The 288,358-nt window shown below is 36.5% G+C and overlaps 2 pseudogenes; one reads left to right on the forward strand and one right to left on the reverse strand.

The window, feature by feature from the left end:
• Positions 1-38,754: 38,754 nt before the first annotated feature.
• Positions 38,755-40,337, forward strand: LOC123588574 (annotated as a pseudogene).
• A 43,128-nt stretch (positions 40,338-83,465) lies between these two features.
• Positions 83,466-83,983, reverse strand: LOC123588575 (annotated as a pseudogene).
• Positions 83,984-288,358: the final 204,375 nt, after the last annotated feature.

The following is a 288,358-nucleotide window of genomic DNA, read 5'->3' on the forward strand; positions in this document are numbered from 1 at the left end:
AAAGTAGGGGATGATCTGAAATAGTAATAATAATAATGATGATAATGATGATAATAATGTCAGGACTTTCAATGAAAGGACTTTCAAATATCTGATGTAGAAGGCTCTGGAGAATGAGACATAAAGAAGTAATTTAGTGAAGTAAATTATGGGGGATATTTTTCTGTTTTGTGGTAATAGGGCAGAATGAATCACAAGCCATAGACTAAACTTGGTTTGTTTACTTGGAGTCTAAGAAAACAGCTTAGGGCTATTTACTAAAAACACCCTTGGAAATATTATATGTAGATACCTCTTTGATAGATTATACTCTACTTTTGCTCTGAGATTTTCAACATTAGAGAAGAAATGTGTTTGTTCAGAGCTTTAAAAATTTTTTAAGACTTATGGAGCAGTTTTAGGTTTACAGAAAAATTGTGCAAAACTACAGAGAGTTCCATATACCTACCTCTTTTCCTCTACACAGTTTCCCCTATTTTTAACATCTTAGGTTGGTGTGGTATATTTGTTACAATTAATGAACCAATATTGATGGGCTATTATTATTATTTTTATTTTTAATATGAAATTTATTGTCAAACTGGTTTCCATACAACACCCAGTGCTCATCCCAACAGGTGCCCTCCTCAATACCCATCACCCACCCTCCCCTCCCTCCCACCCCCCATCAACACTCAGATTGTTCATAGTTTTTAAGAGTCTTTTATGGTTTGGCTCCCTCCCTCTCTAACTTTTTTTTTCCTTTCCCTCCCCCATGGTCTTCTGTTAAGTTTCTCAGGATCCACGTAAGAGTGAAAACATATGGTATCTGTCTTTCTCTGTATGACTTATTTCACTTAGCATAACACTCTCCAGTTCCATCCATGTTGCTACAAAAGGCCATATTTCATTCTTTCTCATTGCCACATAGTATTCCATGTGTGTATAAACCACAATTTTTTTTATCCATTCATCAGTTGATGAACATTTAGGCTCTTTCCATAATTTGGCTATTGTTGAAAGTGCTGCTATAAACATTGGGGTACAAGTGCCCCTATGCATCAGCACTCCTGTATCCCTTGGGTAAATTCCTAGCAGTGCTATTTTTGGGTCATAGGGTAGATCTATTTTCAATTTTTTGAGGAACCTCCACACTGTTTTCCAGAGCAGCTGCACCAGTTTGCGTTCCCACCAACAGTGCAAGAGGGTTCCCGTTTCTCCACAGATGGATTATTATTAACTAAAGTCCATAGTTTACATAAGAGTTCACCCTTTATGTTGTACATTCTAGTGGTTTTGACAAATGCAGAATGTCATATATCTACTATTACAGTATCACACGGAATAGTTTCAATGCCTAAAAATTTTCTGTGCTCCCTCTAATCATCCTGCTCTCCTTCCTGTTATTTCTTCCTTTCTCTCCCTCCCTTGCCCTGAACCACTGGCAACCATGCATCATTTTATTGTGTCCCACCCCTAGTTTTGTCTTTTCCTTAATGTGATATAGTTGGAATGACCACTATATAGCCTTTTCAAATTGGCTTCTTTAACTTAGCAATATGCATTCAATTTTTCTCCATGTCTTTTTGTGGTTTGATAATTTCTTTATATTGATGAATAAAATTCCAAAATTGTATGGATGTACCATAGTTTGCTTATCCATTTACCTATTTAAGGACATCTTTGTTGCTTTCAAGTTTTGGTAATTATGAATAAAGCTGCTACAAACATTTGTGTGCAGTCTATTAAAAAAAACTCACTTAAGTAAAATAGTAAGTAGTACAGTTGCTGGATCATATGGTAAAAGTATGTTTAGTTTTGTAAGAAACTGCCAAACTGTCTTACAAAGTTGACTGTGCCATTTTGCATTCCCACCAGTGATGAATAAGAGTTTCTTTTGCTTCACATCCTCACCAGTATTTTGGTGTTGTCACTGTTTGGATTTTAGTTATTTTATAGATGTTAGTGGTATGTCAATATTGTTTGAATTTGCAGCTCTCTAATGACATATGATATTGAGCATCTTTTCAAAGTTGTTTTCTTATTGTTGAATTTTATGAGTTCTTTGTATATTTTGGATACAAGTCCTTTATCAGATATGTGTTTTGCAAAGATTTTCTCCCAGTATGTGGCTTGTCTCTTCAGTTTCTAAACAGTGGCTTTTGCAGAGCAGAAGTTTTTAATTTCAATGAAGTTATATTTATCAATTTTATTCTTTCATTGATTGTACTTTTGTTGTATCAAAAAATTCATCACCAAAGTCAAGATCACCTTACTTTTCCCCTATTTTAGTTTCTAGAAATTTTAGAGTTTTGCATTTTAATTAAGGGTATGATCCATTTGAGTCAATTTTTGTGAAAGTGTAAGTTCTGTGTCTAGATTCTTTTTTATTTTTTCTTTTGCATGTGAATGTCCAGTTGTTCCAGCACCATTTGTTGAAAAGACAGTCTTTTTTTGATGGAATTGTGTTTGCTTCTTTGTCAAAGATCAGTTGACTGTATTTGTGTGGGCCTGTGTCTGGACTTTGTGTTCTGTTGCGTTGATTTTTTTTTTTTTTTTTTTTTGCCAATATCACACTATTTGATCACTGTAACTTTATATTAAGCCTTGAAATTGGGCAGTACCAGTCCTCTAGCGTTTTTCTTTAGTATTGCATTGGCTATTCTGGGTCTTTTGCCTTTTCATATAAACTTTGAAGTCATTTTGTTGATAATCCAGTTTGTGTGATGCATTGTAAGCAGAGAGATGGAAACACAGAGATGTAAGCAGAGAGATGGAAGCTAAGAAAGAATAAAAAAGAAATGTTAGAAAAATAAAGAATACCTTTGGGGCACTTGGGTAGCTCAGTGGTTAAGTGTCTGACTCTAGATTTTTGCTCAGGTCATGATCTCATGGTTTGTGAGATCAAGGCCCATATCAGGCTCTGAGCTGACAGTGTGGAGCCTGCTTGGGATTCTTTCCCTCTCTCTGCCCCTTCCCTGTTTGTGCTGGCTTTCTCAAAATAATAAAACAAAAAAGATTAAAAAAATGAATAATACCTTTGATAGGCTCATCAGTAGAGGAAAGACTCAGAGAGAATGAAATTAAAAAGCAAAGAATGAAAAAACCTGACACAGGATATCTAAGAACTGTGGGGCAGTTGTGAAACATGTGATGTGTGTAATGGGAAGAACAGAGGAGAAAAGAGAAAGGAACAGAAGAAATGATTGAAATAATAATGATTGGGAATGTTCCAAAATTAATTACAGACACCAAACTACAAATCCTGGAAGCTCAGAGAACAGCAAGCAGGATATATACCAAAAATTCACACTTGAGCATACCATATTCAAACTCAGAAAATCAAGAACAGAGAAAAAAATCTTGAAAGGAGAGGTGGGGCTCCTTATCTATAGAGTACCTTATCTGTAGAGTAGCAAGGATAGGAATTACATCACACTTCCCTTTACAAACCATGCAAACAAGAAGATAGGGAAGTGAAATATATAAAGTGTTGAACGAAAACCCCCATCAAACCAGAATTCTGTATCTAGCAAACTTATCTTTCTTGAGTGAAAGAGATAGAAACTCTTTTAAAACAAACAAAAATTCAGAAAATGTGTTGCCAGTACACCTACTATACAATAAATGCTTTAAAAGTTTCCCAGAAAGAGGAGCAATGATATAAGTCAGAAAGTAAGATCTACATGTAGAAAGAAAATGTTAGAGAAGGAATAAATAAAGGTAAAATAACATTTTTATTTTTCTTATTAATTGATAGAACAAATAATAGCAACATATATTGTGTGGTAATAGCTTATGGATAAATAAAATGAATAATAGTAATCTTATTAAGGTCAGCTGGGAGGAACAGGAATATTTTATCAGATACCTGAACTACCTATGAAGTGGTATAATGTTACTGGCTTTAGATTAGTTGAAAATGTTTATTGCAAGTCAGCTGAACACCGTACTTTGCACATTGTCGTTACAGATGTTGATTAGGATATTCCTCTTTGAATATCTGTTTAGGATATAGTCAGCATTTTCTCCTCTTCTATATAACTGATCAAAGCCGTTCAGTTCCATCCCCAATCAGTAGCATTGACTATAATATTCTGCCTGCTCCCATTTCCCCTCCCTTCTCTGCTTTCTCAAGGTTGAAGGTGCTGACAGAAAGAGAGTTGATGAATGTTAGTGAAGAGGGGGCTGCAAAATGAAATTCATCTTTTTCTTACACATATTTATGTCTTTGAAGGGATATGCAATTAAAAAAATACATGAGGTGAATTGTTATTGAGATCTATTTATTTTCTAGGTGGTAATAGCAAACGACAACAGCAATGCAATTTTTGTTGAGTGTATGGTGACATGTTAAGTACTGTGAGGAGCAGATATGAGAGGTCTTGTCCTTATTTTAATAATTTTTATTTCTGTCAAAGCCCTTATTTCCAGACTACAGGATCTAACAGATTTTAGTGGAAAAATGATTTGCTGGCTCACAAAATTGCCAGGAGGACTAGAGAAGTTGACTTGGCCAGCAGAGATGCCTCTACCTCTCTGTCCTCCCCCACTCCCCACCTCCTGCCCATATGCATTTGCATTTTCAGCATCCATGACTTGGGAAGATGGATGCCACCCTATCACCATTGCCCTTGTGGACCTGCTGCAAACCCCCTTTTTCACCAGAAAATTCTTTTCAATCTCTACTTTGCATCACTAGGACTCAGTTCAAAGCCTGATGCGGGTTCATCAGATAAGTGACAGCTATCAGTTTCCTTGAAACTGTAGTTCAGATACTAACAGCATCCTCATTAGTTGAGAGCTTGCTAGAGTTGCAAATTATGTGGTTCCAGTGTCTTACTGAGTCAGAATCTCAGGGAGTATTTTAACAAGTTCTCTTGGTTTGGGGAATCCTCAGGCATAGCACACCATGCCCACTAAAGTCTGAGGAGGGATTATGTAGGTAATGTATCCATACCTGCCATGGAAGCCAGGAAACAAAAAGTGGCAGGAATTTTCAGCTTTTATAGTAGGGGGTGGCCCAGCCTGTCCTGAAGATTGACAAGGTAGGGGGAGTCCTAGGACATAAGAAAAGGGTTCAGTTGTTAAGTAGCCAAAAAGAATGATACCTGTTCAGTATGGCTATTGTTCTTAAGAATGTTGTTGCTGAACTTCCTGCAGTCTATAATGATTAACCAGTGGAATTTAATCTGCTTTGTTAAGGGTACCTCAGAGTTAGCTATATCCCTATTAACCACACTCCACCACGTGATTGTGGTGTCTTCTTTAGTGACTCGTATCATGCTCACTGTCCTTTCCTCAACTTCCATTTTTCTTTTCCCTCCTCCCTTCTCCTCTCTGCCTCTCTAATGTTCCTTCTTGTTTCCTCTAGGATCATTTCAAAGTTGATTGGAGGTGTCTTCCCTTAAGGTTTCAGTGAGAAGGGAAGTCGTTTTTCTGTATTAAAGGCTGCAGTAATCACTGGTTTATGGAGTTAATAAAGCTTTTAGGGGCAATCTTTTTTATTTTTTATTTTTTAGGCAGGCTAAGAAATTATACACCCAGGGCTTGCTCTAGGCAAAGCGTTGAAGCTGAGAATTTGATTTTAGTGCCTCCGAGCTGTCTTTCCTTCTTTCCCCTTTCACAGCTTCCCTTCTTATTTCACTTTCACCTTCAGTTATAAGCTGCCCTCCATCTCTCACCCCAATCAAAACTTGCTCTTAGGTAAGAATGCTATCCTTAATGACTCTATCAGTCAATAATACACAGAATCACCTCTCTGAGAGTATTTAAAGTACCCCACCGCCTCCAGTAGAGGAATCAAAGGTTTTGTTTTTGCTGAAAACAAATTTCAAAAACAGTAGTCAATTGGAGAAGTTATGACTTGTACCCACTCATTTGATGAATTAAGGGATCCTACTCATAAACTTCCTCCACTATTTTCCCCACTGATTTTAATTTTCTTGTGCTCATTGTTATAGTTAGAGAAGGTATCAGAACTTTCTCCACTCTACCTATGACTCATGACAGGTGAAAAACCCTGGAAGAGATGTATTGCAGGAATGCTCTGGCCTTCCAGAGCCAACACAGGAATGTTCTATCCTCCTCCTCTCCTATTCACCCCCCACTTCCCCAATTCAGAGACTCCTTTTTCATGATTCAGAAATAGCCCTTGTCAGAGTTGCTAGCTGTTATATGCCCTCCTTGCCGGAGCCAATCTTTCCCTTGGTCTTGACTTCTTGACTCTGTATCATTCAAGGATCAAGGTCCCAAATAAACCATTTCTTTATAGCACATCTTAAAATTCTTTTCAGAAGAAATAAATGTGACCCTTCTACTTTTCATAGCCAATAACTTAAGGGACTGGCATCTGGGTTGATTGGACTACCCCGTCCTTGTGGAAAAAGGCACTTTTTATTTATTTATTTATTTTTTTAATTTTTTTTTTAACGTTTATTTATTTTTGAGACAGAGAGAGACAGAGCATGAACGGGGGAGGGGCAGAGAGAGAGGGAGACACAGAATTGGAAGCAGGCTCCAGGCTCTGAGCCATCAGCCCAGAGCCCGACGCGGGGCTCGAACTCACGGACCGCGAGATCGTGACCCGAGCTGAAGTCGGACGCTTAACTGACTGAGCCACCCAGGCGCCCCAAAAAGGCACTTTTTAGGAGATAAATGAGGACAGGGAGTTCTGTTTTATAGAGGTGATCTTGAATTTGACCCTAAGCACATATAGTATAGGGTAAACATCAGGTTAATGTAAACAATCACAGCAGAAATTGGATGAGGAGACTGGAAAATGGAACCAGATCTCACAGTACCCAAAGTGTTATAATGCCAATAATTGGGTTTCTCTGTGGTTGGAATTAACTTTAAAATTTGTTTTTTTATTTTTGAGAGACTGAGGGCAAGCAAGGGGAGGGACCGAGAGAGAGGGAGACACAGAATCTGAATCAGGCTCCAGGCTCTGAGCTGTCAGCACAGAGACCTACGTGGGCCTCGAACTCATGGACAGAGCCCAGCCTGAGATGGGGCTCAAACCCACAGACGGGGAGATCATGACCTGAGCCAAAGTTGCTTAACCGACTGAGCCACACAGGTGCCCCCAAATCTAATTATTTAGAACAAGCTATAAAAATGATAAACTATAAAAATGATAAACTAATTATGGAAGTTTAGAGAGATTAAGGAGCTGTTATTAATTTTGTGTGGTATTTAACTGTCCTATTTTGTAGAGATGTTCACTAAAGTATTTGGGAATGAAATGATAGGTTTGGGATTTGCTTTATAATAATCTAGTGGGTAGGGAAGTGGGTGGGTTATGGACGAAATGAGATAATCTCATGTAAGTGGCATGGGGGTGGGTGATGGATATACAAGGGTGGGGGGGCTGGTGGTGGAAGTGTTACTATACCCTTCTCTTCACTATTGAATAGGTATGAAAATAAGTGTAATGCATTTATTTCCCCCAAGAAGACATGTTTCTTAGGATGCAGAAATGAGAAACTACTATACTAGAAGTTCCAAAACAGACATATGCTGTGACCTTATGCTGAGCCATTTGGCTCCTTTATCCCTCTGGGATTGTTATTTGTGAAACATGAGTGCATGCAGATTAACACCTTGCTTTCTTGCAGGAAGTGCTAGACTCCTATTAAGCAGGGAATGCTCTTTGAGTAATCTTTGGTGACTATAAGGAGCTGAGAGAGATGTTTTGGTGAAGTGTGCCCATGTGCTCAATGTCTGTGAGGAGTCAACAGATTCCTTCCCTTAGATGGTATCTATTTTGATGATATCTCTGAACCTATATTCTTTGAAGCAAGGGGTAAATATTGTTAACTCTGTTTATCTTACAGCACCCATCCCAGTGTCTTCATTACATAATGTTTCATTATAGTTGATAGTGTGAATGTGTTGGGTGTTTTTCACCTGGTAAGAGAGGCTTAATGGATGGCCTGTGCTAGCCGGTGAAGTCAGTCTTGGATTCTTTGTCTTTGTAGATAAGTCTGCGACTCACTTCACAGAGCAATACCAATGGAATTTGTGTCCTTTAAGAACTGGAACTGTGGGAGAGCGCATATATTTTGACTGTATGTCAGGCACTATGTGTTCTCACTTCTTTATCTTCTACTGGGGATGGAATGTTGCCCCTGGAACCCTACGTTCTTATCCTCTATTCCAGATGTGATTTCAGATGTGTCTAACTAAGTTGGTTTGTTAAGGCTGCAATAACAATGTACCATAGGCTATGTGGCTTACACAACAGAAATGTATTGTTTCACAGTCTAGAGGTTGGATGTCCAAAATCGAGGTGTCTGCAGGTTCCTTCTCAGGGCTGAGAGAGCAAAGCTATTCCAGGTTTCTCTCCTTGGCTTGCAGGTGGTTGTCTTCTCTTTATGCTACTTCACATTGTTTTCCCTCTTTGTATATCTCTGTGTCCACATTTCCCATTTTAAAAAGAACACCAGTTATATTGGGTTAGGGCCACCCTCATGACCACATTTTAACTTCATTATGCCTATAAAGTACCCATTTTCTTTCTTTCTTTTTTTTTTTCAACGTTTATTTATTTTTGGGACAGAGAGAGACACAGCATGAACGGGGGAGGGGCAGAGAGAGAGGGAGACACAGAATCGGAAACAGGCTCCAGGCTCTGAGCCATCAGCCCAGAGCCCGAAGCGGGGCTCGAACTCACGGACCGCGAGATCGTGACCTGGCTGAAGTCGGATGCTTAACCGACTGCGCCACCCAGGCGCCCCTAAAGTACCCATTTTCAAATGCAGTCACATTTTAAGGTACGGGGGTTAGGACTTCAACGTATGAATTTTGGAAGGACATAATTCAACTCGTAAGTCTCCAAAAGGGAAAATTCCTTATGCTTCTGGAATAACATGACTTTTCCAAAGACTTCCTTGCTCCAGAATGGGCTCTAGTAGGGAGACTTTAGGGATGCAAAAGGGTGAGAATGTTGGGTTACTATTCTGGGAATTCTTAGACACATACAAGCATGCAGCTGCTGGCAAATTACGAAGTACTTGATGTTCCACGTGAATTACCATGCTTAAGATTCAACTATTGACTTGAAAGTTCACAGGTAATTTGAGCTCTTGAGTAGCTTTTCATTATATTAATCTGGCTATGATTTTTCAAGTAACAGAAAAAGGGTTGAAAGAGGTTGAGGCTCTACTGATGTCACAACTCTGGTACTTGCTGTGGGGGAGGGACATGATAAATGGTAAAAAGGCAAAACCCTGTTGGCGCCTTTATTCTGGCCATAAGAGTGTACCCTCTTCCACTTACCAAAATTTAGGTGTGGAGAAAGAAGGAGAAATAATTTCTTTAGCAATAAATAGAACCAGGAAGGAGATAACAGAGAGGGTGTAAGTACAGATGTTTCTGTTTACAAATCTCAGTGAATTATTAAGAAAACAGTGAGGGGTTTTTATTAAGAAAACAGTGAGTCTGGGTGGCTCAGTCAGTTAAGCATCCCACTTTGGCTTTGATCATGATCTCTGTGAGTTCGAGCCCTGCATCGGGCTCTGTGCTGACAGCTCTGAGCCTGGAGCCTGCTTCCGATTCTGTGTCTCCCTCTCTCTCTGCTACTCCCCTGCTCTCTCTCTCTCTCTCTCTCTCTCTCTCAATAGTAAAGAAATGTTGAAAAAAAAAAAAGAAAACAGTGAGGAAGAAGGTGAAGGAGTAGTTATTGTATAGCCATGGGAAGGAAACAGTGAAAGGAGCATTTTTTTGGAGGTGAGTGCCCTGTGAGGGTATAGGATAGCCAGCTAGATTCTGCTATCTCCAGTTCCTGTCAGACCTGGCTCAGTCTGGCCTTGGTGCTTGTCCCATTCAGTTATGGGATAAGGTTCTGTGCTTCCTTGCTCTCTGATTCCCTGGCCCTAAACATGGGCATTTCATGTGTTCTTTCTTCTCTAGTTTACCACTAGCTAGTCTTCATTCTCAAATTGCCATGTGCATCTTTGCCCTGCACGATCCCTTCCTTTTAGAGCTCCTGTCAGCAAAGGATGAGAGAAAATCCCTCTGCCAGCTCAGTAGTACCATGGAATCCCAACTACAGCATTCAGCTTTCCCTTTTTGTCTGGCTGGAGAAATGAATTTGCAGCTAGACTGCTCAGCCTCTATTCTACACTCTAGTTCCTTGAGGAGAATGAAATCAGAGAGCTGCTTATGGAAACCTCCTACAGATATAAAAATATGTATATTCTATAGTTTTAGGGACTACACGGCTTACGTATATTTGCTCTAGGGATGAAAAGCTAATCCAGTGTGAAGTGGGGGTGACTGTCAGTTGTTGCTTTTATACCTGGATGCTTCAGCCTGCCATGCCTCCTGGCTGGAATTTCTATTTGACATATGAATTTCATTAGAAAATATTTCTTTGGGTTGTCAGAGGTTGGAAGAGGAATGTTGAACCTAGACAAATTGCAAAGACAAGATCTGAAGTGGGAAGTGTGCTCAGAGGATGCTTAGGGAAAAGAGGAGAATTGAAAAGGGTCTTTGATATTATTTGCTTCAGGTGGAAAGTGTAATGGTTGTGGTTTCTAAAACAAGCCCTCTGGTTTGCAGAGACTGGATTGCAGAGGGCAGGGGCTGGAGGGCATTTTTTTCTTCTTTTTTTTTTATTAAAAAAATTTTTTTTTTCAACGTTTATTTATTTTTGGGACAGAGAGAGACAGAGCATGAACGGGGGAGGGGCAGAGAGAGAGGGAGACACAGAATCGGAAATAGGCTCCAGGCTCTGAGCCATCAGCCCAGAGCCTGACGCGGGGCTCGAACTCACGGACCGCGAGATCGTGACCTGGCTGAAGTCGGACGCCCAACCGACTGCGCCACCCAGGCGCCCCAGCATTTTTTTCTTCTTAATCTCTAAACTTTTTGTCCTTCTCTTTTCCTTGCTAGAAACCTTCTCGGTCTCTCTGCTTCTCCCTGCTCTCCACCCCTCCTTCCTGCCCCATATCACTTTTGCATTCATCCCAATACTTTCACAGCTGTCTTTCCTTTTGTTTTAAGAAGGCCTCAGGGCACAGTGTAAAGTTTCTTGGAATTTTGGGAGGGATGGGTAAAGGCAGGTTCTTAATGAAAAATAAGGACAATAGTCCTTGAAATTGTAGTGAAATTCACTGCAATTCCTAGATATGTTAGAAATGGAACAGTGTCTCTTTTTTGATTCTCCAGCTAGTCTTCCCTGTCAGGGCAGGACCTAAACTTCCACTGTAATTCTTAACACCTTCTTATCTCAAAATAAGGAAATAACATTGACTTCTCATGGTGATTGACAACAGTAACTCCTCTGGAGAAGGCCTTTCGTGACATTTTGGTTAGAAAAAGCTTTTATAGGGGCACTTGGGTGGCCCAGTTGGTTGAGTCTCTGACTTTGGCTCAGGTCATGATTAGGTTCACAGGTTTGAGCCCCACACTGGGCTCTGTGCTGGAAGCTCAGAGCGTGGAGCCTGCTTCAGATTCTGTGTATGCCTCTCTCTCTCCCTCTGCCCCTCTCCCACTCATGCTCTGTCTCTCTGTCTCCCTGTCTCTCAAAAATAAATAAAAGCATTAAAAAAAAAAGAAAAGGCTTTCATATGATTATATCATATACATATAGCTGTGATAGAAGCTAACAATTTGAGCTTATTATCTTTATATCTATCTAGTGAAGAAATCAGTAATGTGGTCTTATCTACCATGTGAGTTGATTTGTATGTAGGCAGATGACCCAGTTCTAGCCACTAGAACCCAAGGTCAATCTTCTGGGGACCTCCTAGGAAAGGTTCCTTTAACTGAAAAAGAAAACAACAAACAAACACATAAATAAAACTGATACTCAGTATGGGCTGCTCCTCTTCTTCCCTAGATGTTGTCTGTCGTCTGTGATGTTTAGAAGTGCAGCCTCTTGGGACAGTGAGAAGAGGCAATACTGATACACCGGAGTAGAAGGGTGAAAAAAGTCACTTAGGCCCTGGTGACTGTCCTGCCACTGTGTTTTTTGGTTATGTTTGTTGTTTGTTTTGTCATTGATCTGAGAAGCTAGTGTATGTTTTACTAATGTAATTTCTTTAAATATATCCTGGACATAAATTAGGTAAGGCTATACAGACATAGACTAAAATATGAGCAAATATGAAGAAGAAATACGGTGAAGTAGTTAAGAACAGAGGCTTCTGGCTAAAGCTGGCTGTCAGTTGCCTCATATGTAAAATGTACAAATCACAGTACTTGCTGAGTGCTAAGCAATAGAGACAAAGCACTGAGCGCAATGGCTGGAGCACATTACATACCCAATAAATATTAGCTACTATAGTTGTTATGAGTAATATCAACATGAGCTCCAGAGAAGATACAAAAATTGTCAGGTTTTGGTAAAAAGAAAAAAAAGTTTCTCAAAGAACAAAGATGTTATGAGTGTTCATGATTTTCGCTCTAATTTAGATAAGTAAAAATATGATTTGGTATTAAAGATACATAGAATATGGAATATTTTCAAGTATAAACATTTAGAATATTTTGTTTTAATAAAGAACTTTTAAGTTAATTAATGTAAAGAGTCAAAGAAACATAATAGCACTATGTTGCATTCAATTGAATAAAAATATCATACAGAAAATAATGGATTATGATTTAACAGCTAATCTGGGAGTGGTAGAAAGTAGAAGAAGGATTTAGGGACAAATTACTCAATATTTGTATTTACCCCAAACGTAATGCTTCCTTTCAAGTAGCAGTAAACGGTTGGGAATTAACTATTGCCTAATATAAATTTGGGTTTTATCTGTGAATCCTAATTACTCATATCCAGTCATCAGGGATAATTGGGAGTTAGCAGCATTGCAGGATAGAATGATGTAACTGGTTTAGGCTGTTCTCAACTGAAACGAAATGTCACATCCATCCCCAAGCTGATTAATTAATACTTTCTCTTCAAACACACAATGGCATATTTACTCCTGATACATGTTTGTGTTGACTTTGTGATCTGATTGTGCTCAGTTGTAAATTGTTTTGGGGGAAATAAATATTGTGAAAGAGATTAGTTGATTTAAGAATGTGAAGTTACTTGTGGTGGATCATAGTGTATAGAGATGTGGAATCACTAAGTTGTATATCTGAAACCAATGTAGCATTATGTGTCAACTATACTCAAATAAAGAATCAAAATTAAAAAAAGAAAGACTGTGCAATCCCTATCAAAATAACACCAGCATTCTTCACAGATCTAGAACAAACAATTGTAAAATTTGTATGGAACCACAGAAGACCCCAGATAGCCAAAGCAGTCTTGACAAAGAAAACCAAAGATGGAGGCATCACAATTCCAGACTTCAAGCTGTATTACAAAGCTGTAATCATTAAGGCAGTATGGTACCGGCACAAAAACAGACGCTCAGATCAATGGAACGAATAGAGAACCCAGAAATGGACCTACAAACATATGGTTAACTAATCTTTGACAAAGCGGGAAAGAATATCCAATGGAAAAAAAGTCTCTTCAGCAAATGGTTTTAGGAAAACTGGACAGCAACATTCAGAAGAACAAAACTGGACTGCTTGCTTACACCATACACAAAAATAAACTCAAAATGGATGAAAGACCTAAATGTAAAACAGGAAGCCATCAAAATCCTAGAGAAGAAAAAAATCAGCAAAAGTAAAAGGCAACTGATGGAATGGGAGAATATATTTGAAAGTGACATATCAGATAAAAGGTTAGTATCCAAAATCTGTAAAGAACTTATCAAACTCAACACCCAAAAAACAAATAATCCAGTGAAGAAATAGTCAAAAGACATGAATAGACACTTTTCAAAACAAGACATCCAGATGGCTAACAGACATATGAAAAGATGCTCAACATCACTCATCATCAGGGAAATATAAATCAAAACCACAATGAGGTACCACCTCATGCTGGTCAGAATGGCTAAAATTAACAACTCAGGCAACAATTGATGTTGCTGAGGAGGCAGAGAAAGAGGAATGCTTTTGCACTGCTGGTGGGAATGCAAACTGGTGCAACCACTCTGGAAAACAGCATGGAGGTTCCTCAAAAAATTAAAAATAGAACTCCCTATGACCCAGCCATTGCACTACTACGTATTTATCCAAAGGACACAGGAATGCTGATTCGAAGGGGCACATGTACCCCAATGTTTATAGCAGCACTATAGACAATAGCCACAGTATGGAAAGAGCCCAAATGTCCATCGACTGATGAATGGATAAAGAAGATGTGGTATTAATATATACAATGGAGTATTACTCAGCAATTCAAAGAATGAAATCTTGCCATTTGCAACAACGTGGATGGAACTAGAGTCTATTATGCTAAGCAAAATAAGTCAAAGACAAATATCATATGATTTCACTCATATTTGGAATTTAAGAAACAAAACAGATGAGCAAAGGGAGAGGGAAGCAAAAATAAGATAAAAACAGAGGGAGACACCATAAGAGAACAAACTGAGGGTTGCTGGAGGGGTGTTGGTTAGGGGAATGGGCTAAATGGATGATAGGCATTAAAGAGGGCACTTGTCGGGATGAGCACTGGGTGTTATATGTAAGTAATGTATCACCAAATTCTATTCCTGAAATTATTACACTATATGTTAACTAACTTAGATTTAAATAAAACAAAAATAAAAGCAAAAATAAAACAAAAATGAACAAACAAAAGAATACATTCCACTGAGCATGTATAGTAAAAATACAGTGTTAATAACTTGAGGTAACTGTGTTCTCTGTGTAGTTCTATCATCAACTTGATACAGAGTTAAAAATAATGAAGCATTCATTTCCATTTTTAAAAACTTTTTAGTTTTTTAGTTATCTTTTGGTTATGTAAAATATTAATAAAATACCAAATCTGAAAAAAAAAAGAAATATAGAATGTAAGGCCAATTTTTAGCTATAGTTCCTTATCAGAAAACTTGTAGTATCTTCGTATTCCCTGTAGAATTCCCTGTAGAATTCTATAATGGCTTAAGTGTCATGCAAAACATTTTGCCATTTATCTTTACAATGTAATAGAGAGGTACCTTATGGGGATGAAGTTAGAAAAGGCTTTTATATGATTACATCATATAGTGATGGATGCTAACAATTTGTACTTATGAGAATAGTTTTCTTAAGAGAATTCTTGATAATTTTGCAACTGCTCTTCACTAGAATAATATAGCTATAGCTTATATCATAAATATAAATAACAAAGTTAGAAATAGGCAAGAGGGATTTAAAATTTGACTAGATAGAACAAATTAGAATTTGTGTATATTGGCTCAGATCTTGTTTTGATTAAAGGATGACTGGGAAGATTGGAAAAATAAATGAACAATTCTAAGAAAATATTTACTAGAATTATAATCCATGCCTTTGTAATCCATGACCTCTGGAGTAAATTATTGAAGAGCACATAAGCAGAGGTCAGAAAGAATATTCCTTAAATATCTGAGTTGGAATAACACATAGACTGAGGATTATTAGATATCTAGAGCTCACTATAGCTTTATTCTTAAAGCTCAGATCACAGGATAAGTAACAGGCATCCTACTATCCCTAGTTCATTCTGGAGCTGCTGAACTGAGAATATGTGTATATCAGAGATGAAGGTGTCAATTTCTTTTTGACTCCACTAACTTTAGGGCTAAACCCCAAGAAGAGCTCAAAGTCTCTGCTAGCATCTACTTGTTACTATACAGCTGGAAGGAGTTAAATAAAGTGTAGGTGCACACCTGTGTATTTTACTTGACTGGCAAATAAGTCAATGTCAGACAGGAAGATTTTAGTGAATGTATATTGTATACTTAGCATTGTGAAAGATACCATGAGATGTCAGGAAGGTGTAATATAGGCTTCTACTCACTAAATGCTATAATCGGGATTTTTAGCCAGGTCTATCTGACTCCAAATCGTATATGTTTTACTATGCTGTACCATCAGCTAGGAATTTTTCTTACATTATTTTATTTAATGTTTACAGTAAGCTTGCAAAGAAATGATTATTTATAATTTTGTTCAGAAAACTCCACCATTTCAGTAGAAGGAACCCCGTTAGCAATATAAGAAATGGAAAAGTATTTTTCAAAATCAAAAGAACCAAGCCAATTGAACTCTATATACAGGTTCTTGCTTATATAGTTGTGAAAGTATTATCATTCTCCTTTTATGTGAGGAAACAGAGGTCCACAGGAGTTCATTAACCTTCTTAAGTTTTGACTGCTAGAGCAGTATATGCAGAGCTTGTATATAAACTCAAGCCTGTTGATTTTTCCCTAGTTCATGCTGTCTTCTAGACTGGGAATTTTAGCCTGACCTTGGCAGGCAAGATTTTTATGGGCAGACAGGAAGAGTATGAAATGATAATTGCTCATTTCTTGAGGTGATTAGAAGGATACAGCATCAGTTCTTAAAGTGATTAGAGAGATGTGCACGCGAGTCTACACCCTCCTTAGAGGTTCACAATAGGTACTTAATACTCTTTAGTTGAATGAGTGAATGGCTGAGTAGTGTGAGTCAGATTCTTAGATGAGCCCTTAAAAGACTTTTTTATGGATCAAAAACATGGGGGGTGGGGAACATACTATATTAGCCCAGTGTTCTTTTGACAAATGCCTAACTTAAAAATGAATGGAGGTGAAAAAGACAATCTCAGTTGAAACCCACATTAGAGCACCCAGTGCATGTGGGAATGGGTGCCCTTATGCCATCTGGTTCTGGAGGAGGGAGAAATAACCATCTTTGCATTACTGCTACTTGATCGCTTATCAGGGCTCACTGGTGCTTACCAGATAGCCTTTTATGAGCCAGTAGAGTTGTTTCTCTTTTTAGAGAGCTTACCTACATCCTTTATTGTAATTTAACTCTGAAGTACCAGGAAAATGAACTGCTTGCCATAATCATTAGTTTAAAAAGTTTAAATATCACCCATTTTGTGCATGTTGTATTTCAAGATTTAAAAAAGTTCATTTAAAAGGTGAAAAAAAGTAGCGACAGCAGTCTTTTCCAAGAAACATCAGGTTTTCCATTGTTAATTGGTTAATATAGTACTTGTAAAGTGCTTGGAAGATGAAAAAGCATGGTGTAATTAAGTGTCACCTTTTTTTATGAGCACAGTAGACTTTAATCACATTATAAGGTCGTAGTCTATCTATTTTGCTACACTGGAGAGGTGTTTTTTCTTTCCTTATATTGTAGATATTTCTCTAGAAGAGAATATGGAAAGAAATTATTTTCCCTGGGTTTCTTTGAGTGTTTCCCACCTTTAAACCAATTGATATTTTTGCATTTTCTGTGAGTTTGGAAATTTAGTCCTAGGTTCATAGTACCTGGGGGTGGACTGGGGGGCTGTAGGGAGTCTGGCCTGATTTCAATCAAGTTTTCTACTGAGACTATGGCTCCTAATTTAATTTTATTTAAGCACTGCCATTCTTTTTACTCTCAGAACTGTAAATTTGCAGTTATAGTTAATCATTCCTCTCTTCAGTCCCAGTGTCTGGGACTGGCTTAACAACTGGCTAGTTATTAAGTCCCAGATTTATTGGATGGGTTCCTCTTTACCAAAACCTGAGCCACAGTTTTGGGTTAGGTCTTCTGGATTCGCGTCACTTTTCTGCTTCCCTTTGTTTATATAAACACATTCTTACATTTTGAAAGGGTCCTTGAACATCACAGATGAAAGTTGTTGTTTTTTTTTCTTACAAGAGGACTTCCATTTAAAAGATGAACAACAGCCCCATACACTGTGAATAGCATTTGTTACTATTTTGTGATGTTAATGCCTTAAAATTCTACAAGTGGAAGTCCTGCCCAAAAATTCCCAATGGTTTTTTGGGGGAGATAACTAAGTAGATTTTTTTTCCATGACTGAGTTATTTATTTTGCAGTTAATCAAGGTTGACATATTCTTTTAAGCTTTCATACTGAAGACTCATAATTAAAAAAAATCATAAAATACTGAGCAATTATTTATTTATATTAATACCCAACAAACTAAGGGGAAGAGCAATGGATTCATATTCACATAGAATTACTTATTATATAGGGGAGGAAAAATTCTCCTCTACTGTCTTTGCATCTCTGGTTGGGCCTAAGAATTAAACTGACATAAGATAACAGGAGAAAAGCATGCACATTTTATTGAATTTTTACATGTACATAGAAGCCTTCACAAGAGTATGAAGGCTAGAAGAAGTGACCAGAGAAGGAAGCTTTTATACCTTTTAGAGAAAGAAACAATATATTTGCAAAGAATTGACAAGACAAAGACATTTGGGCCATGGGTAGTAAATTATGAAGAAGTAACTAAGAAGATAAGGGTTAGTTTAACAAGGGTTATTTATACAGCCTCTTGGCCCTAATTCCCTGTCTCTGGTGGTAAGGAAGTCCTCTATCTTGGTACAGGGAGGGTAAAATGTAGCCGCAATACCATGTTTATTTTCGCCTTTGGTCTGTATTTACTAAAATAATTTCAAAGCTTCCCACCAATCATTTTACCATAGCTTCACCTTTGGGGAGTTCTTTGTTTTGATTAACCTTGTCTTTGATTAGAATTATCATTCAGTTGTTTTTAAAGAAGGATTGTATTCATGTACTTTCATTTAGGTAATGTGTTGTTTGTTATTCCTTTTTTTTCTGGGTTCCTTAAACATACTTTTAAATTTCTTGTTGTCTTATCATCTCTCTTATATCTGTCTTTTGAATGAAAAAAAAAAACCAACCCAGATGTTTCACAAATTTGTCCTTTCTCAAGGTCCATGCAACCTTAGTTTTTAATATTATAGACTATGTACTGTAGCCTCTTGGCCATATAATACTATCATTTAACTCATAAACAATAGTCATGTTTTGGGTAAAGCTCTTGCAGCAAAATCTTGACATATTCTCTTTTATAATTTTCACATTTTAAAAGTTTTGATTTTGCTTTATCATAATTATAGATCATAGATTCTTAAATGTTGGAAATTTCTTAGAGATCCTCTAGTCAATCTTGAACCCCATGAATTTTATTTCTTCTTACAATGTCATTGAAAGATTACCCAACCCTTACTTGAACTCTTCCATTGACACAGAACTTGCTATTTTGGCTGAAGTTCTTTTCATTGTTGAAAATTCTGGCATTGAATAGAAAGCTCTGTCATTTTCATTCCTGCTCATTAGTTGATATAATCAAAGTAATGCCATATTTCCTCTTTCTTAAGAATCTTCTAAGAAGTTCAGGAGTTTTGTGTATCCTGATTCTTCTCCATTCACATTTTCCTCTTTTGTAATCTCTATTTTGAAGAAATGTTTTGAGGGAAATTTTAACTTGTAACCTCCTATTCTTTTTAATTAGCCCAATACCTTTTAAAATTATTTTACTTCCTCTTTGAGAATGCTGTGCTAATATAGTTTATGAGTATGAATTGTTGTGTGAATAAAATTATAAAGTAGAAAGTCATTTGTATTAAGAACATACATAATATCTGTATAGTACAAATTCATATCTACAAGGAGGATGACGTCAATACTTATCAAATGAAAATATTACACACATAATGAGGACTGACACTGTGTGTCCAAAACAAAAAAACCCTGTGATGCCAAATAAAAACCGTCCATTTAGGCAGGAGGCCCAGACTACCCAGACAAATGAAGAATGTAGATTCCTTCTACACTGAATGAGGGGAAAACAGGACAGGTTGTTCACTCCATCCAATGTAGGAGGTGAAATCCTCTAAAAAGCCATTCCAGGATGGAACCGTTTCAAAGATGGTTTTCATCTCCAATTTCTGTGGACATCTCTAACCTATAAAATTGTTAAGTAAGTTAAGAACAAGAAAAAGCACCAATGCCCTTTCTCTCCCTATTTCTTTCTTTCTGTTTTTCAGAATAAATAGGAGTTGGAGGAGAAAGACTGCTGCTGTTGGTATCTAAGCAGCACTGGGGAAAAACTGGCAAAGTAAATGATAAAGAACCTTAGCCAAATTTTTGAAATGTAAATCCAAATACTCTTGGTGGTCAGTATTCCTCTTAATGACCAAGTGATAGTTATCTAAAATGGAACCCAAACTATAACTTCATGAGCACATAATATCTAAAATTCTTGATCTGGACCACTTTTTTCAGTAATGAAACTCAAATTTTCACTGTCCTCTCTGGTTTATACTTTTGGCTCATACTGATTTTATCCTTAAACAGATGAACAGGTAATTTTCTTAAGACCATGTAGTTAAATGGATCTCCTTATGCTGTATTTGTGCAATTAAAAAAAAATCCCCAAATTTACACGCAGGATTTTATATTTATTCTTTTTTTATTTTATTTTTTTTTATTATATGAAATTTATTGTCAAATTGGTTTCCATACAACACCCAGTGCTCATCCCAAAAGGTGCCCTCCTCAATACCCACCACCCACCCTCCCCTCCCTCCCACCCCCATCAACCCTCAGTTTGTTCTCAGTTTTTAACAGTCTCTTATGCTTTGGCTGTCTCCCACTCTAACCTCTTTTTTTTTTTTTTTTTCTTTTTTCCTCCCTCTCCCCCATGGGTTCCTGTTAAGTTTCTCAGGATCCACATAAGAGTGAAACCATATGGTATCTGTCTTTCTCTGTATGGCTTATTTCACTTAGCATCACACTCTCCAGTTCCATCCACGTTGCTACAAAAGGCCATATTTCATTTTTTCTCATTGCCACGTAGTATTCCATTGTGTATATAAACCACAATTTCTTTATCCATTCATCAGTTGATGGACATTTAGGCTCTTTCCATAATTTGGCTATTGTTGAGAGTGCGGCTATAAACATTGGGGTACAAGTGCCCCTATGCATCAGTACTCCTGTATCCCTTGGATAAATTCCTAGCAGTGCTATTGCTGGGTCATAGGGTAGGTCTATTTTTAATTTTCTGAGGAACCTCCACACTGCTTTCCAGAGCGGCTGCACCAATTTGCATTCCCACCAACAGTGCAAGAGGGTTCCCGTTTCTCCACATCCTCTCCAGCATCTAGAGTCTCCTGATTTGTTCATTTTGGCCACTCTGACTGGCGTGAGGTGATATCTGAGTGTGGTTTTGATTTATATTTCCCTGATAAGGAGCGACGCTGAACATCTTTTCATGTGCCTGTTGGCCATCCGGATGTCTTCTTTTTTAAAATTTTTTTTTTCGATGTTTATTTATTTTTGGGACAGAGAGAGACAGAGCATGAACGGGGGAGGGGCAGAGAGAGAGGGAGACACAGAATCGGAAACCGGCTCCAGGCTCTGAGCCATCAGCCCAGAGCCTGACGCGGGGCTCGAACTCATGGACCGCGAGATTGTGACCTGGCTGAAGTCGGACGCTTAACCGACTGCGCCACCCAGGCGCCCCTGGATGTCTTCTTTAGAGAAGTGTCTATTCATGTTTTCTGCCCATTTCTTCACTGGGTTATTTGTTTTTCGGGTGTGGAGTTTGGTGAGCTCTTTATAGATTTTGGATACTAGCCCTTTGTCCGATATGTCATTTGCAAATATCTTTTCCCATTCCGTTGGTTGCCTTTTAGTTTTGTTGGTTGTTTCCTTTGCTGTGCAGAAGCTTTTTATCTTCATAAGGTCCCAGTAATTCACTTTTGCTTTTAATTCCCTTGCCTTTGGGGATGTGTCGAGTAAGAGATTGCTACGGCTGAGGTCAGAGAGGTCTTTTCCTGCTTTCTCCTCTAAGGTTTTGATGGTTTCCTGTCTCACATTCAGGTCCTTTATCCATTTTGAGTTTATTTTTGTGAATGGTGTGAGAAAGTGGTCTAGTTTCAACCTTCTGCATGTTGCTGTCCAGTTCTCCCAGCACCGTTTGTTAAAGAGGCTGTCTTTTTTCCATTGGATGTTCTTTCCTGCTTTGTCAAAGATGAGTTGGCCATACGTTTGTGGGTCTAGTTCTGGGGTTTCTATTCTGTTCCATTGGTCTATGTGTCTGTTTTTGTGCCAATACCATGCTGTCTTGATGATGACAGCTTTGTAGTAGAGGCTAAAGTCTGGGATTGTGATGCCTCCTGCTTTGGTCTTCTTCTTCAAAATTCCTTTGGCTATTCGGGCCTTTTGTGGTTCCATATGAATTTTAGGATTGCTTGTTCTAGTTTCGAGAAGAATGCTGGTGCAATTTTGATTGGGATTGCATTGAATGTGTAGATAGCGTTGGGTAGTCTTGACATTTTGACAATATTTATTTTTCCAATCCATGAGCAAGGAATGTTTTTCCATTTCTTTAAATCTTCTTCAATTACCTTCATAAGCTTTCTATAGTTTTCAGCATACAGATCCTTTACATCTTTGGTTAGATTTATTCCTAGGTATTTTATGCTTCTTGGTGCAATTGTGAATGGGATCAGTTTCTTTATTTGTCTTTCTGTTGCTTCATTGTTAGTGTATAAGAATGCAACTGATTTCTGTACATTGATTTTGTATCCTGCAACTTTGCTGAATTCATGTATCAGTTCTAGCAGACTTTTTGGTGGAGTCTATCGGATTTTCCATGTATAATATCATGTCATCTGCAAAAAGCGAAAGCTTGATTTCATCTTTGCCAATTTTGATGCCTTTGATTTCCTTCTGTTGTCTGATTGCTGATGCTAGAACTTCCAGCACTATGTTAAACAACAGCGGTGAGAGTGGGCATCCCTGTCGTGTTCCTGATCTTAGGGAAAAAGCTCTCAGTTTTTCCCAGTTGAGGATGATGTTAGCTGTGGGCTTTTCATAAATGGCTTTTATGATCTTTAAGTATGTTCCTTCTATCCCGACTTTCTCAAGGGTTTTTATTAAGAAAGGGTGCTGGATTTTGTCAAAGGCCTTTTCTGCATCAATTGACAGGATCATATGGTTCTTCTCTTTTTTTTTGTTAATGTGATGTATCACGTTGATTGATTTGCGAATGTTGAACCAGCCCTGCATCCCAGGGATGAATCCCACTTGATCATGGTGAATAATTCTTTTTATATGCCGTTGAATTCGATTTGCTAGTATCTTATTGAGAATTTTTGCATCCATATTCATCAGGGATATTGGCCTGTAGTTCTCTTTTTTTACTGGGCCTCTGTCTGGTTTAGGAATCAAAGTAATACTGGCTTCATAGAATGAGTCTGGAAGTTTTCCTTCCCTTTCTGTTTCTTGGAATAGCTTGAGAAGGATAGGTATTATCTCTGCTTTAAACGTCTGGTAGAACTCCCCTGGGAAGCCATCTGGTCCTGGACTCTTATTTGTTGGGAGATTTTTGATAACCGATTCAATTTCTTCGCTGGTTATGGGTCTGTTCAAGCTTTCTATTTCCTCCTGATTGAGTTTTGGAAGCGTGTGGGTGTTCAGGAATTTGTCCATTTCTTCCAGGTTGTCCAATTTGTTGGCATATAATTTTTCATAGTATTCCCTGATAATTGTTTGTATCTCTGAGGGATTGGTTGTCATAATTCCATTTTCATTTATGATTTTATCTATTTGGGTCATCTCCCTTTTCTTTTTGAGAAGCCTGGCTAGAGGTTTATCAATTTTGTTTATTTTTTCAAAAAACCAACTCTTGGTTTCATTGATCTGCTCTACAGTTTTTTTTAATTCTATATTGTTTATTTCTGCTCTGATCTTTATTATTTCTCTTCTTCTGCTGGGTTTGGGGTGTCTTTGCTGTTCTGCTTCTATTTCCTTTAGGTGTGCTGTTAGATTTTGTATTTGGGATTTTTCTTGTTTCTTGAGATAGGCCTGGATTGCAATGTATTTTCCTCTCAGGACTGCCTTCGCTGCGTCCCAAAGCGTTTGGATTGTTGTATTTTCATTTTCGTTTGTTTCCATATATTTTTTTAATTTCTTCTCTAATTGCCTGGTTGACCCACTCATTCGTTAGTAGGGTGTTCGTTAACCTCCATGCTTTTGGAGGTTTTCCAGACTTTTTTCTGTGGTTGATTTCAAGCTTCATAGCATTGTGGTCTGAAAGTATGCATGGTATAATTTCAAATCTGGTAAACTTATGAAGGGCTGTTTTGTGACCCAGTATATGATCTATCTTGGAGAATGTTCCATGTGCACTCGAGAAGAAAGTATATTCTGTTGCTTTGGGATGCAGAGTTCTAAATATATCTGTCAAGTCCATCTGATCCAATGTCTCATTCAGGGCCCTTGTTTCTTTATTGACCGTGTGTCTAGATGATCTATCCATTTCTGTAAGTGGGGTGTTAAAGTCCCCTGCAATTACCACATTCTTATCAATAAGGTTGCTTATGTTTATGAGTAGTTGTTTTATATATTTGGGGGCTCCGGTATTCGGCGCATAGACATTTATAATTGTTAGCTCTTCCTGATGGATAGACCCTGTAATTATTATATAATGCCCTTCTTCATCTCTTGTTACAGCCTTTAATTTAAAGTCTAGTTTGTCTGATATAAGTATGGCTACTCCAGCTTTCTTTTGGCTTCCAGTAGCATGATAAATAGTTCTCCATCCCCTCACTCTCAATCTAAAGGTGTCCTCAGGTCAAAAATGAGTCTCTTGTAGACAGCAAATAGATGGCTCTTGTTTTTTTATCCATTCTGATATCCTATGTCTTTTGGTTGGCACATTTAATACATTTACATTCAGTGTTATTATAGAAAGATACGGGTTTAAAGTCATTGTGATGTTTGTATGTTTTATGCTTGTAGTGTTGTCTCTGGTACTTTGTCTCACAGGGTCCCCCTTAGGATCTCTTGTAGGGCTGGTTTAGTGGTGACAAATTCCTTCAGTTTTTGTTTGTTTGGGAAGACCTTTATCTCTCCTTCTATTCTAAATGACAGACTTGCTGGATAAAGGATTCTCAGCTGCATGTTTTTTCTGTCTAGCACACTGAAAATCTCGTGCCAATTCTTTCTGGCCTGCCAAGTTTCAAAAGAGAGATCAGTCACGAGTCTTATAGGTCTCCCTTTATTTGTGAGGGCACGTTTACCCCTTGCTGCTTTCAGAATTTTCTCTTTATCCTTGTATTTTGCCAGTTTCACTATGATATGTCGTGCAGAAGATCGATTCAAGTTATGTCTGAAGGGAGTTCTCTGTGCCTCTTGGATTTCAATGCCTTTTTCCTTCCCCAGTTCAGGGAAGTTCTCAGCTATTATTTCTTTAAGTACCCCTTCAGCACCTTTCCCTCTCTCTTCCTCCTCTGGGATACCAATTATGCATATATTATTACTTTTTAGCGTATCACTTAGTTCTCTAATTTTCCCCTCATACTCCTGGATTTTTTTATCTCTCTTTTTCTCAGCTTCCTCTTTTTCCATAACTTTATCTTCTAGTTCACCGATTCTCTCTGCTGCCTCTTCAAACCGAGCCGTGGTGGTTTCCATTTTGTTTTGCATTTCATTTAAAGTGTTTTTCAGCTCCTCGTGACTGTTCCTTAGTCCCTTGATCTCTGTAGCAAGAGATTCTCTGCTGTCCTCTATACTGTTTTCAAGCCCAGCGATTAATTTTATGACTATTATTCTAAATTCACTTTCTGTTATATTATTTAAATCCTTTTTGATCAGCTCATTAGCTGTTGTTATTTCCTGGAGATTCTTCTGAGGGGAATTCTTCCGCTTGGTCATTTTGGGTAGTCCCTGCGTGGTGAGGACCTGCAGGGCACTTCCCCTGTGCTGTGTATAACTGGAGTTGGTGGGCGGGGCCGCAGTCAGACCTGATGTCTGCCCCCAGCCCACTGCTGGGGCCACAGTCAGATTGGTGTGTGCCTTCTCTTCCCCTCTCCTAGGGGCGGGATTCACTGTGGGGTGGCGTGGCCCGTCTGGGCTACTTGCACCCTGCCAGGCTTGTGATGCTGGGGATCTGGCGTATTAGCTGGGGTGGGTAGGCAAGGTACACAGGGGCAGGAGGGGCAGGCTTAGCTCGCTTCTCTTTAGGTGATCCACTTCAGGAGGGGCCCTGTGGCAGCAGGAGGGAGTCAGATCCGCTGCGGGAGGTTTGGCTCCTCCGCAGAAGCACAGAGTTGGTTGTTTGCTCGGAGCGAGGAAGTTCCCTGGCAGGAACTGGTTCTCTTTGGGATTTTGGCTGGGGGATGGGCGGGGGAGATGGCGCTGGCGAGCGCCTTTGTTCCCCACCAAACTGAGCTCTGTCGTCCGGGGGCTCAGCAGCTCTCCCTCCCTTTGTCCTCCAGCCTTCCCGCTTTCCGAGCAGAGCTGTTAACTTATGACCTCCCAGACGCTAAGTCGCGCTTGGTGTTGGAACACAGTCCGTCAGGCCCCTCCGCTTTTGCCCGCCAGACTCGGGGGCTCTGCTTGGATGGCGAGCCGCGCCTCCGCCTCGGCTCCCTCCCGCCAGTCCGTGGAGCGCCTACCGCCTCGCCGCCCTTCCTACCCTCTTCCGTGGGCCTCTCGTCTGCGCTTGGCTCTGGCGACTCCATTCTGCTAATCCTCTGGCGGTTTTCTGGGTTATTTAGGTAGGTGTAGGTGGAATCTAAGTGATCAGCAGGACACGCGGTGAGCCCAGCGTCCTCCTACGCCGCCATCTTCCCTCCTCCTGTTTATTCTTATCTTTTTTTCCTTTGATATTGTTGTTTCAAACCCTCAAGATAATTTTGAATAATGGGCCCATCAATCATCATGCCAACACTTTATTTGGCATGATGTGAAAATCTGATGAAGATATCTTAAGGTGCATTCATTTAGATAAAAAATTACAAAATGTTGAATGAGATAGGAGCAGGGTCAGAGTCCTGTAGCATCACACAAAAGTCCTTCTTGTAGGTGGATGTTAGTCAACCCTCTGGGTACTTCATGCGTATCAGCTAGCTAGGAATTCTACTTTACTCTCATGCAGCCAAAATTTCAGAGTTATAGCTACATGAATCAATAAGTTCACCTTTAATGACGATGTCTAAAATGAAGATATATGACACAGACAGCATTCTCTAGCATAATATTCCATTCTTAAATGTCAGATTTTTTTCTGATTTCTTTTCTATTATTTTATTTATGTTAAAGTTATTTTGTCATTCCCTACCCCCCAACTACTTCCTCATCCATTCTCATTACTCTCTGCTCTGTTATCACTTTGAGGCATTTGGAATGGAACACATGACTGCAGATGTGCTGATACACAGGTATATACCCATCCATATGTATGAGAATTAAGATCTGTGCCCTTTTAGCATTAAGCTTAAATGGTTCTTAACATTTGAATGTTAGGTTTCTAAAGAAACCAAAGCTTAAATGGTTCTTAACATTTGAATGTTAGGTTTCTAAAGAAACCAAACCAAAATATTGGTCTATAGAAATAGAGAAATTTTTTGATTTAATTTTCTCCCATCTAGATGTAACTTGTGGGATTCTACCCTATGGGTGAAATAATAAGAAAAGATCAGAGGCAAAGAGATGGCAGGATGTTAGGTATTCTAAATGGTTTTAATAAAATCTTATGATCTGTCATATCAAGTGCTGTGAGCTAGTTTCCTACAGGAAGAAAAAAGATGAGTGAAAGACAAACACAGAGTGGTATTGCTTAATAACGGAGGATGAGTTTGGCAGATGGTAGACTCCATTCTTTGCTTGAAAGCTGGGGGAGGATAAAGTGGACTTTCCTTTGCAGAAAATAGAAAATAGCTCTTTCCACCTTCCTAGATGCCTGCAGGTCTGTGTATGTTCTCAAAGTTTGTCAAATATTTGAGCTCTATGGTTATGAAATAGAGCCTCTCTGGGATGTATTGGCAGAGATTCCTTCTTCATACTTTGAATAACAGTTCAGAAAAAACAGTTTTGAACCACTACATTAGAATGCTTGAAGATCACTTGCAATGAGGTGTATCAGAGCAATTAAGGGAATGTATAAGGATGTCATACCAGTTAAGCTACATAGTTAGAGTTAAAAAAATTTTTTTTAAGTTTATTTATTTATTTTGAGAGAGAGAGAGAGCGAGAGAGAGAGTGCACAAGTTGTGGAGGGGCAGAGAGAAGGAGAGACAGAATCCCAAGCAGGCTCCGTGCAATCAGCGCAGAGCCCAATGCAGGGCTTGAACGTACATACTGTGAGATCATGACCTGAGCTGAGATCAAGAGTCAGATGCTCAACCGACTGTGCCACCCAGGTGCCCCTAGAGTTATTTTAGATGGCAAGAGGCCAGTTATATAATTATCATATTTCTGAGTTGGAATGCAATGAAAGTGAACATTCATTGAGTGCCAGGTACTGAACACTGCATTTATTAGCACATTTAATCCTTACAATCAACATAGGAGATGGGTGTAATTTTTATATCCCATTTTTTTGATGGAGAAGCAGGTAAAGTAATTGTCTAAAAACTGAGATATAGTGAAACCCTGAATCTGAACCCAAGAAATGTAGTTCTAGAGCTTACAGTACTTAACCAAGATGCTGTCCTGCCTGTCAGGACTGTAGAGAGATAAACCAACTTCAAATTTGAAGTGTAAACTATTTGTTGGAAGTCAACTAATCAGTGGAATAATCAAGGATACTCTGTTGGTAGAAGTTCTAGATTGATAACATAAAAACTCTGGATCTGTCAAATTTAAGTACTGTCTCCAATAGGTTTGACGTTTGCTGTATAATAATTTGTCTGGTCTTTGTCCCAGGTTCCTGGCATGGAGTTCTAAAACCCTTGGAACTTCCCAAATGATAGAAGTATTTTTGTTATTCATGAGCCCCTTAGATCACATCTGAGTTTATGCTAATGAGAGAACTCAAGCTTAGGCCCCTAGATAGCTTCAGGAAGGGCTCTGTCCCAGGGTCGGGACTTAGAGCCAGACTGACCTCCACAAAGGGACAGAGGGCTAGAGATTGAGTTAAACCATATGGCCAATGATTTAATCAATCATGCTTATGTACTGAAACCCTAATAAAAACTTTGGACATCAAAGTTTAGTTATGCTTCCTTGCTGGTGTACACATTGATGTGCTACGAGGGTGAGGTGTCCTGATTCCATGAAGAGTTGTATCTTTTATAACAAAACTGTAATCATAAGTGTAATGCTCTCCTGAGTTCTGTGAGTCATTCTAATGAATTATCGAACATTAGGGGGCTTATGGGAATGTCATAGGTTTATAGACAGTTGCTCTGAAGTGAGGGCATTTTTGTTGTAGCCTGGGTCCTTTAACTTCTGGGCTCTGTGTTAACTCTATGTATTTCATACCAGAATTTATTTTTTTTTTTTTTAAAAAATTTTTTTTTTCAACGTTTATTTATTTTTGGGACAGAGAGAGACAGAGCATGAACGGGGGTGGGGCAGAGAGAGAGGGAGACACAGAATCGGAAACAGGCTCCAGGCTCCGAGCTGTCAGCACAGAGCCCGATGCGGGGCTCGAACTCCCGGACCGCGAGATCGTGACCTGGCTGAAGTCGGACGCCTAACCGACTGCGCCACCCAGGCGCCCCTCATACCAGAATTTAATTGAAGTACCAGTTGTGGTTGAAATAGAATAGGGGTGATTAAGGTAAACATTAATCATTACTTCCTCACATTTGGTTGACTTTATTAAATATTGCAGTCAAGGATGTAGACAAGTGTAAAAGATGACTGGTTTTGAGCTCATCCTGAAGGATGTACATGTTTGTATAAGTTCTTGGCTTGAGTGTGTATAAAAATTGGAATATTTTGAACTATGTATGTGATCATATGCTTTTATTATAGAGAAAAAAAGCTTACCAAAAGAATAGAAGCTGGAATAGTTCACTGATGTTGCATCTTCCTTTTCATTATAAATTTATAAACATAGGCAGGAAGGAGTTTATTGGTATCACTGAATTCAATCTGCTTAGTGCACTGATGACGAGATTGAAGTGAATCAATTCAGATTTGACAACTTGTCTAAGGTCACACATTCAGCCAGGGTCAAGCTGGGACTGGATTCTAAGCAGCTGTAAGACTGGAGTGGAATCTAGCCTTGATGTTTTCTAGTCTACAGAGGTATCCATTAAAGAAGAGGTTGTGCATATGTCTTAAACACTTACATATTTGTACTCATTATGTAAATTGGTAAGTAATATATAAATGTGTTCTTACTGCAAATTTCCACAACACAGAAATAACTATGAATAAATAGAATAAACATCAAAATTCCTTTTTCCCACACCTATCACAGTTCTCTCTTGCAGGAAGCCATTTTCACTGTTCTAAACATTTCCCCATGCATTTACATACACATAGTGATATATTGGCTTGGTTAAAAGTGCTTTTCCATAAAAGAGCTCATGAGTACATATTTCTCTTCAGCTTTATTTTCGTACTTAATCATAAGTATTAGGCATGTATCTATGTCATCATTATAACTCTAAGTCATTTTTCTAACTTTTTCATGGAATGTATATATTCAATTGTGTATAAAAAATAAAAAAGAAGACAATATTCTCATCATCTGACTGAGAGAAACTAAAAGAGTTTCACTTTTACTTTATGGATTTCCATGACTTTCCTTTTATTATTGTTTGCTTCTTATGTTATACTTGTTCCCTGAAATTAAACTGTTTTTTTCTAAATGTCTTTCATCTCTTTCTCTTTCCTAAAAGAAATGTTTTTGTAATAGATGCCTATTGCAGCATTTCTAACTTTAGTTTATTTAAATACTTCATCATGTGATTAACTGTAAATCTAAGTCTAGTTCTTTATATACTCTGATGAGAAGGGGATTTGTGATCATTAGGACCAGAAATCATTCATGGGTTGCAAAGAAAAGAAACAGAGAAGAACATGGTGTATGCTTCAGTTATGTGTAATCACTTAAAAGTGTTTTTCTATGCACTTGAGCTGGCATAGCATTAGACCTTCAATGCATTATTTACTGAATGTTCTTAGTACAGATTTACAATACTGGGTGGTTGTTCTCCCTACAAAAGATTAGAAATTAAGGATGGGCTCAGTGACTGAAATATTCACACTTAAATTTTAATCCTACCTAAATTTTTTTGATCGAAATCACCCCTAATTCTCATTTCTCATGCTTATTCAGTCTGATGAAGACTGCTTAGAGCTCAATTACATTAAAAATGGAAACTTGTTGGGGCGCCTGGGTGGCTCAGTCGGTTAAGCGGCCAACTTCGGCTCAGGTCATGATCTCGTGGTCCCTGGGTTTGAGCCCCGCGTTGGGCTTTGACAGCTCAGAGCCTGGAGCCTGTTTCAGATTCTGTCTGACCCTCCCCTGTTCATGCTCTGTCTCTCCCTGTCTCAAAAATAAACAAAACGTTAAAAAAAAATTTAAAAATGGAAACTTGTTTCTTATTGATTGTGGTAGGTACCTTATTGCATAAATTATGGTTTCTGAAGTTCATGGAGTAGATTGTATTAATTCTTTTGTTTACAGTTGAAAGACAAGCAAGTTTCAGATGGTTCTCCAATAGGCCCAAAATAGAAGCAGCATTTGAGTGTATCAGTTGGATAAGAAATATGAATAAGCAAAGCATAATAGTAAACATATACACATATATATGCTTTTTAATTGGGATAATTTTAATATAAATGTTTCTGTTATATAGGCCCTTGCTATTAGTCAGTTGGCCAGTGACTAAATAAATGATATTCATGTTGCCGATGAAAAGTTTTTGATGTATATAAATCATCACTGTGTTTCCTCCATTCTTCATCATAGTCTATTTGAATATAAAACATAATGCTAAGTTCACCACAGCCCAAGTTTTAAATGGCCTGTCATGCCTGACAAGAACATAAAACAAAGGATAACAGCAAAATAAGGTAATATAAATTTCTCCCTCTAAAAATCTCAAGTTAATATTTATGGAATCAATAATCTATGGCAACAAGTAATGAAAAAGGATCTATTTTATTTGGGGTATCACTAAATTTGGGACACAGATGAGCAACATATGAAAAAAAGGTTTTTTTTTTTGAGGAATGCTAACATTGAAGAGTCTTGTAGTTTTTTTGTTCATTGATTACCTTATACATGCCTAATACAGTGTGACATATATAGTCATGGAGTGTGACATATAGTTAATCTACATCCAAATCAGAAATTGATTTTGATGTATTAAAACATATTGAATGATTTTTTTTAAAGGAGGCAGCCTGTTATTGTTAAGAACTTGGACTTTGTAGTCTTATGTATCTGAGTTTAAAATCCAGCTCTACCCGTACTAGCTCTGGGACTTTAGGCTATTTAGGTAAGCTCTCCAAGCTTTAGTTTTCTCATTTATAAAATTGGATAGTGATACCTACCCATAGAATTGTTGTGAGAATTAAGTTGGCATGGAAGAAGTGCTTACCACCAGAATATTATCTCTATACACTCATACATGGTAGACATTAAGTGGGGCATTTATTACTTAGGAAATATCATGGCTCTGTGCATTTATCTTCAGGTCTGATTTCAAGCTTGGAAAGTCATTTTTCTATGCGTACATTCAACGAACATTCTTTGAATATGTACTTTGAACCAGGAACTGTTTCAATTAGGATACTGAACAAAGCATTCAAAAATTGGGAAATCTTCACTAGGAAAGTAGCATTTGAGCAAAGATCTAAAAGAGAAGATGGGGAAAAAAATAAAAGATGATGGCGAGAGCCATAAGGATATTTGGGGAATAATTCCTGCAAGGCTCTGTGATAAGAGTAAAGTTAATGTGTTCAGGGAATAGCAGGTAGGCCACTGTGGCTGGAATAAGGTCAGAGAGATAGATGGAGCCAGGTTGTACACAACCTTGCAGGCCATTGTAAGGACACTGGCTTTTATTTGAAATGAGATAGGAAGCTGGGAAAGGAATTTTGAGCTGAGGAGTGACATGATTGGACTTAAATTTTAAAAACTGTTGTGTTGAGTATAGTACAGGGCAGGAAGAAGGAAGAACAATTAGGAAGCTTTTGTAATAACTAGGAAAGAGAGGATGGTGGCTTAAACCAAAATGATAGAGGCTGAGAGGAGAAGAAAAGATTGGTTGGATTCTGGGTAGAGTTCAGAGATAAAGTACACTGGATTTGCTGATGCATCAGATGTAAAGGGTATGAGATAAAGACAAGAGCCAAAAACAACTCAGGAATTTAACCTACCTGACTAGGATGGAGTTGATGTTTAGTGAAATGGGGAAGCCTATTGGGACAGTAAGTTTGGAGGGAAAAGTCAGAAACTCATTATCGAACATGTCAAACTTGAAATATATATTGGATATCCAAATGGAGACAGTTCGAGGAAGAGGTCCAGGCTGGAATGTACATTTGGAATCATTAGGGCATAGATGCTATTTAAAGTCATGAGACTGGTGAGATTACCTAGAGAATGCATGTTGAGAAAAAAAGGAAGTCCAAAGACAGAACTGAGATACTGAAAAATTTGGAGGATTAGGACACGAGGAGCTAGCAAAGTGAATAAGGAGGAGGGACCAGAAGGAAGGAGGCAATCAGTTAGTAAAGACTCAGTTATTAAAGATCAGACTTTGGAAGGAAACTGGGGCTAAAAGAGGCTCACCTGCTAGTAAAGACAGAGGTTTATTTCAAACCAGAAGGAGAACTCATCAATGTAGTTCCCCTGTCAGAGCTGCTGGCTGCAAGCTCTGGCCCACTCCAGGACAGCAGGCCATTCTGCAGCCTCCTGCACCATCACCTGGATGACAGCAAGATGCAGAGGTCGCTGTCCCTGCTGAACACTGAGAACCAGGGTGGGTGTCCCTACATGGAGCACCCCGGCCACAATCTGACCCGAGGTCCCAGCATCCTCCTCCAGGTAACCACCGAGAGAACATCCAAGAGACGGCAGTGAGCCAAGAGTTCACATGCTGGGTCCACAGTGCCAAGCCCATCTACTTCCTGTTCCACAGCCACTCCCCAGGCAGTGAGGGCACCATGGAAGTACATGCCCTGCTCACCTGGACACTCAACCTGCAGATGGACAATTAGGCCCTCTTCAGCTGTGAGATCAAGAACCCAGTGCTGTCAATGACCATATAGGTAGAGATTACACTGGGTGACTTGAATGTCTTCCCCAGCTCAGATACCACTCCCCACAAGAAGACAGGTGTCTGGTTGGCCCAGAACCTATCCCAGTGGTTAGCAACTACATTCTTCCCATTGATGGAGCCAGAACCCTTGCAATTACCCTCTTTTTCTGCTTGCTTCTCATACTCACATCCAATCCAGCATCAAGCCCTGGCAGCTCAACCTCAGGACTTATTCCACACCTGCCACTTCTTGTGGTTTCCTCTCCAACCACCCAATTGCAGGCATTCTTGTTTCCTGCCTAGATTCTTACAGTCACCTCCAGACTGGTCTTTCTGTTCCCACTCTTGTCCTTTTCTGTTCTTTGTCCTGATCAATATATTTAAAAAAAATTTTTTTTTACATTTTTTATTTATTTTTGATAGAGGGAGAGACAGAGCACAAGTGGGGGAGGAGCAGAGAGAGAGGGAGACGCAGAATCTGAAGCAGGCTCCAGGCTCCGAGCTGTCAGCACAGAGCCCGACATGGGGCTCGAACTCACAAACCGCAAGATCATGACCCGAGCCGAAGTCGGACACTCAACTGACTGAGCCACCCAGGTGCCCCCCTGATCAATATATTTAAAATATATATCAGATTATGACACACATACACACCCCAAGCCCTCCAAGCCCTCCAGTGGTAGACAAATATATTGGTAGAACAGAATAGAGTCCAGAAGTAGATCCACGTAGAGAGAGTCAAGTGGTTTTTGACAAAGGCCCCCAGGCTGTTTAATGAGAAAAGAGAAGTCTTTTTAGCAGATAGTGCTGAAAACTGGAGAGAAGCTTTAGAACAAAATGATCCCACTTCCCTACCTTGCATACAAACAGGAAGTAATCTGAGATGAATCATAGGCCTAAATGTGAAGCCCAGCATCTTTGTGATGTTGAGGTAGGCAGAATTTCTTTAAAAGGTCACAAAGAGCAACAAATGAAAAGTTGAAAATTGGTAACTTGGACTTAATCAAAATTCAAAACTTCTGCTCATAAGAAGGCACCTTTAAGAAAATGAAAAGGGAAACTACACAGAGAAAATACTCTTAATGTAGATACGTGACAAAGAATTTGTGTCCAGAATATATAAAGAACTACTACAGGCCAATAATGACAAGACAGCTCAATTAAGAAAAAAGAATACATACAAATGGCCAATAAGCATATTAAAAGGTGTATAATATCATTAGTCGTCAGGGAAATGAAGACTAAAACCTCAGTGAGATACAATTTCACAACAACTAGAATGGCTAAAATTGAAAAAGAAACTGGTAATAACTAGATGCTGACAGGGACATAGAATAATCAGAACCTTCATGCATTGCTGGTAGGAATAAAAAATAGTACCACTACTTTCGAATGTTAGCAGTTGGTTTCCAAGACAAAAGTACTCATACTTTATGACCCAGTAATTTCACTCCTAAGTATTTATCCAAGAGAAATGGACATGTATGTCCACAAAGATTTGGACACGAATGTTCATAGCAGCTTTATTCATCACAACAATAAAAACCATAAGTAACATAAGTGTCCATAATTAGGAAAATAGGTGAAAAAATTTGTGGTATATTTATATAAATGAACTACTCATCAATACAAATGAATTCCTGCTATACATAACGTGGATAGAGCTCAAAAACATGGCAAGTGAAACAGCAAAGAGTACATACTGCATGATTCCATTTGTATAATAAACTTCTAGAAAATATAAATAAACAATAAAAAAGATCAGACATCAAATAAAGTGCATTGGTAGGGGTCATTGTTTAGTAATGAGCAATTGGTCAACCCTCAAGTGCAGACCAGGTGAACAAGGTACACCTAGCATGGTACACCTCATCTGGTCCTGAACTATTCATGCAGCCATCCTGATCAAGGGAATCTTGGTCTGCAAGGGCATGAGAACTTAAAGACCTGTGCTGGCATCCTAGCTTCCCTGCATTTTCAGCTGTGTGGCCTTGGGAAAGCAGATTGCTTTCCATGACCTCCAATGTACTTGTCTGTAAAATACTAGTGTTGTCATGAAGTTAAATAAGAAAATGCCTGTCAAAGTAAGTGCTCAATTATTATCATTTTTACCAAATATTATCATTTAGGGGTATTTAAAATATAAAGGAGGGGTGCCTGGGTGGCTCAGTTGGTTAATTGTCCAACTCTTGATTTCAGCTCATGATCTCATGGTTCATGGGATCGAGCCCTGTGTCAGGCTCTGTGCTGACAGTGTGGATCCTGCTTGGGATTCTCTCTCTCTCTCTCTCTCTCTCTCTCTCTCTCTCTCTCTCTCTCTCAAAATAAATAAATAAACATTAAGCTTTAAAGGAAAGTTCATTACTTATTGCTACAATTTATTGTTTTGAACTATCCAACATCTGGCTAATTTGATTACTGAGCAAAATGTTTCACTTTTCTCTTTATACATAAAACCAATGTATCATGGTTTTATCCAGCTCATGGACACAGTAGCTAGCCAGACAATGAGAAGACACTTAACTAAATGCAATAAATTATGCTCTATGGCTAATGGAGGAGCAAAAACAATAGAAGACATCATCCTTTCTTTGACGTGCTCATGGTTAGAGTGAAACAATGTTCTGAAAATACTTATTAAAGTGTAAAACGATAGGACCAGAGTAGTTCTATATCTCTCAAAATACATAGGATTATAATTAGATATCATTTCAAAAAGGATTTGATAGCCAGGCAAATTGAAATTTTCATTCGTCATTATCCATGTATACATAGTATAATTACTGAGATGGTTGGTTTTGTATCTGCTATCTTGCTATTTTTTTTTTTTGTTGTTGTTCTTTGTTACTGCCTTCTTTTATTCAACTATTTAAAAATGTTAATTGCTTTATTGATTTTTTTTACATTTATTTATTTATTTTTGAGAGAGAGAGAGAGAGAGAGAGAGCGCGCGCGCACAAGTGGGGGAGGGGCAGAGAGAGAGAGAAAGACACAGAATCTGAAGAGGCTCCAGGCTTTGAGCTGTTAGCACAGAGCCGGACGCGGGGTTCAAACACACAAACCATGAGATCATGACCTGAACAGAAGTCGGACGCTCAACTGACGGAACCACCCAGGCGCCCCTTGCTTTATTGTTTTTTTATATATGTCTTAGTTTTTTTTTGGTTACTCCAAGAATTATAAAATGAATCTTTTTTTAAAATTTATTTAAAAATTTTTAAGTTTATTTTTGAGACACAGAGAGATCACAAGTGGGGGAAGAATGGGGGAGAGAGAGAGAGAGAGAGAGAGAGAGAGAGAGAGAGAGAGAGAGAAAATCCCAAGATTCCCAAGCAGGCTCTGCACCACCAGCCCAGAGCCTGACCTGAATTGTTGAGATCATGACCTGAGCCAAAGTTGGACACTTAACTGACTGAGCCACCCAGGTGCCCCTAAAAATGAATCTTTAATCTACCTTAAATTAATACTAAATCATTTTACAAACAATGGAAGAAATGTACAAAGGTATATTCCATTTAGCTCACTCTCATTTTTTGTGTTATTACTATCAAACAGTTTTCTTCTATGTATGTTATAAATCACATAATACATTGTTGACATTTTTTGCTTTGAACAATCAGTTTTCTATAAAGATGTTAAATATAGTCTTTGGTAATTATGTATACTTCTGCAGGTCTGATTTTTCATATGGGGTCATTTTTTTCAGCTCAAATGATTTCCCTTAGTAATTTTTGAGGAATAGGTCTGTTGGCAATGAATTCTCTCAGTTTTGGTTTGTCTTAAAAATACCTTCATTTCATCTTAATTTCTGTGGGATTCTGGATTGATTCTCCCCCCCACTCCCGCCTTCAGCATTCAAAAAATGTCATCTGGATTCAACTATTTATGAGTTCTTGCTATTCTCAAATTTCTGCTGATTCTATCACTATATGTATGTGTATATATGTATGTATATATCTTTTTAAATTATTTACATTTTATTGTCAGCAGTTTAATTATGATTTCCCTGGTATAGTATTCTTTATGTTTATTCTGACTGACACTTGCTAAGTATCATGAATCTTTGAACTGATGATTTTTATGAATTTTGAAAATTTTATAGTCATTATTTTTTCATATTTCTTCTTTTACCATCTATTTTATTTTTCTTGGATTAATTTCCATGTATGTTATTGTCTCACAAGTCTCTGGTGCTTTGTTATTATTTGGTTAATTTTTTTTAATGTTTATTTATTTTTGAGAAAGAGAGAGACAGAGGGTGAGCAGGGGCAGGGGAGGGGCAGAGAAAGAGGGAGAACAGAACTTGAAGTGGGCTCCAGGCTCTGTGCTATCAGCACAGAGCCTGATGTGGGGCTGGAACTCATAAACTGTGAGATCGTGACCTGAGCTGAATTTGGATGCTTAACCAACTGAGCCACCCAAGCTGTTATTATTTGGTTTTAATATTTTATCTCCCATTCTTCAGGTTGAGTAATTCTTTTCATGTATCTGAAATTCCTATCTGATCACCTATTTTGTCCAGCCTTTTCTCTAAATATTTACAATACTTATTTAAAAATCCAAGTCTTTTAATAGCAATGTATTAATCAATTGTGGAGCTGCTTCTATTGATTATAGGTCACATTTTCAAGCGTTAGCCCATGTCTCATAATTAAAAAAATTTTTTTAACGTTTATTTATTATTGAGAGACAGAGAGAGACAGAACATGAGCATGGGAGGGGGAGACACAGAATCTGAAGCAGGCTCCAGGCTCTGAGCTGTCAGCACAGAGCCTGACACAGGGCTTGAACTCACAAACCATGAGATCATGACCTGAGCTGAAGTCGGATTCCTAACCAACTGAGCCACCCAGGCATCTCCCTCTTAATTTTTATTGTATGCTAGATGTTATATGAAATAACAAGACACAGTAAAGCTTGAACTAGATATTTTTTCCTTTGGAGGGCATGCTGTTTCCTTTGTAAGGAAGCTAGGGTGAAAGTTTGATATTTTTTATTTTAATAGAGTTGAGTTACATCAGTGCTAGGTTGAAGCTTTAACTAATTTCAGATATTCTCTGTTTTAAAATAGGTTTTGGATGAGTTCAGTTCTACTCCTCAGGCGAGACTTTATGACTCAAGAACTAGAAGTCAGTGAAAACTTTCTCTTCTTTTGAGCTCTGCCCTCAGCTGGTACTTAGTAAGATTGGAGAAGAATTGTTGGATCAGGAAGATTAGCATTACATTTGAGACTCTTCTAGATTTTATACCACCTTTCCAGTTTTTACAGTCATACAATTTTATTTGTCCATTTCTTTGTCCAAACAAAGAAATGCTTATAGGAGAGGAGCTCCTCTACTTGTTTATATCCCCAGATAAGACATATTCCCAGCTATGAAAGCAGTCTCAGTCTTTACTCACCTGGAAAAGGCTCACACTTTTCTCTGGAAATTTTAATTTCATTGTGTGAATTATTATTTGATGGCTTTAAATTAAAGCATACTTGGGGAGTCTGTGGAAGATGCTGCCCGGAGGGTGGAAGTGTGGAGGCTTCCGGTCAGTGTGGACTGTGTGCAGTCTCTAAGTTTCTGAGTTTCCTGTGTTCCAGGTAAAATATGGCAAAAAGCTTGTGGAGTAAGTGGAAAAGGAAGATGGGTGCTGAAAAGAGAAAAAAGAATGCCCCAAAGGAGCATAGCAGACTTAAAAGTATTCTTAAAGTTTATAGTGATGTTTTAATGAAAGATGTTCAAGAGATAGCAACTGTGATGGTACCGAAACATTGTCAAGAGAAAACTCAGTGCATAGTGCAAGATGAAAAAGATGACATGAATTTGGAGACTTGTATTAAGAGAAACAAAGAGTCTTCTACCCCGTATGGATGAACCAGAGACAAAGGAAAAGGCTGAAGGCAAAGTGAGAAAAGGTAAGGGGAAAAGCAAAGCAAGAGCAGCAAAGACAATGAAGGGTTTGGTCTGGTAGACTCTTAAAAACTTGAAAAATCCTACATGGGACAAGTCGTTGATTAGAGTGTATATACATCGATTTCAACTTCCACCAAATGAAAACTTTGTTTCCAGACTTAACTTGACCTTTTTCTTCAATTCAGACCCAACTTAACTCCTCAAATTTGTTTTGGGAGCTTGCATAAAATATTTTCTTTGATGAGTAAAAAAAAAAAAAAAAAAAAAAAAAAAAAAAAAGAAAAGAAAAGAAAAGGAGAGCATACTTTTTAGTTTAGCTGGTGTATTCTTGTTATGGCAAGAGCAATATTCTTTTATGATTTTCTGTGCTCTAACTAGAAGTGGGACTTGTATAATTTAGTTTGATACCTTTAATAATAAAAGAAGTTGATAGAAGTCCTTCTTTAAAGGTCCTTGGACAGCACTTACATTCAGGGTGATAATGTAATCAGTGTAGTAGAGTACTGGTTAAGACAGAGTGGCTAGTATAGCCTCTGGTCAGAGGATTGTCATATTTTAAAATAGCACTGTTAACGATGAAAACCATGAGTATAAAGATAGGTTGACTATGAAATTCTTATGAAATAGTGACTTGAGATGAACATTTTAAACTTGCATTTCAAGTGAGAGTTTAACCAATATGCCTGTCTTTCTAAGTGGCATTAGCAATATCAAGTTCAAAGTAACAGACATTTTTTGAGAGAAGTCATGCCTGAACTTTTTTTTTAATATATAATTTATTATCAAGTTGGCTAACATACAGTGTATACAGTGTGCTCTTGGTTGGTTTTGGGGGTAGATTCCTGTGATTCATTGCTTACATACAACACACAGTGCTCATCCCAGCAAGCGCCCTCCTAGATGCCCATTCCCCATTCCCCTCCCCCCCCAATCAACCTTCAGTTTGTTCTCTGTATTTAAGAGTCTCTTATGGTTTGCCTCCCTCCCTCTCTGTTTGTAACTATTTTTTCCTTTGTTTCTTATATTTACTATCTTTTGACTAGTTATCTCTAAGCCAGTTAGAGAGACTCTGATGTTTTACTCGCTGAAGGTTTGCTCCTGAAAATTCTGTCACTTGGCACTGTGTAAAATGAGTGCTCTGGTAGAAAAATAGAGGCTCAGCTTCCTTTATAGATCTTGTTCACAATGGGAGGCAGGGGCTGTGATCCCTATCCCGCTGGCAGCCCAGTGATATAAATCAGGCTCTTGCACTTCAGTCAACTTTACCTAGGGTGAATAAAATCCAGGTCTTTAAATAACATATGGCTGTGCTGTGGTTTCAGTGCTCTGACAGAGCGTGATCTAAACTGTCAGTTTCTAATCTAAGGAAAGATTGGGAAAATAAGGAGGAAATGACAGTGAAGCATTTTATTTCTTTTGGGAAGAAACAGGATGTAATGCTCCAATAAATAAATGAATAAATAACTATATTGGGGGTTGGTTTTATTTATTTTCTTTTTCTTTTTTCCCCACATTTTAATTTAAATTCTAGTTAGTTAACATATAGTGTAATATTGGTTTCAGGAGTAGAATTTAGTGATTCGTCACTCACATAAAACACCAAATGCTCAACACAACTGCCCTCCTTAATGCCCATCACCCATTTAGCCTATCCCCCTGCCCACCTGCCTTCCAGCAACCCTCAGTTTGTTCTCTATAGTCTCTTAGGGTTTGCTTCCCTCTGTCTTTTTTGTTTCCTCCTTGGGGGGTTGATTTTAGAGTCTTTGCCAGTATGGCTTTACCTAGAATCTCTTTGGTTCATTGAATTTTAATGTCTTTATCCTAAACTTTAAGATATTCACCAGGGGAATGTAGAAACTTTTTTTTGTTGTTATTGTTGTTAACATTTACATTCATGGCAGTACCTATTGTGAGACAGAAATTTGATTCTAACCTCACGCTAAAGAGTACATTTCTGAAACCATGCTTTGAAAAAATATACTATATCTTCAAAAGAGAAACAAATAAAAGCAACAGCTACCTGTTACTATTATACTAATTTTATGCACTTACTAAGTGCTGTGCTCTCTCGTACACATATCAAATAGTCAAGAAAGTGCTGAATGGGAGTCTAACACCTTTGGACATATTGTCATAAATGAACATAAAAGACAAAAAATTGTACTATTGTTAAGCAGTAGAAATCAATAATGATGTTTTTCAGGTTGAAATAGTACTATTTGAGGACATATCTAAGCGTTTAGATAAAAGAGACTGTTGAAGTACAGTTCCACAGATAGGCAGATTTTAGATCTCCAAAAAGAGAGAAAAGGAGGATGCTTTTAGTGTCATAGGTCCTGATGTTTGTGTTTGTATGCGTGAGTTGCAAATCATGAAGCCATCCCTAAATTCTAAAAAATTTCAAAAAGATTCTATAGAACTTTTTGCATGTAATTCCCGGAATGTTTATTTACAGTTTTACTGGGTGTTTTACTTTGTACTTTCTCTGTACTTGTTTCCCCAATGTTCTAGAACTGCATTCATCTTTTAGATTTTCTGTTGCTATGCTAGAGGAACACAGGGTTTGTTGACAGCTGTATACTTAGAGATTTAAATGTAAACTTAGGAAAAGTTCTCCTCTGCAAGAGAGAGGTCATGGAAAACAGTTTGGGCCCTGGAAAATGGACAAAGGTAGTCTTTTCTAGGTAGAAAAGTTCAAAAGGGTAACTCTGATCTGATACCTTCTATTTGTCCCTCAAATCAACTTTCTACTTTTCTGCACTCTGTTCTATGCCTCAGGAGGCTAACTTGTATGGCTCCCATTCCCTTTGTCTTCAGATGCGTTTGACCAGTAGAGAGATCTGGTAAAAGAGAAAAAAGAAGGGGAGAGCTGATCGGGTATTTTCCCCCTGGATTTCCTACTGTGAGGCTGACTTAGTCTCTCTCAACAGAAGTCTCTGGTCCTCTCGAGGGATTATTCCCTACTTGGCTTTCTCCCTTCAGATTCCAGTAACCACTGCTTCCCACATTCATTCTGGTGTAGGGATAATCATAGTCAGGCTATAATATCCCTGGGTGATTCTCCTGTATATTGTAGTTCCCTGATAGCATTGCCTTTATAATTACTCCCTTTGTAAATAAACTTGTCAAATTAGCCTATTTCAAGTGTGCCACCCATTTCCTGTTGGAATTCTGGTTAAAATTCTATTAATCCACAAGAAAGCAAATATTAAGGATCTGTATATTAGGCACATAATGTTATTAGATTTACACTGGCCCAGTGATTAATGCTTAACTTCACAAAAAAGCAAAGAACAATATTATTTTCTATTACCTAGGAGAATATTAAGGCCAGACTGTTAGGATTTCAAAGACCATGGTTTTATAAATTTATTTATCATGGTTTTATAAATTTATTTATCTTAAAATTTTTTTAATGTCTATTTATTTTTTAGAGAGAGAGAGAGAGAAAGAGTGAGAGGGGGGAAGAGCGCAAGCAGGGGAGGGGCAGAAAGAGAGGGAGATACAGAATCCAAAGCAGGCTCCAGTCTCTGAGGTGTCAGCATGGAGCCCCATGTGGGGCTTGAACTCACCAGCTATGAGACCATGACCTGAGTGTAAGTCGGATACTTAACTGACTGAGCCATTCAGACGTCCCTATAAATTTATTTTTAAGGAAAATAAAATTTTGTGTATTCAGCCAACAGCTGGGTACCAGCTTTCACTTTTTCTTCATGGAGGTATGTCTTCTTTCAAACCTTTTTTGACTCATATGAAGGAACAGCTTAAAAAAAAAACTAACATATTTGTTTCATGAAATACAATTATGACTTAAATGGAAACCATGATTTTGCACCATATTTAGGAAGACTTTTTTTGACAGCAAGGTCTGCTGAACCGTGGAAATGTTAAATTAGACTATGGAATTTTGTTTCTGATAAATAGTGATACAGAATACAGTTTTTACTCCTAAAGTTGACTTGGTAGGCTCAGAGGTAGAAAAGTATGAAGTGGCTTTTTTTTTTCCGAATGATCTTCCTAGATATATAGGACTCATCTCAAATTAGTATGCCAATTTTAATTCAAAGAGTATATCTTAAGCATCTAACATGTACTGGTGTCTGTACCAGGTAATAGACAATGGTAAATACCACAGCATGGCCCACAACCTCTTGCGGATTATAGGCACACAGGAAAGACACATATAGCATTTTTAGGGTGATGAGTATTATGAAAGAAGCATGAGAAAAATCTAGGGTTCTTGTCTGAAGGGAAGCCAATCATATATTTCTAAACCATTACCACCTAGTTATCCAAGTTAGAAACCTGACTGTCTTTCTTCAATTTTGATCCTCAACAGTCGGTCACCAAATTGTATCTATTTTGTATCTTACATCTGTTCCCATTTCTACTTCATTAAGACTATCGCCCTAGTTGAAGTCCTCATTATTTCTCTCCTGGTGTCCTGCATCTATCTCTGCTTCCAGTCTTGCCCTTCAAATACACATTTCACATTGTCAGTAGAGAGTTCTATCTATAAAGCAAAACCGACCATTTTAACCATGCAAAAATTCCCCGGTGACTTTCCAACCTATTAAAGACAAGATCCTCCTGTTCTTTAGTTTGATGTATGACAGTCTCCGTGACCTGGGGTCTGTCTCTACCTTCTATTGCATTCCTCCCCTTGAAGAGCAGGCACTAAATATTGAATGAATGAGTTCGAGACATTTAAAATAATTTGATTTAACAGAGACTAATATATAAAGATGTTTTATTAAACCGCAGAAATGTAGGGAATGAGTCTGTGCTAGTTAAGCTCCTCCTTCCTCCCAAATAACTTCATTCATTCATTCATTCATTCATTCATTCATTCATTCATTCATTCATTCATTATTGGTTTAGTACATGCATATGTTGGTCTTCAAAGGGATATATAAGAAACATCCCTGACATGAGAGGCATTTACAATTTCTCTGACAAGATATTGCCCTTTAGGCATTAATGCAAGCCCACATTTGCAATTTGAAAGCACTTGCTGAAAAAATTCATAGAAGGAGAAGAATCCACTATAGGGCAGAGTCTGAGCTAGACTGGAGGTGTGAGTTCTTCCCTGAGAGTAGTTCTGCTTTGGGGGGAATTGGCCACAGTTTTCTTGGAAACCAGAGAGTTTTCAAGCAGAACTTTACCAGACCTGTGTAGAGCTCAGACCTCTCACTGCTGAGGTCTGAAACATAGAAAAGTGGCTGATGAACTGATCATGCCTCTGCTGGCATCCTTTAGAGATGTCCTACCTCTCCTTGTCTTCTTCAGAGTAGCTGTTGTCTCTGAGAAGTGTCCAGGACCTCAGTGGAAGCTGGGAAAATGATGAGGCATCACTGGTTAGTAGACTCCCAGACACCAGAGAGAAGTTAGGACAAATGATTGAACATGTAGGGAATAGAAGTAAGTCTGCTTTGTTTTTTGTGGTTGGTAGTTGAAGATGTGAATTCAAATGTTCCCTCTGCTTTGACTCAGGAATTATGCTACAAAATGTACTTCTTGTACAAGGTTACATGATGGCTTTTCATTGTCTGCCACTTCAGTAAAAGGAATTTGGGACATATCTGATAATGCCTTTTCCCTTTATCTTTTATTTCTAATTGTGATGTGTTCTTTAAAGAGCCAAGGAAAGCATCAATCCACATAAAGTTTTGTTTTGTTATATACAAACACAAATACTAATGCATTTATTATATAGAGAGCCTATCTCTGGAATCTTCTTTGTAGTTAACATTCTAGGGTTTTGGTCAAAATGTTTTTTTTTTTCCTTTTTATAACTGCATGTTCTATTGATATCCATTTACTGAAATATGTTTTAATGGTGGGATAAAAAAGGTATTCTTTTAATTCTGGAGAGAGTAACCTACTTGGAAAATAGTGAGAAATCAATTTCTCTCAGTCTTAATTTCTGACCGGAAAGGGAAGGAACCTTAGCACTGCAATTTCTTGGTGATATCAACGAAAATTAAAGTTCCTAGGGTGGCCATCAATAAAATAAAATTAGGATTTCATAAGAAGCATACCATTGAGAACTCAGCTTTTCTAAAAGATTTCAGTAGGCCTATTTCATAGCCATTGAAAAGTGTCACAACTATCACCTGAGAAGTAATAAATGGAACCTGATTATTTTTACACCTTCCCTTTATTTTTAGAGTCTGTGACTTATTTCTAATTAGTAAGTTTTTTTTTTTTTGGTAGTGTTAAATGTTATATATAACTGCTAAGCCTCATATCTTTATTGAGAAAAGGCTATTAATTTCATAAAATAATGGTATCTGTCTATGGATATATTTATAAGCATTTTAGGGGTAAACTTTGCTGTATTAATAATAGCTAATACTTGAGAAATGTTTACTATGTGTCCAGTACCACTTCAAATGTTTTATATGCAACAAGTCATTCACTCATCAGAATAATCTTGTGAAGTTGATACTATTGCTATTCATTAAACAGTTGAGGAAATTAAGGCACAGAGAGTTTAACTTGCCTAAATTCTTACAGGTAGTAAATGATGTTTCTGAGATTTGAACACAAATAATTTGACTTTGGAATCAGTGCTTCAGAGTTGCACTGCATTATTGCTTCATGGAATATTTAAACTGATGTTCCACTGTAGAATGATCAGATGATTTGCAAAGTCATGAAAAATCTTAAATCCACAAAAAATAACTAAGGTTTTCATTTTATACTCCTGTATGTCATCTTTTTGGAGCCTTATTTTAACATTTGAAGTGAATTTATCATTTACTGAGAACCTGTGTGTGTGTGTGTGTGTGTGTGTGTGTGTGTGTGTGTATCATTTAAGAGGAGAGAAACAAGTTGTTTTTGTTTTCTCAGAATGCTGGGGATGGTGGTTAAGTCTCTCAATTTATTTGTAAGGAATTGCAAAATATGAGTAGGCAATGGAGAGGAGGAATGGGAAAGATGTTGCATTAGAATGATAACTTACATGGTTAGGATACCTTGACAATGAGTTTGGTCCATCATGTGTTCCATGGCCATCCCAGGCCGGGTGAAGGCTCCAGTCAGTCTTTCAATGCCAGAATAAGACAGTGTTTCAAAGAGTGGATGATGTGTAGATGTTGGCATTTGAGAGAGATTGTTCCAGAAGCTGATAATAGAGTGAATTCCAACTGGAGATACAAGGTATAGGCTAACTAAGAGGCTGTTATTTTTTCCAGATGGAAAAACAACAGTGGGATTGGATATAAAAAAAAAAAATTCGAGAGGTGCTGCAGAAGAGATATGTACAATTGATATGCTGACAAAATTGGATATGCTAGTGTGTTGTGAGAGAATGAGGGGGATTCTAAAATTTAATTTGACGATTAAAATATTTCACACATTACCAGCTTATTATATTGAGACATCTAGACACAGGGAATGGACTGACTGGAGATTTGGTTGTCAGTAGCATGCATGTAACATCTTTTGCTCAGGTCCTTGTATTGCCTCTGTGCTGGTCGTGCTGTTTCCTCTCTTGTCCCTTCCTGGTTCATTCTCCACACAACAGCCAGAGTGATCTTTTAAGGAAGTAATTGGAACACATTGCTTTCTATTTAAATTTCTTTAATATACTCTTTTTAAATGGGGAGGAAATGGATGTGTAGAAGGCATTCTCAAAAGGAGAGGACATGTTTTGAGCTGTCACAGTGAGGGTGGGCTACTATTCTTTAGTTGGTAGGAGTCAGGATTCTCTATATCCTGAAATACTGCAATCCTTTGGCATTTATATGTTGACATTCATATGAATTCATTATAAAGTATTATCTCTCATTTATACTACCATTTAGATATTAGGTTGTTTTTATTTTCAAAGATTATGTATATACAGGTAAGATTATCTATGGAATTCATTTCAGGGTAAGAAGGGAGTTTTATAAAATATTTCTTATACAATATTACTTTCTAATTTTTAATTTTTTTGTTTATCACTGAAAGAAAATAAGGAAAAATAATAACTATTAGTTCAAAAGAATATAATGAGATTTGGAGAGACACTCTAAATGTAGATAAATCTAAATATAAAGACAATTATTTCTTTAATTTTATTTTTTAATTTACATACAAATTAGCATATAGTGCAACAGTGATTTCAGGAGTAGATTCCTTAATGCCCCTTACCCATTTAGCCCATTCCCCCCTCCCACAACCCCTCCAGTAACCCTCTGTTTGTTCTCCATATTTAAGAGTCTCTTCTGTTTTGTCCTCCTCCCTGTTTTCATATTATTTTTGATTCCCTTCCCTTATGTTCATGTGTTCTGTGTCTTAAAGTCCTCATATGAGTGAAGTCATATGATATTTGTCTTTATCTGACTGACTAATTTCGCTTAGCATAATACCCTCTAGTTCCATCCACGTAGTTGCAAATGGCAAGATTTCATTCTTTTGAGTTGTCGAGTAATACTCCATTGTATGTATATACCATCTCTTCTTTATCCATTCATCCATCAATGGACATTTGGGCTCTTTCCATACATTGGCTATAAACACTGGGGTGCATGTGTCCCTTCGAAACAGCATACCTATATCCCTTGGATAAATACCTAGTTGTGCAATTGCTGGGTCAAAGGGTAGTTCTATTTTTAATTTTTTTGAGGAAACTCCATACTATTTTCCAGAGTGGCTGCACCATCTTGCATTCCCACCAGCAGTGCAAAAGAGATCCTTTTTCTCCACATTCTCGCCAACATCTGTTGTTGCCTGAGTTGTTAATGTTACCCATTTTGACAGGTGTAAAGTGGTATCTCATTGTGGTTTTGATTTGTATTTCCCTGATGATGAGTGATGTTGAGCATTTTTTCATGTGTCGGTTGGCCATCTGGATGTCTTCTTTGGAGAAGTGTCTGTTCATGTCTTTTGCCCATTTCTTCACTGGATTATTTGTTTTTTGGGTGTTAAGTTTGATAAGTTCTTTATAGATTTTTGGATACTCACCCTTCGTCTGATATGCCATTTACAAATATCTTCTCCCATTGTGTCGTTTGATTTTTAGTTTTGCTGATTGTTTCCTTCGTTGTGCAGAAGCTTTTTATTTTGATGAGGTCCAAGTAGTTCATTTTCGCTTTTGTTTCCCTTGCCTCCGGAGATGTGTTGAGTAAGAAGTTGCAGCAGCCAAGAGCAAAGAGGTTTTTGCCTGCTTTCTCCTCTAGGATTTTCATGGCTACCTGTCTTACATTGAGGTCTTTCATACATTTTGAGTTTATTTTTGTGTGTGGTGTAAGAAAGTGGTCCAGGTTCATTTTTCTGTGTGTCACTTCCATTTTCCCAGCACCACTTGCTGAAGAGACTGTCTTTTTTTCCATTGGATATTCTTTCCTGCTTTGTCAAAGATTAGTTGGCCATATGTTTGTGGGTCCACTTCTGGGTTCTCTGTTCCATTGACCTGAGTGTCAGTTCTTGTGCCAGTACCATACTGTCTTAATGATTACAGATTTGTAGTATAGCTTGAAGTCTGGAATTGTGATACCTCCTGCTTTGGTTTTCTTTTTCAAGATTGCTTTGGCTATTCAGGGTCTTTTGTGGTTCCATACAAATGTTAGGATTGTTTGTTCTAGCTCTGTGAAGAATACTGGTGTTATTTTGGTAGGGATTGCATTGAATATGTAGATTGCTTTGGGTAGTATTGACATTTTAACAATATTTGTTCTTCCTATTGAGGAGCATAGAATCTTTTCCCATTTTTTGTGTGTCTTCTTCAGTTTCTTTCATAAGCTTCCTATACTTTTCAGTGTATAGATTTTCCTTTTTTTTTAATATCAAATTTATTGTCAAATTGTTTTCCATACAACACCCAGGGCTCATCCCAAAAGGTGCCATCCTCAATACCCATCACCCACCCCCCATCTACCCTCAGTTTGTTCTCAGTTTTTAAGTCTCTTATGCTTTGGCTCTCTCCCTCTCTAACCTCTTTTTTTTCTTTCTTCCCCTCTACCATGGACTTCTATTAAGTTTTTCAGGATCCACGTAAGAGTGAAAACATATGGTATCTGTCTTTCTCTGTATGACTTATTTCACTTAGCATCACACTCTCCAGTTCCATCCATGTTGCTACAAAAGGCCATATTTCATTCTTTCTCATTGCCACGTAGTATTCCATTGTGTATATAAACCACAATTTCTTTATTCATTCGTCAGTTCATGGACATTTCGGCTCTTTCCATAATTTGGCTATTGTTGAGAGTGCTGCTATAAACATTGGGGTATAAGTGCCCCTATGCATCAGCACTCCTGTATCCCTTGGGTAAATTCCTAGCAGTGCTATTGCTGGGTCATAAGAATGTGGTAATTGCAGGGGACTTTAACACTCCACTTACAACGGATAGATCATCTAGACACAGGATCAATAAAGAAACAAGGGCCCTGAGTAATACATTGGATCAGATGGACTTGACAGATATATTTAGAACTCTGCATCCCAAAGCAACAGAATATACTTTCTTCTCGCATGCACATGGAACGTTCTCCAAGATAGATCACATACTGGGTCACAAAACAGCCCTTCATTAGTATACAAGAATTGATATCATATCATGCATACTTTCAGACCACAATGCTATTAAGCTTGAAATCAGCCATAGGAAAAAGTCTGGAAAACCTCCAAAAGCATGGAAGTTAAAGAACACCCTACTAAGGAGCAAATGGGTCAACTAGGCAATTAGAGAAGAAATTAAGAAATATATGGAAACAAATGAAAATGAAAATACAACAATCCAAAAGCTTTAGGATGCAGCAAAGGCAGTCCTGAGAGGAAAATACATTGCAATCCAGGCCTATCTCAAGAAACAAGAAAAATCCCAAACACAAAATCTAACAGCACACCTAAAGGAAATAGAAGCAGAACAGCAAAGACACCCCAAACCCAGCAGAAGAAGAGAAATAATAAAGATCAGAGCAGAAATAAACAATATAGAATTTAAAAAAACTGTAGAGCAGATCAACGAAACCAAGAGTTGGTTTTTTGAAAAAATAAACAAAATTGATAAACCTCTAGCCAGGCTTCTCAAAAAGAAAAGGCAGATGACCCAAATAGAGAAAATCACGAATGAAAATGGAATTATTAGAAACAATCCCTCAGAAATACAAGCAATTATCAGGGAATACTATGAAAAATTATATGCCAACAAACTGGACAACCTGGAAGAAATGGACAAATTCCTTAACACCCACACACTTCCAAAACTCAAACAGGAATAAATAGAAAGTTTGAATAGACCCATAATCAGCAAAGAAATTGAATCAGTTATCAAAAATCTCCCAACAAATAAGAGTCCAGGACCAGATGGCTTCCCAGGGGAATTCTACCAGACATTTAAAGCAGAGATAATACCTCTCCTTCTCAAGCTATTCCAAAAAATAGAAAGGGAAGGAAAACCTCCAGACTCATTCTGTGAAGCTAGCGTTACTTTGATTCCTAACCAGACAGAGGCCCAGTAAAAAAAGAGAACTACAGGCCAATATCCCTGATGAATATGGATGCAAAAATTCTCAGTAAGATACTAGCATATCGAATTCAGTGTATAGATTTTTCACCTCTTTCGTTAGATTTATTCCTAGGTATTTTATGGTTTTTTTGCAAGTGTAAATGGTATTGATTCCTTGATTTCTCTTTCTGTTGTTTCACTGTTGGTGTATAGGAATGCAACCAATTTCTGTGCAATGATTTTATATCCTGCAACTTTGCTGAATTCATGGATCAGTTCTAGTAGTCTTTTGGTGGAATCTTTTGGGTTTTCCATGTGGAGTATCATGTCATCTGCAAAGAGTGAACGTTTGACCTCCTCCTCGCCAATTTGGATGCCTTTAACTTCTTTGTGTTGTCTGATTGCTGAGGCTAAGTCTTCCAATACTATGTTGAATAACTGTGGCAAGAGTGGCCATCCCTGTCTTGTTCCTGACCTCAGTGAGAAAGCTCTCAGTTTTTGCCCATTGAGGATGATATTAGCGTTGGGTTGCTCATATATGGCTTTTATGATCTCAAGGTATGCTCCTTCTATCCCTACTTTCTTGAGGGTTTTTATCAAGAAAGGATGCTTTATTTTGTCAAATGCTTTCTCTGCATCTATTGAGAGGACCATATGGTTCTTGTCCTTTCTTTTATTGGTGTGATGAATCACATTGATTGTTTTGTGGATATTGAACCAGCCCTGCATTCCACGTATAAATCCCACTTGGTCGTGGTGAATAATTTTTTTAATGTGTTGTTGGATCCAGTTGGGTACTATCTTGTTGAGGATTTTTGCATGCATGTTCATGAAGGAAATTAGTCTATAGTTCTCGTTTTTAGTGGGGTCTCTGTCTGGTTTTGGAATCAAGGTAATTCTGGCTTCATTGAAAGAGTTTGGAAGTTTTCCTTCCATTTCTATTTTTGGGACAGCTTCAAGAGAATAGGTATTAACTCTTCCATAAATGTTGGGTAGAATTCCCCTGGAAAACCATCTGGCCTTGGACTCTTGTTTTTTGGGGAGGTTTTTGATTACTAATTTGATTTCTTTACTGGTTATGGGTCTGTTCAAATTTTCTATTTCTTCCTGTTCAGTTTTGGTAGCGTATATGTTTCTAGGAATTTGTCTATTTCTTCCAGATTGCCCATTTTATTGACGTATAAGTGCTCATAATATTCTCTTATTATTGTTTTTATTTCTGCTGTGTTGGTTGTGGTCTCTCCTCTTTCATTTTTGATTTTATTTATTTGGGTCCTTTCTTTTTTCTTTGTGATCAAACTGGCTAGGGGTTTATCAATTTCATTAATTTTTTCAAAGAACCAGCTTCTGGTTTCGTTGATATGTTCTACTGTTTTTGGTTTTGATAGCATTGCTTTCTGCTCTAATCTTTATTATTTCCTGTCTTCTGCTGTTTTGGGGCTTTATTTGCTGTTCTTTTTTCAGCTCTTTAAGGTGTAAGGTTAGGTTGTGTATCTGAGATCTTTCTTCCCTCTTTCGGAAGGCCTGGATTGCTATATACTTCCTCTTATGACCACCTTTCCTGCGTCCCAGAGGTTTTGGGTTGTGGTGTTATCGTTTTCATTGGCTTCCATGTACTTTTTAATTTCCTCTTTAACTTCTTGGTTAGCCCATTCATTCTTTAGTAGGATGTTCTCGAGTCTCCAAGTATTGCTATCTTTCCAAGTTTTTTCTTGTGGTTGATTTCAAGGTTCAGAGCATTGTGGTCTGAAAATATGCACGGTATGATCTCGATCTTTTTGTACTTGTTGAGGGCTGATTTATGTCCCAGCATGTGGTCTATTGTGGAGAACGTTCCACGTGCACTGGTGAAGAATGTATATTCCGCTGCTTCATGATGAAATGTTCTGAATATATCTGTTAAGTCTACCTGGTCCAGGGTATCATTCAAAGCATTGTTTCCTTGCTGATTTTCTTGATTAGATGATCTGTCCATTGCTGTGAGTGGGGTGTTGAAGTCTCCTACTGTTATGGTATTACTATCAATGAGTTTCTTTATGTTTGTGTTCATTGATTTATATATTTGGGTGCTTTCACATTTGGCGCATAAATGTTTACAATTGCGAGGTCTTCTTGGTGGATAGACCCCTTAGTTATGATATAATGCCCGTCTTCATCTCTTATTATAGCCTTTATTTTAAAGTCTAGATTGTCTGATATAAGTATGGCTACTCTGGCTTTCTTCTGTTGACCATTAGCATGACAGATGTTTCTCCATCCCCTTACTTTCAATCTGAAGGTGTCTTTAGGTCTAAAGTGGGTCTCTTGTACACAGCATATAGATGGATCTTGTTTTCTTATCCATTCTGTTACCCTCTGTCTTTTGATGGGAGCATTTGGTCCATTGATGTTTAGAGTGAGTACTGAAAGTGATGAGTTTATTGCCATTATGTTTCTTGTAGAGTTGGAGTTTCTGGTGGTGTTCTCTGGTCCTTTCTAGTCTTGTTGCTTTTGGTGTTTTTTGTTTGTTAGTTTGTTTGTTTTTTGTTTTGTCTTTTCTCCCTTCAGAATGACCCCCTTAAAATTTCTTGCAGGGCTGGTTTAGTTGTCATGAACTCCTCTAATTTTTGTTTGTCTGGGAAAATTTAATTTCTCCTATTTTGAATGACATCCTTGCTGGATAAAGAATTCTTGGCTGCATATTTTTCTTATTCAGTACATTGAATATATCCTGCCACTCCTTTCTGGTCTGACAAGTTTCTGTGGATAGGTCTGCTGGAAACCTGATCTGTCTTTCCTTGTAGGTTAAGGACTTTTTTTCCCTTGCTGCTTTCATGATTTCCTCCTTGCCTGAGTATTTTGTCAATTTGACTATGGTATGCCTTGTTGATGGTTGGTTTCTGTTGAATTTAATGGGAGTTCTCTGTGGTTCCTGGATTTTGATATCTGTGTCTTTCCCAAATTAGGAAAATTTTCCACTATGATTTGCTCACATAACCCTTCTACTCCTTTTTCTCTCTCTTCCTCTTATCGGACCCCTATGATTCTGATGTGGTTCCTTTTTAATGAGGCACTGATTTCTCTATTTCTTAAATCGTGCTCTTTTGCCTTAATCTCTCTCTTTTTTTCTGTTTCATTATTCTCCATAAGTTTGTCCTCTATATCGGTGACTCTCTTTTCTGCCTCAACCATCCTTGCTCCCATGGCCTCCATTTGAGATTGCAGCTCAGTTATACATTTTTAATTTCATCCTGACTAGCTTTTTCTTCTTTTATATCCACAGAAAAGGATTCTAATATATTTTCGAATCCAGTTAGCGTTCTTATTATCATGAATCTAAATTCTGGTTCAGACATCTTGCTTGTATCTGTGTTGTTAAGTCCCTGGCTGTCGTTTCTTCCTGCTCTTTCTTTTGGTGTGAATTCCTTCATTTCATCATTGTAAAGGGAGAAAAGGAATTAATGAGGTAAAAGAATTAAAATTAAAAAAACATTAAAATTAAAAAATGAAAAACAAACACACAAAAAAATCAAATAAATGATGTTAGATCCTAGGTGTGTTTTGGTCTGGGTGTTGAAAGGGGCTTGATAGAGTAGAGAAAAAAGGGGAAAGAAAAAAGAAAAGGAAATAGTTTGAAAATTTGAATGAATACAGTGAAGACTAAAAATTTAGAATTTGAAAAAATTTACACAAAAGTAAAAAATATAGTTGAAAAAATTAAATAAAAATATTTTTAATAAAAATTGATAATAAATATGAACTTTTCCTCTTTCTGTATTCAAGAAAAAGAAAAATGAAAAAGAGAAAAAAGAAAAAAGAAAGAAAATTGAATGGATGGATCGACAAACAGACTGAAATATGACTAAATTTACTTCGTTTCCCCTAGAAGTCAAACTATGAAGCACTTCATAGTCCATAAACTAAGTTGGCAGAGATTTGTGTTCCTGAAGAGTGAGGTTGGCCCAGTTGTGTGGGCTCAGTGTAACGACTTCGTTCTCCACTAGATGGCGCTGCTTAGCTTACTGGAATGGTTTTGTGGTGCTTGTTGGTGCATATGCGCATGCGTGGGAGCGGTGAAAATGGCGTCACCCAGCTACCCAGTCTCTAGTATCGGAACTCTGTTGTCCCTGATTAGCAATTACACACCCATCCTTTGTCTTCAGCTTCCAACCACTCCCCGCTTTTACATAGTCCATGACCAAGCCCCAGGCAGCACCTCCCTCCTGATATCTGTCTCAGATGTGGCTGTTTTCCCTGACACCTTACTTCTGAGGGACTGCGGCTTTGACCTGTTCTGCCCCAGGAGGGTCTCACAGAGCAATGGCTGGGTGCTGGCCACACCCAGGATCATCTGCCGGACTGTGCTGCTGCCAATGCCCAGAGACTGCAGCCAGATGCCAGTCCGCCCCAGAAAAAGTTCATGAGATAGTGTAGCAGCATTTCAGGGATTATGGAAAATCACAACACACATCTGGCACCAGACTTCACCCTTAACAACCTTGTTCCAGCACCAGCAAATGTGGGTCTCCCGGGTCCACCTGGGCCTTGCCTTAGGGGATCCACACAGCCTCTACCAGGTGTCCTCCGAGCAGGGTAACTGCCTCTTCCCATGTGGCCTGAAGAACCCTGGACTCCGCTCTTCTCCTGGGGACTCGTCCTTCTCACCAGAGCACCACCAGGTACTGAGCTGCGGAGTTTCAGACTCTGTGCTCCCCATGTTTATAGTCTTAATGGAATTTAAACCTTCTCCTTTATCCCTTTTTAGCTCTGTCCCTGCAGCTGTTTCCACTTTTCTACTTTCTCTCCAGCTGCTTTTTGCTTTTCTCGTATTCTCCCCTCCCCCCCTCTCTGCATGCAAAAGAGGCTCTCTGCCCTCCTCAGCTTCTCTTTCCCCAAGTTCACTTCTCTGCCCCATGTACCTGCTGAATTCTGTGGTTCAGGCTGTGCAGATTGTTGTGTTAATCCTCAGATCAATTTTCTAGGTGTGCAGAATGGTTTAGTGTTGGTCTGGCTGTATTTCATGGATGCAAGACACAAAAAACTTCCATGCTGTTCTGTCATCTTGGCTCCTCCTCTAAACGCAATTATTTTTGAGCCTTAAGTTCATCTCTTTACGCAAACAAGAATGAATACAGTGCTGGGTGCCACCCCGAAGTAAATTTGAGTTAAGAACACAAGGGCTGTCATCTTGGGTCAGTCTTGGACCATACAACCTGGGACACTCTCTCAGAGAGTGGCACATAGGGGCAGGGTGGAAACAGACTAAGTGATAACTCTGATATCTGCACAAATGTTAAGTTGTACCATTCTGTTGGTAAGTTTCCCTTAGTAAATTATGGTAAATATGCCATTAATAAATTTGTTCTGAGCTGTTTTTGAATCTGTTTATATTTTTGTTCTATACCAAATTTTGGGAGAGTGATCTCTGTAAATTTATTACCAACTGTCCTAAACAATGTATTCTCAAGCTAAGAGAGATGCTTCCTAGGATAAATTCTCCAGAATTTAGTGAGTTGCAGAGATTTACAAGAACAATGGATCTAAGATCATCCATTGTTCGCTGATCTGTCCAGTTAGTCTATAAAATGAGTTCTGTGATTGAATATACTTGGAAAACACTTCGTATTATACCCTTTTCTGGGAGAATCATGGGACACATTAGCATACTGAAAATTCTAGAAGGAAAGGAAATGTATTTACAAAACCTCTCTATGTGTAACACCCTGCAGAGCTAGTGTTCCATGGGAAAACTGTCCTAGCAGTTTAGGAATTGTTGGAGCTTTTCATATCCATAGACTGACTAAGGAAAGGTTGTCAGATGACAAGTACAGCATTTTCCATTCTCCTAACCCATTTCTAGTGCAGATTGTTGACTGTGAGTGTTGATACAGTGGGCAGCTGTTTAGTGATTTTCATCACCAATATCAGGGCAACCCACAAACAAGGAGAGCCATGGAAAGAATATGGGATTTGGAATGATAAGGTGTAAGTTGGAATCTCTTTTCCATTATCACTTGCAGCTGTGTGATCTTGGGAAGGTGACTTAGTTCTCTGAGTTTCCTCATGTGTGAAGTGGGAATAATAGTAATAGCTCTATATTACTAGAATTACTCTGAATTATATTTGTTACCATGTGTAAAAAGTTGGCAGAGTGTATTGATTTTTTTAAATTTGTTTAAAGTGTTTAATAAATTTTAAATGAGAATGAGTCCTGGTGTTCTAATTAGTGAATTGAATCATTAAACATGTAATAGGTGACTCTTTGGTTTAAGGCTAAAATCATCTTTTGTGTATAAATGTATAAAGGGAAGAGAAATTCAACCCTTCTGTCAGAAAGAAAAAAAACCCATAGGGGTTAATAGCTGTGCACGCTTTCACTGCCCCAGGTGCAAACATCAGCCCATTAGATGGGTAACGCAGCTGGCCCAATTTAGTGCTCAGCACCCGTCTTTATTTCTTCTCTGTTGGAACTGGCAATACAGAGTAGCTTCTGAAAAAGTGGTTTTAATACCTTGCTACGATAATATTCCCAAGATGTTTGATCCACAAATAACTGACATTTTTCATCATTTCTTTTTACAGCAAACAGGATTTCAATATGGCTTTTGTTCAAGTGTCTTTTTACTTTCTTTAAGGAAACAATAACAAAAAAAGATACATACAGAACTCAGATTTTCCCCTCCAAATCCAAAAAAGGAGACAAAACCATAATTCCCTTTCTAGTACTCAAGAGCCAGAAATAATCAAAGAAATATATTAGCTCCTGATACAAGTAATTTAGGAAACTATTCTTATGTGCTGAATGTATAATGGATGTGCAATTAAGAATGAGTTCATAAGGCAACACATATCAGCAGAGCCTTTTCCATTTAAAAACAAAAATGATTTTAATCCACTAGCACTTAGAACATAAAAATGTGTCCTAGGCTACTGCTCAGAGATAAGAGGTATGACAATATCAAACAAATTATGAGATGATGCATCTCTTGGAGGATGGATTCCCACTGTTATGGAACACGCACAGGGCATAGTCCTATGCTTTTATGCAAGAAACAAGTTGCCCCTGCATTGCAGAAGTTGGATTTGAATTAACTTTGCAGAGATAAATCTTAGGCACTATGAATGACCACCAAAGAGGAAAATATTAGTGATGGAAAGGAAAACTTATATATACTTTTCCTGATAGTGTTGTTGTTGGTGGTGGTGATGGTGGTGGTAGTGGTGGTGGTAGTGTGTGTGTGAATGTGAAAGAAAGAAAATATGTGCTCTGGACCCTATAATCATGTCACACCTGTTAAGGATGAAAGGAAGCAGTATAGTAGAGCAAGTATCAATAGCTCAAATGTATTTGGTGCAACAGGTAAAGTACATGATGAAGGGGGAGGATGAAGGCTATGAGCGCTGGTGTGGGCTGTGAGGTAATGAACATGCATACCTCCAAAAGGCATCAAAGCACATTTCTTTTTTAAAATTTCTTTAAAAATGTTTTCATTTATTTGAGAGAGAGAGAGAGAGCGGTAGAGGGGTGGGGCAGAGAGGGGGACAGAAGATCTGAAGCAGGCTCTGTGTTGACAGCAGTGAGCCTGATGCGGGGCTCAAACTATGAATGGTGAAATCATGACCTGAGCTGAAGTGGGATGCTTAACTGACTGAGCCGCCCAGGCGCCCCTTAAAGTACATTTCTTTTTTCAAACCACCATGTAGCCCAAACAAAAGAGCTGTATAGGCTCAAGTCCATCTCCTGGATTGGCAGTCAGTTTGCAAACTCTGGGCAAAAGGTTAAAGAGCAGAAGTTCTAGAATGAAACTAGGTTCATTTCCTGTTAACCAGGCTAGCAGATAAGATTGGCAAGTTAATTTAACATTTGAAAGCCTCATTTTCCTTATGTCTGAAATGGGGATAATAATAGTACTTAGTTTATGAGATTATTGTGAAAGTATTATGATAATGTATAAATGTAATGTGTTTAATAGGATGACTGGCACCTAGGAAACACTTAATAAATATCAGCTGTGTACACACACACACACACACACACACACACACACAAGAAACTACATATAGGAATGATCATTTCCTCCTTTTAAATAGCCACTGGAGAAAGATATGAACTTTTATAATAATGTCTTGTGGCATATCCATTTGAGAGTAATTGATGGCAGCAAATGTTTTCTTTCAGACAGTGGGAGGCAGTTTGGGTTTTGGAAAATATTCTAAGAAAGACTGATGAATAAGATAAATGGTAAAATTGTGCAATATGATTTTTGGGCACAAAAAAGTTAATAAGAGGGAATATAAGTTTGGGCATAAAAGGATGTGTAGACAGGAATTCAGAGAGAATGGTCATAATTATTTTGTTGGGTTTCTAGCTCCCTGATATTTTCTAGTAAATCATCTCAATGTTAAAATGTTGGGGAACCCTGGGGCTCAGTAATTGACCATCTTCTTTGTCCATCCTCACTCCCCCTTGGTGATGTGATCCAGATTCATGGCTTTAAATGTCTATTTGCTTAACTCCTAATTTATTTCTTCAGCTAGGCTCTGCCTCTATACTCTATACTCTCAACTTATATACTCAGTCATCCAGTCGATACCTTCACACAGATGTTGAATAAGCTCTTGAAAGAACAGATTCCTGAGATTCACTACCTCCTTTTCAAACCAGTATCTCCAGTATTCTTGTCTCAACTGATGGCAATCCCGTTCTTCCAATTGTTCAGTCAAAAAGTTTGGTGTCATACTTGACATCTCTCTTTTTCTCATACTTTTTATCTGGTTCATTAGCAAATTCTGCCCACTCTACCACCTCCAGTTCTATCATCCTGGCCCAAACCACCATCATCTGTCCTCTGCATAATTACAATAATTTTGCCTGCTCTTACGGGAATAACTTTTCCCGTGAAAATCTGGTCATGTTACTTCTCTATGACTTATTCTCTGACTCAGTTCCTGTCTTTGCCATGACCTACAAAGCTCTCCATAAACCTATTTCTTGTTGAACTTCTTGGACTTTATTAACCCCTTTATCATTTTATCACACCTGCCACGCTGACCCCCTTGCTGTTTCTTGCACACACTAAGAGCTACTACCTCTGGACCTTTGCTTTTGCTCTTCCTTTGTCTGGAACATTTTTCTGCTATATATTTGCATGACTGGTTTTCTCACTTCCTTCAGATCTTGAGTTAAAAGTCACCTTCCCTGGCTATCTCATTTAGAAATGTTTTCCCCTCCCTCCATACTTTCCTTCTCTGCTTTGCTTATTTTTTTTAATGTTTACTTAATTATTTTTGAAAGAGAGAGAGTGAGTGAGAAGGGGAGGGGCAGAGAGAGATAGAGAGACAGACAGACAGAGACAGAGACAGAGACAGAGAGACAGAGAATCCCAAGCAGGGCTCAAACTCATGAACCACAAGATCATGACCTGAGCCAAAATCAAAAGCTGGATGCTTAACTGACTGAGCCACCCAGGAGCTTTACTTATTTATTTTTTCTTAACAATCATTTTTGTGTCTCTCACTATAGAAGGTAAGCTCCCCAAAGGCAGTGAATTTTGGCTGTTTTATTTACTGTTGTGTTGTCAGTGCATTGAAAATGCCTGGCCCCAAATAAGCATGTATTAGATATTTGTTGAATGGATGAATAAATGAATTTGCTGTCCTTTTTGTTACTTACTTTTATTTTATTTTATTTTATTTTATTTTATTTTATTTTATTATTTTCCATCCCCTGCCTCTTCTTTGTTACTTATTTTTAAATGATGCAGGAACCATGAAAGAGATGGGCAGTGAGTTACAGTGGATCCAGGCACTTGGATTCTATTTGTAGCAGTGCCACTAGGTAGCTATGGTGTTTGGGACCTGCTTTACTTTTTTAAGCCTTGATATCCTCTGAAAAATGAGGCAGGTAGACAAGATAGATGAATGGTTTCTAGAATCACTTCCATCTCTGGGTTATGTGACTCTGATATAACAAAGAAGATGCTTATAGGAATAAGGACCTGTGCTCTATTTAAGACCAACTTACAGCTTTCTGTGATAGCCAGAAAGTGTGCATTTCTTGGTCTCTCTGTTTGAAGTTTACCACCAATAATCTTTGTCTTTGAGGGAGGACCAAAGCCTGACAGTTGAGTAGAAGAAGAGGTAATTCCCCAGTTTTAGTTCTCACCTCTTATCTGTCATACTGGCTTAGCATATTTCCTCACCAAGCTGGAACTTATTTTGTACTACTTGCAGTAGTGCTGATGCTGTTAATATCAAGTTATATTTTTCCTAAGTATTTCTACATGTATTGATTGCCATCATCACATCACCATTCAGAAGATGGGTTAAGTTTTGTCAACATTTCCACTTACAGAAGCTGGAAGCAGAGAACCAGAGGGTGATGAATTGGCCCTGTCACAGAGAAAGTCAAGGCCAGAATTCTATAATAAGCAGTGTTCATTTTTTACTAATAAAGTGCTGCTGTTAGAAGCTGAAGTCAGAACTGGTAGCATTCTTGCCATCTCCAAGTCTGGAATGGTAGGTCATTTAGAAACACTTACATAAATGTTTCTGCAACTCGTGGAGTGCCAGGAATGCCACGAAATTTTGTTGGTGGCTTACAGATTTCCAGTACTATGTGGAGTGCAGAAGACAGAATCTCTTGACTCTGGGCTTTATAGGATAAGTACCCTTTCCCTTCTCTCTACTCAAATTACTTGAAGATAATGATCCTTTCTAGGCATTTTGCCAGAGCAAGAATAGAATTCTGTCTGCTAAATTTCTGGTCAAAAAAAGTGAATAGGTGGAAGAAAATGTGCCTAATATGTTTCTCAGTTGAGAGCAGAAGTGAGCAATGATAGATATAACTATATAAATAATTATTAACCAGTGCAGAATTTTTAAAGACAAGAATTCAAAGGCAACTTTGGAAACTAGGAAGTTTATCACAACATAGAAAGCATAAATAAAATACAAAGACTTAGGTACCCAGGCTCAGTATTTAGAACATAAATGAGTTCAAAATCAGATATGTCTCTGAGACCAATTGGAATTTATCCCATCCTGGGTAGATTTGTCTTTTGGTAAGAAGGGGCTCAGAGACTGAGGTATACTGTACAGGGTTCCAAGATTGAGTATATGCAAGCTACAAGGTTGAACTGTGTCTCTTTTGCTGGAGAACCTGGATTCCTTACTTATTATTTTAAAATACAACAATTTTTGATAACAAAGTCAAATATGTCCCATTGAAGAGAAAGTTGAGAAAACTGAGTGTAGTGAGTATAGTGTAAGTAATATTATCTCTGAGTTTTTACTGTTGGAGATGAATGCTTAAGGTAGGAAGTGCCAAGTGTGTATGCATTGTAGGTCTGTATAGCTCGAGCCCTAATGCCATCGACACTCTTTCTGTCAAGGGGACAGATTAAACCTTCCTCTTGGCCCCTCCACCCCAGGGAGAATGCAGCTGTCAGAGTGGACATTTAAACACATGAAGTTTATATTAGTGCTGCCTAGACTAGCAGGCAGATAAAAACTATTCCAAGAGTTAGATAAAGCAGGCTACAAGCATCTTGTAAAGCATATTAGTATGAAACAAGGCTTCAGTATAAATCAACAGGTAAAGAAGAACTTTGAATAACTTCGTATGCCAAGACTGATACTACTGAATGGAAGTAGCTTCAGTCCTAGGGCAGCATACCTTAGAGATATTCAGTATATGTGTGGCTACTCAGGAAGATGGCTCCAGATGAAGCAGTTAAGGCTCTGCTCTTAGTTATACCAGCTATGTGTGCCTGCTAGAGTATTCAAAGGACCTGAAAGTCAATTTCACAATATTAGTGCTTATTGTTTATACTTGTGTTTTTTGTTTTTTGTCTTTGAGTTTGGATTGAGTCCTTCCCAATGAGTACTTTTAGCCTACTCATGGTCCTTAGCCAAAAGAACCCCTCTAGGAATCATTACATTTATTTTTTGTTATATAAATGAACCCATTTATTATAGGCTAGCTTCAAATGGTGGAGCTTCAACTGGTCTTTCAACTCCTTCAGTCTTCTGATGGCCAACTTTACTATGACGGCAGAAGTGGTGTTGTAGGACCAGGCACCACTGGCTATGGTTTTCATGCAGGAACCACAATGGCAGATTCCCACAGCTCGTCTTTTCATCTTGGTTTTGCCACAGAAGGAGCAAGTGTACTTGCATCGTGCCCTTGCAAAGTGTACTTGGCATGCTGGCTTATTTCAATCTTCTGCACCATTTTCCTGAGGGAGACACCATAATGGGTCCTTTATTTACCAATGATTCTGACCTTCTTGGCATGTTTAGCCATGTTGCCACAAACTAGGTCTGAGCCCAGAGAGCATGGGATTATTACATTTAGATACCTGTATTGGGTGAACTCTGAATGTTACTGGTAATCGTGGAGATCCTGACCTTCAATGACTGCTGTATTAGCAGGGCTGATTGCTATTTCAGTAGCAATTTACAGCTCACATCCTCTGAGAGATACTGGTTAGAGTCCCTTCCTTACATACATTACTTCTGAAATTATGTGCTCTTATAGCCTTAGGTTTTATTGTAATCTCTGCTACATAATGCACAAAAATATTTATGAATGTTCTTATAAACATTTTAATATTCTCATAAAGGTGGTTTTCCAGAAGCTATAAAGATACAGATAAATCTGTCTTTCTAGCACACACACACATATACACAGGAAAGAAAACGAACTGCTTTGGACACCCAAGCTCATGTGCTAGAGAGCATAAAAAATCTTCTTTTCTCTTTATCAAGACCTAACTTAAACTGCCACTGAGTTAGTTCTTCTACCCAGGGGACTCATTGTCCAGTGGGCAACACAAATTTGACTATATTACTCTTCTGTATAAAACCTTTAGTGACTCTTCATCACCCATGGAATACAGCTCAAAGTCCGTCATGGAAATATGCCATGGACTTCATCTTTTGTCATTTCTGCCTCACATTATTTGCTTTAGATGCAGCATACTACTTCTGGTTCCTTGCACATATCACACAGTTCATTGCCTCCTTTTTCAGGCTTATCCTCTTCCCTTTAGAATATCTTCATCTCATTTTCTCCTGACTATTCAAATTAGTCCTTAGTTCAAGTGTTACCTCCGCCCTTTAAGATAATGTCTCTATCTATATTAAAAAAAATAAATAACTAATTAAAAAAAGATAATCTCTATCTTATTCTTCCTCACCTCCAATATGACCTTATGTTCTTAACTGGGTGGGTGAGGTAGCCCTCTAAATTCTCACTGCACTCAATGCAGATCACCGTGGGACACATTTTATTTGTTTATTTGTCTGTCTCCTTCAATGGACTCCAAGTTCTTTGAAGGCAGAGGTTTTTGGTTTTTTTAAATTTCTTATTAACCTTTGGGTTTCCCATTGTCTAGCTAAATGCGTGATATATAGCAGCTGAAATAAGTTTTAACTATTTATTTAATTGAAATAGTATCATTCAAAAAATAGCAGTCTTAAGAAGTCCAGCAGAGCTAGTTCTGACAGAACACATTTTAGTCTAATGTTGAAGTCTAGTGAGAATGATAACTTCAATATGGTTTAATTTCCACTCATGTGGGTTTACTACCAGTTGGCAAACAAGCCACATAAAGAAAGCAAGAAATAAAGAGGTAGAATGGATGGTTCTTACATACCTCCTCAGGTTCTCAATACATATTTTTTAATACTTCATTATCTCCTCAGTTCTTCAAGGAACTGTGCTTAAGGGCACTGGGGTGGCTCAGTGGGTTTTAATGTCCAACTCTTGATCTTGGCTCAGGTAATGGATGTCACAGTTTGTGAGTTTGAGCCACATGTCAGGCTTTGCACACAATGTGGAGCCTGCTTGCGATTCTCTCTCTCTCTCTCTCTCTCTCTCTCTCTCTCTGCCCCTCCCCCACTCATCACTATAAACTTCCCTCTTAAAACTGCATTTACTGCATCCCAAAGACTTTGGAACATTGTGTTTCCATTTTCACTTGTCTCCAGGTAATTTTTGTTTTTCTCTTTGATTTCTTTGATGACCCCTTGGGTGTTTTAGTAGTATGTTTTTTAGCCTCCATGTGTTCGTGTTTTTGTAGGTTTGTTTTTGTTTTTTTTTTTTTTTTTTGTGATTCATCTCTAGTTTCATACCTTTGTGGCTGGAAAAGATGTTTGATATGATTACAATCTTTTAAAAATTTTTGAGACTTGTTTGTGGCTTATCATGTGATCTATCTTGGAGAATGTTTCATGTCCATTTGAGGGGAATTTGTATACTGCTGTTTTTGGTTGCAATGGCTGATATATATCTATTAAGTCTGTCTGCCTTAATGTGTCATTTAAGGCTGATGCTTCCTTATTAGTTTTCTGTTTGGATGATCTATCCAATGTAAATGAGCTGTTCAAGTCCCCTATGATTATTGTATTATTGTATTGTATTTCTCTCTTTGTGTCGGTCAATATTTGCTTATAATTAGGTGCTCTGTGTTGGGTGCATATATATTTATAATTACTATACCCTCTTGTTGGATTGGGTCATATATCTTTATGTAATTCCCTTCTTTGTGTCTTGTCACAGGCTGTTTTAAAGTCTATTTTATCTGATATAATAATTGCTACTCTAGTTTTCTTTCCATTTCCATTTGCATGAATATCTTTTTCCATCCTTTTACTTTCAGTCTGTGTGTCTTTAGGTCTGAAGTGAATTTCCTGAAGGCAGCATATAGATTAATCTTTCTCATATTTCTTTCTTTCCTTTCTTTCTTTCTTTCTTTCTTTCTTTCTTTCTTTCTTTCTTTCTCTCTCTCTCTCTCTCTCTCTCTCTCTCTCTCTTTCTTTCTTTCTCTCTCTCTCTCTTTCTTTCTTTCTTTCTGTCTTTCTTTCTCTCTTTCTTTCTTTCTTTCTTTTTTCCATTTAGCCACCCTATGTCTTTTTTTTTTTTTTTTTTTTTTTTTAAATTTTTTTTTTTCAACGTTTATTTATTTTTGGGACAGAGAGAGACAGAGCATGAACGGGGGAGGGGCAGAGAGAGAGGGAGACACAGAATCGGAAACAGGCTCCAGGCTCTGAGCCATCAGCCCAGAGCCCGACGCGGGGCTCGAACTCACGGACCGCGAGATCGTGACCTGGCTGAAGTCGGACGCTTAACCGACTGCGCCACCCAGGCGCCCCCCACCCTATGTCTTTTGATTGGAGAATTTAGTATATTTACATTTGAAGTAATTATTGATATAGGTATGTACTTTGTGCCATTTTGTTAATTGTTTAATGGTTGTTTTTGTAGTTCTCTGTTTCATTTTCTCTTGTTTTCTTCCCTTGTGATTTTATGACTTTCTTTAGTGTTCTGCTTGGATTTTCTCTCTCTCCCTCTCTCTTTTTCTTTTCTTTTTTTTTTTTTTAGTAATGTATCTATTATAGGTTTTTGGTTTGTGGTTACCATGAGGTTCACAGATAACAATCTATGTATATAGTAGTCATTTTAAGTTCATGGTCACCTAACTTTGAATGAATTCTAAATGTACTACGTTTTTACTTCCCTTTCACAATTTCTTATGCTTTTGGTGTTATATTTTATATATATCTTTAATATATATATACAATATATGAATAATTTTTTTAATGTGTTGTTGGATCCAGTTGGCTACTATCTTGTTGAGGATTTTTGCATCCATGTTCATGAAGGAAATTAGTCTATAGTTCTTGTTTTTAGTGGGGTCTCTGTCTGGTTTTGGAATCAAGGTAATGCTGGCTTCATAGAAAGAGTTTGGAAGTTTTTCTTCCATTTCTATTTTTTGGGACAGCTTCACGAGAATAGGTGTTAACTCTTCCATAAATGTTGGGTAGAATTCCCCTGGAAAACCATCTGGCCTTGGACTCTTGTTTTTTGGGGAGGTTTTTGATTACTAGTTTGATTTCTTTACTGGTTATGGGTCTGTTCAAATTTTCTATTTCTTCCTGTTTCAGTTTTGGTAGCGTATATGTTTCTAGGAATTTGTCTATTTCTTCCAGATTGCCCATTTTATTGGCGTATAAGTGCTCATAATATTCTCTTATTATTGTTTTTATTTCTGCTGTGTTGGTTGTGGTCTCTCCTCTTTCATTTTTGATTTTATTTATTTGGGTCCTTTCTTTTTTCTTTGTGATCAAACTGGCTAGGGGTTTATCAATTTCATTAATTCTTTCAAAGAACCAGCTTCTGGTTTCGTTGATATGTTCTACTGTTTTTTGGTTTTGATAGCATTGCTTTCTGCTCTAATCTTTATTATTTCCTGTCTTCTGCTGTTTTGGGGTTTTATTTGCTGTTCTTTTTTCAGCTCTTTAAGGTGTAAGGTTAGGTTGTGTATCTGAGATCTTTCTTCCCTCTTTCGGAAGGCCTGGATTGCTATATACTTCCTCTTATGACCACCTTTCCTGCGTCCCAGAGGTTTTGGGTTGTGGTGTTATCGTTTTCATTGGCTTCTATGTACTTTTTAATTTCCTCTTTAACTTCTTGGTTAGCGCATTCATTCTTTAGTAGGATGTTCTCGAGTCTCCAAGTATTGCTATCTTTCCAAGTTTTTTCTTGTGGTTGATTTCAAGGTTCAGAGCATTGTGGTCTGAAAATATGCACTGTATGATGTCGATCTTTTTGTACTTGTTGAGGGCTGATTTATGTCCCAGAATGTGGTCTATTGTGGAGAACGTTCCACGTGCACTGGTGAAGAATGTATATTCCGCTGCTTCATGATGAAATGTTCTGAATATATCTGTTAAGTCTACCTGGTCCAGGGTATCATTCAAAGCATTGTTTCCTTGCTGATTTTCTTGATTAGATGATCTGTCCATTGCTGTGAGTGGGGTGTTGAAGTCTCCTACTGTTATGGTATTACTATCAATGAGTTTCTTTATGTTTGTGTTCATTGATTTATATATTTGGGTGCTTTCACATTTGGCGCATAAATGTTTACAATTGCGAGGTCTTCTTGGTGGATAGACCCCTTAGTTATGATATAATGCCCGTCTTCATCTCTTATTATAGCCTTTATTTTAAAGTCTAGATTGTCTGATATAAGTATGGCTACTCTGGCTTTCTTCTGTTGACCATTAGCATGACAGATGTTTCTCCATCCCCTTACTTTCAATCTGAAGGTGTCTTTAGGTCTAAAGTGGGTCTCTTGTACACAGCATATAGATGGATCTTGTTTTCTTATCCATTCTGTTACCCTCTGTCTTTTGATGGGAGCATTTGGTCCATTGATGTTTAGAGTGAGTACTGAAAGTGATGAGTTTATTGCCATTATGTTTCTTGTAGAGTTGGAGTTTCTGGTGGTGTTCTCTGGTCCTTTCTAGTCTTGTTGCTTTTGGTGTTTTTTGTTTGTTTGTTTGTTTGTTTTTTGTTTTGTCTTTTCTCCCTTCAGAATGACCCCCTTAAAATTTCTTGCAGGGCTGGTTTAGTTGTCATGAACTCCTCTAATTTTTGTTTGTCTGGGAAAATTTAATTTCTCCTATTTTGAATGACATCCTTGCTGGATAAAGAATTCTTGGCTGCATATTTTTCTTACTCAGTACATTGAATATATCCTGCCACCCCTTTGTGGCCTGCCAGGTTTCTGTGGATAGGTGTGCCGCAAACCTGATGTGTTACGGACTCTTCCCCTTGCTGCTTCATGAATCTTTCCTTGCCTAATATTTTGTGAATTTGTATATGATATGCCTTGTTGATGGTTGGTTTTTGTTGAATTGTATGGGTGTTCTCTGTGATTCCTGGATTTTGCTATCTGTGTCTTTCCCCAGTTAGGAAAGTTTTCCTCTATGATTTCCTTACATAACCCTTCTACTCCTTTCTTCTCTCTCTTCATCTTCTGGGACCCCTATGATTCTGATGTGGTTCCTTTTTAATGAGTCACTGATTTCTCTAATTCTTAAATCATGCTCCTTTGCCTTTGTCTCCCTTTTTTTCCTGCTTCATTATTCTCCATAAGTTTGTCTTCTATCCCTGATTCTGTTCTGCCTCATCCATCCTTGCTGCTGTGGCCTCCATTAGAGTTTGCAGCTCAGTTATAGCATTTTTTATTTCATCCTGACTAGGATTTACTTCTTTTATATCTGCAGAGAAGGATTCTAATTCATTTTCGACCCCTGCTAGTATTCTTAGTATTGTGATTCTAAATTCTCCTTCAGACATGTTGCTTGTGGCTTGTGTTGATTAAGTCCCTGGATGTCATTTCTTCCTGCTCTTTCTTTTGGGGTAAATTCCTTTGTTTTGTCATTTTGAAGGAAGAAAATGAATTAATAAGGTAAAAAGAAATTTAAATTAAAAAATTATAAACAGCACACACATACACACACACACACACACACACACACACACACACACACACAAATCAAATAAATGATGTTTGATCCTAGGTATGTTTTGGTCTGGTTGTTGAAAGGAGTTTGATAGATTAGAGAAAAATGGAGGAAAAGAAGGAAAATTTTAAAAAAGGGAAATATTTGAATATTTGGAACAATGATGACAATGAAATAGAATATGATGAAGTGATGGAAGTAAAATGGAATTTGAAAAATTTACACACAATAAAAAGTATAGTAGAGAAAAATTAAAAATATATTTTTAATAAAAATTGAAAGTAAAAATTTTCTTTTTCTGTATTCAAGACAAAGAAAAGATTTGAAAAAGAAAAAAAGAAAAAAGAAAGAAAATTGACTAGATGCACCGGCGAGCAGACTGAAATATGATTGAAATTATGTTGTTTTCCCCTAGAGGTCAAACTATGAAGCACTTTATAGTCCAGAAACTAAGCAGGTGGAGAGATTTGTGGTGTTCCTGAAGAGCAAGATTGGCCCAATTGGGTGGGGCTTAGTGTAATGGCTCCATTCTCCACTAGATGGCACTGCTTAACTTACTGGGGTGGAATGCTGTGCTTGTAGGTGTGTATGCACACGCATGGAAGGGGTGAAAATGCCGTCACCTAGCTACCCAGTCTCTAGTGTCCGAACTCTGTTCTCCCCAATCTCATTCTTTTTCTCTTGCTTCTGTCCACTTCCTGCTTTTACACTGTCTGTGACCAAGCCATCAGGTTGTCAGGGTGCACCTCCCTCAGATGCTGCTGTGTTTCCTGACCCCTCACTTCTGAGGGTCTGCAGCTTTGACCCACTCAGACCCTCTGAGGGAGGGTCTCACTGAGCAATGGCCAGGTGCCAGCTGCACCCAGGAACATTCAGGGACCGTGCTGATGCTGATGCCCAGAGACTGTGGCTGGGTGCCAGCCCACCCCAGAAAAAGTTCACACAATTGTGTAGCAGCAGCATTTCAGGGATTATGGGAAATCACAACACATATCTGGCACCAAGCTTCACCCCTAATGACTTTGTTCCAGCACCAGTGAATGTGCTTGTTCTCTGGGGTCTGCTGGGACCAGTTGGCCATACAGACTCTACCAAATATCCTTCCAGCAGGAGGACCACCTTTCCCCCTGTGGCCCAAGGATCCCCAGACCTCATTCTGTTCCTGGGGATTCTTCCTTGCCACCAGAGCACTGCCAGGTATCGAGCTGCAGAGTTTCAAACTCTGCACTCCTCCTGTTTATAGAGTCTTAATGGAATTTAAACCCTCTCCTTTCTCCTTTCTCTCTTTTAAATTCAGTCCCTATGGCTGTTTCCACTTTTCCTCTTTCCAGCTGGTTTTGGAGGGGGGTGCTTTTCCCATACTCTCCCCCCATCTCCGTCTTCTCCCTGCACACAAAAGTGACTCCCTGCCCTCCGCAGCTTCTCTCTCCCCCAATTCACCTCTCCGTGCCACCTACCTGCTGAGTCCTGTGGTTCAGGTTGTGTGGATTGTTGTGTTAATCCTCAAATCAGTTTTCTAGGTGTGCAGGATGGTGTAGTGTTGATTTGACTGTATTTCATGGATGCAAGATGCAAAAAACCTTCCATGCTGTTCCATCATCTTGGCTCCTCCTGATTTCCTCTGAAAATGTCTTTAAATGTTACTGTTCTTGATGCTTCGATTGGAGAATGTGGACCATTTTGAGAACTAGCAGGCCAGAGTGTTATCTTTTATTGTGTCCTCTCTTTACTTCCCATGGATTTCTTTTTCTAAGCAGAGTGTCTCTATGCAGACATCTGAGTAGCTGAGCAATTGAACTACCAGTGACTGGCTGTGTCTTTTTAAGGTTTATTGTGAAGTAGTTGCCAGCCCAGTAGTGTATCACTTTGCATTGCTCCCCATTTTTCCATCTTATAGTTTTCCTTACTTTTGCTCTATGGAGATTTTATGCCCCAGATGAATTTTAAGTGCTTCCTCCTAGGTCTGGGAACTTTTTTTTCAGGGAGTTTTGGCTAACATAATATAATAATGACTTGTTTACATGCTTGTCTCTTCTGGGAGACTGAAAACCCCTTGAAAGTAGTAACCATGTCATCTCATTTGTTATGAGATGGGACCTGACAAAATAGGCCAGAGGTCCATGTTCATATAACAGACCTATACATGAAAACATAGGGAATTATAGAATAAAAATGTTCTTTGTGAAATACATATACTCAAATATTATTGTTAAATAAGCCTTTAATCTTATTGGCTAATATTTAAAAATCATCTCTTGAATATGAAATATAATGTGCTATTTGAGTAATAGATAAGTATAGGAAAAGAAAGTTTTACTAAACATATAATTTAAAGCCCCAATGGTATTTTTGCCCATTGGTTATTGCCACCGTTAAGATAATTCTTATTAAAAATTAACCCTAAAAAATTCAAAATCTATGTAATATATTTAAACATCTTAGGATTTGGCTGTCTCTGAAAGGTAAAGGACAAATAAATATCAAGTAATAAGCATCTAAGAGCTTTGACAGGAAATAAAGGCAGAAAGCCTAATACAGTCATAAAAAGAGAAGCCTAAATAAAGCCATATTTGGAATAAAACAAATCTCAGTACCTTCTGTATAATTTGCAATAAACCACAGATGCCAAACATTCATCTTATTTAAGTCAGTCCGGCGCTAATCTCAAACTAAGTTAATTTCTCAAATTGGATTAATTATGGTGAAAGAAATTTTGCAATTACCCATAGGAAGATGCTGGGAAGATTGTAAACTCAGGGTAATTTATGATTGAGTATATATGTTGATCATGAGTGCTGCATATTTGGGGCTGTGAGACTAGGTGTGAGCCCTATGTGACTGCATTCAAGTTTGGGCATGGATTAAACACACAATCTGAACGTTAAATTTACCCTTTTTACTTTTATTTCTAGCTTTGTGTCAGAGAATTTTTTTTATGTGTTTTGAAGGAAGGTTCCAGACCATGGGAGCCAGTAGTAATAGTGCACTTAAAAAAATAGCTCTTAAAGGATGTATATGGAAAATGTTCTAAATTTTAGAATCTCAAGTTTAAGCATTTCAGGAAATCTTATTTTTTAAAATGAAAAGTGGAAGTTTTCCATGTGAGAAATAGGAAGGAAGAAAGATACCCATTTTTATTGAACTAGAGAAGCTTTGTATGTATCATCTTACTGAATTTTGATAACAATCAGTCTTCTGGAATAAGTGTGAGTATTCCTATTGCATTGCTTAGTAACCAGGGATTGGGGATTTTACTTTCAGAACAACCCAGTCAGTAAGTGGTAGAGCTAGAATATAAATCCAGGCCAACTGACTTCAGAAACTCTGTCCTATTGGCTGCCTAGTTATCACTAACTGTTGGCAGAATTTAAGGTTTATTGTTTCTTGTTAGATGCCTCTTTCTCATCCATGGGACAGCTGTAAATTTATCTGTCTTTTACTCTATAATTGGGACAGTTTTAGTGTAAACTGGACTTGCTTGAAGAATTGGCATGAAAGAGTAGGAAGTAGGGCTTGGATAGCATATTAGGGTTTTCCAGAGAAACAGAACAATATGAACCATCATAGATAATGTAGTCTCTGTCATCACTAGATGTTGGTTAGTGCACCATTGACATCTTCAGTGTGATCCTGAGTTCAGTAATAAATCTAATTCCATCCTAAGATAGTAGTGATGCTTGAAGTTATGCCTTTAAATCTGTATTTTGGTTTTGCCTTTGGTCCTAGGTTTGGTATCAATATTTACGTGATTCTTATTTTGATACAATATAACGTAAAGAACCATACACAGAGGTGTTTTGCCTGTAAAATATACTCAGTCTGCTTTCTGAATGCTTGTCTTACAAATCTATTGTTATCAAAATATTCTCTACTGATGGAATATCTAGTCATCATTGAAAAGCAAAGTGCTTTGTTTTCCAGGAGAGATATCTCATATTGGAAATGGTCTGTATTTTAAAATTTTGCAAACAAGCACACACTATTGTTGTTATTAAGTATGTGTGTGTGTGTGTGTGTGTGTGTGTGTGTGTGTAAAATCTAACATTGGGTCAAAAATCAAGGTATTCTATTTTAACATACATTTTTACTGTTTTCATTTCATTCTGTAGAAATTGCAAATATCATCATGCAGAAATTTCACTTCTTCAGTTTCCTGAGCTCACAGGTCACATTGCTTTTTTACTGGAATCTCTACCTGGCTCAGTAACCAAGGCAACAAATCCCTGGTTAATGATTCACTAGAAATTCACTGTGGAGGTGGCTTATTAGTTTTTTTCCCCAAGAGCTGGGATAAAAAGCTTGCTTGTGATATTTTCATCTATTTCTCTTTTCTCTCTTACTTGAGATCCAGACAACCTAAAGTAAACTTAATTAAAATCAATAGACAAAAATATCCAGTGCTTTAAATTACTATTTTGGGACTTACAGTGTTTGTATATATAAGTATGGAATATTAATAAGTTTAAGAATATTTTGTTTTATGTTTCTACTTCTTTCAGTTTGCATTTTTGATGTGTGCATAAAAAACAAAAATAATTTTAAAATGGTAGTTTTAGGCTTAAGCAGTAGCCTAGTTCTGGAAGAGTTGTTTGTAGAAAGCATCTTTAAGAAGTTACTAACATGCCTTAGGGGAAGAAGAGAAGACAAGTAAAAATCCAACAGAAGTTTGAATAGGAAAAAAAAGTCAACTTTATGAAAAGGAGTAAGTATGGGAAGAAATTGACAAGAGGGCAAAAAACCAAAACCACTAAACTAAAAAAACCCATTGGTGTTGTTTAAAAATATTCCATAGTATATGAAGATACAGTTCTAATGGATGAATGAATCCAAATATATTTCTGGAAAATTTTGTTTTCTGCCTTAATATTTAAAGGGAAGCAAGGGGAAGAGGAAATGATAGAATGACATTTGACGTGTTTCCCAAGTGTTTATAAAAGAGAAAAAGGCAGTGACACTGGAGAACACAATTACCTGGCTTGAAAGTGCTAAAAGGAATGGACCTCTTGAGAGGAATGGGGGATACATTAACAACGGACTTTTTACACGTCCCCCCCCCCTTGCCAAGGCAGCTTTTAGTGCCATGTTTGAAAGGTTCAAAATAACTAAAATCATGAGTTGAGAACTGTTAACTCTAGGAAGTATTTTAGAACTTCTATTAAGAATTGGAGACAACTAATATAAGAAAATCCTCCTACACCTTATAAGTTAATAGAAGGTATTTATCTATGGTGTGACAGTTATTTATATTGTCAAAAAAACATATAATGAAAAAAACTCATGATTTCATTATATTGAAAGCTTGAGAAGAGCCCTTTAAAGAACAGTAGACACACTACTAATAAATAGTGTTTAGGCACACTATTAATAAATCTGTCATTTTTACATTATACAAATTGGAGATTGTTTCTGGAAGAACAAAAAAGAATTTTGTTTAGTAGTTCTGTAGAATGTACTTGCCATTAAGGAACATCTTGGCAGCATGATACAGATCCCATAGAGGATCAATGTTCTGACCAAACTCACCACTAGGAAAAACAATAACAAATTACCCAGAAGTCAAAAGTGGATACAGTACTACCAGTGGCTAAGAATTGGTTTTGTCCCTCCTTGTCCATATTCCTCCCTCCACTACAGTTTTGTCTGGAGGCAACTCTGACTTCCTTTTGGCCCAGAAACATTGGGTCAGAGCTGGCTCTACTTCTGGGCACTATAGCTGGAGTTTTTACCCACGCCAAGCCAGTTAGAACTACCAACCTTGCCAATTTCAGCCAAGAAGACTCAATCCAAACTTTTGTTTGTGCTTTTATTGAACTCTCCCTCTGGTGGTGGCCTTCATGTGATGATTATGGAAATCTGAAGTTTCAGGAACCACTGCAGGGAGCTTGAGAATGGAGTCAACTCAGAGGAAGCAAAGAAAATTAGTGATATCATTTGAGTCCTGAATAAAGCCACACCTGAAGTTACTACTTGGTCTGGACTTTTCATTTAAATGAACAGTAAGTACATTTTTGTTTAAGCCAACTTGAGATTTTTTTTCCCCTCACTTCCAACTGACAAGCAGAGCGCTTTAATTTATCCACAGGTGCAAAACTTCCAGAAAAGAGCCAGTAGGAGCTGAGTAATTCTGTAATGAAGGGAAGTGTAGCTTGTGCAGGAGATCTCTTCTTGGTCAACAACTGGAATGTTAGAAAAGAATTTAAAGGCAAATACCTGTCCTTCAGGAAGCCTGTATCAGAGTTAAGGGGAAAAAACCAATGACAACAAAGCCAAAGAACTGTTCGGTGCTGTTTTACTGTTCTGATGTAGTAAATATACAAAGAATACATAGAAGCAACAATAAAATTATTAGTCACGAGAAGCCTTTGAGGAGGAGAGGGCAACATAGTAAATAAGGAGAGTAACTGGTTAAATACCTATATTATGCATGGTCCCAAAAGTGAGTGCTTATTCGGGCAGACAGTTTTGAAAATTTCTTATAGTTTATTTCACTAAGGTTGTCTATACTGGTCAACATTGTAGTAGAGAGTAAATCACCAGGTCATTTTATGGCATGTAAACAGATATTGAGAATTGTTTTAGGTTTTGGAACATAATTTGGAAACTAAGGTACCAATTATATTAAATGACTTTGTAGCAGACATGAACAACTTTTTTTACTAAGAGTGTGATTTTCCTTAAAATAATGAGTGTTCTAGTTTTAGCAACTCTAAATGGTTCTATGCTTTATAGATATTTTTCTTTGCCTTGTGAAAACATAGAGCAGGTCTACTGTTCAGTTATGAGAAATATTTATTTTCCAATGTTTAGTTCCTATTGCTGAAAGGTAATATTGGAATAAAAGTGAAGGTCAGTTGAAATGATAAGTTCTGATATTTTCTACTCTGAGGTAGTGTACTTTTTTTTTTTAATTGGATAGGTAAGGCATAGGACAAAAGGCAACATGTTAATTAGGAAGGAATAGGGAGTCTTCTTCCTGAGACCCTGGGAGTATAAAAGATCCTAACATCATCACTGACCTCCAGGAAAGGAAGAGTAGATGGATATTTTAGGTATAATAATGAAAATAAGTGAAACATACATCGACAGACTATCAGAGACTAAGCAGAAGTATAACTGCAGAGCTTAAGTTTGAAGCTGAATCTGGTGTGAGAAAGGATGCCATGAATTTGTACATTAAAACAATGGAGAGGAAGTAATGGAAAATTTAGCGAGAAGAATAGCATTTTTGTCAGAAATGTTAATCTATTGTGTGTTTTATTCATTTCTCTTATAAAAAAGAATTCAGAACATTTTGGACACTTAGGGTGCTTCAGAGTAGAGCAGATAACTATAAATCACGTCTCTTTTTGAACTTGCAGCTGAAGTTAAATGGAAATGTGACATTGTAGGGAAATTCACCAGGCAGGATATTGAAATCTGTTTTTAACAGCTGTCCAAAAAAGTGCCAAAATGGTGAATTATCTTCTCTTTTCCCATAAACTAATTGATTCTCAGAAAATAAACAAAAAAGATACTGATATTATCCTGCAGTTTTTTGTTACAAACATAAAGTAGTGGCTCTTATGATGTATCACAGTTGAACAAAATTAACACACTGTCAAAGTAGCTCAATTACGTGGCATCATACCTCTCTAAGAAATTTACCAGAAAGTTCTTCCTTGAGCCAGAGATGGAAACAAACAAGCAAAAGCAGCACACAACTCCCAATATAAGAAAAGAGAAGGCTGGAATAGACCACATGTCAGTCCGGCCTTAGATCAGCTTAGATGTTTCTTTTGATCATAATAATTGTTATTACTCATTTCTGATGATTGAACCCATATGGTTTAACACCCATTGGATAATAAATATTGGTATAAAAATAACAAGAGAATTTCTTTCTTTCTTTTTTTTAATATGAAATTTATTGTCAAATTGGTTTCCATACAGCACCCAGTGCTCATCCCAACAAGTGCCCTCCTCAATTCCCATCACCCGCTTTCCCCTCCCTCCCACCTCCCATCAACTCTCAGTTTATTCTCAGTTTTTAAGAGTTAACAGATAATTTCTTAATGGGTTTATGAGTTAAATGCCTTTCAAAGATATTATATTTTAAGGTAACTTGAAAATACTGACTGTGAAAGGGTTATTAATCAGGGGTAAGAAAAAATACCCTGCAGGATATTAATTACTTACTTAAAGTACTCATTTCTTTGCATACACTCAATATGTTTTTATCTTTGAATAACCTATCTATTACATGGTGCCCTTGCATCTATTGTTGTTCCCCATCAATTCATTTTCCATGTTGTAGCCTGGTGGTCTTTACAAAATGAAGATTTGCTTTGTCCCTTTCTTTATCCCCGTACCTCCTCCAAGACTGTGGCAGTCATACTACTGCATCTCACAGATCTCCAGCTACAGGGCTTATAATTGACCTAGGGCCTCACTTGCTAAGTTTGAACCCTATTACTACTTTTTCACTGAGGCCTTTGTTCAGAGTTGCTCCCCACTGACAACTGAGAGCTGCAGGATGATACTAAGGCAGGCACTTCCCCAGGAGATGTGGGACTCCTCTGAAGGGTCCTTTAATACCCACTCATTCTTGAGATTTTTGCTCATATGTTATTTCTGGGGAAAACTTTCCCATTCTTTTTGCTGAATCAGGTTTACCTGCTCTACACATTCTTAGCACCAAGAACTTTAGTTCATAACAGGTATTACTGTTAATATTTTATATTCATTGAATGAATATTTGCTTCCATGGTGTCACATGGACTGGACATTAAGCTCTTTGTAAGGGCAAAAACATGTTTTTTAAAAATTTTGTTTCACTTGGGACCTCATGAAGATAAAAACTTCTGCATAGTAAAGGAAATGGTCAACAAAACAAAAGGCAACCAACGGAATGGGAGAAGATATTTGCAAATGACATATTGGATAAAGGGTTAGTATCCAAAATCTATAAAGAACTTATCAAAATCAACACCCAAAAAACAAATAATCCAGTGAAGAAATGGGAAGAAGACATGAATAGATAGTTTTCCAAAGAAGACAACCACAATACAAATCAAAACTATAATGAGATACCAACTTCACACCTGTCAGAATGGCTAAAGTTAACTATTCAGGAAACAACAGATATTGACAAGGATGTGGAGAAAGGGGAACATTTTTACACTGCTGGTTGGAATGAAAACTGGTGCAGCCACTCTGGAGAACAACATGGAGGTTCCTCAAAAAATTAAAAAAATAGAGCTACCCTATGACCCAGCAATTGTACTATTTGGTATTTATACAAAGGATACAAAAATGCTGACTCAAAGGGCACATGCACCCCAATGTTTGTAGCCAACAATAACCAAACTATGGAAAGAGTTCAGATTTCCATTAACTGATGAATAGATAAAGAAGATGTGGTATTTATATGCAATGCAATATTACTCAGCAATGAAAAAGAATGAAAATGTGCCATTTGCAACAACGTGGATAGAACTAGAATGTAATATGCTAAGTGAAATAAGTCAGGGAAAGATAAATATATGATTTCATTCATATGTGAAATTTAAGAACGAAACAGATGAACATAGGGGAAGGGAAGCAAAAATAAGATAAAAACAGAGAAGGAGGCAAACCATAAAAGACTCTTAAATATAGAGAACAAAGTGAGGGTTTCTGGAGGGATGTTGGGTGGGGGGGATGGGCTAAATGGGTGATGGGCATTAAGGAGGACACTTGTTGGGATGAGCATTGGGTGTTATATGTAAGTGATGAATCACGAAATTCTACTCCTGAAACTGTTATACACTATATGTTAACTAACTTAGTTAAATAAAATAAAAAAAAACCCCATACACAATTGTGTAGACATCACTACATGAAAATAAAGAAGAGTGCCTTCACTTAAAAACAAACAAACAAACAAACAAAAATTTTGTTTTACTTCTGTATCCCCAGCTTCTAGCACAATGCCTGTCACATAGATGATCAATAAATACCTATTGAATGAATTAATTTAAATATGTAGTGCCCTCAGAAACCTAAAAGAATGTTAGTTAATCTGAAACTTTCCTATTACCAGTCTTCATTTCACATGTTAAATGTTAATAATCTCCCCTAATCTTCTGCCTCTTACATTTGTCATTCTGAAAAGACCAGGTTAATGAAGAGTTTTGCAGAACTCATGTTAAGTTGAAAAATACACTTGAAAATTTTCTCTTTGTGGTATATTCTTTTTTTTTAGTATCAAAGTTAATATGTGCACAGTTGTCACATAGTTCCACAATGCTTTTAATGAAGAGTAATACTCTCTACAACTCTATTCTCCCTCATTTTCTGTTTCCTAGAGCTTAGTGCTTTTTAGTGGTTTCTCTTTTCATTTTCCTTCATATCTCAAAATAACATAATTGTATGGCAACTTTTAAGTTTTTCACTTTTAGGCATCATTTATTGACTTCCTACCATAAAAGATTAGGCTTTATCTTACTTTAATCATTTTCCCACTTGTTACCAAGCACTGTACTGCATGTTTCCCATCCCCCTCATCCTCCTGAAAATTTCACATGTTAAGATTTTTATATTATTTTTGTGTTAGCATGATTATATAAATGCTATTTTCAGGTGAGCCCAGTACTATTCCTAGACATTTGCATAGGAGCCCATGTCTTGTAAGCCAGACTTGAGAAATTTTTGCTCTGGCCCTTCTCCCTGGGGGAGGAATTCAGAAGGCCAAGTAAGCTGCCTTTTCAGATCTCACTCTGGGTCCCTGAATTACCTGCACAAACAACCCTGAGGCTGCTTCTAAACCCCATGCAGGCCCCATTATCATCTGTCCTGCTGAAGGGTGGATGATGCTGTCTGTGGACACATCTAATGGGAAAGTGTTTGTGAGTGTATGATCTGAGCTAGGATAATACATGGGTTGGTGTCTACACATGCCCCAAAATTTCCTCAGTGTGTGGGTTGGAACTTGAGGCTGGAATAGAAGGGGATGGGCTCTTGGTCTGAGGCCAGTAGCTAGCTCTCCATCCACTGTTAAGTTCTGGCGTGGAACTCTGAGAAGTATATGGATTTTAAATTTAATCCTGGCTTTCTAGGTCATTTACTTAAGGTAGGAGAATAGGATGTATTTTATTTAATACTTTTTTTAGTTTGACTTACATTTTAAAAACGTATAGTCATATGATACATGGTCCTTCATTTATCTTCCCCTGTCCCCTCCCCAAATGTTAGAGGGGGGCCTAACTTAGCCATGTGGTATACTGTGATTATTTTCTTTACCTGCATAGATTTTAAAATTTCTTTTGGTTGGAATTAATAATATCTTGCTTTGCATTTGCCTTATTTTCTCTGTAGTTAGGTCTTATCCTTAATTTACTCCTCAGAAGTTTAAATCTCTTAATTTATAAAAAAATTCAGGTAATATATTTTTTTCATCTTTTGGAGACATTCCTACTGGAGCTTGTTTTCTTCACTTGTTAAAATTGTGGTAAAAAAGACATAGCACAAAATTATCATCTTAACCATTTTTAAGTGTACAGGTCAGAAGTATTAAGTATATTCATATTGTGAAATGATCAATATCATCCAACTCCAGAACTCTTTTCTCTTGCAAAAGCCCAAACTCTATACCCATTCCTCCCTCCCTCTCATCCCTGGAAACCACCATTCTACTTTCTCTATCACTTTGGCTAATGTCAGTGCTTTACATAAGTGGATCATGTAGTATTTGTTTTTTTGTGATTGGCTTATTTCACTTAGCATAATGTCATCAAGATTCGTTCATGTTGTACCATATGTCAGAATTTCCTTTTAAAAGTATGAATGATATCCAATTATATGTATGTATCAAATTTTGCTTATCCATTCATCCAATGATGGACACAGGGGTTGCTACCACATTTTAATTATTGTGAATAATGGTGCTATGAATATGAGTGTACAAATATCTCATTGAAAATCTACTTTAAGTTCTTTTGGGTATATACCCATACGTGCAATTGCTGGATCATATGGTAATTCTATTTAAAAAATGTTGAGGAACTCCTATACTGTTTTCCACAGTGGCTGTATCATTTTGTATTCCCACTAATAGTGTACAGGTGTTCCAATTTCTCCACATCCTCTTCAGTACTTGTTATTTTCTGATTGATTGACTGATTGATGATGGTGGCCATCTTAATGGGTGTGAGCTGGAATTTCATTGTGGTTTTGATTTGTATTTCTCTAATGATTAGTGATGTTGAGCATCTTTTCATGTACTTGTTTCCATAACATTTATGTATCTTCTTTGAAGAAATGTCCATTCAAGTTTTTTTTGCCAATTTTGGAGTTGGGTTTTTTTGTTTTATTGTTGTTGAGTTTTAAGTTTTTCTATATATTCTAGATATTATTCCTTATCAAATATATCATTTGTGAATATTTTCTCCCTTTCTTTGAGTTTCCTTTTTACTCTGTTGATAGATTTACTCTGTTGTCTTTTGATGCCTTTTTATTGTGCATAGTCTATGGAGTGGTTCTCAAACTTTGTTAGATAGAATCACCTGGGGAAACTACTTAAAAATGGAAAGGCCCAAGTCCTGTACTTGCTTGAGTGAATTTGGGCTTCTGTGTTGTATAATATCTTCTCACTTGATTCTGATGCATATCTAATTGGAGAACAATAGGTCTGTGGGCACAGATTCTCAAACTTGGCTGCACATTAGAATCACTGGAGTCTCACACAGAGGGATTCTTTTTCTTTTAATTCAAGTATAATTAACGTACAGTGTTATATTAGTTTCAGGTATACAATATAATGATTCAACAATTCTATATATTTCTCAGTGCTCACCAAGAGGAATGTACTCTTAATCTATTTGATTTGATTTGATTTGATTTGATTTTAGAGACAGAGTGTGAGCAGGGAAGAGGGACAAAGGGAGAGAGAGAGAGAATGCTATGCAGGTTCCATGCTAAGCATGGAGCCTGATGCAGGGCTCAATCCCATGACCTTAGGATCATAACCTGAGCTGAAATCAAGAGTTGGATGCTCAATGGACTAAGCCACCCAGAAGTCTCTCTTAATGCTTTTTAATCTATTGATACTTAAAATTTAAAAATTTTCATGAAGCCTAATTTGCCTATTTTTTTTTCTCTTGTTGCCCGTGTCTTTGGTGTCATATCTAAGAATTTATTTCTAAATCCAGTATTGTGAAGCTTTTGCCCTGTGTTTTCTTCTAAGAGTTTTATAGTTGTAGGTGTAAATTTAGGTCTTTGACCCCTTTTGAGGTAATTTTTGTATTTGGTGTTTGGTAGGGTCCAACTTCATTCTTTTGCATGTGGATATCCACTTTTCCTAGCACCTTTTGTTGAAAAGACTGTCCTTTCCCCATTGGATGGCCTTGAAACCCTTGTCAAAAATCATTTGACTAAATATGGCAGGGTTTGTTTCCAATTTCTAGTATATTACATTGGTCTAAACACCTGTCTTTATGCTGGCACCATACTGTATTAATTACTGTAGCTTTGTGGTAAGTTTTAAAATCAGGAAGTATGAGTCCTCCATATTTGTTCTTTTTCAAGAGTATGTTAGCTATTTGGGGTACCCTGAGATTCCATATGATTTTTGTGATGGAGTTTTCTATTTTTGCAAAAAAATCATTGGGATTTGGATAGGGATCATATTAAATCTGTAGGTTGCCTTGGGTAGTATTGACATCATAACAATAGTAAGTCTTCTAATCTATGAACATAGGATATGTTTCCATTTATTTATGTCTTCCTTAATATCTTTCAGTAATGTTTTATAGTTTTTGTTGTGAAAGTCCTTTACCTCCTTGGTTAATTCCTGAGTATTTAATCCTTTTTTTGTTTGTTTTACAAGTTTGACTTTAAAATAGATTTGTATTCACAATGATTTCAATACATCAATCACTCCAGAACACAATGTGGAGGTATAACAATTATGTGATGACTTCTTAATAGTCCAAGGGGATAAAGACCTTTTTTCAAATATGGAAAGAAATTAATCTTTCTACAGTATTAACTCTTAAAAGCTATTCTTGTTTATAGATTACACTATTATTGTCAGTCTCATATACTTTTACTTAATAAAGAACCCCCCCCCCCCCCCACCACCACCAGGGGAAGAGATTTCTGGAGGTTTTCCCAGATATCTACAGCTATATTTTCTGTCATGTTTACAACATCTGCAAAGTATGGCACATCCAAATCCAGATTATTATGATCAAGGGGCTTCATAACTGTCTCCTCCATATACCCTTTGAGGTTGGTCAAATTCTTAACCACTCCTGTAGCAGGATCAGTCTTTCTATGTACAGTCACCACAACTTTATACTTGTGTCCATGGCATTGGGATTGTGGCATTTACCAGTTTAAAGTTTTCTTGGTTACTCAGAGTTTTGCTGTCATGCTAGTGGGTTGTGCTGGAAGAGACCAGGCAGGACACTTGTGCCTGGCAGATACCAAATGTGGCTGCTGCACTCATCGCCTCTCCTCCAGTATTTTATCCTTTTTTTTTTAACCTCAAGAAGTTTCTTTTTTTCAAGATTTTTAAATTATTTTAATCTCTACACCCAACATGTGGCCAGAACTCACAACTCTGAGATCAAGAGTAGCATGCTCTACTGACTGAGTCAGACAGACACCCCCTAAAAGGGCAATCTTCCAGTGTATGTATGTATGTATGTATGTGGGTATGTATGTATGTATTTATTAAGTGATTTCTGTGCCCAATATGGGGCTCAAACTCATGACCCTGAGATCAAGAGTTGTATGCTCTACCAATTGAGCCAGCCAGGAGCCACAGTTATTTTATTCTTTTTGAGGCTATTGTGAATAGATTGCTTCCTTTAAAAAAAAAAGAATTGCTTTTAATGTTTATTTATTTTTGAGAGAGAGAGAGAGAGACAGAGTGAAAGCGGCAGAGGGCCAAAGAGAGAGGGAGACACAGAATCTGAAGCAGCTGTGCTGACAGCTCAGAGCCTGACATGGGGCTCAAACACACAAACTGAGACTATGACCTGAGCTGAAGTTGGATGCTTAACCAACTAAGCCACCCAGGTGCCCCTAGATTTCTTTCTTAATTTCTTTTCCATTTTGTTCATTGCTTATTGTATACAACTGCAACTAATTTTTGCATGTTGACTTTGTATCCTGCTACTTTGCTGAATTTGATTATTCTAGCAATTTTTTGGTGTGTGGAATCTTTAGGGTTTTCTATATGTAAGATCATATCATCTGTAAATAAAGATAATTTTACTTCTTCATTTCCAATTTGGATGCCTTTTATTTCTTTCTTGCCTAATTTCTATGGCTAGAAGTGGTAAAAGTGGGCATTCTTGCATTGTTCCTGATCTTAGAGGAAAAGCTTTCAGTCTTTTATCATTGAGTATGATGTTTGCTATGGGTTTCTCCTATATGACCTTTATTATGTTTTGTTATCTTGAGGTCGTTTACTTCTATTTTTAGATGTTGAGTGTTTTTTATCTTGAAAGTGTGCTGAATTTTGTCAAATGATTTTTCTGCATCAGTTGAGATGATCATTGAGTTTTTCCTTCATTCTGTTAATATGGTGTATTATAATGATCAATTTTTACATTGAACTCTCCTTGCATTCCAGGAATAAATCCCACTTGGTCATGGTGTATAATCTTTCTAATGTGTTAGTGAATTAATTTAGTTTGCTAGTATTTTGCTGAGGAATTTTGCTTCAGTGTCCATAAAAGATATTGGTCTGTAGTTTTCTTTTCTCATAGTGTCTTTGACTTTGTTATTAGAATAGCAGTGGCCTCATAAAATGAGTGAGGTAGTTTTCTCACCTCTTCAGTCTTTCTCAGCTATTTGATTGGTGTTAATTCATGAATGGTGTTAGCTTACTCAATGTGTGGTAGAATTCACCAGTGAATCCATCCTATCCAAGGTTGTTCTTTGTCAGGAAATTTTTGATTATTGAGTCAATCTTTTACTGGCTATAGAACTATTTTGTTTTTCTATCTTTGTGATTTGGTCTTGGGCGATTTTATGTTTCTAGGAATTTCTTTATTTCATCCAGGTTATCCAACTTGTTGATGTACAACTGTTCATAATACTGTTATAATTCTTTTATTTCTGTAGAATCAATAATAATGAATATAGATTCCTGATATTTGGAGGACAGAGTCTTTATTGCCCATCCTGTCTCCCACAAGCTATGTGCAAGCTGCTTCAGGAGCACGTGCATGGCTGCCTACCATGGAACTGAAACATGAGGACTGGGTGGCTGCTGCAGTGCTAAGAGCTGAAATTGGCTGAAATTAACTGCACTTTACAGTACAAGCCTTTCCCTGGAAGTGGCAAGCCTTCAATAGACTCCAGAGTTCCAAAATAGTTATATCACACAGATTCTGACAGTATATTTTTTATCAGGGTGGGGAAATGGATTCCTGGTGCTTCCAATGCTATCGTCTATCCTAAATCATTCCCAACTGGAGCTTTCACCTTACTGTTGTCTAGACTGGTTGTTCTTTAGGCTTCGCTGGTATGTTTTTATTTTTTTTTTTTATTTTTTTAAACGTTTTATTTATTTTTGAGACAGAGAGAGACAGAGCATGAGCGGGGGAGGGGCAGAGAGAGAGGAAGACACAGAATCGGAAGCAGGCTACAGGCTCTGAGCCATCGGCCCAGAGCCTGACGCGGGGCTCGAACTCATGGAGTGCGAGATCGTGACCTGAGCTGAAGTCGGACGCTTAAGCGACTGAGCCACCCAGGCGCCCCTACAAAGCTGGTATCTTAACTCACTCATCTCTCTCATGGGGATTCTTTCCACATCTTTGTTAATTGGCTCACTTTTCCCAAAGTCCTATGCCTTCATCTTTCTTGGTTTACTCATCCAGCAGCCTTTTGAATAGAAGTAAGTGGGAGACAAATTTTTAATATATGTTTGAAAATCCTTTATTCTCAATTCATCTTTAATTGGTATTTGGGTTGTATATATAATTATAGATTATAAATATATAAATATATAAATAATTTATATCATAATTTTGAAGGCATTTCTTCCAGCTTCCAGTGTTTCTATTGAGAAAGTGTGACCCAGTTTGATTCTTGATCCTTTGTGTATAAATTGATTTTATTTCTGGAAGTTTTAAGATTAGTTTCTGACTTACTTCTGATATTTCCTGATGATGTGCCTTAGAGTAGGTCTATTTATATACACTATTCTGTGCTCTCATGGATTCTTTCAATGTGAAAATGTATCCTTCAGTTTTGGAAAATTTTGTTTTCTCTTTTTTTTTTGTTTTGTTTTTGGAACTCTTTTATTGTGATGCTGAACTTCTTGGACTTAGCCTCTAACTTTCCTATCTTTTCTTTCTTATTTTCATACCTTTGTCTTTTTGATTCTACTTTGTTGGAAATATTTTCATTGTTTCATCTAGTCATTTGATTGAGTTTTTCATTTCTATGACTATTTAAAAAGTTAAAAGCACTTTTTTGTTTTCTGTAAGTTTCTTCTCTGCAGTATTATATTCATACTTTATTGGTGCAAAATCTTATTTCTTTGTGAGAATGTTAACGTTATAGTTTAAAAAAATGTTCTTTTTCGTGGCACCTGAATGGCTCAGTCAGTTAAGCCTCCGACTTTGGCTCAGGTAATGATCTCACAGTTTGTGGGTTCGAGTCCCACATCAGGCTCTGTGCTAACAGCTCAGAGCCTGGAGCCTGCTTTGGATTCTTGTCTCCCTCTCTCTCTGCCCCTCTCCTGCTCACTTGCTGTCTCTCTCTCTCAAAAATTAATAAACATTAAAAAAAATTAAAAATAAAAAAAATGTTCTTTCTCTTGAATGATCTCTATTTTCCTTCAAGTTCCTTTATCTGTCTTTGTTTTATTTTTCTCCAAAAATGTAGAGACGTTTTGCCTATGTCTATTGGTCCTTGTCTGTGGATTAATATTAAATGTGGTCCACTAAGAAGCTGACTGCATGTACGGAGCTTGTTGCCTGTGAACTTTATAATAACCTGAGCTGATTTAGTTATTTCATGGAGGATATGCTCAAATATCAGTATCTTTAGTTTGTCTGTTGTCTTTTGGTCAGAGTTTGCAAATAAAGATCTCTCCTGCCAGTGTTCTGTGATCTAAGTCAGGGAAGAGGTTTGGGATTTCAACATTCAGCCTCCTTCAGTATGATATTCCTTTAGTCCTCCTTCAATATTGTATTCCTGACTTTGACTCTGCTTGGTGTCCCACTGCAGAGGATCTCTATTGTCCCTTTCCCTGGGGTGAGGTGATCTCACTGTGGTTTTGCTTTTCATTTCCCTGATGGCTAGTGATGTTGAGCATCTTTTCATATACCTGTTGGCCAACTGTATGTCTTCTTTGAAGACATGTGTGTCAACTACTTTGCCCATTTTATCAGTAAAAAAAGAAAAAATCCAAATGTAGATTTACCTATTTCAAAGTTTATTTATTTATTTTTGGGAAAGACAAAGATAGCACAAGTTGGGGAGGGACAGAAAGAGGGAGAGGGAGAGAGAGAGAGAGAGAGAGAGAGAGAGAGAATATCCCAAGCAGGCTTCGCACTGTCAGCACAGTGCTGGATGCGGGGCTTGAACTCACCAGCTGTAAGATCATGACCTGAGCCGAAACCAAGAGTCGGTGCTTAACTGACTGAGCCACTCAGGTGTCCCCAAATATAGATTTAAAAGCTGATGCATAAATGCTTTTGGAACTCTAGTTTATAGTGCTGAAAAACTGAAAACTACACGAAAACCCCATATAGAAAAATGATAATAAAATTGTGTTATATCTATATAATAAATATTATATAACAAAAATATTTGTGTAGCATTTCTAGTAATGTGTTAAGGGATAAAAGTGGAATACAAATTTAAATGTGATAGTTTCACAACTATATAAAATGCATTTAAAACATAGAAGGAAATGCACTAGAGTATTCATAACATTTGGCTTTGGATTGTGAGATTATGAATATCAATTATTCTTCTGTTTGCTCTGATGCATTTTCTAGATTTTTCCCAAGGGATGTTTGATATTGTAATTAGGAAAAATTAACTGTAAGGATAATCACACCTCTCTTTCCATGTAAAATGTAACTTATTTTATTTCTCTGACTTTTTTGGTACCATTCTACCTTTCTTTTTCTCCTTTTTAATAAAAGTTATTTAAAAATGTTTTTACTCTCTCATTTCTTCACCAACTTCAGTTTTCTTTCCCATTTTTTCCTTAGTGATTTACCCAACTTTATGCTGTGCTTTGTAATTCTGCATCTTGCCATTTTCTCTGTTATGTTCTGTCCGGTCCTTTATTTCCTTTCTTATATCAAGAATATCTCTTTTGGAAGATTCTCATTTTATTGCCTCAAAAGTGACTTTGTCTCAATCGAAGCCTTTTCCTATATACCTTATATCTTTTAAAGCTCTGCATTATAGTTTTTTTTTTTTAAAGTCCAATACAGTGATCTATATTCTAACAGCTTAACAATTTCATAGTAAGATTTTCTATTTTCGGTAATACTTTGTTAACAATATAATCTGTATATTATGAACACTGTCAGGTGTAATTCCTTCCTCAAATTTCACATTATAGCATCAAGCTTATGGAGCATGTAAATATTAAATATTAAAAAAAATAAGGGGTCATGGTGTATATTTCTTTTCTGTGTTTAGAATCTTTAATAGATGTATTTGAAGAGATGATTATATATATATTTTTTTTTAGACTTAAGTTCTTTCTCTCTTCCCCTGTCCTCCCACATATTCAATAAAATTTCCTTTGTTATTATTTTCCCAACTCAAATTTATTCTTGGTGGTCATACTTAGAAGGTTGAGGAAACAAAATGAGTTTTCAAATTATATAACTTTCCGCCTTTGTGTTCCCTCTTTATATTTTGTTTCCATAGAAAATATCAAGTAGACCTAAGTAATCTTTGGTAAGGCAGTCAGAGCTTTTGGGAAAGAAGATTAAGGACCATAGGTTCAGTTTTGGGGAGTGGCGCCCTGCAGCCCCATTGTCATATGAGTGCTGTACAAGCAGTCTATGGAGTGCAGGAGTGTGCTCCTTAAGGATAGAACATTCTAAACACCCTTGACCTACTTCACTTTACTTCAGCCCAAAGATGGAAACACTGTCACATTCCTCTTTGAAGGTCCTCCAGGGCAGGTCCCTGGGACAGTGTAGGGGTAAGTGTTCATGAAATTAGGTTTTTTTTTTGCTCTATTTGGATTTATTTATTGGAGATTGATGAAACAATAGGACATTTTCTGGCTTAGATTTATTGACACACAGGATATTTTCCTTAGAGGGATATGGAGGTAAGGGGAAAAAAATATGAATTGAATTTATTTCGCTCCGCATTTGCCAGTTTATAGCTATTGCTGTAAGAAAAAGCTTTGATAGATAATAGCCAGGGAAAATTCCTGTACCTTCTGGCTTTGCTTCCAGCTGGTCTCTTGGGGAGAGCCATTAATAAATCCTCAGATGGGGGTGGGGAGGAGAGGACACTTCCCTGTCACATAAAATATTATTTTAAAAGTTGATCAAGGCAGTTTAGTAGCAAACCTCCTTCTTGTCTCCTGAAATTTATGCCCTTGCTGCTGATTTTTTTTTTAGTCACAGAGAGCTACAACATACAGACAGAATTCCTTTTTGTTTATACTCAGCAGGGTTTCTGCCTTTTAAAGACTCCAATCCTTCTGTCATCTATACCTTCTCATAACACATCGCTACAAAATTAAATTAAAAAAATCAAAACACTAAAAATAACCTATGACTATGCAGTCTTAAGTGGGGATATGAGGGCTGCCCCAGATTGGGGTTCTGGAGCTTTATTCATTATCAGAACCCTTTCATGAGTTATATGGACTGATTGTGAAATGTCTATTTTCCTATGTCTTGATCCCATGGGACAGATCAGCTCTGAAAGAAAGAAAATGGTTTTTGGCTTACTACCATCCATCTTCTTTTCATTTCCCTCTCATTTCTGTTTCTTTGTTCCCCTAGATGTGTCTCCTAGTATACACCAACACCCACACAGACCCACCCACCCACCACACACACACACACACACACACACACACACACACACACACACACCATACAGACATCACACATACATACAGACACAGACACCATACAAATACATATCATGTACCCATACACACTTTTAGACATCACTTATGCATATACACACAGACACCATGAGCATATATACACACACACCACCCAGACATCACGTACAGACCCACACAGATACACATGAGTAAACCTTAGTTTAGATTTTTGATATATATTGATGGCTTTAACTGATAGTTTGTATGTTGTTGTGGCATTAATTCAGTAATATTATTTGGCAATATTTGATATCATCAGAGAACCCTCACAGATGTAGAATACACTCTATTTTCTCTAGAGTTCCCTGGTTCTATATGACTCACTGCAGATTCCATTCTTTATTAGGCTGTTGTAATTAATCATGAGTCAGGACTAAAAATGAAAAAATGGAAAACTTGAATAAGGAAGCCTAACTATATGGAGACTGTCTATTTTGTTATGGCTAATGTCCAATAATCAGGGTTTTAGTGAATTTTCTAATTCTTTCTGGTTTACTCAGTATAGAAAAAATATATGCTGAGCTTGAATCTACTGCAAAATGTAAGATTTGTGGAATATAAAATAATTTATGACATTCAAACTGAGTGTTAACTGATTATCACAAATAACATTAATAAAGGAGGATCACTTCATTTCAAATGTTATTATTGTTTTTGGTTAAGGAGTGCTAAAAAGAACTTGAAAAATAACTGTGTTGATTGCAGGGTATAATAGGAAGTGGTTTAAAAACCCAACCTCTTCTAATAATGATAATTACAGATTTCTAAACTGTACTATAGGATATAATGTACTGTAAAAATGAGATAAGTGTAAATAGCAATATTGGAGAAGAAAAACAATATATGAAATGAAATACAAACTTTAAAAGAGCAAGAAGTTACTTAGAAGCATTGTTTATTTATATAAACAAAAGCAAATACCATTTTAAGTCATCATTTCTTTTTAAGTGAATGACAGTAGAATGAAGAATAGTTTCCAATTAGAATTAAGGTTTTCCTAGATTTTATGAAAAGACTGAAAGTAATGCTTTAATATAAAATCCTCAAAGAAATGTGGTGAATTCTCTTTAAGAAAGAAATGGATATTTCAAATTCATTGAGTTTTTACAGTTTCTATATGTACATTTTTCTAAACTTAAAAGCATATTACATGATGTTTTAAAAATTATCTTTCTCTCTAAAGTGCTGAAATGTTGGGGATTAATTTTTATTCTCTAATTGTGCAAAGAAGCTGTTGACCTTGGTTGCCAATCCACAGAAATTTACATAATTTGCCAGGTAGAATAATGATTGTCATTCAAATGACAATGTTCAGATTCTTCTACTGATCACAGTATTTTTAGAGTGAAAGAAACATTCAACAATTGCAGGTTCAAAGTTCTAAATGTGACCTTCAATGCAATGGTTTCATTCAGCTTCAGTGCACAAAGTTTTCCATTTGCTGGGTTTAGTAGGTTTGAAAAAAAATTAAATAGAGAATTTTAATTATGAAGTAAATTGAAAACAGGATTTTTTGTATTATTAATCCACAAAGCTCTTAAAATCATGCAATGGCAAAAACCATGAAGAAATACTCTTCCATGTTGAACAGATTTATCTATATGAGCACAAATGAAGACATAATTCTTTGTTGTATTCCTTTATTTTTTTCAGTCTCTGATTCCATGTTTAAGAGTTTGGATTATAATTGACTAATTATATGGATTATAATACTAAATTGGGAAGCGTGTGTAATAATGCTGAACACTTTTTGTTATATGATGTCCAAAGCAGCTCTCACAAAACCCAGAAAATATATTTCTACATTTTTGGGAGTTTTCTTTCAAATAAAATTGAAATAATAAAAGATAAAAACTTTTGCAAGGGCTTTCACTGATTGAAGAGAAGCTTGAGGATGGAGGAGGAGGAGAGTAGAAGAGTGTGGATCATATTTTGAGGCATACAAAACAGCAGGCAGAGGTGTAGTCTACTCTTTGGGAAATTAGGAGAGCTGTATTCAAATCTTAAGTCCTTTGTTGAACTTTTGGGAATATTTAAGAAGTAATCCAAGCCTTCACTGTCTGAGTTGGGGATAATAATGCTAGTGCTGGAATGAGGGTGATTTAACTGTGACATTTACTGCTCCATTGATTGGCAGAGTTTATTTGGAAGACGTGACAGACTTGGCAGCTGTTCACAGTTCACTTGTGTAGGTCCTTCAGAATAGTTTCACATGCAAAAGGAATACATTACATGGTCTTTTCTCTGAGAGAGTGTATCAGTTTGGAATGGCTAGGTTATACTCTGGTAGCAAACAACCTTAGGATCATAACATCCTAAAATGGCTCTAACAGTGCTAGTTGGGTTGAGAAGGATAAAGTTAAGTTCATACAGAAGGGGTAATAGCATAAATTAATGGCAAAAGAATTTAAAGCAGCAAAGTGGTAGTGGGTAGTGAGTGCACTTTTGGTGCCCCTGGGATGACATTTTGCTTCTCTGTGGTACTCACTAGTAGGGTAAAAGAAACAATCCCAAGTTTCATTGTCATTAGTGCAAAGTATTTTTTAAAAATTTTTTAAAATATTTATTCTTAAGAGAGACAGAGCACAAACAGGGCAGGGGAAGAGAGAGAGAGGAAGACGCAGAATCTGAAGCAGGCTCCAGGTTCTGAGCTGTTAGTGTGGAGCCCAACGTGGGGCTGGAACTCATGAACCTTGAGATCATGACCTGAGCCAAAGTCAGACGCTTAACCAACTGAGCCACCCAGGCGCCCCAGGCCAAAGTATTTTAGGAAGACAAGGAAAATGTAATGGTGATGACCAGGGAAACTTGTTTATGACCATCATATAATTTCATTTTTGATCTTTAAATTGAATTCCCAAACAAGATGTATTACATCAGCTATCTTCTAGGAGCTGGGTATTCTCTACCAAGAAGTCAAAGAGCTTTCTCAATCATTTTGAATTTCAAGTCAGTGATAAACGATTTCCTCAAAAGAACCCAGTGGAAGTGAGATTTTAGTCCTACATTCCTTTTCCATTTATATTTCTGTTCTACAAAGTAACTCCCTTTGCGGTAATGTGAACTAAGCACAGACTACAGCTATCTCAGACTTTTGAGGGTGTGAAATGGCAAAAACTAAACTGCACACTGAATAAAACAAAACAGATGAGTTTATTGCAGGGCTTTTGATCTGCAAGCCAAGAAATTCAAGCCTACAGGAGCAATGAGTTTTGAGTTGCTTACAATACTAAGGGATTTTTATGGAGTAAATGCAGAAGTTCTTTGGCTTTTTCAGATAAGCCTAGCCATCTTCTTCTCTATTTGGTTCAGGGTAGCTGGGTCAGAGAAACAGGAAATCTAGAAATTGTGTGAATGGACTTGGTGTTTGGGTATTGGTTAATGCCCTCTGCTGATTTCCAAGAAGAGCTGAAAAATCCTGTAAGTTTGGTTAAGGTTTTGTTTTTTTTTAATGTGCCTGGGTTGACCATGTCCATTTTGTCCCTGACATAAGTGACTTCATTTTGGTTTGGTTCTACAAAAGTAACTAAGATCTTTGCCAGAACATATTATGCGTAGAGCCCCAAATTAGTGTATAACACACATAATAAGAATATATTGACCTATCTCAATTTTCTTGCATTTAAAAACACATTGCTAATGTCCTAGGAAATACCTCTTTCCCTCTGCATTTAAAATGGATGGTATTCACCTAGGGGGTCCTGGATGGCTCAGTCCATTAAGTGTCTGACTCTTGATTTTGGACTCTTTATTTCAATTCAGGTCATTATCTCATGGCTCGTGGGATAGAGCCCCACATTGGGCTCTGCACTTGGCATGGAGTATACTTGGGATTCTCTCTCTTTCTCTCTCTCTCCTTCTCTGTCCCTCCCCCCACTTATGTGCTTGCTCTCTCGCTCTTTAAAAAAAAATGGATGGTATTCACCTGGCTCTAAGTTTTGTGATGGAGAATTTGAACATGTTGCAAAACTGTTTACATCCCATGTTTTCTACTTCAGTGACATCTCTGTGCAGGTGTGTATTGAACTGTAGCAATTTCTCCTTTGCAGTCTAGAAGAGAAATAAATTTGAAGCATAAAAAACGTACCTGGATGTCTAGCACATACGAGGCAATTTAGTTGGAGTCAGGAATGTGCATTCTCTAGTTGCTAGGATATGGCATTTCCTGTACTTTTGCAAGGAGAAAGAGGCACAAAGATATATTTGAGTCAGATTAATTTTAATTCTGACTGCCTTTAATTATTTTTTTATTTTTTTATTAAAAATTTTTTTAAACATTTATTTATTATTAAGAGACAGAGAGACACAGAGCATGAGCAGGGAAGGGGTAGAAAGAGGGGGAGACACAGAATCCGAAGCAGACTCCAGGCTCTGAGCTGTCAGCACAGAGCCTGACGCAGGGCTTGAACTCACAAACTGTGAGATCATGACTTGAGCTGAAGTCGGATGCTTAACTGACTGAGCCACCCAGGCGCCCCTAATTATTATTTTTAGAGAGACAGAAAGTATGCAAGAGGAGGTGGGGGTGAAATATGTGCCATACACAGGCAACTTTACATCGATAATTTTAATAGCTATTCCTCAGTTTTCAGTTGTTTAAAATCATTTATTAAACTCCCCAACTTGTTAGTATTTTACTGCAGTTCATTTAATTGTATAAAAAAATTCAAAAATGAGCAGTCTATTATAGTAAAGAAAATGCATCATTTTAATAATTGAATATACCAATCAATCAACTTAGTTCTTACAAAGGGAAAAAAATGAGTAAAACTATGTATATGTAATAGTCAACATCTTGCCTAGAATAACTACTTAAGTAGGTAGCTGGTTAATGGTATTCAATAAATATTTTTTAAAAATTTATACAGTGTTATTTTAGTTTCAAGTGTACAATATAATGAGTTAACAATTCTATACATTACTCAGTGCTAGTCATAAGTGTACTCTTAATCCGCTTCACCTATTATGTCCCCTCTGGTAAGCATCAATTTGTTTTCTATAGTTAAGAGTCCGTTTTTTGGTTTGCCCCCTTTTTTCTTTGTTTAGTTTCTTAAATTCCAAGTTTGAGTGAAATCATATAGTATTTGTCTTTCTCTGCCTGACTTATTTCACTTAGCATTATACTCTCTAAATGCATCCAGGTTGTTGCAAATGGCAAGATTTCATTCTCTTTTATGGCTGAATAATACTCACTCCATTGTGTGTGTGTACTTCTTTCATCAGTGTTTTGTAGTTTTCAGAGTATGGGAGTCTTTCAACTCCTTAGTTAAGTTTATTCCTCTGTATTTTATTATTTTTGGTACAATGTTAAATAAGATCATTTTCTTAATTTCTCTTCTGCTACTTCATTATTAGTGTATAGAAATTCAATGGATTTCTATATATGCCTTTAATAAATATTGAATGTTATTTTGTGATAATACTAATCAAATTTTTATAGAAGCAGTTTTTCCTTTTTCCACTAATGATAGATTTTTTTTGAGTAGGCAAAGATTTGTTTTATACAGCTATTGAGATACACTTTCTAAATATATAATTCAAATTCAAATCATTTTAGAACAATTGTTATGCCAAAAGTTCCCTTGTGCCCATTTTCAATCAATTTCCAAAGCAGAAAACCACTGCTCCCATTCCCCAACTCAGGAAACAACTGATATGCTTTTGGTCTCTGAGTTTTTTTTATTTGTATGAAATCATTAAATTTATGATATAAGTAGGGGGATGGGCTAAATGAGTGAAGGGTATTAAGGAGGGCACTTGTGATGAGCACGGGGTGTTATATGTAAGTGATGAATCACTAAATTCTACTCCTGAAATCAATATTACACACTGTATGTTAACTAACTTGAGTTTATTTAGTTTAATTAATTTATTTATTTTGAGAGAGAGAGAGAGAGAGAAAGAGAGTGCAAGTGGGGGAGGAACAGAGAGAGAGGGAAAGAGAATCCCAAACAGGCTCTGCGCTGTCAGTGCAGAACTCGATGTGGGGCTCGATCCCACAAACTGAGATCATGACCTGAGCTGAAACCAAGCATCAAACACTCAACCAACTGAGCCATCCAGGAGCCTCTAGAATTTAAATAAAAACTTGAAACCAAAAAAAATTTATGATATAAATGGAATAAAATGACATGTCATCTTTAGGGTCTGGTTTCTTTCACAAAGCATGATTTCAAGGTTCATCTGTATTGCAGCATATATCAGTAGTTTGTTACTTTTTATTGCTGGATACTATTCCATTTTATTTATTTATGCAGTGGTTGACAGACATTTGGTTTGTTTCCAGTTTTTGGCTATTATGAATAATGATGTTATGAATATTAATATAAAAGTCTTTGGACAAATGTTTTTATGTCTCTTGGGTGGATATCTAGGAGTGGAATTTCTGAGTTATTTGGTAAATTTATGCTTAACACATTTTTAAGAAACTGCCAACCTGTTTTGTAAAAGACACCATGCCATTTTGCATTCTTACCAAGAATATATGAGAATTCTAGTTTCTCCACATCATTGCGAACACTTGATGTTGCCAATCTTTCAGCTTTTGTAGTGTGTATGGAGTGGTATTGCTTTGTCATTTTATTTTGCATTTTTCTATGCAATGACCGATGTTGTTGATGGACACGTGGGCTGCTTCCATGTTTTTGTTCTTATATGTAATGCTGCAGTGAACATAAAGGTGCATGTGTCTTTTCAAGTGAGTGTTTTCATTTTCTTCAGATAAATACCCAGAGGTGGAATTGCTGGATCATGTGGCAATTCTATTTTTAATTTTGTGAGGAACCACCATACTCTTTTCCACAGTGGCTGCACCAGTTTACATTCCCAGTAATAGTGCACAAGTGTTCTCTTTTCTTCACATCCTTGCCAACACTTGTTATTTTTTTTCTTTTTTGTTAACAGTCATTCTAGCAGGTGTGAGGTGATATCTCATTGCACTTCTGGTCTGCATTTCTCTGATGATTAGTGAGTAATTAGGGATGTTGAGCATCTTTTTTGTGTACCAGTGGCCATTTGTATGTCCTTTTAGGAAAAATGTGCATTCAGATCCTCTATACATTTTTTTTTTTAATTGGAATTTTTTTCTATTGAGTTGTATGAGGTCTTTATATATTTTGGTTATTAACCCCTGATTAGATATATAATTTGCAAATATCTTTTCCCATTCAGTAAGCTGCCTTTTCATTTTGTTAATGGTTTCATTTGCTATAAAGAAGCTCTTTACTTTGATGTAGTAGTTCTAGTTTTTTATTTTTGCTTTTGTAGCCTTTGCTTTTATTTCAAATACAAAAAAAAAAAAAATCATTGGCAAGATCAGTGTCAAGGAGCTTACTTCCTATGTTTTTTTTTCCCTAGGAGTTTTATGATTTCCAGTCTTATATCAAATCGTTAATCATTTTAAGGTGATTTTTGTGTGTGTGGTATAAGATACTAATTCAGTTTCATTTTCTGTGTGCGGATATCCAGTTTTTCCAACACTATTTTTTTAAAGAGACTGTTTTTTCCACATTTATATTCTTGCCTCCTTTTTTGTAAATTAATTAATAATTAATTAACCCACACATTTATGCGTGGGTTATTCTGGGCTGTCTATACTTTTCCATTGATCTATATGTCTGTTTTTATGCCAGTACTATACTGTTTGATTACTATAGCTTTGTAATATTGTTTTCAATAAGGAAGCATTATGCTTCTAATGTTCTTCTTCTTTCTTAAGATTGCTTTGGCTTTGCAGTGTCTTTTGTGCTTCCATACACATTTAAGATTGTTCTATTTCTGTGAAAATACCGTTGGAATTTTGATAAAGATTGGATTGAATTTCTAGACTGTTTGGATAATATAGGCATTTTATCAATATTAATTCTTCTAATCCATGATCATGGACTGTCATTCCATTTGTTTATTTCATTTTCAATTTTATTCATTAGTGTCTTATAGTTTTCAGTTCAGGTCTTTCACGTTTTTGGTTAAATATATTCCTAAATAGTTTTTTTCTTTTTGATACCATTATAAATGGGACTTCACTCAATTTGTTTATTAGTTCTGACAGTTTTTTTGGTGGAGTCTTTAGGGTTTTCCATATATATAATCATGTCATCTGCAATAGGGGCAGTTTTACTTCATTCTGATTTGGATATCTTATTTCTTTTTCTTAATTGCTCTTGCCTTTATTATGTTGAAGTATGTTCCTATATCTACTTTGTCGAGCGTTTTATCATGTTGAAATTTGTGAAATGTTTTTTCTGCATCTACTGAAATGATCTTATGATTTTTATCTTTCATTTTATATCATATCGATTGGTTTGTGGATATTGAACCATCTTTGCATCCCTGGAATAAATCCCACTTTATCAATGTGTATTTTTAAAAATGTATTACTAATTGTTTTGCTAATATTTTGTTGTAGATTTTTGTATCTATATTCATCAGAAATATTAGCCCATATTTTTCTTTTGTTGTAATGTTTTGTCTAGGTTTGGTAATACTAGGTTTGGCTTCATAAAATGGGTTTGGAAGTGTTCCATCCTCTTCTATTTGTGTTAAACGCTTTCCTTGTGTTAAACAGTTTTTAGGACTTCATCATACTTTATCAGTTGATTTTTAGCTATATATATATTCATAATTTTAAAATATTGGTTCCAGAGTTTGTAATATGCATTTTTATTTATTACAGTTTCCTTTGGTGGCACTGACTTATTTTATTAAAATATTGCATCCAAACATTTCTAACTAATAAAGCTTTCCACTCTGTCACCAGTCTGATTGTGGGTTGGGAGAATATGTCAAGGTTAGCTAAGTTCTCCAGTCTCCTTTGGCTTCTATACCTGGCTCCCCAGGTGCCTTTTTATGGTTTTCTCATTTGAGGTTCCATCAGTTAAATCTCTGATTCACTGCTTGTCCAAACCAGGGCTGCAACTTCAGGCTAGCAAAGTTGCAATTTTCCCTTGTTTGTTTTCCTCCAACTTTGCCATGATAGTTGGTAAAATCACAGATTTTCTTTCTATCTCCCAAGTTGATGCTACATGCCCTCGGGCAGTAAAGCTGCCCTTTTTGAGACCACTCAGTTACTGGTAACTCTATTGCTTTTCTCAAATGACCTGGGTGGGGGCTGAGAGGATGAATGAAAGCAACCCCAGGAAGAAAGACAGTGACTTTGGCTGTTTTTTTTTTTTAAGCTTTATTTATTCTTGAGAGAGACAGAGTGTGAGCAGGGGAGGAGCAGAGAGAGAGGGAGACACAGAATCCAAAGCAGTCTTCAGGCCCCGAGCTGTCAACACAGAGCCTGATGTGGGGCTCGAATCCATGAACCGTGAGATCATGACCTGAACCGAAGTCGGAGGCTCAACCGACTGAGCCACCCAGGTGCCCCTGACTTTAGCTGTTCTTAACTAAAGTTTGAATCATTTTTCTAGACTAAGATCTCAATTTATTGTCTGGTTTTGATTCATTTTCAGAGCCCAGACATAATTGTATTTGTTCAGTTTTATATTGTAATTTTTTGTGTGGAAAGGATTCACTGATGTTTTCACACTACTAAAGCTGTAAGTTCGTTACATATTTTCTTTTTAAAGGATAGTAATATGCTTTAAAAATTAATTTTAGGACCTTAAAAAAGATGTTAATGGTTTTATTTTTCTGCTAGTAACATTGTCTTTGGGGAATAATTCTATAACTGTCACTTGGCTAGAATAAACTTAACATGAAATTTATTTCATGCCAAGGCCATACTGGTTCTCTTAGGTTGAAAATTAAGAATGATAAAATTAATAAGTTCTTAAAATATGTTTGAAGAAACAGACATTAGAACCCTCTAGCATATATGATACAGAGAGAGGTGTCAAATGTTTTCTTTTGATTATTCTCATTCGTCATTCAGGAGAAGTTTATCTAAATCCAGTTTAGACATCATACAGTTGAGTGAACAGATAACATAAAGTAGTGTGAGACACTGCAAAGGAAGATTTGGCAATAATATCCAAGTACCCTAACTAAATAGTAAAATATTAATGATATACACATACATTAAATTTAAGCCTAATTCCTAGTGGGTCAAAATCAAAATTTTCCCAAACTGGGCTATATGATTTATGGGTCAGTGTTAAAAAGGAAAATGGGTGAAGGGGAGAGGGAGATACAAGCCCCCAGTCATGGAGTAGCTAGAATAAAAGGAAGAGTGTAAGGAATACAGTCAGGGATATAATAGGGATGCAATGGGACAGATGGTAGCTACATTTGTGATGAGCATAGCATAATATATAAACTTGTCAAATCACTAAGTTGTACATATGAAACTAATGTAATATTGTGTGTCAACCCTCTCATTTTTTTTAAAAAAGGTAAAACACTTGTGAAAATGAACTACTCAATAAAAAAGATTTATTCATTCATTTAGAAATGGGTAAATAAAATATATATCTCATTTTCTCTGCTATGGAAACACAATATAGTGAATGTAATTTGTAAAAGTACTCACACTGTCCTGAAGTGTTTGTGTGTGTGTGTGTGTGTGTGTGTGTGCGCGCGCTCGCACATGTATGTGTGTTTGTAGGACCAGATAGCACAGAATTGGATAATGAGGCAATCATTCACATTCCTTGTAGAAAAAGAAAGTTTTAAAAATAAAAAGCATAATTTTATTTCTCATCCTCATTAGATTAATAAAAAAGTAGTGTTTTGAGTGACCCCTAGTGAGGTTTGAGAACCTGATGTTATCCAAAGGATAGCCTAAAAATTGCTATTTTTTCAATCTAAACATTACTTACTACCTCATATTATTATATGCTTTATTTTTATGTAAGAATGTATCAACTCTTATAATCGGGGAAGTGATTTTTTTTTAATGTTTATTCTTGAGAGAGAGAGAGAAAGAGTGAGCGAGCATGGGTAGGGGAGGGGCAGAGAGAGAGGGAGACACAGAATCCGAAGCACAGAGCTGTCAGCACAGAGCCTGACATGGGCCTTGGACCCACAAACTGTGAGATCATGACCTGAGCCCAAGTGAAGAGTTGGATGCTCAAGGGACTGAGCAGCCAGGTGCCCCATAATATTAACATTTTAAAAGGAATTTCCTAGTGTTGTTGTAATGCATCTTCTGAATTTCTTTTATCATTTTTTAAAAATCAGTGCTGTCTTAGATTTCTTGAGAGGAATTCCTCTTCATTAATTCATTTGTAAATGTGACTACTGTAATTAGCCAAGATCCTTAAGTGCCTACCGAATATCCAGGAGTCTCTCAGGAGAGTGTGTACAGAGTTGGGTGAGGCAGCTTAGTGGGAATAGAGAAGGGGAGGCCTGGTCCTGTTTCAGTTCTTGGAGTTTAATACTTGTGTGATCTGGTTGAGATAAAAGCATGCAACATGTAATGATATGATAAGACACCCATAACAAGTCTTTTGGGATGAAAAACATTTTCGGAAATTTCTTAAGGGCTGAATGTATTAAGAATATGAGTTTTTAGTGAGGAACAGAAGAGGTAGTGTTTCTTTTATGAAAAACTCAGATTTCACAGAGAAGGAAGCTCCTGTTGTCTGGTAAATTCACTGGCCACCATCTGGCTCTGTTCATTAAAAGAGTAATCCAAGCAGAGGAACCTGCTGCTTGCAGCAAAAGTTGGAGCCTGGTGGGTTTTAGGTGCTTAGCAGGAGGTAAGCAGTCACATAACGTGTTCCCAGACACTCGAGGTCAAAGAGGGACATGTTTTGTCGATATTCTCTGGAAGATGCTCGCAGCCCTAGGGTCAGACTAATGCCCTTAGATGTTTTTGGTTTTCTTATAGAGGATCAAAATTTAAAAGAAGTTTGTGAAAGCACAGCTTTGATTGTAAGAGACAGAAGATCAATATGAAGCTTGATCTGATTTGAGGAATTTACAGTGTTCCCATTATAATTATTTTAAAATTTGTATGAGGGAACTTCATTTGGTTTCTTGGTAGAAGAAATTATATATATCTATATATCTCATATGTATATATAATAGGCTATATATACAAAATATATAATAGTGTATATAGATATATAAATGTATATGTGGTATACTGGCAACATGAAATTTTGAGTTAAATGATAATTCTGGTTTAATTTTTTAGTAACTCTGCACTTTAGATGTCGATAAATATTTCTGAACTTTAGCTTTCTACACCTCTGAAAGGTTTTATTTGATTCATAGAGTTGAGTGAAATCAAATGAGATATTTATGTAAAATATCCTATAAACAATGAAAGATATAAATGTGAGTTATCCCTAATACAACATAGAGAATTTTACTAGAGGCTTATAGAAAGTGGAATAAATGATCTATTACTGTTATTTTGACTCCAATATCACACTGTCTTGATGAGTATAGCTTTATAGTAAGTCTTCAAATGGGGAATTGTAAGTCCTCCAACTTTGTTATTCTTTTTCAAAGCTATTTCACAATTCTGGTTTCTTTGCATTTCTGTATAAACTTTATACCATTTGCCTATTTTAAAAAATGTTTAAATGAAGAAAATTGTTAGGACATAAAATCTAAATAGCAGGAGACAAAACCAAATTTTTAAGGTGATTAATAAAACAATTTCAAAGTAAATACTTGAAAAAATCAAATTTGGTGCTGTCTTTTGTTGGTAAGGGTATTCCATTAACTAAATCAATTTCTTAAACATTTATCATTAAGCAAAACTATTAAAGACCTCTAAAATTTCAACAGTAAAATTCTGATACAGGAATTGCTTTTATTTCTGACTCATTATTATTTTTTTTACCAACTTTGATTTTTTTTTTTTTGAGAGAGAGAGAGACAGACAGAGAGTGAGTGAGCATGTGGGAGGGGCATAGGGAGAGAGAGAGAGAATCCCAAGCAGGCTCCATGCTCAGCCAGGGCCAGAAGCAGGGCTCACTGCAAGCAGGGCTCTCTCTTAGGACCCTAAGATCATGACCTGAGCCAAAATCAAGAATCAAGTGCTTAACTGACTGAGGCACCCAGGCGCCCTTTTACCTACTTTGATTATGTAAAGTGTTTAGATTACAAATTATATTGCCTTGTTAATAGTTTATATACTGTAAAACCTTGGATTGCAAATAACTTGTTTTGCAAGTGTTCCACAAGACCAGCAAACATTTCTAATAAATTTTAACTTGGTAAACAAATGATGTCTTGCAATATGAGTAGTACATGATGCCAAACAACTGAGCCAGTGGTTCTTCTCTCTTTCTTTCGCTGAGGGATTGTGGGTGATTGTCAATGCAGTGTCATTTTTCCACAAAATCCTCAAAAGGAAGCAAAAGCAAGTGTTATTGAATAGTTTCCCTGTTAAAGTTGCATGAAAAGAAAGATTCCATTGAGCCAATAGATAGCAGTGATTCTGTTAGTGATAGTGAAAGTCGTCCAACACAATAACCCTCCTCTCTCTTGTCTCCCTCATACCAGCCACCAAAGTTTTCAAAGGTAAATTCAGGTTGATTTGTTTATTTTTCTTTATATGCTGTATTTTCTTTATTATTTTGTATTATATTACAGTATTGTAATCATTTTTATATGGATATTTTTGGGTTGTAGAATGAATCATCTGAGTTTCCATTAGTTTTTATGGGGAAATTTGCTTTGATATACAAGTGCTTTGAATTACAAGCATGTTTCCGGAACAAATTATGCTCACAAAGCAAGGTTTTACTGTATTTCACAATGAGCATGTTCATTTGATAACCTGATCTATTTAAAAACCCCATAAATTCTTGGTACCAATGATTAGATTTTATATTTTTCATTGTTGTATTTTAATCTATAAATACATTAATTTATATTTCTAAACAAAATTGGTATAGAAACTCTTGTGATAAAAAAGGTAATTAAAAATTGCAAAAGACTGTCCCATAGTCAGGTTTTTCCTGTTAGTAGTGAGTTTGATTCTTTTACATTTTAGTGAAAGCCTCAACAAAAGCAAAAAGCAAAACAAACAAAAGAATATATCTTTTCCTACTTTTGCTTAATAAGTTTCCAATTGTTCATCTTTTAACAAAATTACATTATTTTTTAATTCAGTGTTCTTTTGGAGGTGAGGCTCATATTTATTATAAGTTAAAGAAAATATAATATCAAGTCCATGTATTTCTTGTAAAATTAAAATAATGTGATATCAGGCCCTGCCTTTCTGAGAATAAGTGACTATGATGATGGCCCATGGTCTAAAATTAAAGGTGTCTTTTTGACTATATTTGTAGAATTTCACATTAACTGATATAGCACAAATGAGGCATATGTTAGAAGGCTCTTGGGTTATGTCATGAAACTGAAGGAAGAATTGACTTAGGAAAAGGAGAAATTTGGGAAATTCTAGAGAGTTGGCAACAATAGTTCATGCCTGTTGCAAAGAAAACTTAGCTCCAGTGATTCCCAGGCTGTCCATCTCTGGGTTGCTAACTTTAAATTCTCAGGAATATGAGTGATTCTTGATTGGGTCTCGACTTCTGGAAAAATCAGCTATGGCTTAGGCGATAGAATCACACAGAACAGACATGTGTATTGGTGACCTGCTTCTGTGAATCAGGTTCATTCTCAGAGAAGGGAACTCAATGTATGTTGGGCAGCTGTCCCCAAAGTTGTCTGCTGTTGCTAGAGACTTGAAGAAGGTAAATAACAGACCCAAGGTAATACTGCTCCCTTCTGCCCTGGATACATGAGCATGGCCGTGACACTTAGCCCCCAGGATGATCGCCTCCTGTGATAGGGCCTTAACCCTCAGACTGAATCCTCTGTAATTCTCAGGGTATTTTATTAGAGATACAAAATAGTTAATGTTGTGTAACTTTTAGTTGACAATGTTCTATTTCACTTGCCTTATTAATCAATCTTCATAAAATCGTATGAGGTACATATTTTGCTAATTATTATTGTTTTTCAATTATGAGGAAACTAAGACTTTGGGACATCACTGAGCTAGAGAACAGCAGACTGACATCAAACCATTGCCTAGGATATAGTAGGGCACTTCTTTTTTTGTACATTCTTCCAGAACGTGTGTGTGTGTGGGTGGGTGGGTGTTTCTAAAAAACTACCTAAAAATTGTCTGAAAGAAATTCTTCCACATGAGAAAAGTACTCCTTTGGACCTGGCTGGGTCAGTATCATCATCTCATAATTGTCTAGTAGCTTATTTGTTCCTATATGTGGCTTCTCCTTTCTTTGAAGTCCCAGTTCAGACTCCAATTATGCCATGTCCTCACTTATTATTATAACATGCCTCTGAGGAAGTGTTGGAATAGATTTTATTATGCTCACTCATTTTGTTTACTGATGTACTGATGGTTAAAAGCATAACATTAAGTGATAGTAAACATTTTTTTAAACATTTACTATTTTCCAGGCATATGCAGGAAGAATATCTCACTTAATTCTCATAATAATCACTTGAGGTACATAGTATTATTCTGTTATTACTCTCATCTTATAAATGAAGAAACTAAGGCTTAGAGAGAGTAAGTACTTATAACGAGTACGTGATGAAGCTAGGATTCAAACCTGGGTTTCTATATTAAGCCATTATACTATATTGTTGTTCTTTGTACCAACAATATTTTTTTTTCTTTTAGAGAGAGAGAGAGAGAGAGAGCAAGGGTGAGGGGAAAGGGAGAGAAAGGGAGAGAGGGAGAGAGAGGGAGAGGGAGAGAGAGAGAGAGAGAGAGAGAGAGAGAGAGAGAGAGAGAAAGTCTTAAGCAGACTTCATGCTCAGTGTGGAGCCTGATGTGCGGCTGGATCCCACAACCCTGGGATCATGACCTGAGACAAAACTGGACACAGCCGACTGAGCCACTCAGACACCCGCTATACCAACAGTAATTTTATTGCTTCTCCACCAATAGAATGCAAATTTTAAACATAATTTCTTAGTTGTGTGGAAACTAATAAACATGGTTTCTTAGTTGTGAAAGATTTATATTTTTTATTCATCTTTTTCTTTCCCAGTCTCTTTATGACCAATTAGACACATTTTCTGTGATCATATAATAGAGGGGTGTTAATAAGTATATTAGTTTCCCAGGGCTGCTGTAACTGATTACCATAATCTGTGTGGTTGAAAACAACAAAATGTATTTTCTCACAGTTCAGTAGGCCAAAAGTCCAAAATCAGTTGTTAGCATACTTGGCTCCTTTAGGAAGCTCCGAGGAAGAACCCGTTTGATGCCTTTCTCCCAGCTTTTGGTGATTGCTGGCAATTTTTGGCATTCTTTGGCTTATAGATATGTAATTCCAATATTTGCTTCCATCTTCATACCCCCTTCTTTGTGTTTCTCTGTGTGTCTGTGTCTCAAATCTCCCTCACCTTTCTCTTATAAGGACATCGATCATTAGATTTAGAACCCACCCTAAATTCAGGGTAATCTCATCTTGAGACCCTTAATTTAATTATATGCAGAGACCCTTATTCCACATAAGTTCACATTCTGAGGCTGTGGATTGATCTTGAATTTTGGGGGGGCACTATTCAGTTTGCCACAACAGATTCATATGGGACAGAAAACCTTAAGTCAGTTTTCACTAGTTGTTTTTCTCCCCCATATGTCATCCATTTATTCCCCAAAAGAAAATAAGGCCAATTTGATTGGTTTGAGTTTAGTAGGATTCATCTGGCTATGTTTGTAGGTGGTGGGGTAACTGGATATTAACAAAGCATGTGTCATACATGCTTTTTTTGTGTTTTACTCTAGAAGGCAGAATTGCTGGGCTGAGTCAGGGTCCCACTTGAGGGCTCTTTTGCCTTTTTTCCCTTTCAATTTCCATACATAGCAGAGTTTTGGTCATTGCTTTGATTTCCTGCAGGTTAGAAGGTAAAAGATCCACAAATTCTTTTTTTTTTTTTAAGTTTATTTATCTATTTTGAAAGAGAGAGAGAGAGAGAGCGAGCACACGAGCATCACCAGGGGAGGGGCAGAGAGAGAGGGAGACAGAGAGAATCCCAAACAGGCTCTGCACTGTTAGTGTAGAGCCCCATGAGGGGCTCGAACTCATGAACCTCGAGATCATGACCTGAGCTGAAACCAAGAGTTGGATGCTTAATTGACTGAGCCACCAGGCATCCCTAAGATCCACAAATATTGATTTGAACTGAGGGGAAATAGATGGTCCTACTTAGATAGCAAGATATATACTGAAACCACATTCCAGAGGTTCTTGCCCTGTCTCCATTAATAATCAAGGGATACTTTTTTTTTTTTTTATTAACTGTTGTTCCTCATGTATATCTCTCGGAAAAAATCCACAGACAGGAGTGGTGAATGACAGAACAGGTCTGGGCATTCTTAGCAGGCCCCTAGGCATAGTACCAACAAATAGCCCATCCAATTTCCACCTGTTATACTTCATACCCATTCCCCCTTCAATGGCAACATGGAGTAAATGCTGCCCTTCATGGGATCATTTTTTTTTTTTTTCTGAGGAGGTATAGATAGGATAGGCGTGTGTGGTTACAGAGCAGGTGAAGCTGTGGACACACATCCTAAGGAGTCTATTTTGTTGGCATTATCAGAGAGAGCCAACCTACAAACTTGCCTAAAATATATCATCCAGAATACATTTGGCTTAAAGCAACAAATGGGTGTAGTTAGATATCTGTTGTCAAATCCCAGTTATCCTCTGAGAAATAGTAGCTATGGCCATTAGGAAAGGGATTATGACACTCTTTAGAAAGTAAAAAGAACTAATAAATTTTATGTTACTATTATTATAACAGGATTTAAAAATTAATAGAAGAGGGGCGCCTGGGTGGCGCAGTCGGTTAAGCGTCCGACTTCAGCCAGGTCACGATCTCACGGTCTGTGAGTTCGAGCCCCGCGTCAGGCTCTGGGCTGATGACTCAGAGCCTGGAGCCCGTTTCCGATTCTGTGTCTCCCTCTCTCTCTGCCCCTCCCCCGTTCATGCTCTGTCTCTCTCTGTCCCAAAAATAAATAAACGTTGAAAAAAAATTAAAAAAAAAATTAATAGAAGAGCAAGACCTGAAAATATGATGTTTTGAAGACAAGACATACAAGAAACAAAAGGAATGTAGATTAGGGGGGCAAGAATTAAAGTGTGAGATTGTAAGTGAAAGAGTAGGCCACAGGGGGATATTTTAGAGAATTTCAGTAAATATTTTGTTAGAAAAGTGAAAATGTAATAAGGAGGACTAAACATATGTAAATAAATGTCTCTCCCTGTTAATAATAAAAGCTGTAGTTTCTTAGGGAATCTTGTTTAGAAGTGAATATTGAACCAATGGGTTTTTGATGGAAGATACTAACTTTTCTGAATATATAGATCCACAAAATATATTGAGTTGTTTTCTGGCTCTGATTTCTATGTTTTGAGGGTAGCAAAGAGTATTGAAAATTTGTACAAAAAAAGGGAGGGGGGGGAAGCAGAGGTGGGTGCTTAAGAGCAGGTTGTAGGAAAGAAAAAAAATGGGAAACTCCAGCTTCATACAACTGTCTACATGTTCAAGTTTGTATTTCAGGATTTATTTTGTAATATCACAGAGTTCTCCAGTGGAGCTTGATGTAAATTCAGCCCAAGATGAAAAAAGTATTAATGATGACAATTAACAAGGTCTAAAAAATGAGTCAGTGATATTTAGGAGAGGAATGAATGAAATAAAATAAAAATGAGGGAAAATATTCTCCAAATATGAAGCACCTTATTTTGTTGTATCCAAAACACTCAGTGTTCAAAATAGGAGAGATGATCTGTGAGCCCGAATTATTCTCTGATTTTTATCCTTCATGCAGGTCTGATCTGGGAAGATAATATTAGAGAATACCCTCCAGTGAAACAAATAGCAAATCTTTCTGTTACAATATTTCCCACAAAAGCTATTACTCTCTTTTATTCTGTTGTTCTATGTGTTGTTCTTCCTTTATCATTAGGGTGGAAAACCAGAAGCTCTCTTTGCAATTTACAATAACGATAATAATTTATAATTAATATCAGCTGCATACTAATTGGGATGCAGTGTCAGGGCATGTTTCTGACTCTTGATTGTTTATGAAACAGAGAAAGCACTGATCTCAGCCTAAAATTCAAGTGAATCTCAAGAAATCTGTTTCTATGAAGAGGTAGGTGGAGCGAGTAACAGTACTACCTAGGTACTACCTAGTACTACCTAGTAACCTAGGTACTACCACCCAAGGTTAGCACCTAGAACCTCCAACAGCCTTTTTGGACCTTGAGGGGGGATTTACGAGGCCAATAGCCACCTTACTCCAGCCATCTTCCTTCATCTTTATCATGTCAATGAAAAGGAAGATAATGTTACTTTAGCTATTACTTACTCTTTCATTGATTATTTTAAAATTCTTTTAAAAAATCTACATTATTCTCTTTGTAATGTTTCTTTATAGGAAGCAAATGTTTAGGTCCACATATTTCATAAGTGTCTTTATTATGTTATGTTATTATTATACTAAGTATGTTATTTTGACTTCTGAACTATAAACTGTATGTTTATAATTGCTCACTTTAAGTTTAGGTTGTTCACTTATGTTGTTACCCTTGATGTAAATTGCATCTGTTCTTTAAGAGGCTTCTAGCATGTTGACGTTATATAGTTTCTAACTAAGGTAGAGACTACATCTCTTTTACATGAGATCTGTCTTTCAGTTATAAAGAAGGCTATACCAGAAATGCCCATCTTTGGACCTATGCTATGTATAGAAGGAAGTAGATAGTAACAGTAAGGAAATGAACTGAAAGGCTCAGTGATTGAAGAAGATACATAATTGGTGAGGCTGGGAGGTTCCTTCTGAAGAGAGTCATTCTGTGACGTAGCAGCAACTGTGCTAGCTTTTCCTCTGGTCACAGTTTTGTGTTAAAGTCATGGATCTATACGGAAAATGTAGATCACAGCCACTCAATGTCCATGAACAGTTTGTTACTGGCCTGTGGCAAGATAAATAGAGATATAGAGAATAAATACTTAGAAAATTTTGTAGCAACGTGACCTTGTCATGACATTCAAGGTTGGGATTCAACCTTGGATCAGTGGCTGTGTCTCACTGAATGGGTATAGACCAGTTTGCATGTTAGCAAACTCACATGTGTGAACTGTGTACCAGTCGTGTGTAGTGACAGATTAGAAATAGTAATAAAAAAATATTAGCCCTTCCTCACAAATAGTTGGAAAACACTGGTGTTGATGACACTGTCCCTGCCTTGCATGTCTTCTCTATTTCTATTAACCAAAACCTCACAAACATACCTGAATCCATCCACATGCAATTAAGTGGCTTGAAGAACCTCCCAAGGAACAAAGCCACAAGTTTTGTTGACAAATCAGTATGCAAATAGAGTACTTAAGTGTTCCTTGAATTACCAGAGGAGAAATGAGGACATCTGACTCACTGCTAAAAAAGAGAATGACAGTAATCTGGAAGAGAAGGATGAAGTTTATGCCTAAATATGAAATTTTATAAATGGCATTTAGATAATATTTAATAGCACAAAATACTTTGAAATTAGCACAGAAAGTGCCATACATGATTAATTCCAAAGTCTTGAAGCTAAAAGAGGCTGTGACATAGGATTAACCTGGCTCTGTAGGGCTACTTAGTAAACAGGGCAATGTGGGGCAATTGATGCCAATTCTCAGGGCAGAGGTAATTTTTTTCCTTGTTTTCCAAGCTGCTTGACATTTTCCTTTCTAGCAAAAGGCACACTGTTGGAGGTCCCATGAATTCACTGCAGACATTATTTACAGTAGCCACTTGGTTTGGTGACCTGAAATCAAGAATTTTTCTCTGACAAAAATGACACGAGAGAAACATATCACACTGAAAAATGGTTGAAACAAAGTTTTGATCCTCTTAGTAACTACATTGGAAAAAATTGCTTCTCAAGTAAACCAAGAAAAACTTTGTGCTTCTCCAGGGCCTGCTTCATGGGTAAAGTTTGTGAATTTTACTTCTTGTACTTTATATTCATCTTTAAAAAAAATTATACTGCTAATGATTTATTAGGCATTTAATAAGTGCATCTTGAATAGATGGTGTGATCAATGTGTCATTAATATAGCAGAAAGAGCCCTGGGCCATAGTTTAAGGCCCAGGCTCAACATTGCCAGTTGCTGGTATTGTGACCTCAGGTAGTACTTAATCTCGTCTTCTTTGGTTTTGTCATTTATAAGAAGATGTAACAGTCTTTTTTTTTTTAATGTTTATTTATTTTTGAGAAAAAGAAAGACAGAGTGTGAGTGGGGGAGGGTCAGAGAGAGGGAGACACAGAATCAGAAGCAGGGCTTCTGTCAGCACAGAGCTGGATGCAGGGCTCGAACTCACACACTGGGAGGTTGTGACCTGAGCCAAAGTCAGATTTTCAACCCACTGAGCCACCCAGCACCCCCACACCCCCCTCCCCATATAACGGTCTTTTGCTTAACAGTGGATTGAAGTGTTAAGTTGCTTAATATGGTTTTTAAATTATAAAATATTATAAATATGGTTTTTAAATTATAAAATATTATAAAATATCAAGGAATAAAAACATGGACATATGTTTTCACAATTTCCTAATGCCCCCTGAAACAATTAAGTTAAATATTCCATTCCAAATGAACTAGAACTAAAATTGAATATAACTGATAAAAATAGATACAAACCAAAGTAACAATGAATTTACATAATATTCGCTAAACTTACTTATTTCAGGACTCAATTACTTTAGGAGTTTTTATTTTTATTTTTTGAGATAATTAGAGATCTTATAGCAGGATGCATCATCTTCTGATTTAATGAAGTATGTCACAAAACATTCAGCATGAAAGAAATGAGAAAAACTCATCTTTCATCATAGTAGGATTAAATACAATGGACCCTCTTCAGTAGAGAAGCACCAACAAACAAACAAACAAACAAATAAACAAAGAAATAAATTTCGATAGCCCAGAATAAAATTCTTCTTAGTGTAAATATAGCTTCTACCACAAAAAGGAGTTGGGGATTAAAAGATAAACTTTAATGTTTGGAACTAGTGAGCTTCTCTAGGAAGAGACACTATTTAGCAAGTTTATAATGACAGTGCAAAACTTTTTATAGAGTAATTTTCACTAACAATTTGAACTTTGATATAGCTTACATAAGAAACCAGGAGAACTCGTGAAGTTGACAGTTTTAAAATGGCCATTTCCATTTCTAATCTTGTAGAACTCTAGCACTCCAAGGTAAGGGAGACATTTACATATGCTTAAGGTTAGCATGATGCTATTAGTCAAATTTAAAAGTAGAACTTTACACGTCACTAAGGAAGAACATCCAGAAATGCTATCTTCTAAATGTAATCATATTTTCATGTTCAAAGTCGAGATTTGCCTTCTGTGATTTCTGTGGAAATAAGATGGTTTGGGTAAAAAAAGAAACCCCCTACCTAGAAGTATAAAAGCTGTATGGTAGACAATGAAATGATTATAGGAAGTGGGAATGCTTTTATTTCTCTCACTATCTGTAACACTAAAATGAGCTCATTTTGAGCATATTCTTAAATTAGCATCTGCAATAACAGAAAAGGATAGTCTTTCCTAAAACAAAAGTTCTTGCTATGAAGAAACTTATGTAATAGGACAGCTCCTGCTTTAAGTGTTGAAAACAAGAGCTGTATTATTCCTTGGATTTGGGAATGGGGTATTCTTATTAGGTGAAGTTTTTGGTTAGCTAAATTTGAAACTTTGGGCAAGGAAGATTGCTTGTACATTTTTAATAGAAAGAAAGGAAGAGGGAAGGAAGAGAGAGAGATTGAAAAAGACCCATTTAGTTGAATATGATGAGGTTAAATTTCCAGAGGCTTCTGTTTGATATTTGGTCTTATTCTCCAACAGACCCAGGTTCCTTGTCATATTACAAAGTCGCTGCTTTTTGGTTTGTTCTTATTTTGTTGCTTCAGTAGTTCTCAAATACCTTTATTCTCAGAGTTTCTTAAAAAAAAATATAAGATGGGGGCGCCTGGGTGGCGCAGTCGGTTAAGCGTCCGACTTCAGCCAGGTCACGATCTCGCGGTCCGTGAGTTCGAGCCCCGCGTCGGGCTCTGGGCTGATGGCTCAGAGCCTGGAGCCTGTTTCCGATTCTGTGTCTCCCTCTCTCTCTGCCCCTCCCCCGTTCATGCTCTGTCTCTCTCTGTCCCAAAAATAAATAAACGTTGAAAAAAAAAATTAAAAAAAAAAAATATAAGATGTATGGGAAAAAATGTGGATCAGGTCAGAAATGTGGAATAAGTCTATGAAAGAAATCTTGGTGCCATACAGAACCTAGAGGAATATTTATAAATGAATTTATTTGATTGTGTCATAAAGTTTTAATTTTCAGTTCTATTTTGAAGGATAGCAGGACCCAGCCATTAAACAAAATAGAATCAAAGACATACTAAATTTCTCCTACAAAGATGTAGCAAGTCAATAAAAGTCTGAACTCAAATGAGATTGATCAGCCATTGTTCAGTGAAAAATGAAAACATCTCAAAGATCTAAAATAAATCCTGGAGACAAATGAACAAACAAAAATAAATTAAACTTTTGTTTTATGCCATAGTACAAAGCATTCAGAATCCATAGACAACTAAGATAATTGTTAAGAAAAACTTTGAAGCTTAATGAGGGTGAAAGAACTATGTATGAAGCCGAGATGACACAGTGGGGGGAGGATTAGAGGTATTTTGGAATAATCTCTTGAGGTCTCATTAGTGTTTAAAGAGACTAAAATTCCTTAGTCTCCAAAATCATGTAACAGAGTTCGAAACAGCTTAACTGAATCTAAAATATGTTTTATCAAAGCTCTGAAAGGGTTGTTTTCACTTTTATAGAAATATATTAAAAATGTTATTATGCATATTTACCCAGACCCAAAGGAGCACATGCTATCTAATTGATTTTATCTGCTGAAAGGATGACATAGAGAAAGGACCTTACATTTCATGATTTTCTGACATGTCACAAATATTTTCCATATGGAATATATCATTACTGGTTTGTGCCCAAAGTGATCATCATAGCATATGCAGGTGCTTTAAGAAAGATTGCTAGGAATTCATCTTCAGGATAGGGTGGGGATCACTCAGTGCATGGAGTTAGAAGCCTCAAGTTGCAAGGAAAGGGCACCTTCATCTGGTACCTGTACACAGACAGAAGCCATTCCTGAATTGGGAGAGGTTGATATTTTGAAGTTCCAACAGATACTGTCTGTAAACAGCACATGAGCACACACTTTGTTTTGGCTAATCCTTCCCCAGTATTTCTCCTTCTTTTAAATTGTAGTACTTTCTTTGTTGCTTTCTGAAGGGAGAGAGAATTCTTCTCTCAAATATATTATTTTTGGTGTAAGCCAGGGATATTTTCAGGAGTAGTCAGGAGGCAAAGATTAAAACTGGGCTCTCTGACAATTCTGGAATGGCTAGTCAAGCTATTAAATAGCAGCTCTTGGATCTTTGAAAATAATGTCTGTCTAAAGGGTTGTGTAAGAGAAATGCATGTTTTTTTCCCTTCCTCAGTGTTTCATATCATGTAAAGTTGCTATTAGAATCATACAACATTAATTTATGATGCTGTGTTGAAATAGTGTGCTGGTTTTGTAAAAAAAAAAAAAAAAAACCCACAGAGGACTGTTTGATTAACTGTATAAAATGAGAGTCAGAAGGAACAACAGTGAAATTTTATTTTTTGAGCACGTCTATTTTTTATTTTTAGGTTTTGATATATACATCCACTAAAACTTTTTAAGTTTTATTAGTCTCTGCCTCAAGACTTCTGCATCTATTTTATTTTGGCTTAGATCTGTATTTAGAAAACAAGGAAAGTCTATTTCACTTTTTCTTTTTGGAGACAGAAAAATATTCAATATGTAATGTAAATATAATGAAAGATGAAAATCAGTTACTCATTTGTTTAGTATGGTTGTAAACTTGGTATAAAATGTTTGATGATTCAAATATCTTAATACTCTATGTGGTCAAAAAAAGAATTATACAGGAGTTGGGGCACCTGGAGGGCTTAGTCAGTTAAGTGTCTGACTTCAGCTCAGGTCATGATCTTGCAGTTCATGGGTTCCAGCCCTGCATCAGGCTCTGTGCTGACAGCTCAGATCCTGGAGCCTGCTTGGGATCCTGTGTCTCCCTCTCTCTCTGCCCCTCCCATGTTCATGCTCTGTCTCTCTGTCTCTCTCTCTCTCAAAAATAAACATTAAAAAAAAAAAAAAAGAATTGTACAGGAGCAACTCCCCCCGCCCTTTTTCTTTGCTTTTCAATTTTTTAAAATGTTTATTCTTGAGAGAGAGAGAGAGACAGAGACAGAGACAGAGAGAGAGCAGGGGAGGGGCAGAGAGAGACAGAGACATAGAATCAGAAGCAGGCTCCACATTCTGAGCTGTCAGCACAGAGCCTGATTGATGCTGGGAATTGTTTTGACCAATAAAATGCAGCAGAAATGATAATGTGTAACTTTCAGAGCTAGGCTTTAGGAGATCTTAGCTTCCACTTTTGCTGCTTGGAGCATTTCTTCTTGGATTCCAGTGTCCGTTCTCTGAGGAAGTCTAAGAAACCTTATGGAGTGGTTCACATGGAGGAGAATGAAGGGTTTGGGATATGAGGAAAGTCACTTTGGCTTTTCTAGCTGCCCCAGGATGTTAGCCATGTTTAACCTACAGAACTGTGAAAAATATATACTGTTGTTTTAAGGCATTAAATTTTGGGGTGGTTTGTTATGTAGCAACCTGAAACAATTATAAATATTTTTATGTCATTAAAAATTTTGTAAACATAATTGTGATGGCTTCAGAATATTGCATTAATATATACGCCACAGTTTACCATTTCCCTACTGCTAGACATTTAAGGGGTACTCATTCTTCTCTCTTATAGATAAAACTATGAAATAATATTTTTATACATAAATATTGAGATTATTTTCTTGAGTTGGATGGCTGGAAAGCAAATTATTTCTTCAAATAATGTCAACTTGTAAGACCATCATTGAAGATTTCCAAGTTGTTCTCCCATAAACATTGAACACGTTGACATTTCCTTAAACTTAATGTTTAGAGTATCTCTTTCACTGTACCTTATCAATGCTGAAAACAGGCATTTAAGAAACAAAGTCATAAAAAAATAGAAATATTTTGCTAATTTTATAGGCAAAAATGATATTTTGTTTTAAATTGCAGTTGTTTCTTAATGAGGTTAAAACTATTTACATATTTAATAGCTCCTTTCAATTTAATCAGTAAATTAATATCATTTACTATTAAAATTGTAATACTAGTATTTCTCTCACTGATTTGTAAGGCTCTTTGTTTTTAAGGATGTTATTTTTTTTTATGTTTCTGGCAAATATTTTTAAAGAGCTTATTGTTTGCCTTATAATTTTGTTTGTTGTGGTTTTATATTTATATAAGTTTAAAATTTTACCCTTATTTATCCACTTGCTTTTATGTGGATAAATTTTATTTCCCATTGTCTTTATATTTAAATGTTCTTTCTAGCACGGCATTTTAATCATTCAGGAAACTATGATTTATATTCCAAGTGGTTGGATATTTTAAAATTTCTGCTCTTTCTCTTTTCCTTTTATTCCTTTCTTGTTTTTGTATTTCCTTCAGGAACTTGTTCTATATCATTTGTGCTTTGTGGAATAAATTGAAGTTTTCCTTTTGGCCTAGTCATGATTTATTTTTGTAAACATTTGATTTATAGAAACATTTTCTATTTCTGAGGTTACAGAGTTCAGCATACTTAATGTAACCTTGTTATATGGTTCAATTCTTCTATGCCTTTATTTATTTTTTTATTGAATTGATTTGTCATAGATTGATAGTGGCGTGTTAAAATACATCATGATTGCATAACTTTCATTTCTACTTTCATTTATAAGTTTTTACTTTATATACTTTGATGTCATGTTATTGGTTCAAAACATTTGTGACTTTGTATCATTAATTCAACATTTATCAAGAGCCAGATATAAAAAGATAAGATATGGGGCACCTGGGTGGCTCAGTTGGTTAAGCATCGGACTCTGGATTTTGGCTTGGGTCATAATCTCATGGTTCGTGACTTCGAGCCCCACATCAGGCTCTGTGCTGACAGCACGGAGGCTGGTTGGGATTTTCTCTCTCTTTTTCTCTCTCTGCCTTTCCCTGCTCACTCTCTCTTTCAAAATCAATAAATAAAACATAAAAAAATAAAAGATAAGATGTGGTCACACCTTTTGAATAACTCACAAAGTAGTGGGTAAGCACACCAGGAGACATGATGGCACTACAGTTAGGACTGCAAGAGAGGTGAGGGGATGGGAAGAAACCTGTAGGAGGAGGATAGCAGGGTAACATTTAGTCACACAAGGTGACCCTCTGCCTTGTTGAATGATTTCATCTTGAATTCTACTTCATTTCATAACTGTGCCACTCTTTTATTTCCATTCTTTTGTAAGCTGCATGTAACTGAGTTTTCTTTTAAAATTCAATCTGAAAGCCCAACTTTCAGTAAAAGAAATACTGAGTTCATTTAACAAACATGTACTGAGTTCCCACAATGTGCCAAGTACTGGGCTAAACCTGGGGATAAAATGGCAAAGACATCAATGCTCAAGGAGCTTGCACTTCAGTGTAGGAGGGGCATGTAAGTAAATTGGCAAAGCAGTAATGAAACTACACTAGGGGTTCCTACCCTAGATATAATCTTGAGTGCTGAAAGATAAGTAGGAGTTATCTATTAGGAGATGGAGACAGAGCTGGGTGTTTCAGACAGAAAATAACATGTCCAATTGCCAAGAGTTGAGAGAGAGCACGACCCATTCTAGGACATGTAAGTAGTTGAGTATGGGTGAAACACAAAGGCTGATGGGAGCATGGGAATTGAGAGAGAAGGAGCTAGAGACAGAAATGGTCACAACAGTGTGTATCCTATAAGGTGGCTTGCTTTGTTCAGAAGATTCTCAAGAGCCATTTCAAGTTGTTAAGTGGTATGACTGGATCTGCTTTTGAGTGATTCCTTTGGTGAATTTAGAGGTTGGCACATTTCAGTAGGAGAGAATGATGGAGTGACAATCATGATGAACAAATTGGAATGATTCTAAAGATACCAAAAAGTAGAATCCTCAGGACTTAATGACTGATTGGATATGGGAGGTTAGAGAAGACTGTGTCAAGACTAATACCAAACTTTTCACCACCTCTTCTGTCCCCCCAGTTTGAGAAACTGTAAGGGTGGTGGTGCCATTCATTGCCATGAGAAATACTAGAGGAGAAACTTATTTTGGGATTTTTGGGGAGGTTGAGTTTGAGGCACTTGGAGGATATCTAAGTGGAATTGTCAAACAGGAAATTAGCTATAGGATCTGGAATATACGGTAGAGCTCTGGGATGGCACCACTGGGCTGACCAGTCAGCAACACAGAGGGTAGGGCTGAATCCTTGGAGGGGGAGGTAATAACCCAGGTACAGAAAGAAGAAAAAGAGCCAGGAATTCTAACCCACTAGTGATTTTGTCTTCCATCTTCTTACTTTATTTTATATTTCCTTCCTGATTTATTTGTTTTTTCATTTTGTATGTGGATATTTAACTTAATATACTTAGGGTGTATGGAATAGAAAATCATTCAAGTTATCTCAAGTATAAGAAGGGTTTTATTGGAATGGGGAAAAAAAAGGGGGGATTCTTACCATAGAGGCAGTCCTCTGGAAAAGAAGATACCAAGGTACAGCTGGACCAGATAGAGACTGGACCTGGATTCTGGAGGTTTTTATAGACTCAAACAGTAGGAAATCTAGGATGGTCACTTGGATATTGCCATTAATGCACCCAGTTACAATCAAGGTCTCTGCAATTCTTTGGATGTCTTATTGCTTCTCTTCCTTCTGTTAATTGACTTCCTCACTCTATTTTGTATCTTCTCTTCTCCCTAGTGGCTCTGATTACTCCTAGTTTCTGCTACTCTGTGACTCAACTTAGTTTTAATTTGTTTTAGTGCAAAGCCCCTTTCAATGCATCTTCTCTGTTTTACTCACTGCTTCTAAATGCCTGAGTATTTCGGTAATTTCAAATTGCAATTCCAGAATTCAAGAGTCAGATCAATTAAGATTGTCCTCATTAGGGGCACCTGGGTGGCTCAGTCAGTTGGGTGTCCAACTGCGGCTCAGGTCATGATCTTGAAGTCCATGGGTTCGAGCCCCACGTTGGGCTCTGTGTTGACAACTCAGAGCCTGGAGCCTGCTTCAGATTCTGTGTCTCCCTCTCTCTGCCCCTTCCCTGCTTGTGCTCTCTCTCTCTCTCTCTCTCTCAAAATGATAAATAAACATTAAAAAAAAGATAGTCCTCATTAAAACAGAGATTTTGTCACTAGGATATCCACAGGGAACCAGATATTCTCATGCATTCATGGCCTATGCTATACTGGCTCAGTTTCCAATAAGTTTTAAAATCTGTCACCAAATGCTCACTCCTGTGTTCATGACTTACTAGGGGATAGAGGAGAGAGAACATTAGGGCATATGGAGTGTCAGGGCATTTTACTGAAAACTTTTGGAAGGGTAGTGATATTGTGGATATAGGCTATATCCAAATTTGAACCTAAGGAAATTCTCAGAATATTTTATGTTACTATATTTATGGCTGTTCTATCTTATCTCATGTCTTCCCACTTATCCCCTCTGTCATCTCCATAACAACTCATATTCCATAATGAGCAGTTAGAGTCATTTGCCAAAGGGATAGGTTAGGAGGACTTGATGTTTGCTCTTTTAGGGGTCTTAGATTCATTTTTTCTTCCATCTTCACATAAGCATTATTTCACCAATTTAGGCAGTTAAATTCATGATGTCTTCAGCCACTCCAGACTACCTAGGATCTACCATAATATATTACTCTTTACATTATATGCTAAAGACCTCAAATTGCTGAAATTTTATATATCAAACAGTATCAAACTAAGTAATAGTCAAGAGGGCCTGAAAAGAACACCAAGGGAAAATGCAAGATCTAGTAAAGGGCATTATAAGGAAAAATAAAAGGAAGTCTTTAGAGAAATTAAAGAAGCCATAAAAAATGGACATTCTGTGTTCATGGATTGAAAGACTTAATATTTAAGATGTCAATACTACCCACAATGATCTACAGATTCAGTGTAGTCCCTATTAAAATCCTAGCAATGTTTTTTGTAGAAATAGAAAAATCTTATCATAAAGTCCATATGGAATCTCAAGGGACACTGACTAACCAAAACAATTTTGAAAAAGAAAAAAGTTGGAGATCTCACATTTCTAGATTTCAAAACTTACCAATCTACAGTTATCAAAACACTAAGGTCCTAGCATACCGATAGGCATATGGACCAATGAAATAAAATAGCGAGCCCAGAAACAAACCCTTGTATATATGGTCAAATGATTTTTGACAGGGCTGACAAAACTCTTCAATGGGGAAAGGACAGTCTTTTCAACAAATGATGTATGATCTAGAAATTCCACTTATTGGTACACACTCAAAGGAATTAAAAGCAGGGACTCAAACTGATTATTTGTACATCCATGTTCACAGCAGCATTATGTTTAATAAGCAAAATGTGGAAGCAAATTAAGTGCACCTCTTTGGATGAATGAATAACCAAATTGTGATAATACATACAATGGAATAGTATTTACCTTAAAAAGGAAGGAAATTCTGACACATGTTACAACCTGCATAAACCTTGAAGGCCTTATATTAAATGAATCAAGCCAGTCACAAAAGGACACATACAGTAATAATTTCACTTATATGAAGTACTTAGATGTCGTAGACTTTAAGTCTGAAGTTCTCTTTTGGCCAGCAAAAGAGCAGACACAGGATTAAAGCAAGAAAGGCTGTCTGGGAAAAGACAAGAAATCCAGATAAGGGTCCTTGCCCCATATTTATTCAGATCAGAAAGCTTACAAACATGATGGGTGTGCACAAAAAGACATTAATTTGGGACATGATTGTGAACATTAATTTGGGACATGAAGGAAGGGGGGGGGGTTGAAGATATACAGTGTTTGGGGTTTGGGTCAATATAAAACAAAATCCTGGTGCTTGGCAGATAGTTAGACAGTTGTTAACTGCAGACAGGAGGTGCTGTGTCTGTTTATCTTTGCTAACCTAGGAGATGAGACATATAGGGGGAATAACCTTAGGGTTAATAAGTCACCTTTTCTTTTGTTAACCATCTCTGCTCTGGGCTGCTTTGCCTGCAGTGCAGTGGTCCATAGCCCAGTTCACCAATTTACCTAACCTGGCCCTATTCTCCGTGAAAGCAGCTTTTCTGCTATAGTACTAAATTGGGGGTGCTTCCACCCTGAACATCGAATCTTGTTTATCTCATATACCTATGTATTGGGCACCTTTGCACCATTTCTATTTAGGCCTTTGCCTCTTCCTCTTTTCTGTGGGCTCTGCATCCCCTCTCTATTTTGGGATGCGTTTGCACCTTCTTATTCCTGGCACCTTTGTGCCTCCCTATTCTCGGGGTGCCTTTGCACCCCTTATTATTGGGGTGCCAATCTGGTTTACCCAAACACAGGTGTGAGCATTTTACGGCTTTGTATTTCTTTATGTCTTGTTAACCCATTGGTGTAAGCCCCGGGGATTCCTAAGCTTATCCCCCACACTTAGAGTAGTCAAATTCATACAGATAGAAAGTAGAATGGTGATTGCTAGGAGCCAGAAGGAAGAGGGGAATAGGGGTTATTGTTTAAAGTGGATAGAGGAGAGAGGGAAGATGGCGGTGTAGGAGGACGCTGGGCTCACCGCGCGTCCTGCTGATCACTTAGATTCCACCTATACCTGCCTAAATAACCCAGAAAACCACCAGAGGATTAGCAGAACGGAGTCTCCAGAGCCAAGCGCAGACGAGAGGCCCACGGAAGAGGGTAGGAAGGGCGGCAAGGCGGTGCGCGCTCCACTGACTGGCGGGAGGGAGCCGGGGCGGAGGGGCGGCTCGCCGGCCAAGCAGAGCCCCCGAGTCTGGCTGGCAAAAGCGGAGGGGCCTGACGGACTGTGTTCCAACAGCAAGCGCGACTTAGTGTCTGGGAGGTCATAAGTTAACAGCTCTGCTTGGAAAGCAGGAAGGCTGGAGGACAAAGGGAGGGAGAGCTGCTGAGCCCCCGGACGACAGAGCTCAGTTTGGTGGGGAACAAGGCGCTCACCAGCGCCATCTTCCCCGCCCACCCCCCAGCCAAAATCCCAAAGGGAACCAGTTCCTGCCAGGGAACTTGCTTGCTTTGCGCAAACACCCAACTCTGTGCTTCTGCAGAGGAGCCAAACCTCCAGCAGTGGATCTGACTCCCTCCTGCTGCCACAGGGCCCCTCCTGAAGTGGATCACCTAAGGAGAAGGGAGCTAAGCCTGCCCCTCTTGCCCCCGTGCACCTTGCCTACCCACCCCAGCTAATACGCCAGATCCCCAGCATCACAAGTCTGGCAGTGTGCAAGTAGCCCAGACGGGCCACGCCACCCCACAGTGAATCCCGCCCCTAGGAGAGGGGAAGAGAAGGCACACACCAGTCTGACTGTGGCCCCAGCGGTGGGCTGGGGGCAGACATCAGGTCGGACTGCGGCCCCGCCCACCAACTCCAGTTATACACCACAGCACAGGGGAAGTGACCTGCAGGTCCTCACCACTCCAGGGACTATCCAAAATGACCAAGCGGAAGAATTCCCCTCAGAAGAATCTCCAGGAAATAACAACAGCTAATGAACTGATCAAAAAGGATTTAATTAATATAACAGAAAGTGAATTTAGAATAATAGTCATAAAATTAATCGCTGGGCTTGAAAACAGTATAGAGGACAGCAGAGACTCTCTTGCTACAGAGATCAAGGGACTAAGGAACAGTCATGAGGAGCTGAAAAGCGCTTTAAATGAAATGCAAAACAAAATGGAAACGACGACAGCTCAGATTGAAGAGGCGGAGGAGAGAATAGGTGAACTAGAAGATAAAGTTATGGAAAAAGAGGAAGCTGAGAGAAAGAGAGATAAAAAAATCCAGGAGTATGAGGGGAAAATTAGAGAACTAAGTGATACACTGTAAAGAAATAATATACGCATAATTGGTATCCCAGAGGAGGAAGAGAGAGGGAAAGGTGCTGAAGGGGTACTTGAAGAAATTATAGCTGAGAACTTCCCTGAACTGGGGAAGGAAAAAGGCATTGAAATCCAAGAGGCACAGAGAACTCCCTTCAGACGTAACTTGAATCGATCTTCTGCACGACATATCATAGTGAAACTGGCAAAATACAAGGATAAAGAGAAAATTCTGAAAGCAGCAAGGGATAAACGTGCCCTCACATATAAAGGGAGACCTATAAGACTCGTGACTAATCTCTCTTATGAAACTTGGCAGGCCAGAAAGAATTGGCACGATATCTGCAGTGTGCTAAACAGAAAAAATATGCAGCCAAGAATCCTTTATCCAGCAAGTCTGTCATTTAGAATAGAAGGAGAGATAAAGGTCTTCCCAAACAAACAAAAACTGAAGGAATTTGTCACCACTAAACCAGCCCTACAAGAGATCCTAAGGGGGACCCTGTGGGACAAAGTCCCAGAGACATCACTACAAGCATAAAACATACAGACATCACAATGACTCTAAACCCGTATCTTCTATAATAACACTGAATGTAAATGGTCTAATTGCGCCAACCAAAAGACATAGGGTATCAGAATGGATAAAAAAACAAGAGCCATCTATTTGCTGTCTACAAGAGACTCATTTTTGACCTGAGGACACCTTTAGATTGAGAGTGAGGGGACGGAGAACTATTTATCATGCTACTGGAAGCCAAAAGAAAGCTGGAGTAGCCATACTTATATCAGACAAACTAGACTTTAAATTAAAGGCTGTAACAAGAGATGAAGAAGGGCATTATATAATAATTACAGGGTCTATCCATCAGGAAGAGCTAACAATTATAAATGTCTATGTGCCGAATACCGGAGCCCCCAAATATATAAAACAACTACTCATAAACATAAGCAACCTTATTGATAAGAATGTGGTAATTGCAGGGGACTTTAACACCCCACTTATAGAAATGGATAGATCATCTAGACACACGGTCAATAAAGAAACAAGGGCCCTGAATGATACATTGGATCAGATGGACTTGACAGATATATTTAGAACTCTGCATCCCAAAGCAACAGAATATACTTTCTTCTCGAGTGCACATGGAACATTCTCCAAGATAGATCATATACTGGGTCACAAAACAGCCCTTCATAAGTTTACAAGAATTGAAATTATACCATGCATACTATCAGACCACAATGCTATGAAGCTTGAAATCAACCACAGGAAAAAGTCTGGAAAACCTCCAAAAGCATGGAGGTTAAAGAACACCCTACTAACGAATGAGTGGGTCAACCAGGCAATTAGAGAAGAAATTAAAAAATATATGGAAACAAACGAAAATGAAAATACAACAATCCAAACGCTTTGGGACGCAGCGAAGGCAGTCCTGAGAGGAAAATACATTGCAATCCAGGCCTATCTCAAGAAACAAGAAAAATCCCAAATACAAAATCTAACAGCACACCTAAAGGAAATAGAAGCAGAACAGCAAAGACACCCCAAACCCAGCAGAAGAAGAGAAATAATAAAGATCAGAGCAGAAATAAACAATATAGAGTCTAAAAAAACTGTAGAGCAGATCAACGAAACCAAGAGTTGGTTTTTTGAAAAAATAAACAAAATTGACAAACCCCTAGCCAGGCTTCTCAAAAAGAAAAGGGAGATGACCCAAATAGATAAAATCATGAAAGAAAATGGAATGATTACAACCAATCCCTCAGAGATACAAACAATTATCAGGGAATACTATGAAAAATTATATGCCAACAAATTGGACAACCTGGAAGAAATGGACAAATTCCTAAACACCCACACTCTTCCAAAACTCAATCAGGAGGAAATAGAAAGCTTGAACAGACCCATAACCAGCGAAGAAATTGAATCGGCTATCAAAAATCTCCCAACAAATAAGAGTCCAGGACCAGATGGCTTCCCAGGGGAGTTCTACCAGACGTTTAAAGCAGAGATAATACCTATCCTTCTCAAGCTATTCCAAGAAATAGAAAGGGAAGGAAAACTTCTAGACTCATTCTATGAAGCCAGTATTACTTTGATTCCTAAACCAGACAGAGACCCAGTAAAAAAAGAGAACTACAGGCCAATATCCCTGATGAATATGGATGCAAAAATTCTCAATAAGATACTAGCAAATCGAATTCAACAGCATATAAAAAGAATTATTCACCATGATCAAGTGAGATTCATTCCTGTGATGCAGGGCTGGTTCAACTTTCGCAAATCAATCAACGTGATACATCACATTAACGAAAAAAAAGAGAAGAACCATATGATCCTGCCAATCGATGCAGAAAAGGCCTTTGATAAAATCCAGCACCGTTTCTTGATAAAAACCCTTGAGAAAGTCGGGATAGAAGGAACATACTTAAAGATCATAAAAGCCATTTATGAAAAGCCCACAGCTAACATCATCCTCAACGGGGAAAAACTGAGAGCTTTTTCCGTGAGATCAGGAACACGACAGGGAAGCCCACTCTCACTGCTGTTGTTTAACATAGTGTTGGAAGTTCTAGCATCAGCAATCAGACAACAAAAGGAAATCAAAGGCATCCAAATTGGCAAAGATGAAGTCAAGCTTTTGCTTTTTGCAGATGACATGATATTATACATGGAAAATCCGATAGACTCCACCAAAAGTCTGCTAGAACTGATACATGAATTCAGCAAAGTTGCAGGATACAAAATCAATGTACAGAAATCATTGCATTCTTATACACTAACAATGAAGCAACAGAAAGACAAATAAAGAAACTGATCCCATTCACAATTGCACCAAGAAGCATAAAATACCTAGAAATAAATCTAACCAAAGATGTAAAAGATCTGTATGCTGAAAACTATAGAAAGCTTATGAAGGTAATTGAAGAAGATTTAAAGAAATGGAAAGACATTTCCTGCTCATGGATTGGAAGAATAAATATTGTCAAAATGTCAATACTACCCAAAGCTATCTACACATTCAATGCAATCCCAATCAAAATTGCACCAGCATTCTTCTCGAAACTAGAACAAGCAATCCTAAAATTCATATGGAACCACAAAAGGCCCCGAATAGCCAAAGTAATTTTGAAGAAGAAGACCAAAGCAGGAGGCATCACAATCCCAGACTTTAGCCTCTACTACAAAGCTGTCATCATCAAGACAGCATGGTATTGGCACAAAAACAGACACATAGACCAATGGAATAGAATAGAAACCCCAGAACTAGACCCACAAACGTATGGCCAACTCATCTTTGACAAAGCAGGAAAGAACATCCAATGGAAAAAAGACAGTCTCTTTAACAAATGGTGCTGGGAGAACTGGACAGCAACATGCAGAAGGTTGAAAATAGACCACTTTCTCACACCATTCACAAAAATAAACTCAAAATGGATAAAGTACCTGAATGTGAGACAGGAAACCATGAAAACCTTAGAGGAGAAAGCAGGAAAAGACCTCTCTGACCTCAGCCGTAGCAATCTCTTACTCGACGCATCCCCAAAGGCAAGGGAATTAAAAGCAAAAGTGAATTACTGGGACCTTATGAAAATAAAAAGCTTCTGCACAGCAAAGGAAACAACCAACAAAACTAAAAGACAACCAACGGAATGGGAAAAGATATTTGCAAATGACATATCGGACAAAGGGCTAGTATCCAAAATCTATAAAGAGCTCACCAAACTCCACACCTGAAAAACAAATAACCCAGTGAAGAAATGGGCAGAAAACATGAATAGACACTTCTCTAAATAAGACATCCGGATGGCCAACAGGCACATGAAAAGATGTTCAATGTCGCTCCTTATCAGGGAAATACAAATCAAAACCACACTCAGATATCACCTCACGCCAGTCAGAGTGGCCAAAATGAACAAATCAGGAGACTCTAGATGCTGGAGAGGATGTGGAGAAACGGGAACCCTCTTGCACTGTTGGTGGGAATGCAAATTGGTGCAGCCGCTCTGGAAAGCAGTGTGGAGGTTCCTCAGAAAATTAAAAATAGACCTACCCTATGACCCAGCAATAGCACTGCTAGGAATTTATCCAAGGGATACAGGAGTACTGATGCATAGGGGCACTTGTACCCCAATGTTTATAGCCGCACTCTCAACAATAGCCAAATTATGGAAAGAGCCTAAATGTCCATCAACTGATGAATGGATAAAGAAATTGTGGTTTATATACACAATGGAGTACTATGTGGCAATGAGAAAGAATGAAATACGGCCCTTTGTGGCAACGTGGATGGAACTGGAGAGTGTGATGCTAAGTGAAATAAGCCATACAGAGAAAGACAGATACCATATGGTTTCACTCTTATGTGGATCCTGAGAAACTTAACAGAAACCCACGGGGGAGGGGAAGGAAAAAAAAATAAAGAGGTTAGAGTGGGAGAGCGCCAAAGCATAAGAGACTGTTAAAAACTGAGAACAAACTGAGGGTTGATGGGGGGTTGGAGGGAGGGGAGAGTGGGTGATGGGTATTGAGGAGGGCACCTTTTGGGATGAGCACTGGGTGTTGTATGGAAACAATTTGACAATAAATTTCATATATTAAAAAAAATAATAATAAAAATAAAAAAAAATAAAAAAATAAAGTGGATAGAGTTTCAGTTTTCCAAGATGAAAATTGTTCTGGAGATGGATGGTATTGATGGTTGCACAACAGTGTGAAAATACTTAATGCTACTGACTTGTATGGTTAAGAATGGCTAAGATGATAAATTTTATATGTATTTTATCACAATTTTTAAAAAGTTATAAGACAAAGCTCAATGTCTTTTAGGTGTGGAGGAGGAACATTAGACCCATGGTTATGACACAGAGGACGAGGAAGAGCAGGAAATTAATTTTTTTTTGTGGCCATTCTGCATAGTTCACACCAAAAACCCATGGAGTATTAAACTTTTCCATTATTAAAATTAGCCCTTTTCAACAAATAACAGACAGTAACATGATTCGCTAAAAGGCAGGTTATGTCTTCTGCCAAGGGCTGCTCCTCACAGGATTTTTGGCAAGATATGTTACCTTAGGAAGGGAGGATGTGTGTATGTGTGTGTCAGGAACCATGATGGCTGTACTGTGGAGAGCAAGGCTTTTTGGAGGTGGAAGGGGTAGAAGATTAAGACATGTATTTTATTTTATTATTTTTATTTATATTAATTTATTTTTTAAATCTTTGTTTAATTTAAATTAGTTACTTAACATACAGTGCAATATTGGCTTCGGGAATAGAATTCAATGATTCATCACTTAGATACAACACCCAGTGCTCAACACACCAAGTGTCCTCCTTTGTACCAATTACCCATTCTAGCCCATCTGCCACCCACTTCTTCCGTCAACCCATATTTTGTTCTCTATCATTAAGAGTCTCTTGTGATTTGTTTGCCTCTCTTCCCTTCCCTCCACACCTAGAACAAAATGTGTTCAATATGGATACATTAAAAATATACATAGGTGAACATCGTAATAAGGAAAGGTTATTAATACACTCTTCACTGTCCAGAGAGCCTTCATTTTACATCTTTCCCCCCACTGACCTCAAAAGATTTTAGCATAAACTTCTAACTTTAAAAAATGTAATACTATATTTTGACTATCTATATGAGAAAAAAAAATCTGTAACATCAGTGTAATTGGTTTGTAGAATTCTACATGATTACATGATTACATTTTATGTAATAAGTCTCCATCTTTGGACCTCTTACTTACCTAATCATTCACTGGTAGCATGGTCTGCTTTGCATCTTAGAAAGATCATGCCAGTGGCTTTTGGTCAAATTTAACTCTGCCACTTCCTAACTCAGTTACTTTGGGTAAACCACACTTAACTTCACTCAGCCTCATTTTCCTTGTTTAAAATCATCATCATGATCATCATCAAGCTATAATACTTACTAAAAGCTTACACGCTAAAATACAGGGCCAGGCACTTCAAGATGCATTGTGTCATTTGAACTTCAAAGCACATGAAGTAGGTTCTACTATGATTACCATATGTTAGGTGAGGAAGCTGAGCTTACATTCTTACCCAAACTCATATATCTAGTAAGAGGTAGAGTGGGGATAATACCTGCTACAGAGTTTCTGTGTGGACTGAATAGGAGAGTGTATGCAAATGTACTTTCAAAACTGATTCTTTGTGTAAACACTAAAATAACTCCTGGAGTTCTCACTAGGGAAACAAAATAGTGGCCTGAAGGTCTGGAATGTTTGTTTTTGTCTTCAGAATAAAAACTAAATTTCTGAAACACATTTTATCTCACTGCCTAGCTTAGATATAGGCAATAGCTTCCTGTGGTTTATGAGATTAAACATAGACAACTCACTGGGAATTCATAGTTCACCACTAAATAAGTCTGACAATAACCTTTCTAACCCAACTCACCCTTACTTATTCTTTTTTTAAAAAAAAATTTTTTTTTTCAACGTTTATTTATTTTTGGGACAGAGAGAGACAGAGCATGAACAGGGGAGGGGCAGAGAGAGAGGGAGACACAGAATCGGAAACAGGCTCCAGGCTCTGAGCCATCAGCCCAGAGCCTGATGCGGGGCTCGAACTCCCGGACCGCAAGATCGTGACCTGGCTGAAGTCGGACGCTTAACCGACTGCGCCACCCAGGCGCCCCCACCCTTACTTATTCTTTATGCCCCAGCCAAAATGGATTCCCTGTACTTTTCTGAACACACCAATCTTTTCTTCATTGTCTTTATGTGTGCTTTTCTCTGTGTTTGGAATACTCTCTTCCAGTCTCTGTTGATATCATTTAAAATTTTCTCAAGTGCCATAGCTACTATGAAAATATTTCTAATACCTACAAATGAATACAAACTTCCACTTTTGTTATCATAAATTGACATTTACCTCACTGTGCCTTTAATTGGGAATATTTGTGTCTTGATGTATAGGCTTCTAAGGTGTGGTGTCTGTGCGACCCTTTTTTGTACCTCTTTTAGAGCCTGAGATTTAACAATTGGAGGAATGTCACTGTGAAGGTGTGTTTTTTTTTTTTTTTAATTTTTTTTTTCAACGTTTATTTATTTTTGGGACAGAGAGAGACAGAGCATGAACGGGGGAGGGGCAGAGAGAGAGGGAGACACAGAATCGGAAACAGGCTCCAGGCTCTGAGCCATCAGCCCAGAGCCTGATGCGGGGCTCGAACTCACGGACCGTGAGATCGTGACCTGGCTGAAGTCGGACGCTTAACCGACTGCGCCACCCAGGCGCCCCTGTGAAGGTGTGTTTGTATTGTGTGTGAGTTGGGGAGTGCTGGGGAAGTGGATGGTCCATTTAGTTACTTTTTTTCAACCAGTACTTTAATTATTAAATGATCCATCTTATGAATTTTGACTTAAGAATATTATTTCTCTCTCCTAGAAAAATCAAAAGCAGAAAATAATGTCATTTTGATGTTATTAAAATTTAGTCCAGTTCAGCCCATCCAGTCCAACCCAGTCCAGCCAGGCCATCTGATTCGACTTTTCACTAATTATCTTACAATTTGTAACAATAAGGGCTCTGTGAGAGAGAAAACTTTTCAAAGTTTGCCTGTATCCTACAGTAATGAGTGGACAGAGGATGGGGTCATTACATTAGTACCACTTACAGCAGCAAGCCTCCTAATTAGTCACAGAGAATGCATATGTTCCATTCCTCTTTGGCCTATAATTTTGCTCAGGGACACACACACACACACACACACACACACACACACAGACCTTTTTATCTTTTATCTGCATGTCTCAAAAAACCCTTCTTTAGGAGAATATGTTTCTGAATTTAATAATGTGGCATTTTTTTTAAGGCCAGAAGAGATCATTGTAAAACAGTTTTATAGCTCTTAGTGGGAAAAGATAAAGATAAAGGAAGAAAGAAATTTCCCAAAGTGTGCGAAATCAATGTAGGAAATAACATCATTAAGTAAAATTGTTAGTCTTGGCTCTCTTTACACCATGTAGATTTTTAAAAATATATTTGGTATACACATATACTAAAAATTATTTGTTGTTTATCTGAAATTAAAAATTAACTGGAAATTCTGTATTTTGTCTGACTACCCTAAGCCTGAGTGTTCTTGCAACATGGCAGTGTGATCTGAGAGAGGGAGAGAGCACACCCAAGACAGAAGCCACAGTTTTTTTTTATAACCTGAAATGCCATCACTTCTGCTATGTTCTGTTGATTAGAAGTGAGTTAATAAGGGGGCGCCTGGGTGGCTCAGTCAGTTAAGCGTCTGACTTCGGCTCAGGTCATGATCTCATGGTCTGTGGGTTTGAGCCCCACGTCAGGCTCTGTGCTGTCAGTTCAGACCCTGGAGCCTTTTTTGGATTCTGTCTCCCTCTCTCTCTGCTCCTGCCCCACTCACACTCTATCTTTCAAAATATGAATAAACGTTAAAAAAATTTTTAAAAATGAGTTAATAAGTCCAACTCACATACAAGAGGAGGGGAATAAATTCTTTCTCATGAGGGGAAGTATAAGCAAAATGGTGGATGTGCATTTAAGAACACAGCCATGGGAGAGCACACAACGGAATGTAAGCACTGTGCTCTATTGCACTGGACATAGTGACTGGCCCAGTGGTGAGCACATGTCCTAAAATCGGCCACATCAGACTGTTTTCCTGGGACAGACATTGAAAAAGAGAAGTTGTGTCTCCACGGGGTTGGTTAACTTGGATTGTAGAAATCTGAACTGCTGTTGGCCATTTTCTTTTCCAACTGTAAGGAGGAAGCCCATCTATAGTTGAAAACGGACATGGCTAATACACAAAGGCAAACATAGTGTCAAAGTGGAACAAAAAAAGAGCAAGACCTCAGTCAGTATCATTTGATTTCCTGGAGGTAGTTGTCCCTGAGCTTTGGAGTTTTGTATGTTAATACCAAGTCTTTTTTGGCCAAAGTCCATTTGAGTTAGGTTTCCGTCAAGAAGGTTGACTAGTATAGATACGATCTCTGCCAAAGAAGTTTATGGATCCGCTAAGAACAGACATACTATTGTGGTTTGATAGGCTCTCTACAGTAAGTACTATAAGATATATATAAATAAAGTATTACAGCAGTGCAGAAGGTAGACACACCAATATGAACTATAGGAGATAAGGAAGACTTCATAGAGTAGTAGTGTTTGATTTGGCCCTTATAAGATCAGTAGTAGATTTGCAAGAGAAAAACATGACTTAGGGAGCTTCAAGTAGAAGAAATAGAAAACCATGAAGAAGTGAAAATTATTCCTTCATGTTTGAGTAATGCAAATTGTTTCATAGTGACTATAGCATAGGGTGAGTAGAGTCACAAGAGGAAAGAAGTAGCAAGAGCTGAAAAGTATGGGGCAGATTAATACTTCATATGCTAAGCTTTCAGATATTACATCATAAGTGGTGGAGATCTTTCAAAGGTTTTAAGGAGGAGTGTAAAATGATTAGAAATGTATTTGAGAAGGCTAACTCTGGTGGCTATGAGGATGGTTTGAGGGGTAAGGAATGGAATCCGTGCAATCTGACAGGTAGCTGCTGGATTAGTGTGAATAGGGGATGAGCATGTCATAGGCAAATGCAGTAATGGTGGGTATAGAGAAAAGTGGGCAGTGGGAGGTAGGAGAAGCAAGACTTGGTGACTGAGAATATGTGGGCAAGAAGAAGAAGACATATTTTGGGTTGGGCTAATATATTTATTTTGGTTGTGGTGAATTTGAGGTGTGGTGAATATCCTGACACCAAAGAATTATCACGTATGGGGAGAGTCTGTGGAACACATTTGGGGAGTACCTAATGGTAAATGGAGCTACTTCTAGTTCATTGAGTGGTCCATATTTTTGTTTTCTGCTCTCTAGAATTCTATAACCCAAATTAGAATTGGTGTTTCAGGGGCTTTACATTGAAGAACAAATGGTGATATTTGAAATATCTATTTTTAAAAATATTACGTTACCACTTTATACCTTTATAGTATTTTATGGATTTACAGAGTATTTTCACATGTGCTTTTTATTAAGTCATACCACAATCTGGTGAAATTGTTATAATTTTTATTTTTATAACTGAAGAAATTAGGTCTCCACGACTAAAAATACCTTTATTTTTAGTACCTGTGTCTCATTTGGCAAGAGTTTTGACTGAAAACCAAAGTTTTTTAAACTATATATAATAACAACATTCACAAATATGTGAAAGAATCCAATTTTTTATTGAAAATCACTATTTTCTATGCACTATTCTAGGCTCTGGGTTCACAGAGATATATCAAGCAGATTATTCTTCTTTGCTTTCAGACATCTACATATCTGTCTCTAGTTGGGTAGTCTCTTCTGAATCTTATCTTAAACTGCCTACTTAATATCTCACTTTGGATATCTCAAATTCAATGTATAAAAAAATTGAATATCATCTGCTAAACCCGATTTTATTTTCCCCATATATTCCCTACCCTGATAAATGGAACAATTATCATCTACTCAGCCATCAAGTCCAGAAAATGGTAATTACTCTATAGTAATTATGCTTCCTCTCACTTCCCTTCACTTCTTATGGTATTTTAGATTCTGCCTCCTTGATACCTCTTGAATATGACCATATTTGTTCCACTGTCAGTTTAGAACTTATTTAATTCTCATATAGATCATTACAGTAGTTCTCTAATGTCTCTTTTTCTTTTCTCTATGTCTCCCCTTTTCTGTCACTTAAACCAACCTGAACACTGTTAAAATACAAGCTTGAACATGACACTCCCCTTTTGAAATGATCCAAAAACATTGCATAATTTCCTTTTTAAGTTTATTTATTTATTTTGAGAGAGAAAGAGAAAGAGAGAGAGAGAGCAGGGGAGGGGCAGAGAAAGAATCCTAAACAGGGATCCATTTCATAAACTGTGAGATCATGACCTGAGCTGAGATCACAAGTTGGAACCTCAGTCGACTGAGCCACCCAGGTGCCCCTCACTACCTGTTTTTTTTAAATTAGTGTGTACTGTACCATCAAATCCTAGCTCAATATCATTTCCCTTGGAAGGAGTACTGGGGCTTCTAGTCTGATTTATATACCCTTTGCCATCCTAGCAAGGACCAGAATAATTACCTTACCCATTGCCTACCTGAATAGATTGTGAGATTCTTGAAGTCAGGGACTCGATCTTGTTCCAGCTTTGTACTGAATTAATTGTTAAGGTGTAGTCACCAATAGCTTTGTACTTGATACTTATCAACTAAAATATCAAATAGAATTTTAAAATTTCATGGTTCAAAAATAATTTTAATAAATGCATTAATGTATACATGTCTTTTTGTTTTTTAAATGTAGTGCTTTGTCATAAATAATTTACAGTTACTTCTAAAGTGTTAATCTGTGCCTGGTTTTGTGATTCCCTGCTTGCTCAATCCATTTTGTAGACATTTCCCCTTTGTAACTGATGTCTTCTAGCTGTCTGTTGGCACAAATGCTGAATATCATGGCAAAAGAAACCAAGCTATAAAAATACAGGATAAAGGACCACATTAATAAATCACCTTATTTACCTCCTATGCTGTTGCAAAATTAGTACCAACTGGGGAACTAAAGGGTTACAAAATGAATCTTAAGCTCTTTGAGCAAAATATAATATAGTAAAGGACATTTTACTTTATACTTTGACAGCAAAAATTTTTGTTGTCATTGAGGATTATAGTCATAATAAATAGTTTTAATATTCTTTATTATAATTTTTAAATATTTTTTAATCTGTACCAAATTAGAAATAAATCTGCATAGCCTTATTAGATTCTTAGGATTATTAGTAGGGTTGCAAGTTTATTTCTGAGTTATGACTTTTTTTGGTGAGGTGAGCAAAATAAAATCTCTACTCATAGTCATCTTTGCCAGAGTTGCAGTGAATGGCATGTAAATTATATATTTATAAACCACGTGTGGGAGAGCCAAGGAAATGAAAATGGGAGGACAACTGGGGAAATATAAACTAAAAATGGAGAACTTTTGATATGCCAGAATCCAGAATTTTGCCAGATAAATGTACTTACTGAATCTTTATGTAAAATAAACAAGAATAATTTTAAGTGAAAATTTTTTTTGTATATGTCAGTAAATAACTCAGCCATCATTGGAAAAACGCATATAGATATATTTTCCCATTAAAAAATGGAAAACGATGGGCACCTGGGTAGCTCAGTTGGTTGAGCATCCGACTCTTGATTTTGGTCCAGGTCAAGATCCAAGGGTCGTGGGATCGAGCCCTGTGTTGCGCTTTGTGCTGAGCAAGAAGCCTGTTTAAGATTTTTTTTCTCTCCCTCTGCCCCTACCCCTGCTTGTGCACATACGTGCTCTCTCTCTCTCTCTCTCTCTCAAATAAAAAAAAATTAAAAAAAGGAAAATGACAATGACATGAATGGATCAAGAAAGTATAATACTAAGTGAAACAAGACAATCATAGAAAGACAAATACCATGATTTTAGTTATATGTGGAATTTAAGAAACAAAACAGATGAGCAAAGGAAAAGAGAGGGAGAGAGAGACCGAGAGAGAGAGAGAGAGAAAACTAAGAAATGGAATCTTAGCTATAGCAAACAAACTGATGGTTACCAGAGGGGAGGTCGGTGGGAACATGGGTAAAATTGGTGATGGGGATTTAAGGAGTACACTTGTGATGAGCACTGAGTAATGTACAGAATTGTTGAATTACTATATTGTACACCTTAAACTAATCTAACACTGTATGTTAACTACACTGAAATTAAAATATGTAAAAAAAATTTTTTTAAAGGAAAATGTACTGATCCCATTTTTATATTTTATTTTGTTTTGTTTTATTTTATTTTTGAGTTTATTTATTTTTGAGAGAGAGAGAGAGAGAACAAGCAAGGGAGGAGCAGAAAGAGAGAGAGAGGGAGACACAGAATCCAAAGTAAGCTCCAGGCTCTGAGCTGTTAGTGCAGAGCCCAACATGGGGCTCAAACCCACCTGCGAACTGGGAGATCATGACCTGAGCCAAAGTCAGATGCTTAACCAACTGATCCACCCAGGGCCCCTAATGATACCATTTTTAAAAGACCCCCTTGAGAGGAAAAAGAGCAATAATGTAACATTAATAGTGTTTGGATTTCTAGAAAAAAGAAGTGAATACATTAAAAAAATAAATATGATTTTACTTGGGAAAATGAGAAATTATTGATGTCTTTGTCAATAAGTGGAACCCAAACAGTATTGCTATTGCTTCATCTAAGAGAGCAATGTATTAGAAATCAGCTGGCTCACAATTCTAGGTGGATCACATTTGTCAAGCATTGGTATAAAAAAGCTAGGCATAAAATAGTTACTGTTGATATTAATAGCAAATTGTGGTCTATTAAGAGTGAATCACAAATAAAATTTTATCCTAGAAAACTCAGAAGAAATAGGGAAATTTAATGTTTTAAGATAAGACATAAAGTGATAATTTGAATTCAGACAATGAGCGTTCATATTTACTGGGATTGTCATTTGACACTTCTTAACAACCTTTGCCCTAATTTTCTATTTACCTGGGTAATTAAATTCATGTGATACTTTAAATACTGACTGTGTCTTAAAAACAATATGCAGGATGTTATTAGTCATTTATAAGAAGTATTGTATCCTATAAAACAAAAAATTCATGACAAGTTAAATTTAGGAAAGTAAATACTCATTGTTTTATCATTGATAATATAGTCACACATGAGAGTGCAGAAGATGAAAAATCAGATCATGTTTTATTAAAAATTTTGGGGGTCTTTACATTTAAATATTTGGAGATGACAAACTGTTAATATACTCTTCTTAAACTTCTCTCACTTATGACTATGACAGGCGTCATGAGTTGATCATAATGCTCTTTTCACTGGGTCGGTACTGAGTTTCACAATTCCCCCCCAGGATTCAAGGCATCATTGCCAAACAACTGGATTTGGTACTTGAGATGAAGCTTCTTTGCCATCCTGAGATGGGCATCCCTTTTTCGCAAAGGAAATTGAAGATGAGTTGGCCCAAATCATATCACAACTCTGTAACTGCAACCCAGATTAGCTCCCTGTTAGTCTACTGAGTCCATTTTTTTATATTACATTATATATAATATAATAAATATAATATAATATAATATAATATAATATAATATAAAGTAATATAATATATTACTGGTTTATATTATATTATTTTACCGTATTTACTTCTTAAGGGGGTTGGTATAGAATTCTACATATAGCATTCATTCAATAAATATTTTTGAATGACAAGCTCAATTCTAAGCATAAAGTCATTTTTATTAGAGACTAATGAAGCATAATTGTGAATGTGGAAATCATTAAATGTATATACTTCTGGCTGAATGCAAATTCTGAGATGCTACTTTTTACAGAAGAAAGGAATACTTTAGTGATGGAGAGAGTGCTTACCTTTCATTTGTAGAGAAAATGAAGTTGTGCCAATCCAGGAAGATTTTCTGTGAAGGCAAGAATGTACAAAATGGGGGAGCCAAGGTAATAAAACTTTAATTCATTTATTCAACTGTGTGCCTATGAAAAAAGTAGGTAATAGTTTTTGTCAAGTAGAAATGTAACGAATGGAAGAAAACAACTTGAGAAAAAAGCTATTGTTACAATATAGATCAATATTTGTTGAATGGATGAAGTATTGATGACTGGAATGCAAAGTAGGTGAGTGATCATGATGGGATGGGGTTAATTAGGGACATTTATGCTATGAAGTGGAATTTTAGCCCAAAAGTGATTGTTTCCTCAGGGAGCCAGCCACTTATTATGAATGTTCATTGACGCTAACATTGATTCACTCATGTCTTGAGAAGCCAGCCATTCTCTCATTTTGCCTCTCTAATTGTCTTGGCTAGAACTTTTAGTACAATAATGAATTGAAGTGTCCCTGTCTTGTTCCTGGTATTAGGGGGAAAGCATCCAGCCTTTCACAATGTTAACTGTGCATTTTTAATAGATGCCTTTTATCTGGCTGAGGAAGTTATTTCTCTTCTATTCCTTCTTTTTGTTGAATGTTTATATCATGAAAAGGTGTTGAATTTTTTTCAAATGCTTTTACTGTATCTCATTTTTTATTCTACTGATATACATTAGTTTATTTTCAGAGGTTAAACTAGCCTTTTATCCTTGGGATATATCTTTGTAAAGATACAATTCTTTTTATAGGTTGTTGGATTGTACTAGTATTTTGCTAAGATTTTTTGCATCTATATTCATAGTTTTCTTGAGATGCCTTTAGTTTTGATATCAGGGTAATACTGGCCTCATAAAATGAGTTGAGATGTGTTTCCTTCTCTTCTGTTCTTCTGGAATTGTTTGTTAATTCTTCTTTAAATATTTCATAGAATCTACTCCCAGTTGCCTTTTATCACAGTCCCCATTGTTCCCAAGAGCTTCCTAAGGCTTGAACTTCTCCATGTTCTATTGAAAATAAAGTCAGCTCCTATGGGAAAGATTAGAAGACATATGTTTTATAGCTTGTTTCTTCTCCCAGGCAAAATTTCTGAACTAGGCATCTAGAGCTGGCAGTATGGACTATGGCAAGCTTCTCTCTAAGTGATACCCCACTTTGTGAGCTGAATAGTTGGTGGAGGGGTGGGGCAGCAGCCTGAGTTCCTCTGAGTTTGCTCTCCTGGCATGGAACCATTGCCTTCTGAGCCAAGAAACAGTGGTTAGAATTCTGAGAGTGTTGTGGTCAAGATACAGCCTCCATTCCACAAGTTGGGGATGGACAAAATGACCTTTCAGCCACATTTACCTGTGATTTAGTTTCAGCAACAGGTGGCTGGTGGCAGGATGAGATATACTGAATTTCTGTTCTTCCTGGGAGAAAAACACTCTAACATTCCAAACATGCAGAAAAATAGAGGGGGATTTCACATATATTAACATTTTGTCATATTGGCTTCAGAATTATTTTTCATAAAGAAATAAAATGTCACACATAAATTTGAAGTTTTATTTGCATTTATAGTGGGTATATATAAAATATATGTGAAACCAAGAGGGAGAGGAACGTAATATCAAAGTTTTTCTAGCATATGAGCTTTCTTTAGCATCACCATAAATGAGTCCAGTTTTTTAATCTAACAACAACAAACCAATTAGAACCACTCCCAGGTGCTCTAGTTAACATGTTGGGTCTAGGATCTACATTATACTTACCTATATCAATAAGTTCAGCCATATCTAAAATCATGTTTCTCCTCCCTTGGCTCATCCATACCCTAACTCTGTCTGCTGAGAGAGGCAAACAACCACTCACCAAGGCTTTCAGGACTTCCTTGGTGAGAGGTGCTTCTTCGTCTTTGAAAAACACCCAAATGGTGGTTTTCTGTAGGCCAGGTATACTTAGAGGAAATACTGCAGTTGAAATGGCTTCCCCTATTTCAAAGGTATATGAAATCTTATTTTGCAGAGGTCAAGCATGTAATAGAATTTAAATTGCTGGTGTGGTTGTCAAAACAACATCAGAGGGGAGTGGTAGCTGAATTTTCTGAACTACAGCTATCTGTGTGGCTAACAGATCCTAAGGACCAAAGAAGTAGACCCCCTACTTAGTTCTATTAAATCTTTATAATTGGATAATCTCTCAGTCTTACTTAGGAAACAATGATAGAAATTCTTGGCTTCTTAGCCAATTTTCAGAGGTAAGTTAAATCATACACATAGGGCCTCTGAATAAAGTGTTGGTGCTGTACCTTGAAGAAGGATCTTATAGTAATAACAAAAGTTTCTTCCCAGCCTTCCCCAAGGAGATCTATGTCTATTTAGTAGAAAAGGTCTTCTAAGTAGGAAAAACATCTAGACCTTTCAGGGGTTATTATACTGAACAGATCCTCTAGGAAAGCAAAGTTTTATGGATCAGTGGTCAGTCAGAGTGTCTTGTTGATCAGGTATCATGTAGAATCTCCTCAAGATGGGCCTGGATTATTTATAAAATAGCTGGGTATAATTAAGGATATTGTAATCTTAATCAAATGAGCTTCAAATGGCAGTTGCTGTCCTAGTGGTGATCTTTTTTTTCTTTTAAGGAAACCAGCATTTGGTTCTTGACACTTGGTACAAAGTTATTGATCTCCCAAATGGCACCCTACATCCCAAACAGAACACTAAATTGTGTTTGTTTTTGTTTTTCTTTTCTCTCTTGGAAGAAAAGCAGGATACCTCTATTTGCTCGTCTGAGGGATTACATTAATGCTATTGCTCTGTGCCAAAACTTAGTTCTTGGGAATCTTGATGGTCTCACTTTTTTAATAGGGCTTCGCAGAGGCTCACTTCATTTATAACTATTACATTTATAGTATCTTAAGAGCAGGAAGTAGCAAGTCCTCTAATTGTTTTGTTAAGTCATACTCCAGCCAGAGCCAAGACATAATTCCTAATAAACTGGTGGTGCTGCTCATTCAATGAAATGTCTGGAGATTTTTGGTCTGGGCATGTTGCAATTTGCCTTCCAGTGTGAAGTTTTGTACCACACACCCCTGTCACTATATAGTCTGTCACTATGTGTATACTCTGACACAATCACATGATGACCTAAAAAGCTTCCAGCTTTGAATAGGGGCCAGAGCTGGAAGAGGTACTCCACCTTATCCAGGCTGTATTCCACACATCTTTGCTCTTATGAGTTAGAAAATTCAATGGTGCTAAAAACATCCATGGAAGACTAGGATACTGATTATAGTCAGTTGCCATCCCTAATACACAGTATTAGGATACTTTTGGATGCAAAGGTATGTCTTTTTTTCTAAGTAACTATTTTCTATTTGGAAAAGCTGCTCTTGGCTTGCTATTAGCCTATTCAGACAATAAAATCCCAAATTTGAGATATCAACTGATCATATAGCTGATCCAGGTCATTACAGATTAAGTGTTACTCAATCCACAATGCCATAAAAACAAACCTAACTGAACTTAATCGTGAGGTGAATGTATTTACATACAAAACCAGAGTAGAGAAAGTCTAGAATGGATGAATTGCAGGAGCAGATGGCTTAATTTCCAGCACCACTGCACTGCCAGTTCTTCTACAACCCGAAGTATATTCTTGTGGGGAGAGTAATTGAGTGTGGTATAGAAAATGAAGCCTGGTTTGCAGATGGTTCTGTATGATATGCTGGTATTAGCTAGAAGTAAATATCTATGTCTCACCTATGGTTAATTAAAAAAAAATGAAGCATAGAAAGGAAATATCCCCAGCAGGCAAGATTTTGGTTCATTTCACTGTTTAATTGGCTTGGATAGAGAGATGGCCAGAGGTAAGGATCTGTATTGATTTACAGGCAATGATTAATGGTTTGTTAAGATGGTATTAGAAGATGCAATATTGGAGAACTGTTGACGAAGAAGTTTGGAGAAGAGATGCATAGTTGGAATTTATAGAATGGATTCAGAGTGTGAAAATATCTGTGACCCTGTGATTACTCACCATATCACCCACAAAGGGGGATATGGTGAACTGCCCTTTGATTGTGGGTTATCTATTTTCCATTTTAATGCTTGGTTAATATGCTAATGGACAAAGGGCTATGGTGGTGAGGATGGAGATTATACATGAATACAACAATATGGCTATTCCCAACCAAGGCTTATCAGGTTGTTGATTGTCCAAAACATTCAATCCTGAGCTTCCAATGTGCTATTACATGCTAGGATATGTTGAGCATATCCCACATATATATATTCTTTACATAACTGATGAGAAAGTTTGTCCTTGTTGTTATAGACAATATATTTTGAACCTGAATTTATTTCCACTGCCTACTATCTTCTGTTTGCATTAATATGGGTAGACATACTAAATCAGAATATCCCACAAAATACTGTTTTTTAATCAAGGAAATCATTTTGCAATATATAAATAAAGCAACAGACAAATGCTCATGACATTCACTAATTTTACCATATGTTCATTCCATCAGACATTTAGCCAGTTATGGAAACAGTTGAGAAGTTGGGTACTCTGAACTAGCAACCAATATACATGGCTATTTCTTTTATAAATAGAGTATGTGGATTTAGGAATTAAGGGTTAGAAATGGGAGTGATCCATTCCATTGTTATATATAATGATATATTCACGCAGTTTTTAATGTAACATTCCTGAAACTCTGGGCCCTGCAGGTTTAAGGTTTTAGAACCAAGAAAATAATGCTTCCAGTGTCTTGTCAATGATATCATTGAATTACAAGCTGACTGCTCCATGACCATTTTGGGTTTGAATTCCATTGAAGAAATAGGCAAAAGAGAATTTTTTACTGTTGGCTGGGATAACAATTATAGGTATTATGGGGAAATAATTTATGATACACAATGGGGAAAATGATGAGAAATGACCCAGTCCAGGAGATCCCTGGGTGCTTGTTAGTAGTATTATGACCAGTGGTAAACATTGCTATAATCAATGAAGGGCTCAGAAGCCTTCATTATGAAGGTGAGATTCATCGTGTCATATGTAGCCAAGGCGCTACTATGGGCAAAAGAAAAATAGAATAGATGATGAAGGGGATAAGTTATAAATACCAACCACAGCCTCACAACTAATTGTAGAAACAAAAAAAAAAGGACATTATATACTTTTTCTTGAGTGATAACACACATACACACACACACACACATTTAGTTTTTGCTTCCTTTCCCACATCATAACTAGTTATTACTGTTACAACTGAATCATATGTTTAAGAATATAAAAATGCATAATCATAGACCTAGTGGAAGAAAGTATTACCAGAGATACAAGTTCAGTGAGACTCTGTGAAGATGTGATTGGTCTTTTTGTTTGTATGAAGAATTATTTCAGTGTTAGATGAGAATATTGTTATTGTTTGAAGTTCAGTATTAAAGAATTGTATATTCTTGGCATCACAGAAGCATGCAATATAGTGAATATTTGTCATTTTATCTTTTGGCTTCTAGTATTTTTGAACACTATAAAAGTATGTTTTTGTTATGTAACAAATCATGTCAAAACTTAATGGCTTAAAACAAAACTGTTTATTTGCTTACAACTCTGGAGGTGAGATGTCTTAGCTGAGATGTCTCATCTCTGCTCCACACTGTGTCAGTAGGAGTCATTTGTGCATTTGTGGTCGGTTGGATGGTTTTTTCGCTGCCTGGAACTTGGCTGGCTGTCGGCAGCAGCAATGTAACCAACTCACCACTATTTTACTTACTGTCCAGTAGGCTGCCCTGAGGTTATTCCCATGGTGGTTGCTGCTGGGTTTCCAAAAGCAGCAAGAGAGGGCAGCTGTTATACATGAGCACATTTTAAGCCTCTACTTGCATTCTATTTGCTAATATTTCATTGGCAAAAGCAATCATATGGCTAATCCTAGATTTAAGGGACAGAGAAATAGATTCCACTCCTTAATTGTAGGAGATATAAAGTCATGTTACAAAATTTTGGGAAGAAACTGCAGCTATTTTTTGCTGTCTGTCACAAACACCCTTCTATGCCTACTCTCAATCCAGAGGTCAAAGGCTTTCTAGCCTTCCCTGTGTTGTGAGCTAGGCCCTAGGCTCTGCCAATCAGGTGCACCCTGAGCTGCTGACTTCATTAGGCTTTGAAGATAGTGGCTTAAAGAGTCAAGCACCATGTTAAATCCACTTTGAAAGGTGGAAGCATCCTCATCCAGTTTTTAGGGGCAGAAGTTCTGAGGTTCTAGTGGTATCATCCATGGTCCAACTCTCATGGTGATGATGATTTGACGTTTGCTGTCTGCTCAGTGACTGTAGGAATGTTGCCCTCACTGGGGCTTTATTATTATTTTACTTATTTTATTTTATTTATTTTTATTTTTATTTTTATTTTTTATTTTTATTTTTTTGCCTGCAAAATATTCAAACCTGGCTCTAGGGTCCTCCTAGAGATTTTGTAAACTTCCTATTAAACTGTTAATGAATTTCTTTTATAAATATATAAATTTAGATAGAACTGATTTCTACCATTTCCCATTAAAAATCTTAATCCATACCATATCCCTCCACATACCATTTCTTATCTTCCTTCTCAGGGATAATAACTATCTTGAAGGGAGTATGTTTCTATGGTTTTATTTACAAAAATATGCATACATAAAAATATATACAAATACTTTAGTATATTGTAAAACCTTATTAGTAAAATATTGTGTATAACATTCATCAACTTGCTCTCTCATCCAACATCATGATTTAAAGAGTTATTCTTTCTGATACACATGCTGGTTTTGGTATCTCATTAAAGTTTTTATTTGTATTTCTCTGATGAGTAGGGAGGTTGACTACCTTTGCTTATGTTTATCAACCATTTGTTTTTATTTTTGTCAAGTGGATAGGTAAATGTAATTTTTGCAGATTATTTTTATTGACTTGAGTTTGGCCTAACCCATCTAGATTTTTATCAGGTCCCATATTTTGGTCCCATGATTCCTCATTATTTTGCTATTTCTCTTAAGAAGAGCTTTTAGATGATATCTTTTATATTTCAATCAGCTTTTTAGTTTTCCTCAGAGAAGGATTCATTTGGAATGGTGGATTAGTCTGTTTTTATTGGAAGTGAAGTCCTTTTATATATTTATTAAAATTTTAATTTCTCTGATTTTAGAAATGCTAATTTTTATTTATTTATTTATTTATTTATTTATTTATTTATTTATTTATTTATTTTTAGATTCCACATATAAGTGAGGTCATATGGTATCTGTCTTTCTCTGTCTGACTTATTTCACTTAGCATAATGCCTCTAGATCTCTCCATGTTGTTGCAAATGGCAAGATTTCATTTTTTATGGCTGAGTAATATTCCCTTCTACCACACTTTCTTCATCCATTCTTCCACCAATGGACTCCTTGGTCTCCCATGTCTTGGCTCCTGGTTGCAGTGAACATGGGGAAGAATGTATCTTTTCAAGTTAATGTTTTCCTTTTCTTTGGATAAATACCCAGAAGTGGAATTGTTGGGTGATATGGTAGTTTAATTTTTTTTTTTTTTTTAATTTTTTTTTTTCAACGTTTATTTATTTTTGGGACAGAGAGAGACAGAGCATGAACGGGGGAGGGGCAGAGAGAGAGGGAGACACAGAATCTGAAACAGGCTCCAGGCTCTGAGCCATCAGCCCAGAGCCTGATGCCGGGCTCGAACTCACGGACCATGAGATCGTGACCTGGCTGAAGTTGGACGCTTAACCGACTGCGCCACCCAGGCGCCCCGAATTTTTAATTTTAACTTTTTGAGGAGCATCCATAGTGTTTTCACAGTGGCTGCACAAATTTACATTCCCACCAACAGTGTACAAGGGTTCCCTTTTCTCTACATCCTCACCAACACTTGTTATTTCTTGTCTTTTTGATAATAGACATTCTAACAGGTATGAGGTGATTATCATTGTATTTTTGGCTTTCATTACTCTGATAATCTGTAATGTTGAGCATCTTTTCATGTACTATCTATATGTCTTCCTTGAAAAAATGTGTATTCAATGATCCCATGCCCACTTTTAGTTTTATATATGTAAATATATATCCTGTTCTGCCCATTTTAATTATATATTATATATTTAATTTAATTTATTTTAAATAATAATTATTTGATTATTAATTATACAATTAATTAATTACTGAGTAATTATTGAATATTAATAAATATTAAATATTTTATGTAATTATATATTACATATTTTATATATTTTATATATTATATATTATATATTATATATTATATATATAGTATATATATTTGGTATTAGATTGTATGAATTCTTTATATACTTTGGATTATTATCCCCTTATCAGATATATGATCTGCAAATATTTTTTCCCATTCAGTAGGTTGCCTTTTCATTTTGTGGATGGTTTGCTTCACTCTGCAGAAACTGTTTAGTTGTATGCAGTCTCACCTGTTTATTTTTGCTTTTGTTGCTTTGCTTTAAGTGCCAATTAAAAAAAATATCATTGCCAAGACAGATGTCAAAGAGTTCATCTCCGATATTTACTTTTCAGAGTTCCGTGGTTTTAGGTCTTACATTCAAATCTTTAATCCATTTTGAGTTTATTTATGGTGTATGGTGTGAAATATTGATTCAATTTCATTGTTTTGCATGCAAGTGTCCAGTTTTCCTAGCACCATTTATTGAAGAGATTGTCCTTTCCCCATTTTATATTTTTGGTTTATTTGTTGTAAGTTAATTGACCACATATGCATGAGTTTTTTTCTAGAATCTCTATTCTGGTTCATTGATCTAAGTGTCTACTTTATGCCAATGCTATGATGTTTTGCTTACTATAACATTGTAATATAGTTCAAAATCAGGAAGGATGATGCCCCCATCTTTCTTCTTTGTCAAGATTGCTTTGGCTATTTGGAATCTTTTGTGGTTCCATGCAAATTGTAGGGTTGTTTGTTCTATTGCCATTGGAATTTTGAAAAAGATTGCATTGAATCTGTGGATTGCTTTGGGTAGAGTAGACATTTTAACAATGTTAATTCTTCTAATCAATGAGCATGGAATATCTTTTCATTTATTTGTGTCTTCACTTTCTTTTTTTGGTGTCTTACAGTTTTCAGTGTACAGGTGTTTCACCTCCTTGGTTAAAATTATTCCTGAGTATTTTACTCTTTAAAAAAAATTTTTTTTAATGTTTATTTATTTTTGAGACAAAGAGAGACAGAGCATGAGTGGGGGAGGGGCAGAGAGCGAGAGACAGAATCTGAAGCAGGCTCCAGGCTCTGAGCTGTCAGCAAACAGTCTGATGCGAGGCTTGAACTCAGAAACTGTGAGATCATGACCTGAGCCGAAGTCGGTCGCTCAACCGACTGAGCCACCCAGGCACCCCATTTTTGATGCAATTATAGATGGGATTGTTTCCTTAATTTATCTTTCTAATAGTTTTTTATTAGTATATAGAAAAGCAACAGATTTTTGTATCCTACAACTTTTACTGAATTTGTTTATTAGTTCTAACTATTTGTTTTTTAGTGGGAGTCTGTAGGGTTTTTATATATGGTATCCTGTCGTCTGCAGATAGTGACAGTTTTATTTCTTTCTTTCTGATTTGAGTGCCTTTTATTTTATTTTATTTTTTTACCTAATTGCTCTGGCTAGGATGTCCAATACTATGTTGAATAAAAAGGACAAGAGTGGGCATCTTGTTGTTGTTTTTTTAATCTTGGAGGAAAATCTTTTAGCTTTGCACCACTGACTATGTTAGCTGTGGTCTTGTCATATATAGACTTTATTATTTGAGGTACATACACTTAACTTTGTTGAGAGTTTTTACCATGAAAGAGTATTGAATTTTTTCAAATGCTTTTTCTGCATTTGTTTAAGGGATAACATGTCCTTTATTCTGTTAAGTAGTGTATCATATTTATTGATTTGTGGATGTTGAACCATATTTGCCTCCCAGGATATATCCCACTTGATCATGGTATATGATCCTTTTAATATGCTTTTGAATTTGGTTTCTTAGTGTAGTGTTGAGAATTTTCACAACTATGTCCATGAGGGATATTGGTCTTTAATTTTTTTTGTTTTGTGGTGTTCTTATCTGTCTTCAATACCAGGATAATGCTGGCCTTGTAAAATGATTTTGGACATGTTACTTCCTCTTTTAATTTTTGTAAGAGTTTGTAAAGGATTGGTATTAATTCTTCTTTGAATGTTTGATAGATTTACCTGTGAAGCCATCTTGTCTTGGGCTCTTTGTTGGGAGGTTTTTGATTACTGATTCAATTTCTTTGCTTATTACTTGTCTGTTCAGATTTTCTATTCAGTTTTTAGTTATGGTAAGTTATATGTTCTGGGAATTAATACATTTTTTCTAGGTTGTCTAATTTATTGTTGTATAATTGTTCATAGTAGTCTCTTACTATCTTTTCTAAAATTCTTATTTATTTATTTTGAGATAGAAAGAGAGAGGGAGGGAGAGAGAGAGAGGGAGGGAGGGAGTGAGGGAGGGAGAGAGAGAGAGAGAGAGAGATTGAAAGAATAGGGGAGGTGCAGAGAGAAAGAATCTATGCTGACAGCATGGATCCTGATGTGGGGCTCCACGCAAGGCTCAACAAGGGGTTCTATCCCAGGAACTGTGAGATCATGACCTGAGCTGAAATCAAGAGTAGATGCTTAACTGACTGAGCCACCCAGGCACCCCATTCTCTTAGTGTCTTTTGTATTTATATGGTGTTAGTTATAAATTATCTACTTTCATTTCTAAATATGTTTGAATCTTCTTTTATTTTTATTTTTGGTATATCTAATGGTCTGTCAATTTTGTTCATCTTTTCAAAAAAACAATATAGTTTCATTGATAATTTCTATTATCTTTCTAGTCTCCACTTTATTTATTTCTGTCCTAATCTTTATTATTTCCTTCCTTCTACTAACTTTGATCTTTGTTCCTTTTCTAGTTCCTTGAGGTGTAGAGTTGGGTTGTTTATTTGAGGTTTTTCTTTTTTCTTAATGTAGCATTTGTTGCTATAAACTTCTTTCTTAAAACTGCTTTTTCTGGATACCCTTAAAGGATCCCTTCTGCATCACTTTTGATGTACTATGTTTCCATTTCATTTGTCCCAGGATGTTTTTTGGATTTCCCTTTTGATTTCTTCTTTGACTTATTGGATTTTTAGAATGTCATATTTAAATTCCACAAATTGGGGCGCCTGGGTGGCGCAGTCGGTTAAGCGTCCGACTTCAGCCAGGTCACGATCTCGCGGTCTGTGAGTTCGAGCCCCGCATCGGGCTCTGGGCTGATGGCTCGGAGCCTGGAGCCTGTTTCCGATTCTGTGTCTCCCTCTCTCTCTGCACCTCCCCCATTCATGCTCTGTCTCTCTCTGTCCCAAAAATGAATAAACGTTGAAAAAAAAAATTTAAATTCCACAAATTGTGAATTTTTAAGCTTTCCTACTTTTTTGTTTTCTAGTGTGATACCATTGTAATAAAGATAAAGATACTTGATATATTTTCAATTTTCTTAAATTTGTTAAGACTTGTTTTGTTATATATGATATATCCTGCAAAATGTTTCTTGTGCATTTGAGAAGAATGTATATTCTGTTGCTTTTGGATGGAATATTCTATATAAATTTGTTAGGTCCATTTGGTGTAAAGTGTATTTCATGTTCATGTTCATTATTTCCTTATTTATTTTCTTTATGGGTGATCTATCCATTATTGAAAGTAATGTCCCCTACTATTTTTGCATTGATGTCTTTTTCTGATTTCATATCTGTTAGTATTTATTTACTGTAGTTAGATGCTCTGATATTGGTTATGTTTTTATTTACAGTTGATATATCTTCTTGATGAACTGACTCCTTTATCATTATGTAATGACCTTCTTTGCTTCTTGTTATTGGTTTTTATTATACATATTTATGCTCTTTTTTTTTGTGTTCATTTGCAGGGAATGTGGTTTCTGCTAAGAAATCTGATGATAGCTTTATTGGGGTCTACTTGTATATGATGAGTCTTTTTTTTTCTTGCTGTTTTCAAAGGTCTCTTTTTGTCTCTGATTTTTGAAAGTTTGTAATATATCTTAGTGAAGATCACTTTGGATTGAATCTGTTTGGGGTTTTTGAGCCCCATGTACTTGAATGACCGTATCTCTTTAGATCTGGGATATTTTCAGTCATTATTTAACAGTAGAGAACAAACTGAGGGTTGATGGAAGGATGTGGTTGGGGGATGGGCTAGATGGATGATAGGCATTAAGGAGGGTACTTGTTGTGGTGAACACTGGGTGTGGTATGTCAGTGATGAATCACTGAATTCTACTCCTGAAACCAATATTGCACTGTACATTAACTAAAATTTAAATAAATGCATCAAAAATATGTAAAAATTAATAAAAAGTTTTTTGTTACTTTTTTTTTTCCTTCTGGGACAGCCAGAATGTGAAAATTGTTTCACTTGATGGTGTTTCATAGTTCATATAGGCTTTCTTTTTATTATTTCTTGTTTCTCCTCTGACTGGATAATATCAAGGGATGTGTCTGCAAGTCTGCAGTTCTTTCTTCTGCTTGATTCAGCCTCTGTTGAAGCACTCAATTGCATTTTTCATTTCATACATTGTATTCTTCAGCTCCAGAATTTCTGTTTGGTTCTTCTTATGATTTCTATCTCTTTATTGGACTTCTCATTTTGTTCATGCATTGTTTTCCTGAGTTCGTTGTGTGTCTTTGTTCTCTTGATTCTTGCTGAGCTTCTTAAAATAATTATTTTGAATTCTTTTTTCTGGTGACTTGGAGGTCTCCATTTCTTTGGGGTCAGTTACTAGAAAATTATTTTGTTCTTTAGTGGTGTCATGTTTCCTTGCCCTTTTCTGTTTCTAATGGCTTTTATTTATGTCTGTGTATTTAAGAGAACAGTTAATCTCTTTCATCCTTTTTAGACAGGTTATAGTAGGTCAAAACCCCAACTTGGGACACAGAAGTGGCAGCTGGGCATCATTATTGGTGGGTCAAAGCTGACTTGGGACCTAAGAGCAGGGCACAGAGCAGCAGGAGAGTGCTGGCCCTGCACTCTGCCCCGGGTCTTAAGTCAAGGCTTTGAGCAATGGTAGCTCCAATGCCATAGATGGTGAGGTGCTGTGGGATGTTGATCCAATAAAGCCTGCCACAGTAGCAACTTGGGGCCCCTGGAGCAGGTCACTCTCTCACAGCAGTGACAGCTCCAGCTTTGAGAAGGAGATATGGCAGCAGAGACTCTGGCCTGCTCTGTCAGCTGGGATCAGTTTTAATGGAGATTGTAGGGGTCCTCAGTAGTAAAGGTTGAAAACATCCATGACAGTGAAGCTTACTGGGATTCCCCGGCTCTCCTTTTCCCTGTGGGGCAAAATCTCTCAGAGGGAATCCTTCTTGGCACTGAGCTGCTCTGGGCTGGGGTGTGGGGTGATTCAAGTAAAATGCTTCTCATGCTTTTTCTAGATGCCACCCCTGGTTTCTGTTTATTGTTTTTGTTGTTTTTGTGGTGGGTAATGAGTGTTGGGATTTTCTATTCTGCTGTCTTGCTGACATCATCTCCAGCAACCACTTCTCTTTCCTATCTTTATAGTTTTGCCTTTTCAAGAATGTCATATAGTTGGAGTCATATAGTAGATAGCCTTTTCATATTGGCTTCTTTCACCTAATATGCATTTGAGGTTCCTCTGTGTTTTCTCATTTCTTTTTATCGTTTAAAAATATTCTAGTGTCCAGATGTACCACTGTTTATTTATTCATTCACCTACTGAAAGACATCTTGGTTGCTTCCATGTTTTTGCAATTATGAATAAAGCTACTATAAACAACCTATTTTTGTGTGGACTTAAGATTTCAGCTCTTATGGGTAAATACCAAGGAACACAATTGCTGGAACATGTGGTGAGAGTATGTTTAGTTTTGTAAAAAAAAATGCCAAAATGTCTTCTAAAATGGCTGTACCATTTTGCATCCCCACCAGCAACAAATGAGGGCTGGCTATTCTAATAGGTGTGTAGTAGTATCTCTTTGTTATTTTATTTTGAAATTCCTTAATGACACGATAAAGAACATCTTTTAATATGCTTATTTGCCATATGTATTTCTTCTTTGGTGAGGTGTCTTCAGATCGTTTGCTTATTTTAAAATTGAGGGTTTTTTTTTGTTGTTGACTTTAAGAAAATTTCTTTTTTAATGTTTGTTTATTTTTGAGAGAGAAAGAAAGAGACAGAGAGGAAGGGGCAGAGACAGAGGGAGACACAGAATCCTAAGCAGTCTTCAGGCTCTGAGCTGTCAGCACAGAGCCCGACACAGGGCTCGAACTCACAAACCGTGAGCTCATGACCTGAGCCGAAGTCAGACGCTTAACTGACTGAGCCACTGAGATGCCCCTTTATTGTTGACTTTTAAGAGTTGTTTGTATATTTGGTAATGGTCCTTTATCAAATGTATCTTTTGCAAATATTTTCTTCCAGTCTGTGTCTTGTCTTCTCATTCTCTTGATAGTGTCTTTTGCAGAGTATCAACAGGCTATTGATAATTGGAGTTCTACTATAAAGGCAGCCAAAACATAGAATAAGTCTTCTGCACATTTAGCCTCCAAAGATGGGTATAAGTAAAGATTGTTATTTGTGTAAAGGATTAAGAGATCTCTGGCAGGTATCTGAGTAAGACCTAGAGGAAAAGAGAATAAGTGATGTGGACTTTTACCTTTATTTCATATGAGTGACTTATATATCCAGCATATAGCTAACCTTCAAGTATTTAGGGTTGAGAAAGGAGAAGAAAAAGATCAACAGAACAAGGTGCTAGCCACTTGGTGTAGTGGTTCAACCCAGTGTGACCTTATTGTGTGACCTTGTCACAACTTCTTCAACTCTACAATATGTGATATTACCTATTTTTCAGGGTTTCTGTTAGGAATAAATGACATCGCATATGTAATGGCATCTAGTACAGTGCCTAGTGTGTGACATGTGTTCCCCATGTTAGCCACTGCTCACCTTTCCTTCTTCCCTTAACACTCCTCACTGTAGAGAGATTCAAGGCTATAAAATGTATAGCCATTAAAGAAGTTTATGAGTGATCCAATACCAATTGTAAACATATGTAGTGACTCTCAGTGACAATGTATATTATACACTTGTGTGTCTTTATAAAGGAAAAATTCTACCATATGTCACTTCTATTAAATATCATGTAGACCAAAAGGCCCATTTGAAAAGAATCACTGAGGATGCAGAAACTAGTTTTAATAAAACACGATTCTGGATGACTGGAAGGCGAAAACAAAATGAATAGTTCCAAAGGTCATGATGAATGAATTAGGAAAGTAATCAAAATGGCTTAGTAAAGCAATGCTGTCATTCTTCATCTTAATGAATCTCTTAAAGAGTAAATAAAAGGAGAAAGATGAAAGTAATTATTGACTGTGTACTTACTTATTGAAGCTGGTGGTATCTCCAAGGAATACAGTTCACAAAGCTGAGGCTGTAGGTGAATATGCATATATATCACGACGTGCCTCAGCACTGGGAACTGTATATCATGTTTACATACTGAATGTACAGATACTTATTGTAATGAATATGTTATGTAGAAATTTATCCCTTTGTCACACTCTGCTCAGTTTAAATACCCATTGTCTTGGGAGTTAGAAGGGCTAGCAAGAACCTGGCAGTAGGTGTCAGAGGCTTGAGTCAGTTCCCATCTCTACCATTCCCTGCTGAATAAGAAGGCATTGAATGTGCTGGCCTGCCACTGAACAGCAAAAGGCATAGAAGAGAAAAATGAAGGAAAAAGTTTTTAGAAAGAGTTTCAAAAAAGGTGGATGAGTGATCCACAATGTTATTTTTGCTATGAGAAATGTAATAAACACTCTTTCCATGTATATTGTGTTAGAGGATGGCTTACTGGTGCAAATTTTATTTGCATCAATAGGACACTGTTAGAGCTGGGGAGTCCTTGATCATTTTAATGGTTGATAAAAAATACACAGATTAGCCTTGTCATTTTGACTGGCACAGATATCAAATCATATTTTCTAATAAGTTGTAATTCATTATACAATACTCATACTACTTTATATTTTTAAGTTAAAAGCACTTATAAATTCTGTCATGAAAACATTGTGAAGCCGGTATGGAAGTGTTATTACATATTTTATACAAGAAGTGACTGATACAGTAAAACCTTGGTTTGTGAGCATAATTCATTCCAGAAGCATGCTTATAATCCAAAGCACTTGTATATCAAAGCAAATTTACCCATAAAAAATAATGCAACCTCAGATGATACATTTCACAACCCAAAAACATTCATATAAAAATGATTAAAATACTGTAATATAATACAATATAATAAAGAAAATAAAAAATATAAATAAAAATAAACAAATTAACCTGTGCTTACCTTTAAAACCTTCATGGCTGGTGTGAGGGAGACGAGTGAGGAGGGTTATTGTGTAGGATGACTTTCACTATCATTAATGGAATCACTGGTATGTATTGGCTCAATGGAATCTTTTTCTTTTTGTGCAACTTTAACAAGGGACCTATCCAATGAACTTGCTTTTGCCTCCTTTTGAGGATTTCGTGGAAATGGACACTGCATTGTCGTTAAACAGATTCATTGCTCGCACTGCTATAGCTGTATTCGGGAGGTGCTTTCTACAAAATTTTAAACTATTTACCACATTTTACACATCTCCCTAATCTCATTTGAAGTGAGGAATTCCTCTGTCTTTTGGTCCTCCTTCTCTGCAGATGAGATGCAGGCATAGACTTCTTATAAACTCTTGCAATTTTGGCCACTCGCATACCTCATTCATATTTCTCATTGATTTCCTTAAATTCCACTGTAATCATCTCCTTCTTCTTACTGCCTTTCTTTTCAGCCTTTTTCTGCATGAGTACTATTGTATGTGCTCACATGGATGTTGACTACAGTATAGTACTCAAGTCTTGTCATATACAATATTTAATGTAACTGGCAATAAGGCAACAAAGGAAAGGGTCTATATCTGCAGGCAGCCTGACCTAGAATGAAGCAAAGCATTCCTAAAATTACTCTTGTATGGAAAAGCAAAGGCCTGTCCATAGGTGCTTTGAAGTGACGAAAAAATACATTAGTGCCAGTTGTGGGCACCTTCCAATGTTCTGAAAAATCGCTGATTTCTGCCAAACCCTGCAGCCTGAGACCGAACATCTGAGCATGGGAGACAATTAACCACAATCTCACAGGGAGAGAGAGAGACAGAGACAGAGAGAGAAGAAGCATTGACTCAGTTGTGGTCATGTGATGTTCGGCATCATGTACTACTCGTATTGCAAGATATTGTTGATTTATCAAGTTAAAATTTATTATAAATGTTGGCTCATCTTGTGGAACACTTGCAGAACAAGTTGTTTATAATCCAAGGTTTTACTATGTATGTATGTATATATATGTATGTATGTATGTATGTATGTATATCAAATAGGTTGTACAAAAAGTGATTATATATATAAATATATATATATATGATTTTTAAAAACAAAATAAAGATATACATAATGTTTTGTTACTAGATTTATTTTTCTTAGCAGTATACTCTGAATAAGATTCATGTTATTGCATATTCTCCCACATTATTCTTATAGGTTTTATAGATTCTGGAATATGGATATACCATAGTTTATTTAGCCAAACTCTATACCTGGACATGTAGATAATTTTCATTCTTAAAATAAGCCTGTGCCAAATATATTTGTAGCTAAGTTTCTGTGCTTCTCTATGATTGCTTTCTTAGAATTGATTCCTAGTAGTGATATTGATGTGTGGAGTTGGGGCAATTTGAAGGCAGAAAAGTTTTGAATAAACTTGAAACTTTTAAAGAAATGGATTTTAGAAACAATGAAGAATTAACAGGAACAATGGAAACTTTTTTGAAGCAGAGACAATTGTAAAAATCAGAATAGGATATCATGTGCCCAGAGAAGGACATTGTTAATACAGCACATGGGAATTAATCAGGGTTATGGTTGCAAGGGGAGGATTTTAAAATATCTACTTGAAATTAAGGGAGTGGATTTAAGACTAAAGAAAGGATGTGTTTTCCTAGTAATAAAGCAACTACATAGATGTAGCTTTTGTGATGGACTGGAGAGCTAAAAGGGACAGTTTGGTAAGTTTTCCAGAAATTATAGGACAACCTGTTATGGGCTACATGTTACCATAGTATAATGGTTTTGACTCATGTGGAAGAAACAGGAGAGGCATGTTTTCCTAGTGACTGTGACTATAAATTATTTTTTGGAGTAGAGATTTTAAGAAACAAATATTGCAGACTTTGACCACCCAGTGCAATAGAATTGACCTTTTTCAGAATGATTATTTTATTTTATTTTATTTTATTTTGGTAGGGGAGGATCATTTTAGGATTGGTTTAGACGTCGTATATCCGTCTTATTGAAGTTGATTCAATTATATTCTCAAAATGTTGTTTTGGATTGACTGTTCTTCAGGCATATTTTTCTGTCTAGACATAACCTAAATGGCAGACAGCAAGAGGCTCTGTAAATATCAGTTGTATCTGCAAACCCAAAGGCAAGCTGACGCCATATATCTGTCATTTCTGTCACACTTACACAGAGAGTATGTCAATCTCAGCTTCCCTCAGCTCATCACAGCCTCAAGCCCTAAAGAATTTCAGCTGGAAAAAATGACTATATTCAGTCTTTGTCAATACTAACCAAATCTGTAAGGGTGTTTAGCACCTTACCTTCTCTAGCAGGTGAGATGAGTGATTAGTCAAATGTCTGCAGGTTGAACTCCTTGAGAAGATACAGCCTTAGCTCCTCCAATATCCTCAAAACCCCTAAGTTTTATCTATGCTGTATAATTGGAATGGAACTTAAATTCTGTTTGTGGCCCTAGCAACCTCCCCCTGACAGATACTTCTTGGTCCAGAGCTTAGTCATTGGCTGACATCTTGCTTTATTCTGGGAACATTATCTTTTATCCAGAGTTTGCCCTTTATAACCTGCCTGTAGGCATTATATGGTCTCCTGCCACTCCGATCTATGTTCTCCCCATATTAGACCCTTTCAGTATTGATATTCACCTATATTGGGCTCAGGGCACCATGTTGGTTTGTATCTGCTGGGAGGCCATGAAGACTTTTGCTTTATTTCCTCTTAGCCTTAGTCCTACCTATTGTGATATATTCTCATCTCCCCTTTTGTTTGCTTTTAAGATTTCAATACACCTAGTAGCAGAGGGTGAGAAAGTTATACTAATGATGATAAGGGCATACAGTAGGAAAAGCATACTGTATTAGTTGTGTCATCTTTTAAATATGAAAAGAAAAGATTAGTTTATTAATTGCAAATAATGGAATATTCATTTTAAATATCTGATTTTTCTGCATTGTTTTCTATCATCAATTTCCCTTTCTGTTGAGGGTTTTTTTCCCCCCTTCTGTATAATTACCTTTTGGTAGATTATAGTTCCTTACAACAGCAGTCTGGAAATGCTAAAGATATGGCAATGGAAAAGTGTGAACTATGTTTAATTTTTTTTGGTTGATATTTATACTTTTCCCCTAAAATGATAGTCATGAGGATATATTAAAGGGAAGTATGCTATTCACTGGGAGGTACTTGAATCTAGGAAGTACCATTTGGGCTAAGTTGGCTTTGTATTTGTACAGATTTTGGTATTCTATTTTATTTTAGTAGTAAAGTCTTTAAGATGAGGGGCAGAAGAGAGAATATGATTATAGTCTGTATCTTATAAGAATGCATTTATTGTTAAGTAGATTGAATCCAAATACTTAAAATAATTAGAATTGAGTTATGAAAAGCATTCAGATGTAGCACTTTACATTTTTACATCTCAAATTATTACTGTTAAATTTGTTTATACATCTATATTTTGTACTTGAAATTGTTTACATTTAAGAGAAACATAATGAAATTCTGACTACTTTCACTGAACCCTGTACTTAGTCATGTAATCCGATTAGGTAATGAATTCTCTCTCCATGGTAAGATCATAGTTTGGTTTAATGGAAACGGTGCTGATATTAAGGTTGGAATATTTGGGTTTGAATCCAAATGGCTCTATCTACTAACTGTGAGAATTTACCAGGGGTAAGTTATTTAATTTTCTCATATCTCAGTGTCCTATAAAACAAGAACAATAATAGTTACCTTACTAGGTTATTATGGGGGTGGAATTTGAAAGTAATTCATGGTAGGTGCTTTGTGTACATTTCTTCCTTTTTTGTTTCTAGAAAAAATTTTTTTTTGAGAGATACAGAGTGCAAGTGAGTGAAGGGCAGAGAGAGAGGGAGAGAGAGAGAGAGAGAGAATCCCATGAGGGTCAGAGAAAGGGAGAGAGAGAGAAGTGGGGCTTCCCCCAAGCGGGGCTCGAGTTCACCAGAAGTGGGGCTCATGCTCATCAGAGGCAGGGCTCAAACTCAAGGACCATGAGATCATGACCTGAGCCAAAGTCAGAAGCTTAACTGACTGAGCCACCCAAACGCTCTGTTTCTAGAAATGTTTAAGCATAGATAGGACAACACAGAGCAGGGGTGTAGGGGATGACTTTTAAGTGACCTTGAAAGTCAACATCTAACCTTAGAATTTCTGACCAATGGTTTGTAAATGGACCTTTGTTGTGCACTCTTTTTCATTTAACTCAATTTTATTGACATTTACTATGATACTCCACTATGTCCTTGGATGGTATACATAGGGAATGTTAGCATGTGGGGGATGCATTTGCCTCTTTTCTGCCTTGCTTTCTTGCTCCCACTGTGTGCTGTCACTTTCTGACTATCTCATCTGTAGTTTGTCTCATCTCTATGTCCAGTGGTATGTTCTCCAATGTCCTATGCTTTTTTCTTACTAGGGTTCACTCCATGACCTCTGAAGTAATACCTAGCTCAGAGGCTGTTGTGAGGGTAAATGAATACGTTAAAGCTCCTAAAACAGTGGCTTGGGATTAAGTAAGTGCTTAATAGATTTTAGTTATTACTGTTATCTGCCCATTCTCCATGGCTGGGGCTTGTTCTACTGGATTGGCCCCTTCTGGTCAAGTTTTTTTCAGAGTAAGGAGACCCTTTGCCATTTGTGATGCGTACAAGAAAGGTCATAGTAAGGATGAGAGTCTAGATATTTGGGTTAAAAACAACATTGGAAATGACCTTTGTTAGATAAGAAAGTACAAAGTTATCCATTGGACAAGCATATCCTATACATGAAAGTATTGATAAATAAAATATTATTTGTAATTTGTTGTATGTTGTATTTACTTTGTCATACTTTTCATATTTTTAGGCTTTACAATCAATCTGTATATACATATATAAGATATCAAAAACAGAAAAACTCCAGAGAAAAAGCATCCATGCACAATCACATCTTCCTCATTCCCCAAACAATTTAGTTTTTTTCTAACAAGAACATCAGAAAGTTTTTTTTACCACAGAAGAATGACCTTTAAAAAAAAAAAGACCTGACAACCAGATAAACTATGCACCATTTGCAGAGGGATTCAGTGGAATTTACTCCATTTATTTCCCTGGCCTCTAGAGAAAATTATTCATTCTAGAAGGGCACAGCTGATTGAGGAAGGAAGACTCAAATTGAAAAGAGACAATGCTTTGAACTGTGGTTGTGAAAGTGTCTAGACCTCTGGATTTTCACCTATAAAGTGAGGCAGTTGGACTAGATCATTTTATTTATTTATTTATATATTTTTTCAACGTTTATTTATTTTTGGGACAGAGAGAGACAGAGCATGAACGGGGGAGGGGCAGAGAGAGAGGGAGACACAGAATCCAGAGATGGCTGGAGCCATCAGCCCAGAGCCTGACGCGGGGCTCGAACTCACGGACCACGAGATCGTGACCTGGCTGAAGTCGGAGGCTTAACCGACTGCGCCACCCAGGCACCCCTGGACTAGATCATTTTAAAGGAACTTTCCAGATCTAACAGGGTGAGCTCTATAGCGCGATGCTATATCATGTCTGTGCTGTTTAGGTAGAAATCCCAAGCTCACTACCAGACTGCAAGCATCTTGTAGCTGAATCCAGGAAGTTCAATTCACTAGTCCTTGGATCCTCAGTATTAACTCAATGCCTGGCCAGTCTTCTAGGCTCTATCCATTATACCTGCCGAAATATTCTGTAGCAGAGGTGTCTTATCTCCCAGGGTTGTTGTGAGGGGCAAGTAAGGTAATGTATTTTGAAGTGCACAGAGAGCTGCAAAGTTTGTTTTATTTTATTTTTTAAAGTTTATTTACTTTTGAGAGACAGAGAGACAGAGTACGAGTGAGGGAGGGGCAGAAAGAGAGGGAGACACAGTATCTGAAGCAAGCTCCAGACTCTGAGTTGTCAGCACAGAGCCTGATGCAGGGCTCGAACCCACAAATCATGAGATCATGACCCGAGCCGAAGTTGGTGCTTAACTGACTGAGCTACCCAGGTGCCCCTGTTTGTTTTAACATAAGGAGAAGTTGTAAAACGAAGGGACCTAAGGATAAACTGAAGATATTTCTGATTTGGAACTGGAAGAAAATATGATACCTAGAGCAACCTAATTTGTATAAAATGGAGGACACAGGCTGTAGAGGTACCGTGACTACTCCCCAACTTGTGGATGACTGATAAATGACAGAAAACAGAGTCATGATCTGAATTCATGAACCTGAAGTTTTTGATTAGTTAGTATGAAAATTTATAAAAGAGAATAAAACAACATAAAGGAAAAGAGGTTACTACACCAATATAACACCCTATTTATATTTGCCCTTAAAGAGTTCAATTAAATAAATAATAGTCATTTTACATAAGGACACTACTGTAAATCAGGTGTCTCCAAAAAAAAGTCAGAAATATGAGTCTAAATATGGGAATAGTTTTACTCTTATTACTTAGTTGCTGACTTTTGCCTTTTCATGGGAAACTGGCAAACTTGCTTATATTTACCCTTACTTAATTTTCATATATGCAGGAGATCCCTTGGTTTTGTAAGTAATGAACCAGATCCTCAATTTGCCCCGTATATCAGTGTATATTTTTGCCTCAATCACTAAGTTGAAACATATTTACTTGTTATAGGTGCAGCTTTTAAGTTGAAAATGTTTTAGCTTATGGGGCCCAGAAGAGAATCTAATGAGCTCAGGAACATGCCAGAAAAAGTGCTCATGTTGTATATGTGGATATGTCTTTAGGGTGACCTGAAGTTTCAACATTTACCCACAGGTAATTAGTGTTGGTGCAAGGACTGCAGAGTGGATCGTGTGAGTGGGAAAGGTAAAGGGAAAAAGGAAGAATTAAGCACACTCTTCATATATATTTTTTAAAATTCTGGCCTATTCTTATAAGAAAGCATGCTCATTTTAGAATGTTTAGAAGATACCAGTAATCACACAGAAAAAAGGAAAAAAAAATCCTTCAAAACTATTATCCAAAGATAACGACTACTACCACTTTAGCATGTAACCACCTCCTGGTTGTTTTCTATATACTTAAATAATATATATAAACAAACATTAAGCATTCCTGTTTTATAATCAATCTTTTTCACCAACAATACCATGAATCTACTTTCAAGAAATTAAATAACAGTATATTCTTTAAATCACATACTAAACAGAGATGCTTTACGATTATTGAAACCAAATATCACATAAAGACTTGACTTGTAAAATGACTAATTTCTATCAAGGTCCTGCCTTGCACTGTGCACATAATAGACTTGTGTGCTGATTTCATTATAATGTGGTACTATGAGATATATATTTTTCTTTTTCTGTTTTTTTTTTTTTGCAAGGGGGAGAGAGAGAGAGAGAGAGAGAAAGAAAGAAGGCACACACGTGAGCGAGTGGGGGAGGGGCAGAGAGAGAGGGAGAGAGAGAATCCTAAGCAGGCTCTGCACTGTCAGAGCTCACTCATGCTGGGCTTGATCCCACAACGTTGGGATCATGACCTGAGCCGAAACCAAGAGCCAGGCACTTTAACCAACTGACCAACCCAGCCAGGTGCTCCTATGAGATGTTTTTTCAGGATGGTGGTTTGGATTTTTACTTAGGACTAGTGATATTATAATATTATATTATATTATATTATATTATATTATAAATTTCTTATTTTTTAATGTTTACTAATTACAATTTTTTTATTTTTATTTAATTTATTCTTAAAATTTACATCTAAGTTAGTTAGCATATAATGTGACAGTGATTTCAGGAGTAAATTCCTTAATGCCCCTTACCCATTTAGCCCATCCCCCCTCCCACAACCCCTCCAGCAACCCTCTGTTTGTTCTTCATATTTAAGAGTCTTTTGTGTTTTTGTCTCCCTCCCCGTTTTTATATTATATTTGCTTACCTTCCTTTATGTTCATCTGTTTTGTATCTTAAAACCTCATGTGAGTGAAGTCATATGATATTTGTCTTTCTCTAATTTTGCTTAGCATAATACCCTCTAGTTCCATCCACATAGTTACAAATGGCAAGATTTCATTCTTTTGGATTGCCGAGTAATACTACATTGTATATATACACCACATCTTCTTTATCCATTCATCCATTGATGGACATTTGGGCTCTTCCCATACTTTGGATATTGTAGATAGTGCTGCTATAAACATGGGGGTGCATGTGTCCCTTTGAAACAGCATACCTGTATCCCTTGGATAAATGCCTAGTAGTGCAATTGCTGGGTTGTAGGGTAGTTCTATTTTTAATTTTTGAGGAACCCCCATACTGTTTTCCAGAGTGGCTGCAGCAGCTTCCATTCCCACCAGCAATGCAAAAGAGAACCTGTTTCTTGGCCTCCTCTCCATGATCTGTTGTTGCCTGAGGTGTTAATGTTAGTCATTCTGACAGGTGTGAGGTTGAGGTGGCATCTCATTGTGGTTTTGATTTGTATTTCCTTGATGATGAATGATGTTGAGCATTTTTTCATTTGTCGGTTGGCCATCTGGCCATTTGTCGGTTTTTTCTTCTGTAGGCTGGCCGTCTTCTTTGGAGAAGTATCTATTCATGTCTTTTGCCCATTTCTTCACTGGATTATTTGTTTTTTGGATGTTGAGTTTGTTAACTTCTTTATAGATTTTGGAAAATAACCTTTATCTGATATGCTATTTGCAAATATCTTCTCCTATCTGCCTTTCAGTTTGCTGATTGTTTCCTTTGCTGTACAGAAGTTTTTATTTTGATGAGGTCCCAATAGTTCATTTTTGCTTTTGTTTCCCTTGCCTCCAGAGATGTTTTGAGTAAGAAGTTGCTGTGGCCAAGCTCAAAAGGTTTTTGCCTGCTTTCTCCTCTAGGATTTTGATGGCTTCCTGTCTTACATTGAGGTCTTTCATCCATTTTGAGTTTATTTTTGTGTATGGTATAAGAAACTGGTCCAGGTTCATTGTTCTGCATGCCGCTGTCCAATTTTCCCAGCACCACTTGCTGAAGAGACTGTCTTTTTTCAATTGGATATTTTTTCCTGCTTTGTCAAAGATTAGTTGGCCCTACGTTTGTGGGTCCACTTCTGGGTTCTCTGTTCCATTGATCTGAGTGTCTGTTTTTGTGCCAGTACCATACTGTCTTGATGATTACAGTTTATAGTATAGCTTGAAGTCTGGGATTGTGATGCCTCCTGCTTTGGTTTTCTTTTTCAAGATCGCTTTGGCTAGTTGGGGTCTTTTGTGGTTCCATACAAATGTAAGGATTGTTTGTTCTAGCTCTCTGAAGAATGCTGGTGTTATTTTGATAGGGATTGCACTGAATATGTAGATTGCTTTGGGTAGTATTGACATTTTAACAATATTTGTTCTTCCTATCCTGGAGCATGGAATCTTTTGCTTCATTTGCTTAACTTCTTGGTTAGCCCATTCATTCTTTAGTAGGATCTTCTTGAGTCTCCAAGTGTTTGTTATCTTTCCAATTTTTTTCTTGTATTTGATTTCGAGTTTCATAGCATGGTGGTCTGAAAATATGCACGGTATGATCTCGATCTTTTTGTACTTGGTGAGGGCTGATTTGTGTCCCATTATGTGATCTATTCTGGAGAACGTTCCATGTGCACTGGAGAAGAATGTAAATTCTGCTGCTTTAGGGTGCAATGTTCTGAATACATCTGTTAAGTCCATCTGGTCCAGTGTGTCATTCAAAACCATTGTTTTCTTGTTGATTTTCTGTTTAGAATATCTGTCCATTTCTGCAAGTGGGGTGTTGAAGTCCCCTAGTATTATGGCATTATTATCAATGACTTTCTTTATGTTTGTGATTCATTGATTTATATATTTAGGTGCTTTCACAATTGGTGCATAAATGTTTATAATTGTTAGATTGGTGGATAGACCCCTTAATTATGATATAATGCCCTTCTTCATCTCTTGTTACAGTCTTTATTTTAAAGTCTTGTTTGTCTGATATAAATATGGCTCCTCCATCTTTCTTTTGTCAACCATTAGCATGATAGATGGTTCTTCATCCTCTTACTTTCAATCTGAAGGTGTCTTTAGGTCTAAAGTGGGTCTCTTGTAAACAGCATGTAGATGGATCTTTCTTATCCATTCTGTTACCCCCTGTCTTTTGACTGGAGCATTTAGTCGGTTGATGTTTAGAGTGAGTACTGAAAGATATGAATTTATTGCCATTATGTTGCTTGTAGAGTTGGAGTTTCTGGTGGTGTCCTCTGGTCCTTTCTAGTCTTTGTTGCTTTTGGTCTTTTTTTTCCGTCCATCTTTTATCCCTCAGAGAGTCCACCTTAAAATGTCTTGCACAACTGGTTTAGTGGTCACAAACTCCTTTAATTTTTGTTTGTCTGAGAAATTTTTAATCTCCTTCTACTTTGAATGACAGCCCTGATGGATAAAGAATTCTTGGCTGCATATTTTTCCAATTCAGCACATTGAATATATCCTGCAATTCCTTTCTGGCCTGCCAAGTTTCTGTGGATAGGTCTGCTGCAAACCTGATCTGTCTTCCCTTGTAGGTTAAGGATTTTTTTCCCTTGCTGCTTTCATGATTCTTTCCTTGCTTGAGTATTTTGTCAATTTGACTTTGATATGCCTTGTTAATGATAGGTTTTTGTTGAATCTTACAGGTGTTCTCTGTGGTACCTGGATTTTGATGTCTGTGTCTTTCCTCAGGTTAGGAATATTTTCCATTATGATTTGCACACATAACCCTTCTACTCCTTTTTCTCTCTTCATCTTGTGGGACCCCTATGATTCTGATGTTGTTCCTTTTTAATGAGTCACTGATTTCTCTAATTCTTAGATTGTGCTCTTTTGTCTTAGTCTTCTTCTTTTTTTCTGCTTCTTTACTCTCCATAGTTTGTCCTCTATATCACTTCTTTGCTGCTCTACCCAATGCATCGTTGCTGCTATGGCCTCCATTTGAGATTGCAGCTCAGTTATAACATTTTTAATTTCATCCTGACTAGCTTTTACATCTTTTATCCCCACAGAAAGGGATTCTAATCTATTTTTGACACCAAGTGTTATTCTTAGTATTGTGATTCTAAATTCTGGTTCAGACATCTTGCTTGTATATGTATTGATTAAGTCCTTCGCTGTCATTTATTCCTGCTCTTTCTTTTGTGTTGAATTCCTTTATTTCATCATTTTGATGGAAGTAAAGGAATTAATAAGGTAAAAAATTAAATTAAAAAATTAAAAACAACACACACATAGACACACAAATGAAATAAATGATGCTAGATCCTAGGTGTGTTTTGGTCTGGCTATTGAAAGGAACTTGGTAGATTAGACAAAAAAGAAAAAAATTGAAAACTTAGAAAATGTATACAGTGAAATAGAATAAAATGAAATGAATGAAGTAAAATAGAATTTGAAAGATTTACAAAAAAGTAAAAAATATAGTAGAAAAAATAAAGAAAAATATTTTTTTTTCAACGTTTATTTATTTTTGGGACAGAGAGAGACAGAGCATGAACGGGGGAGGGGCAGAGAGAGAGGGAGACACAGAATCGGAAACAGGCTCCAGGCTCTGAGCCATCAGCCCAGAGCCCGACGCGGGGCTCGAACTCACGGACTGCGAGATTGTGACCTGGCTGAAGTCGGACGCTTAACCGACTGCGCCACCCAGGCGCCTCAAAAATATTTTTAATAAAAGTAAATATTTTCCCTTTCTGTATTCAAGAAAAAGGGAAGAAACGAAAAAAGAAAAAAAAGAAAATTATATAAATGGACCAGCAAACAGTCTGAAATATGATTGAAATTACATTGTTTTTCCTTAGAAGTCAAACTATGAAGTACTTTATAGTCTGTAAACTAAGCAAGTGGAGAGATTTACCGTGTTCCTGAAGAGCCAGGTTGGCCTAGTTGGACGGGGCTTATTCTCCCCGCCAGGGGGCTTATAGTCCCCTGGTGTTGACTAGCTTACTGGGGTGGATTGTCGTTGTGATGTAGGTGCGTATGCATGGGAGGGGTGAAACTGGCATCACCCAGCTACCCGGTGTCTAGTATCCGAACTCTGTACTCTCCCTGACTAGCAATTGAGCACCCCTTCTTTGTTTCTGGCTTCTGTCCACTCCCCACCCCCTGCTTTTACACTGTCTGTGACCAAGCTATCTGGTTGCCAGGAGGCACCTCCCTCCTGAGTTTTATCTCAAATGTGTTTGTGTTTCCTGACCCTTCACTTCTGAGGGACTGTAGGTTTGACCCATTCTGACCTTCTGCGTGGGGGTCTCACTGAACAATGGCCAGGTGCTTGCTGCACCCAGGAATGTTTGTGGGACCGTGTTTCTGCAATGCCCAGAGACTGCGGCTGTGTGCCAGCCCGCCCCAGAAAAAGTTCACACGATTGTGTAGCACCAGCATTTTAGGGATTATGGAAAATCACAACATACATCTGGTACCAGACTTCACCCTTAACGACCATGTTCCAGCACCAGCGAATGTGGTTGTTTTCTGGGGTCTGCTGGGACCAGGTGGCTGTACAGCATTTAACAAATGTCCTTCCAGCAGTGGAACTGCTTCTCCCCATATGGCCCGAGGACCTACTGGACCCCACTCTGCTTCTGGGGATTCGCCCTTCCCACCAGAGCACCACCAGGTATTGAGCTGCAGAGTTTCAGACTCTGTGCTTCCCCTGTTTAGAGAGTCTTAATGGAGTTTAAACCCCCTCTTTTCTCTTTTCTCCCTTGTTATTTCAGTCCCTGTAGCTGTTTCCACTTTTCCACTTTCTATCCAGTTGCTTTTGGGGTGGGGTGCTTTTCCCCTACCCTCATCCATCTCTGTCCTCTCTCTGTAAGCAAAAACAGCTCCCTGCCCTCCATTGCTTCTCTCTCCCCCATTTCACCTCTCTGCTCCATGTACCTGGTGAGTTCTCAGGGCTAGTGATTTTAATTTCATAGCACCTGTTCTCAGGCATAGCTACACTCATAACCTAGAAGTAACAAATTCTTTTCCCAGAAGAATTCCCTTTATTGTCTTTTCTTTATAAGATGGGGAGATAGGGGATTTTAGAACTTCTGAACAATGCATTATATAAGGCAGGTTAATAGAGTTCTCTGGATTATGATATAGGGCAATTGATTAGGGGACCTGACTCAGGAACTCCTTTAAAATGTCTTTTTATGGTTTTGTGGAACCATGAATGAGCTGAACCAGCACTACAAACATTAAAACCTTCCTATATTCAGGATACTATGACTGAGATAAAGCATCACATTTTTATTGAAAGAACAAAATATCTGAAAGCTGAAAGGAAGAAAGAAAGAAAAGAAAGAAAGAATATAGTTTTAATTCTAATGCATGACATAGAACTAATAACATTTTCCTCTTAACTGGGAAATTTTTACTGAGATTCCCACTAAAATAGTGATAGGAAATGATAATGTAAGGATTCAAAATAATTTCTGACATAGTTGGCTCATTCATGCATGTATTCAGGCATTTATTTATTCAAATATATTTATCCAATACCTAGTATGTGTCAGGCTTGGCTCAATCTTTGAATGATGCTTTATTGGGAATGCCCCTTCTGATACTGTATGCTTATAACTCTTGTTATAGTATTGTGTGTTGTACTACATTACGGTATTTTGGTGACTGGTACTGTAGAGAGAGCTGTTCTCATCAGAGGTGTGAAATCTTTCATGGTGTCAGCTACCTGAGGAAGAAATGGTTTCACAGTTTGGTTGATCTGATGTGCCCTGAAGAGGAGGTCCTTAATTTTGAAGAAAGTAGATATCTAGGAGGGTCGAGAGCTGGTGAGCTGTACTTTGGGGTGTGGTGCACTCCCTTTGCTGAAAGACAGAATTGTCCATGGTGGAGGAGACACATAAAGAGGCTCCCATTTAGCTTCCTCAGTAACTGTGACTGTCTCTACTCACATCATGAAATGAATCACCACTAATTATTACAAGTGGCCTGCAAGATAAGAGGCATTTTATTTATTTTCACGTAAGGAAACTGGCTTTAAGAGAGAGAGAGAAAAAAACTTATGAAGATTCAGTTGCAGAGTATAGAAATCACTCTAGCTATTTTTTTTAATGTCTATCTATTTATTTTGAGGGACAGAGAAAGTGGGAAGCGGAGGGGAAGAGAGAGAGGAGTGAGAGAATTCCAAGCAGTCTCTGTGCTGGGAGTGCAGAGCCCAACAGTGGGAGCAGTGAGATCATGACCTGAGCCAAAATCAAGAGTGGGACACTTAACTGACTGAGCCACCCAGGCACCATTATTCTAGCTATTTTAAATGAAAAGGGATTTAATTTAAGAAATTTAGGTGTTTACAAAGTTATGGAAAGTGCTGAAGCATCAGTCCTTAACCTGCGTCTCCTGGAACAACTCCCAACCGGGAATCATGAAGTTTCATGCCCATTGCTGCTTCAAGACCACAGTGTCTTAGCTGTGGTCTGGGGTTTAGATACTGACATCAGAACTAGTGGCTCCAGAGCCAATCTGAATTTATAACCTGCTTCCTGTCTTTCAGCATTCATTAAGCTGGCTACTAGACACTCACACCCTTTGCTAATGGAAAATCAAATTCCTATAATCCCTATATATCTGCATGCTAGAAGAAATAGTAGGAGCTATAGAAGTGGCTGTATTGTAAATCTCCCATGAGTGCTTCCTATTGGTGGAACCTAGAGCACGCCTGAATCTTAGTTGCAAGAGCACCTGGGAAAAGTGGTTTTTAGATCAAGAAGTCAAATGGAAAAGAATGTAGAACAAATGTGCATCAAATGACTATACCTATTACAAATGGGGAGCTGTTATTTGGACTCAAACTTGTCCAAGTTTAAAGCCCTGGGTTCTTTCCACTATTCCACAGAAGCCAATTTGGAATCAACATCAAACTCACTTGGGTGACCGTGGGGATTATTTCTCTTAATTTCTTGTTAATAAGGGGGGGAGCCTTTTGATAAGGAAGGGCTTAAATCAGACCTAGAGAAAGTTATACAGCCTGTCTTGGAGTTGGAAGCCTGTGGGGCTTCTGAATTGGAATAGACTGAGAGAAGCTATGATCATGGTCTGGTTGAATTGGAGAAAGCATAACAAGAGAAGCTGGAATGTTCTCTGATTAGTCTCAAGGGAAAACATTTCCTGAACATAGAGAATTTGTTAATATCGAGGGCTGTTGGCAAGCCATTTAATAGCATTCTCTATAGAAAAAGAGAATTCTAGTTATAGAAGAGTCTCAAGAGATAGTGGGCAATTTGGGTTGCTCCATAAAGAACAAGGGAGGGACTGAGATCCTAGAGTATTAGGGTATTTCATTTAGTCTTGAGGTTCACATTTAATATAGTAGCCATTACTAAGAATATCCAAAATAAAAATAATGGATACAGATTTACATGGATGAAGACAGGGGTTCTTCTAATCTTCTAATCCACTGTTTTCAAGAAGGAGAGGTGAATGTAGGGGTAAGTGTTCTCTTGTTTCCCCAGTAAATCTTATAGATGAATTCCCACTTGCATAATGAACTCTGAAATTAAAAGAGATAATGCTTTTGGCTCATATCCTTCTTCTTTATGGAATGCTTATCTCTTTACTACTTCAAATTTCAGACCTTTCAGAATGCAGCTCAGACTCAGGATTATAATTACTTGCAGAAACACGGTGTTGATACACCATAGCACAGTGTTTGGAACATTTATTACACATTTAGTATACTGTTCCCTTCAAGAATTCTGACCTACTTGAGAAATAATTCAAAGAGTAAATAAAATAATAAAACTTTATTACTAAAGTTACTAGTAGTGTCTGCATTTATAGGCCATAGTGTTTTGTGAGAAGCGTATGGTCCTATTAATCTTACTTCCAAAAGAAAAGGGGACAGAACTGAGCCAAGTATGGCCATTTATTCTTCCCAAATTAATTAACCAGGTAAGTCACTCTACTTCCCAGGTATGGATTTTGGAAAATCCAAGAGTAAGAGAGAGAAAGAACATTCTTTTCTATAAGTGGGTGCTGAACAGAAAGTTTTAAAGTGAATGAATTGAATGCATGCATTCCTGAATGAATTATGTATATATGAGCAGCATATTTTTTATCAGCTCAAGTTTGCCTAGGAAATAGTCAGCTAACCAACCTTCAGGTGATTGGTGGTTCCAGGCATCATACTGCAATTGGATGGTAGTCCCAAATGTAACACGCTGTTAGTGGCTGATGTATTCAAGTGACCATTTTTGCCCAAATTGCACTTGTTAATAGCTACCTGAAGCCTAGAACTTGGCCCTGAATCTTGGTCCCTGGACTGGGGAATTTGACTTTTGACCAGATCATGCTGGCCTCTTCTATAGTTTCTAGATTCTATGAACTTTCTTTAAGTTACCAGATTTCAGATCTAATAATCCACCTCATGTTAAGAAACTCAGTCATCCTGAAATATTGGTATTGTTTCCCTATTCATTTTTACCCTGTGAATGTGGACTTCAGTTATTACTATTATTTTTTTGGTACTTGATATTACCCCTCCCCCCCAACAAAGACATACTCTTTGAACTTCAATATTAGACTTGACTCTTTTGCATCCCCCCATTCTAGATGCAGGCTAACAGCCTTCTGTTGCTTTCGTTCAGTTAGTTTGGCTCTCCTGAGTGCACTGCCTACTGCAGACATTTTTGGGTTGAAACAATTATGATAGTTATTTTTAAATTAGGTTTCAAGTTCCTGTGAAAGTAGGGATCATGTTTTATACTTTGTGAACTCAGGCACTTAAGGTTTGCTGTTATATGAAAAAAGTAATTTTGCTATCAGCTGCCCAGTAACAGTAAACCCCTGAAAAGCCTCCAAATAATGTAAAGGCAAAAAGCCTCTAAGCGCAAGACGTGATGAATACAGCTAAGAAAAGCCAAAATGGAGATTACTGAAGTAACTGATCAGTAACTTACAGAAAGATAAGCTTTCATTAATTTGCAAATGTTACGTATGCCTTATCTCCTTGGTGCTGAAGCCAAGGAACAGGTAAGAGGTGAGGGAGGAAGAGAAGTGGTAGTGAATATAGTTGTAATTACAGAGAGCCTTTATTTTGCCATATATTATTTAATTTAATCTTTGCAGTAACTCACTGAAGTAGACACGGTATTTATTTTATTCATTTACTTGTATTCATTTAAAGACAAAGAAATTGAGCATTAGTGAGGTTTGGTAATTTGCCCAAGATTATGTTCACATGGTTGTGGTGGAGTCGAGATTCCAGTTTTTATGTTTGGTTTCTTTGGGGTAGAATTTTCTTTCTCATTGTTAGTTGATTTATATACGTAGCTATCCAGTGGTGTTATGTTTTTGGCCTCTCTACATCCCTCACTTCCTCTAGCAGTAATTGGTTAGCTTAGGAGCAAGATTTCAGCTTCTTCCTTTCTATTTCTTTTGGGAATTAGCTGCTTACAACATGCTGCTCCTCTGTACTATATCTTTTACAGGGCCAGTACCTAGAATACAGCCTGGTATTAGGGGGTAAGTTGGCCATATTATGGGCTTTAGTTTCAAAAGTCCCATGGTTTACAGAACCTGGGTCACATTCATGGATCTCTGTGATATCAACATTAAGACTGGTATTTGCTTATTCATTTATCTATACTTTTCCTGATTAGTTTGATTCAGAAGTAAGCTGAGGGGAAAAAAAAGGCTTATGGTCTTTTCTGTATATAAGGTAAAAAAATACAATTAAACATAAAATGAACAGAAGGGTTAAAAAAGACAGTGAATAGCAGGCATAAAGTTGGAAAAAGAGAAAAAAATGAAACTGCTCCACTCCAGTGAAAAATTCAAAGGAAGAATAATCAGTTCCATATATCATGATCCCTGAGTGCACAGCATAGCACAATAATTAATGTTCATGATGACAACCCTTGATCCATCAAGAAAAATTAAATTATGTTCAGCAGATTTTCTTTTCTTTACCTCAGCTGGGGAAGAATGTGTAATACATTTTAGAAAGATTGATTCTTTTGATAAAGGAAATGCCATTTTACTTATATTTGCTGGGCCATCTAAGGAATACCATTGTGAAAATACTTAAATATAGAAAAGCAAAGGGAATTGTTGAAGATAGCTTCTTTAAGAATACATGTCTTTAAAATTAAAGATTTTACCACAGCATCTGCATTTGCCTACTCCAATTTGCCTAATCAGGGTTAATTTTTAAAGTTTTACATTAATTGGTAAACTATCAACTCTAAGTGCCTTTTTTTAACATGGTGGATCAATTGTATCTTGTTTTTAGCAAAAGATGTAAAGCATCTATTTGATTTAAATTAAGCTGACCCTTAGGGCTCAAGCTCATCAGATTTAAATTATAATTAAATAAACTCATAATAATGGATAAACAATGTTATATTCATTCCAGAACACGGATATTTTAATTGGCATTGTGGGAAGGAAAGGGGTTGTTTAGCAGAACACGGTGTAAAGGGGATGTCTTCAGGAGAAGGTGTGAAAGTGTCAAGGTGTAAAGTTCTAACTAAGAGACCCTGCATGGTGGCATTATGTTGATGAATTTTGTCAGAGTCCTGGAGTAGAGCAGACTGAGAGAGGCTGACCTCTCATGCTAATCATTCCATAAGAGACTAAAATACACAAAGCAGACTGACAATTTGTCAAATCACAATGGAGTAAGGGAATATGAGGAGGAATATTCATAACCTCATCCAGGGCACCCACTTTGTTGTATCAGGATGCCTGGAAGACCAAATTAATAATTTAAAGGTTGTTTGGTAAGCCTGGAATTAAAGTAAAGGGAGATGGGTAATCTTGAAGATGTCAAACAGCCGATGGTAGGGCCTATTGAGTCATCCCTGAGCCACAAAGGAGTTATAACAATATATGGTAATATTTATTAATCATGTTGTCAGGCATAGTAGTATAGATGCTTTGTTTATATTAATTCATAAATCCTCTCAGCAGCTCCAGGAAGTAACCTCCTAGGAAGTGTCCTCCCCACTAAGAAGATGCAAAAAATGGAGGAACCAGAGTTTAAGGAACGAACTCTCCTCAGGTAGGGCAGGCGAGTTTTAGAGGTTGGATTAAAACCCAGGTAATCAGAGTCTAAATCCAACGTTCTTAAGAGTTATGCTATTTTATTTCTCCAGGGGAACTTTGTTTTTCGTGGATTCAGTGTTTCTTCTCTCAGGGTAGTACTGGATAAACACTGCCAAGTTCTCATTTCTTCCAGTTCCCATTTATATGTTCCAAGCTCTCCAGTGTGATTTTGTTCTTAGCGTCTTCCTCTAGATAAATTACAGTCACATGGGTGTTACTGTTTACCAACTTATAATCACGTTCTAGTTTTTTCACTCTGAGATTTTATCCAGTCCATTTGGATTGGGTGTTAGGTGTTTGTATTCATTTACACAATGATTGGATTACTCTCACAGGAGCTGAGAGTCTTGAAATTCATTTCCTTTTGTGTGTATATTTTACTAGCTTTATTGCAACCTAATTTCTGTTACTTTTAAGTTCTTGGGAATCTGGTAGAACACTCTGCTCATTGTTGCCTTCATATACCACTAACAATAAAATAGATAAAATATTGATGGAAGAATCTCCGAATGGATTATAAAACTATTTGACTTTTGACAGGTGGGTACATTATTAAGAATTCCCAAACTCCCAACCTTTTACAATTTTCTTTTTAACTTCATTGAATTTTAAGAACTGGAACTGACAAAAAAAAATCTTTCTCGTCACAATTTAGTTTTTTATTTGTGCTTAGAAACTGTCTAAGAATAGCATGGAAGAGAGGATTTTACATTTGTGGTTTTTGGTATGATCAATTCCCCATCATTAAGCCTATGATTCATGGCTGTAAAATGAACCTAAAATTTCCCCCAATGTATTTTATGTTCTCCTGTAAGTGAAGAGGTAACTTTTGACTTGAATGCTAATGTTAGGATATATTTCAGATCCTCTGAGCAGCTCCTTGAGATCCTTGGACGTAAGCTGCTTTATATAGCCTCCTACTAAGTATTTGAGACAGCCACTTATGAATTACTATGCCCTGACGACTTTATCTGACTGTACCAAAAGTTGTGGGGTGGATTATGAATCAGTTTGTGGAGACACAACTCAATTTTCTGGACTGTCAATTAAGACAGGTGAGGTCATATAACAAATAACCTTCCTTCTCCAGAATCCCATGTGGATGCTCAGACGTTCTGAAACCTTTACTAGATTTTCCTGCCTTCACAGTAAACTGTCAAATGTTCAGCAAAGTCAGTGTGTCTTGGCAGAGTGGCAGGGCTGGCTGCCATATGCACCAACAGGAGGAACAGGAGGGGATGGGACTTTCTAACCCACTGTACAGATGTGAAGCCTGGATTATGCCCTGGGTCCATTTCAATCTTTGGAGATGTTGCAATTCATAAATGATAAATGTTGTATATTGCTACACAGGTCATGACAGAATAGCAGATGATAATTCTTAGGCCATTATTAGAAGAAAGCAATCCTTTGGGAAAATGGGGAGGTAGGATGAGCCACAAAGAGAGGGGATTAGAAATGCATGTAGTCCAGAGAGGCTGAAGTAATGCTGATGACAGAGTTTGGAAACGTCAGCAGCAGATGGGGTCTGCCAATTGCAGGCTGTTTCAGTCCCTGTAACAAATGCATGGTTCCCTTGGAGCAAAGGGTGATTTCACAAAACAATAGCAGAAATGGCTAAGGAGTTTGAAACTGCAGAATAGCTATTTAGTGATAAACATACCCTATTGGGAGACATGTTGTACGAGAGAATAAGATACAAATAAGGAGGCTACATAGGGGAGCTAAGGAGAGTTTAAGAATTATATGAGTCTTGTTTAAAACTTCATTTAGTCACAATCATAAAATATTACCTTTTAATACTTCCTTGGGCTGCCTATATTTGAATGGAAATAATCTGCCTTGGTGATTGGAAAATCTGTCTTAAAGTAATAGCCCATAAATTGATCTCAAAATCAAAAGTCAAAAAAGTAAAATCACAGTAAGAAATGATGTTTTTCCACAGTGAAAGTATGTATTTTTCACATCTCATGATGTACTACCTTTCTTCAGGTGAATGCTGTATAATGCAAATACAACCGTTACCTGCTTAAGGCTTAACTAACTGCTTAAGGCAAAAAAAACTGTAGAAGGGCAATAGAGAGAAGGCCATCACCTTAATGTAAAAAACATTGTGAGGGTATTGTATCTTCTGTCTTTCAGCAAATTTCAATAAAAAATATGGTGGTAAATAGAAACCACTGCTCTATTTCATGTTTTGTTTCTCACTCTCCTTTTCCCTTCCCACACCAGGCCCCCAGCAGAAGGCAACATCGAGAGGTGTATACATTTCACGTTGAGCTTGGTTTCTTTTTCATTATTGATACAAGTATTTGTTAATTATGAAATGGGTAGCAATTACTAATTCACTATCAATATATTCTGACAATAAGACTGATAACTTAGGCCATATTAAGTCATGCAATTACATTTTGTAGTTTGATTAGTTTCTGAAGGTGTAAATTTTTCTCTTGGACCTAAATTCACTTGTAGAACTTGGATTATCACTGAAACAATAAAATCAGGTGTTTTTACACACATGAGGAAATGGCTTCAAAGCCTAAAATATATCTGCATTTTTGGTCAAGATTCAGCGTTTCTTTTATTAAAATTTTTTTATGTTTTATTCATTTTTGAGAGAAAGAGAGAGAGAGAGCATGAGCAGGGAGGGGCAGAGAGAGAAGGAGACACAGAATCCAAAGCAGGTTCCAGGCTCTGAGCTGTTAGCCCAGAGCCTGACGCAGGGCTTGAACTCGCAAACCTTGAACTCAAGGACCATGAGATCATGACCTGAGGCAAAGTCGGACACTTACCTGACTGAGCCACCTAGGCACCCCTAGATTCAACTTTTCTTTTAAAACGTAGAAGCCCTAAAGCTCAATTCAAACTAGTTGAAATTAATAAGTTTATATATTTTAATTGATTGCTTTTACTATCAGGGACGTATACTGGATAAATATATTGATAAATAATGCAACTTATTCCCACATTACTGAGAGCAACAGGGGAGAGGTTTTGGAGACAGGACTGTTGCAACTTTGCTACTACTTACATTCATCAAAACTGAGGTAAAAAAAAAAACAAAACACCGAGGTAGACACTAGTAGAGACTCAATGCAGTTGTGTGAAGAACACAGTGATTTTCTGCCTCAGAGCAGACCTGATAGAAGCACAAAATTTATGCTGATTTGTTCCTAAAAGAATTCGAAGGGGTCAAGACAAATGGTTGGCCACAGGAGGTTGATTGTGACATAGAAGAAAAGTTTCTCAGACATGTGGCAAAACTCCTTGCAGAGGAATGTGGAATGGGTTCCTGAGGCAGGTAGGCAGTTGGCAAAAGAGATCTTTCCTTGTGGAAGCAAAGTTCTTAGTCTTGTGTATGAGGCTCTAGAGGCAGAATTGCACAGTCTGGGGGAAATGTTAATGTTAATGGTTGTCAGTGTCCCACGTCACACAGATTGCAAGAACAGCAAGTTTGAATAACACTGATTTTTGTTTGGAGAAGTCTTGTTCTAGCCCATGTGATTTGGGTAGGACTGATCCCACGATTAGTTCCCAGGATGGGCCCTTACTGGCATAATGCCACCCCACCCCCCGTCATGGTTTAGGGATGAAAATGGATCCAAACAATGAGGCTTTTTATGAGGTTCCAGGAAGAGGTGTTCTTTTCTGCTAGACTCAAAGAAGAGAATAAGTAAAGAAAAGCTGCAGTCATCTTGTTCCCACATAGATTCTGTGCAAGACATCAATACTTTGGAGGACTTTGGAGCCACGAGATGGAAAGAGAGGAATCAGAACCTGGTCATATTGTTGGAGCTCCAGCATCAAGCTTTGCTGAGACAGTTAGGAGTAAAAAGAGTTTGTTGAAGGGTGTCACTAGTGAAAGGAAAAGGGAAGAAGCAAGATTGGTCCAGGAGAGCTATTGGACCACAATGCAGACCTCAGCAAGCCCCTGCCAGCCCATGGGAAGCTCTAGAGAAAAAAACTGTTCACTAGAGGAGTGTCCCATTGCACAGAAATGCCTAAATCCTTGTACCAACATTTTGCTCAGTCACAGACTGTGGGCAGACCTGTGAAGAGTAGGACTGCTCCTTCACTAAGTCATTGGTTGGGGGTTGCCAGGAGAAGAACATGGTCATGGCTTGGAAGCTGAGGTAACCCATGCAGGACTGGACAGCTGAAGGTTAACTAGAGATACTACTCACAGCTGGGCACCCAGTTCTTTCTCCAAGGGTGATCTGAGAGGGGCTTCACTGTGTCTGCCAAGTGAGCTATTGAAAAAGCAAGCCATATCATTTATCTGGTCCAGTATACCTTCTATAGGCTTGAGATACTGAAATGCAACTGAAAAAGTTCTGATGGAGGGAGAGAAGATGGGGTTTCTGTTCTAGGGCAGCAGATGAGAGCATGCCTATGAGTCTGAGATTCAAGAACACACAGAGTCCATTGATGAGCACTGGGCAGTGAAGCCATATGTAAAATAGGAAGGGGTTTAATGGTCAGCACTTCCTGGATGTGGAGCTGGAGAAGAATCTCTTGTATTTCCTATCTCAATCAGATTGGCTTTGTCACCTGTTCCTTTCTTTTTTTTTTTTTTTTTAATTTTTTTTTCAACATTTATATTTATTTTTGGGACAGAGAGAGACAGAGCATGAACGGGGGAGGGGCAGAGAGAGAGGGAGACACAGAATCAGAAACAGGCTCCAGGCTCTGAGCCATCAGCCCAGAGCCCGACGCGGGGCTCGAACTCCCGGACCGCGAGATCGTGACCTGGCTGAAGTCGGCGCTTAACAGACTGCGCCACCCAGGCGCCCCTCACCTGTTCCTTTCTATGCCTATGTCTGCCTGGGTGATTTCAACATTCATGTTGGGTGAAGCTTCCACACCTAACCTCGCAGCTTTGACCTCAGCTATTTTAATGGTTTTCACCTCAAATCAATTTCAGCAATTTACTCCTTAGCCCATGCTCTGGATTTTATCATCAACATATCACTGCTTTACCTGACAAATCTGACTCCAAGAACTCATTTTACAATCATACCTTCTAATTCTCCCATCTTTCCCACCTTCTTTTTATAATTGGTGAAATATATGGACATTTCTAGATTTCTGAATTAGTCTCACTTTTTTACCTTCTTGTTCTAATTTTTAGACTATTTTTGGCTTCACTTCATTTATGGCTCAGCATGGAGCCGTGTCAATTATTTATCTCTGCTCTCCTTCCTTTCTCCAGCTTTAAATGTGGTGCCATCAAGAATTCCACTTTCACTCTCTTTGCTCTTCTAGGATGACATCATGTTCCTGTGGTTTCCACTCCATTTGTTCACAAATGAGTTAGTTGCACAAATTATGATATATAATGGAATACCACGAAGCTATAAAGGAGAGTAGCTTAATTTATTTCTCAGTTTCTTTGAAATATTCTAGAATGAGTAGGTACAGACTATAGATAAATATACAAATAGTCATGTTTCTATTTCATATCTCCCCAATGAGACAAATTCTTTGACAGAAGTATTGAATTATGTATCAACTAAAGGAAGCAGAACTGAGACAAAGTAAGGTATGACTTGGGGCTCTCAGATTCTAATATTTTTGTGGAAACAATTTCAACCGAGTGATTTTGATTTCAAGGCCACTTTGGAGGGATACATTATGGGTTAGTAAGATGAAAGAGTTTAACTAGTATGGAATTAAAACCAGAATCAATTGAAAGTAGATTCCAGGGCCCAAGAATATTATGGAATACACTTGAAAGAGGAAGCCAAATTTAGAGACGTTGTGGGAAAAATGAAGAATGAAGTGATAATTTATTTGGAGAGAATCTGGTATTGCTGTAGAAAAATAGAGGAGGTGAGAATAATTAATTCATTTATTCCATCAGATTTGTGTTGGGAATCCTTTATATACCAGACCAGTAGGCCTTAGGGATACGAATATATACGTGACTTTATTATCCCTTTCTTGGAGGAGCCAATAATCTGATTATGGAAACACATTAACAAATAATTACCATAGTCTAATAAATGCTTCACTGGAATAGAGGATCATAAATGTTGTATATTTACAAAGTCAAAATGATCTTTTAAAGGGGCAGATTTGTGAAGGCATGTATATCAAAGATGACACTCTATTCTAACTCTATAACTAGATTTATTCCTTAATGTCTGTGACAAGTTATTCACACCCCAAATTTATGAAAGATGCTAAAATAGAATTTCTATGATTAGTTTTATTTACTAATTTAACATGTAATACCAAATTTCCAATTTAGGACCAAATCTTATTTTATTTTTCTGAGAAAGATGGGAAGAGAGAAAATAAAGCCTTTAAAAATTAAATCTAGTGATTGCTGGAACAACCTTCACCAAGCCCAGCCAATAGCTTGTTATATTCTAAATATAACTTGTCATCTTGTGACAAAATTCAATTTTGAGAATAAGTGAAAATCCAATTCAATTTTCAATTGTTTTGTATACTTGAAAACCAAAAATTTATGGAAGGCTTTTTAAATATTTATTTTGTGTCGGGTGATAGGGAATTATATCCTTTGTGTCCCTAAGAAGACAGTAAGATTGATGAGTTGTTTATGCAAGCAATCAGAATCCAGTTCAGACACCATTAAATAATGCATTGTCTCTACTTACTTTAGCTTAACATGGTTTCACCCCAAAGTCATTTCTGAATGATACCCACAAAGAAATTTAATTCATTGATCTTATGCCTCAAAGAGCAATTCTATATGGTAGTTGTGTGATATTGTTACCACTTGCAGAAATTCTCAAAATAGTTTGTATTCTGGAGTTTAAATTGCAACATTTATTTTTCAATATAAAGGATGAACAATGTTTAAAGTCTGAGGTAGAGGACAAAAGCATAATGAAGAGAAAAATTAAAGAACACAAAGATGACGTAACAATGTTCTGTTTCAAAAACATTCTCTTACTACCCAGTGCTTAGCTACAGACAGCGAAGTAAAAAATGAAATGCTTTAATATAGCCATTTTAATGTAATCAAAGTTTCCATTACAAAAAATGTAGGTGAATTTAATTTGTGCTTGCCAGTTTGCCAACTCTTACTTGGCATGCTTCCAGTTTTTTAGGTAACAGAAGAAAATATTTTGAAAACTTTGTGTTTCTGTGACTCTAAGTAAATACTCTGTTATTTACTAAATAAAATTAGTAGGATTTGATGGCTGGAGGTGGGAATATCTGCTTTTATAGAAGAAAAAACCATTTCAGTACATTCATCTCTCTTGAGGGGTTAAGGATAAACATATTTGAAAAGTACGGACAGATGAGAGGAATCATTCCTCAAACTTTGCTGTCTTCTTATTTTTGCATTTTCAATTAAGGTATAGCTTACATGTAGCAAAATGGTAGCATTTTAAGTATAACCACCACCAAGATCACGATGAGATAAAAAATATTTTAATTACCCCAAAGCTCCTTCTTGCCTGTTTATAATTAATAAGACTTTCTCCCAAGAGATAACTGTTTTTCTGACTTCTGTCATAATCAGTTAGTGTTATTTGTTCTTGAACTTCATATAAATGGATTGTTTGGTTCTTTGATTATTACATTAAAAAATCATGTTTGTGTCATCACTACTAATTATTTAGGTGTCACTGTATACCAGACATAATGCTTCAAACTCATCATATTCTCTTTCCAACATTGTATTTCCTATCTATATCATAATTAAAAGTGGATTGCTTTTGCTAAAGTTAAATGATTCTGAATTCAGATGAGATGGGTTTGAAAGAGTTCATTTTGATGAACTAGAGCACCCTGGCAGATCTGGGGTGTGAACTAGGCTGGCACATGGGCAGAGTGGCTCCCTGTGCTGGGATTGCGGGGCATAGAGTCATGGAGTCATGGATATTTTTCTGAGTCCAGGTCAGTGGAACGTTAGGATTTTTTTCCAGAAATTGGGTCACATGGTGAGGTCTAAATTGTGGGAATAGGATAAGAGCCCATATTAGGGTCAGGGATGAGCAGGGAGAATGTGATGTGCCTCAGAACTGGGGCCTCTGGATCTGCCTGTGCCCGTTCCTTCTAGCAAACGTCGAGATTAGTCCTTCTGCCTGTAACGGATGGTACCAGACTGCAGAGAGGAGTCATTGGCTCCATCCTGTAGTTCTGGGAGGCGACACATAGAAATTAGGAAAATGCAGGTCCAGCCTTCCTGTAGAATCTGCAGTATCTCAAGGCCTGGCATATATGCCCCTCATCATCAGGCCTTGTTTTGGCTGGCTTCAAAGCCAGCCCTCTGCTAGATGCAGCCAAAGTTTCAGACAACCAGAGCTCTGACTAGCCAGTACATCTGCCTGTCTTGCCCTTCCCTGCTTGCCAAGCAGATAGTGAGAAAGGAAGCTCAGATGATTAGCCTGTTGACTTCCATCTGAGGTCTATCCCTTATTAACTCTGTGGCTTTGGGCAAGTTACGTTACTCCTGTGAGTCTCAGTGTCTCCATTTGTCAAAGAGGAACAGAATAGTACTTACTTCGTGGGGTTAAATGAGATAATCTTTGTAACTGGGCTGGTAGTGCAGTTGATCAACATTTCCACTGGATAGAAAAGAAAAAGAGAACCTATTGAAACTATGGGCCCCCAAAATTCAGCTTAAAATATTCTCTGTTTGGAAGCCTTTCCAAATCCCACCAGAAACAGAAAAGTTTTCTTCACATGGCACTCTGATGTTCCCCACCTTTTTTTTTTTTTTTTTTTTAATAACAGACAATTTCTTTTCTAACACCTCTGGGCACTATACTGCCTGAGGATAAGAATTGTGTCTTTCACGTTTATGGTTCTAGTATCATCATGGTGTCAGACACGTAAGTGGACACTCAGGAAATATGTGTCCCATTCATGAATAAAGTCTGTTATTTGGCAATTATATTAAAAATGTTTTAAAATGTTTTATTTAATTTTTTAACATTTATTCATTTTTTGAGACACAGAGAGAGAAAGAGCAAGAGTCGGGGAGGGGCAGAGAAAGAGGGAGACGCAGAATCCAAAGCAAGTTGCAGGCTCTGAACTGACAGCACAGAGCCTGATGTGGGGCTCAAATTCACAAACCGTGAGATCATGACCTGAACCGAAGTCGGATGCTTAACCGACTGACCCACCCAGGCGCCCCTTAAAATTTTTTTTTTAATGTTTATTTATTTTTGAAAGACAAAGTGTGAGTGGGGAGGGGCAGAGAGAGATGGAGACACAGAATCTGAAACAGGCTCCAGGCTCTGAGCTGTTAGCACAGAGCCTGATGCACAGTCCAAACGCATGAACTGAGAGATCATGACCTGAGCCAAAGTTGGACTTAACCGACTGAGCCACCCAGGTGCCCCTGGCAATTATATATTGCACACTGTTTGTTTCTAGTAGTTTTGCTTTAGTGTAGGATTCATGTTCAAGATTATTTCGGAGGGAAGGAATGAGTTTCACTGAATCCTTCAATTTACCTGTCAAACTACTCTACCTGCTTTAAATTGGCTTGGCAATCAACATCGGCACAAAATTACTATTTATGACATGATTCTCTGTTGGAGGGCTCTCAGCAGTGACGCTGTGAAAATAACTGTAACTTAGAAATTCAGTAGCATTTGCCTCAGTGAAGGAGTTAGTAGAAATAATAACCTTTAGCTCCAGCTGACACCCCAGAACCTGTGTCAGACTCTGGGATGAACATTTACATAGTGGCCTGACTATTAATTTCACATTACGCTTGGACTTTTTTCGTAATATATAAAAGTTTAGGTTCTGACTATAAGCCACACATTTGAGAAATGAGGCTAGCAAAATAGGAAACACTCCCACCTACCAGAACTGTGACTACAAGGTTCTTTGGACATTAGATTATTAATTTGTGACCAAAACAAACAAATAAACAAACAGACCCTCCTTACACTCCCACCAACAAGGGAAACAAGATGAATGCCACAGGCAATTCCTGTAATGTTGTTACCAGTCTCCACTCTTCTCCCTGGCTTTTCCTGATGTTCTTCCTAATTAAGAAGCACCTAGGGGCGCCTGGATGGCTCAGTCGGTTGAGCATCAGACTTTGGCTCAGGTCATGATCTCGCAGTCTGTGAGTTTGAGCCCCGCATGGGGCCCTGGGCTGACAGCTCAGAGCCTGGATCCTGCTTCGGATTCTGTGTCTCCCTCTCTCTCTGCCCCTCCCCTGCTCATGCTCTGTCTCTCTCTCTCTCTGTCAAAAATAAATAAAAACATTAAAAAAAAAGAAGCACCTAAATGTCCCCTATACACACCAACATGCTAAATACTAAAGAAAAAAAAAAAAGATAAAGCTGTAGACAAGTGTTAATGCAACAATTTAGTTAATGCAACAATCCCCACGATGACCAGGACATTGTAGAGTTGATATCCTAACCATCTTTATCACAACGTTGTGTTTTATATTCTGTTTTACTCAGGATACAAACACACTTCAGAACATGTATAATCATCCGTGCTTCAGGGGAAATTTGAGCAATCACCATTTAAACAACTATTTAATACATTTTTGATGTAACAGTCATCTTAGTTCACTCTGATTATCCTGGGGACACAAGACTGGATGGAAATGAAAAAAGGAATCAATTTAAATTATCTTTAGTTCTTAAAGAAGATACCGGGAGCTTAAAAGAGATTTGAAAAACTTTATCTTGGTACCATGATTGTAGCTTTTCTAGAAAAACATGTAGGAAGTGAGAAGAATTTGTGAAATAAAGCAGGAAGTCCCTTCTCTGCTTTGCTGTGATAAACTGTTAAGACTTGTCCATTTTAACTATAGTTAATGAGAGTTCCTCATTATAACCAGTCTCTATTTAAGGATTTCTTAACCTGTTGTTAATTATCTTTGTTTTTGAGATAAACAAAGACATGGTTTATTAAAATTTGCTGTAGATAACTCCTTTTTATTGTGGTAAAACCCTCATAACATAAAATTTACCATCTTAACCATTTTTACGTGTACAGTTCAGTGGTAACTATATGCACATTATTGTGCGACAGATTTCTAGAACTTTTTCATCTTGCTAAACTGAAACTCTACCTGTTGAATAACAGCTCTTCCTTGTCCCATATCCCCAGTACCTGGCTACCACCTTTCTACTTTCTGTTTCTAGGAGTTTGACTACTTTAGATTCCTCATAAAAATGGAATCATGCAGTATTTGTCTTTTTGTGAATGGCTTGTTTCACTTAGCATGATGTATTCAAGGTTCATCCATGTTGAAGCATATGACAAAAGTTCTTTTTAACACTGAGTAATATTACATTATATGAATATACTACCTTTTCTTTATCCATTCATCTATTGATGGACATTTAAGTTACTTCATATCTCGGCTATTGTGAATAATGCTGAAATGAACATGGATGTGCAAATATCCCGTTGAGTTCCTGCTTTCAAATATTTTGGGTGTATATTTGGAAGTGGGATTGCTGATCATGTGATATTTTTATTTTTATTTTTTTGAGGAACCTCCATACTATTACCATTGTGGCTGAATTATTTTATATTCCTGTCAACAGTGCATAAGGGATTTAATTTCTCCTTTTATTTTGGCCAATGTTTGTTATTTTCTTTTCCTTTTCTCTTTGATAGTGGTTATCCTAATGGATGTGAGGTGATATCTCATTATGTCTTTGATTTACATTTCCCTGGTGATTAGCGATGTTAAGCCTCTTTCAATATGCTTGTTGGCCATTTGTATATCATCTTTGGAGAAATTTCTATTCAAGTTCTCTGCCCATTTTTTAATCAGGTTATTTGGGGGATTTTTTGGTTGTTGATTTGTAGGTGTTCTTTATGTATTTTGGATGTTAACCTTTTATAAGATATGTAGTTTGCAATATTTTCTCCCATCGTGTAGGTTTCCTTTTCACATTATTGATTGTATTGTTTTCCATGCAGAAGTTTTAATGTTTTGATATAGGGCTATTTGTCTATTTCTGCTTTTTCGCCTGTACTTTAGGTGTCATATTTTGGAAATCATTGCCAAACCCAATGTCATGAAGAATGCCAGTATGTTTTATCCTAGGACTTTTATAGTTTCAGGTATTACATTTAGGTCCTTAACCCATTTTGAGTTAATTTTTGTATATGGTATAGACTAAGGGTCCAACTTCATACTTTTGCATGTGGCTATCCAGTTTTCCGACTACCAGACCATCCTTTTCTCATTGTGTAGGCCTTGGCACCCTTAGTGAAGATCATCTGACCATATACAAAAGGGTTTATTTTGGGGCTCCATATTCTTTTCCACAAATCTATATATCTTTTTACACCAGAACCATATATAGACTTTTTTATGTTTATTTATTTTTGAGGGGAGAGGTGGGAGGGGTAGAGAGAGAGGGAGACAAAGAATATGAGGCTCCAGGCTCTGAGCTGTCAGCACAAAGCCTGACATGGGGCCTGAACCTGTGAACTGTGAGATCATGACCTGAGCCAAAGTCGGATGCGTAACTGACTGAGGCACCCAGGTGCTCCATTATAGATTTGTAATATATTTTTCAACCAGGAATTAGGAGTTTCCCAACTTTTTCTTTTTAAAGATTGTTTTGGTTACTTGAGGCTTTAAGATAGATTTTTTTTTTATTTCTGCAAAAACATTGGGATTTTGATAGGAATTGAACTGACTGTAGATTGGGCAGTATAGATATCTTAACAATATTAAATCTTCTGATCCATGAACACAAGATGTCTTTCCATTTATTTGTGTCTTCTTTAATTTCTTTCACAGTTTTTGTGGTTTTCAATGTACAAGTTTTTACCTCCTTGGTTAAGTTAATCCTGAGTATTCTATCCTTTTTGATGCTGTAAATGGGATTATTTTCTTAATTTCCTTTTTGGATTGCTTATTAGTGTATAGAATTACAACATTTTCCTGTGTTGATTTTGTATTCTGCAAATTTGCTGAATTTGCTTATTAGTTATAGTGTGTGTGTGTGTGTGTGTGTGTGTGTGTGTGTGTGTAATCTTTAGGGTTTTCTACACTTAATATCATGTCATCTACCAACAGTGGTAATTTTACTTCTTCTTTTTCAAATTGGATGCATTTTATTTATTTTTCTTGCCTAACTGTTCTAGCTGGGGCTTCCAGTACTACATTGAATAGAAATAGTGAGAGTGGGCATGCTAGCCTTGTTCTTGGTCTTAGAGGAAGAGCTTTCCGTTTTCCATTATTGACTATGATGTCAGCTATGGGTTTTTCATATATAGTCTTTATTATGTTGAGTTAGTTTCCTTCTGTTTCTAGAATGTTACATTAAAAAAATTTTTTTAATGTTTATTTTTTGAGAGAGAGACAGACAGAGCATGAGCGGGGGAGGGGCAGAGAGAGACACACACACAGAATTCAAAGCAGGCTCCGAGTTCTGAGCTGTCATCACAGAGCTTGTCGTGGGGCTCAAACTCACAAACCATGAGGTCATGACCTGAGCCAAAGTTGGACGCTTAACTGACTGAGCCACTCAGGTGCCCCAGCATTTTTTTTTTTTATCATGAAAGTGAGTTGAATTTTGTTAAGTGATTTTTCTGTGTCATTTGGGATGATCATGTCATTTTTGTCCTTCATTTGTTAATATAGTATATCAGATTGAGTGATATTCGTATGTTGAACCAGACTTGCATTAGGAGAATAAATTCCCACTTGATCATGGTGCATAATCCTTTGATTGTGCTGTTGAATTCAATTTGCTACAATTTTGTTGAGGATTTTTTGCATTAACATTCATCAGGAATATCGTTGTGTAGTTTTCTTTTCTTGTAGTATTTTTGTATTGGGGGTAATGCTGACCTCATAAAATGAGTTTAAAAGTATTCCATCCTAATAAGATTTGAGAGAGTTTAATGAAGATTGGTGTTAATTGTTCTTTAAATATTTGATAGAATTCTCCAGTTAAGCTTTTCTTTGAGGGGAGATTTTAGATTGCTGATTCAATCACTTTACAAATTATAGATTTGCTCAGGTTATCTATTTCTTTAAAAAAATTTAACCTTTTTTATTCAATGCACAATTAAAATTTTTACTTGTATTTTTGTCTCTTTAATGTATGTTGTAAAGCTTTAATGTGTAACATAACTTGTTATATCATTATCCAAGAACAAATGATAAATAAAAACAGTATATAAGCCAAGAAAATTGTGCCATGTAGCATCACTTACAATTAGGGGTTGGCAAACTTTTTCTGGACAAGAAAGAAAATAAATATTTTAGGCTCTGTGGATCTTATAGTCTCTTACAATTCTGTTGTAGTACAAAAGCCACCATCAACAGTAAATGGGAGTGGCTATATTCTAATAAAATTTGTTGACAAAATCAGGTTGACAGGCTAAATTTGGTGGTGCCAGTAGTAGTTTCCCAGTTCCAAACATAGATATTTAAAATAAGCTTGTAGAAATGAAGATTCCTTAGAGCTTTGATCATGCTATAAACAGTAGGAATTAAGTTCAGGTTTAAAGGTTATCATTAATAACAAGCTGACTAGTCAGCTCATTTTCTCACAATACTTTTTATATGCTTTTATACTGGCTCATTTTCTCACAATGCTTTAAAAAAATTTTTTTTAACTATTTTTACTTTTTGTTTTTTAAAATTTACATCCAAATTAGTTAGCACATAGTGCAACAATGATTTCAGGAGTAGATTCCTTAGTGCCCCTTACCCATTTAGCCCATCCCCTCTCCCACAACCCCTCCCGTAACCCTCAGTTTGTTCTCCATATTTATGAGTCTCTTCTGTTTTGTCCCCCTCCCTGTTTTTATATTATTTTTGCTTCCTTTCCCTTATGTTCATCTGTTTTGTCTCTTACAGTCCTCATATGAGTGAAGTCATAATGATTTTTGTCTTTCTCTGACTAATTTCAGTTAGCATAATACCCTCTAGTTCCATCCATATAGTTGCAAATGGCAAGATTTCATTCTTTTTGATTGCCGAGTAATACTCCATTGTATATATATACCACATCTTCTTTATACACTCATCCATCGATGGACATTTGGGCTGTTTCCATACTTTGGCTATTATTGATAGTGCTGCTATAAACATGGGGGTGCATGTGTCCCTTTGAAACAGCACACCTGTATCCCGTGGATAAATGCCTAGTAGTGCAATTGCTGAGTCATAGGCTAGTTCTATTTTTAGTTTTTTGAGGAACCTTTTACTGTTTTCCAGAGTGGCTGCACCAGCTTGCATTGCCACCAACAATGTAAAAGAGATCCTCTTTCTCCACATCCTCGCCAACATCTGTTGTTGCCTGAGTTGTTAATGTTATCCATTCTGACAGGTGTGAGGTGGTATCTCATTATGGTTTGATTTGTATTTCCCTGATGATGGGTGATGTTGAGCATTTTTTTCATGTGTCGGTTGGCCATCTGGATGTCTTCTTTGGAGAAGTGTCTATTCATGTCTTTCGCCCATTTCTTCATTAGATTATTTGTTTTTTGGGTGTTGAGTTTGATAAATTCTTTATAGATTTTGGAAAATAACCTTTATCTGATACGTCATTTGCAAATATCTTCTCCCATTCCGTCAGTTGTCTTTTAGTTTTGCTGATTGTTTCCTTTGCTGTGCAGAAGTTTTTATCTTGATGAGGTCCCAATAGTTCATTTTTGCTTTTGTTTCCCTTGCCTCCAGAGATGTTTTGAGTAAGAAGTTGCTGTGGCCAAGGTCAAAAAGGTTTTTGCCTACTTTCTCCTCGAGAATTTTGATGGCTTCCTGTCTTACATTGAGGTCTTTCATCCATTTTGAGTTTATTTTTGTGTATGGTGTGAGAAAGTGGTCCAGGTTCACTTTTCTGCATGTCGCTGTCCAGTTTTCCCAGCACCACTTGCTGAAGAGACTGTCTTTTTTCCGTTGGATATTCTTTCCTGCTTTGTCAAAGATAAGTTGGCCATACGTTTGTGGGTCCATTTCTGGGCTCTCTATTCTGTTCCATTGATCTGAGTGTCTGTTCTTGTGCCAGTACCATACTGTCTTGATGATTACAGCTTTGTAGTATAGCTTGAAGTCTGGGATTGTGATGCCTCCTGCTTTGGTTTTCTTTTTCAAGATTGCTTTGGCTATTCGGGGTCTTTTCTGGTTCCATACAAATTTTAGGATTATTTGTTCTGGCTCTGAGAAGAAGGCTGGTGTTACTTTGATAGGGATTGCTTTGAATATGTACATTGCTTTGGGTAGTATCAACATTTTAACAATATTTATTCTTCCTATCCAGGAACATGGAATCTTTTTCCATTTTTTTTGTGTCTTCTTCAATTTCTTCCATAAGCTTTCTATAGTTTTCAGTGTATAGATTTTTCACCTCTTTGGTTGGATTTATTCCTAGGTATTTTATGGGTTTTGGTGCAATTGTAAATGGTATCGATTCCTTGATTTCTCTTTCTGTTGCTTCATTTTTGTTGTATAGGAATGCAACCGATTTCTGTGCATTGATTTTATATCCTGCCACTTTGCTGAATTCATGGATCAGTTCTAGCAGTCTTTTTGTGGAATCTTTTGGGTTTTCCATATAGAGTATCATGTCATCTGCAAAAAGTGAACATTTGACCTCCTCCTGGCTGATTTGGATGCCTTTTATTTCTTTGTGTTGTCTGCTGAGGCTAAGACTTCCAATACTATGTTGGATAACCATGGTGAAAGTGGACATCCCTGTCTTGTTCCTGGGCTTAGTGAGAAAGTTCTCAGTTTTTCTGCATTAAGGATGATATTAGTGTTGGGTATTCATGATCTCGAGGTATGCTCCTTCTATCCCTACTTACTTGAGGGTTTTTATCAAGAAAGGATGCTGTATTTTGTCAAATGCTTTCTCTGCATCTATTGAGAGGACCATATATTTCTTGTCCTTTCTTTTATTGATGTGATGAATCACATTAATTGTTTTGCAGATATTGAACCAGCCCTGCATCCCAGGTATAAATCCCACTTGGTCATGGTGAATAATTTTTTTTTAATGTATTGTTGGATCCAGTTGGCTAATATCTTGTTGAGGATTTTTGCATCCATGTTCATGAGGGAAATTGGTCTATAGTTCTTCTTTTTAGTGGGATCCTTTCTGGTTTTAGAATCAAGGTAATTCTGGCTTCATTGAAAGAGTTTGGAAGTTTTCCTTCCATTTCTATTTTTTGGAACAGCTTCAAGAGAATAGGTGTTAACTCTGTTTTAAATGTTTGGTAGACTTCCCCTGTAAAGCCATCTGGTCCTGGGCTTTTGTTTTGGGGAAATTTTTTATTACTAATTCGATTTCCTCACTGGATATAGGTCTGTTCAAATTTTCTATTTCTTCCTGTTTCAGTTTTGGTAGTGTATATGTTTCTAGGAATTTGTCCATTTCTTCCAGATTGCCCATTTTATTGGCATATAATTGCTCATAATATTCTCTTACTATTGTTTTTATTTCTGCTGTGTTGGTTGTAATCTCTCCTCTTTCATTCTTGATTTTATTTATTTGGGTCCTTTCCTTCTTCCTTTTGATCAAACTGGTAGGGGTTTATCTATTTTGTTAATTCTTTCAAGGAACCAGCTTCTAGTTTCATTGATCTGTTCTACTGTTTTTTTTTTTCTTTTTTCTTTTTGGTTTCAATAGCATTAATTTCTGCTCTAAGCTTTATTATTTCCTGTCTTCTGCTGGGTTAGGGTTTTATTTGCTGTTCTTTTTCCAGCTCCTTAAGGAGTAAGGTTAGGTTGTGTATCTGAGATCTTTCTTCCTTCTTTCGGAAGGCCTGGATTGCTATATACTTTCCTCTTATGACCGCCATTGCTGCGTCCCAGAGGTTTTGGGTTGTGGTGTTATTTTCATTGACTTCCATATACTTTTTAATTTCCTCTTTAACTTCTTGGTTAAAGAAGTTCTTTAGTAGGATGTTCTTCAGTCTCCAAGTATTTGTTACCTTTACAATTTTTTTCTTGTGGTTGATTTTGAGTTTCATAGCATTGTGGTCTGAAAACATGCCCGGTATGATCTTGATCTTTTTGTACTTACTTAGGGCTGATTTGAGTCCCAGTATATGGTCTATTCTGGAGAATGTTCCATGTGCACTGGAGAAGAATGTATATTCTGCTGCTTTAGGATGAAATGTTCTGAATATATCTTTTAAGTCCATCTGGTCCAGTGTGTCATTCAAAGCCATTGTTTCCTTGTTGATTTTTTGATTAGATGATTTGTCCATTGCTGTGAGTGGGTTGTTGAAGTCTCCTACTGTTATGGTAACACTATTAATGAGTTTCTTTATGTTTGTGATTCATTGATTTATATATTTGGGTGCTTTCACATTTGGCACATAAATGTTTACAATTGTTAGGTCTTCTTGGTGGATAGATCCCTTGATTATGATATAATGCCCTTCTGCATCTCTTGATACAGTCTTTATTTTAAAGTCTAGACTGTCTGATGTAAGTATGGCTACTCTGGCTTTCTTTTGTTGATCATTAGCATGACTGATGGTTTTCCATCCCCCTACTTTCAATCTGAAGGTGTCTTTAGGTCTAAAGTGGGTCTCTTGTAAACAGTATGTAGATGGATCTTGTTTTCTTATCCATTCTGTTATCCTCTGTCTTTTGATTAGAGCATTTAGTCCGTTGATATTTAGAGTGAGTACTGAAAGATATGAATTCATTGCCATTGTGTTTGTTGTCGAGTTGGAGTTTCTGGTGGTGTTCTCTGGTCCTTTATAGTCTTTGTTGCTTTTGTTATATATATATATATATATATATATATATATATATATATATATATATATATAATTTATTTATTTATTTATTTTCCATCTTCCCCTCAGAGAGTCTGCCTTAAAATATTTCACAACTGGTTTAGTGGTCATGAACTCCTTTAATTTTTGTTTGTCTGAGAAACTTTTAACTATCCTTCTACTTTGAATGACAGCCGTGATGGATAAAGAATTCTTGGCTGCATATTTTTCCAATTCAGCACATTCAACATATCCTGCCATTCCTTTCTGGCCTGCCAAGTTTCTGTGGATAGGTCTGCTGCAAACCTAATCTGTCTTCCCTTGTAGGTTAAGGATTTTTTTCCCTTGCTGTTTTCATGATTCTTTTCTTGCCTGAGTATTTTGTGACTTTGACTATGATATGCCTTGTTGATGATCGGTTTTTGTTGAATCTTATAGGTGTTCTCTGTGCTACCTGGATTTTGATGTCTGTGTCTTTCCTCAGGTTAGGAATATTTTCCACTATGATTTGCTCATATAACCTTTCTACCCCTATTTCTCTCTCTTCATCTTGTGGGACCCCTATGATTCTGATGTTGTTCCTTTTTAATGAGTCACTGATTTCTCTAATTCTTAAATCGTGCTCTCTTGCTTTCATCTCCCTCTTTTTTCCTGCTTCATTTTTCTCCATAAGTTTGTCCTCTATATTGCTGATTCTCTGTTCTGCCTCATCCATCCTTGCTGCCACTGCATCCATCCATGATTGCAGCTCAGTTACAGCATTTTTAATTTCATTCTGGGTGTTTTTTTACTTCTTTTATCTCTGCAGAAAGGGATTCTAATCTATTTTCGACTCCAGCTAGTGTTCTTATCGTAATTCTAAATTCTGGTTCAGACATCTTGCTTGTATCTGTGTTGGTTAAATCCCTGGCTGTCGTTTCTTCGTGCTCTTTATTTTGGGGTGAATTCCTTCATTTTGTCATTTTAAAGGGAGAAAAGGAATTAATGAGGTAGAAATATTAAAATTGAAAACAATTAAAATTAAAAAAATATTAAAATTTAAAAATTAAACACACACACACACAAATCGAATAAATGATGCTAGGTCCTAGGTGTGTTTTGGTCTGGGTGTTGAAAGTGGTTTGGTAGATTAGAGGAAAAAAAAAGGGGGGGGGGTGAAGGAAATCGTTTGAGAATTTGAAAAAATGAATACACTGAAGTAGACTAAAGTGAGATGATGTGATTAAAATAGAATTTGAAAAAATTTTCACAAAATATAAAGAATATAGTAGGAAAAAATTTAAAGAAAATATTTTTAATAAAAACTAAAAATAAAAACCAATCTTGTTCTCTTTCTGAATTCAAGAAATGGAAAAGAAACAAAAAGGAGAAAAAAGATAAAAAAAATCATTTGAAAATTTGAAAAAGTGAATACACTGTAGTAGACTAAAATAAAATGATTGAAGTAAAATAGAATTTGAAAAAATCTACATAAAAGCGAAAAATACAGAAAAAATATTAAAGAAAAATATTTTAAATAGAAATTGAAAGTAAAAATGAATTTTTTCACTTTCTGCATTCAAGAAAAAGAAATGAAAAAGAGAAAAAAAAAGAAACAAGGAAATTGTTTGAAAGTTTGAAAAGGTGAATACACTGAAGTAGACTAAAATAGAATGACGGAAATAAGAATTTGAAAAAATTTACACAGAAATAAAAAATATAGTAAAAAAAATAAATAAAAATATTTTTAATAAAAATTGAAAATAAAAATGAATTGTTTTTTTCTGTATTCAAGAAAAAGAATAGTGTAAGAGAAAAATTAAAAAAAAGAAAAAAAGAAAGAAAATTGAATAGATGGACCTGCTAACGGATTGAAATAGGACTGAAATTACTTCCTTTTCCCCTAGAAGTCAGACTATGTAGTGCTTTATAGTCCATGAACTAAGCCGTGGTGAGACTTGTGTTCTTGAAGAGCGAGGTTGGCCCAGTTGGGTGGGGCTCAGTGTGACAGCTCCGTTTTCCACTAGATGGCGCTGCTAGGCTACTGGGGTGGATTGTTGCAGCGCTCCTAGGTTCGTATGCGCATGCACGGAATCGGTCAAAACAGCATCACCCAGCTATCCAGTCTCTACTATGGGAACTGCTTTCTCTGATCAGCAATCGGTCACCTGTCCTGTCTTCAGCTTTCATCCGCTCCCCCGCTTCTTCACTGTTCGTGACCAAGCCCGAGGCAGCACCTCCCTCCTGAGTTCTGTCTCAGATGTGGCTGTTTTTCCCCGACCCCTTACTTCTGAAGGACTGCAGCTTTGACCCGTTCCGCCCCTCTGTGGGAGGGTCTCACCGAGCAATGGCCGAATGCTGGCTGCACCCAGGAACGCCTGCTGGATCCCGCAGCTGCCGGTACCCTGAGACTGCGGCCAGGTGCCAGCCCGCCCCAGAAAAGTTTCATGAGATAGTGTAGCAGCAGCTTTTCAGGGATTATGGAAAATCGCAACACATGTCTGGCACCAGGCTTCACCCTTAATGACCTTGTTCCAGCACCAGCGATGTGGCTGTTTTCTGGGGTCTGCTGGGACCAGGTGGCTTCAACAGTCTCCACCAAATGTCCTTCCAGCAGTGGAACCGCTTTTCCCCGTGTGGCCCGAGAACCTCCCGGACCTCACTCTGTTCCTGGGGATTCGGCCTTCCCACCAGAGCACCGCCAGGTATCGAGCTGCAGGGTTGCAGCCTTTGCGTTCCCCTTGTTAACAGTCTTAATGGAATTTAAACCCTCTCCTTTCTCCTTTCTCCCTTTTTAGTTTAGTCCCTACGGCTGTTTCCAATTTTCCACGTTTTCTCCAGCTGCTTTTGGGGAGGGGTGCTTTTCCCGTATTCTACCCCGCCCCAGTCTTTGTCCTCTCTCCACCTGCAAAGGTGGCTCCCTGCCTGCTGCCGGCTTCTCTCTCCCCAAGTTCACCTCTCTGCGCTGCGTACCTGCTTAATTCTGTGTGCAGAATTGTTGTGTTAATCCTCCAGTTTTCTAGGTGAGTAGGATGGTTTAGTGTTGGTCTGGCTCTGTTTCATGGATATGAGACACACAAAAACTTCCATGCTGTTCCACCATCTTCTCTCACAATGCTTTTTATTTGCTTTTTCCTGTGAATAGAAAAACCTGACCAAGCTTTAAATGCTTCTTCAACATTTTTAAATGTAGTCTTACCAAATGTCAGGTTAAGTGTCAGGAACTAGATGAGGCTGATTGATACCACACCAACTTTCTGTTTGGTGGATAAAAAGGTTGCAGTGTCCTTAATTCAACATCACTTTCCCAAATCCCAATATCATTGGTGAATGGAGGTCTTCACAAACGCTGGTTAACAAGTAAAGTAACACTAAAAAGAAAGCAAGTCTATTTCAGGGTTCTGGAAGTGAAAGTAAACACCACCAAGCTTTGCTTCAACTTGTTGCATATTTTGTTCACAAATTCACCCACTGCTGTACTCCAAGGAACAAATTGGACAGGGTTGGCATCCTCTGAAAGAGGCAATGATAGATGAAATCAAACATTTTAAATCTGTATTTTTATGGTTGGAAGCATATTGGAAGAAATGGATATTTTTTCTCTGTTCCCCATCTTGAACATTAAAAGACTCAAAACCTTGCTGGATATATCTGTTACTTTCCTTTCCTTGGGTGTTTAATATGTGTTCCTTCTGGCTTCCTGGATAAAGTTGGTTTAGGTATGCTGCTTCCCAGGGCACTTACCTGGGATACTGTGACTTTTTTTTTTTTTTTTTTTTTTGAGAGACAGAGAATTTGAGTGGGGGCAGGACAGATTGAGAGAGAGAGAGAGAGAGAGACAGAGAGAGAGAGAGAGAGAGAGAGAGAGAGAATTTGAAGCAGGGTCCAGGCTCTGAGCTGTCAGCACAGAGCCCATCGCAGGGCTCAAATTCACGAACTGTGAGATCATAACCTAAGCCAAAGTCGGATGCTTAACCGACTGAGCCACTCAGGCACCAGGTGATACTGTGACTTCTTAATTAATTTCTGAAGTTCTCTTAAATGTTGTTCAGATCGTATATTCATGTTAAGTTGGTGTCACTGTGGAGGAATGAAGTTTGTGACTTTCCATTTTGCCATCATGCTATCTGAAGGTAATAAACTTATAAATAAACTTATTCAAATTAAAGCAAATTCTAGAAGGATGTAAATTAATGATTACCATTTAACTCTCCTAACTTTACATTAAAAGCAACTGGAGATGCTTTTATAGATTCACATGTATGCATAAATAGTAATGGAGAATTACCTAACAGTGCAAAAGTAGAGTCTTTTCCATACCTATTTAATTTCTCTCTCAAGGAATCAAATGTCATACAGGCATCTAATAATTAATATTCACATCTCTTGGCTTTTCCCTGTAATTCTGATTAACTAGAATCAACAGTGCATGGTAGTTATATAGGCAAATGAAGTAGGCTGTATACCAATGGTTAAGAATCATTATGAGTTCCTAGCCTGGCTTCACCACTTACCACTGTGTAACTTTGAACAAGTTCATAACTTTTCTGTGCGTCATTTTTCTCCATCTGCAGAATGGGTTTGGAAAATAATAGAACACATTTCGTTTCTGAGTTTCTTTCTTTCTTTTTTTTTTTTTCATTTCTGAGTTTCAAAGTTTAATGTGTTAAGGTGAAAGAGTTTGTAACATAGAGATAAATCAATGAATCTTAACTATTATATTTTAGGAAAATTTGGTACAAGTAGAAATATTTCAAATTTACTTAGGAATACAAATATATATTTGAATTCTTCTGGAGCACAGAATAAAAAGTCAGTGGGATATGGCATAATATAAAATAAAATATTTCTAAAATGTGAAAACACTTAATTATTTTCAGCCTAGAAAGTATTGAACCAATATATTTGATCTGTAAATATTTATCGTCTATCTAAATGTGTGGGGAAAGCAAATCAAGCCTCTGCTCAGATAATTACAATCTAGTTGGAAATGGCCAAGATGTTCTGAGAAAAGGTAAGTAGAATATTAAGTGCCAAAATGAGTGGAAACTTGCAATAGGCATTCTGTGAGACAGAGAGTAGGGTGAGCTGGAGTAATATGGGATAGCCTCATGGGGAAAGACAGTTATGACTTGGGCAGTTTGACTAGAGAAGAAAAGATTCTGTATATGAGGGGGCATGGTGGTGCAAATAAGCAAAAAGAGATTTACAAACATCTGTGAACATATGAATCACATGGTAGACTTGTTAAAATGTAGTCTGATGCCACAGTTCGGGAAAGACCCTCAAATTTTGCATTCTCAACCAGATTTCATGTGATGTTGAGCAGCATCAGGGAAATAACACATTTGAAGTAGAGTGAGAAGGGATTACAGTGGTGAGAATAATGAAGAGGCTATTTCAACAGTCTAATCACAAAATGATAAGGGACTAAATTGAGATGGAGGCAATGGTAATAAGAAGAAAGAGACTGTCATAAAAGATCATACAAAAGAAAAATGGAAAATAAGTAATTGGCTAAACAAATAGGGGAAAGGGAGAGGTTTTAATGACATACTCTGGGAGCTGAATTGACACAAACAGTGAAGCTAAGAAGAGAACTGGCTTGAGGGAGGAAGTGATTAACATGGTTTTGAGATGTTGAATTTTGAGTAATAGTGTGGCATTTACAAGGAGAATAGGAAGGGCTGCAATTCATCTGTGCAGAGGTGATAGCTGGTGTTTTAAAGAGAGAATTTTAGTGAATAATGATATGGGAAGAAGAATTAAAGACTGCTTTTTTGGAGATGTCCCCATTTAGTGAAAGGAAGAGGGAGAGATGAACAAAGAAGAGTAGGAATGGACTTGGGATTTCAGAGTATCTGAAGATAGGAAAAGTGCTCTCAAGATTCCCATCACCTTCTGCTCAGATCATGATCTCAGGGTTTGCGAGGTGGAGCCCTGTATTGGGCTCTGTGCTGCCGGCATGGAGCTGGCTTGGGATTCTCTCTCTCTCCTTCTCAAAATAAATAAATAAACTTAAAAAAAAAAAAAAAGATTCCCATCACCATATGTTGTGTCCAAAGATAGGAAACTAAGAGAAAGAAATTGGAAGACAGATTTTTATTGTATTAAATCAATAATATTCTTTTTGAATTTTTTAAAGTAAAAAAGTATTTTATATTCATAGGAGAAAAATTTGAAAATATAGAAAAACAAACACCACAAAAGGCAGAAAAAGTGTGGAAGACATAGGAATAAAGAGTAAGGACAACAAATAGAAAAATAGTAACAAATATGGTAGATATTAATCCAAAAACATCAATTATTACTTTAAATGTTAATGGTTTAAACTCCAATTAAAGGATGGAGGTTGTCAGAGTGGATCAAAAAACAAGACACAACTGTATATTATCTACAAGAAACCCTTTAAATATATTTAAATATAAAGACACACATAAATTAAAAGTAAAAGAATAAACAAAGATATACCTTGCTAACAATAATCAAAAGAAAGCAGGAGTAGCTATATTAATTTTAGACATAACAGACATAGAGCAAAAAATGTTATCAGGGATAAAGAGAGGCATTATGTTTTAAGACATAACAATCCTTAGTGTGTATGCTCCTAACAACAGAGTATAAAATATGTGAAACAGAAACTCATAGAATTGTAAGAAAAAAAAATCAACTATTATAGTTGATTATAAAGTTGGAGACTTTAGTACCATCTTCTATCATAAATGGACAGGTCCAACAGTCAGCAAATCAGTAAGAAAATGGTTGAACTAAACAGCACCATCAATCAGCTGAATACAGTACACATCTCTGGCTACTTCATCCAACAACATCAGATTACACATTCTTCTTAAGCTCACTTAGAACATTAAGATAGATCGTATTCTGGACCATAAGACATGCCTTAACAAATTTAAAAGAAGAGAAACCATACAATGTCTGCCCCTGGACCACAATGGGATTAAACTAGAATTCAATAATATAAAGATAACAGGAGAATTCTTTTCTTTTTTTAATGTTTATTTTTGTTTTTGAGAGAGAGAGTGAGTGAGCAAGCGAGGGAGGGGCAGAGAGAGGGAGACACAGAATCTGAAGCAGTCTCCAGGTTCTGAGCTGTCAGCACAGAGACTGACATGGGGCTCGAACCCATGAACCACGAGGCCATGACCTGAATGAAAGTCGGACATTTAACCGAATGAGCCACCCAAACACCTCAGAAAAATTCTATACATGAATATTAAACAGCACAATTCTAAATAACATATGAGTCAAAGAAGAGATTTCAAATGAAAAAATATTTTGAAAAATTTTTTGAAAAAATATTTTGAAAAAATTGAAAATGAGCATACAACTTACTAAAATTTGTGTGATATACCCAAAGCAGTGCTTATAAGGAGATGAATAGCATTAAATGCATATAATAGAAAAGAGGAAAAATCTAAAATTAATAATTTAGTTTCCACCTTAGGACTAGGAAGAGCAAGTTAAGTCCAAATGGAAGGAAATAAATAATAACAATTGGAGCAGAAATCCATAAAGTTGAAAATAGGAAATCAGTAAAGAAAATCAACAAAACCAAAAGGTAATTATTTGAAAAGATTAATAAATCAATAATACTCTAGTCAGGCTAAGAAAATAGAAGACACAGTTTACTAATATGGAAAATGAAATAAGGGCCACCACTACAGATCTCATGGCCATTAAAAGATAATAAAAAAATACTATGGAGAACTGTATACCTACAACTTTGATAATCTGGATGAAATGGGCCAATTCCTAGAAAGACACAATCTGCCAAAACTCAGAAATATGCAATCTAAATAGGCCTATATCTGTTAAAGAAATTGAATGAATATTTAATAACCCAAAATAGAAAACACAAGGCCTAGGTGGGTACACTGGTGAATTCTACCAAACACTTAAGGAAGAAATTATACCAATCCTGTACAATCTGTTTCATAGGATAGGAGCGAAGGGAAACTTCCTAAGTAATTCTGTGAGTTCAGCATTACCCTAATACCAAAACAACAAAAATATCACAGGAAAAGAAAATTACCAATAATATTTCATGAACATAGACACAAATATCTTAAACACAGTATTAACAGATTGAATCCGACAACATATAAAAGAATTATATATCACAAATAATTATATATCACCACTAATTATCCCAGGTATACAAGATTTATTAAACATTCCAAAATCAATTAATGTATTCTACCACATTAACAGACTAACAAAAATTGCAGGTTCATATCAATAGATTCAGTAAAAACATTGAACATCAAATACCCATGCATGATTAAAAACTCTAAGTAAACTAGGAATAGAGAAGAACTTCCTCAACTTGATAAAGAATATCTATGAAAAACCTACAGCTAATATCACACTTAATAGTGGCACATGTGAAGCTTTCCACTTAACAGGTACAAGACAAGGATGTCTCTTCTCACCACTCCTTTCAACAACATACTGGAAGTTCTAGCTAATTCAGTAAGACTAGCAAAGGAAATAAAAGGTATACAGATTCAGAAGGAAAAATAAAACGGTCATATTCACAGGGGGCACGATTATCTATATAGAAAGAACAAGTCCTCTTGGAACTAATAAGTGATTATGGAAAGGTGGCAGGATACGAGTTTAATATACAAAAACCAATCTCTTTGCTATATAGCAGCAATGAACCAGCAGAGCTTAAAATTAAAATTTTAAATTAAAAAGTATAGTGTATACTATTCTTTTTACATTAGCACCCCCAAATGAGATACTTAGGTATAAATAAAACAAAATACATAAGGTCTATAGGAAGAGGACTATAAAATTCTGATAAACTAAAGCAAAGAATGACTAAGTGGGAGAAATGTCCCATGTTCATGGATAGGAATACTTAATATTGTCAAGATGTCAGTTCTTCCCAACTTGATCTGTAGATTCAAAAAAATTCCACTTTAAATCCCATAAAGTTATTTTGTAGATATAAAAAACAGATTCTAGTTTATATGAAGAGGCAGACCCAGAATAGCCAATTCAGTGTTAAAGAACAAAGTTGGAGGACTGACACTATTCAATTTCAAGACTTACTATAAAGCTACAGTAATCAAGGCAGTGAGGTATTGGCATTGAAATAGACAAAGAGATCAATGGAACAGAATAGACATCCCATAAATAGGCCCACATAAATAGAATCAACTAAGCATTGACAAAGGAGCGGTACAATGGAGGGGGAAAAAAGGAAGGAAGGAATCTAGATATAAATCCTACACCCTTCACAAAAATTAACTCAAAATAGATCATAGACTTAAATGTAAAACTGAGGTTTCTGGAAGATAACATAGGAAACAACCTAGATGACCCTGGGCAGGATGATGACATTTTAGATGCAATAACAAAGGCATGATCTATGAAAGAAATAAGAGATGAGTTGGACTATATTAAAATTCAAAACTAATGCTCTGAGAAAGACAATGTGAAGAGAATGAGAAGACAAGTCACAGGCTGGGAGACAATATTTACAAAAGACATATTGATAAAGACTGTTATCCAAAAATATACACAGACCTTTTAAAACTCAACATTAAGAAACAAACAACTTCATTGCAAAATGGGCTGAAGATCTGAACACACCTCTCACCAAAGAAGACATGCAGATGGCAAGTAATAATTTGAAAAGAAGCTCTTTGTCACATGTCATCAGGGAAATAAAAATTAAAACAACAATGAAATACTACTACATGTCTATTAAAATGCTCAAAATCTACAACACTGACAACACCAAATGCTGGTGAGATATGAAGCAACAGAAACTGATTTGTTGTTGGTGGGAATGCAATACAGTCACTTTGAAAAGCAATTTGACCACTCTCACTGGTGTGAGGTGGTATCTCAATTTGGTTTTGATTTGTGTTTCCCTGATGAGGAGTGACCTTGATCATCTTTTCATGTGCCTGTTGGCCATCTGGATGTCTTCTTTAGAGAAGTGTCTATTCATGTTTTCTGCCCATTTCTTCACTGGATTATTTGTTTTTTGGTTGTGGAGTTTGGTGAGTTCTTTATAGATTTTGGATACTAGCCCTTTGTCTGATATGTCACTTGCAGATATCTTTTCCATTACCGTTGGTTGCCTTTTAGTTTTGTTGATTGTTTCCATTGCAGGGCAGAAGCTTTTTATCTTCATGAGGTCCCAATAGTTCATTTTTGCTTTTAATTCCCTTGCCTTTGGAGATGTGTCAAGTAAGAAATTGCTGCAGCTGAGGTCAGAGAGGTTTTTTCCTGCTTTCTCCTCTAGAGTTTTGATGGTTTCCTGTCTCACATTCAGGTCCTTTATAGATGCTGGAGAGGATGTGGAGAAACGGGAACCCTCTTGTACTATTGGTGAGAATGCAAACTGGTGCAGCTACTCTGGAAAACAGTGTGGAGGTTCCTCAAAAAATTAAAAATAGATCTACCTTATGACCCAGCAATAGCACTACTAGGAATTTACCCAAGGGATACAGGAGTGCTGATGCAGAGGGGCACTTGTACCCCAATGTTTATAGCAGCACTTTCAACAATAACCAAATTATGGAAAGAGCTTAAATGTCCATCAACTGATGAATGGATAAAGAAATTGTGGTTTATATACACAATGGAATACTATGTGGCAATGAGAAAGAATCAAATCTGGCCGTTTGTAGCAACGTGGATGGAACTGGAGAGTGTTATGCTAAGTGAAATAAGTCATACAGAGAAAGACAGATACCATATGTTTTCACTCTTATGCGGACCCGAGAAACTTAACAGAAGACCATGGGGGAGGGGAAGGAAAAAAAAAGTTAGAGAGGGAGGGAGCCAAACCATAAGAGACTCTTAAAAACTGAGAAAAAACTGAGAATAAACTGGTTGATGGGGAGTGGGAGGGAGGGAGGGGGGGTGGGTTATGGGCATTGAGGAGGGCACCTGTTGGGAGGAACACTGGGTGTTGTATGGAAACCAATTTGACAATAAATTTCATATTAAAAAAAAAAGAAAAGCAATTTGGCAGTTTCTTATGAAACTAAACATACTCTTAACAAAAAATTCAACAATTACACTCCTTTTTATTGACCCATGGGAGTCAAAATCTTATGATCACATAAAAATCTGCACAGTATTGTTATTCATAATTGCCAAAAACTTGGAAGCAGCCAAGATGTCTTTCAGTGGGTACATGGTTAGGTAAACTGTGGTACATTTAGACAATGGAACATTATTCAGTGCTAAAAAGAAAATGATATATCAAAACATGGAATGACACAGAAGAACATTAAGTACATATTTAAGTGAAACAAGCCAATCTGAAAAGGCTGCATAGTGTATGATTCTATGTATATGACATTCTGGAAAAGGCAAAACTCTGGAGAAAGTGAAAAGATCAGTGTTTCCAAGAGTTTAGAAGCTAAGGGTGATAAATAGGCAGAACACAGGATTTTAGGGTAGAGTGAATAGACTGTACATGATATTGAATTATGGTATATGTCAGTGTACATTTGTCCAAACCTATAGAATGTACAACACCAAGAGTGAACCATAATATATACTGGAAGCTTTGAGTGGTAATGATGTGTCAGTGTATGTTCACTGATTGTAACAAATATACCACTCAGGTGTGGGATCTTGAATATAGGGGAGGCTGTATGGGAGGGAAAAAAGAGGTTTGTGGGAATTCCCTGTACTTTGTGTTCAATTTTGCTGTCAACGTAAAACAGCTCAAAAATAAGTTTACTTAGTTAAAATTTTTTTAAAATTTGAAAATGTAGAAAAGCATGAAGAAGAAAATAAGAATTATAATTTTATTAACCAGGGAAGTCTGTTTCTCTGTGTCTGTCTCCATCTCTCTCTCTGTGTGTACAGTCTTCTATACTTTCCCATGCAGATGTACATATTTTTTCACCAAGTTGGAATCATGCTGTCTAGATGTTTTGTGTTTACTCTTAAAATATGTTTTGAACATTTCTTCAATGACATTAAATATTCTATTATAATATACTTTTTTCCCCTGTTATAAAATGCTTTTTCACAGATTTCCTGAAAAATATAGGAAAAGAACCTAAAAAGGCATTAGGGTCAAATAAAGATTTTGTTCAATTTAGGAGTAACTGGGTCATGTTTATGGGCAGAGGAGAAAGAGCACATAGGGTGATTAAGAAAAACATCTATTGAATGAATGAATAGAAAAGGTAGAGATGGGAAGAGAAGACAGAAAGGGCTAGGTTATATGATAGTGGGATTTAACTTTGGAAGGCAGCAGGCATAGTTTCATATGGAAACAGATATACTTTCGGTTGCATAGCTGGAGAGATGCTCAAGAGATTTCTGGCTGCAATATACTGAGGGTGAAGTCATCTTTTAACAGAAGGAAAAAGTGAAGTTAATTTCAAATGATAATTGAAAGTTGGCATTGTTCCCATTGGTAGATGACTAAAGAATTAAAAAGGAGATGAAGTCATCATAATATTGTATTATTTCACATGAACTTAGAGCACTTGAAAATAAAAATGTTTCCATAGATGTTGCCGAGTATTAGTGGCCACACAGATTTTATTTAAATGCATTATTTGAAATGGCTTGGTCCTTCTTTTCTCACACTGCAGATTCCTAAAATACTCTAAAAATTTACCTAAAGAAGAAATTCTTTATTGACTGGCATGGTTGTGAGGAAAGAGAGGTAAATGTATTTTATTCTTGTGTAATTTTAAATTCTTATTTTCTCTATAGATGTGTGATATTCTGCCCTCTTATCTCTAGGTAGAGTCATAAGGCTCAGACTTTTCAAAGAAATTATGTCATTTTATTCAAAAAAGTTTTAATTTCTTACTCAGAGCTACATAGCAACCAATTTAAATACCAGCTGTTTAATCTTTTTATTTTTTTCAGTTTGGCTGGTGGATAGGAGTTAATAATGAAACATTTCTGCATTTATGTAATAAAAAATGGTCTGATAAGAAATGAGTATTTTCCACTCTTGTTTCTCTGTGATTTAAAAATTTGTGTTTGTTTTTGTTTTATAGTCACACTGATTCTATAACCATGGCAGCAGAATGTTTCCAGTACAATTTATTCTTTAAATGTCAGCCAAAACCATCAGCTATGGCCCGTTGACCACTTATATTGGAAATAGGAGACCCTTGTTATGTTCTCAATTCTGCCACCAAATAGCCATGTGGTTTTGAGAAAGTTATTTATGTTCACTTGCTGCTTTGCTAAGTGAAATTATTTAACTTGATTGTTTTTATAGCCTCATTCAAGGTCCTGAATTTCATATGTACATTCTGTATTTAAATTTGCCTAGTAGTACATCAGAATAATTAGTAATTGTGGTATTTGACTACCATGATACTGCTGTGTAGATTAAGTCAGTGGGTTGTAATGGAAAATGATCACTGAAGTGAACCCTGAGGTGACCTCAAGAATACGTTGCTATGGGGAATATTGGTATCTTATAAAGGCAACCAGTGGTTTTAGAGGTCAGCTATGGAAAGTTACTTATATTATGAATATGCTTCTTTCCCTATCGGATAATCTTTATATGATGTTACTGAATGTAACTGAAAAAGATCACACAATACTCAGTTATCCTAGGATATGGTCATACTGTACTAAAGGAAATTGAGGCAACAAGAGCAATTATTGGAGTCACAGCAGTGAAGTGAAGGAAGAGGTTGAAGTGACATTTCCAATTTAGAAATTCTATTTATAGTCACTGGAACTTTCCAAGACTGTTCAGTTTTGGACCTACATGTTTTGGACATATTCTCAACTTCAAAGTGAATTTTTTTGAAAAACATTATGTAATTCTATTTATTCATTTGGGCTTATTCAGTATTCAGGGAAAACAAGCTGATATTTTAGGGGAAAATCCCCAAAATATCTTCCCCACATATTGAGAAATAGCTGGATATTTTCCTTACATATAGTGACTTACTGATCACATGACTGATTTCAAACAAGGAGCTCAATGAGACAATTCCAATTAAGTAATTCTAGAATACAATCTATATTTGAATATATTTCTGTCCATAATATCTCTGGAACAAATGCTATTTCTGCTATTATAAAAACAGATGCCCCTTTTATTCCAGAAAGATAGGTTTACAGAGAAAAGGCATCAGATGATGAAAGACTTGTTTTCTAATATACTACTATAATAAGGAGATTCATGTAATCAATCAGTGAAATATACAGGGAACTCTTACATTTATTAAGGAACAGGAGACCAGCTGCATATTCTCCCAGATTACTTCATAAATACTTAATAACACGTTTATCATCTGGCTATTTTCCTTACAACTAGTTGGTCTGGGTCTGATTTGTGATTGTGCCACAATGTTAAAATCACATATGTCAGAACAAAGTGCCTTTGTCTTATAAAAAATAAAAGGAAACAAGGAGTCCACTAGAAATGGATGTCTTACTATTTTATAATTTTAGGAGGTAGAATAACAGGAAAAGCTCCTCTGTGGAATTTCTTTTGAAGAAGTTGAAATAAGATGTAGAAAATAACTTACTTATCAAATTATTGTACATGCTTTTAGGGGACTCCTATGGTTAAAATGAATAAATGAATGAAAGCAACTTTTTTTTTTTCATTTTGTCAGTATAGCTGTTCTAGTGGGATTGCCCTCCAACCAGTCAGCTTGTCAGGAAAAAGAAAGGATACAGATAGGAAGACTTATAGACTTTCCATTTCTACATCAGGGAAGTGTGAGCTTTCTTGTTATTATTAATATTTGATCACTGCAAACTGTGGAAATGCCTGGTCTCTTAATACCTTGCTGAATCCTCAGGAAAACTCACAAAGTCAGTACCATTTGTCTCACAAAACTCTGATTTGATTTTTTGGGTTAAAAAGCCCAGTGGAAGCAAAAGTTTCAGAGCCTTCTACACTTCCTGGAATTTAAATCATTTAACAATCTACAAATTAAATTATTGAACAGTAATAAAGACAGGGTGCCTAGAGAAAATGATGTATCTTTGCCACTCATTTAGTTTATTCCATCCAGTTCAATCTAACCAATCAGAAAACCCAGACTAAAACAGTAGTTTGCAAATTACTGCAAACCAGCCAGCTGGACTCTGGAGAGGAGCATCATAAAAACTTGTCTCATATATTTTTCTGTCAGTCTAATATGTTTTCCTAACTGCTTGGTAAGCCCTGGGACAGGTTCTCTGGAATCTAATTGTCTCTTCATGTTCCTTTTAAAGTTGACTGGGGATCTGTTTGCTCAAGTACCCAGAGGGACATTTTGCCAGGGGCAGAAAAGTTCTGCTGCTCATGGGCCATGCTTGAGGAACAGTTAGGCAGTGGGCTGCCAAATGGAATGAAGATGTACATATTTTTATGAAATAAACGGTCACAGGCTGGAGGGTAAAGCATATAAAGGCATTTGATACATACCTAGGTTGGAAACTCAGTGAAAACGAAGTGTTCTATCTAGAGTTAAGTGCTATGAAAAGATTTTCACTTTGTGTAGGTTTCCCCCCCCTTTTTCTCCCTAATGGCTCCAGTTAGAAATTAAATCCATTTCTAAAACATGCACTTAGTACCTACTGTGCAAAGTGCCTCATGATGGATACAAAGTAGGAGGCTGCTCTCTGATTTTAAGTAGCATGCTATCAAATAGAGGAGCAATTGTTTATTTAAGTGAACAGAAAGGACAGTGTCTAATCATTAACTTGTAGGATATAGTTAAATATCCTTGAAGTATTCTCCCATTATGTCTCAACTTTTCCTTTCACAGTACTTGACACACTCAGCCCTCTCCATACCACTTGTCACTCACACACACAATTTAGTTACACACTCAAAACTTACTGTCTTCTCTTGGGAAGAGACTAAGCCTTCTTGTTCTCCATTTTACCTACATTACTTAGCATAGACTGACATACTAGGCACTCAATAAATATTTTGTTATTAAATTAAGTCCTTTATAAGCCATGCATACTTGATATTTTAGTGATAACTGTAGCTTTATTTGTTCCTAATGAGAAAAATCATTAGATGAGTTAGGAGAAACTTTGGTTGTCTCTGTGTTGGCTACTCTGGTGTGCTTTAGAGAAGATGGAATTCTCTCCCCCTGTAAAAAGTCTGTTGTTTTTGCTTCTATAGTATCCATTCCCTTTTCTAGTAACAAACTCTGATTTTGCTTTACTTTGAGGAATCACTTATTTATTGTAAATACTCTTGGTGGCTAAAAAATGTTCATGTGACTCAAGCTAGGTCAATGAGTTGCTCTCCGTGGAATTTAGATTTTGTCCTGATTAACTCAAAAGATTTGACTGAAGATGATTCATCTTGACTGTATTATTTTCTATTGCAACTACAACAAGTTACCCAAACTTAGTGGATTAAAACAACACAAATAAATTATCTTCGAAGTTCTGGAGGTCAGAAGTTTGACAAAGGTTTCACTGAACTAAAATTAAGATATTGGTAGTGCTGTGCTTCTTTCTGGTGACTCTAAGGGAGAACCTACTTCTTTGATTTTTCCATCTTTTAGAAGCTGCCTGCATTCCTTGGCTCATGACCTTCTTCCTCCATCTTGAAAGTGAAGGGCAGGACAAGTCCTTCTCATATTGCATCTCTCTGTCTCTGCTTCCATCACATCTCTTTCTCTGACTGTGCTCTTCTGCCTCTCTTCCACTTTTCAGGACTCTTGTGATTACCTTAAACTCACCTGGATAATCTAGTATCATCACTCAAGTTAAGCTGATTAACAATCATCATTCCATTTGCAGCCTTAATTCTTCTCTGCTATTAAAAGTGACATGTTCAGAGGTTCAAAGGCGTAGAACATGGGCATCTTTCACAGGAGCATTGTTCCTGCCTACGACACCACCCTGTTGCCCTGGAGATTCTGTTACTAGCTCCTTCTTCCCAGATCTGCTGCCCTGGTTCTTGTCCTTTCTGAGGACTGGTTTTTGCAACCTATTTATTTTTCTGATTCTGTAAACTATTCCTTGTCTTTCCAATGAAAATGTTCTTTTCGCTTATTTTAGCTACAATTGACTACTTTTGCTTTTGAATAAACAACACATATTGATGCACATACTTATTTCACTCTCTAGCTGATAAATAAAGCAGTTAACTGATGAACTGATTTCAGTCTTGTTTTCCTTCTGTTCTTCCTTTCCAGTGCTCTATTTTTAGTAGGGAATGTCAGTATGACAAGGTGGTGGAGGCTTGTTGCTGTGGATCTTGTACTCCCTCAGAAAATGAATCCAAGGTGAAGATTTAGAGTTGTAATTTTCCACATTAAGGTGATGAAGAAGGCTTCAGCTTACCATTTCTACTACATCTCTCTTATTAGTAGCAATGAACAGGGCTTGATAATATTTGTTTATGCAGAAGAGATGGGCTGAATTAGGAAATATTCAGAACCAAGAATAGAAAATAGTCTTATTAAATTCAAGCTTAAAACATGTACTGAGTATCTAGAGTATTGAGGATTGTAGAAATTTCTGATTGTATATCTGTTGTATTAAAGGAGATAGGAAGGGGTGGCACCTGGGTGGCTCATTTGGCTAAGCATCTGACACCTAATCTAGGCTCAGGTCATGATCTTGCAGTTTCTGAGATCTAGCCCTGCCTCAGGCTCTGTGTGGAGCCTGCTTGGGATTCTCCCTCTCCCTCTCTCTCTGCCCCTCCCCTGCTCTCTCTCAGTCTCTTTCAAAATGAATTAAATAAACTTTAAAAAAAGAGATATGAACCATCAAAATTAATTTATGCAACCTCGTATCATCTTGTATTTTATCTGTTCTTACCTTTTCATTGAAATGCTTACCTATGCTACTCATATGGCCATTTAGCTTTATTGTCATTAAAGTTAGCATAATATATCATTTTCCAGTTTTTAATTGTATCCTATTTATGTTCATTTCTTTTTTTTTTATCTTTTTTTGTTTTTAATTTTTTTAATGTTTATTTTTGAGAGACAGAAAGAGAGTAGGGGATGGGAAGAGATAGAGGGAGACACAGAATCTGAAGCTGGCTCCAGGCTCTGAGCTGTCAGCACAGAGCCCAATGTGGGGCTTGAACCCACGAACCACGAGATCGTGAACTGAACCGAAATTGGCTGCTTAACTGACTGACCCACCCAGGCACCCCTCCAATTTATGTTTATTTAAAAGTGATCCTAGGACACCTGGATGGCTCAGTTGGTTGAGTATCTGACTCTTGATTTTGGCTCAGTTCGTGATCTCATGGTTGTGGGATTAAGCTCCAAGTCAGACTTCATGCTGAATGCAGAGCCTGCTTGGGATTCTCTCTCTCCCTCTTCCCCTCCCTGCTGGTGTGCTAGCTATACATACATACATACATACATACATACATACATACATACATACATACAATTCTTATTAGCAGAAAGTAGTTGGGTCTTGCTTTTTTATCTAATCTAACCAATTCTGCCTTTTAATTGGGGTTGTGATACCATGTATATGTGATGGATTTATTTATATTTTTAGGTTTAAGACTTTGTATTTCTTTCTATTTGTCCTGGCTGTTATTTTTGTTCTCCTTTTCATCTTTTTCTGCCTTCTTTTGGGTTAGTTGGTTTCTTTCTATAATTCATTTTTTTCCCTTTACTGACTTATTAGCTATAACTCTCCCTTTACTGACTTATTAGCTGTAACTCACCCTTTACTGACTTATTAGCTATGTTTCATTATATCAGTAGTTTCTTTAGAATTTTTACTAAACATGTTTAATTTGTAATGGTCTATCTTCAAGTGATGTTGTGCCTCTTCACATATAATATATGAACAATACAATACTATATTCCCATTTCCGCTCTCCTAGCCTTTATGATATTGTTGTCATACGTTTTACTTTTACATATACTGTAAACCAAATACTACACTGCTATTTGTTTGTTAAAGAGATTTAAACTGTAAGGAAAAACATATTAACCCAAAGAGTAAAGATTTTCAGTATCTTCATTCCATTGTGTACATCCATATTTGCATCTGGTGTTATTTTTCTTCTATTGAAGAATTTTCATCACCATTTTTTTTTGTAGTGAGTCTACTAGTTATGAATGATTTCAGTTATTTGCCTTTGTTTTTAAGAGGTACATTCATTGGATATAGATTTCTAGAGTGACAGGTTTTCTTTTCAGTATTTTAAAGATGTTATTTCACTGTCTTTTTGCTTGTGTGTTTTTTTAAATTTGTACTTATTTTTGAGAGAGAGAGAGAGAGAGGGAGTGAGTGGGGGAGGGGCAGAGAGAGAGGGAGATACAGAATCCGAAGCAGGCTGCAGGTTTTGAGCTAGAGCTTACACAGAGCCTGACGCAGGGGTCAAACTCACAAACCGCAAGATTATTACCTCTGTTGAAGTCAGATACTTAACTGACTGAGCCACCCCGGTGCCCTACTTGTGTTACTTCTGATGAAAAATCTGCTGTCTTCTTCTTTTTTAATTCCAGTTTTTGTTTAAATTCCAGTTTGTTAACATACAGTACAATATTAGTTTCAGGTATAGAATTTAGTGATTCATCACTTACATACAATGCCCAGTGCTCATCACAAGTGTCTTCCTTAATAACCATCATCACATTTAAGCCATCCCCCTGCTCACCTCCCATTTACAAACCCTCAGCTTGTTCTCTATAGTTAATAGTCTCTTATGGTTTGTCTCCCTCTCTGTTTTTATCTCATTTTATTTTTCCTTCCCTTACCCTATGTTTTCTGTTTTGTTTCTCAAATTCTGCATATGAGTGAAATCATTTTATTTGTCTTTCTCTGACAGACTTACTTTGCTTAGCACAATACTCTATACTCTATCCAAATATTGCAAATGGCAAGATTTCATTCTTTTGTGTGGCTAATATTCAATTTGAGATGTATATATATTATATGACATATTATATATATATATATATATATATATATATATATATCCCATCTTCTTTATCAATTTGTCAGTCAATGGATGTCCAAACATACTTCCATAATTTGGCTGTTGTTAATAATGCTGCTGTAAACATTAGGGTACATGTATCCCATTGAATCAGTAGTTTTGTCTCCTTTGGGTAAATGCGTAGTAGTATAATTGCTGGGTCATAGGGTAATTCTATTTTTAACTTTTTGAGTAATGTCCATACTGTTTTCCAGAGTGGCTGCACCAGTTTGCATTTCCATTGATAGTGTAAGAGGGTTCTCCCTTCTCTGCATTCTCACCAACATCTATTGTTTCCTGTGTTATTAGCTATTCTGACAGGTGTGAGGTAGTATCTCATTATAGTTTTGCTTTGTGTTACTCTGATGATGAGTGATGTTGACCATCTTTTCATGTATCTGTTAACCATCTGGATGTCTTCTCTCAAAAAATAGCCATTCATGTTTTCTGCCCATTTGTTTGTTGGATTATTTGTTTTTGTTTTTGTTTTTGGGGTGTTGCGTTTGATAGTCTTTTATAGATTTTGGAGACTAATCATTTATCAGATCTGTCATTTACAAATATCTTCTCCCATTCTGAAGGTCACCTTTTAGTTTTGTTGATTGTCTCCTTCACTGTGTAGACGACTTTTATTTTGCTGAAGTCCCAATAGTTTATTTTTGCTTTTGTTTCCCTTACCTCAGGAGATGTATGTATCCAGTAAGAAGTTGCTCCAGCTGATGTTAAAGAGGTTGCTGCCTGTATTCTGATGGTTTCCTATATCATAGTTAGGTCTTTCATTAATTTTGCATTTACTTTTATTTATGGTGTAAGTTTCATTCTTTTGCATGTTGCTGTCCAGTTTTCTAAAAACCAATAGTTGAAGACTATTTTTTTTTCCATTGGATTTTCTTTCCTGCTTTTTTGAAGATTAGTTGACCATATAGTTGTGGGTCCATTTCTGGGTTTTCTATTCTGTTCCATTGATCTATATGTCTGGGTTTTTTTTGCAAGTACCACACTGTCTTGATGACTACAGCTTTGTACTATCACTTGAAGTCTGGAATTGTGATGCCTCCAGCTTTGTTTTTCTTTTTCAAGATTGCTTTGGCTATTTGGGGTCTTTCGTGGTTCCATAAAATTTTAGATTGTTTTCTCTAACTCTGTGAAAAATGCTGGTGGTATTTTGATAGGGATTGCATTAAATGTGTAGATTGCTTTGGGTAGTATAGATACTTTAACAGTTGTTCTTCCAATCCAGAAGCATGGAATGTTTTTCCATTTCTTTCTGTCATCTTCAGTTTCTTTCATAAGTGTTTTATAGTTTTCAGAGTACAGGTCTTTTACCTCTTTGGTTAGGTTTATTCCTAGGTATCTTATGGTTTTTGATTTAATTGTAAATGGAATGGATTCCTTGATTTCTTTTTCTGCTGCTTCATCATTAGTGTATAGAAATGCAGCAGATTTCTGTACATTGATTTGCAGCCTGTGAATTTACCGAATTTGTGTATCAGTTCTAGCAGTTTTTGGGTGGAGTCTTTTGGGTTTCCTACATAAATATCATGTCATCTGCAAATAGTGAAAGTTTGACTTCTTTATTGCTGACTTGGATGCCTTATATTTCTTTTGGTTGTCTGCTGAGGCTGGGACATCCAGTACTATGTTAAATAACAGTGATGAGGGTGGACATCCCTGTCTTGTTCCTGACCATAGAGGAAAAGCTCTCAGTTTTTCCCCATTGAGGATGAATTACCTGTGGATCTTTCATATATGGCTTTCATGATGTTGAGGTATGGTCTCTCTATCCCTACTTTGTTGAGGATTTTTATCAAGAATGGATGCTGTACTTTGTCAAATGATTTTTCTGTATCAATAGAATAATATGGTTCTTCTCCTTTCTTTTATTAATGTAATTATCACATTAATTGATTTGTGAACATTGAACCACCCTTGAAACCCAGGAATAAATCTCACTTGATCATGGTGAATAATTCTTTTAATGTGCTGTTGGATTTGATTTACTATTATTTTGTTGAGAATTTTTGCTTTCATGTTCATTAGGGAAATTGGCTTATGGTTCTCTTTTTAGTGTAGTCTTGGTCCGGTTTTGGAATTAGGGTAACATGACCTTATAGCATGAGTTGGAAGTTTTCCTTCCATTTCTATATTTTGGAACAGTTTGAGAAGAATAGCTATGAATTCTTCTTTAAATAGTTGGTAGAATTCCCCTAGGAAGAAGACATCCATCCCTGGACCTTGGTTTGTAGAGGATTTTTGATTACTGATTATTTAATAATTTATTTGCTGGTTATTGATCTGTTCATGTTTTCTATTTCTTTTTGTTTCAGTTTTGCTTGTTTCTATGTTTCTAGGAATTTATCCATTGCTTCCAGATTGCCCACTTGTTGGCATATATTTTTTTCAAAATATTCTCTCATAATTGCTTGTATTTCTGTGGTGTTAGTTGTGCTTTCTCCTCTCTCATACATGATTTTCTCAATTTGAGTCTTTTCTCTTTTCTTTTTAAGTCTGCCTAGGGGTTTATCAATTTTATTAATTATTTCAAAGAACCAGCTCCTGGTTTTACTGATCTGTTCTACTGTGTTTTTGTTGTTGTTGTTGTTGTTGTTGTTGTTTCTGTATCATTTATTTCTACTCTAGTCTATATTATTTCCCTTTTCCTGCTGGCTTTAGGCTTCATTTGTTGTTCGTTTTCTAGCTCCTTTAAGTGTAAGGTTAGGTTGCATATTTGAGATTTTTCTTGCTTCTTGAGATAGGCCTATATTGTTCTATACTTCCCTGTTATGACCACTCTTGCTGTAAACCAAAGGCTTTGGACCATCATATTTTCATTTTCAGTTTTTTCCATGTAGTTTTTAATTTTTCTTTAATTTTTTGTCTAATCCATTCATTCTTCAGTAGGATGTTCTTTAGCCACCCCCCCCACTGCCCTGCCCCCTTGTATTTATGGTCTTTCCAAATTTTTTTCTTAAGGTTGACTTCAAGTTTCTCAGTGTTGTGTTTGGAAAATATGCATGGTATGATCTCAGTCTTTTTGTACTTGTTGAGGACTGATTTGTGACCTAGTATGTGATTTATTCTGCAGAGTGTCCCATGTGCACTTGAAAAGAACGTTTATTTGCTCCTTAGGATGAAATGTTCTGAATATATCTGTTAAGTCCGTCTGGTCCAGTGTGTCATTCAAAGCCATTGTTTCCTTGTTGACTTTCTGCTTAGATGATCTATCCATTGATGTAGGTGGGGTGTTAAAATTCCCTACTATTATTGTATCATTATCAATGTAGCCCTTTATATTTGTTATTAATTGTTTTATATTTTTGGGTGTTTTCACCCAATATTTCACCCAATATTTAGGGCATAAATATTTATAATTGTTAGATCTTCTTGTTAGAAAGACCCCTTTATTTATGATGTAGTGCCCTTCTTCTCTTGTTAATCTTTGGTTTATAATCTAGTTTGTCTGATGTAAGTCTTGCCACTCTGGCTTTCTTTTGGCATCTGTTTGCATGATAAATATTTCTCCATCGCCTCACTTTCAATCTTTAGGTGTCTTTATATCTAAAATGAGTCTCTTATAGGCAGCATATAGATGGATCTTGTTGTTTTAATACATTCTGACACCCTATGTCTTTTGATTGGAGCATTTAGTCCATTTACATTTAGAGTACTTATCGATAGATATGAATTTAGTGCCATTCTTTGTTTTGTCATTATTTATGGAGATTTTCTCTGTTCCTCTCTAGTCTTTGTCACTTTTGGTTTTCTTTGCCACTCAAAGACTATCCTTAATATTTCTTGCAGGGCTGGCTTAGTGGTCACAAACTTCTTTAGTGTTTGCCTGGGAAACTCTTTACTCTCCTATTATGAATGATAGCCTTGCTCAATAGGGCATTCTTGACTGCAGACTTTTTTCTTTCAGCACCATTGAAAATATCATGCCACTCCCTTCTGGCTTACCAAGTTTCTTTGTAGAGATCTGCTGCTAACCTTATTTGTCTTCTCTTGTAAGTTAGGGATTTCTTTTGTCTTGCTGCTTTTAGGATTTTTTTTTTATCTCTAAATTTTGCAGATTTAACTCCAATATGTCTTGGTGTTGACTTGCTTTTGTTGATTTTGATGGGAGTTCTCTGTGCCTCCTTGATTTAGATGTCTGATTCCTTCCCCAAATTAGAGAAGTTTTCATCTATAATTGCCTCAAATAAACTTTTGGACCCCTTTTCCCTCTCTTCTTCTGGGACTCCTATGATAAGTATGTCATTATGCTTTATGGAGTCACTGAATTCCCTAAGTATACTTTCATGATCCAAGATTTACTTTCTCTCTTTTGTTCAGTTTCATTGTTGTCCATAATTTTATCTTCTGTATCACTTATTTCTTTCTCTGCTTCTTCCATTCTGTGTTCATTACATCCAGTCAGTTTTGATATTGGTTACTGCATCTTTCATTTTGGCCCTGTTTAGTTTTTAGCTCTTTTGTCTCTGCATTAAGGGACTCCTTGGTGTCCTCTGTGCTTTTCTCAAGCCCAGATAGTATCTTTATGGTTATTAATTTTCATTCTGGATCAGGCATATTCCTTATATCTGTTTTGATTAGATCCCTAGCTGTGACCGTTTCTTGTTCTTTCTTTGAGTTGAATTCCTCCATCTTGGCATTCTGTCTAGGTCTCTCTCTTTGTGTGTTAGGAAAGTCTGTTAAGTTTCCTGTTCCTGAGAGGAATGGCTTTGTGAAGAAGTCCTATACTGTCCTGGGCCTGGTGCTTCAGGAAGTGTCTCTGGTTTATGCTGTGTGTATTCTGCTGCTGTGTTATGGCTGTTCTATCTGTCAGGTTAGTCCTCTGCACAGTTTCTTCTTGCCTGCAGAGGGGAATGTTTGGACATTGGCCAGAGTCTGGTGAGTTTTACCTAGGTGTGCTCTGGTGGGCTTGTTAAGAGACCTTATGCTGTTTCCACTGAGCTGAAGCTTTGCAGAACTCTTTGGTCATTAGAGGATTGACCTCTGCATGCAGAGGATTGTTCTGGTCTTTGAGGTGAGGGGCCTGATGCTCTGCCTTTCATGCACACTTATCTGAGAAATGCAATACCAGCATAGCAAAACAGTGTGGGCTTGATGTACATGGTTTATGTAGCCAGCAGGTTGGTGCTGTGCTGTTTACTGAAGTTAGTTTATGCTGTAGGATGGGGGAAGGAAATGGTGCTAGCCAGCTCCTTTGAGGAAAGTTTGTACTTGCTGCCATCAGGCAAACGCTCCTAGAAGAGTGAATAATTCACCCTCCAGCTTCCTAGGTGTTTTTCACATTTTTGTTTTCACACTGTGTCCGGTTGCTGTCTAGGCAGGCTTTAGGGACCTCCAAACTTTAGAGTTTGAACTCTAAACTTTTAGAGACCAAACTTTAGGGACCTGGTGTGGGGGGGACCTGTGCTGACCTTCTGGTGGAGGGTGTCACAGTGCTGGAATCAATGCAGGTTTGACCCAGAAGAGCAGTCGCACCAGAGCGCAGGAGCATGGGATTTGGAAGAAAGCACACTAAAGAGCCAGTGTTCACGTTAGCTGGCCTCTGCTGGTGTCTCTGCACCTAATCTGAGTGGCTGGGGAAGGAAATGGCACCCACTGGCTCTTTTGTCCCCAGAGTGTCAATGCCACCTCTCTCAGATGCACTCCAAGAAGAGGAAACCATCTCTCCCAGTGCGTCTTAGATGATCCTCATGTCGTGCCATTTATCTCCAAGTTACCTGCCTGTCTTCTCTGTAGGAACACTGCAGTGCCCTCAAGGCTCTATACCAGCCATGCCTAGACCTTTAAAACTCTAGTCTGTGAGTCCCACTGTTTGCAAAAACTTACAAAAACCAGTCCCTTTTGTTTTCCCAGTCAATGGCTTTGGGGAAGTATTTTCCTTGTTCTATCTCCTGTGTACTCCTCTCTCTTTCTTGCCTCTCTCCACCACTAGGGCTCCCCTCAGTCCACAGCACCTGCGATCTCTTTCTTCCCCAAACCATGTCTCTGCACCTCCTATCTTCCACAGTGTGGCCTCTTCAGTCTCTCTAGTTGTGCAGTTTTTTCTGTCAGTCCTCAGGTAGATTTCTTGGGTACTTACAATGATTTGATATTTATCTAACTGTGTTTGAGGGAAGAGGCAAGCCTAGGGTCCTCTTATTACTTTTAGCTCCGCTCCCCTCAACCTGCTGTCTTCTTTATCTTTGTTCCTTTATCTGTGTGTCCCTTTTCTCTGGATGCTTTGAAGATTTTCCTTTTTAAAAAAATTTTTTTAATCTTTATTTATTTTTGAGAGAGAGAGAGAGAGAGAGAGAGAGAGAGAGAGAAAGCAGGGGAGAAACAGAGAGAAAGGGAGACACAGAATCCAAAGCAGGCTCCAGGCTCTGAGCTGTCAGCACAGAGCCCAACGTGGGGCTTGAACTCATGAACTGCGAGATCTGAGCAGACTTGAACTCATGAACTGAGCTGCAGTTGGACGCTTAACGACTGAGCCACCCAGGTGCCCCTAAGATTTTCTTTTTATCATTGGTTTTGACTGATTTGATTCTCTTTTAAATGGTTTTGACTAGATGTTGTTTTCTTCATGTTTGTGTGTGTGTGTGTGCGTGTGCGCGTGCTGGGGATTTGTTGAGCTTCTTGGATCTTTGGTTTATAGTTTTCATCAAATAGGGAAAATTTATAAACATTGAAACAATTCAGATGTTATTTTTCAGAGTAGTTTTAGGTTCATAGTAAAATTGAGGGTACCTATTTCCAATATATTCCTTGTTCCTCCTGCCCCCCTGAGAGTCTCCTCCTTAATCAATATCATTATCAACATCCCCCACATAGTGGTACATTTGTTATAATTGATTAATCTACATTGACACATCATAATCAGCCAAAGTGCACAGTTTGTGGTTTATTCTTGGTATTGTACATTCTATGGGCTTGGGCAATGTATAATGACATATATCCATCATGATATTATACAGAGTATTTTATTTTTATTTAGTTTTTCATAATTTTTTAAAAAGTTTAGTTTTGAGAGAGTGAGAGTTTGCATGTGCACATGAGCAGGGGAGGGGCAGAGAGAGAGAGAGAGGGAGACCAAAAATCCCTCTACTAGCTAGTAGTACAGAACCTGTTGCAGGGCTCAAACTCACAAACCATGAGATCATGACCTGACCTGAAATCAAGTCAGACACCGAACTGACTGAGCCATTCAGAGTATTATAATGCCCTAAAAATCTTTGTGCTCTGGCTCTTCATTCCTGCCCCCCGACTCAAACCCTGGCAAACACTGATCTTTTCACCATCTCCATAGTTTTGCCTTTTCTAGATCATATAGTTGAAATTGTATAGTATGTAGCATTTTCAGATAGGCATGTAAGATTCACCAAGCTTTTGATAATGTGAAGCTCTTTTTTTTTTGTTTTTGTTTTTTAACACTGAATTCCATTGTTTGGATATACCACAGCTAATATATCCATTCACCTACTGAAGGACATCTTGGTTGTTCCCAAGTTTTGGCAATTACGAATAAAGCTGCTATAAACATCCATGGGCAAATTTGTGTGGATGTAAGTTTTCGACTCCTGTGGGTTAATATCAATGAGTATGATTGCTGGATTGCATGGTAAGAATATAGTTGTTTTGTAAGGGACCATCAAACTGTTTTTCAAACTGGCTGTACCATTTTAGATTCCCAATAGCAGTGGATGGAAGTTTCTGGTGCTACACATCCTCATCAGCATTTGTACTGCTAGTTAGTTTGCAATTCTAACATATACTGGTATCTCACTGTTGTTTTAATTTGCTTTTCCCTGATGACATGACAAAGAGCTTCTTTTCATGTGCTTATTTTCCTTCTGAATCTCTTCTTTGATGAGGGGTTTACTCAAGTATTTGGTCGGTTTTTCAGTGGGGTGTTTGTTTTCTTATTGTGCAGTTTTAAGAATTCTGAATGTTTTGAATAACAGTTTTATCAGATGTGTTTTTTGCAAATATTTTCTCCTAGTTTGTGACTTGTTTCTCATTCTCTTAATATCATCTTTCACAGGCAAAATTTTTTAATAAATTAGTCTAGCCTATCCATAATTTATTTAATGGATTGTGCCTTTGGTGTTATATCTAAAATGTCATTGTGAAACCCAAGGTCATGTAGGTTTTTCCCTATGTTATCTAACAAACATTTTATAGTTTTGCATTTTACATTTAAGTGTATAATCCATTTTGAGTTAATTTTTGGGAAAGGTGTGAGATCTGTGCTTGGATTCTTTTTTCTTTTTCTTTTCCTTTTTTTTTTTTTTAATTGCCTATGAATGTCCAGCTGTTCTAGCCCATTTGTTGAAAAGAATCTTTTTGCTCCATTGCGTTGCCCTTGTCCTTTGCCAAAGATTAGTTGACTATATTTATGTGATTCTTTATCTAATCTGTCTATTCTGTTCATTGATATATTTGTCTATTCTTTCACGAATACAATGCTTTTTTGGTTACTTAAGCTTTATACTAAGTCTTCAAGTAGGGTAATGTTGATTATTTGACTTTGTTCTTCTCCTTCAATATTGAATGCATATTCTGGGTCTTTTTTCCTCTCCATATAAACTTAGAATGAGTTTGTAATATATACAAAATAACTTGCTTGGATTTTGTTAGTGATTGCATTGTATCTATAGATCAAATTGGGAAGAACTAACATCTTAACAGTATTTGGGTATTATCTAGTTATGTGGAATATTTCTGCATTTATTCAGTTCTTAAAAAAAATTTTCATTTTCCTATATATCTTGTATAATTTTTTTCTCGATTTATACGTAAGTATTTAATTTTTTGGATGCTAATGTAAATATTAATGTGTTTTTAATTTCAAATTCTTCTTGTTTATTGCTGATATATAGAAAAGAGATTGACTTTTGTATATTGACTTCATATCCTGCAAGCCTCCCATAATTGCTTTTTAGTTCCAGGATATGTTTTGTCAGTTCTTTTGGATTTTCTCTGCAGATGATCATGTCATCTTTAAACATGACAGTTTTATTTTTTTATTCCAAATATGTATACCTTTTGTTTCCTTTTCTTGCTTTATTGCATTAACTAGAACTTCCAGTATAATATTAAAATGGGGTGATGAGAGGAGACATCCTTGCTTTATACCTGATCGAAGTGGGAAAGCTTTGAGTTTCTCACCATGAAGTCTGTTAGTTGTAGGTTTTTTTGTAGATATTCTCTATCAAGTTGAGGAAGTTCCCCTCTCTTCCTAGTTTACTGAGAGTTTTCATCATGAATAGGTATTGGATTTTGTCAACTGTTTTTTTTGTCATCTATTGATACGATCATGTGATTTTTCTTTTTTAGCCTGTCAATGTGATGAACCACATTAATTTATTTTGAAAAGTTGAACTAATCTTGCATACCTGGGTCCACTTGGTCATGGTATATAATTCTTTTTACATATTGTTGAACTCAATCTTCTAATATTGTTTTGAGGAATTTTGCATCTCCACTTATGAGAGATGAAATATTGGCCTGTAGCTTTCTTTTCTTGTAATGTTTTTGTTTGTTTTGGTATTAGGGTAATTTTAGCCTCATAGAATTAGGAAAATTCCTTTTGCTTCTATCCTCTGAAAGAGATTGTACAGAATTGTGTAATTGCTTCCTTTAGTTTTTGGTAGAATTCAGCAGTGAACCTATTTGGGCTTGCTTATTTCTACTTTGGAAGGTTATTAATTATTGATTCTATTTCTTTAATACATGTAGGCCTATTTAGGTTGCTTGCTTCTTCTTGTGTGATTTTTGGCAGATTGTGTCTTTCCAGGAATTGGTCCATTTCATCTTGGTTATCAAATTTGTGAGAGTAGAGTTGTTCATAATATTCTATAATCCTTTTAATGTCCATGGAATCTGTAGTGATGCTCCTTTCATTTCTCATTCTAGTAAATAATATTATATTTTCTTACTTAGTCTGGCTAGAGGCTTATCAATTTTATTGATCTTTTCAAATCACTAGCTTTTGTTGATTTTCTCTATTAATTTCGTTTGTAATTTCATGTATTTCTGCTCTAATTTTTATTATTAATTTTCTTTCTTGCTTTGGACTTCATTTGCTATTTTTTCCAGTTTCCTAAGGTGGAAGCTTAGATTATTGATTTTAGATTTTTCTTATCTTCTATTATATGCATTCAGTGCTATAAATTTCCTTCTAAGTACTGTTTTGGCTATATTGTGCAAATTTTGATAAGATTTATTTTTATTTTCATTTAATTGAAATGTTTTAAAATTTCTCTTGAGATCTCTTTGTTGACTCATGTTTTATTTAGAAGGGTGTTGTTTAGTCTGCACATATTTGAGATTTTCCATTTATCTTTCTGTTATTGAGTTCTAGTTTATTTTCATTGTGGTCTGAGAGAAGACATTATATGACTTCTATTCTTTTAAACTTGTTAAGATGTGTTTTATTGTCCAGAAAGTAGTCTATCTTGGTGAATTTTCAATTCAATCTTGAGAAGGATGCATAGTCTGCTAGTGTTGGATGAAGTAGTCTATAAATGTCAATTATATCCTGTTGATTGATGATATTGTTGAATTCATCCATGTCCTTACTGATTTTCTTCCTGCTGAATCTGCCCATTTTTGATAAAGTGGTATTGAAGTCTCCAACTATAATAGCTGATTCATCTATTTCTCCTTGTGGTTTTATCAGTTTTTGTTTCATGTATTTTGATACTCTGTTACTAGGAGCATATGCATTAAGGATTGTTATTATTTTGGAGTACTGGCTCCTTATGATTGTGTGATGTCCGTCTTTATCTCTGATAACTTTACGTGCTCTGATGTCTGCTCTGTCTGAAATTAATATAGCTATTCCTGCTTTCCTTTGATAATTAGCATGGTCTATCTTTCTGCATCCCTTTACTTTTAATCTGCATGTATTTTTATATTTAAAGTGGGCTTCACTCTCACAATCTCTGTCTTTTAATTGGTAGAAACCAATGATGTTTATAATGATTATTGATATAGATGGATTAATATCTACCATATTCATTACTATTTTCTATTTGTTGCCTTTATTATTTTTCTTATTGTCTTTGAGTCATTTTTTTGTTTTGTTGTTGTTTTAATTGAGCATTTTATATGATTCCATTTTGTCTTCTTCTTAGCATATATACTTTTTTTCTTAAATTTTTTAATAGTTGCTCTAAAGTTTGCAATATACATTTACAGCCCTCCAACTCCACTTTCAAATAATACTGTAGGTCTTCATAGATAGTGTGAGTACCTTATATTACCAAAAGCATCCAAGTTTCTCCCTCCCTTATCTTATATCATTGTTATCATTTATTTCATTTATATACAAGCATATATATATATTCATAAAATATATACAAATACATGCAAAATCAAATACATTGCTGTTATTATTATTTTTTAGGTTTATTTTTTTTGAGAGAGAGAGACAGAGAGAGAGAGTGAGTGGGAGGGGCAGAGAGAGGGAGACAGAGAATCCAAAATAGACTTTGTGCTGTCAGCAAAGAGCCTGATGTAGGGCTCAAACCCATAAACCATGAGATCATGACTTGATCCGAAATTAAGAGTTGGATGCTTAACCAAAGAGCCACCCAGGTGCCCCTCTTAGTATTATTTTTTAAACAAACTGTTATCTGTTAGATAAATTAAGAAGAATAAGAGTTTTTAAAAATTTGCCTTTACTTATTTCTTCTTCAGTGCTCTTTATTACTTTATGTAGGAACTATATGTATGTACTCTCTGACCTATAATATTATGTGTCTCTGAATAACTTCTTTTAATGTTTCTTGTAATACAGGTCTACTGGAAACAAATTCAATCAGTTTTTGAGGGGACAGTCTCTATTTCTTTTTCTCTTTTGAAGGATAATTTCACAGGGTGCAAATTGTAGGTTGGTGGTTTTTTTCTCTCAGTACCTTAAATATTTAATGCCACTCTTCTTGCTTGTATGGTACCTGAAGAGACGTCAAATGTAATACTCTCTTTGTTCCTTTCTATATAAAGTGTTTTATTCATCTGACTTCTTTCAGATTTTATTCTTTATCTTTGATTTCATTGAGTTTGAAAATGATATGCCTAGGTGTAGTGTTTTAGGCATGTATCCTGTTGGTATCTTTGGAGCTTCCTGGATATATGGTTTGATATCTGACATTAATTTGGGGGAAATTCTCACTCAGTATTGTTTAAAATATTTCTTCTGTTTTTTCCTCTTTCTTCCCCTTCTGGTATTTCTATTATGCATGTGTTATACCTTTGTAGTTGTCTCACGGTTCTTGGATATTCTGTTTTGTTTTTTGTTTTCATTTTTTGTTCTCTTTGGTTTTTGTTTTTGAGGATTCTATGATATATCATCTAGTCAGACATTTTTTACTCGTGTTCAGTGTACCAATAAGCCCATCAAAGGCATTCTTGATTTTTGTTACAGTGTTTTTGATCTTTAGAATTTCCTTTGGATCTTTATTAGGATTTCCATCTGTCTGCTTACATTGCTCATCTGTTCTTGCATGTGTGTACTTTATCCCTTAAAGTCCTTAACATATTACTTATAGTTATTTTAAATTACTGGTCTGATAATTTCAACATCCCTGCCATGCCCCTTCAATTTTTGCTTTTTGGTATGCTTTGTATACCAAGATATTATGTATTGCATAAAAAAACTGCTTTAAATAGGATTTTATAAAGTGATGGTGAGGTATCGTGGGAGAGGAAGAGTCTAGAGTCTTCTAGAGTCTAATGATTAGGTCTCAGTCTTTGAGTGAGCCTGTGCTTCTGGACTGTGAACTTCACAAGTGTTTCTCAGTTTTTTTCTTTCCCTGTAGGTGAGACAGGGTGGTTAGAATGGGCTAGTTAGAGTTGGGCATTTCCCTTTTTCCAGGTCAGTTATGCTCTGATAATTCCTTAGCAGGTTAACCTCCGATTAACTGTTTTCTCCTGAAGTCAGGCCCTGCTGAGAAGAACAGATTTCTCTGGCATATTTAAAAAATGGTTTCTTTTCCCCTCCCCCTCTGGAAACATGAGGGAATTTTTTTTCTGATATTTACTCTGAGAACCTGGTTAAGCTCCTGGAAATAAATCTCACAATATTTTGGTATCCCTCTTATGAGTAGATTCCCCAGAAGTTTTTAACTCTTAAACTTATCCATACTCAGTCTCAAACAATTCATCAATTGCAGTTCAGATTTTCCTACTCTAGCCCTGGTTCCTATGGTAGTTTCCACTTAAGAGTCTCTGCTGTGGTAATCCACAACCCCTTGTATTTGCCTGTCTGTGTCTCCAATCCTGAGGACAATGGTTTGCCCTGTGTCCTCCCCTCTTCTACAAATCCAGGAAGAGTTGTTGATTTTTCAATCATTATAGCTTTTCACATATTATTAGGATGGAGTAGTGGCTTTAAAATGTCAATGAGAGAAGATTTGAGGTAAAACAACAATTCATGCCTCATTCTTTTTGTAATCTGCTTTTTGAAAAATGTAATAGAGGAATGTTTAGAATGACAATGTTGATGTCAAAATTTGGGGCATCTCTAAATGTGCTATGGCCTTTAGGAGAAGAAAATATCTGTATATTTTTATAAAAAAGAGATATAAACATGAGAGGGGCCTACCTTGGTTCCTGTGGTTGAGGGCCCCTCTCTTGCACCTTTCTCTTTGAGGAGGAGGAGTCTGTGGGCCCAGGCAGCGTGCAGTCTCCTGTACCCCCAAACTAGACCATACCCTTGGTAACCAGGACCCTAGAATCCTCTGATTCAGTGGGTCTGAGATTCCAGGGCCTGGGTGGACTTCCTACCTCCACTCATCACCCAAGGGTAGACCATAGCTTTGGTGTGCACATGCTAGGCCTGAGGGGAGGCCAAGAGCCTAATGGAGCTTGAACTTGAGGCCTAAGTCTTGAATTTGAGGCCTAGCATATGCATACTAGGGGGAGGCTCACAGTGCTGGTTGGTTTAGGAGGAGGGAAGGGTAGAAGAACAGATGAAGGTCTTATCTTTCCACACTACCACATTTTACCATGGGAGTCTGAGAATTCTAAATTTAAGCCTGGCCTGTGGGTTATTAAAGTATTTTTTCAAAAGTAGGATAATGAAAGCTGTTTTATTTATTCTGTTAGTTATAACTCTAAGATATTCAGACATAGGGAAATAGGCTTCTATTTGTACCCTTGCCTTAGGCTCCATAAATGTTAGGTATGGTCCTACTAGAATAAAAAAGAATTTTCCAGAACTCCCTTTCAATAAAGAATTTCAGAAAGGAAGATGGATGGACCCTCTAGTGTTTTTCCCCTTCTTGCCATTGATGAGGGATGGATGTAAATAATAATTTACATTAATGCATTACAATACATTAATACCTTACATTAATAATTTACAATAATCCTGAGCACAGTCATGTTTAGTGACTGGACAGCCTTTCTCTAAGCTTTTCCCTAAGAAGATTTTGTCAAAAAAGATTTTAATGTTCTTTGAAATTGGTCCAATCAGTATGTGTTTGCCATATTTTTGCTGGGAATATGAAGGGAAGATGGGGTCTAGAGTGAGGGGTGCTACAACAGATAAAGAATGCTATCAATCACTTCAGGAGGTTCAAAGTGACTTTTCAGTGTCTTTGGCTATCTTTCAAAAGACTGTTCTTTTATTTTAGCAATATGATTTTTAGCTGTCCTGAATTAAAATAGCTTAAAAATTTAGACCATTTAATAATCCAACACATGCAACCATCTGTTAAAAGCTACATAAATATATATGCATAATTTTATTCCAATTCAATGGCTTACTGCTTATTATTCTTAGCATAACACAAACCTCCCTACCAAACAATAGGATTTTATGAAGTTTTCCCCAGAAACTTGAGATATCTCACCAGGTCTTTGACTGAAAATTAATAAGAAGTGTAACATCCTGGTCTAAAAAATTTGGTAATATGAAATGTAATTTATTTCTGAGATTTCACTTCCAGTTTGCTTGATGCTTTGTTGAGATGTAAAAGTAAAGGATGATTAATAGTAAGTTTTCAATGGCATTTAAATATTGGTAAAGGCAAGGTTAAAGTAATTTTAATATAGTAATATCAGGGCCTTTTAAGGGGATCAGTTTCAAAATGACCGTATAGGACCTGAAAACAGGACTTAGAGTAAATTCTAGACGTTACCACTTAGCTTCTCTTTGACCTTCAGTTTCTTTCTCTTATGATAATAAATACAGCCTATTTCTTGGGACTCATTAGAAGATTAAATACTATAATTGTTTAAAAACTACTTTAAATTTTGAAATTTATATTATATTATGCAAATGTTAATCTTAATAAAGCTGCTTTTTTGGGTGAGGAAGAAAGAAGGAAAAAACTTACAATACGCACTATCTGTGGGACTGTTTTCCTTGTTTTATGGTTGAAGAGACTGAGAGATGAAGTAATCTGCTCTGGATCGCAGTTTGTAAATCTATCTGACTCTGAAGTATGTATGTTCTCTCTTAACACCATTTGGTAATTTATATTTTAATTCATTATCTTTTCTTGGAATATATTAAAAAGAAATCTCCCTTCCATCTTCCCTTCCTTCCTGTTAATATGTGCAGGGTCAAAAAAACCTTTTAAGAGTAGACCGTAGAGTCTTGAAGGATGAGTATGTTGCCAAGGAGACAGAGGATGAGAGAGAATTTAAAGAGGAGAAACATTTGCACATTCAAAGACTTATTAGAGGTCATGTTGTATTCAAGTGATTGCCAGCAATTTACTATGATTTGTGCTCAGTCTCTGTGTTATCTGTAGTGGGAGGGGCTGGGAAGTAGAAGAAGTTATAGGGGATGGTGGTTGAGGAGCAGGGAGAGACTAAGTCAAGAATAGCTTTATAAGTCACATTAAGAACTTGGGAGTAAATCCTCTTGGGGTTGGGGAGCTCTCAGGGATTTCCCCCTAATTCTTAGGGAAAAGGTAATTGCAGAGTTACACATTTTAAAAAGTATTATTGGGAGGCGTTGATTATATTTCCACTATTAATTCTCACAAAATGAATTTACTAAAGCTTTCCATATTTGATCTAGAAAAAGAACAGATGATACAATTTAAAGATCATTATGGCAATGCCCAATGGTTTTTTTTAGATTTTCATTGTGTGGTCTCTGTTAAACTCTCTCAGCCTCTTTTAGTATTCAATTTCAACTCTGCTGAGAGTACTCCTCAAATTCATTTTCTGATACCATAGTTCCCTTTTGTAGTCAACTTTCATTTCCTTCAGCAATTTTTTTGTTTTGTTCCTTTCATTTGAATTCACCCAGGCAATGATGGATCATTTTGGTATCAAAAAAAGTAAGGACTCATTGTCTCAGTGAAAATGTGTTCTTACCATCAGAAATAAATGTGAATAGTTGATGAATCCAGTTGAGCAGGGGATCAGTGGCATACCCAAAGGCTTGGGAATCTGAATATACAAATGGACAATGGTCAGACATATATTAAAATAGAATTCTGGCCTACAACCTGTAGCAACCTGTCCAGGATGTTGAATCACAGCCTCTGTAGTAATCAGCCCCAGATAGCTAGGGTTTGATCAATAGTTGACACCTTCTCTAGTTTTTGCCCCCACTTCCAATGTAATAAATAACCAGAGAAAGTCAAATATCTGCTGTTCTCTCCAATCTCATAGGATGCCCCACTTCTAGTTAGCTCACCCTGAACTTCTCCATGCCAATAGCTTCCACTCAGGGAGTAAGTGAAGCCTTCCCTGTTTTCATGCTCTCCCACTCCTCTGTCTGCCTTTGAATCTCTGTCAAAATGCAAGTGATGATGGCGGTCTCCCTTGCTATATCAAACCTGAATAAATAGCCTTTACTCCTTCTCATTTGAGCGGCCTTTGTTTATTTCTGTAGGCTCCTTCAGTAAAGGGATATTTGCTAACTTAGGTGGGTGGTTCTGGGCAGAGAAATCTTCCCCGCAGTCTCCCTGGTTACAGTATCTTACACAAGTATTTGAAGGGATTCTCTAAATTTAGGTTTTGTTACCAAATGATTAAAGAAAGACAATTTAGGGTGATACAAACAAACTTTAACACTTCATGAAGCATACAGTCAGTCTCCTTTCAGAAAACTGCAAAATGAGGCAGAAGACAGGAAGCTTTTGCAGGATAAAAATTAAAGAAAAAGGAAGAGAAAAATAGAAAATACCTGATTGGCTGAGGGAAAATAGTCAACTTTGGAGTGAGAAGGCCCAGCTGGCTTGGTGTTTGGGGATTGGCTGACTGGATATACAGTTGACCCTTGAACATGGGTTTGAACTGCATGGGTCCACTTACATGTAGATTATTTATAGTACAATACGGTAAATGCATTTTCCCTTCCTTTGATTGTCTTAGTAACATTTTTTCCCTCTAGCTTACCCTATTGTAAGGATCCTGTATATAATACATATAAGATTCAGAATATGGGTTATTCAACTATGTTATCAGTAAGGCAAGAGTAGGTTATTAGTACTTAAATTTAGGGGGAATCAAAAGTTATATACAGAGTTTTTGACTATGCAGGGGGTTGGTGCCCCTAACCACTGTGTTGTTCAGGAATCAACTGTACCGTATTTCTGGTCAAAGAGAGCATTTACAGGGACACAAAATTTATCTAAGTTCAGTTTGCTGATGTGGCACTTCAGGCAGAAGCAGCTCCATCTTGGGCCTAGAAAGTTATTCAAACAGTTTCATAATCACAACAAAAAATGTCAAATAAGATTGAATTCATACTTTGAAGTAAACTACATGTGTCAAGTAAAAAAAATACAGGTATATATGAAACTAATTGCAATGAAAATATGATGTGTATGGTATTAACTTTAGTCCTACTTCACTAGGGGATTACAGAATTTCTAAATTTCTGCTCCAGTCTGTCTTGATTCTCTTCTTTCTCTAATCTGCTCTGTGTTTCCAGCTGGCCTTCCTGGCTGTGTTACACTGGATCTTCTCTCCTTAGGTGCTGTCTGGAAAAAGGCTGCTCTTCTGCCTTGTGCTTAAGAATGACTTCTTTCTTGGGGTGCCTGCGTGGCTCAGTCAGTTAAGTGTCTGACTTTGGCTCAGGTCATGATCTCACGGTTCATGAATTTGAGCCCCAAGTGGGGCTCTGTGCTGACAGCTCAGAGCCTGGAGCCTGCTTCAGATTCTGTGTCTCCCTCTATCTCTACCCCTTCTTTACTCATGCTCTCTCTCTCTCTCAGAAATAAATAAACAGTAAAAAAATAATAAAAATAAAAGAATGGCTTCTTTCTGTGACTCTTGGTAATGAAAGTGGGTTTACAGAAAAATAAAAAAATCAACCAGAAAAACCTTACTGTTTGGTTTACCTAGAAAAATGACTTCCCCATTATATAGTAGTAACTGATAATTATATATTCTCTGGCCCTATTAACTGGCTGTAGAATTTTGGTATTAAAAAAACCTCTTTAAATATCTACCTTTGTGGGTTATAGTATGGACTTCTCTAATCCTAAGGGATCCTTATCTTCCTCACATGATTTTACCTTTTCCTCTCTCCCTCTTTTCTTCTTCTCCCCTTCAGTCCCTGTTTCCGTAAGTCTCTCCCACCTCTGTCTCATAATTTCATCATATGCAGATGTTGTATCAGAAATTTGTGTTCTCACATACAGTGTGTGCAATAGCCTATTCTACTTGACAATCCTGTGACAATTAGAACTAAAAAAGCATTTGCCAGAGGAATTCAAAAACTACAATAGACTACTCTGTACTCTTGATAGTGAAAATGTGGTTGGCACTTATAGCTGGTGAAGAGTTTTTTGGTTTTGGGTTAATGCTTTTTCAAAAAAGCTTTTTGTCTCTATTTTAAGACAAGAGCTCCTTGAGGGCAAAAGTTGTATCTTATAGTGATGAAGGAATAGTAGAATTGCTAAGAATATAGTGGACATATGCCTTGTCTTCTCAAGAGGTCTCTCTTTGGCAAATCACCTTTTACCCATTCTTAGTGAGTCTTGTGAGGATTTAAAACAAGTAACTTTGTCTTTATTCCTAACAGTTATCACCTTCTCCCTTATGTTAGTCGCAAGGCAGGATACAGGACCAGCTTTGGCCAGTCAGAGTATCCCCGTCTCTTGCAATAGTCATTGGTCCTAGGGCCAATCTGAAGGACAGGCAGAGGACTGGCAGATCCTGAAGGCAGGATCATGTCACCCATTCATATGTATATCCATGGTATCTAGCATGGCACCTGGTCCAGAATTGGCACCACATGAATGCTTAGGGAATGAACTTGGTGATGACTGGAAGCTGTAGAGACACCGAAATCTCCTTCCCTGTCACCAAAGTATTTCTTTTCTCATATTTTCTCCATGTCTTCCTACAATATCCTGTACGTTGCTCATTTGAATTGTCATTTTTGCTAGAGTCTAACTTTATTTTTTTTTAAATGTTTATGTATATATTTTGAGAGAGAGAGAGAAAGAGCATGAGTGGGAGAAAGGCAGAGAGAGAGGGAAGGAGAGCATCCCAAGCGGGCTTTGCACAGTTATTTCAGAGCCAATGTAGGGTTCCACTTCATGAACCATGAGATCATGACCAGAGCTGAAATCAAGAGTCTGATGCCTAATTGACTGAGCCAACCAGGTTCCTCTAGAGTCTCAATTTAGAGACACATATATTGCTTAGGAAAATATCCACTTTTATATTCTCTTTCCCCTGTTGCTGACTGACTGGAAGGGCCACAACCACTGGACTTGGAGGTTTGGCTTTTATCCAAACCAACTATGTTGGCCAAATTGCTGGTGTTCACTCAGTGCCTGGTCTCCCAGGTTGGGAAAGGCTCCTGACCTCTCTTCCACCTTGTCTGAATCTAAGTACCAGCGACACTGTCTCCCAAGCTTTGGAGTTTGCTGGTGTCCACCTATTGCTTCCCATATTGCTAATCAAATTGGAGATAAAATCCTTTTGTGGCTTTTAATTTTTTATGCACATCACATGATGAGGTTTTGGAGTGGTTGAAGGGGGGGTTTGGAGCTGATGGCCAAGAAAGGATTCTAAAGGATTCTTGAAGACATCTTTGGTGCAAAAGGGTGATTTTATTAAAGCACAGGTCAAGTCCCTAGGTCAGAAAAGGCTGAACTGGGGGTGTGAAGAGTGAATGGTTATATACTATGGAGTTGGGGGAGGTAAAGTTAAGGGGAAGGTTCTTGGAGAAATGTTATACTCTGTATTTGCCTCAAGTATTTGTCAATGGGCTGCAGGTTATAAGGAAGTTTAATTTTACTTGCATTTCCTTCTTGCCTTTATTCCCCATGTCACTATTGAGGGGTGATTTTGGAGCTCCTGGAAACTGAATCTATAGGTTTCTGGAGATTAGGCTATTGATAAGATTGCCTTTTTCTTATAATTTACTAAGATATTTGTAAACTGATGGAGACCCATGTCCTGTATGACTGTGATCTCTGTTAGTTAACCATTTGTTTTCTTTCCTTTCCTTTGTTCTTGGGAAGCCAGGAGTGCCTGAAGAAAATCACACATACTGCACCTGGGGTTGGGGGGTATGCTAGCTTGTACTTTGTGCTCGGCTTGCCTTATGCTCCCGCATCATCATAAATTAAATTTCTTTGAAATTTTAAGAAAAGAACAATTGAAAAGAGAATATTCTTTTAAATACATAAAAGTACTTTTTATAATTTCTTACTAATTTCCTACTGAACCCAATTTCAGAATGACCAATTTGAGTTTTATCTTGTCTCTCATCTTTATGCATTCTGACAGAGATTACAGGACTGAGAAATGATCTAGAAGTATGTAGGGATTAGGAGCTGTGTGTGCACCTGTTGTTGGAGAGAATTAATATCTAAAGTTAGGGATTATTGTAATCCTTCATCTTAACACTGATTCCCAGTGTCTTGTACAGTGCCTAACCTATGTTAGTGCCTAACCTATCAGCTCTATAGCTGATGCTCAGTCTTAATCCTCACCTTACTTCAAAGGTTTTATTGTATACACATTTTATAACTGAAGATATCTAGTCTTGGAGAGGTAAAAATGGGTGCCGTGGGAAGACTGGATACAGAGATTCTGGTGTTGGTATTTGAATTCAGCTCTGTTCTGTGACTGTGATGTTAGGCAAGTCACTTAACCACTCTGTTGCTGTTTGCCTACTTGTAAAGTGGGGGATAATAATAGATATTTTGCAGGATTATTGTCAGGATTAGGGATAATAAGTGGAAAAGGCTGACGTATACTAGACAATAATTGGGATTTTTAAGGTCACCCAGCCACTAAATAACAGATCTAGGATTCAAACCCAAATTTATCTAGCTCCAAAGCTGAAAGAAAGACTGGGGTCTTAGAGATACTACCATCTTGTTTATAGACCATTTGTGTGGTCCTGTTAGATGAAAATGCTTTGCAATGTGATGTTTATCTTTGAAGATATTATAGATGAAAGAAGCTCTTTGTGTTGTGGTGCTCTTGTAGGACTTTATGTTTTTAAATAATTATTTAATCACGTAAGTCTATGTTTTGCACATAGCGGTCAATTAATCCATTGTTTTCTAATAGAAGCATTAAGGAAGTTAACTTCCTGTTTATTGTCTGTGTCCTGTGACTGAGGTCAGTGTTTCCTTGGCATATCCATAGAGATCCTAGGGCCAACTGAATAGAAAACCTGTTGAATATCATAAATTGAGACAGAGTGCTATTTCTTTGTAGTTTATGTATACAGTTAGGAAGGGATAATGACTTTTTTCCTAAATAAAGGTTATAAATCAATATTCATTGGGATACAAAAAGATTTTCTGGTTGTGCTAGCTACCAGTGTAATTATTTCTCAAAGAAAATTTAATATATATCTAAAATTGAATCTGTGCTGACTCTGAAAATCTTACTTGGTGACTTGGGAGGCATATCTTTAACACTGCATGAAACAATTAAAGACTGAAGTGTCCAGACAGTAAGCTTGTCAGATAACTATATCATCATACAAAATAATCATTATACAGAAGAAAATCAACACAAAATAATCCTTTATTATAAAATTTATAATTCAGGAAATAGTTTCTTTTTTAGAATGTTTATGTATTTTGAGAGAAGGAGAGAGAGAGTGTGAGGGAAAGGCAGAGAGAGAGAGAGAGAGAGAGAGAGAGAGAGAGAGAGAGAGAGAGAATCCCAAGCAGATTCCACATTGTCAGTGTAGAGCCTGCTGCGGGGCTTGATATCATGAACCTGTGAGATCATGACCTGAGCTGAAGTCAAGAGCAGGACACTTAACTGACTGAGCCACCCAGGCATCCCAGGATATAGGTTCTATGTGCATAAATCCAAGAATCACTTTGCACACATTTTAATCTTTCATAAATTCCTTTGTTTCAGAAAATATATTTATCCTTTTAAGTTTTCTCTTACTGAATTCCAGGAAATGTTTACCCATGTAATGTGACTATTGCAGTTTAAAATGTGCTATTAGGCACCTTTGTTTATCTCTTCTCTGTTTCAGTCCATAATTATTATCCCAATGTCTGGAAAAGTGTGCCAGGAAAAATAGGAAAGACTATCTAAAAAATAAAAGGAATTAAATATTGTAATACATCATTAGTTTAACATGATTTGGTGGAATTTTCAGCTAGCAAATTGGATTACAGATATTAACTGAGGACCCACTGTTTGCAATCCATTGTGCTGGGTACTGTAGCAATAAGAGATGACTAAAACACATTTATTGTCCTCATGAACTTTGATCTAGTTGGAGGGACAGGAAGTAAATTTACTAAAAGTAATATGATAGTGTGTACTAAGGAATTTTTCAATGCAAGAAATGTTACAAGAGTTGAATAAATATGACAAACTTCCAAATGTGTGACAGAAGACAGGAAGGATATAGAGTTAGGCTTTACCCTGAGAAGTCTTCTCCAAGAGGAAAATTTTGAATTAAGACTCAAAATGTAGTTGGCTTCCAGATCAATTGAGAGGAGACAGGGAGACTGTTAAATCTAACTGTTGCTTTTTTGTTAATCAAAGACTCTTGTTACCAGCATAAATATACACTAAACCTTTATCCAAATTTTATAACCAAGTTTGGCATATTCTAAGAACAAATTATTATTTCTCTTAGGTATTATTTAAAAATATATGAAAAGAGATTTGTTGAATGCTTTTTAGTATATTCTTATCTGATTGTAAAAGTGATTTGTGCTCATTATAAACTATAAAAAGTTGATAATCATAAAGAAAATGTAAATACCCCCTAATTTCTACCATTTAACATTTTGGCACATTTTCTACTGCTATATTTTTTCTAAAATATATATTTTATCTGATAATAAAAGTAATAATGTATACTTATTATAAAAACCTATTACATAAATAATACACTGAAAGTGAAAAATTTCCGTAATAACCACAATGATATTTCTAGACTGGAAGTAACAGTTTTAGAACATACTTTTTAGAGCTTGCAAACTCAGTGCAGTAGATTTTACAATGACAGGGAGTGGTGAGGGCTCACATAGCTCCCTCACATAGCATGCCTGTGAATTCACACTTCGTCTAAGGTGCTCGATTTCAAACTTTGCTGAACAATGACCAAATCAAATATATGACTGGGCTATTTTGGTCCTATTTTGCAGTACCTGTTTTACAGAGTCAGTGTAGATAAAACAATATAAATATCGTATAACTCTTTCCTATTTAATGTTGTATAAGAATATCTCATATCATTGAAATTTCCTTGTAAATATATTTTTTGGCCTCCTATAGTCTATCGAGTTATTATATTGTGATCTACTTAAATGTTTTCCTTCTATTATTGTTAAGCATTTCTGTTTTTCGGTTTTCATAGCTTACATAAAACTGCCTACCTGGATGTATAACAGAAACCTCAATAGCCCCAAACTGAAGTTATCACCATTTCTGCCTAAACAAGTCCCTTTATCAGTGCATTAGTGTATTACTGTGTATTGGGATATCTAAATTCCCAAGTGAGTCCCTATGCAGAGTTCAGAACTGAGGTTTATTTTTGTGGGGTGCGTGGGTAGAAGTAGTATCTATCGTTCTAAATCTGTCTGTAAAGCAGACCATTTGTGCTGTGTGGCTCCCAACTCTTTCTCTCATCTCCTCCATGAAAGGAGATGTGTATTACATATCCCTTACTTAATTTACTTCCTTATTTACCCAGTGCCACTCTACAAGACCATTATTATCCATAGCAGATTTTATAGCACAATAAATACTTTAATATTCAGACATCTCTGTTTTACTGAGATCTGGCTTTACCTGCCATGGATATTTCCTACTGGCAGACTTCCCTTTAAGACTCTATTCACATCTCTTCTCTTGTCCCTGTTCCCAGACTGTAAACACTACCCAACAAAATGTCTATGGAAACTCTAAATTTGTCTTATTTTCTTGTACAATAGAATTCAACCTTTCTGTATTTTCTTCTCACTTATTCATAATTAGGTGCTGTACCAGGCTTGGGGAGAAAATTATGAGTAAGGCACAGAGCCTTGACCTTATGGGGTTTATATCTACCTCCTTACTTCTCTTGGAACCGTCCTTACTACTATTACTCATTCCCAAGTCATCATCCTTTCTTAGAAGGTTTTTGTAAGAAGCTTTCTAGGTGGACTCTTGTTGTCACTCTTGGTCTCCTTCATGTCTTTTCTCTTCTTTTCCCTTGCCTTCACCGCTGCAAGGACAACCTTTTAAAAATGAAAACCTACCTTGAATCTCTTTGATGGGTTCCTACTACATTTAAGATTAATAGTAAAACTGTTTAAATTATTTTCAAGGGGCTCTGGGATCTGCCCTTGTCCATTTTGCCTGACTCAGAGATGTTATTTTACACTTGTCTCACTCTAAATAAAGTGCATATTTGTCAATGCCATGAATAAAATATCTGCCATACTTTCCCCCAACTATGGACTATATACATGGGTTCTCTTGATCTGAGCTTTCTTCTACTATATCTTTGCCTGGTTGATTCAAGTCCTGATAGAAACTTGACCTCTTGAGAAGTTTTTCAATCAAGGCTACATCCCTTTCCCACGTGCTCTAAAATAGTTTATAATTTCCATTTCACACTTACAATTGTTTTCTAAATACTTTTTTAGGATAATGTTTAGATTTGACATTTGCCTGTTTAAGGGTTTGAATACTTTATTGACTCTTGATACACAATGTCAAATGCTGCCCAAAGAGGTGATAGTTATACTGTCAACAAAATGTATTATTTAGGAGGAGTTTCAAAAAATTATATTTGGTCTTGAGATTTTCTTAGATCATCTGTCTCTTGTTTAATATTGAAATTACTTCTTGCTGTGTTTGTATGTATATGAAAAGATTTAATATATAGATATGTGTTTTATAACATGTTTTCAGAAAGCAGTTTTTCTGTGAAGTAAGCTATAGTTGCCCATATAGCAATGGAAATGAAAAACAGATTTTCACTTAACACACATTATGTCAGAAAAAATCTTTTAAGTTATTTTTCATGAACTTCATTTGTTATTCCTATCGTGTAAGAATAGGATTCTGTAACTGTTTTCTATAACTTTTTAAATGTTGCTACTCTGCTTCCTAGAGTATAATTTTCAAGGACTTCTTAATATTGTGGGTCGTCAAAATAATCACAATTTATTGCTTCATTGCTGAATGATTACATTGTTTCTATTTATTATATATGGTGCTGAGATAAATATCTTCATAAATATAGATATTAACAATTTTGTATTCTTGTCTAAATATGATTTACTACAAGTAAGATTGCCAGTTCAAAGTGCATGGATATTTTTATTCCTCTTGATTTTTTTCGTGAAGTGACTTTCCTAAAACAAGTGAAAGCATCATCATGGTTAAAAGCCCAGACCCTGGAACCAGACAGCCTAGATATAAATAGTTTCACCAACTTTTTATTTATGTCACCTGAGGCTAGATGACTAATCTAGCCTCACTTTCCTCATCTGTGCACATTATAGATTTGTGAGAATGCAATATGTTAATATATGAAAAGTACTTAGAAAATTCTTAGCCTTGCATCAGTAATGTATGAAGATATGATTTTCATTGAATTTTTAGTGAACTGGGTTTTACTTTAAAAAACCCACTTTTTTAATAAACAGAAAATAGTACTGTTTTTGATTTGTAATTTTAAAAATTCTTTTTTTCCCATTAAGGGTTTTTTTCCAAACATCACTTTTGGGAAGATGAAAATGGCTAGGTCCTAAACATTCCTAACACTTGTGAGTTTCACTGAAATAGAGAAAAATCTCATTTAACTTTCATGATGAAACCCTTTGTGAGCTCTTGAAGGTCAGTTTCTTGATAGGGAGTATGGCGTGCAAAGGAATTCTCAAAATCTTTACAAGTAAGTTGAAAGCAAATCATATATTTCTAACCAAGTATTTGTGGAATAATGTTTATAGGAACTCTTGGTTCTTTGGGCTTTAATAAGTCTTTCAGATTGAAGGAAAAACCTCCAGAGATTTAGAAGAAAAGACTGGAAATGTGAGAAAATGAACACGTGAAATTTATTTTATTTTGATTTTTATACCTACCCTTAACTTCTCCCATGAATTTGTGCTTCCACTATATTATTGTGTTTTGTGTGCTTTTTTTTTTTTTCAGCTGGAGAATTTAAAATCAAAGATTCCATGAGGGAATAATAGAATCATGGTATTTGGTAGTGGAATTATATAGCTCTTAAGGAATAAGGTAGACTAATGGGCTACAGCAAGATAGGGCTAGAGACAGGATAGGAGGATGAAGGTAGAACATTTTTTTGCTAAAAACCTCCTCTGGGGGGCGCCTGGGTGGCGCAGTCGGTTAAGCGTCCGACTTCAGCCAGGTCACGATCTCGCGGTCCGTGAGTTCGAGCCCCGCGTCGGGCTCTGGGCTGATGGCTCAGAGCCTGGAGCCTGTTTCCGATTCTGTGTCTCCCTCTCTCTCTGCCCCTCCCCCATTCATGCTCTGTCTCTCTCTGTCCCAAAAATAAATAAACGTTGAAAAAAAAAAATTAAAAAAAAAAAAAAAAAAAAAAAAAAAAAAAAAAAAAAAAAACCTCCTCTGGGCATCATTACACAGAGAAAAGACATGCCACCATTTTAAAGGGAGTGTTTGGAAGGTGAAAGCAGTCTGTAGGGTAATAGTCATGGACACTGAGCCAGAGAAGAAAGGAAGAAAGGAAGGATTTAGGAAAGAAGGAAGGAAGGAAGAAAAGAGAGAGAGAGAGAGAGGGCCAAACAGTTGTCTTTCATATTATGCATTCCAGAAGAAGGTGAGAAAAAATGAATAGGGAGAGTCACAGATTTGCAGAATGTTAATGTCAAATTGCTATCTCAAATCTTGTGGAAATTTTGTCTGAAATATTTTAGTTTGTACCTTAAGGAATATATTACCAGTCTGGAAGAAACTAACTGAGGCAGTTTGTAAAAGTTTCATATTGCTAAATATTCATTAGGGCAGCTTCATTGGGCATCTGTAGGTGAATTTGTTTATTGTTATAGGGCATAAATAACAACTCTGGGTATCCGAGGGGGCAGGGAGGATGTTTCAGATTTCTAGAGATTCAAATGGAATATTAAGTCTGTTTAAGTGGGCTACAGCTGCCTGGGCCACAATATCTGCAGACTTAGTTCTTTCTTTATGCTTGCTGTCATGTAGAAGACAGAGCAGGAGTTGCTGGGGGCTGTATGCCAGTGTCTCTGCAGCTCTGGGAGAATGAGAAGTGAGTGTGGGAGCTCAAAGTGGAGGAACAAGTGAGGAATCAGTGCAGGAAAGGCACATGATTAGGAGAAAGTATATTTTAAAGGGCACGGCAGACAGTGGGGCAGTGATGAAAGAGATGACAAGTATTGTCCACTAGAATAGACAGTAGATCACAAATTGCGGGCAGGCAAGAGAGTTGCAGCAAGCAATCAATGGTGGAGTTATCACATGCTTTCTTGGTCCTGAGACAGGTTTCTGATTCAGCCAGAGGCTTCTACATACTTTGTGCAGGTTTGAGGGAGAGTGCAAGTGCCAATAGACCTTTCCACAGAATGTAATTTGGGCATTATGAGATGGCCATTGTAAATAGAGGAGCTGTTTCCTAAACTGTGTTGTGGCAGGCAGTCTAGCAGGGGCACTCTGAAAACGAAATATGGCGAGAAGACAGCTTGTCTTGACATTGGAAAGCCTGGGTCCAATCCTGCACCTGCCACACACCAGCTGTATGAGTTGGAGAGAACTCTGACTCTTAGTTGTCCAGTATACAAAATGGGGATATTAATATATTATACTCGCATAATATATTGGAAAGTAGTGTAGGCCAAAATTTTTTATACCAATATGTTACTAATAGTAGTATACAATGCCTGCATTTTGGATTCTGGTGAACAGAGGCTTAATTTATTTGATATAAATTTTTATTCAAGCTATGTCTAATTGCTACTTAACCAAGTTTAAGTGAAGGAAAAATGTACAGGGTAGGGGGAGTGTGCCACATGTGAGGACAAGGTTCAAAGGGTCAAAGAACAGACTTCAAGTTCTAACTCTGTCACTAGGTTGAGGGGTGTGGCGTTAAGTAAGTTGCTTAACCTCTGAGATTGACTTTTCTTCATCTGAAAATAAGGTTAATTGTATATGTGCCGACAAAGCAACCACCTGAAAATAAGAATAATTATAATGCTTTTCATTCTTTGGAGGATTGTTGATAGGCTTTCCCAAGGTGGATATTTCGAGGAGTTATTCCGATGGATGTTACCCATCCATCCCTGGTGGAATGATGTTTATCTGAATTTCCGTAAACATAGGTGAGCGATGAGTTGCTAGAGTGAATACGGCTTTAGCAGCAGTGGTACAGTAATTATGTGTTTAGGTACAAATAGCAAGTGGTCACCTTAACTCTTCCTTGGCTGAGAGCATGCTCTATTCTGTTCTGTCCTCTAAGATGTCAGCCTACTTCAGGAAAACCCGAGTCCCAAACTGAAGTTTTTGCATAAACTTAATTTTTGCTTTATTAAAAAACTAACCCCTATATACTTAGCTTGCCTTTTAACTTCTCATAGAGTGAAATTTCTGAAGACCATATATTTTGTAGGGTTAACCCAGGATATACACTACTCTTGATATAAATAAATGAGAGAGCCAAAATAAGAACAAACAGGAGCAGGGCTTTTGCTTCTGTAGGATTTAGAGTATCCAATTTCAATTTATTTGTTCATTCATTATTAACTTCCCTTGCTTATTATTTGGTTTCCTGGTGAGATTCATAGGGTTGTCTTAGCTCATTCCCTGGAGGTTTATATTCTCTTTTTTGGTTGAGTGTGCACTTTTATTTCTTTAGCGGCATCTCTTTTGTTTTATATAGCTTCAGATGATATTTCTAAGTCTCTTCTGATCTGTTGCATTTTTAAAGGAAAGAAATATTGTGCTAAAGGTAAAGAGACTTTGAAGCAGCAGAACATATATAATTTATATCAAGGAGGGGTTGGTGAAACCAACTCTAGGACCAATAGATATTAATGTGTTTAGGAAGCTCACATTTTTAGAGTACAACTGTGTAAATGTTCTTTTAGATTTGTAAGCTAGATCATTTTGCTTAGGTATTTTTAGATAAGAGAACTACATGTCTTTCACTTTGAAAACAAAAACAAAATCAAAAGTTGCTTTGACTTTTTTGTATTTTAGTGGTTATTAGAGAGGCAACTGTGTGGAGAGGACTGACTACATCTCCTGGCAGAGTCTGTGGCTGAACCCACATCTACCCCTTCCTGCATCAGGACTCTAAACAGAGACGATGGCACAGAAACAGCCAAAGAGCGTTTCACATTCCTGTACCTGTGACCCAAGTGGAAATGACTGAGAGCAGCACTAGGGAGGATTTAGGAACTCTTGTTGGGCAGAAATTGATCTGGAGATGAATATGAGTGTGTGTGTGTGTGTGTGTGTGTGTGTGTGTGTGTGTGTGTGTGTGTGAAATGGGTGAGGAGCTAAGCGTTTGCTCTCAGAGGTCATATGCACTGAATATGGAAAGAGTGAGAAGGGAAAGGAACAGTTGTTGAGCACCTACTAAGAGTATTTTATAGGCACAATTTCATTTAATCCTCACCAAAACTTTGGAAGTTATTTTTTTGCTGTTGAGGGAGTTGAAGCCCAGAGCGGTTGAGTAACTTGCTCCTAGTCACACAGCTAGTAAATGACAGTACTAGATTCTTTTCCTTTTATAATATATTTCCTTTTTATAATAACTGAAAAATATCTTCCATTTTTTCAGTTATAACATTATCTCTGAATAGTGTACTATAAGATTGATCCAGAATGCCATAGCCAGTGGATGGCATCCTCCCAGTCTGACTTGGCATGACATAGCAGAGCACCCTATAAAAACCTAGGTATCAATGTCTTCCTAACTCTCTGTTCATACGGGCTGTCAGTTAAGGAACCTGGTTACTACTTAAGAGACTATTGGTGTGAGGGTCGGGAGCTGGTTCTTGGAGATTGATGCATATACATGGATACGATATCCATGCTCTGTGTTTCTGCCAAGATGTGGTATGCACTGGGCCCTGGGACCAATCAGCTTAGACTACATTTCTCTATGGTGGTAAATTTCAGTGGCTTACAATTTTCAAGGTTTATTTACCACTCTTGTTTCATGTTCACTGAGCATTGGCTGCAGCTTTGCTACCCAAGTCTCCATTCCAGGACTCCCAAGTTACAGACAGTCCATATCTGGGACACAGCAGTGTCTTGGCATAGAGGAAGAGACATCCACAATGGCTTTTAAAGTGTTGAGACGTGTCTCACGTTCCTTTCTCTCATGTCATAGGACTTGGTCAACATGGGAAAATTATAATCCTCATGTATAGAAGGGCTGATATGACAGTAGTTATTTGTGCAATAAACTACCACAGGCTTTCTCTATCTTGTCTCCCACCTCAGTCTCATCTACTAAGGATTTTAGTCCTATGTAGCTACTTGCACTTTGTGGGTGTTCTTAGGACATTCCATTTGCCTCTCCTCTGCCTAGGATCACTCTTCACTTATTCATGTGGTGTCTTTCTTTTCCTTTAAATGTCACCTGTCTTGGGAAGTCTCTCCTAATCCTCTCAAGGAATGTGAAGTACTCTCCTTTTTGCCATGGCTCCTTGTACACAATTCTGTCCTATTGCTTTTAAACCATAATTGATCTCTTCCCCTCAGACTGTCAGATTCTTGAGGACAGGATATATGTCTTGTTCACCTCTGATCCTCAGGACTTAGGTCAGAACTTGCTATGCATTCGACACCCAACATTTTATTGAATATTGAATAAATAAATAAATAAATAAATAAATAAATAAATAAATAAATGCAATAACACAAAAACACATGGAGAAAGAATTTTTCCACTCCAGTACTTTCTTAGACTAGTGTTCTCAAGCTACCTTTGGTGAAGGGCCATGTTTAAAATGTCTAACTTGATGCAAATCAATATTTTTGTAAACACAATAAAAATAAGATACTGGAAAAGTGACAAAGTACATGTTAGATTGCTATTGAAGTTTCCAAATGCTTACTCTTGGTTTCGGTGTTTATCTCCTAACAGACTAGTAACAAACACTCTGTGTTCTGTAGACTATGCTTTGGGTAGCACTGTAGCACTGTTATATTATTTTATTCATTTAAAGATATTTACCGAGTTCCTTTGTGTGCCAGACCATGTTTGAGGTGGAGGACATTCAGCAGTGAACTAGACAAATAAATGTCCTGCTCTCAAAGAGCCTAGTTGCTAGTGGGAGAAGTGGGCAATAAGCTAGCAGACAATTCAACAAATGATGTGATATTGAGTGATTAGTGCTAGGGAAGTAAAAGAAGGTAATGAAATAGAGAGCGATTGGATGGAAGGTGGTATTTACAAGTGGTCAGAGAAGCTTTCTTTAGGAAGGTGACATTTGAGTAGATACATGAGCATTCTAGGCAGAGAGAGCAGACAATGTTAAAGTTCTGAAGGAGGAACAAGAAGCCAACGAACTGAGAGAAGACCAGTGTGACGTATTTAATAAATGTGGAGGGTCATGTCAGAGATGGAGTCTGAGAGTCAGGCCAAGGCCAGATCACGCAGGACTTTGCAGACAATGGTCAGATGTTCTGATTTAATTAAAAGTGATACGGAAGCCATTGAACAATTTTGAGCAGAGATGAATCATGATCTGGTTTACATCTCAAGCAAGTTACTCTTCTCAACATCATTAATCATCTGAGAAATGCAAATCAAAACCACAAAGAGATATCATGTCATACCTGTTAGAATGGCTATCAACAAAAAGACAAGAGAAAACAAGTGTTGGCAATGATGTGGAAAAAAGGGAACCTTTGTGCACTTTTGTGGGAATATAAATTAGTGCAGTCACTCTGGAAAATAGTATGGAGGTTCTTCAAAAAACTCAAAATACAATGATCTAGTAATCCCACTTCTGGGTATATGTTCAAAAGAAATGAAATAAGGACCTTGAAAAGATACCTGTACCCCCATATTCATTGTAGCTTTATTGACAATAGCTAAGATATGGAAACAACATAAATGTCAGTCAACAGATGAATGGATAAAGATGTGGTACATATGTACAATGGAATATTATTTCAGCCATGGGAAAGAAGGAAATCTTAGCATTTGTGACAACATGGATGGATCTTGAGGACATTATGCTAAGTGAAATAAGCCAGACAGATACCATATGGTATTACTTACATGTGGAATCAAAACAAAGTCAAACTCATAGAAATGGAGAGTAGAAAAGTGGTTGCCAAGAGCTGGAGGGTGGGGAAGTAGGGAGAGGTTGGTAAAAGGGTACAAACTTTTAGCTATAACATGAATAAGGTCTGGGGATTTAATGTAGGACATGGTGACTATGATTGATAACACTGTATTGTATGATTAAAATTTGCTAAAAGAGTAGAACTTAAATATTCTCTCTCCCACACACAAATAAATAAATTCATTAAATATGTGAGGTGATGGATATGTTAATAAGCTAGGTGGGAGAAATTATTTCACAATGTGTAAATATATAATGACATCATGAGGTACACTTTAAATATCTTACAAATTTGTCAATTTTGCCTCTAGAAAGCTGGAAAAAAAATAAGGCAGATTACTCTGTATCTATGTGGCAAATGGGTTGTATGGAGAAAAGCAGAGCAGTTATGAGGTTATTACAGAAGTTCACATGAGTGATGGAGAAGGCTTCTCTTGGGCAGTAGGTGTGAAGGTGAATAGAAGTTGACAGATTCTGGATGTATTTTGGAGAGAGACGGAGGACGAGACCCAATGAAGGATTAGATATTGGACATGAAGGAAAAATAGAAATCAAAGATGACTGCTAGAGTTTCAGCTTGAGTTACTGTTTGAACAGTGGTTATTAACTGAGGTAGGGAAGGTGGGAAAGATATACTTTAGCTGTTAGCAGGCATTATTCCTAAAAATAGCAGCAATTCATGTAATGTTTCTCCATTAAATATGTTTGCAGTAGGTTTTAGAACATAGCCTTTATCAAATTACAGAAATTTCTTTATTTTTCTGAGTGATATTTTAAAAATTATAAATAGATGTTGAAGTTTATTAAATGTTTCTTATGAACTTCCTAAGCAAATGATTTTCTTTTCTTTGGTTGGGACAAGTTTTCTGTTACCTTGAACAATTTTCTCATGTTGAATCAATACTACATTTTGTGATAAAACCTCTGAGTCATGATATGTAACAGCATGCTCTACAAATAATTGGAGGATACACATTTGGACACATACAGAACTCATTTATGAAAATTGACCTTGTTTTACATCATAATTTTAAAGAATGGTTATTTTACATTTTGTGATGGCAGTGTAACTGAATTTGGAAAAAATAAAATGATAATAAGAAACTCCACTTTGGTTTGAGTATTAAGAAATGCTTGCAAATAATTTAAATGAAAGTTAGAAAATACTTAGAACAGAGAAGAAATAAAAGTATTACCTATCAACATTTATGTGATGTGGTTAAATGAACACTTTGTGGAAAATTTATAGCCTTAAATGCTTTTATTACAATTACCAGCTTGTAATTTTAGACCCACTAGACATCAAAGATTTAGGCCTAAAGTATTTGTAGGTGGACCTATAATTTGCCATAGATTTTAAAGGAAGTCTTTATTTTGTTTATTTGTTTGTTTGTTTATGCCTCTTTGAAGAGTTAGGCCTACATAGCAAATTTTCTGTTCTGTCTTCCTCTGGACTTTATCTTACTAATTTTTCCATCTCACCCTTTCTCTGAGAGGATAGTCTATCCAAATCCCAACTTTATCCAATGTGGTCTCTAACCAGGCTGGGATCTGCCTATGGCCTCACACTGAAACTAGATCATAGTGGGGACCCATATACATATACACTCTTAAGATAGCTGATGGTTTCAGTGTTTCTTTATTTCCCTGGACTGATGTTCTGGGTCTGTACCTGGCCTCATATTTTTTTCTTTCACTTCTTATAATCTCATCCATTTATTTAAAAAGTTATTTCATTTTCAATATATGTTTTGAACACATAAAAGTGTTATGTAGTAGGAAGGTTTCAATAATTCTCTCCTGCCACGCTACCAGAAACTTCAGTCTTTCCTAGTATTTGTAATATATACTATCTTTCAGTTCTAAATATTTTATTATTTTCATTATGATTTCTTCTTTAGTGTATTTCACAGTGTGAGTGCTTTTTCAGCATGTGAACCCCCTCCTTTTTTTTTTTATTCAATCCATTTTTATTGCATTGTGACAATGTAATTTGGTTTGTATCAAATAGTGCCTTTGGTATTCATGGAAACTTGGTTTAAGGCTAGTATGCTATCAATTTTTATAAAAAATTAATTATTCACTTAAAATATGTATTTTGTTAATTAAGTGGAGTATTATATATATGTAAAGCTTTTTAATCATGTGCTCAAATATTTATATTCCTTATTTTATTTAAAAACATTTTTTAATATTTATTTTTGAGAGAGAGACAGAGATGGAGCATGAGCAGGGGAGAGGCAGAGAGAGAGGGAGACACAGAATCTGAAACAGGCTCCAGGCTCCAGCTGTCAGCACAGAGTCTGATACGGGGCTTGAACCCATGAACTGCGAGATCATGACCTGAGCTAAAGTTGGATGGTTAACTGACTGAGCCATCCAGGTGCCCTTCAAATTTTTGTATTTCTACTAATTTTTTGCTTGATCTCTCAGCTACATAGAAAGTTGTATTAATATTTCCCTATATGATTGTGGATGTGTTAATATCTTTTCTTTTTCCTGCCATTTTCATTCATTTATTTGAGACTTTCTTCTTAGCTCTCTGACTGGAGATTTTTGATAATTTTACTTCAAGGCAGTTGCATCACTAACTCACTTGCTGACCTCTGCTGTTACATTTTCTTTTAATTTCTGCCATTTTTTATCTCTTAGAACCTCATTCATACATTTGAAATTATTTTTGTACATTCTATCCAGTATATCTAGAAGTTTGAAATGGGAGGGTTTTCAAATTCTATCCTCCAGGGCCTGAAGTTTACAGATTCCATTTAGCTTATGGAACTGGATGAGACCACCTAGGGAAAGTGTGAAATTAAGGACAGTAGAGGGCTAATCCATAGGGAACTTCAGTAGAGGATGAATGAAAAGGAGGTATACCTGAGTATGGCCTCCTTCTATTGTCGATTCTCTGCCTACTCTCTTCTCCTTAGAGGGTTCATGAATTCCCAAGCATGTAAATAACTAATTAAACAGAGGTAATAAAACAGAGGTCAATCTTCCACAAATACTCATAAGATACTAATCTTAACCAAGTATAAAATGTAATAAGAACATTGAAAAATATTATGTATTTTGTGCACCATGGTAGCTTGTTTTTTCCCGTTTATAGAGCTGTGTCAAAATCATTCTTTCTTTTATTGAGTGTTAAATATAAGGAGAACTTCTATTTCTGGCATTTTATAAAAGTAATGTGATGTCTACTTTTATTTGTTTTATATTGAACCCTCTGGCAGAAGACAGCATAGTGATTGTTTCATGTCAATCTTCAGATAGAGAAAAAAGCAGAAGGAATTTGAGCTGGTATTCTCTGAAAGAAAAAGTAATAGAGAAAATGGCAAAAACATAAAAAAGAAGAGCAGATTTATGATTTAGGGATTTACATTTGACAAACTTTAGAGATGAGAAAACTTGAAAAAATTAGGGTACATCTGAAAAGTAAAATTTGAAAGATTTTAGAGATCTATTCAAACTGCTGGGCCAAAGCAAATTGACCAGAAATATTATATTTTCTTTCACAGTATGTCGAATGCTTCTGAAATTCCCAAGATGTATAATCACATTGTGAGGAGACAGGATTTAAAAAAAAAAACATTATCTAAGGACATAGAGTCAAGGAATAATGAGTAGGTGAACTTTGGAAAGGGGTGAGGGGGCCATAATGCTGTGATACACAGTTTTTCTAGTGAGAAAGTATCTACAAGTTGCTTCATAAAATTAAGGGAAATTTTTTGCAATGGCTGAGTTTTCAGATGAACAAATCAGTTCTTCAACATTCTTAATTATATTAAACCCAACTTGCTTATGATTAGTATTAAAGCAAAGTATTGAATGATAATTAAAATATTCAATTTGGAATGTGTGCAAAAAGCTATCAAGTCTAGAAAGCAGATGAAAAATTAAAACATGGTAACTCTACCCAGGTATTACAATCTATTACAGACAGTCTCTACAGAAAAACAATATTCTGAACTTTTTATTTTTCTTAGCTTGGCATCTGAGCTGCTACTATTTTACTATTAAAATATTTACATGGTCAACACATATTTGATAAAGGAGCCAACAATAATACTGTGTGTGTGTGGGGGGGGGAAGACAGTTTCTTTAATAAATGGTGCTGAGATAATTGGATATTCACATGTAAAAATATGAAACCGAATCCATATCTTATACCACTCACAAAATGGGTTAGACTTAAATGTAAGACCTGAAACCATGAAGCTCCAAGAAGAAAGCATAGGAACAAATCTCTTTAACTTAGGTTTTGGTAATGATTTTTTGGATATGAAATCTAAAGCACAAGCAACAAAATAAAAAATAAAGAACTGGCACTACATCAAACTAAAAAGCTTCTGCCCAGCAAAAGAAGCCATCAAAAACCGAAAAGAGGATCTACAGAATGGGAAAAATATTTGCAAACCATGTATCTGATAAGGTGTTAATATCCAAAACATATAAAGACTCATACAACTCAATGGCAAAAATAACTCAATTAAAAAATAGGCAGGGGATCTGAATAGATATTTGGCAAAGAAGATATACTGAAGGCCAAGAGGTGCATGAAAAAATGTACCCTAGTTGAAAGATGACATCATTAGTCATTTGGGAAATGCAACAAAACCACGAGATTATCACCTCATGCCTGTTAGAATGATTATCATTAAAAAGACAAGAGATAACAAAGGCTTGTTGGATGTGGAAAAAAGGGAACTCTTTTTTTAAAGTATTAGTTCTAGTATAGTTAACATACAATGTTTTATTAGTTTCAGATATACAATGTAGTGAGAAAACAATTCCATACATCACCCAGTGCTCATCATCACAACAAGTGCACTCCTTAATCCCCATCACCTATTTTACACATCCTCGTCCCCCTCTGGTAACCATCAATTTGTTCTCTATAGCTAAGAGTAGGTTTCTTGGTTTCTCTATTTTTCCTTTGCTTATTTGTTTTGTTTCTTAAATTCCATATGAATGAAAACATATGGTGTTTATCTTTCTCTGACTTATTTAGCTTAGAATTCTACTCTCTAGCTCCATCCATGTCATTGCAAATGGTAAGATTTCATTCTATTCCATTATCTATATCTATCTATATATTTATATCTATATCTGTATATCTATATATATCTATCTGTATCTCACATCTTTTTTTTATCCATTTGTCAATTGTCTTGGCTACTGTAAATAATGCTGCTGTAAATACAGGGGTGCATGTATCCCTTTGAATTAGTGTTTTTTGTATTCTTTGGGTAAATATCCAGTAGTGCAATTGCTGGATCGTAGATAGTTCTATTTTTAACTTTTTGAGGAACCTCCATTCTGTTTTCCACAGTAGCTGCACCAGTTGCATTCCTGCCAACAGTGCAAGAGAATTCCTTTTTCTCCACATCCTCCCCAACACCTCTTGTTTCTTATGTTGTTGATTTTAGCCATTTTGACAGGTGTGAGGTGATATTTCATGTAGTTTTTATTTGCATTACCTTGATGATAAGTGATGTTGAGCATCTTTTCATGTGTCTGTTAGCCATCTGGATATCTTTGGAGAAATGTTTGTTCATGTCTTCTGCCTATTTTTAATTGGGTTATTTTTGGAGGTGTTCACTTTTATAAGTTCTTTATGTATTTTGGATAGTGACCCTTTATCTGATATATCATTTTCGAATATTTTCTCCCATTCCATAGGTTACCTTTTAGTTTGTTGATTGTTTTCTTCACTGTGCAGAAGAAAACAGAGCACCTATCTAGAAAGAAGTGTCTATGGCTGATGTCAGAGAAGTTACTGCCTGTGTTCTATTCTAGAATTTTTATGATTTCCCATCTCAAATTCAGGTCTTTAATTCATTTTGAATTTATTTTTGTGTATGGTAAAAGAAAGTGGTCCAGTTTCATTCTTTTGCATGTTGCTGTCTAGTTTTCCTGACCTTATTTGCTGAAGAGATTTTTTCCCATTAGATATTCTTTCCTGGTTTGTCAAAGATGAATTGACCATGTAATTGTGGGTTTATTTCTGGGTTTTCTATTCTGTTGTATTGATTTATGTATCTATTTTTTGCCAGTACCATACTGTTTTGATTACTGCAGTTTTGTAATATAACTTGAAGTCCAGAATTGTGATACCTCCAGCTTTGCTTTTCTTTTTAAAGATTGCTTTGGCTATTTGGGGCCTTTTGTGCTTCTCCAGATTTTAGGATTGTTTATTCTAGCTCTGTGAAAAATGCTGGTGGTATTTTGATAGGAATTACATTGAATGTGTAGATTGCTTTGGGTAGTATAGACATTTTAACAGTATTTGTTCTTACAGTCCATGAGCATGGAAATGTCTTTCTTATTGTCATCTTCAATTTATTTCATCAATGTTTTATAGTTTTCAGAGTACATGTCTTTCACACTTTGGTTGGGTTTATTCCTAGGTAAAAGGAAATTATTATTATTTTATTATTATTGAAATACAACAGATTTCTGTACATTGATTTTGTATCCTATGACATTACTGAATTAGTTTATCAGTTCTAGCAGGTTTTTGGTGGACATTTTGGAGTTTTCTATATAGAGTGTCATGTCAAGTGCAAATGGTGAAAGTTTGACTTCTTCCTTACTAATTTGAATGCCTCTTATTTTTTCTTACTGTCTCATTGCTGTGGCTAGGACTTCCAGTACTATGTTGAATAAAAGTGATGAAAATGGACCTTTTTGTCTTATTCCTGACCTTAGGGGAAAAGCTCCCAGTTTTTCACCATAAGGATGATGTTTGCTGTGTATTTTTTATATATGGCTTTTATTATGTAGAAGGATGTTCCATCTAAACCTACTTGTTGTGGGTTTTTATCATGAATAGATGTTTTATTTTGTCAAAAGCTTTTTCTGCATCTATTGAAAAGATCATATGAGGGTGGCTGGATGGCTCAGTCAGTTAAGCATCTGACTTTGGCTCAGGTCATGATCTCATGTTTTGTGGATTCAAGCCCAGTGTCCTGCTATGCACTGACACTGTGGAGCCTGCTTGGGATTCTTTCTCTCCCTCTATCTTTCTTCCCCCCACCCCCTCACTGACTTGTGTTTTCTCTTTCCCTCAAAATAAAGCAATAAGCTTAAAAAAAAAAGAAACAAAACCTCATATGTTTTTTATCCTTTTTCTTATTGATGTGGTGTGTTAAATTTATTTATTTGTGAATATTGAACTACCCTTACAACTCAGGAATAATTCCACTTGATTATAGTGAGTGATTTTTTAAAATGTATTATTGGACTTGGTTTGATAGTATTTTGTTGAGGATTTTTGCATCCATATCAGGGATATTGGCCCCTAGTTCTCTTTTTTGTGTTGTCTTTGTCTGGTTGTGGTATCAGGGAAATTCTGGCTTCATGGAATGAATTTTGGAAGTTTTCCCTCTTTTTCTATTATTTGAGAATAGTTTGAGAAGAGTAGTTATTATCTCTTTAAATGTTTGGTAGAATTTTCCTGTGAAGCCATCTGGTCCTGTTCTTTTGTTTGTTGGGAGTTTTTTGATTACTGACTCAATTTTTTTTTGCTGGTGATCAGTGTGTTCAAATGTTCTATTTCTTTCTGTTTCAGTTTTTGTAGTGTATAGGTTTCTATGAATTTATCCATTTCTTTTAGGTTGTCCAATTTGTTGGCATATAATTTTTCATAATATTGTCTTAGATATGTGTATATTTCTGTGGTATTGGTTTTTATTTCTCCTCCCTCTGTTCTGGGTACATTGTTCTTATATGAGTAATGAAGTAGGTAGATTAGTAAAAACTACTAACTACCTCTTAGTAAGAGGTTATTCTGTGCTATGTGTTTCATGCACATGAAGAACTTTGTATCACATAACAAAGCCCAGGAGTACAGGTTACTATAACAGGTCAATGAAGTTGAAAGAGGTTAAATGCTTTCTTTAATAACCTTAGCTTTTCTGTGCACCATTTGTCACATTGCCTTTTGATGATGACTGTTACAGGCTGGATTGTGTTCCCCAAAATTCATATGTTGAAGCCCCAACTCCAAACTTCAGAATGTGATTGTTTGGAGATAGGGTCTTAAAAGAGGTGATTAAGTTAAAATGAGGCTGTTAGGGTGAGCCCTACTCCATTTCAACTGGTGTCTTTATAAAAAGAGGAGATTAGGATGCACACAGAGACACCAGGGAGATATACAGAAAGCACTTTGTTTGGGTGCAAACACAGAGGAAAGACCATGTGAAGACACAGTAAAGGATGTGCTCTCTGCAAGCCAAGGAGAGAGGCCTCAGAAGAAGCCAAACCTGCCAACATCTTGATTTCAGACTTCCAGCCTCTAGAACTATGAGAAAACAAATGTCTGTTAAGCCACCCCATCTGTATTATTTTCTTATGGCAGCCTTGGCAAACTAATACAGTGATGAGCTGATGATGATTTCTAAGATGGTAGTCATCATGCTTCATTTTCCAAGGAGGACATAATATCCTCCTTGTCAGGGCTCACCTGTTCCCTGATGCTCCTCTCCTGCCTTACACTTCCTATCACTGCAGTCAGTCAGTACCTGCACCTGGCATTGTTTTGTCCCTGGGACCAAAGGTGGTATGGTTTAACATATACTGAAAGGAGTTAGCATCAAGTCCTTTTTGAAGCTTGGGAGCGGGAGCTTCTGCTAACAGCTGCAAGTTTCCTAATGCTTCTGCCTCTCTGAGTGTTGAACACTCCCACTCCCCTGGTTTTGACCTCCAGTCACTTACCAACCTGGTCACTCCTACTCCCTGAATATTGTGGTCATCAGAGAGGATCATCTGCTGTTATCTGCACCTGGGCCCACTTCCCAGCAAGGGGAAGAGCTTGCAATCTAGAAAGAAATACATTCTGAAGCTTGCTTCAGTCCTACCATCATATTCCCAATGGCTAGCACCACAGCTGGCACTTAGTAGGTAAAAACACTAATTGAATGAAATGAATGAAATAGAACTTTTATTATTGGCCACTTACATTGCATCATATAGGCTTGTAACTCTAATGTCCTATTTTCTGTCTGAGACCCTTAGCTCACCTTCTTCTCTTTTTTGTATTTCCTGCCACATTGTGGGACATCTGCTTTGGTCAGCGATTATACTACATATTGATTGAAACATTTCAAAGTTTATGCTGAAAAGATCCATAATTTTCTACTGCAGGCTTACATTTGTTTATTCTCTTAAGGCCCTAGAGTACTTTTTCCCCATAGAGCAGATTCATGAAGAAATTTTATTAGATTTGATTTTACAAGAGAAAACAGTTCTGTTTGGTTTGCAAGGAAGTCAGTAGACTCAGGTTGATTAAAAACCTCTTTTGCAAAGTGCAGTAGCAAGAATGGAAAATGTAATAAAGCTGAAATCAGATACATAACTTTATTTTTACTTTTTAGTATCATTATAATTTCCCTCTTGGAGATTGCTTCATTGAAGAATAGTTTAATTTACTTTCTATAATGACTGATTCAGGCCAAGATGGCTGACATGTTCCTGCTAATTTCTCTCAGTAGCAGAGTAGAAGCATGTTACTCATGTAAGCAGGGCCATTTAGCCTTACATGATGCTCAGTCCTATTGGTCATCATGTTGACACTGAAGGCTGTGGGCACTGCTGAGGCAATTCACTTCTTGGCTGATCACAGACCTCTGACGAGGCTTTTATTATTTTCTATTCTTTAAAAGTTTTTTTTTCAATTTTAGATAGAGAGTGCTAGAGAGGGGGGGGGAGAGAGAGAGAGAGAGAGAGAGAATCTTAAGCAGGCTCCATGCTTAAGCCCCAATGTAAGACTTGATCCCATGACCCTGGGATCATGACCTGAGCCAAAATCAAGAGTAGGATGCTCAAATGACTGAGCCACCCAAGCACCTCTCATTATTTTCTTTTTGCATATGGAAGAGAACCTTATGGTGTAAGCCACCCTGAGCTGCTAGGAATAGTGCCTCTGCCAGGCAGAATTGTGGTCCCCCAATGTGCCCACATCCTAATCCCTGTGCTATAGACTGAATGTTTGTTTCCTTGAAATTCACCTGTTGAAATCCTAACTCCCAATATGATGGTGTTAGGAAGTGGGCTTTGGGGAGGTAATTGGGTCATGAGGGTACAGCTGCCATGAATGGGATTAGTGTTCTTATAAAAGAGACTCACTCTTCTGCCATGTGATGACACAGTAAGAAGATGACCATCTATGAACCAGAAAGCAGGCTTTCACCAGACACCTGTAGATCTACTCCCTTTCACTCAGTTTGGCCATCCCCTCATTCTTCTCCTCTCTCTTTATGGATCTGTTTCTGCTTTTTGGTTGTTCATTCATTTGTTTTGTTTCTAATTTTTATTTAAAAAATTTTTAATGTTTATTTTTGAGAAAGAGAGACAGAGTGTGAGCAGGGGAAGAGACAGAGAGTGAGACATAGAATCGAAAGCAGGATCCAAGCTCTGAGCTGTCAGCACAGAGCCTGATGTGGGGCTGGAACTCAGGAACCAGGAGATCATGACCTGAGCCGAAGTCAGATGCTTAGCCAACTGAGTCACCCAGGTGCCCCCAATTGTTTTGTTTTTTAGATTCCACATATAAGTGAAATTTGTCTTTCTTTGGCTTATTTCACTCAGCATAAAACCCTCCAAGTCCAACCATGTTGTTGCAAATGGCAAGATCTTATCCCTTTTTATGGCTGAGTAATATTCTCTCTACATATGTCACATCTTTATCCACTCATCTATTGATGAGTACTTAGGTTGCTTCCATATCTTGGCTCTTGTACATAATGCTGCAATAAACAAAGGGGTCCATGTAGCTTTTCGAATTAGTGTTTTTGTTTTCTTTGGATAAATACCCAGTAGTGGAATTACTGGATCACATTGTAATTATATTTTTAATTTTTCGAGGAAACACCACACTGCTTTCCACGTGGATGCGCTGGTTTGCATTCCCACCAACAGTGTACAAGAATTCCTTTTCTCCACATTCTCACCAATACTTGTTATCTCTTATGTTTTTTCTTTTTTCTTTTTCTTTTTATTATGTCATTCTGACAGGTGTAAAGTGATGTCACATTGTGATTTTGATTCTCATTTCCCTGATGGTTAGTGATGTTGAGCACCTTTTCATGTGTGTGATTACTGATTTTTTAATGTTTATTTACTTATTTTGAGAGACAGAGAGGGAGAGAGAACATGAGAGGGGGAGGTGCAGTGAGAGGGGGAGATAGAGAATCCCAAGTTGGCTCCACACTGTCAGTGCCGAGCCTGACTTGGGGCTCAAACTCATAAAATGTGAGATTATGACCTGAGCCGAAATCAAAAGTCAGATGCTTAAATGACTCAGCCACTCAGACACCCCAAGATTTTAAATGTTAATTTTGTTTTATCATTATGACACTAAACAGTGTATTTGTTTTAATTCCTGTTATTAATATAGCATGGTTATCTACTCATAATTACAAAGCATCATAGTTACTGGTTAATATGATAAGTTAATATTTATTTACTTTGGACACACTCTTAAGAGATTGGCTACTGACCTTAATCTTACATGACTTGAATATTATTGTAATTTGTGAAGGATACCTGTTTATGAAATAGTGGCATTGCATGTCAGGGGCTCAGGGTTCAGAATTACATAGACCTGGTCTTAAATTCCACATTGCCATTTATAAGCTCTTTGACATTGGGAAACTTACTTCACCTCTCTATCCTTTTTTTTTTTTTTAATATGATTAACAATAATACCATCTTTATAAAAGATTTGTTGGGAGATAATAAAACAATGCATTTCAAAGACAGCACAGAGGAAAAAAAAGCACATGTTATCTATGATTATGCATGAAGATGATTGCATAGACAATGCTGAGTAATGGGAGAAGCATTAAGTGCTATTTGCCTCCCAATATCTACACCTCCTTTTTAGTCAAGAGCCTTGGGTTTTAGCTGGCACATTGCTGTTAAAAATTTTCTAATATCTTTTGCACATAAGATACTCTCTTTAAATGGAAGGAGGTGGAAGAGTGCCCTTTATTTTCTTCCTTTTGCTAATTTGAAAGACCTGTGTAATGGCTGGAGCTTCACCTTCCATATTGGGCTATTAGGGCAAGGGCTATGCTTGGACATAATTACATGTGGAAGTAGAAGCAATGTGGATCCTTGACCCTCTCAGTCAGCTGCCACACCAACCAAGACTTAGAGAATAAAATAAACTTCTGGCTTATTTAAGCCACTCTTTGTTTGGGTTTTCTTTCTTTCTTGTCTTTTTGTTTTCTTTTTTTGTTACATGCAGTTGAATAGAACCACAAAACATTATATGCTTTATGAAAACCAAAAAGCAGATTTTAATTCTTCTAAGACTTTCTAAAAGTTTCAGAAATATCTTTGTTTTGGAGACATAAATCAAAATGGTAGGAGGAATAAAATCAGGGTGTAGATGATATTGAACAAATTGGAAACAATGAGTTTTCTAGGAAGGTCAATTCAGTTATAAATGATACGCTGACATGAGTCCCTCCGCAAGTAACACTAGAGAGAAAAAAAGGAAGGGAGAGGAAAGCCCACACAGAAAGCCTGGAGAGTGAGAAGGTAGCCACAGGTCAGATGAGTTTTGGTAGGAACACTCTATAGAATGTATGTCCAGTTGAGGGCATAAGTGTAACAGCATGCATTCCTTTCCTTCCTATCATTGTGTGTTTTCTTTATTTCTGGGGCATACGCAAAAGGCCTGGTTTGTGTGTGTTATTAGGCTCTGATAAAATAAGATGGTTCCTATTTATTTTTCTTGTTGTTTATAGACTTGTGGCATCAACAGATTATGATATTAACAAAGGGCATACTTTCATTTTTTCAAGTATCTTCAAGGGATCAGGGTAAATGAGTTGGAGGCAACATAATGCAGGCAATGCCAGTAAGTATAAACTGGCTATCAACCAGAGTCTGGTTTTTATGAAAATAAACTCCAATTGAAAGATCAAACTTTAAAATTGAGAGACAATTGGTGGATTACTGTAATAAAATACTGGGTTTTATTTCGTTGAAAATGGGGTGGGTGTGGAGACTGAGGGGTGTGGAAAGTAGAGCAGCTCTCTTATTTATATTCATTTTTTTGTTTTGTTTAGTTTTTAAAAAATTGTTAGGCTTACAATTTAAGCAAGCAAAAGGGACAACCAGCTGTAATACTGGATTTTTGTATCCTTTCTTTACCATAGGCAAATCTGTCTACTTCAGCTGCAATGACTGAGTTTGAGCTTTCTTTGTAGATATTTGTAAACAAATAGAGTAATTCTCAGATTCCAGAGAACAGTATATATAGTAAAAAGAGACCAACGTGTTTTTTCCCTTCAACACATTCTCCTGCTCACCTCTCACCCACCAGTGTAATTCAAAATGATGTCTCTTCCTGTATAATAGTATGGGCTCATAGGTCACTCAATCTGTACTTTCTTTCAGAAGTGACTCTCCATGGGAGCTAAAATCCAAATATTTGCACACACATTTGAACAATATTAATGGAGAAATTTAAGCAAGGATACAAGAACATATGGTTTTACAAGCTCTCAATGATAGTGTATATCATTCAAAAAAAATTTAAAACCTAAGGGCCAGTTCCTCTTCCTTCTAAATGTCCTTATGTTTCAGTTTTCCCCAAGATAATGCCTTTTGTGGTCCCAGTTTCTCATTTTCAGTTCACTCTACCATTTTTATATAGTCAGTCTCAAGTTCCACAATGCTCTGTCAGCATGAACACATCTCAGAGTCTCAGGGTTCCTCTCCTTTTTTAGATATAGAACTTTTATTTGGGGACTAAAAAAATATCTTTTAATTAGACACTGTATATCTCGACTTGTTGATGCTTTGAAGAGCTATACCTTGATAAGTGGACTTATGATGCATTTCTTTTGGGGAATTCTATTTGGAATCAAGAGTTAATGAACCTGAGGGATGACCAGCATTGAGGGAAGTAATCTCACTTGTTATTTTTTTGTATGAGGATTATTATAGTGGTTTTATCATCTGTGCCTTTCAAAATTTAGAACAATAAATATTTTAAAGCCTCTTTACAGAAAATGAAACTATGGAACTCCCCATATTGCATCTGAGGGCTAATATGGCATTTTATAAATAGGCATATGATGTCTAAATTACTTGTAATATAAACTGAAAGCATCCTTGGCTTTTCTGATGGTTGCATATGATCCAGAATTATAATTATGAATAATGCATTGAGTTTTGTTGTTCTCTATGATTGCCTACTTTGTTATGCAAGGAGGGATTTCCACTACAGTGTCCCAGACTTGAATTGTATAGTTTCTTTTTGTAACAGCTGCCCCCAGAATTATATCAGCTCACTGAGGATATTCATAGAAAATAGAAATCCTTACTCCCTATGCTTAATGGAGACACAGTCTCAATTTAATATGTATTATAACCTCCAGGTCATAAAACTTCCCTGTTTTAGACAAAGCTTGTGAAATCACAAATACTTGAATCCTTGATACATTTTAACAAAGAAGAAAATATTTTATTCATCATCTGGAGATGAGCAAGGTTGAATTTTTATAAAAATAGGACAAAACATATAAAAGGTTGGGGCTAACTATATGTATCACTCAAACATAATTTGTTTAATATTTTAGCTTTCTAGATTCCATAAGAAACATGCGTTGTCCTCAGTCTCTATTAGATTCAGGGCAAGGGTTTGTTTCAAGGATTGTGTAAGAAAAGAATAGACTTTGGAACCATCATTCTAGGTCAGGTGATGGACAGCATTAAGGATAGATTATGGCATAATGCTTTACACTTTTCCTTCTTTGTGGCTGAATAGGCTCCAGAATCTGGACCACTGTTAGTCTGTAGGTAGAATTAGGTAGCTCCTGTCATGGATGTTGAAGAAACACAGAGCAGGAAGGTAGGTGGTGGTGTTGGTGGTGATGAATAAATTAATGGCTTCTGTCTCCACCTTCCCTCCAGCTCAAATTTGGACCAATATGTAGGAATTAGGTACATGTAAATCAAAGCATCATATTTATTACTGACAATACCTGGGTCGGAGAAAGTAACTTATATCTACAGATATAAGGATGTATGTTAATGAGGATGTATGTTAATGCTTCTCTGCATTAAGTTTGAGATGGGTTGGATATAGAAGGTGAAGGGAAAAGAGGAAGCAAGAATAATTCCTAGGATATAACATTGAATACAATGATACTTCAGTTGAAAAAGGAATAATTCCTACTTTTTTTTTTGGACTGAATAATTAGATAGATGCTGCTGATATATTAAGATGGGGGAAGGAGTGGGTTTAGGAGACCATTGGAAGAATCAGAATTCTGTTTTGGTTGTGTTGATTCTGAGATGTCTGTAAGACTCCTATGTGGAAATGTCAAGCAGAAAGTTAGTCTTTGATATGGCAACTTGTGCTTATTCTTTATGTTTTAGGGAATTCACAGATTCAAGGAATAACTGGATTTCAGAACTTGAAAAATATCTCAGAAGGCATATAGTTCATTTAATCTGAATTCAGAATGGTGGCAGACCTCATTGAATATAGCCAAAATTGCTAAGATTATGACTTGGGTTGTTTGATATCTAGCTCTCGTTGTAGGACTTAAGTTTTTTCAATTATGGATTTTTAGTGGACACATTCTCTCCTCATATGCCAAATTATCTTCTAATTAGTCATTTCAGTCACTATTGGAAAGCATGGATTGCAAGAAGTGGTTTAGGCATTAAGAGATGATGTAATAAGACAGTAGAAAGGGGTATTTGATATTAGTTATTACTTCTAAGGCAGTTCCTTCCATATTCAAGGGACTATTCCCAGAATTAGAAATGAAGAAAAAGGAAATAAGAATATATGACATTTCTCTTACTTGTTAACTATATATTTGTAGGCATTATATGTTGGGTCTGCCCCATGAAACCTGTATATTTGAACCAGTTCTCTCTACACAATTAATTAACCAAATATTTGATTACTACTTACTTTTTGCAAGATATTGGGCTAAACATACTATTCTTAAAAGCATTTCGACTTTAGTTAGATGTCTAAAAATTTGAAGACTAAAAAGAGAAAGATTATGGATCAGCTATGAATGAAGTAAGTATTCTTTTCTTTTAGATTAATTTTTTAATATGTTTATTTATTTTTGAGAAAGACAGTGTGAGTGGGGGAGGGGCAGAAAGAGGGGGAGACACAAAATGTAAAGCAGGCTCCAGGCTCCGAGCTGTCAGCTCAGAGCCTGATGCGGGACTGGAAGCCTCGAACCGCAAGATCATGATCTGAGCCAGAGTTAGATCCTTAACTGACTGAGCCACCCAGAGGCCCCATATGTATTCTTGATATACTTGGGAAGGTGGAAAGGTGGGAAGATACTTGGCACAAGAGGCTTGGGTGTGTCCTTCTCTTCCTCCCCATCTTGTGTTACCTATTTTACAGGCAAAAGGCAGGACAGGCTAGTTGAAGAGCAAAAAGGAGGAACTATTTATTTTGCAATAGAGAGAAAATTCTGGGACATTTTAGTGTCAGAATGATGACTGAATTAGAGAGAGATGAACAATTCAAATGCTCTCCCTCATAAATTTCACTCAGAAGGGAAATACAAGACAGATAGTTTCACTTAGAGACAAGACTACACCAATCCTAAGAGACAGGACACATTGATACCAAAGTGACAAATGCAATTTCAGCTACAAGAAAGCTGTGTCATCTGCCGACTGAGCCGATGACGTGGCTAAAATATGGTAAAGAGTGAAGAATTGAAAAGAAAGCTCTAGCAGAGAAAGAAAGGTTTGCAGAACAAAATCTGAAATTAGCTCAAGTAATAAAGTCGTGGACTAGTGGTTTCTCCATTAATTGCTTCTAACTTTGGCATAGTGCATAATAGCATCTTGCCTTTTATAACAACTTGTCAAATAGATTATTTAAATGATGAAAAATCATAGAAAAATGATGTAAATTTATATTTCTTACTTCTGCAAAGGATTAATACATGACATTTAATCTATTTATCAGGTCAGTGTCACCACAGGTCATTTATACCTGTTTTTACCAGTAATACCTGTCCTAGGTTGAAAACTACATATTAGAGATTTTGCCTTCTGCCAAATTGTGAAGCAGACACTGGTTTGTTGTTGTTGTTGTTGCCATTTCTTCTTCACCCTCTTTTGGGTGCCAAGTGCCTCATTCATTCATTTATTTAATTCAGTCATAAAACTTTTATTGATTATGGCTATGAGCAGGACACTGTTGATTGCTAAAGAAGATGCAAATTGAGTGAGGTAAATGATATGATGGATATATACAGCAAGTGTAGGAAAACATGAAGAAGAAACTCACTTGCCTATGATTTCCCCAAAATTGATTTTCATTTGCATTTTTGTGTAATACCATTCACTTCTGGCAATTGACTGAAAAAGAGTCTAACAAAATGAGAAAAAAATGTAAGTTTTTGGGGATGCTGCTAATCACCTTTCTCATTGTACTTTCCATGAGGATCCCCAGAAGATATTCCCATCTGCTCTTAATACCAAGAACAGTTACACTTCCACTGGCAAAATTTTATTTTATGGACAATGTAAATGACAATGTAACTGACAATGTTTCCTTTTCTATTTAGCAAAAGCCAAGTATAGTATGTAATTTGTGTATCTGCCTGTCTATCGCCTCTCCTCCTTCTATATTTATTTCAGTCTTGATTCACGTCATATTTATTTGTCTTTTATTTTCACTTAAAGTATAGCATATATATAGAAAAGTACACAAGTGATAATAAATATCAATGAATTTTTCATGCATTGATTTTTACACTATGTAACCATATTCAGATTAGGAATTAGAGCATTACTATCACAGCAGAAGCCTCCCTTGTTCTTCCTCACAGTCATTACCCAGTCCTTCCTGAAAGTGAACCATCATCTTGACTTCTATTACTGTAGATTAGATTCACCTGTTTTGAAATTTATATAAATGAAAAGATACAGCATGATTTTTTTTTTAAATGTCTGGCTTCTTTCATTCAACACTGTATCTGTAAGATCCATCTATGCTGTTGCATATGGTAGTAGTTGGTTCATCTTCTTTGCTATATGGTATCCGTTATAATGTTAACAGACATTGGAATTATTTTCAGTTTGGGGCTTTTATGAATAGTGCTCCAGTGAACATTCTTGTACATGTCTTTTGCCGAAAAGACATATTCCTATTGAGTAATCTGAGGAGCACAGCTGCAAGATCATAAGGTAGATACTGTCAAAATTTTCAAATGTTTTTGTATCAGTTTACTCTCTCATATTAGTGTGTTCCATCTGCTCTATTTCCAACATTTAATATGGTCTACCTTTGTCATTTCAGTTATTCTGATGGATAGAGATTGGCATCTAATTGTGGTTTGAATTTGCATTTCCTGATAACAAATGACGTTGAGCATCTTCTCAAATGCTTACTGGCTATTAGATGCTCTTGTTTCCTACCAGTGGTTTATGTGTACATTTAAAGTTGGGTGTTCTGACTTTGTCTTATTGATTTATAGGCGTGCCTTTTACATTGTGTATGTAGAACTTTTGTCCAGTATAAACTGAAAATTGCTTCTGTTATTCTGTGGCTTGACTTTTCATTTTCTTCATGATGCCTTTTCATCACTAGAGGTGTCCAATTCTATAAAATCCAATTTATCAATCTTATATATGTCCTGATTAAAAACTCTTTATGTACCCCAAGATCGTAAAGGTATTTTACTGTGGTTGTTGTAGGACCTTTACATTTAAACTTAAAAAGCCTCAATCAAGCTGGTACAATAAATTTGGTGTTGATATTTATGTATGGTGCAGGTAGTAGGGGTCAGCATTCATTCTTTTTTACATATGTATGTCCAGTTAACTCAGTACTATTAGTCATATTTTCCTCAATGATTTGCTCTGACACTTTTGTCAGAAAGTAAATCACTGAATATGTATGGGTCTGTTTATGGACTCTTCCTTATTCCATTGGTTTATTTATCTTTCATTCTGCCAATACCATACTGTCCTAATTACAGTAGTTTTTTTTTTTTTTTTTTTTAATTTTTTTTTTTCAACGTTTATCCACTTTTGGGACAGAGAGAGACAGAGCATGAACAGGGGAGGGGCAGAGAGAGAGGGAGACACAGAATCGGAAACAAGGCTCCAGGCTCTGAGCGGTCAGCACAGAGCCCGATGTGGGGCTCGAACTCACGGCTCACGGACCGCGAGATCGTGACCTGGCTGAAGTCGGACGCCTAACCGACTGCGCCACCCAGGCGCCCCAGTAGTTTTTAATGTCATTTTGATATCTGATAGTATAAGTACTAAAAAATGTAGTATTTTTGACATTGTCATATTTGTTTTTGGGATTTTTGCATTTCCACATATGATTAACATCAAATTAATTTCCACAAAAATTGGGATTGAATTGAATCTGTAGGTCAATTTGGAAGAAAAAAAATGACATCTTTATAATCTTGTCTCCCATTGCATAAAACTAGTTTATTCCTTCTATTTCTCACAATAACATTTGAAGTGTTCTATATAGAAAATTTGCATATCTTGTTAGATTTATTCTTGATATGAAATTTTTGATGCTATTAAAGTGGTGTTTTTTTATACTTTAATTTTGAATTGTTTGTTGCAGGTATATAGAAACGCAGTTTAGTTTTGTATAAACTTTGATCAAGGAATCTTGGTAAACTTCCTTTCAGTTTTTAAAAGATTGAATAATCATTTGTGTGTTATTTTAGTTTTCAACATATACAATAATATTAACCATGAATAATGGAAGATTAATATCTGAGGCTGGATTGTTTATCTTGGGAAGGCTTTAATTACAAATATAGTTTCTTTATTGGGTATAAAATTATCCAAACTTTTTATCTTTTCTTGTATCCATTATTTTAAGTTGTATTTTCCTAAGAATTAGTCCATTAGAGCTACAATTTTACATATTGCTGTAGTCTGTTCAGGCTCTTAAAACAAGATACCACAGACTGGGTATTTTTACAACAAGTACTTATTTCTTACAGTTTGGGAGATTGGAAGTTTGACATCAGGGTGCCATCATGGTCAGGGGTTGGCTGTCTTCTGAGCCAGACACTTCTTGTATCCTTATATTGAAGAAGGGGCAAGGTATCTCTGTGGGATCTCTTTTATAAGGCACTAATCCCATTCATGAACACTCTACCCTCATGACTTAAGCACCTTCCAAGATCCCCACCTCCTAATATCATCATCTTTGGGGATTAGTATTTCAACATATAAATTTTGAAAGGGCATAAAAATTCAGACCATAGCATATATATTGGCATAATCCTTTTCATGTCTTTTCAGTATATTTAGGTTCTCTTTCCATATTTGGCTATTTATGTCTTTTCTAATTTTTATTTTTAACTAATGCTATTAGGAACTTATACATTTTATTTATTCTTTCCAAAGAAACAAGTTTTTACTTTGTTAAATTATCTCTGGGTTATGTTTGTTTCCTATTTCATTGATTTCTGCTCTTGTTTATTTCCTTTTTTCTTTTTTGGGGGGGTATATAAATTTGCTAATTTTACGCTTTCCTTGAGATGGATATTAAATCATTGATCTTCAGTCTTTTTTCTTACATATGTATTTAAATCTTGTAAATGTACTATTAAACAAACTTTGGCAGAATTCCTCACATTTTGATATATAGTGTTTTCAGTATCACAATTTCAAAATACTTTATATTTTTATTGCAGTCTCTTCTTTGACACATGAGTTTTTCAGAAGTGCTTATTTTCCAAATATTTAGGAATTTTCTGGTTAAGTTTTGTTGCTGATTTTTGGTTTAAATTTATTTTGGTCAGAGAAAATATTTTATATTATTTCAAATTTCTAAATTCTGTTGAGATTACTTTAAAAACAGTTTATGGTCAATTTTGGTTAATAGTCTGTGTGCACTTGAAAAGACTATATTCTGCAGTTGTTGAAATATATACTCTATATATGTCAATTAGGTTAAGTTTTAAACTGTGTTATTAAATCCTCTATGCTTATGAACTTGTGTCTGCTTTTTTCTTTTGGATACTGATAGTGGTGGGTTAAAATATCCTACAATAATGTACATTAGTCTGTTTACCCTTTTAATTCTATAAGTTTTACTTCAATAATTTTGAGGATACATTAGGTTTACACAATTTATAATTTTACCATTGGACCAAAACTTTTGTCCTCAAAAAATTATACCGTTGGGGCACCTGGGTAGCTCAGTCAGTTAAGCGCCCAACTTTGGCTCAGGTCATGATCTTGTGGTCCCTGAGTTCAAACCCCACGTAGGACTCTGTGCTGACAGCTTGGAGCCTGGAACCTGCTTCAGATTATGTGTCTCCCTCTTTCTCTGCCCCTCCCCTGCTCATGCTCTGTGTCTCTCAAAAGTAAACAAACATAAAAAAAAATTATAATCTTAAAGAAAAGATTTCCCTATAATAAAAAACAAGTAGTCCAGTTAGGTTGTTGCATAGTGTGGAAGAAAAGTTAGGGAGAATAAAAAGTTATTGAATATTTTTTGTGAGAGGGGTGATATGAGCAGAGCTGAGCTTTAAGAATCTTAATGTGGCTGTTGTATCATGCAGTGTGGATTGCATACAAGACAGGTAGAAGCAGAGCGTGTGTATTGGAACCTGTAATGGTAGCTCAAGTGAGTATTTCCCAACAATGATTAATGATTCACTAGGGAGCTTAGTCCAGAAGGGATATTGGGGTCGATTTATATGTATTAATGGAGAACCTAATTATTTGAATTTTTCTTTCTATGTGGGTCAATTTGAAAGCCTCCTAATTTCTATCCACTGAACATGTAAGGGAATTAATGGAAAGCAGATGAACATGCTTGTGACTCAGTTACTCAGATTGATCAGTTTTTTTTAAATCATTTGTTGTTTAGTTCATACCCATAGTTGACCATTACATAAATAATGTTTATATTGAAATATAACTCTTTAATGAAAAATATCCATTATAATATGCAATTCATCACAAGGTAATTTTTTACAAATCTGTAATTTTACCAATTTGCAGGTGATCAAAGATCTTATTTAGGATATCTAAATCTTACCAACATGTCACTAAACAACATTAAAAACAAAAATATGGTGATTTTTAAATTTCATTTAGTGTGTCATTTATTGGGAATAACATCTATTCACTGCCTTAGCATCTTATTTGTGGAGAAGTTCTTACAAACAGAATGCTGAAAATGTATTTCTCCTCTTGCTATATAGACACAAAATACAAAAACTATAAGAATGAGCCAGTTTACTATTTTAAATACAAGATTTATAAATGTGATATCAAGAAGTATTTTAAAACTTATTACTGATATACCACATGGTAAATTTCAATGCACATTTTAATGTACCATTCATTCCCAATGTAAATATTATTAAGAAGAATTGACTTTAAACTTAATCAAAGGCCCTGTCAGCAATTATATTTCTTAACTCAGTCAGTGGAATAAGAACAAAGGTATGAGGGTTGTGTTGTGCATAAAATGCACTTGGTCCAGTATTTGTTGGTCTGGGATGGTTATATTTCTTTTTTGTTTTTAAATTTTTTTTTTAACGTTTTATTTATTTTAGAGAGAGAGAGACAGAGGGAGACACAGAATCTGAAGCAAGTTCCAGGCTCTGAGCTGTCAGCACAGGGCCCAGTGTAGGGCTTGAACTCACGAATGCATGAACAGTGAAATCATAACCTGAGCTGAAGTTGGATGCTTAACTGACTGAACCACCCAAGCACCCCATGAAATAGCTATATTTCTTAATGCACTTTATTCTTTAGGGCTTGAGTGTTATATACAATATATTGGTAATACAGAGGCTGATTTTATGTCCATGATTCAGACCAATGGTTCCTGACACATATCCAGTTAGCCTATAGGCATGATTGTTCTTTTTAAAGTTTTATTTCCCCCAGAGGGATTAGTTCACCTTTCCAAAAGCATGTTGTGACTCACTCTGTTGTGATTTTCTGTTCCAGAGTACATTGCTGATCTCTGTGCTATGTTTGGAAGTATCTTATTTTGCCAGGTATATAATTATAGATTGGCAGTTATATTCTTCCAGTGTTTTAAAGATATTCTTCTGGAATGCCTGGTTGGCTCAGTCAGTTAAGCATCCAACTCTTGATTTTGGCTCAGGTCATGATATCACAATTAGTGAGTTTGAGCCCCATGTCAGGCTCTGTGCTGACAGTGCAGAGTCAGCTTGAGATTCTCTCTCTGCCCCCCCTCTCTCTCTGCCCCTTCTCTGCTTGCACTTGTGCATACATGTGCTTTCTCTGTCTCAAAATAAATAAATAAACTTAAAAAAAATGTGTGTGTATATATACACACACATATATATATATACACACATATATATACACACACATATATACACACATATATATACATATATATGTATGTGTGTGTGTGTATGTGTGTGTGTGTATATATATATATATATATATATATATATATATATATATATATTTCCATTGTGTATTCACCTCCATCATTTCTTTTGAACAGTCAGCTGTAAGTCATAGTTTTGCTCCTTTGGAAATAATATGTATTTATTTTTCTGGCTGCCTATACAGTTAGTTTGTCTTTGTAGCAGTTTTATTCTAATATGAAAGGTGTGTTTAACTTGTGGTTTATTCTGATTGTAGATTATCACACTTGTTGAATATTTGCCTTGATGTATTTCATCATTTTGGGATAATTTGAGTTTATTATCTTCTCACATATTTCGTCAATAACATTATTTATCACTCTTACCTTTTTGGGACTCCATTACACCTATGCTAAAATTTCTCACAGTGTCCTTTATATTGATTATGCTCTTTTCTCTATTATATTTTATTTTTCTCTGTGCCCCAATAAGAATATTTTATACAGGCCTATCTTCCAGTTCATTATTTCAGTATTTCATTATGTTCTGTGTGATATTATAATTTTTATTTAGTCTAAAACTTAGTTTTTCACTTTTAGAATTCCAATTTGATATTTTCATGCATTCTTCGTCATGTACTTCCTTGAAACTTTAGCTTTTGGCAGATAGTTTAAATACAAGAGGAGCATTTTATTCTAACCAGCAAAAAATTGATTCGAAGCTGTGCTTCAGTCCTTTTAAGGCATGATATGTTTTGGTTTGCCCTTACTCCTATGGGATAGTCTTTTAGGGATTCCAGCTGAAAACCTGGGATGATAAACCAGGGCCCATCTACCTTGATGGGCCCTGGATTCCAATTCTTACCTCCCTACCTCCATGAGACTGTCAAGTGTTTTATTTAGTTTTTCAACTTCTTAGCTAAGTTATTTGGAAGCACACAGCCGTTGCTTAGAAATAAATAAATGCTTTAAAGAGAAAAGCAGCAGTAAAATGCCGGCAGTTAACTTTAATGTTTTTCCTTTCTTCTTGGATCTTGGTTCCTTGCTGTTCTGGTGACTTTCTGAGGGCTTCAAATAGATTTATCTATGTATGTGAGTGTAGTTGTTCTCTATAGATTTGTATGCTACTAGAACCTTCACTGTATTTTGTGTGTTTTTTATCTGTCTTTGTAAACTACCTCAAATGTTTTCTGTAATAGAGTTATGGAAATGTAAAGGGCCAAATCTATAATAAATAAGACAGTATAATATTGGCAGAAAGATAGCCAGATAGTACAGTGGAACAAAATAGGGTACAGAAACAGACTCACACATAAAAACAGTTAATTGATTTCTGACAAAGGTGTCATGGAAGTACATTTGGGGAAGGATGATATCTTCTATAAAAGATGTGTTAATTGGTTGAAATGAAAGAAAGTGTTAACAGTTACTTAATATCACACACAAAACTCAACATTAGAGTGTAGACGTAATTTTTACAGGTATAACTATAAAAATTCTTTAATAAAATGTGTAAAAATCCCTTCACGGCGTTGGTATAGGCAATGTTTTTTTAAGCATAGCATCAAAAACCTAAATGATAAAGGAAAAATATCATAAAACCTCTTACAAACAGCAAAATATACCAGAAAGTAGATGATATTTGTAATGGATACAAATGGATATTTATAATGACAAGATTTGTATCTTGAGTATAAAGAAATCATACAACTCAGTACAATGAATAAACTGACTTGAATGGGAACTTCACAAAAGAGGATATCCAAATTGCCAATAAACATATGAAAAGTGCTTTTACCTCACTAGTCTCCAAAAAAATCCAAATTAAAATTATGATGAACTGTGAACTCAAGAATCAATAAGAAGCAAAAGGTGGAAAATATCAAGTATTGAGAAAGGTATGGAGCAACTAGAAGTCTTGAACTCTGCTAGTTGGAGTACACTGCTTTAATCACTTGGGAAAGCTGGTAGCGTCTCCTAAAGCTGCATTCCATTTAAATAAAATTTAAAAAACAGGCAAAACTAACTATTGTGTTAGAAGCCAGAATAGTGGTTACCTTTTGAGCGATAGTGATTTGGAGGGGGCATATGAAGGGCTTTTGGCTACTGAGAGAGTAGTCTGTCTTGATCCGATGCTGGCTATGAGTATCTTCACTTTGTGAAAAATCATTAGGTGGTTAACTTTAAAACTATGTACTTTTGTTATCTATGTTGTACTTCAAGAAAAATATCTTCAAGCATAGATTATAAATAATCTATAATTTTTATAGATTAAAAACTTAACAGAAAGTAATAAATTTCAATAAAGTTTCAATAAAGATTTGACATTTGAGTTACAATTTGAAGAATAGTTTTGAGTTCTCCAAGGCAGATCATTTCAGGCAAAAGGAAACATCATTATGGTATTGTCATACCATATTGCTTCTCTTTTCTCCCCCCTTTCTGCATTCTGTCCTCCCTTTAAAACTTACCTATCTTGCATATTTTTTCTTTAGGGACTATTTACCTCTACATAGTTTAATATGTTAACATTCACAGTTGGGTTGTAGACTTAATATATTCAAATAAGTAATTGATATGGAAATTTCTTCTATCTAGGCAGACAGCTGGGGAATTTTTTTTTTTTTTTTAAATATAGGAACCTCTTTAAAATCACACTGTACAGGGTACGGCTATTTTAGCTCACATCAAGGGTGAATGCCTACAGTGACTGGCATGTTGTCATACATTAATAGGCATTTTCAAATACTAAAATGGCACTTATCATCATTAGCTTTCTCTCCAGAAGGGTCTCAACATATTCCCAATGAGTAAATTTTACCATTAGCATCATCACAATGTTTCCTGCATTTGCTGTGGCTTATTAATGAAATCTAGATTTTCTCAAAGATGGTTTAAAGAAGCAAAGTAATAAAGCATATAACTCTTGTTTAAAAATTGCAGAGAAATATTAACATCATATAATAGGATAGATCCTATTATGGAACCCTATTAATGGTTTTGCAGTAACTTGGTTTCATTAATAATTACTCAATTGATTCTGTAGAGAATGGAGAGAGAACAGAAAAGATTTTTTTTTTTCAGGTTTCTTTCCCTGGTTGGAAGTAAAGGTATAAGACAACCAAGTTGATGGTGTTAGAATTAAAGTGTCAAAGCTGACAATTGATTATTTAAATAATAATCTATTTAAAGAGTTATTTACTTAAAATAAGATTCTTTAGGGCTAGAATTCATTAAATAGAAATAACCTTAAATGGGATTCAGAGGTTTACAATATATCTGCTTTTCTGTGCATTCTTGCTACACTCAGTTTATTTTTCTTCTTCCAAAGAATCTAATTTTGTAGGGTAATTTGACCTGATGGGGGCAGTGTGTGCCTTTCAGTCTCAGATGGAGTCTAAATCCTGTTCAAGGGAGAAAAGTAAGTTTAAGTGAAAAATGCCCTCCAGTGCTTGGAGAAAGGCTGCAATAGGCGGCTGAGGACTTTACTGGCTTTGAAATGGCAGCTCACTTATGAACAAAACCAAAAAAGGATCAAAATGAAAAATCAAAGTTTTGTCAGGTTTTCCACGGTCCAGTGGAAGAGCTGCTTGTCCAAAGATTATTTTGTAAAGCTATCTAATAGTCTTTCCCAAGCTTCTTTCTTAATGCAGTCAAAACAGAGATAATGAGGTCTCCCCAAAGATCAGCTTTAAGAACAGCTAATGGATTTTTAGGCATTCCCCATAGTCATGATTTGCTTATTAGAAATATACAGTTCTCTGCACATGTGCTTGTCCTTATCTTACTCCTTCGATTGGAATGTGAGCAGAAAACTCTCTGTTGCATTAACTTGGGAACTTTTACTTTTCTGAGGACTATCACTCCAGCCAAGGTTATTCTGAGTGTGTGGGAAGCTCTAATGATCAATCTGGAAAGCTTGTGTGGTTTTTTTTTTTTTTTTTTTTTTTTTGCCTTTGTCTAAGACAAATATATTTTCTCTTTCAGCCTCTTAGGCATGAGGCAAAAAGAAAAATGGACCTTATGTAGGCAGCACCATATTCCCTTATGTGTCCTCATATTCCCTTCTCACAATACCTTATTATGATGGTTCACATTGGCCAGAACTGCCCATTTGCAGTCCACTAATTTTATTTTCTGATGCAGAAAGGAGAAGCCATTTACTGAAATGAAATGCTGTCTCTTACTCCAATTCCTATATACTTTCTGAAGTGCTTCTAACTTCAAATGATTAACACTATCAGGACTCATTTGTTCATAGGTTAAGGGTATTTTTTTAAAAACCTTTTTTGCTGTGAAATATAAAAAGTGTGCAAATAAATACCTAATAAAAAGAAACACAGCATAATAGTTTATCACAAAGAAAACAACCAGATTAAAAAAAAAAAAGAACATTATCTGTATCCTGAAAGTTTCCCTCATGTGTCTTTCAAATCCCTAACTCCTCCTTCTTCCTTAAATATAACTAATACCCTGTTAATCATGTCTTTGCTCTTCTTTCTTGCTTTATTTCCTAAGCACGCCCTCCAGGGATCCTCGTCCTGTAGCTCTTCATAGTCTTGTTGCTATCCAATGCCTCTAAACAGATTTTTTTTAAGTGTTCAGGTTTTCTAATTGCTTTTATTAGAAGGGTTAGTTTGTACTACCTAGCCCAACATTCCGGGAAACAGAACTTCATTTATTTTTTAACTCAACAAATATTTATTAAGTGCCTACAAATGAGGTACTATGCTAAGAGCTTGGGATATAATTGGGAATAAGGTAAATGCACTTCTTGTTCTAGATGGGAGTTATAGTCCATTTGCGGGGGAGGGTTCACACAAGTAAACATTACAACACTGGTTGTCAAAGTTTTGTCAGCTATGAAGTAACATTACATAAATCATATTGAGATACAGATTCTGAGGTGCCTACCTTGGGATAAAGTTGCTCTAAGCCCTAATCTCCTTATAATTTCAGCCTGTTTCAAAATGGAAGCTCTTTAAATATCTGCCCATTTGTAGTGCTCTTTTCTGAAGCATTTCTTTTATAGAACAGGAACTTAAAGAAAACCTCAGGCCTGTTCAGATAACCCATTTCTCTAGCTCACCTTGCAGGCGCTACATACAATCAGGAAGCCAAAAGTGACAACATGAAATAGACTTCAGGGCCCAAATTATAACCAGCTTCTGCCTGCAAAAACCAGACCAGACCAGTCTGAGACACAGTGGACCCCAGCCCTGACCTTTTACCACCTTTCCCCTCATTATAATGCTAAAAATCATGCCACAGGTGGAGACCCAATATGCCAAGAAAACATGCAGAGTATAGAGAAGCATGTTGTATTGATTGTGCCTGTGCACCCAACTTCCAGTGTTTCCCCACCCCAGAATGCTTAGATGGCCTTCCTTTCCTGCCTTAGCCTCTTCAAGAACTGCCCCTGCAGAGCAGGCTGATACCTCTGTTTTTGTGCTGTCTCCTTCATGCCTGGGCATAAGCTTGCAATGAACGCTATCCATACCATCCTTGGCCTTGTGTCTCTTTCTATGTTCAAGAGTCAGAGAACCACAAAGTCGGTAAAAATTTTATGAAAATAAATATGAGACAATATTAAAATACCCAGTAAACATTGATTTTGCAGTAACACTTCCCTTTGCAACAAAATTCATAATAGGACTTTTTATAGTGTTTTAGAATTTCAAAATAGATACCCTATACTACACACACACACACACACACACACACACACACACCCCTTAGGACTATTCAGAAATACCATTTATAGTAAATCTAATATTATAACCAGGATGTGCTTGAGCTGGGAGATTCTCATTGCTATGTCTGATGAAGAGGTATGGTTTGTTAACTGTAATTTCCTCCCTCAGCTTAGCTATCTCACTTGTTGCCATTTCCTTTTTAATTTTAAACTTTTCAGGCTTTCTTGTATCCCCTGTCATTCATCTTTTCCAGCCCTTTGCCGATCTCCAAGTAAAGTCTGCAAAAGTCCCTGGGTAATTCTCGCTCTCCAGTCTCTATTTTTGGGGGCACCCGGTCCTGCTTTTGGTGCTTGTGAAGAGCTGACACTTGTCTAACCTCCATGGCAATTTCTTTCTAATAGCATTCTCTCTGAAATTATATTCCAACACATCTCTCTCCCATTATATCAAGGTTTCTCAATCTGGAATCGGCTTAACAGTTACATAAATCCCCTAAAATTTTGTGCAAAATATGACTTCTATATGGATATATTAATTTTCCTAGAAATGACGTATTTTAAAAAGCACACTTTTTATTGTGGAAAATTTTGAACAAACATAAAGTAGAGAGAATATAACAAGTTTCCACATACCTGTTATGAATATTTTGCCCCTCTAATTTCACCGATCTGTTACTATTTTGTTTTTCTGGAGTATTTTAAAGGAAATCCTGGACATAATCAAGAATTTCTTCCACAGAGACAAGAATGCATCTCCAGCTCTTAGTTTTTTTTCCTTATATGACCTCCATGCCTTACGACAGCTAGCAAAATGCAGTGAATTCCTTAAGCTCATCTAATTCTAGCCGATATTCAAATCTCTTTGTTTTATTTATGTCATTTTATAGTTGGACTATTTGACTTTTTTTGAATGAGATATTTTAAAAAATTTTATCAAGACAGTTTTTTTAGTGCAGATTAAAGTTCATAGCAAAGCTGAAGGAAAGGTGCAGAGATTGCCTATATATTCCCTACGTCCTCTTTATGAACACGCCTACCAGAGAGTGGTGCATTAGTTAAAATTGGTGAACCTACATTGACATATCATAATGACCCAGAGTCAGTAGTTTATATTAGGGTTCATTCTTGGTGTTATACATTCTGCAGATTTTGACAAGTGTACGATGATATGTATACATCACTATGGTATCATACAGAGTATTTTCACGGCCATAAAATTTTCTGTGACCTGCTTATTTATATAAAAATTCACATAAGAATGTCCCCCACCTGGACCTGGCAACAACCAATCTTTTTTACTCCTCCACAATTTTGCCTTTCCTAGAGTGTTATATTTTTGGTATCATATAGTATATAAACTTTTCAGATTAGCTTATTTCACTTAGTAATAGGCATATATGGTACCTCCATGGCTCAATAGTTAATTTCTTTTTAGTGGTGAATGATATTCCATTGTCTGGATATTCCACAGTTTATCCATTCACTTACCGAAGGACATCTTGTTGCTTGCAAGTTTTGGCAATTGTGAAAAAAACTGCTATAAACATCTGTGTGTAGGTATTAATGTGGACATAAGTTTTCAACTCCATTGAGTATATACCAAGGAGTATGTGGGAAGGATCATGTGGTAAGAGTATATTTAATTTTGTAAGAAACTGCCAAATTGTCTTCCAAAGTGGCTTTGCCATTTCCCATTCCCACCAGCAATGTATGAGAGTTCCTGTTGCTCCACAACTTTGTCAGCACTTAGGATTGTCATGTTCCAGATTTTGGCCATTCTAAAAGGTGTGTACTGGTATCTCATTATTGTTTTAATTTGCATTTTCCTCATGACAAATGAAGTGGAGCATCTTTTCAAATATATATTTGCTATCTGTATAATTTGTTTGGTGAGATGGACTATTTGATTTTAGAGTCCAATTATCTTTTGTTTTGTTTTTTTGGTTTTGTTTTTATTTTTTCAAATTTTTATTTAAATTCTAGTTAGTTAACATATAGTGTAGTAATGGTTTAAGGAGTAGAATTTAGTGATTCATCACTTAAATATAGCACCCAGTGCTCAACCCAACAAGTGCCCTCCTAGATACCCATTGCTCATTAAGTCGATCCTCCCTACCCCCATCACCTCCCGTCCATCAACCCTCAGTTTTTTCTCTATAGTTAAGAGTCTCTTATGGTTTGCTTCCTTCTCTATTTTTCCCCCTTCCCCTATATTCATCTGTTTTGCTTCTTAAATTCAACAGATGAGTGAAATCATATAGTATTTGTCTTTCTCTGACTTATTTCGCTTAGCATAATACACTCTAGCTCCATCCATGTTGTTGCAAATGGCAAAATTATATTATTTTGATGGCTGAGTAATATTCCAGTGTGTGTGTGTGTGTGTGTGTGTGTGTACACACCACATATTCTTTAATATTCTTTATCCATTCATTAGAAGATGGTATGGTCCAATTGTTTAAATTAGAATTTAAACATAATTCACCATTTGTCTGGTAAATATCTAAAGTATCTTTATTTTCTAATAATCACCTTTTCCCCTTATTTTGTTGTTAGGTTATATGAGAAACTGAATTATTTATTCTATACAATATCCCATTGTCTGGATTCAAATGACTGCCATCTGGTATTGTCATTTAACTTCTAATTCCTCTGTCCCTGTATTTCTTTCTTTAAAAAAAAAAATAGAGAGAGAGAGGGGGAGAGAAAGAATCCCAAGTAGCCTCCATGTTGTCAGCATAGAACCAACATGGGGCTCGATTTCATGATCTGTGAGATCATGACCTGAGCTGAAATCAAGTCAGACACTTAAACAACTGAGCCACCCAGGAGCCTCTGTCCTTGTATTTCTTATAATCTGTAAACCAGTCCATTTACAACTGTTTTACAGAATATAAGAAATACAGGGACCCCGTTTACAACTGGTTTACAGAATATAAGAAATACAGGGACAGAGGCTCCTGGGTGGTTCATTATTCTATTCTTTTTTAAAATATTGAAGTAAAAATATTATTTTTTCAGAAGATGAGAATAAAAAATTCATAAGCATATCTGAAATGTATGCCAGAATTAAAAAACCAGTAATTGTGCTTTTAGATCTAAAAGATTTAAATGTATATCCTAATAGTTTGATACACATACATATTATCAAAGGATCTAAAAGATTTAAATGTATATCCTGATAGTTTGATACACATACATATTATCAAAGTAGTCCTCCACCTCCCCCTCCAATCTAGTTAATTAACACATCCATCACCTCACATCTTTCTTTTTTCTTTTTCTAATCTTTCACATTAGATCCTTGGGCCTCATTTATGTATAACTGAAAGTGTGTATACTTTCACCAGTCTCCCTATTTCACCACTCCTCAGACCCTGGCACCACTTTTCTGCTCTGTGTTCCTGTGAGGTTGACTTTTTTTTTTTTTTAAATTCCACCTATAAGTGATGCCATGTAGTATCTTTCTCTGTCTTGCTTATTTCACTTAGCATAATACCCTCAAGATCAATCCATTTTACTGCAAATGATAGGTTTTCTTTTCTTTTCTTGTGACTGAATATTGTGAATAATGTACAGTAAATGAGAATGCTGATATCAATTTGATACCTAGTCACATAGTAATTCATATAGCTGGGTCATATAGTAATTCTGTTTTTCATTTTTTGAGGAATTTCCATATTGTTTTCTGTGGTGGCTACAACTATTTACATTCCTACAACAGTACAAAACAGTTATGTTTGCCTTCATTCTCATCGACACTTATTATTTGTTGTCTTTTTGATGATGGCCATTGTAATAAGCATGAGGTGATATCTCATTGTGGTTTGATTTGCATTTTCCTGATGATTAGTCATGTTGAGTATCTTTTCATGTATCTGTTGGTCATTTGTATGTCTTTGGAAAAATATTATTCAAATCCCTTATCAGGTATATGATTTGCAAATATTTTCTCCCATTCTATAGGTTGTCTTTCAATTTTGTTGTTTCCTTTGCTATGCAGAAACTTTTTAGTTTGATTAGTCTCATTTTTTAATTTAAATTTTGCTTCTGTTACCTTTGCTTTTGGTATAAAATTAAAAAAAATCATTGCCAATCAATCATTTTCAAGGAGCTTACAACTTATGTTTTCTTATAGAAGTCTTATAGTTTCAGAACTTACATTAAAGAATTTAATCCATTTTGAATTGCAGTGTAAATAAGAGTCCAGTTTCATTCTTTGCATGTGTCTATACAGTTTTCCCAACACCATTTATTGAAGAGACTATTCTTTACCCATTGTATATTCTTGGTTGCTTTGTTTGTCGTAAATAAATTGACCATATATGCATGGGTTTATTTTGGTCTCTCTGTTTTGTTCTACTGATGTGTTGTCTGTTTTCATGACATTAGCATATGCTTTTGATTACTGTAGCTTTGTAATATAGTTTGAAATCAGCAAATATGATGCCTCCAGCTTTGTTCTTTCTTAAGATTGTTTTGTCTATGGGGGTTCTTTTGTGGTTTCATACATATTTTAGGATTATTGTTCTATTTTTGTGAAAAATGCCATTGGCATTTTGGCAGGGTTTGCACTGAATCTAGAGATTGCTTTAGGTAGTATAGACATTTTAACCATGTTAATTCTTCCAGTCCATGAGCATGGAATATCTTTCCATTTGTTTGTGTTTTCTTCAATTTCTTTCATCAATATCTTATAGTTTTCAGTGTATAGGACTTTTATCTTCTTGTTTAATTTTATTCCTAGGCATTTGCTTATTTTTAGTGCAATTGCAAATAAGACTGTATTCTTATTTTCCCTTTGTGATAATTCATTGTTGGTGTATAAAAATGAGACCGATTTTTCTGCAGTCATACTGTGTCTTGAAATTTCATTGAATTAGTTTAATTCTAAAGTTTCTTTTTTTGAGTCTTTAGAGTTTTCTATATATGATGTTATGTCATCTGCAAATAGAGACAGTTTTATTTCTCCTTTACAATTTGGATGCCTTTTATTTTTCTTGCCTAATTGGTATGGCTAGTATGTCCAATACTACGTTGAATAAAAATGGTGAGAGTGAGCATCTTTGTCTTGTTCTTGATCTTAGAGGAAAGCTTCAGCTTTTCACCATTATGATGTTAGCTGTGGGCTTGTCATATGTAACCTTTATTATGTTGAGGGATGTTCTCTCTATACTCATTTTGTTAAGAGCTTTGATCACAAATGGATGTAGAATTTCATCAATTGCTTTCTCTGCATCTATTGAAATATATGATTTTTATCCCTCATTTTTTGATGTGGTTTATTACATTGATTGATTTGCTGGTGTTGAAGCATCTTAGCATCCTTGGAATAAATTCTACTTGATTATGATATATTTCATTTTAATGTACAGTTGAATTCATTTTGCTAAGATTTTGTTAAGGATTCTGCATCTATGTTCATCAGGTATTGGCCTTTAGTTTTCTTTTGTTTGTTGTTGTTGTTGTTTTCCTAATATTGGTATCAGGGTCATGATGGCCTTGTAAAATGAGTTTGGAAGTGTTTTCTCCTCTTCTGTTTGTTTGCTTTTTTCTTTTTTTCCGAAGAATTTGAGAATGACTGGTATTAATTCTTCATTGACTATTTGGTAAAATTCAACAGTGAAGCTGTCTGGTCCTGCATTTTTGTTTGGTGTGAGGTTTTTGATTACTTATTAAATCTCCTTACTAATAATTGGTCTATTCAGATTTTCTATTTGTTTATGGTTCAGTCTTGATAAATTATATGCTTCTAAAAATGTAAACTTTTTAAAAAAAATGGATAATGCAATTTGTTGGCATAAAATTGTTCCTAGTAGTCTCTTCTGATCCTTTTTACCTTTGTGGTATTATTTGAAATGTTTCCTTTTTTATTTTGAATTTTATTTATTTGATTCCTCTCATTTTTTACTTAGTGTGTCTAGCCAAAGATTTGTCTATTTTGTTTATCTTTTCAGAGACTGAGTACTTAGTTTCATTGATTTCTTTTTTTTTTTTTTTTTTTTTTTTTAGTTTCTATTTTATTTATTTCCACTCTGGTTTTTATTATTTCCTTCCTTTGGATAACTGTGGGCTTAGTTTTTTTTTTCATCCTAGTTCCTTGAATTGTAAAGTCAGATTATTTATTGAGATTTTTCTTATTTCTTAATTTAGGTGTTTATTGCTATGAACTTCCCTTTTAGAACTGCTTTTCCTGCATTTAATATTTTGGTTTATTGTTTTTCCATTTTCATTTGTTTTAAAATATTTTTTGACTTCTTTTCTGATTTCTTCTTTGACTCATTGGTTGTTCACTATCTTGTTTAATCTCCATATATTTGTGAATTTTCCAGTGTTCTTTTAATAAATTTCTACTTTTATATCATTGTGAATGGAAATGATGCTTGATATGGTTTCAGTCTTCTTAACATTATTAAGGCTTGCTCTGTGGCCTAACGTGTATCTCTCTTGGAGAATGTTCCATGAACATTTGAGAACGATGTATATTCTAATGCTGTTGGATGGAAAGTTATGCATATGTCTCTTAGTCTATTTGGCCTATACTGTTATTTATATCTGCTGTTTCTTTATTTACTTTTTTTCTGGATGATCTATCCATTGATGATCTATCTACTTCTCCTTTTTGCTCTATTAGTATTTGCTTTATATATTTAGGTGTTCTGATGTTGGGTGCATATATATTTGTAATTATTATATCCTCTGGATGAAATGGAACTTCTATCATGATATAATGACCTCATTTGTCTCTTGTGATAATTTTTGACCCAAAGTCTATTTTTTCTTATATAAGTATAGCCACCCCTGCTTTTTTGTTACCATTTACATGGACTATCTTTTGTCATCTCTTCTTTTCAGTCTACGTTTGTCCCTAAAACTAAAGTAAGTATCTTGTAGGCAGCATATTATAGAATCTTTTAATATTATAGAATTTTTTAATGTTTTATATCTATTCAGTCACTCTTTGTCTTTTGCATAGAGAACTTAATCCGTTTACATTTAAAATAATTATTGATAGGTAAGGACTTACTGTTCCAATTTGTTAATTATTTTCAGTTTTGTTATACCTTTGTTCTTTTCATCCTTGCTGTCTTCCTTTGTGATGATAATTTTTGTAGTGGTATGCTTTCATTCCTTTTACTTTATCTTTTGTGTATCTATTTGATATTTTTTCTTACAATAAGGCTTACATAAAAAAATTATAGTTATAAGTCTGTTCTAAGCTTTTAAAAACACTACTTCAACTACATACAAAAACTCAACGTTTTAGTGCCCTCCATAGTTCGTGTTATTTATGTCACAATTTACATTTTTTATATTGTTTATTATTGACAAATTACTATAGTTTTGTTATATTTAATAATTTTGTTTTTTTTAATTTTCAACAAGAATTCAAAGTGATTTGCACACCACCATCACAATATTAGAGTATTTTGAATTTCAGTATATATTTACTTTTTCTATTGAGTTTTATACTTTTAAATGCTTCCATATTACTAATTAACGTCTGTTCATTTCTATCTGAAGACCTGCTTTTAATATTTCTTTGATGTAGTTCTAGTGGTAGTGAACTTTTTCAGCTTCATTTGTCTTGAAATATCTTTATTTCTCCTTTATTAGTGAAGGACAACTTTGCTAAGTATAGTATTATTGGCCACTCTTTTTCTTTTAGAATGATGAATATATCACCAAGGTTGTGAAATGCATCACTCTCTCAACCTGCAAAATTTTTCCTGAGAAATCTGCTGTTAGTCTTATGGAGTTTTCCTTATATGTGATGAATCAACTTTTCTTGTTACCTGGTACTTCTGACTGACTGGCTATAAATCAGAGACTTCCACGACTCTCTCACTGGGTTCGATTAATTTGTGAGGGTCGCTCACATAACTCAGGGAAACATTTTATTTGCTTGATTATCAGTTTATTATAAAATGATATAACTCAGGAATAGACAGATGAAATTCTGTATAGGTAAGGTATGGGAAAATGTCATGGAGCTTCCATCCTCTTTCAGGTGTGCCACTCTTCTGAGATTTCCATATGTTCACCAACCTAGAAGCTTTCCAAAATTTGTTCTTTTGGGTATTTATGGAGGCCTCATTACATAGGCAGATTAATTAAATTATTGGCCACTGGTGATTGAACTTAATCTCCAATCCCTCTCCTCTCCCTAATGGTCAGGTGGTGAGACAAGAAGTTCCAACCTGTCCTCAACTCACTCACATCCTTAGGTACTTTCCAAAAGTCACCTCATCAGCACAACAAAAGATACCTCTATTGCTCTCATCATTTAGAAAATTCTGAGGGCTTTAGGAGCTCTGTTCCAGAAATGGGAATAAAGATCAAATAGACATTTTTATAATGTCACAGTATCACACATACAAAAATAAAATTAGAGATAGTGTATATCAGTTATGTAGGTTGTTAATAAACTTCAAATTGTAAATGAGGGTCAGGTTGACAATTTTTTCCACAAGGAAAATGGTCAGCATAGATCTATTGGCAAAGCAAGCTCCAACAATGTTGTAAAGCAGATTTACTTATTCCCAATGTACCTTCAGCTCCTACTCTTCTGGTCTTTTTTCAAATCATATATTAAAAAACCTCATGCTCATATTAGATTTTTAGGGCATCCCACTGTGGTACTTTACATTGTTGGACTCAAAATGATATTTTTTGTGTATGGTTTTCTCAGAGTTCTCTTCTTTCTTTGCTTGTATGAAAAAGGAGTAGTGTTGTGTGAATTCCTGAGTAACATTTTAATTGGAGAATAATGGACAAAATATTTTAATCCAAATAAATCATTTTCATGGTTTTTTTTTTTTTTGTAAATCATGGTAAATCAATGGAATGAGAGCCATTATAGAGAAAGAAAAATCTTTCAGCATCTTTAAATCATCCACAACTTTCTTCATGTCTTTGTGAAGGTCTGAAATAGCTAAAGGAGTTGTTCCAGTTGAATAGGTGAATTTTGGCTAATGTTTGATTTAAAATTCTAGTCAAAATCCTGGGAAAAGCTTCTGACATTAAAACTGCTGACGTAGGGGGCACCTGGATGGCTCAGGCAGTTAAGTGTCTGATTCTTGGTATTGACTCGGCTCATGCTCTCACAGTTTGACCTGCACTGGGCTCTGTGCTGATGGTATGGAGACTGCTTGGAATTTTCTGATTCCCTCTCTCTCTCTTCCCCTCCCCTGTTGCTCTCTCTCAAAAGAAGTAAATAAACATACTTTTAAAAAACCTGTTGACATAGGTAAGTTCTATTCACAACCATACGTCATAGAAATCAATCTTCCTAACACTTGCATCCAATTTTCTTGAATAAGGAGCATAGGTCTATGGAAAGACTAAAAATTAGTCAGATTTTCAGGCAATAAAAATAAATAAAAGGCATCTAACTTGGTAAGGAAGAAATAAGACTTTCACTCTTTGCAGATGACATGATACTTTATATAGAAAACTCAAAACACTCCACCAAAAAACTGCTAGAACTGATAAACAAATTCACTAATGTTGCAGGATGCAAAGTCAATGTACAGAAATCTGTTGCATTTCTTTTTTTTTATTTTAGAGAGCATGCTGGTGGGAGGGAGTGGGAGAGAGAGAGAGAAAGAGAGAGAGAGAGAGAGAGAGAGAGAGAGAATCTTAAACAGTCTCCATGCTCATCACAGAGCATGACAAGGGGCTTGATCCCATGACCTGGGATCATGACCTGAGCCAAATTCAAGAGTCAGACACTCAACCAACTGAATCACCCAGGAATCCCCCCCAGTACACCAGTAATGAAGCAGCAGAAAGAGAAATCATTTCTGTACACCAGTAATGAAGCAGCAGAAAGAGAAATCAAGGATTATCAATCCATTTACAATTGCATCAAAAACAATAAAATACCTAGGAATAAACCTAACGAAAGAGGTGAAAGACCTATAGTCTGAAAAATATAACACAATGATGAAAGAAATTGAAGATAACACAAAGAAATGAAAAAATATAGCATGCTCACCCTCCTCCCCTCTGGTAACCATCAGTTTGTTCTCAATAGTTAAGAGTCTGTTTATTGGCGTGTTTCTCTCTCTCTCTTTTTTCTCCTTGCTTGTTTTATTTTTTAAATTCTATATATGACTGAAATCATATGGTCTTCATGTAAACATATGAGATACAATAATTTTGTATAATTAGATATCCAAACTTCAAAAAAATACAAAAACACTAATTCAAAGGGATACATGCACCTCTGAATTTATAGCAGCATTATCTACATAGCCAAGATATGGAAACAGCCCAAGTGTCTATCAGTTGACAAATAGATGAAGAAGTAATATACATATATTACATATATTACATATATGTATATACATATACAATGGAATATTATTCAGTCATAAAAAGAGTGAAATCTTGCCATTGGCAATGACATGAATGGAGCTAGAGAATATAATGCTAAGTGAAATAAGTCAGAGAAAGATAAATACCATATGATTTGACTTGTATGGAATTTAAGAGACAAAACAAATGAGCAAAGGGAAAAAAAAGAGAGAGTGAGGGAGACAAACTAAGAAACAGACTCTTAACTATAGAGAACAAATTGATGATTACGAGAATAGAGGTGGGTGGAGGGATGAGTGAAAATAGTTGATGGGAATTAAGGAGTGCACTTGTGTTGAGTACCGGGTGTTGTATGGAAGTGTTGAATCACTATATTATATACCTAAAACTAATATTACACTCTATGTGAAGTGGAATTTAAATAAAAACTTAAAAAAATAAAACAAAAATTAGTCTGAAGTTAATTAAACAAATGGAAGAGAAAATCACATTTATGTGTATAGTGGTCATATTCCTTTAATTTTTATTTCATTTCCTATATTAGTATTGTGTTTTCTCTTTTTAAATTCATTCTTGCTAAAGGTTCATCAATCTTATTTACCTTTCAGAGAACCAGCTTTTTGCTTCATTGATTTTCTTTATTTCTTTCCTGTATTTCAAAATTCCAGTGAAGGATGAATGAACATTTAGAAGTTTTTTGCCTTCTTGTGAAGGATAATATCCTTCTTTATTCCTGAAAATTTTCTTTGCTTGGAAGTTCACTTGGTTTGATATTAATAAAGTCACTTCAGCTTTCTGTTGATTAGTGTTTGCAGCCTACCTATATCATTATATTTGAAGTAAGTTTACTGTGGAAAACCTAGAATTGAGTCTTTTTTTCTCAATGTTGACAATATATCTTTTAACCAGTGTGTTTAGACCATTTACGTTTAATGCATTTATTGATACTTTTGGATTTAAGTCTACTATTTTGTTAGTTGTTTTTTATCTTCTTTTCATCACTACACTTTTTCTCTTCTCTCTGACACTCTAATACATGGCATGAGCCTTTTGCTACTGTCCCACTGGTCCCTGAGTTTCTGTTCATCTTTTAATTTCTTCTTTCTGTTGCTCAGATTGGCTCATTTCTGTTACACCATCTTCAAGTTCGCTGACTTTTTGCTTTATTATCTTAATTCTGCTATTGAGTTTATCCAATGTATTTTTATATAAATTATTTTGCTTTTCAATTCACCCTTCTCTATACCTTATATTTATTTTCCAGGTTTTTTTTTTAAATTTTAACATTTGTTGCAAGGGTGTTTTCAATTGCTAGTTCATGTATTTTAGTCTTTGCCCATTAATCTAACAATTGTGTTATCTTGGCATTGATTTCAATTTATTTGTTTTTTCATGTGAGTTGAAATTTTCTTGGTTTATCATATGTCAGGTAGTTTTCAATTATATAGTGGATATTTTGAACATTACATTTTGAGACTCTGAGCCTTATTTAAATTCATGGAGAATGTAGCTTTTTTTGTTTTAGCAGGCAATTGATTTAGTTAGATTCAGACCACAAATTCCTACCTACCTGCTGTGGGCTATGGTATCAATGTCAGTTTAGTTTTCAAAGCAGTGGGGCCTATAGTAACTTCAGATCTTAAAGTCTTTGGTGTACTGATTAGGATCAGAGTCCACACAGATGCAGGTCAGGAGAGAGCTCAGGAGTTCATAAACAACTTTATGAATTTTCTTTGCCAAGGTTTTCCCTCACCATCCTTTCCTTGGTGCTTTTTGATTCCCTGAGCCCCATTTTTGATCCTCTGTCTGGAAAACTGGGGATTTAGTGACCTTCTCTGTCATGTACTTTTGTGATTGGGCTCACATTCTGGCCCAATAAGAGGGAAGACAGAGAGAGGATAAAAGCAACATGATTTTGTACTACCCTCTTTCAACTTCAGCTTTGCAGAACAAGGAATAAGGTTTCTTGCCTCAGGATTTGGGACTCTTACAGGATCTCCTAGCAATTACTGTTAATCCTACCATGGAATTTTTGGGGGGCTGGAACATGGCAGAAAGAAAAAAATATTTTTTCCCCCACCTGAACATTAAGAGTTTCCTTTCCTACTTCTTAGCCAGTGTAGAATGCTTCTCCTGGAGTTCAGTCTGTCTGTGCCACAGTGCTTACTTCTGGGTTTCAGGCTTCACTGAATTCAAGTTACAGGCTGCTGGAGAAGAAGAATGGTAAATTTACCACTGATTCTGTGGTATTTCATATTAAAATGTTCTTCCTTGATGTAGCTGCAACTATTTATTTTTTTAATGTTTGTTTATTTTTGAGAGAGAGACAGAGACAGAATGCAAATGGGAGAGGAACAGAGAGAGAGGGAGACACAGAATCTGAAGCAGGCTCCAGGCTCTGGGCTGTCAGCACAGAGTCCGACATGGCACTTGAACTCACAAACCATGAGATCATGATCTGAGCTGAAGTCAGACACTCAACTGGCTGATCCACCTGGGTACCCCTGCAACTACTTATTTTTAGAGTCTTCAAATAGTTGTCCAATGTCTTCTTTCTGGGTTTTATAGTTATATTCAGTATGAAAGAAAGAATAAAGCATGGTTACCCCTTTTCATCGTTAATCACAACCATGAGCTAAATGTATAATTTTATTTACTTTTTAGAAAAGTTTATCTATCTATTTATTTTGAGTGAAAGAGAGAGCACAAGTGGGTAGGAACAGAGAAAGAGGGAGAGAGAATCTCAAGCAGGCTCCACACTGTCAGCACAGAGCCCAATGCAGGGCTCTAACTCACAAACTGTGAGATCATGACCTGAGCCAAAATAAAGAGTAAGATGCTTAACTGAGTGAGTCACCCAGATGTCCCTAATTTTATTAATTTTTAATGAATTTAAATTTAAATAGCCACTGTGACTGGTGGCTACCATATTACATGGCACAATTTTAGAGTGCCTGATATTTAAAAAAAATTTTTTTTAAGTTTATTTATTTTGAGAGAGGGAGAGAGCAGGACAGGGGCAGAGAGTGAGGATAGAGAAAGAGAGAGAGAGAGAGAATATCCCAAGCAGGCTCTTCACTGTTGATGCAGAGGCTGATGCAGGGCTTAAACTCACAAACCACAAAATCATGACCTGAGCTGAAGTCAGATGCTTAACAGACTGAGCCACCTAGATGCCCCTAGAATGACTAATACGAAAGCAATTGTGAATTTCACAAATTCATTAGACGCTACCATTTCTCTAGCAGAACTAGAATATGCCTTGTGGTAAAATTACTAATCAAATTCTGTCAGGAGACCATGGAAATCCTTTATAAAACAAAGATGGAAGATTTCAAAGAATGAAACAAGCTTCATGATTTTCATAATATCATGTTTATAATTAGAAACATCAAACGCTGTGCTATTCTTAACTCAAGAGTGTATAAATACAGAGATAGTAGGAAAATTTCTGTTATTCATTTGCATTACCAGAGAAAAATTTGGTAATAAGGTAGTCATCTAAATGAGTAGGTTCTGATGTAACTCAGAGCAGAAGAAATCATTCAGTTTCTTTCATTAGATGATGAGATTTCATTAGATGATGAAATTTCAGTAGTTTCCTAGTTGTTTTATCTGGAACACAAATCTACAAATGTATAAAAAAAATAGACAGTGACTTTTTTATGTACCCTAATTTTAAACTTCAGCTTTTTTTTTTTTTTTTTTTTACGTAGAAATTTTACTTACAAAGGGAATTGGTGATTAAATGCAGACACTGTCACAAGTTTGGTTCCTAAACCCGTATTTCCTATAAAATTATTTTTCCTTAGCAAATTACAAAGTGACCATAAAAACATGATAGATGATAGAATTCACTTTATTTTTAGGATTCAGCTAAAATGGTTTTTTCAATTTTGTATCCTTGATACAACGTTATGATGAAGAATAAAATTGAAGAATAACTGTTCTGTAATGACTCTTATATACCTTTAGTGGTTAAAGCCCTTTGGGAATTGATGGTAAACCTGCTTAGGCTGAATTCTGGGCTATAATTTCAGGCATTCTTGGACAGCTTTTGTATTGTATTTATGATTGTATGTTACTTAACTATAGACATGTCCTAATATCATATTTATTTTTTCTGTTGTTTAAATTGAATCAGGGGCACC

Source organism: Leopardus geoffroyi, chromosome D3 (assembly GCF_018350155.1).
Source record: "Leopardus geoffroyi isolate Oge1 chromosome D3, O.geoffroyi_Oge1_pat1.0, whole genome shotgun sequence".
In the NCBI taxonomy this organism is placed as follows: Eukaryota; Metazoa; Chordata; class Mammalia; order Carnivora; family Felidae; genus Leopardus; species Leopardus geoffroyi.